Raw genomic sequence first — 288,358 nt, 5'->3', positions numbered from 1 at the left:
AGACTTGTAAACTACCACTAAAATTTAAACAAACCATTTTCGTCATTCCAAAAGGAAGCACTTTGAATTTATGCTTCTGAAAAGATGAAGTAGACATACATTCCCCTATTCTTCCAACTAAGTACAGATAAAAACCACAAACATTATATATAAAATAAATTTATAAATAGTTAAAAGGTGTAACAAATATGGTGGAACAGTTAGTGTCTGTGAGATCCAATGATTAACATCATACCACCAAACTTCTACCTTATTCAGAAATAAAAAAGGAGTTAATTATGGAAGCCAAGTAACAAGTCAAGTAGGGAACTTGGGCTTCTACACCTACCTGAAAGTAATGAGATAGCACCATCTTTTGTAAGAAGAGTGGTGTCAGAGGAGGCATTGGGAAACAGATGATTTAAGTAGCATCCAGACATTTGTGCCATAATAATCCAATGTCCTAATTTCCATAGAAAATCATTGATATAACAAAATACAAGATTTCTACTTGAACAACAAAAAATCATTCAATAAAGGCTAAAAACAAGATGACACAGATGTTAGAATTTAAAGCAAATGTCATAAAAATGCTTCAATGTTCAATTATGATTATACTTGAAAAACATGAAAAAAATAGAAAGTCTTAGCAAAGGAATAGAAAACCTTAGCAAGGAAATGCACTATATAGAAAAGACACAAATGGAAACATTTTTAACTAAAAAATGTGATAACCATAATTTGGCTATGGTGAATTGTGCTGCTATAAACATCATAGTGACTGTCTTGCTATAGCGATTTTAGTTCTTTTGGATAAATACCCAGTTTAAAGTTAGGATTTATATTGTATCATCTTGTGTCTTTTATATAGTGACTCTCTCGCTATAGTGATTTTAGTTCTTTTGGATAAATACCCAGGAGTGGGATAGCTCACTCATATGGTGATTCCATTCCTAGTTTTTAGAAGAATCTCCACACTGCTTCCAGAGTGGGGTTGCACTAATTTGCAGTCCCACCAACAATGTATGTGTGTACCTTTCCTCTCCCATTTATTATTATTCATTAACATTTTATAAATAATATTATTTACTTTATTCATTATTTATTATTATTATTCATATTCTTGATAACTGCCATTCTGACTGGAGTGAGATGAAATATTAGTACAGTTTTGATCTGCATTTTCCTGATTAGTAGAGATGCTGCACATTTTTTTCATACATGTATTAGCCACTTGTGGGGTTTTTTTTTTTGAAAAATTTGTTTAGTTCCCCATTTATTGTTTTATTGGCATTGAGTTATTTGAGTTCTTAAAAATTTATTCTGGATATTAATTGCCTGTCAGAGGAGTAGCTGACAAGGATTTTCTCCCACTCCATAAGCAAAGGGAATTTCTCCTCTATGTGTTTTTAGAAAATACCAATAAAAAAAAATAAATAAAGGAATGAAAGGAAGATAAGTAGAGTAGAACAGGGAGAAATGTGGGGGAGGAGTGAAGAAAAAGGAAGAGTAAATGGGGATTACAATTAAACATTTTGTATAATTTTGTCAAAAGGAACTCAAATAGTATGTATAATTATAATGCTTGAATAAAAACATGTAATAACCAAATGTAAAATCTCAATGAATAAACTGAACAGCAGAATGGAAAAGGCAAAATACAGAAGAACGTGAACGTGAATATAGAGCAACAGAAATTATTTGAGTTGAACAACTGAAAGACAACAAATGAGAAAAAATGAATGATCTCAGAGAATTGTAGGACCATAACAAAAGACCTAACATTTCTCATCTGATTTCCAAAAGGCGAGAGGAAAGAAGAGGAAGGAGGGCCCTAAAACTCTGGTGGTGAGGAGGAAGTGTGTACAATATTTTTGAAGAGCTAAAAGATAAGAATGTTTATTCTCAAATTATATATCCAGAAAAAATGTTCCTTAGGAGTGAAGGAAAAATCAATACATTTCTGGAGGGAGAAAAACTAAAATTTTGTCATCAACAGATCTATGTACCTTAAAATATTTCTAGAGGAAATTCTTGGAGTAGAGAGAAAATAATAAAATAAAGAATCTTGAAATACCTAGAAGGAAAAAATAACAATGGAATAATGTAAAATATGGGTAAATACAATAAATTTTGCTTCTCCTCTTGAATTTTCTAAATGGATGAAGCAAAAATAATAAAAATCTCTGATGTTGTTGTCAATGTATATAGAAGAGATATGTACAATAAATATAAATAGGAGAAGGGTAAAATGACAAAGGGAGATAAGTTTTATATGCTTCATTCAAACTGATAGAATATGAACATTAGACAGATTTAAAATTTATGTGAACTTATAATACCTAGTTGAAACACCAAAATATATAGCACCTATATATATATGCATATATATATATACACCATATATAAAAACACCATAAATAAAAGTAGAATTCTAAAAAATATTCAAGTAACCCATAAGAGGAAAAGAAAAAGAACACAGAAGAATAGCAATCAGGAAAACAGAAAAGAAAAAGTAAAATAGCAGACTATTTGCCTATAATTAAATTAAATGTGAATGATCTCAAAAGATTAGCAAACTAGATTTAAAAACCAGAAGAAAAAGTAGGTCCAAACCTTCAACTTGTTGGCTTAGGATCAGATTTCCTTAACAGGACTCCCATAGCCCAAGAAATAAAAGCAAGAATCAACCACTGGGATAGATTCAAACTAAAAAGCTTTCTCTCAGCAAAGGAAACTATCAGCAATGCGAAGAAAGAGCCTACAGAGTGGGAGAATATCTTTGCCTCTCATACTTCAGATAGAGCACTAATTTCCAGAATCTATAAAGAACTCAAAAAACTCTACTCCAAGAATTCAAATAATCCAATCAACAAATGGGCTAAGGAAATGAACAGACACTTCACAGAAGATGTACAAGCAATCAACAGACATATGAAAAAATGTTGAACATCTCTAGTAATAAGAGAAATGCAAATCAAAACTACCCTAAGATTTCATCTCACCCCAATTAGAATGGCGATTATCAAGAACACAAGCAACAATAGGTGTTGGCGAGGATGTGGGGAAAAAGGTACACTCATACATTGCTGGTGGGGCTGCAAATTAGTGCAGCCACGCTGGAAAGCAGTATGGAGATTCCTCAGACAGCTTGGAATGGAACCACCATTTGACCCAGCTATCCCACTCCTTGGCCTATACCCAAAGGACTTAAAATCAGCATACTACAGAGATACAGCCACATTAATGTTCATAGCTGCTCAATTCACCATAGCCAGATTGTGGAACCAACCTAGATGCCCTTCAGTTGATGAATGGATAAAGAAACTGTAGCATATATATACAATGGAATATTACTCCACCATAAAGAATAATAAAATTATGGCATTTGCAGGCAAATGGATGAAATTGGAGAATATCATGCTAAGTGAGATAAGCCAATCTCGAGAAACTAAAGGACAAATGATCTCGCTGATAAGCAGATGAGGACATATAAGGGGGGGTAGGAGGGGTTAGCGTTAGAGTTAGGGTTAGGTTTAGGGATAAGGAGGGTGGTAAGAATGGAGGAAGGAAGGACTGTATAGAGGGAAAAGAGGGGTGGGAGGGGTGGGGGGAAGGAAAAAATAACAGAATGAATCAAAGAACTTTGCCCTATGTAAATTTATGATTTTTAATTTAAAAAAAGAAAAAAAATAATAATAAAGGAATGATGGGGATGTGGCTCAGTGGTTAAGCACCCCTGGGTTCAATCCCCAGTACCAAATCAAAAACAAAACAAAACAAAACAAAATGTAGGTGTGTCCCAATGGCTGTGAAAACATATACTGCTTCTCCTCAAAGTTAAAGAACTTCGGATTTTATATTTTCTTCTCATGTATGAAAACATATTTTCAAGTTAGAAGTTCCACAAATTTATATAACATTATACACATACATATATATGTATATCTATATATGTATATATACATATACTAGTCATGCTTTCTTATTTATCTTGTCTACATAGACAGCTATATAATTTGAAGAGGGATTGTAATATTATGAGCAATTTCCCTCCTGCTCACATCAAGCATGGTAAATAAATTTTTGTAGAACTCGGCTGAGAACCCATCTGGTCCGAAACTTTTCTTTGTTGGTAGGCTTTTGATGACTTCTTCTATTTCATTACTTGAAATTGGTCTATTTAAATTGTGTATGTCCTCCTGATTCAGTTTAGGTAATTCATATGTCTCTAGAAAGCTGCCGATGTCTTCAAGATTTTCTATTTTGTTGGAGTATAGCTTTCTAAAATAGTTTCTAATTATGTTTTGTATTTCACTCGTGTCTGTTGTGATATTGGGAAAAGAGTCTTAAAAGATAACATACTATATGATTTCATTTATTTGACAATCTCAAAATGACAAAACCGTATAGATGGAAAATAGATTATTGGGGATAAAGAATTTGTGGGTAGAGGAGAATGGTATAATCATAATAGTGTAAACAAGGGAAAATTTTGTAGAAATTAAATAGTTTTCTCTCTTGATTTTTGTTGTCTTTATAGGACTATACACCTGTAGTAAAATGATGCAAAATTACACACATACTTTTTGGCAATGTTACCTTCTTGGTTGATATTGTACTTTGATCATGTAAGGTGTATACATTATGGAAAATTGAATGAAAGGTACAGGGGACCTTTTTGTACTATCTTTGCAACTTCCTTTTACTCTATAATTTCCTTTGTTATACATTTAAAAAATCTTCGTACACATTAGCAGTCATTCCCTATCTGGTAAGTTCCCTTCCTTCCAGACTGTCAACCACAGATGTAATTTCTGCCTCCACAGACTCCTGGGATATTTCATGTGAATGGAATCTTAAATTACGATGTCTTTTGTGATTAGCATCTTGCACATAATATAATGTTTTTAAGATACATACATGTTGAATTAGTTCATTCCTTTTTATTGCGAAATATTATTCCATTTTAGTAAAATATTCCATTTTCCACACTCACCAGTCAATAGGCATTTTGGACTATGTCCAGTTTTTGACTATTATGACTAACGCTGATACAAACTTTTTGTACAAGTTTTGTGTGTTTTTAACTTTTCAGTTATCTTAGGTTAGTAGGTTAGCTGAGTCATATGGTAACTCTGTGTTGACTATTTTGAGGGACAGCCACACCATTTTTCAAGTGGCTGAACTATATTACATTTCCACCAGTAATGTGTAAATTTTCCTGTTTGTCTATGTCCTTGGCAATAGATGTTAATTTTTTGTTCTTTGGATTATAGGCACCTAGTGAATGCAAAGCAATATATAGTTGTGATTCTGATTTGCATTTACTTAATGCCTTATGGTGCTGAGCATCTTTTTATGTGCTTCATTGATCATTTGTATAACTTTTTTAGAAAAATATCTCTTCAAGTTTTCCCCCATTTTTAAAATGGGGTTAGTTTTCTTTTTATTGTTGATTTGTAAAAATTCATCATGTATTCTCAATATAAGTACCTTATCAGAGATATGACTTGCTAATTATTTTTGCCATACTGTGAATTTGTTGATGGTAATTTCTTGATGGTATCATTTGGTATATTTAGACTATTCATAGTTAAATTAATATCTGCCATGCTTTCAAGTTCTTCATATTTGTTGTTCTTGTTCTTTGTTTCTGTTTTTGTTGTTATTGTTGATGATGTGTTTCTTCAGCATTTTTGTTTTTATTTAAAATTGACCACAGGATAACGTTAACCTGTTCTAGCATGCAAGCCACTTTATCTTCTGATTCCATTACTACCTTTTGAAATTTTTTCATTTAAAGCAAAAATAGCATATTTTACCAGTTTTTTACTATAGATTCAATTTTCCTTCACTTTTGTTATCTATATTTCATGCTCTCTATAGCCCACCCTTTTGGTATCACATATGAAATACACCATTTCATTTTATCTCTTTTTTTTAAGCAATAACTAATATTGAAGGAATCACCTGCCATATATTTAACGTGTACTAGCCCTTAATAATAGCAGCCATGTACTGCATTTCCTACATGCCAGACACTGTGACTAATACTTTACATGTGTTATATAATCTCCAAGCATCAATAAAATTAAGATAAACTATGACTGAGAGAAGCAAGCAGATCTGTTCAAAGTGCTTTGAATGGACTTGGAACCCAAGCCCATTTTCTTAAAAATAATACTTTACATTTTTGAGTGTTTACCATGTGCCTTTTTGCAATTTATTCTTCAGAACAACCTAACGAGGTAATTAATATCTTAAATATTAGGCAAGTGAGACAACACCAGCCCCCTTTAGCGTTTCCAGTCTCACCTAAGTCATAAAAAAGTTGGTAAGTAACTGTGAAGGTTATAGCCTAGGAGAAAAGGCCAACTAAAAGACTAACACCTAATCATAGGATTATAGAATGTTTCCCTTCCACCCACACCTAACATAATTTATAGCAGTTAGCATTCACTGAATGCATACTATTTTTTATGTCAAAATCCGTGCTAAAAGCTACAAATGTATGATCTCGATGTAAATCTTTACAAGTACTAAGCAAAGTAGATAGTATTATTACTCCCATTTTACAGAAGAGGAGACTGAGGCTTGTGAAATGACCTAAGGTCATACACAATTATCTGGAGGAATTGGGATTCTAACTCAGGTCTGTCAGATACCAAAAACCTGTGCTCACTCTATTATACATGTCTTAGAAAGAGAGTGACACAATTAGATTATTTCAAAGCTACTGACTCCAGTATTGTTTTATTTTTTGTAAACATTTTTATTAAAATATAATGTGCATATAGAGAAGCACACAGGAAATAAAGTCAATTATCACAAACTGAATACATTCATTATTGATAAACAGAATGCTATCTCTCCCCAATCCTTCCCCAGAAGGTCTCCTGTATCCTTTTCTGGGTATTACTACTAACCATGGATAAACGCTATCCAAATCTGATCAGCACTTATGAATGTAGTCCATTAGTGAACTCTCTACAAATAAAGAATATAATGTGTACTCTTTTATGTCTTATAACTTTTGATCAAGATTTTATTTTGAGACCTATAATTTGCTGTATGCAGTATAGTTCCTTCCTTTACAAAATAAATATAATATAAAATACAATCATGATATGACTATATCACAATATATGCATCCATTCTACTGCTGATAAATATTTAGTAGTTTGGAGCTATTGCAAATACTGCTATGAATATTCTTGTACATGTCTTTTGTTGAACATGATTATAATTTTTCCTTGGGTAATCTTTATTGGATAATTGGAACTTGTGACAGGGCAGAGAGGGATAGAGGTAGGGAAAATAGGCAGAATACTGTGCACAAGATATATATATATATATATATATATATATATATATATCAATTGGTTTTAAGGAATAAAGGGAATAGGGAAGTCAAAGACTATATGATAACTTTAATTAATTGAAAGAGGAAAGAAATTTCAGCAGAAATTTGGAGTAGGAATAAAAAAGCAAGAGGAGAGTGGGGAAAAGGGAAAAAAACACAAAAGAGAGAGGAAAAGTTCTGGGGAATATTGATTAAGATGCAGTTGGCTAAGGTTAGACCTGGGGAATCATCTCCAATGTGAGCAGGTGCCAAAGAAATGGCCGTATGTAACAAAGAGGGCATGATCTGAGAGGTGGAGGGATCACCTGGATAGGATCCTATTATAACAGACTGGAAAGGAGAGAATTTGGGAAAATGTATGAGGCAGGGATGAGTGTGCTATGTTAGATTCAGGACAGACTAAAGGGGAACAGATCTGAGAAAGGGCCCTTTAATTTGGCAGCCTGGAAGCTTTTATAAGAGCAGTTTCCATAGAGTTCTGGTAGCCTTTCACAGTTCTGAAAGGAGCAAGTGGTGAGAAAGTGCCTATGGGGGCTACAAAGACTCATTTAAGAGGGGTGGCAATGAATGAATTGATTAAAGAACAGAGTGTCAATAGACAAATGGAAAGAGGGAATGAATGGTATGTGTGATGTCTGAGCCAGTTAAGGTAACACACAGAGAGGGATCTCTGGTAAAATATAATGAACTGGGGCATCAGGATAGAGAAGGAGCTGATTCATTCAATAAATATTTACTCAATACTTCTTATTAGCCATGCACTACGATAAAACTGGGGACACAGAGATTAATAACACTAGTCTCTACCCTCAAGTTACTTGTCATATAGTGAGAAAACACTTGATTACAGTATAGTGTAATAGGTACAAAGTTGGAGCAGAGGATGCAATAGAACTTTACATAATTTCTACATATATTTGACTAGAAAAGATGCTTGGAGGTGCAGACATCTATGCTGACACTAGAAAGTGCCAGAGAAAAAGGATGAGGATATGGTATTCTAAGAGGAGGTAGGACCTTGAACAAAAACATAGAATTTTGAGAAGTCCCTTCATAATAATGGAAGTTTGATGATATCAGTAGGGATGAAGGGGAATGCTCCAGAGAGTTATACCAATAAGAAGGTAGGCAAGAACTACATTTTGGGAAACTCAGAGTTTAGCCATTTTATGTCTTTGAACTTACACTGTGTAGGCATTTGTGGGTTACTGAGTCAATTTTAACTTTTTGAACTTTATTGAGACTTAACTCATACATCATACAATTCACTCATTTAAAGTGTATAGTTTAGTGGTTTTTAATATATTTGCTGATATGAGCAACTAACACCAGTTAATTTTAGAAGATTTTTATCACTTACCAAAGGAACATTATACACTTTAGTTTTCATCCCCTTGCCCCCAATCCCCCCACACACTTTGAGCCCTAAGCAACAACCAGTATATTTCCCACATCTATAGATTTCCATCTTCAGTACTTTCCTATGAATACAACCATATAATATGTGGTCTTTTGTGACTGACTTTTCTCACATGGCATGATAGTTTCAATATTCATCTGTGTTATTGCATGTATTAGTATTTCATTCCTTTTTAAGGTTGAATAATATTCCAGTGTATAGCTGTAACATTTTTATTTATCCTTTCGTGAGCTGATGGACATTTGGATTGTTTCCAAATTTGGCTCTTAAGAGTAATGCATATTCTGTTGCTGTTAAGTAGTGTCATATACAATTTTGTTAGGGTGATTGGTTTATAATGTTTTTCAAGTCTTCTCTTTTCTTACTGGTTTATAATGTTTCTCAGTTCTTCTCTTTTCTTACCGATCTTCTGTTTAAGTTGCTTATCCATTATGGGGTGTTGAAGTCTCCAAGTATTATTGTTTAGTTATCTATTTCTTCCTTCATTTCTTTCAGGTCTTGCTTAATTTATTTTGGTGCTCTTTCTTTGGGACATCATGAGGAAAGTGATAAGACAACCCATAGAATGGAAGAAAATATTTTTAAACTGAATATTTGATGACAGGCATATAGAAAGAACTCTTATAATTCAGTAAGAAAACAGATAACACAATTTAAAATGGGCAAAGAATCTGAATAGACATTTCTACAAGAAAGATATACAAATAGCCAATAAACACATGAAAAGATGTTCCACATTATTAGTTGTCAGAGAAAAAACAAAACCATAATAAAAAACCACTGCATACCCACTAGGAAGGCTAGACTCAAAAAGTTAAAAATAGCAAGTGGTGACAAGGATGTGGAGAAATTGGAACACTCATGCACTGCTGGCAGGAATGTAACATGGTATTACCATTTTGGAAATCAATCCAGCAGCTCCTCAAACGATTAAACATAGAGTTACCCCATATGCCCACAAAAAAATCTACATGAATATTTTAGCAGTATTGTTTATAAGAACCAAAGGTGTAAATGCCCCAAATGTCCATTAGTTGATGATGGAGACAGTGGTTAAATATTTATCAGCATACCATTGCATGGGAGCCATTAACGTGGAGGTGGTAATTTAAACTATTTGAATGGATCTGATCATCCAGGTAGGGTACAACGTGGGATGATAAGAGGGTCTAGGAATTGGACTAGGTAAAGAAACTTCAAAACTTCAAATAAGAATTTCAAGTGCCCTCAGATCAGTAAAAATATTTAAAAGAGTATATATTCCAAGGACTTAAAATCAGCATACCATAGTGACATGACTACATCAATTTTTATAGCACTTCAATTCACAATAACTAAGATATGGAACCAACCTAGATGCCCTTCAACAGATGAATGGATAAAGAAAATGTGGTACAGATACACAATGAACTATTACTCAGTCATAAAGAAGAATGAAATTATGGCATTTGCCAGGAAATGGATAGAACTGGAGGGTATCATGCTACATGAAATAAGCCAATCCCAAGAAACCAAAGGCCAAATGTTCTCTCTGATATGCGAATGCTAGCACACAATAAGGGGGCTGGAAAGAAAGAATAGAAATTCATTGAATTAGACAAAGGGGAAGGAAGCAAAGGGAGAGAACATGGGAACAGGAAAGAATGAATCAAACATAACTTTCCTATGTTCATATATGAATACATGACCAGTGTAATGCCACATCAGGTACAACAAAAAAATGGGCAGTCATACTCCATGTATGTATAATGTGTTAAAAAAATTCTATTTTCATGTATATATGAAAAAAATAAAAAAATAAAATTTAAAAAAAGTTATAAAAATGAAAAGAAAGTTAGGCTTTTCCCACTCTACATCAGGAAGTGAAAGTGTTAGCAAATTAGGTTCATCTGTCTCCCAAAGAACAGTCAGAGTGAGAAATGAGCAAGTTGCTTGGGCAGAAAATTCCAACCTCCAAATTCAAGCCTTGTTAAGCTAAGCTACAGAAGGACAGGAACGCTTGCATTGCCTAACTGAGTGGTGACTGGGGAGTGGGTTGTGAATGGAAGGAATATTCACATATGTAAAACCACCTACCCGTAAGACTCCTTTATTCACATATTTGTGCATCTCCATGAACATTTAATGAAAACTTCCTAGGTTCCAGACTTAGGCTAGAAACTCTGAACACAGAATGAGTTGGTAATATAGTAACAGTAAGCATTGGAGAGTTGTGGTGGTCAGAGAAATCTTAGGGGAGGTAGGGCTTTGGAAGATTAGCTAAAAATACCTGGGTAGAAAGAAGAGGGAGAGAACCATTTTCTAAATAAAGTATAACAGAATTAGGAATAATAATGCTTTACACTTAAATAATTCTTACTGTAGGCCAAACACCATTCTAATAGCTTTATGTGCACTAATTTAATCCTTAAGATAACCCTATGACATATGTATAATTAATCCAATTTTAGAGATGAGAAAACTGAAGATATATTACATCATAGGTAAGGTAAGTGACAGAAGAGGCATTATGAACCTAGACTGTCTGGTTCCAGAGACTCCCCACCTACATCCTAGAGTGCATAAGGTATTTTCATGAGGGTTGTGGAGATAGAGGCCCAAACTGGAGCACACAGACTATAAAGCCATGAGATAGAAGAGTTGGATAGGAAAGGAGAGAGCCAACTTCAAAGAATCTTCAAGTCTAGAGACACTTGCATTATGTATTCTAAACCAAACCCAGCAAGCCCAGCACTGAATCCTGAATCTTCCATTGATCATTTATGTGACATGATACAAAGTCACTACCGAGGTCTTTTTCCTTGGCTTTCAAGTATTGTCCCTGAGTATAACAGGGAAAATTATGTAAGGTTGCTGTAATGATTTAATGAATAAAAGGATATAAACTGTCCAGCAAAGTGTAGGGCACCTTAAATGTAAACTGTGACTATTTTTACTTTATTACATTAGAGTTCTCAACACATAGTCTTCAGGACAATTATTTTAGTGTGCTTAGGGATTCCTCAAAGGCCCATCTAAGTGGAATTCCTGGTGAAAACACAGTCACTGTTTTGAGTCATTTCCTTTCCTGGTGGCATGTGGCTCAGCCTACTGGACATTTTATGACCTTGAGTTGCTGGGGCTTTTCCAGTTGGCAAGTATGACCAAAGACTAGCTTGGATTATGGAAGCTGCTCCATATAATGTGTCCACCATTCCTATGTGGGTAAGGAACTCTTTGAGGTGCTACCATTGGAGTTGGCTCAGCTAGAAAAGAAGGAAGTTTTATCGCAACTCCTCTTCCTGATGTTAGGCCACATGTCACTGGTACTCTGGAGATGTCTGCATTGTCCAGTTCCTTTCATCCACACCAATCCAGTTCTGGACAGAGGGCAGTGAATAACTGGGAATGCATGGTGTCAGACACTCTGCAGCACTGTGACCTTTCCTCTTTTTCTAGTACATCCTCTTTCCTCTTAGATGAAATGCCACATCTCACCCTTTTTATTTTTTGGATCTGCTGAGGAAACTCTTAACCTGCCTGATACCTTCCTGGAAATGTAATTGTTAGAGGCATATAGTGAGTAGAATTAGCTGGCATTCTCAAGAATCTTGAAAATGTAAATCCTAGTAGACAGGACCCAAAAAGCAGGAGAAGGGGAGAGCAAAACCTTTTACTTTTCATATGTCTGAAAATGTCCTAATGTACACCTGCCACCAAAAATATAACACTGAAGAGTTTTCAGGTTCCAAATATCTGCCTCAGGATTTGGGGTACTTCTTAAAGGCAACCTACAAGGGGAGTACAGTGGATCCCTCAACCTGGGATTTGATATGCAGCTTGTGAAGGGGTCCTCTCCTGACTCTTCAGAAGAGAGCAAAGGAGCCACACTATTTTCTGCTCAATTTATAAGGGCTGCCTCACCCATCAGGTACATGGGCACATATGACCTCAGATTCAGAATATTCTCTTTTCTTCAAGTGTTCCTGAAACATGTAATCCAGACTGGGTTAGGGCACATCAGACCAAGTTGTTTCACCTTCAGTACAGTGGCTTGCTAAGTTTGTTGGATTCAGCTCTTTTCCATGATCCCCTAGAGGACAGTAGGCTCCCTGAAGTGCATAGCCAACCTGATAAACACCCTCAGAGTTGGACTGATATCAGGACAGGAAGAGAGGATAAGAATTAATGGCAGCTGCTTGGTCAAAGAATTTCTTGGGCCCAATGGAGAGTGTGATGGAGGAATCAGAGAAGTTCTTAGCTCTTCTCCTTGTCTCACACCTCACAAATATTCCTCTCTCACAACTGGGTCTACCTTCAAAACATATTCAAAATTCAACCACTTTTTCACCCTTTTCACTGCTACCACTTTGTTATAAGTCATTATGCACTCACTACAGGGTCCTTACTCATCCTCCTATTTTCACCATTGCCTCTGTATAGTCTGTTTTACCCACAGTGACCAGAGGAATACTTTCAATTCTCAAGTTCATATTACATCGCTTATCTGCTTGAAATTCTACAATGACTTTCTATTTCATCCAGAGCAAGACTCAAAGAGTTTACACTGGTCTATACATCCCTACATGGTCTCCCCCCCCTTAGCTCTACAATATCTTGTCTTACTACTTTCCATTCAGGCTCACTCTGTGCCAACCACACTGGTCTCTTGCCTAGTCCTTGGATATACCAGGCATGTCTCTGTTACAGGGCCTTTGCACAACTATTCCCTATGCCTAGAAAGATTCTTCCCCCAAGCACTCAAATGATTCACTTCCTTAACTCTGTAAGCTCTTAATTAAAATTATGCACTTTTTCAATGAGCTATTCCCTGACTAGCCAATTTAAAATTGGAGCTACCCATATATCTTAGACCTCATTTCTGTTCTATTTTTCTTATAGTACTCATCACCTTCTGATATGCTATATTTATTTCATTACATTATATGTAGTCTGTGTCCTCCTCTATGATATAAGCTTCATGAAGGCAATGATTTTGTCTTATTTAAAACAAATAGATCCATGTGGCAGATGGATGGGTCTGGAGACTATCATGCTAAGTGAAATAAACCAATCCCAAAAACCAAAGGTCAAATGTTCTCTCTGATATGTGAATGCTAACTCACAATAAGGGGAGGGCAGGGGAAGAATCAAAGTTCAGTGGAGTAGACAAAGGGGAATGAAGGTAAGGGAGCGGGTAGGAATAGGAAAGAGTGGAATGAATCTGATCTAACATTCCTATGTACATACATGAATACATCATAATGAATCTCACCATCATGTACATCCACAGGATGGGATCCTAATTAGCATATGTTCCATGCTTATGTAAATATATGAAAATAGATTCTACTGTCCTATATAGTTAAAAAGAACAAATAAAAAATAAAGATTTCCCTAAAAAAGCCCAATAGATACTGGCCTAACAGTAAATGTTTAATAAGTATATATGAAATGAATTTCCTTTAAAAATGCTCATGGCTCAGGAAAATGTTCCTTTCCCTTCTGTATCTCAGTTCCTCCATTGATAGCATAATGCGTGTGGCCTGGATGATCTTGTAGGACTCTTATATCTCTTGGATTAAATTTAGAGATTCTGGTTAAAAATATAGTCTCTGGAGCCAGATTTCTTGGGTTCATCTATCTGGTACCTTGAGACAGGCTACTTCACCTCTGTAGGTTTCTTTATTTTCTTGTGTGAAAAATGAAAATGATAAAAATAGACCTTGTCTCAAAGGGTTGCTCTGGAGATTAAATAAGATCATCTTTATATAAGCACTTTAACACAGTGCATGGCATTCAATAAACATTAACTGTTGCTTTTAGGGTGATCATTAGCAAATAGCTGCATTATCATCTTTTCTTAGGCTCTAAACCAACTTCAGCTGCTGATGGTATGAAAAAAATAAAAAGGCAAAACAACTTCCATAACAACAAACTCACCTGAGGTTCATATGCAGCTCATATGCGACTCATATGCATACAGCTGGCCTTTCCCCCTTCCCCCACCCCATTACTAAGACAGAAGAACAGCTTGTTCTCTTGTAACCTGATGTCCCTGGATAAGAGGGAGGGGGAGAGAGGCAACGTGTGATTGCCATGGCCACCCGCTGCATCTCAGATTCCACAGAGAAGCAGGGCAAGGGGGCTTATTCACAGTCACCCACTAACTTGGCCTGAGTGGTTTCAAGAAGAGTGTGTAGAATACATGTTGTCCCAGTGGCAGGGGCATATCACAGATGTTCTGCTAGATGAGCAAATGAGGATGTTCAAAGCCATCATCAGCAGACATGATTCAGACAGCTGGCTAGGTCTTTGGGGCCGGAGATGTGTAAGGCTTGCTGGAGGAAGGCAGTCTGTGGAGAGGTTACCAGAATGGAAACTCGAAAAGGTAACCAATGAATAAGTCTAATAAAATAATCAGCATATTAATAGTAACTTATACTTCCTGTGTATTTGTTGAGCAATGGGTGCTTTATAAATGCTTTCATTTAATTCTCCACAGTTTTCAACTTTAGATATACATTGGAGAACTTGAAAAAAATTATTGGTGCCCAGGCTCCAGTGCACAGATTAAGTCAGAATTGCTGTTAAAAATTGTTCTTTTTAAACCTTCCCAGATAATTGTAATGTAGAGCTAGAGTTGAGGACTACATTATGAAGTGTGTGTGTGTGTGTGTGTGTGTGTGTGTGTGTGTGTGTGTTTGTGTGTGTGTGTGTTCCCACACTTTGCAGATGAGAAAAATGAAGTTCAAAACATTTTCTTCTGATTTTCCAGAATCATCACTAGAGAGACTGGGGTTGTGATTCAGGGGTAGAGCACTTGCCTGGCATGTGTGAGGCACTGGGTTCAATTCTCAGCATCACATGTAAATAAATAAATAAAATTAAGATCCATTGACAAGTAAAAAATATTTTAAAAAAGAATCAGCACTAGACAATACTGTCTCATGTTCAGTACTATACATTGTAGTCACAAAAGGAAGGCTTGAACTTGGGATGTGGGACCAGAACCCAATTTTATAAGAACATTGTGATGGGGCCACTTTTATAATTTGGGTTGGATACCTTGTACCCTGTGAGCTTCCTGAGGTCAAGTCTGGATGCCTTAGTCCAGAGACAGGTAAAGTAGCACCACGGACAACTGCTGTTTTGGGGGGAACTTCCTGCCTCAGTCAAGATAGTTTCAGAATTAACCAAATCACTGACTAGCAATAACTATTGCAAATTCATCAAGCTGCTTGTCACCCTCTGAAGCTTTCTCTGCTCACCAGATCCAGGCTTCATGCAGCAGCAGCAGCAGAAGCAGAAGCAGAGATATAGGTCATTATTTCTTTAACCATGATAGGTGTACTGCTGGAGATGCATGTGATGATTTAGGATGTAAACAGATGGGTATTTTTAACTTCAACTGTTATGTATTTATCTTGATGTGTATTAGAAATCTATCTCTCTAATACACACAGCCCCTGATTTCACAAATATTATTTAAAAAGGCTAAATTGATTTAAAATATTGAAAAGTGACTAGAGTTAAAGAAACATATTAAGTAATTTATCATAATAGAGGTGATTTGCACAAGAATATGGCTTCAAAATTCAGATGGAATAGATGAATGGCTGAAGAGAAGAAACACTCTCCAGAGTCATTCATTTGTTAACTCAATCATTTATTCATTTGACAAGCATTTACCAGATGGCGATTATGTGTCAGGTAGCATGTTAGACACAATAAAGAGATGAATAAAGAACAAGAAATGTTTCCTGCCTTCAAGGATCTCACAAAAAAGAAAATATGCAATGGCCATTCCATATAAATAAGCACAGGGTGTATCCGGAGGCAGGTTATGGAGACAGAGTAAGTGGGGATTTAGAAAGATTTCCAAGAAGTGACTTAGCCATGTACATATGAGAGGGAGGAGGGGTTTGTAGGTATAAAGCATGGAATTGAGAAGCATCAGAGTGTACATGTGTAATGATAAGTTTGGGGTAGGGATGAGAGAGGAAGAATGCAATTTACTAGAACAAAAAATATAAGGCAAAGAGGTAAGAAGAGAAAACTCTGGAAAGATCTGCTAGGACTGGATTATTGTACTCTAAGAAGAAGGATTTGAGTTTTACTCTTTGCACAGTCTGGCTTTGTATTTGGACTAGTGTGTCAAAATTCATATTCTAGTTCTACCTTTTTTTTAACTGTGTATCAGTGGGCAAGTTATCTAACCTTTCTGAGCTTCAGTTTTCTTATCTGTCAAGTGGGAAAATTAATAGTAATTATTTCTAAGTATTAATTATATGGGTTAAATGAGATCTCATTCATAAATTTCTTTTCACAATGCTTGACACACAAAGTAAGTCCTACTTCTTGTCTGCTCTTCTCTGGCAGAGGAAAAGAACATATCCCTTGTGGTTTTCCTCTCTAGAGATGTCAGCAGAATGTGTTTATCATATGAGACAGTCTGTATTACTCTCTCATTTCATCTCCATATTCAACAAACTATTAAAGAACATCTGCCATGTAGCAGACCTTTTACCTATTTTATTTCACTTAATTTGCACAGGAGTCCTGATGACAGGATGGCTGCTACAGTCTCCTGATTTCAACTAGAGCTGTGATACTTTGGTTCCACACACTTAAGGTGCAATGGGCACCACATTTCTCTATTATTTCTTCATAGATGAAAAAATGTCAAGAGCTGTTTTCCCAAATCTGGGGGAGAAAAAGGATCTGAAAACATGTGACCAATATGCTGGGAATTTGTTTCAGTGATCTTTGCTAGCTCATGAGTCTGAGAACATCATTGGTATCTTTCAGAATTTAGCTGCTTTCTCTTCTCATATTCTTTGGTTATGATGATAAAATCCCCATATAATATAAAATTTATCATCTTAACCATTTTTAAGTGTGCAGTTGAAAAGTGTTAATTATATCTACATTAATGTGAAACATATCTCCATCCTCATTTTATTTTTGCTGAGAATTGAACCCAGAGGTGCTTTACCACTGAACTACATCCCCAGCCCTTTTAATTTTTTATTTCAAAACAGAGTCTTGCTAAGTTGCTGAGGATGGCCTCAAAATTGTGATCCTCCTGTCTTAGCCTTCTGAGTCGCTGGGATGACAGGTATGCACCACTGCAATTAGCTCCATTCTTTATTATTTAAATCCAAGGTAATATTATATTACTGTGTTTGTTCTGTGATAATTTGCTGGTGTGTAAATCTAAGATTCACTCACTTTACTGGTATGCTTCAAGAAAAAAGACTTTTAAGTAATAGCATGAATAAAACACGAGTGACCATTCCTGTTAATTCATTGTTGAATAATCTAGTTAGCTGTAGAAATTAGAGACAATATGAAGTTTCTTAGATGTAAAACAAAAACAATATTTTTTATAATGGTCTATGCAATTTAGAAGGCATCTTAACTGGCATAAAAGAATGGTCTTTTGGCCTCATAGATTAGTTTGGTTCTCCCTGCTCCTTCCCACTAGGTTTTACAACTATAAATCCTAGAAATAAACTCATTTGTTCCTGTGGGCCTTGACACTTCTGTCCCTACCTAGAGATATTTGGTGTTTAGCAGGTCACCTGCAAAATCAGTCTCTCCAAAACAAGTTACCTAGTCTGGAAGCTTCTTTGTGTCCATGGGCATGAGAATCACCCCTACCATGAAAAGAGACTAGGGTGACTTGGAAAGGATTGGGGGGATCAAATACAACATGTGGCCAACTACAGGAAGCCTCCTTCTTCCCAGAGATTTCCTTTCCCCACCTAGAGGCAATACACAATTAGCCCCATGGAAGCACCTTCTGTCTCCATAGGAAGAATCAGCAAAGATCAGTGGGAGGCTCAGAGGCAACAGGTAGACCTAGCAGATTAAATCACAGCAGAGGCCCTGGAAATTAAGCTGTTCCTGGAGCCACAGCACGTAAGAGTAGTCCAGGACCAGCATGGTAACCCTAAACAAGTAGGCTGCCTAATGTAGAGGATTTATATAGGACTGGAGTTTCCTAACACAAAAGCATAAGCATGGATTTTTGCAAAATATATTTAAAAATCACCTGTCATGCCAAGAACTAGGAAAATGACTTGAATGGGAAAAGATAACTAAATGACGCCAATATCAAGATGAATCATATGTTGCAATTATCTGACTAAGATTTTAAAGCAGTCATCATAAAAATATCTCAATGGCCCATTATGAACATGGTAGAAACAAATTAAAAAATAGAAAAATCTCGGCAAAGAAATAGAAGTTATTAAAAAAGAACCAAATGCAAATGGAAAAATACATTAATGGAAAAAAAAAAGCCTCCAGGTAATTATTCTGAGTGCAAAAAGCTGATCCCAAAATTTTATGCACTCTATGACCACATTTATTTCGAAGTTTTGAAATGAAAAAAGCATAAACATTGAAACTGAAAACAGTTTGGAATGTTATCAAGACTCAAAGTTTTGGTTCAGGAGAGCGAGGTGAATGTGGTTATAAAAGGGAAAAATGAGAGATCCTTGTGGGATGGAACTGTTTTATATCTTGAATGCAGTGGTGGATACAAAAATCTATACATGCATTGAATTATACAGAACTAAATACAGGTGGGGAGAAATAAATATAAGCAATACTAGAAACATCTCAATGAGATCAGTGCATATTATCAGTGTCAATATCATCATGGTTATGATATTGTACAATTTCCCATTAGAGAAACTGAAGTGTCCACAGAACTCTCTATATTTTCATTCTTTCTTTTGGTGCTGGGAATTGAACCCAGGGCCTTGTCTTTGCCATGCATGCACTCTGCCACTGAACTACACCCCCAGTGTCTTTACTGTATTATTTATTACCACTTTATGTGAATCTATACTTATATCAAATTAAGTTTAATTAAAAATTAAGGGTTTAAGGGTATAGCTCAGTGACACAACCTGTATTTAGCTTGTGTGAAGCCCTGGGTTCTCCCTGATAGAAAAAGAAATAAATAAGGTGACATATATTTTAAGTGTTAACTAAAATAAAATTGACTCTCTGATATGCTAAATAGAGAAAATGGCATATTATTTTGAACTATGATGTTGTTTTGATTTATATAAATGTAGTTTTTTACATAAACTTGGAATTTGTAAGCTTTCTTAGTATAAGCATAATTTTGAAAGCTACCTCTCTAAGTAATTTTGAGGTGCAGAACTTGAAGTTTCATTGCAAAATTTAGTGCAGCTTCAGAATCAGTACATTTGACAGCTAAAATAATGTCAGGTTTTATGTCCAATTGGCTTATCTATTAATAGAAATAATCTACTATGCATACGTGTTTTTTCATGTATGTCCATTTTAAAAAGTGTAATAAAAATCTATGTGGATTAAATTAGAAAAAATAAATTCTATAAGTTCCCACTCAGTAGAGCTGGCCAAAGGGCCAATATCAATTGTTCTGTGGAATCCTCTCACCTCTGTTCAATTATATTGTTATCCTAGGGTTTAGGCAGTCTATGAAAAAGGAGAAGGTCCTTGGGTTATCAGGATATGACAACTAAGATCTCATTACTACTCTTCCAGGCCAGTGTAGTCCACCCAAAAGTGAGCTCTATCATTCCCTACGCTCCCGTTGTGTTGTGTTCTGCAGTGGAGCCCTTCACTGAGGTTCTGTAGGCTACAGCACCTAATGCCCAAATCTTCACAGAGCTATCACCATCCCCAGATTCTTTATGAACAGAGGCAGAACTAGACACTTGTTGGTTCTAGTTCACTCTTTCCCCTGAAGGAAGCTGCACATCTCACAACACTGTCTCAGCAGCTCAGTTCCATCCCCATGAGGAGTTTAGATGAAACTTAAGTGTGTGGCAGAATTTCTTGAGAGCTTTTTTTTGGGTAAGTATGCTACAACCTGGGACCTGCTCCAAACCTCCTGATTCCTTATTTTTGTTTATTAATCCATTTTACTTAAAAGATAAAGAGCGCAGTATTTTTGCACCAAGTCAGTAGCATATCACTCTACCATGCACATAAGAATTTATTTGAAAGAAAATGTGGTATACATATAAAATAGAATATTATTCAGCCATAAAATGAAATTCTGCCACTTGCAGCAACATGAATGGCACTAGAGGTCATTATGTTAAGGAAAATAAGCTAGACACAGAGAAAGAAATACCACTGAATGGTTGATCTCATAGAAGCATGAGGTGAATAATGATCACTAGAGACTGGAAAGAACAGAGGGTGAGAGATGGAAAGAAGTTTAATGAGGGGTACCAAAACACAGGTAGAGAGGAAGAATTAGTTCTGGTTTTCAATGGCATAAGAGGATAACTATCACTTAAACCAAGTCTATGATATATTTCAAAATTAGTAGAAGATTATGAAGTTCCCAAAACATAAAATGATTAATGTTTTAGAGATGGAAAGACTTAACACCCTGATGTGATTATTACACATTGTATACATGTATACAATTATTATAATGTACCACATAGACATGTACAAATATTCTGTCCCCAAACAATTATTTGAAAATTTAAAAGGTGGATAGTGGACCCAAAGCCAGAGTAAGTTTGGAAAACATCATCCATATTCCTTTTGACTAAAGATTATTTTTCCAGTGGACAATTGGTTGTCCAGTGTACAATCTAAGCTGAGCAACCAGGGGCCCCAGGACCCTGAAACAGAGAGATACGCTGAAAATGTTATAGAAGAAAATGTTACATAACTGAAGAGGGGTTAATTCAAAGACAATGATCAAAATATTTAACAACCAGTCTAGCATGGGCACTAACCCATCAGAAAAGCCATTAGTACTAGAGCAGGGGTCTAGAAATTTCTGTTGCAGTGGAATATGAAAAGGTCTATCAGAGTCTTAGGGGAAAGCTCAGAATAGGATGGAAGTAATTGAAGAGTTTGAATAAATAGCTACCTACCGGTTGAAATGAAAGTATTTCAATATTTTAACTACTAACATGGCTGAAATATTGTGTATCAGCTTCATATAAACCCAGGATATAATTATCATTTCCTTATACTCTGCTGGAGCCACTTGGTTAAACACACATATTTATCATTGTGAACAATCCCAAGAGGATTCCTGAAAAGCCATTTTCTATCCTGAATTTGAGGTAGAGTCTGCCTTTCATTTGGGAAAATTCAGTCTGGACAGGCTTGCTAGGTGCTGAGGACACTGAATATCTGTTAGCTAGTAGATAAATTTTTCATGGTAGTAGTAACTAGCAAAAGGAAATCCAGGAAAGGAAAATGCCTTGGATGCCAAAGGAGGAGAGAATTCCAAGTATTTGATTACTAGTATCATATATAATAGAAATGTCCAAAAAGATGGTACCTGAAACTTGGCCATTGGACTTCACAATTAGGAAGAAGGTTATTTTTTAACTTAAAGGGAAGGAGGAGGGAATGAGAGGAAATGTGGAAACCAGATTTCAGTTGGTTGAAGATTGAAATGGAGATGGTGTGTGTTTGTGTGCGTGTGTGTAAATTAATCTTTTAAAGTTTGGCTATGAAAGGAAGAAGGAAGGGGGGACAGGAAGGAAATGAAAGAAAGAGGTAGGTATACTAGATTATTTTAGCATATTTGTAGGATGAATAAGTGGAGCGAGAGCTTACAGATGTTGGAGAAAAGAATTAGTGGTGAAGAATTCCAGGAGACAGGAGAAGAGATGTCTTATCCTTGAGGGTAGAGGGAAAGAATGGGTGGCAATGAAGGTGTGTATACCAGCTAGGGAATGGTGAGCTGAGAGAATCTTCATTTTCAATTTTGGAAGATATTTAAATTTGTGAAATATAAATATACAGAAAGGCTCATAGAGCATTGTGTGTATAGCTCAATGAAGGATTACAAACTGAAAACACATATGTAACCATTTCTCAGGAAAAGAAAGAAAACAACGTCAGCACCCAGGAAGCGCCCCCTACCTGTGTCTTTTCCACCTCTCCCCACTGCTATGATGTGACTTTTGCAGTAACCATATCCTAGCATTTTTTTATGCCTTTACCACCTAAGAATGCATCTCTAAATACTACAGTTAAATTTTATTTGTTTTGAAATTTATATAACTGCAAGAGTATAGTGTATCTTCTTTTATGCCTGACTTCTTTTGTGCAAGATTGTGGGGCTTATCCATGTTTTTTCATGTACTATAATCATTCTTTATTTTCACCATTCTTTCATAGTTTATTGTGGGAATACAGAAAAGTGTATCAGTCCACATTGAAGAATATTTTAATTGTGTCTAGGTACATGTGTACACACATTTTTGTTCTGTTTATTGCCCAGGATATACTTGTTGGGTAATTGTATAAGTTTATCTTCATACTGAATCAATAGTGCCAAATTCTCACAATTTACACTCCAACCAATAGTGTAAAAAGGTTATTGTTGATCTATATTCTCTCCTATATTTGCCATTTGTCATACTTTTAAATTTTAGACATAGAGATGGGTGAGTTTTATGTTTATTGATTATTTGGATATCCTGTTTTATGAAGTAACATTTCACATCTTTTCCTCATTTTTCTATTGGGCTGTCTGTTATTGATATATAGGACTTGTATTCTGGATACAAGTACTTTATGGGTTATATATTTTACAAATATTTTCTCCCCATGCCAAGGTTATGAAAATATCCTCCTATATTACTTTCTAGAACTTTATAGGCTTGCTGCTCACTTTTAGGTTTATAATGTATCTGGTATAGATGTGAAATAGTGTTGCAGTTTAATGTTGCTCCCATTATTCTGGCACCATTTATCAAAACCATATTCCTTCATCCACCAATTTGTACTGTCGCTTTGTCATAAAATAAGTGTGCACATATGTCAGCAACTGCTATGGTATGTTGTGCTGTGTATTATTGATTTACTTTTTTTATCAGTTTCATACTATCTTAATTACAATAGTGCCATATATAATAAGTCTTAGTATCTGGGCAAGTTGGTCTTCACACCTCATTCTTCTGTTTTTAGGGTGACTTGGGTATTCTTGGCCCTTTGAATCTTATTTATTTATTTATTTGAACTCTTTCAATGAAAAAAATTTTACTGACACAATAATTGTCTAAATTTATTTGACAATTTTAGAGTAAATGTAAATATCTACATACACATGTATCAAAAATACCTCTGTAATTCTTTATTGGGATTGGACCTATGAATCAACTTGGGGAGACTTCTTTATAGGATTGCGTAGTCATATTCATTGAATATAATGTCCAACTTATAACTACCTTTGTTATGCCTCTCAATTAATTTTCATAATTTTCCCTAAAAAGCAATTGCATATCTTTTGTTGGATTAGTTTGAGGTCTTTAGTATTTTTTGATGCTTTCATAAGGATATCTTCCAAGAATTTGGTTTTCTAACCATTTACAGACTAGAGAAACAAAACTGATTTTTAGATTTTATTTTTAATTTAATTTTAACTTAGAATAAAATTTGGTCTTTTGATGTAAAGCTCAACAAATTTTGACAAATGCACAGTTTTTTCTAACCACAACTGCAGTAAAGATACAGAATAATTTCACCATCCTTCCCCCAAACTACCCTCTACCCTCTTCGTTGTGTGATCAGACCTTCTTCCCCAAACCTCAATCCCTATCACTGATGGATCTGTTCTTTATTCCTGTAGTTTGGCCTTTTTTTTTTTTCAGAATGTCACAGAAGTAGAATCATACATAGAATCTGTAGTCTTCTGAGTCTAGTTCCTTTCACTTAACCCAATTCATCTGAGATCCGTCCAAGTTGTTGGTAACAATAGTTTCTCCTTTTTTATTGATGAATGGTATTCCAATATATGTATGTACTAACATTTGTTCATCCATTCATTTTTTGAGGGACACTTAGGTTTTCAGCTTTGAGAAATTACAAATCTGCAACAAAAATTATTATACAGATTTTTGTATGAACATAAGTTTTATTTCACCTAGATAATTACTCAGAATTGGGATTTGTGGGGTCATATTTAACTTTAAAAGAAATTGCCAAGCTGTCTTCCAAAACTATGGTACCATTTTTTTTGCACCAGGGATTGAACCTGGGGTGCTTAGCACTTAGTCATATCCCCAACCCTTTTTTATATTTTATTTAGAGACACATCTTGCTAAATTGCTTAGGACCATGCAAAGTTACTGAGGCTGGCTTTGAACTTTCAATCCTCCTCCCTTAGTCTCCCAAGTCAGTGGGATTACAGGCATGTGTCACCCTGCTCAGTCCTACTGTGTCATTTTTCATACCTACTAACCATGTAAAAGAGTTCTAGTTGCTCTGCATCCTTTCCAGGAGGATTAAGAGTGTAGTAGTATACTATAAAAAATTAGAGTATAGTAGAATCTTGTTATGATTTTAATTTGCATTCCCCTAACGTCTAATGATACTGAGAAATTTGCACCTTGTCAACAATCTGTACTTTTTAAATAAGCTTTACTTTTAGAACAGTTTAAGATTTATAGAAAAGCTGCATAGATAGCATAGAAATTTCTCATATTCCCCCACATTTTCCCTATATTTAATATCATACATTAGTAAGGTATATTTGTTACAATTAATGAACGAATATTAACATATTGTTGTATTTAAATGTCCTTAATTTATTGGGATTTCCTTGATTTTTACCTAATGAAAAAAGGATCCAGGATATCACATTGCATTTGGTCATTATTTCTCTATAGGCTACTCTCCACTGTGACTTCTATCAGTCTTTTCTTGTTTTTATAATCTTGATAGTTTTCAGAAGCACAGGTCAGGTATTTTTATAAAATGTCCCTGTTATGGTTTGAATCTAGAATGTACCCTTCATGTGTTGAAAACTTGGTCCTCAATACAGTAATGTCCAGAAGTGGGGCTTTTGGATCATGAGAGCTCTGACCTCCTCAGTGGGTGAATCCATTTGAGGGATTAATAATTTGAAAGGACTACTGGGAGGAGGTGGAAACTGTAAGTAGGTGAGGCATGGGCAGAGGAAGTAGGGGCATGCCTTTGGGGACTATATCTTGTCCCTGTTCCCCCCCACCCCACTTCCCAGCTGCCATGAGCTGAACAGCTTTCTTCCTCCACACCATTCTGCCATGATGTCCTGCCTTACCTCAATCCCAAAGCAATGGAGTCAGCCAACCATGATCTGAAACCTCTGCAACCATGAGCCAAAATAAACCCTTCCTCCTTTAAGTTGTTTATATCAGGTATTTTGGTAACAGTAATGAAAAGATGACTAACACAAACTCTCACCTGAGGGGTTTATCTGATATTTTTCTAATGATCGCACTGGAGTTATTGTTTTTTTTTTTTTTTTTTTTTTTTTTTTTTTTTTTTTTTTTTTTTTTTACCAAAGACCACAGAGGTAACCACACAGAGATTCTCATAGCATCATATGAGGGGAAGATACTGTCAACATGATTTTTCACAGTTGATGTTAACTTTGATTATCTGACTGAAGTACTGTTTGTCAGGTTTCTCCACTATAAATTTAATATTTTTTGATTCCTTTTTATACTATCGTCTTTGGAAGGAAGTCACTATATATACTTAAAGAGTGGTGAACTGTGAACCATCCCCATGGAGACAAATTGTCTACAGAAATTATTTTGAATTCTTCTGTATACAAGACTTGCTTTCCCCCATTTGTTTATTTGATCATTTATTTATGTTAATTTAGATTTATGTGTATTTATTTTATCCATTGGGTTGCAATACGATATTTTGTTCCACAGATTGCTCCAGCTTTGGGTATTGGGAGCTCTTTTGGGTTGGTTCCTGTGTCCTTTAAAATATTCCCATCATTGTGGCTCTTTTGAGCACTTGCTTTCTGGCACTAGAAGATGTTCCAGGCTTATCTTGCATATTTCTTGCCCAAGCCCTAGACTCAACCATTTCTCAGAGGAGTCTTAGCTCCTTTTATTGGTTTCAAAACTGTTAACCTATACCCTTGGGTGTGTGGGGGGAGGCATTTATGGTAAATTGTTTATGTACAGTTCCATTTGTCTTTAGTCTTCCAGTTTCCAGTCCTTTTCAAAGTTACTTAAGTCAGCACCTCTTTTGTCCACAAATTTCAGTGAGGTTTTGTTATACATTTAATGCAGTTAAATTATTTTGTCACAATCTACATTCTATCCTGAGATTCCCCAACTTCCTTATTGACTTTAAAATTTTGCATACATAATGGTTTAATTTTTATGTTGTAAACTTGCATGAATTTTGTCAAATGAGTACAGTCATACATTTTCCAGGGCAATATCATACAGAATAGACTCATAGCCCTGAAATCCTCTGTGGTTACCTAGTTAACTTTTGCTCCTCCCTAAACCCTTGGCAATGACTCATCTGTTTTTAATCTCTATAGTTTTCCCTTTTCTAGAATGTCATATAAATGGTTTGTAACATGTGACTTCTTTGGATTTATTTTCACTTAATAATATGTATTTAAGATTCATTCATGTTATTGCATGGATGAAGAACTCATTCCTCTTCATTGCTGAACAGCATTGCATAGTAAGGATATATTACAGTTTGTGTATTCATTCACGTTGAGGGAATTCTTGATTGCTTCCAGTTTTATGAAATTATGAGTACAGCTACTATAGACATTTGTATGTAGGTTTTTGTGTGGCATCAACTTTCAAATAAGTTAGCTAAACACCTAAAAATACAATTGTTGGATCCTATGTTGAAACGTACAATTGGCTTTCAAAGTGGCTGTACCATTTTGCATTCCCACTAGCAATAGATGAGATTCCTGTTGCTGTACACCCTCACAAGCATTTGGTGCCATCAGTTCTCTGAACAGTAGCCATTCTAAAAGGTGTGCAGTGGTATCTAATTGTTGTGTTAATTTGTAACTCTCTGATGACATATGATGTCGAGCACCTTTTCATATGCTTATTTGACATCTCTGTTCAGGTATTTTGTCCATTTTTAATTTGGGCTGTTCTGGATACAAGTTTTTTTAACAGATATGAGTTTTTTTCCACATTTTTATTGGTGCATTATAGGTGTACATAATGATGGGATTACATATTCATTCATGCCTATATCTGGTTCTCTATTTAGTTCCATTTATCTATGTATCTATTCCTCAGTCAATATAATAATTACCTTGATTTTTGTAGCTAGACATAGCAAGCTTTATCATTGGATAGAGTGATTCCTCCAAATACCACACTGTCTTGATTTATCACGGTTAATAAGTCTTGATTTTACATATTGTGAGTTCTCCAACTTTCTTCTTTTTCAAAATTATTTTGGCTATCTTTGGTCCTATTTCAGTATGATTTTTAAAATCATACTGTTACTATCTAGACAAAATCTTGCTACATTTTAACTGGGTTTTTATTGGATGTATGGATCCAATTCAGGAGAATTGACACCATAAAAATATTAAGTCTTACCAGGAATGTGGTTCATATCTCCATTTATTTAGTTTTTATTTAATAGTCTTCCTAAATGTTTTTCAGCTTTCATATACATATACTGAACATATTTTGATAATTTCACGTATTTTGTTTTTCTAGTGGGATTGTTAATTGCACTGTTTTTAAACATTTGATATCTGATTGTTCATTGCTAGTATTTAGAAATGTCATTCTTATATATCAACCTTTTATGCAGAGGCCTTGCAAAATTTATTCATTGTTTGTTTGTTTTAGATCCCATAAAATTTTCTACATGAGCATTCATATTGTCTGTAAACAGAGAGTTTTATTTCTTACTTTACATGCCTTTTATATATTTTTCTTTTTTGCATTAGTTAAGATTTTTAGCATGATGCTAAATAGGAGTGGTGGGAATTGAAATGCTTGTCTTTTTGTGGTCTTAGGATAAAAAGTATTTAATCATGTATGTTAAGTATGCTATTAGCTGTAGATACACCTTTTTAGGTTAAGGAAGTTCTTTCTGTTCCTAGTTAGCTGTGAGGTACTTTTGAATATAGTTTTATCAAGTTTAATTTACATACTCTAAAATTCATCTTTTAATTACACATTTCCATAATTTTCAGTAAATTTATACAGTCATGAAACTACCACCAAACCCAGATTTGGAACATTTATCCTCACCCACAGATTCACAAATCTCCAATCCCAGGCAACCTGCTTTCTTTCCCAATATATTTCTTTTTTTCTGGACATTTCATATAAGAAGGAATATATTTCCTATACTTGTTGTTCCTGTATTTAGTCACTTGTGGAATCTCTCTGCTCCAGCAGCTGTAAGGCCTACCCAGTGTCTTTAGGTGGGTAAAGAGAGTCTCCAATCCACAGAGTACAAACAATGCTTTCCCACCTTGACTGTTTTGATGACATCAGCCCTTCCTGGGCCACTAGAGTCACTGGGTATCTCTAAGTGAGGGAAAGAACTCTGGTCCACAAGAATGAAAAGTACTTTCTCCAGTCAATTGTTTTTGAGACTCACACTTGATCACCCTTGCCAGCATCACTGGACCCAACCAGAGCTGTTAGCAGTACTTCCAATTGCTCAGGAGAAGGCATGAGTCTACTTTAATCAACTTCATCTAATACGTTAGAGTCAGGAGATGCCAGACCTGGGTTCCTTCTGTTGCTGACAGAAGGCTTATAAGATGCTGAACAGCTGTGTTATTCCTCCAGTGCTGAAGTCCCTACCAGTCCCCCTTTTTTCCCACCATTCAGGGTCCTTTTATGGTTATCTCTTATGTTAGCTACACTGAGCAGGAAGAAGCAGGGAAAGATGGATCTATGCCATGTTGTCTGAATCAAAGTTCCTAGACCATTTGAATTTAACATCTATTGATATGTGAGGCTTAAATCTTCCGGTTTTTTCTGTGTGTGTGTGTGTGTGTGTGTGTGTGTGTGTGTGTGTGTGTGTGTTCTGTTTGGACCCTCTGCTTTTGATTTCTCTGTTTTCTATTTTCCCAGTTTCTTTTGGGTTGCTTCAACATTTTTTAGAATTCCATTTTGATTCATATGTATTGTTCTTGAGTGTATCTCTTCATATAAATTTTTTAGTGGTTACTATAGGTGTTTTATTTTACGTGCATAACTTATCAAAGTCTACACTGGTGCAGACATTTTACCAGTTTGGATAAGGTATAGAAATTTTATCTCCTTTAAATTCCTGTGCTTTCCCCCATTTATAATTTTCTCAAACATTTCCTCTAGATACATAAAGAGCCACATCATACAACATTATAACTTTTATTTCATCCATCAAACATAATTTAGAAAACTCAAGAGAAGGAAAGTTCTATTGAATTTACCCATATTTTACTCTTTCATTGTTCTTTCTTCTCTCCTGGTGTTCCCCAATTCTTTATTTTCTCATTTCTTTTACACTTCAGGGACTTATTTTAGCTACAGAAAAGGTATACCAATGACAGATTTTCTTATTTTTTCTTTGTCTGAGAATGCCTCAATTTCTACTTCATTCCTGTAGGACATTTTCACTGGATACAGATATTGCCCTGTAATACTCCTTTTTTTTCATTTTGTGTTCATTTTCCTTTGAAGTAGGGCTCAAATGCTTCACAGGGCTTCAGTATACTACACACTAGAGGTATAATTCTCACTGTGATCCATGCTGTAAGACTGTCATCCACACATGAGAGGGTGACTACAGAATTTTGCAAAAGTGCTATTTCTCTGCCCACTGCTGAAAGTGGATTGGAGGAGCTTGAAGATTACAGTTGAGATTTGAATAGACACTGTCAGAATGGGAGAGAAAGCTAGGAAGCAAAAAGACTATTCATAGTTGTTGAGAAAAGAAGCCATCTCTTGGTGCTGGCTTCAATCTGCATGGCTGGTTTTAATTTAAATTTTTTAGAAGACTGAAATAGAGGGTAATTGGAGGCAGTAGTAAAATGACAAATTTTAAGAAAGCTTTTCAAATTTTGTTCTTGAATCTCCTCCAGTTGCCTACATACATAACCTACCCCTTTACTACAGATATCAGCAGAAACATCCCAAAGCACAATTACCAGTGTCTAATGGTATATGAGAGTATATCAGAACCACAAAAAAAAAAAAAAAAAAAAAAAAAAAATCCATGCTTGGTTGAGTGGGAGATGGATGAAAACAGATGAAGACTTCCCTGATAATTAGGCATTCACTCCTCCACCCCTTTCACATCCCCAAAGCTGGTCAATACAACCTGGAGACAATAACTCCTCTCTGGGCTGCTTCTTTCAAGGAGTTTCAAAATGAAACCTTGATCATAGCAGTTGCTTGCAGATTGGCAGCAAATGGAAATGATTGACATGTTCTGTGCTATCTGAGGCTTTCTTTTCTCTGCTCCTCAAACAAGTTGAGGCTGACGCTAATTAATAGAGATAAGGTAAATCATGTATGCACTATCATAGAATTTAAGAATATCAAATGTGGAACTTCTCAAATCTTCCAGATTGAAAAATCAAATCATCCACGAGGGAAATATTTAAATTGATAAAAGACTTCTTACTAGAAACATTGATTAGAAGATCATAATTGAGTAATATTTTTAAAGAATTGAACCTATAATATTTAATATGACTTTAAGCCTAAAATTCTATTCATTCATTTTTGTTTAAAACTATCCAAATAATAAAAAAAAAATTGTGGTTCATGCTATGTCTCAGAAGGTTTGCCATACAAAGACCCTCCCTGAAGAAAATTTTGGAAGACGTTATCAAATGAGAAGAGAAAAATACAAGAGATGCTGCGAAATACATGGGAAGTTGGACTGTGTGAGTGAGTGTGTGTGTGTATTTATTTTTGACCTGAAAAATTTAAAAATACGAGCAGATAAAAAGAAAAAGTATACATCCACAGTAATCCAGAAATAAATATTTTAAAATATGGAGTTGTGGATGTGGCTCAGTGGTAGCAATATGTGCTTAGTATGTGCAAGGCCCTGGATTCAATCCCCAGCATCACCACCATTAAAAGAAAAAACAAAAAACTGTTTAACATCTTTAAACATTATCAAAATGATGGGGGAAGATATGGTAGAAGTCAAAGGACTTGAGAACATTTTCAGGTGCTTGCATTAAGAGAATAGTATAAATACTGAAAAATGTCATAAAGTAATATGGTTAAATAAACATGGATATTAAGAAAAAATTATAATAAGAAGGCATAACTTGTAGACCAGAGAAGATAATTCAGTTTATCCTGAAAAAAATTGGGAAAGAGTAAAAAATAAATGAGTCAAAAATTATTTCCAAGGTTTATTTATTCTAAATGTGTTGAAAATACCCACAGTGTTGTCATGGATTACATTGCTGAAGTGAAGTAGAATTCAGATGTTCAATGGAATCAAGAAGCTAAGGTGCCGAGTCACATGTCTGCATGAATCCATTGCCAAAGACTAGAAAAGCTTATCCTCTTTTGACACTTCAGTTCCTGAGTTTTCCAGCCTTCATTGTCAAACCCTCTAATTGTGGAAAATAAGCAAATTAAGTGGTTTCTTCAGAGAAGGTCATATGAGAAGAAGAATCTTCAGGAGGAAGACCAGATCTCAATTAAGGAAGGATGTGGAGGACATATTCAAATAAGAGGGGCTACAAAAACTCCTGTATATTTACATGGTTTGAGCTTGTTTTATTCTGCAACAGTGGTCTAGGAAGAACTGTGAAAAGGTTTAAGAAGAGAGGAATAAGCATTGGAAGAGAATTGGAGGAATTCATGATTAGAGTACGAGGGTATAAGGAGGGTAGGTGATGGTGTGGGAGGTGCTTGCCTTTGGATATTGTCTGGATGGACGTGAATGAAAAGCACAGATGGTATTGGTTGCTCACGCACTCCCCAACATTGCCTCACATTGTTTTTGTATCCAGAATGAACTGAATTGTGAGGTGGTAAGCAACCTGATACCAGTACCTCCAGTACACCCCCACTAGTTAACTTGCTGTGTTCAAAGCAGAGAGAGTCTCTCCAGTCCCCATTTTTTCTCCCATCTCTTTTCTCCCTCGCATCTCCTACTGCTCCCTCGCATCTCCATATCACATCACTACCTCTGGAGAGTTAGGTGGCTAGAACAGATAGACCTACTGTAACCACTAGTCAACTCACAGGACTTTAGACAAAGGTCGCCACCGTGTGGTTGTAGACCAAAATAACCAAGATGGGTCTTGGTTAAAAAAAAAAAAAGCTGTGACCTGAAATTAGGGTCTGAAATTTGTGCAACAGAATAGCAGAAAGGGCTTGTTAAAACAGTGCGCTGGGTCACACTTCCTTGGTTTATGATTTATTAGGTGTGGGCTGAAACTCAAAAATTAACATTTCTAACATGTTCTTAAGTGATGCTTCCATGATGGCTTCAAGGAGCACACTTTGAGAACCACTGCTTTAGACATACCTCTTTGAAGATAGTCAGACTTCCATTTGACCATTTACAAGTGGTAGAATTAGAATTTGAACCTAATAGATCTGTTTGAATTAGGTTTTTGCTACATTTTTATTGGGAAATGCATGTGCTACTGCTTGGGCAACAGTCTTATTTGCTTAATGTGTTCCTGAACTGGATAACCACTTAATAGAGGAAGGAGTGGCATCCATTTTCTCTGCATGGATTAGATGTACCATGGTATATTTAACAATTCCCTTACTATTGGATATTCAGTTTCCAAATTTTCATGATTATTACAAATTTTAGAGTTAACTCCTTTGTTCATAAGCCCCTCTTTTTACATTTACTGATTACCTCTGATAGAATAACTTTAATGCAGTTTTGTGATGTTAAAAGTCTCCTTTCCCATGAGGGATGAGATGGATAGGAACGAAGGGACTATGGGAGCCAAAAGCTCCATTTTAACCTAAAGTACTGCTATGAGCAAAACTAGGCACAGGCTTCTGTTCTCCTAGAGATAGCAGGTTAGCACAGGACTCAATTATTAACCAGTCATACAAATAAGTGTAAAATGCTATGCATGAAAGGTCAACAATATGGTAGTCAGTGAAACAATGCTTAGAAATTTTGTTCCTAGATAGTAATGTTAAACTTTTTAAAAATTGGCTACTGATGTTTGACTAATATATTTGTTTTCATTAATATTTTGATGCAATTTCAAATTTATGCCCATATATCAGAATTCAATGTATAATGAGGATTTGGGAGTTTGGCTTTAGCTTTGGCCAAATATTGATTTTGAAACCTGTCTAAACATTTGGCAAAACTATAAGAGTAGGTGGACCTCAACCACACCAGCTTGTACCATCATGCCTCTCTGTGTAGGGCAACTTTCGAAGTGGCTTTTATGACTTCCATGTCTTGATTTCACACCTCTGTATATCCTTCCCCTTGAGTTTCAGCAGGACCTGTGACTTTGTTCTAACCAAAAGAATATAGTAAAGGTGATAGGATGCCATGATGGTGATTATATTAGTCTCTATCTTACTAGAAAACTTTAGATTCTCTCTTTTTTTCTTCATTGCTATCTCAAAGAAGCAACCTGGTATAAATCCTAAAGCACAAAGGAAGGAACTCTACTGACTGGTAAAGTTAGCTTAGAAGTGATAGTTCCCCAGTAGAACATCCAGATGAGATCCCAGCCTTGGTAAAGACGTTGATAGCAGCCTTACCAAGGACCCATCTCAAGCTGTGTCTGCAGTCTTAACTCACAGAAACTGTGAGATAATAAATGTGTGTTGTTTTGATATTTTATCATTTATTTATTTTTATGGTACTGGGGATTGAATCCAGGGGTGTTCTACCACTGAGCCACATCCACAGCCCTTTATATATTATTTTGAAACAAGGTCTCACTAAGTTGCTGCAGAACTTGCTAAGTTACTGAAGCTGGCCTCCAATTTAGAATCCTCCTGCCTCAGCCTCTTGAGTTGTTGGGATTACTGGCCTGTGCCACCACACCCAGCTTGTGTGTGGCTTTAAATCAAGTGGTAGGATTACCATACTTCAGACAAGTCTATTGTTTAGAATTATAATATACAGAGAGTACTCAACAATGATTTGACTTCTGATTTTTCAACTTTATGATGGTGCCAAAGTGATGTTCATTCAGTAGAAACAAAAATAGCTCTAGGGTTGTTGTGAGGAATTATTGATTTAGTCCATGTAATGTACTTAAGACAGTGCCTGGGATAGATTAAACACTCAATGAGTATTAACCACTGTTATAAAACTAAAGTAAGTATTAAATGAAATCTTTGGTGGAGCTGAACTTTTGGTAGGTCCTCAGTAGCCAGTGATTCCCTTCCTTGCCCACATTGCCCTATTCATCGGGTCAAGATTTCTTCCAAATTGCAGATAAAGTTTCAGAATAAGGAGTTTCCTATAGTAAGTAAAATTTTCTGGCAGATTCAATTCTACCATCTGATGAGCACAATGTAATCTGTTAGCTGCCTGAAAGATGATTGCCTATTCTCCCAAGAACACACCACATTCAGAGCAGTGGGAAAAGAACTATAAATGTCCTTGATTTATTATGGTTTGATTTAGGTTTGCCTGCAATCCCAGCAGCTTGGGAGGCTGAGGCAGAAAGATCTCAAGTTTAAAGCCGGCCTCAGCCACTTAGCAAGGCCCAAAGCAACTCAGTGAGACCCTATCTCTAAATACCATTTTTCAAAAAGGCTGGGGATGTTGCTCAGTGGTTAGGTGCCCCTGGTTTCAATCCCCAGGACCAAAATAAATAAATAAATAAATAAACAAACCATACTCTATATTTTGACACTTTGCCTGGGTTAGCAATATGCTCTATGATCCCCACTCTGTGATCATGAGGGGAAACAACCAACACTCTACAGTGTGCTATGTTGCTAAGCAAGGATGCTCAGTAGATTAGGTGTATTGAGTGTATTTTAGACTTACAACACTTTCAACTTATAATGAATTCATGCAGACATAATCCCATGAAAATATGAGGATCGTCTATACTTGGATTCCTATTACTTAAAATTTTAGAACACTTATTGGCTCAAAATTGATGTAATATGCTTCTTGGCAATATAGTGTATACACGCTCTCACAATTTATATTAACTCCCAACCTGCTTCCCTATTTAACTATTAGGAAATTGTTAAGTTTTGTGGAGATAAAAATGAATAGTTCTTAAAAATTATATTAATTATTATTGTCCTTTACTCTTTTTTTTTTATGTAGAAAAGCAATTTATTCCATTATAAGCACTTACACAGTTAGTCATGGAGAGTAACAGGCCTGCTGGTGAAACAGGTCACCCAAAATGCAGATGGTATCAAACTAGTGGTCAAGGACCAACTCCTAAAAAAAAAAAAGCAACTCTTATCAAGGATTAATTTAATTTTAAAAACATACAAGCTATCAATTCACTCTTCTCAACTTGACAGTATACCCGTGGTACAACTGTCAGGTAAAAACATACATCTTTACAACTTGGTGGTCCCAAGTTTAAAAAACAAAAAAACAAAAACAAAACAAAACCAAAAGAACAAAAACCATTTCACAGAAAGGAAAGGAATAATATGAAAACAGCTCAAGAAATACACTAACAAGCAAAAATATATGGGGAAGGAAGAACATGTAGTTTTGAGTTAACTGTAGAAATCAAGAGGAGACTGGTCTACATAGGAAAATGTGCATCCTGCAAAGTCAGGTGTGAAGATTTTAGAATAGGAATCTACATGACTTGAATCTCCCCTAATTCCTGAATAAAAATGACATCTTGCTGTATTTATACTTCATGGCTCAGACACCTACCTCACTTGGCTCTATTCCTTACTCGTTCTAGCTTTTACTTAAATGAGTCTGAAAACTTGGGGATACAGCTTAAGAAGAAAAATAACCACACGTAATATTCCCCTTTCTGTATCTACTTTAGACCTGGGTTTGTTACTAGAAAATTCCTGACGAAAATTTAAATAAGTCTGGCTTTGCTGAATAAAGTACCCCAGTTAATATTTAGAAAACACCCACTATTTGGGCTAATAGCAATCGGTGGTGGTAGCTATAATAGAGGGATAGCTGAACAAAGTCTGTATCTCAAAACCAGTGTTAAATCGATCTCAGGGTTGAGAGGGGAAAAAGGGGAGTCTAAAAATCACAAGTGCAGACATCTAGGATCCTTGTCGTTCAGGATCCACACTTCCTTCAGGATCTTCATCATTATAGATGTTTTCTGCCATCTGCCACACTTGCATGATATTGTCTTCTGATACAGAACAAATCACCCAAGGTTCATTGGGATTCCAGGAGAAATCAGATATCTTGGCAGTATGACCACCATGAATAAACAATAACTCTGGTGGGCCATCTTCTGCATCTTCTGGTGATTGTTCTTCTCCAATTTTACTTAAATCCCAGACATTCAGTCTGCGATCAGTACCACTAGAAGCCAAAATAGTCTCATTGTGAGGTGACCACTGAACCTGGAATATTTCATCCTTATGTGATTCAAAGGAATGCAACTTAAGTTTCAGATTTCTCAGATCCCACAAGGCAACAGTCTTGTCAGCTGATCCTGTGGCAAGTATAAACTCACTGTAAGGATTGAAAGAGAGGCAGTTCACTTCAGCAGTGTGAGCATCTACTGAGTGGCTTGGTTTGGAAGTATTGTTTGAACGAGTATCCCAAATCATAAGTTTCTGATCATCAGCAACTGATCCAAACAGGGACTCATGGAGCAGATGCCAGGAAACATCTTCTACTACTGCTGTATGCCCTGTAAAGATGGTCTTCCCATCGACCACTTTTCCTTCCTTTGGGACGGCACTGATATCCCATAGGCAGATGGTATGGTCATCTGAAGCACTAAGTAAGTGCCCACTGAGATTTGGGTTCCAAGAAAGCCCATACCCTTCCTTCTGATGTCCACGGAGACGCAAGTCTGGGTTGCACTCCCCAGAAGGGTCTGGTTTAGAAGGATGCTTTGTATAGTCAAAAACAAGAACATCACTGGATGGAGTCTTTGTTGCAATGATGCAAGGATTCTGGGGCATATAACGAGCCCTGTTTACTTCTCCTTCATGGTTGATCTTGATTTCTATTTCAATTTTCCCACTAACTGAGCCAAAACCTCCAAATTCTCCTTTCTCACTGTCGTAGTGTGATGCATCAAACTGAGCATCATCATTAGGGAGCTGTACACTGGCTATCACAAGGTGGTTTTGTTCATCTGATGTGTGTGTCCCCAGGACAAGTCGATGAATGCTGAAATCTTTTCCTTCTGGTCTGGTTACATCTGGAAGCCACTGTGCTGTTAGGCTAGGCCACTCCAGAGCATGGGTCATCACCAAATCATAAAGAAAAGGGGTGTTCTTCTTCCATATTTTGTACTCCTCGTTGATCACACGTTCTTCCACTGCGTCGTCAAAGGCTGCTTCCTTGTCGGCCATGGCGGCAGGCGAGCCGGGGGTATCCCGGGGTCGAGCGTTGCGGGAGGGGCGGGGAGCCTGCGAGCGCTTGCTCCGCGCGCGCGGCCTCTATTGTTTCCTGCGGCCTCTATTGTTTCCTGCGGCCCCTGCGTGAGGGTCGACTCGCGCACCTTCGCGCCCTGTCCTTTACTCTTATAAGAAGAGATATTTATTTTTCAACCGATTGGTAGAATTAAAACATATAGAACATATGAGATTTTTCTCTCCAGGTTGTTTCAGAAATGCTTATCTAAGTTTGAGAGTGAATATTAAAATATTAACAATAATCCAAATGACTTACATTGAAAGTATAACTTTCATTGTTATGATTATGAATATGGTACCAATATAGGTGAGCACATGAGCATTAATCACACACATTTTAAAATGCCAGAAATAGTGTTTTTTGTATACTAAAATGCTATTTTGTTAAAAATTATTATTACCCCACCCTGTAGGCAGAACGTAACTTACTGCCCTTTGTTCTTAGGATTGGCCAGTTAATGACTTGCTCTAATGAATAAAATGTAAGTGGATGTGATATATAAAATCTAGGATGACTTCCAAGATCCTCATCTCCTGGTGTTCACACTTTTGTACAATTCCCTCTGCTTGAGTATAGGTGGTACCTGTGACATTCTTCTGATAGAATATAGTAGAGGTGATGCAACATCATTTCCATGATTATGTCCTATAAGATCTAATCTTAATACCAGATTTTCTTTAGAGAAAATCCAGTTTTGCCAGCTAGAAGAAATAAGTAGCTGTATTGTTATAATACAAGGAACCATGGGGAGGCCTTTAGTGACTATGAGCAGCATCTAGGAATTCTGGGTCACTGCTAGGAGTTGAGGGTGGACTCCTGGATATGAATGGAGTCTTCATCTAACTCTTGGCAAGTAGTCAATACCCTCAGTTCTACAACCACATATAATGATCTCTGCCAACAACCTGAGTGACTTTGGAAGTGGATTTTTTCCCAGTAGATCCTCTGGATGAAACTGCAACCTGGCTGACACTTCGATTGTAGCCTTGTGAAACCTTTAAGTACAGGACCCAGTTAAACCATGCCCAGAATTTTGACCCACCAAACCTGTGAGATAATAAATATGTGTTGTTCCACAAGAATGAGGTCCTGATTACAATCAGTTATATTCCATGTATGCATAATATGTCAAAATACACTTTGCTGTCATGTATATCTAAAAAGAATAAATAAGAAAGAAAGAAAAACAAAATAAATATGTATCGTTGTAAGCCACTAGGTTTATAGTAATTTTTTAATATAGCCATAGAAAACTGATACAGCAAGCATGATGTATCCTATATCAGAGCAGAAGTCTTAAATATCCTTTCATGGTTTGGTTTTGACTCCCAGCAAGAGAAGAGTGTGCCATCTTGTGAGAATAGTAGTTCCTTCAACTTCAGTCACTGAATGAGGACATTCATAGAGCTATCTGAACCCAGACAAGTTCAACAAAAGCTATAGCTAGTCATTAGTGTCCATACAGATGTACAGGAAGTGTTTGTGGTTGTAAACTACTAAAATTTCAGGTTTGTTTGTTGCAGCAAAAGCTAAGGAATTTGATGTTGAAGATTTTGGTCATTTGGCTCTTAAATATCAAAGCCAATGACATAGCTGAACCTGACAAGAAGATCTGGCCAGAAAATGAGGCTGAAGCTGAAGTTGGTGCTTCATTACACCTAAAGGAGCATGCAGAGCCTCATAGACAATGGAAAGGACACTGGAATCTGTTAGAGTGACTTAAGTAGGAGAAGGGGTGACATAATCATATTTGTGTTTTGGCACTATCACCATGGTTATAGCATAAAGAATAGAGTATAAAAGCTAGAAATGATATAGGGATAATGGACAGCAGGTTAATACTGTAGATCAGAATATGATAGTTGTAGAAATAAAAGTAAACTGATTTGAGACATATTTAGGAGACAGAATTGGCAGACCTTTGCGACAGAATCTATATGGGAAGTATGACAGAGGAAGATGTCCAGGATCACTCTGAGACTTCTGGATTATAGTTAATTGAACAAGCATATCATTCATTGGACTATAGAGGACATTAGGAGGGGAAGATAAATGTCCAGTTTTGGACACATGAGGTATACTAGTCAGCTTTCCATCCTGTGACAAAACATCTGGGAAAATCCACTTGTAAGGAGGAAAAGCTTATTTGGCTCATGATTTCAGAGATTACAGTCCATGGTTGCTTTGCTCTGTGTTTTGTGGACCTGTGGCAAGGCAAAACATCATGGTGGGGAGAATGTGATGGAGCAAAGTCACTTACTTCATAGTGGCTGGGAAGCAAAGGAAGAGAGAGAGAAGGGATCAGGATCCCAATATCCCTTAAAAAACATGTCCTCAATGACCTAACGTCCTTCCACCAGATACTATCTCTTAAAGGTTCCACCAAGTTCCAGTAGTGCCACAGACTGGTGACTAAATCTTTAGAATATGGATCTTTGGAGGACATTTCAGATTCAAACTATAACATGAGGTTTGAGGCATCATTCAGCCATCCAAACAGATATAAAACCTTGGAGCTAGGAGAAATCTGAACTGGAGACATAAATTTGGAAGTTAGCATTATATAGAAGATAAACTACTGCTGGAATGGAAGTATGTATGAAAATTGACAGAGAGAAGAAGAAGGAGGAGGAGCAGGAGGAGGAGGAGAAAGAAGGAGGGAGGAGGGGAGGGGAGGAAAGGAGACGAGAAGAGAGGAGAGGAGAGAAAAGAACAGGAGAGAAGAGAAGAGAAGAGGAAACAATGAGAAGAGGGGCTAGGACCAAGCTTTAAGACACTATAACACTTGATAACTGTTTTGAGGAGGAAAAGTCGGTGTAAATTTATCTTCAGAACTTGAAAGCAACAGCAAAATCTTCAAAGAATATTTCTCCCTGTATTTCCAAAGTACCCTATGAGCTAGGGGCACTATTTTAAGTGCTAATGGTATGAATTAGTTTCTTCCTTCAAGAAGTTCCCAGTCTAAAAAGCAAGAGAGAAAGTATAAACAATGGTCATACCTGAATATTATACACTGCTACAGTGTAATAGATATTTCTGAAGGGGGTAAGTTCTGAATTGACACCATAAGATAAGCTGGAATTAGTTCAGTGGGGAAGTCCATGGGAGTGAAGGTGGGATGTTTCTCAGGCAGAGAGATCAGCCGTTGAGAAAGCATACAGGGATGAGACTGCATGACATGTTTGCAGAACCAGCCAGAGCTATGGGTAAGTGTGAGAAAGTTTCAGGAATAGTAGCTGGAGAAGTACTCAGGAGACAAATTACTAAGGGCCTTACAGAAAGAGTAGAGACTTCATTCAGTCAACAGCAAGGCTAATTAGAAGGAACTGCACTGATGTGCCATTTGGGGACCAAGTTGGAGCACAGCATCATGTGTCCCTTACATCCACAGCTTGGAACCAAGCAGGGTGTTATTTCACTTTAATAACCCCCCAAATATCCTCATAACACAACTGATAAAAGAACACCAGGTCACAGAGTGAGAGCAGAGTTGGTTCCATGTCTAAGGGATTTCAAGTGTCCTTCCAGCAAGGTTCAAAAGACACAGGGTCTCCCTCATTCTGAGATTGTTTTCACACTAGGGATGGTTTAGGTTAGATTTTGTCAAATCAGCATTTGTTCATAAAAGCTTTTATTAACTGTCTAACTCTTATGACAGGCTTACTTAATAAAATAAAATAGCTACCAGCATGTGGGAAAGTGATCAAAATTATGTTCTAAATGCAAAGTATTGTTAAATTTATTCACAATCTCATTAGTCTTTTTATTTGCCTCTCCTCCCTCTTACCACTGACCATTTTTCTAAAAGATAAGGGTTCCATATCTGTAAAAGCTTCTTAAATATATAGTCATTTATGACTTTTAAGCTGTAGCTATTTAAGCTTAGCCCACATAAGAGATTTCTCCCAATTAGAAGTTATCATTTCTTGTATCCACTAATGAGTTTAGTCTGCTACTTCATCTTTATCAAACTGAAAAATGAGAAACCAAAGTACAAATTGTTATATATTTTTTAGCACTTTGATTTATTCACATTTAACCTAATACATTTCCAAGTTGGAAAAATTTTTCATTCATGGCCTTTTCCCAAATTATTTCTTCTACAAAAATTACAATCAACTCAGTACCCGGGGAAGCAATTTCCATTAATTATCCCTTTTAGACAGAAAACCAGTAGCTGGGAGGAAAATGGGAATTCAAAGCCATGCTATTTTACTTGGTTAACAGCAGTGCATGACTCCTGAATGAAGGACCATATTTAAGAAACTTAAATGAACAGTTTATAAACAGATTTCAAAATACATGACACAAATCCTGTTATTAGATGTCTTATATTTATGATGTTACATCCTAAGGTTTACCTTGCCCAGTAGGGAAGGAGCTTTCATCAGACCTTTTAGTCATTGGTCATGTTTGAACCATATGCAGGATGGCAAGTTTTCCATGTGTGCAATTCAACCTGTCCTAACAGTCTTCAAGTTGGACTTCCTTAGTGATAGTTTGTTATCCTTTAGCTAGATATTTCTTAAAAATCTCAGGGTAAATTCTATTTAGTGAGAAAATAAGAATATCTGTGGTAAAATTTTATTGTATAGATTTGAGGTATACAACATGATATTTTGATACACATCCACAGTGAAATGATTGCTAGTCATGCAAATTAAATATCCATTTCCTCACAGTTATCTTTTTTATTTTGTTGCAAGTGCATCTGAAATCTGCCTTCTTAGCACATTTCCAGTATACAATACAGCATTATTAACTATAGTTCTCCTGATTTATATTAAATCTCTAGACTTATTCATCCTATAAAAATGAAACATTGTATCCTTTGAATAAGATATCCCTGTTTCACCCACCTCCTGATCATGGTACGTACCATTCTAATTCGTTTTTATAAATTCAACTTTTAAAAATTTCTGATATGAGATCATGCAGGAGTTTTCTTTCCATGTCTGACTTATTTTACTTAATAAATAGCCTCCAGATCATCCATATTGTCACAAATGGCAGGGTATTATCAAAAAGACAAGAAATAGTCAGGTGAAGTGTCCTACACCTGTAATCACAGGAGCTCTGGAGACAAAAGCAGGAAAGGATCCCAAGTTCAAAGCCAGCCTTAGCAACTTAACGAGGCCCTAAGTCACTCAGCAAGACCCTGTTTCTAAATAAAATACAAAAAAGTGCTGGGGATGTGGCTGAGTGGTTAACCATCCCTGGGTTCAAATCTCCAGTATAAAAGAAAAGAAATAACAAATGTTGTCAAGGGTGTAGAGAAAAGAGAAACCTTGCACACTGTATGTAATGTAATTTTTAGTAGAGACGTTTTAGAAAACAATATGGAGGTTCTTCAATAAATTAAAAATAGAACCACCATATGAACCAGAAATCCTGCTTCTACCTAAATAACTCAAGGAAATGAAATCAGTACAAGAGATATCACATTCCCAAGTTCATTGCAGCATTATTCTCTGGTGAATATTAATGTAAAATATTTTAGTTATTATAGTAACAAAGAAATTCATGAAGGAATTGAAGGTGTAGCTCATTGGCAAAGCACTTGCCCAGCACTAAAAATGGAGATTTAGGTAGGACATTCATGAATTAGGAGATTCCTAATAGCTATGAAAATCAAAGAAGACTATTTTAGCTGCTGTACTGGGATAAAAATACAATGAATGTATTTTTATATATGAAGTATTGTATAATTATGTAATTATGCTTCTCTATCACTTTCATTAGGATGGAAATTCTATGAAAGTGAGAACTTTGTCTATTTGTCCACTCCTGAATATCTGAAAGATAAAACAATACTTGGCAATGAGATGAATGAATGAATGGCATTACACATTTATATTCATTTTTAAAATTTATTTTTATTGTAAACAAATGGGATACATGTTGTTTCTGTTTCTACATGGAGTGATAACATACCATTTGTGTAATCATACATTTACATAGGTAATGATGTTTGATTCATTCTGTTATTTTTTTCCCTTCCCCCCACCCCTCCCACCCCTCCCACCCCTCCCACCCCTCTTTTCCCTCTACAAGTCCCTTCTTCCTCCATTCTTGCCCCCCTCCCCACCCCCCATTATGTTTCATCATTCGCTAATCAGCAAGATCATTCGTCCTTTGCATTTTTGAGATTGGCTTATCTCACTTAGTATGATATTCTCCAATTTCATCCATTTTTCTGCAAATGCCATAATTTTATTCTTTTTTATGGCTGAGTAATATTCCATTGTGTATATATATACCACAGTTTCTTTATCCATTCATCAATTGAAGGACATCGAGGTTGGTTCCACAATCTGGCTATGGTAAATTGAGCAGCTATGAACATTGATGTGGCTGTATCTCTGTAGTATGCTGATTTTAAGTCCTTTGGGTATAGGCCGAGGAGTGGGATAGCTGGGTCAAATGGTGGGTCCATTCCAAGTTTTCTAAGAAATCTCCATACTGCTTTCCAGAGTGGCTGCACTAATTAGCATCCCCACCAGAGATGTATGAGTGTACCTTTTTCCCCACATCCTCACCAACACCTATTGTTGCTTGTATTCTTGATAATCGCCATTCTAATTGGGGTGAGATGGAATCTTAGAGTAGTTTTGATTTGCATTTCTCTTATTACTAAAGATGGTGAGCATTTTTTCATGTTTGTTGATTGCTTGTAAATCTTCTTCTGTGAAGCATCTGTTCATATCCTTAGCCCATTGGTTGATTGGGTTATTTGTATTTTTCGTGTAGAGTTTTTTGAGTTCTTTGTATATTCTGGAAATGAGTGCTCTATCTGAAGTATGAGTGGCAAAGGTTTTCTCCCACTCTGTAGGCTCTCTCTTCGCATTGCTGATAGTTTCCTCTGCTGAGAGAAAGCTATCTAGTTTGAATCTATCCCAGTTATTGATTCTTGCTTTTATTTCTTGTGCTATGGGAGTCCTGTTAAGGAAGTCTGATCCTAAGCCAACAAGTTGAAGATTTGGACCTACTTTTTCTTCCATAAGATGCAGGGTCTGTGTTCTGATTCCAAGGTCCTTGATCCATTGTGAGGTTATTTTCATGCAGGGTGAGAGATAGGGGTTTAGTTTCATTCTGTTGCATATGGTTTTCCAGTTTTCCTAGTACCATTTGTTGAAGAGGCTATCTTTTCTCCATTGCATATTTTTTTCACCTTTGTCTAGTATTAGAAAATTGTATTTATTTGGATTTTTGTCCATGTCCTCTATTCTGTACCATTGATCTACCTGTATATTTTGGTGCCAATACCATGCCATTTTTGTTACTATTGTTTTGTAGTATAGTTGAAGTTCTGGTATTGCGATACCCCCTGTTTCATTCTTCCTGCTAAGGATTACTTTAGCTATTCTGGGTTTCTTATTCTTCCAGATGAATTTCACAATTGCTTGCTCTATTTCTGTAACATACATCATTGGGATTTTAATTGGAATTGCATTGAATCTGTATAGCACTTTTGGTAGTATGGCCATTTTGACAATATTAATTCTTCCTATCCAAGAACATGGGAGATCTTTGCATCTTCTAAGGTCTTCCTCAATTTCTTTCTTCAATGTTTTGTAGTTTTCATTGTAGAGATCTTTTACCTCTTTGGTTAGATTGATTCCCAAGTATTTTTATTTTTTTGAGGCTATTATGAATGGAATTGTTTTCCTCATTTCCCTTTCAGATGTTTCATTGCTTATGTATAAAAATGCTTTAGATTTATGCATGTTGATTTTATAGCCTACTATTTTGCTGAATTCATCGATGAGGTCTAGAAGTTTTCTGGAGGAGTTTTTTGGATCCTCTAAAAACAGAATCATGTCATCAGCAAATAGTGACAGCTTAAGTTCCTCTTTTCCTATTCGTATCCCTTTAATTTCTTTAGTCTGCCTAATTGCTCTGGCTAGAGTTTCGAGGACAATGTTGAATAGAAGTGGTGAAAGAGGACATCCCTATCTTGTTCCCATTTTTAAAGGGAATGGTTTCAGTTTTTCTCCATTAAGAATGATGTTGGCCATGGGCTTAGCATAAATAGCCTTTACAATGTTCAGGTATGTTCCTAGTATGCCTATTTTTTCTAGTGTTTTGAGCATGAAGGGGTGTTGTATTTTGTTGAACGCTTTTTCTGTGTCAATTGAAATAACCATATGATTCTTATCCTTAAGTCTACTGACATGATGGATTACGTTTATTGATTTACGGATGTTAAACCATCATTGCATTCCAGGGATAAACCCCACTTGATCATTGTGCACAGTTTTCTTAATATGTTTTTGGATATGGTTTGCCAATATTTTGTTAAGGTCTTAGCATCTATATTCATCAAGGATATTGGTCTAAAATTTTCTTTCCTTGAGGTGTCTTTTCCTGGTTTGGGTATGAGGGTGATATTAGCTTCATAGAATGAGTTTGGTAGGGTACCCTCCTTTTCTATTTCCTGGAATACTTTGAGAAGTATTGGAATGAGTTCTTCTTTGAAGGTCCTGTGGAACTCGGCTGAGAATCCGTCTGGTCCTGGGCTTTTCTTGGATGGTAGATTTTTAATGGCTTCTTCTATTTCATTGCTTGATATTGATCTGTTTAAATTGTGTATGTCCTCCTGGTTCAGTTTGGGAGGAGCATATGTCTCTAGAAATTTGTCAATGTCTTCAGTACTTTCTATTTTATTGGAATACAGATTTTCAAAGTAGCTTCTCATTATGTTCTGTATGTCAGTGGTGTCTGTCGTGATATTTCCTTTTTCATCACGAATTTTAGTAATTTGAGTCTTCTCTCTCCTTCTCTTTGTTAGTGTGGCTAAGGGTTTGTCTATTTTGTTTACTTTCTCAAAGAACCAACTTTTTGTTTTGTCAAGTTTTTGAATTGTTTCTTTTGTTTCGATTTCATTGATTTCAGCTCTGATTTTAATTATTTCCTGTCTTCTACTACTTTTGCTGTTATTCTCTTCTTCTTTTTCTAGGGCTTTGAGCTGTAATGTTAGGTCATTTAGTTGTTGACTTCTCATTCTTTTCTGCAATGCACTCCATGCAATGAATTTTCCTCTTAGTACTGCTTTCATAGTGTCCCAGAGATTTTGATATGTTGTATCGTCATTCTCATTGACCTCTAATAATTTTTTTATCTCTTCCCTGATGTTTTTTGTTATCCATGTTTCATTCAATAGCATATTATTTAGTATCCAGGTGTTGCAGTAATTTCTGTTTTTTATTTTGTCATTGATTTCTGTTCTTAGTCCATTATGATCTGATGGAACACAAGGTAGTATCTCTATTGTTTTGCATTTCCTAAGGGTTGCGTGGCATAACATATGGTCTATTTTCGAGAAGGTTCCATGTGCTGCTGAGAAGAAAGTGAATCCGCTCATTGATGGATGGAATATTCTATATATGTCTATTAAGTCTAGGTTATTGATTGTGTTATAGAGTTCTATGGTTTCTTTGGTTGGATTTTGTTTGGAAGATCTATCTAGTAGTGACAGCAGTGCATTAAAGTCACCCAGAATTATTGTGTTGTGGTCTATTTGATTCCTGAAATTGAGAAGGATTTGTTTGATGTACAAGTATGCACCATTGTTTGGGGCATAAATACGTATTATCATTATGTCTTCCTGACTTATGGTTCCCTTAAGCAGTATGAAATGTCCTTCTTTATCTCTTCTGACTAACTTTGGCTTGAAGTCCACTTTTTCTGATATAAGGATGCAAATCCCAGCTTTTTTACTGAGTCCATGTGCATGGTAGGTTTTTTCCCATCCTTTCACCTTTACTCTGTGTATGTCTTTTTCTATGAGATGAGTCTCTTGCAGGCAGCATATGGTTGGTCTTCTTTTTAATCCATTCTGCCAGTCTATGTCTTTTGATTGATGAGTTTAGGCCATTAACGTTCAGGGTTATTATTGAGATATGATTTGTATTCCCAGTCATTTGGCTTATTTTTGGTTTTTAAGTTGGCTTGGTTTCTCCTTTGAGTGGTTTTTCTCTAAGGTAGTTCCTCCCTTTGCTGACCTCCATCGTTGTTTTTCATTTCCTCCTCATGGAATATTTTGTTGAGAACATTCTGTAGCGCACGCTTTCTATTTGTAAATTCTTTTAACTTTTGTTTATGATGGAAGGATTTTATTTCATCTTCAAATCTGAAGGTTAGTTTTGCTGGGTATAGGATTCTTGGTTGGCAACCATGTTCTTTCAGAGCTTGAAATATGTTGTTCCAAGCCCTTCTAGCTTTTATAGTCTGGGTTGAGAAGTCGGCTGCTATTTGTATTGGTCTCCCCCTATATGTAATCTGATACTTTTCTCTCGCGGCCTTCAAAATCCTATCTTTATTTTCAATGTTAGGCATTTTCATTATAATGGTGTGGATCTGCTGTGATTTTGTGTAAGCCTCTTGTATTTGATTTTCCATTTCATTCTTCAGGTTTGGGAAATTTTCTAATATTATTTCATTGAATAGGTTGTTCATTCCTTTGGTTTGTATCTCTGTGCCTTCCTCAATCCCAATAATTCTTAAATTTGGTCTTTTCATGATGTCCCATAGTTCTTGGAGATTCTGTTCATGACTTCTTACCATCTTCTCTGTTTGGGCAACTTTATTTTCAAGATTAAATATTTTGTCTTCATTGTCTGAAGTTCTGTCTTCCAAGTGGTCTAGTCTTTCGGTGATGCTTTCCATTGAGTTTTTTATTTGGTTTATTGTTTCCCTCATTTCAAGGATTTCCTTTTTTTGTTTTTGTTTTTTTTTTGAGATTCTCTATCTCTTTTTGAAATGATCACTTGCTTCCTGCAGTTGCTCTTTCAACTGCTTATTGGTATTATCATTCATTGCCCACATTTGTTCTCTTATCTCATCCTTTGCTTCATGAATCCTCTTAATCGTGTATAATCTGAAGTCCTTTTCTGACATTTCTTCTAACATACTGTCATTGGATTCTACTAATATAGAATCTAGATTTGTTTGGATCATTTTCTTCCCTTGTTTTTTCATGTTGTTCATGTATCTTCCCCTCTAGCAGTGCAGATCTGGGGTATTTCAGATTTCCCCCTATAGGCTTATAGTGGCCCTATAGGTTTCCAAAACCCTTTCTTTAAGGGGAGATCAATATTAGCAGTGCCCAATTCAGACACTATGCAATCCTAGACCAAATAGCCCCTATGAGGACAATAACAAAATTGTCATAATAAACAGAATGAGTTCAAATATTATCTTCAGTAAAACAATCAAATTTGCAATAATGTCTATAGTTTCAAATGGAGGACAAAGAGGATGCAGAGGGATGTAGAATGTGGCTATTAATGGGATAAGAAAAGAATATACAGAAGTTCTAGATAATAGAAAGGGTGAGAGTGTAATCAAAAGAAATTGGATGTTAGCATGCAAAAAAGGGAGAAAGAGACTCTGAGGGAACAGGTAAACAAAAGGAAAAGAGAGCAAGAAAAGTAAAGAAATAAAAACTTAAATTTTTTCAATAAGAAGAAAAAAGAAAATCTAAGTATAACAGTCATATAGTAATGAACCCTCCCAGAGTTCAATAGCCTGGTGCATGAGAGGTACCTGACAATGAGCTTCAAGCCTCTAGCAGGCGTCTCGGGATGGGTTTTGCCTCACCTAAAGATCAGAGCTACAGTTTCCAGGATTATCCAAAATTGCCGCTCTGGCTTCAAAATGTGTTGGCAAATGGGGAGTGCAGCTCAGGGTGTGGATGTGGTCAGCAGGAGGTCCTGGAGGTCGGGTGTATTTGGTGTGGTTGTGGGATCCTGGAGACCGGTTGCAATCAGTTGGTCTGGGGTCCCGGTGATAGGGCGGGCACAGTCAGTTGGTCTGGGGGTCCTGGTGGCAGGGAGCAGTCAGCCGATGGGAGGGCTCCAGAGGCAGGGAGTGATCAGTTGGGCTGAGGGATCCTGGAGACAGGGCTCAGTCAGTCTGGCCAGGGGTCCTACGGGGCCTGGCTATTGTCTCAAAATGGCAGCAGCCACGTACAATCAAACCTGCAGGTACTGTAACAGTGAACTTCCAGGCAACATCAGGCAGCTGGTGCTCCACTGGTGGTTGGCGATCAGTTTGCTGACTGTTGTCGGATGATCAGGAGGTGAACCTCATGCGTTGGGTGATGGATAGGTGTAAGGCAGGCAATGGACCGGCCAGAAACAGGCAAATGGCGGATGATAGGTGCCTGACAGTGAGCAATCTGCACTCAAAAAAGGTGTCGATATGCTGGCCGACTGCAGGTGATCACAGCAGACAAATGGGGTAAACGGCAGGGGATTGATAAGCAGCAAAAACTGCCTTACCAAGAAACAGATATCCTCTGCTTGAAACCGGAGTTATGGAGTGACAAGGAACACAGCCTCCCTCTAGTCCGCCATCTTGGAATCCCATGTTCATTCTTAATGTACCTCCAAAGGAAGGCAGTGTGTGGCTGAAGTTACCTGGGATCACTCTAGGTTTCACACTTGTGTTTCCTGGCCTGGCAGGGCCTTATATTCATTTTGTTTAACTTAGGAACAGCAAACATGCTGTCATAATTTTAAATTTCTATTTAACAAATCAAAGCAAAGCATTTAAAACCACAGTTGTAAAGATTAAAAGAGAGTTTTTGTTTAAAAACATCTTTTAAAATAGAGAACAATTTCTTTTGTAAATATTAAATGAAGACTTTGGTTAAAAATGTATATTAAGACAGAAAAATAGTAGAAGAAAAGATATGTGAAAACACAAAGTCCAGCGTAGGAAACTCAATAAGATTTAAGTTGACTACAAACCTGAAGATGAGTTTGAGGAGGAACAGAGAGCTTTCTTGAACTATTCAATTTCCACCTGCAAAGTAGGTAGTTTCCCCCTATTGCTCTGAATGGAGTTTTCTTTGGAGTGTAGGCAGTCATCTTGTAGGCAGCTAACAGTTTGCATTGCTCTCAGATGCTCATATTGATGATGGCAGTATTGAACCTGCCAGAAAATTCTTACTATGGGGAACTTCTTAGTTTGAAACACTTTATTTGCAAGTTCAAGGAAATCTTGACTTGGTGGACAGACAAAGGGTGGCTAAGGAAGGGAACTATCATCTGCTGAGGACCTGGCACATGTCCAGCCTTACTAAGGGCCTCATTTTATTCCTGCTTTACTTTTATTACAGCTAACATTCATTGAGTACTCTGTGCTACGTTCTGTCCTTGCACAGGACTTGTCATGGATTAACTCAATAATTCCCAAACAAATACAAGGAATTATTTTGTTGCCACCATCTACAAAAGAGGACACCCAGGTACAGGAAGTGAAATATGTTCCAGGTCATACAACTTGTGAGTGGTGGATCCAGTATGCAAACCTAGGTGATGCAGGTTCCAGTGTTCAGGCTTGGAACTGCTTCCATAAGAGAAAGATTAATATCCTCATTATTACAGAGGATCTAAGGCTCAATAAATGATTTCCCAGGGTCATATTAACAGAACTGTCTGACTTCAAAGGTGAGGATGCCCTACTTTTCCTTATATGGTTTTGCTTCAATCTCACCTCAATAAAAACAATATATCTGGCAGCTAACATTAATCAAATATAGCATGGAAGGCATTAATGCTTTATATGAATAATCTCATTTAATCTTCATAGTAACACTTTGAGGTAATGCTTTTATTGGCCTCCTTTTATGGATGAAGAAATTAAAGTTGAGAGGGACTAAGTAACTTATTAAGGTGACATACTTAGTAAGGTATGTTTGTGGGATCAGGATTTAAAACCTGGTTTATTGGCCTAGTGAGCTGAAGTTCTTAACCACTCAACCACAGTACCTGATTAGAAAGATCGTTAATCCTCCCCAATATTTTTCATACCTCCTATTCCTGCCATAATCATGACAAAGGGCTGAGACTATTCTTTTTTCTTGTGTTGCTGAGCTTGCCAGGTCTGCAAGTGGAGGGAGATAGTGACAAGCTCATCCCCCAAATTCAAATGGTGTGAAAATTGTAGCCTTTGGGCTCAGGAATGAACTATACATTCACTATCAATTTGGATTTTTTTAAATAGGAATAAGATGGTAGAAACAAGAAATGCTTTAAGAAACAATTTAAAAGCCAGGAGCAGTGGCGCATGCCTATAATCCTAGCTACTCAGAAAGCTGAGGCTGGAAGATTGCAAGTTTGAGGCCAGTCTGAATAATATAGTAAGACCCTGTCTCAGAAAAAATTTGAGAAACAATTCACACAACATTTAGCATGTCCATTTAAAGTGTGTAATCCATTGGTTTTTTAGTACATTTACAGAGTTGGGTGACTATGATGACAATCTAATTTTAGAATATTTTCATCACCTTCAAAAGATACCCCATGCCCATTAGCAGTCATACCTCATTGCTCCTACACCCGCGGCCCTTGACTATCACTAATCTCCCTTCTGTCTCTATAAATTTTACTACTTGGGATATTTCATATAAATCAAATCATACAGTATGTGCTATTTTGTTATTGACTTCTTCCCCTTACAATATTTTTCAAGGCTTATCCATGTTATAACATACATCAGTACTTTATCCATATTGATGGTTAATATTCTGTATGGATATATCGAAGTTTGTGCCTCCATTTCTCATTTGATGGACTTTTGGTTTGTTTCCACTTTTTAGCTTTTATGAATAATGCTGATTTGAACATTCATGTACATTTTTTGAACATTGGTTTCCAATTCTTTTGGGTATATATCTAGAAGTGGAATTGCTAAATCATATGGAAAATCTTAACATTTTGAGAAACTGCCAAACTGTTTTCCAATGTAGCTGCAATAATTTATAACCCTATCAGCAATGTATGAGTGCTCCTATTTCTCTCTCTGTCCTCACCGACACTTGTTATTGTCTATCTTTGTAGCCACCCTAGTTGATGGGAAGTGGCATCTCTTTTTCTTTTCCCTATGAATAGTAACATTGAATATCTTTCCATGCATATTGCTTTAGACTGAATGTCTGTGGCCTCCTTAAATTCATATGTTGAAGCCCTAATCTCCAATGCAATATTTAGATAGAGGGCCTTTGGGAGGTGAGGTAATTAGGCTTACAAGTTACAAGGGTGAGGTCCACATAATGGAATTAGTGCCCTTATAAGAAGAAGAAAAGATTAGAGCCCTCCCTTCTCTCTGCTATGTGAAGACATAGCAAGAATGTGGCCATCTGCAAACAGGATTCAGGTCTTTACCAGACACTGAATCCACTGGTGCCTTGATATTGGACTTCCCAGCATCCAGAACTTTGAAAACCAAATGTTTGTTGTTTAAGACACCCAGTCTATGTTATAATGACCCAAGCAGAATGAAACATATATATTCTTTGCAGAAATGTCTATTGCAACCCATTGCCTGTTTTTTATTTGGTTATTTTTCTTTTTTTATTATTGAGTTGTAAGAGCATGTTTTAACTTCTGAAAACAAGTTTATTATTAGTTATTTGATATGCATATAGTTTCACTGTTATCTTTATTTTCTTAATAGTTTCATTTGAACATGAATATTTTTAATGTGTATATATTCCAATTTATTTATATTTCCTTTTGTTACTTATGCAACATTGCCTAACTTAGTGTCAGGGACATTTATTCCTGTTTTCTTTTTAAATTCTTTAATTTTAACTTTTACCTTTTGGTCTATGGATCCATTTTGAGTTTATTTTTGTGTATGGTATATGAAAAGATTCCAACTTCATTTTTTCCAAGTATGTACCCAGTTGTCTCAGCACCATTTGTTCAAAAAGTATTCCTTCCCCATTTTTTATTGTCTTGGCACCCTTGTTGAAAATTAACAGACCATAAATGTGAGGGTTTATTTCTGGGCTCTCTATTCATTTTTGTGTCTTTATATGTATTATTCTTGTGCCTGTACAACATTGTCTTGATTATTGAAGTTTTGTAGTAAGTTTTAAAATTGAGAATTGTAAGTCCTCCAGTTTTGTTTTTTAAAAATATTTTTAGTTGTAGATGCACATGATATATTTATTTTTTGTTTGGTGCTGAGAATTGAACCCAGTGCCTCACACGTGCTAGGCAAGCACTCTACCACTGAACCACAACCCCAGCCTCAATGTTGCTCTTTTTAAAGACTGTTTTGGCTATTCTGGGTCTCTTGTAATTCCATGTGAATTTTAGGATCAGCTTGTCAATTTATGCAAAGAAGTCAGCTGGGACTGGGATTCTGATAAGGATTGCATTGAATTTGTAGATCACTTTGGAGTATATTATCATCTTAACAATATTAAGTCTTCTAATACATGAACATAGAACGTCTTTTCATTTATTTAGAACTAAATTCTTTCAGCAATATTTTGTAATTTCCACTGTAAAAGTTTACATTCTTTTATTTTTATTTCTAAGTATTGTATTCTTTTTGATGCTAGGGTAAATGGAGCTGATTTCTTTGTAATCTTTGTTTTTAATTTTTAATTGGCACATAAGAGTTGTACATATTTATGGGACACACCTTAACATATATAATGTGTACAATGTAATGTATGTAATGACATGTTTTATGGTTTAGGTATGAGGTGTCTCCCCCAAACTCATGTGAGACAATGCAAGAAAGTTTAGAGGTGAAATGATTGGGTTATGAGAGACTTAGCTTAACCTGAGAATTAATCCCCTGATAGGGAGGTGTTAACCATAGACTGGTAGTGTGTGACCAGAGAAGGTAGATCTTTGGGGTGTGCCTTTGGGGTATATATTTTGTCCACGGTGAGGGAGGCTCTCTCTGCTTCCTCATACCATGTTCCTAGCTGCTTTCCTCCATCGCACTTTTCCACCATGATGACCCACCTTACTTTAGGCCCTGAGGAATGTAGCCAGATATCTATGGACTGAGACTTCTGTAAACATGTGCACTGAAATAAACTTTTCCTTCTTAAGTGTTCTTGTCAAGTCTTTTGGTCACAGAAGAAAAAATATATTTGACTAAAACACGTATACAATGTGTAGTGATCCGATCATGGTAATTGGTGTAGCCATCACTTCAAATATTTATCATTTCTTTGTGGTGGAAACATACAGGAACTGTGTTTTGATTTTGCATATTGCTATGGTTTGATTGTGTCCACCAGAAAGTATGCGATGCAATGGTGGTGGAAGTTTGGGACTAATAGGAGGTGTTTAGATCACAAGGGCTCCACCATCATGAATGAATTAATAGGTATTATAAAAGGGCTTGAGGTGCTGAGTTCAATTTCTTGCTTTCTTTAGTTCTTTTTTTGCCTTTCTGTCATGGCATTACACAACAAGAAGCCATTCACCCAATGCTGGCCCCTCAAACTTGAACTTCCCAGTCTCCAGAACCATGAGACAATGCATTTGTGTTCATTATAAATTATCCAGTCTCAGTTGCTCTGGTACAGCAGCACAAAATGGACTGACATATATCAATCTTATATCCTGCAACCTTGCTGAATTTATTTAAGCAGGTAGTTTTGAGCAATATGAGAAAATCAAGAAGTGTGTCTAGATTAAGAATCAGGACTGTGATAATAGCTACTATGTACTGAGTATGTTTGTGATAAGTCAGTGTTTCTCTACCTTCAATATGCTAATGAATCTCTTTGGAATTTAGTTAACATTGAGACTGTTCTCACTAGGTTTAGGGTACGGCCTGAGATTCTTCCTGTGTAACAACTCCTCAGTAGGTAGCTAGTAGTTTTTATTATTTTCAAGTTAAACCCTGTTCTCTAGACATTGTTTCCTTTTTATAGATAAGAAAATGATATTGGAAATTGAGCAAGTAATCCAGGTTCATAGAATATAGGTAGAGCCACTATTTGAACATGGTTCCTTCTGATGACAATGCTCGGTTCTTTCCTCTATCACACAGGACATCTGGAGTATGAGAAGGACAGTTGGGAAATGAACAGGGTATGGATCAAAAAAAAAAAAGCAAGATTTTTAGCATCACAGTTGCTGCCTAGAATATATTTAGGTATAAATGTACTTTGAGGTTGTCTTAGAGAGCTGATGAGTTCCTTTGCTCTCCAGTGAGCACAGAGTGAAGGTGTAAGACTTGACAATCAGCTAGAAGTAAGATGATACTGTAGACAGAACTCAAGATTATAAGGGGTCTAGAAAGTGGCTTACTTCTGATCAGGCTAGACTCTAGAACTGGATGGTGTATACTGCTGAGATCTACACCTGAGATTACTGCTATTGTTGAATCTTATATATTGAATACTAAGTGTTAGGTTATATTAATTGTGATGTTGTCGTTGACTAATGCTATAGCTTAGATATAGTTTCAGTTTACCCCCTAAGGGTTCATGGGTTTGGAGTCTGGTTCTTAGTAGTGGCAATAATTAGAGGTGGGGCCTAGTTGGGAGATTCTTTGGTCATAGGGAGCATGCCCTCATGAAGAATGTAGCTTTTATGGGATACCTGAGTTATTTTTCATAAGAGCAAGTTATAAAAACATGAGCCTGAGCCAGGCATGGTGGCACAGGCCTGTAATCCCAGCGGCTTGGGAGGCTGAGGCAGGAGGATTGAGAGTTCAAAGTCAGCCTCAGCAAAAGTGAGGTGCTAAGCAACTCAGTGAGACCTTGTCTCTAAATAAAATACAAAATGCACTGGGGATGTGGCTCAGTGGTCGAGTGCTCCTGAGTTCAATCCCCAGAACCCAAGAAACAAACAAAAACACGAGCCTGACCCCTGATTCACTCTTTGGCTTCCTGATGTGATCCCTCCTTCTTGCATGTGTTCTCACTACTGTGGTGCCATCCACCATGAGGTCCTCACTAGGGTCAAGCTGATGCAAGTACCATGCCTCTGAACCTTCAGAACTGTGACCTGAATAAACCTCCTTAATTTATAAAGTTACCTAGGCTCATGCATGTTGTTATAGTAATGGAAAGATGAACAAATACAACTACCTATAGAGGAAGAAATATATTAATGTACCATAGAACAGAGCTTGTGGTCCTGGAGATCTTCTAAGTTGAAAAACACCATGCTTCAATCTTCATGTAGCAAGACAAATAAACAATGGCCTAAACTCTGTGTCCCCTAGTCAAGTTGTTCTTAGAATAGATGTCTAAAAGCTGTTCCCTTTAAAGGCTATATCAGATCCTGCTATTTTACTAGGGATAATAAATGTTATAAAATCAATATCATCCCTAAGAGCTCAGAGTAAAGGTTTAGGAATGTGGATAAGGCTCTGCTCATCAAAGCTATCTATGACAGACTATGAATAGGTGATTAGATTTCTTTGAAGTACTTCTCAGCAGAATATTAAGGGATTTCCATAACCCGAGTCAAAACACATGAGACAATTATTTTTGTCCTTAGCACCTTTTATTAAAGTATGACCCTTGATGACAATCTGGCAGGCATATCTATGTCAGCCAAGAAGGGAGTGGTGGAGGACACAAATATAGAAACAATAAGATTCAGAAAAATTAGCTTCACCTGGGATAGATACCCCCCCACAGTTGTACAACGAACACTGTTTCTTTATTTATACAAACTGCCCATGACCCACCCCCCTCTAAAGATCTACTAATCTTCAAATAATACAATATGCTGTTACAGAAATATTATTGGCATAGGCAACTCCTCTAGCAAAGATAGCAGGAGTTGCCAAGCTCCAGATGGGTGGAAGTGGCCAGAAATGTGCCCAGCTTCCTCTGTCTGGGGCTTGCTACTGGCACCTTCTGCAGCACCTTCAGGGAGGCTGGGATTCAGGAAGTGGCTCTGGTGACCCTGGGCCACTTTTTGGCACATGAAGTTAAATGGAAAACAGAATATGAACCCAGCTTTGAAAGAGCCTTTTCATCCTTTCATCCTCTCTCCTTTCCTCTCCTAGTCTCTTTTATTCTAGGGCTTTATTTTCAGTGTCTCTGTCTCATTCTCTACAACTCCACTTTGGCATTTACTCCTATATCCTGGCTGAGTCTCCAGCTGTGAGATAACTGTCAGAGGGAGACTCAATTATCCAGAGCCCTGGGGATGGGGGAAGTAAGAGAGGACAAGTCATAGTAACTCTTATACTTGACTCCTTCCTATCAATCCACCATCAGATTTCCTTTCTCCCCACTGGGGGCAACATAAACATTTGAAGAGTAAAAGCAGAAGTTAAGACCAATGACTGTCTCTGGGGATACCTTCTGGCCTATCTTCCAAACTGCTACCCCTAAAAGGCCTTGGAAGAGGGCTGAGCCCTCTGAGAATAGGGGAGAACTATTGCATCTTAAATAATACCGGCAGCTTTGTAGCACTATGTATCACAAGGGGATTGCCACAGCAGGCGTGTGGCATGCCAGTGTCTGTTTAGTAGTTCACCTTTATCTACTGAACTTGTGCTTGGTAGAGTTATGGGATTACTTTTTAAGTGCTTTGGGACCTATGCTTCTATGTAAAAATGAGCATCCTTGTGTTCTCATTCCAACTCTAGAAACTAATTTGAGGTGGGATGCGGTACAAAAATAACAGTGTTAAGGCTGGGGCTGTAGCTCAGTGGTAGAGTGCTTGCCTAGCATGTGCAAGGCCCTGGGTTCAATTCCCAGCAAACAAAAACAAAACAAACAAACAACAACAAGAAACAGAGTTAATGGTATTTTTGGTATCATAAAATTAAAGTACAACAAATCAAATGATGGCTAAAAAAACCACAAAAAACAAAAAACAACAAAAAACCCCAAAACAAACAAACAAAAAAAGCTATACCATGGTGACCAGTTAAGTTGACCACTTTTTTCCCTGGGCATATACTTCAAAAATCTATTCCAGCTGGGTGCGGTGGCACACACCTATAATCCCAGTGGCTCGGGAGTCTGAGACAGGGGGATCTCAAGTTCAAAGACAGCCTCAGGAAAAGTAAGGCGCTAAGCAACTCAGTGAGACCCTGTCTCTAAATTCAATACAAAATAGGGTTGGGGATGTGGCTCAGTGGTCGAATACCCTTGAGTTCAATCCCTGCTACCCCCCCTCAAAATCTATTATAGCCAAAAAATATTGTAATGGGACATATTGGCATAATCCCTTAATAAAACACATTTCAATTGCTTACTATTTACCTAGGGCTTGTTTCCTTAAAAAAGCTGGCAATCATGGCCTGTATTTAAAGCACTCTCCCAAATTTCTCAAGTTTCACTTGGGTAAACCTAGCCCTTTAAAAGGCCATTAGCCTTCCTGAATGGAGTAGAATCTTCTGCCAGAGGGGAGAATGACAAGGTTGACATTCAAACAGTGGTTCTGGCACTGGCAGCAGTACTAAGAGCATACCCAGGAACCCACAGAAAGGGTTACCACCACCCCCAGGATACCCTCCTGACCAAGATTCTCCTATTGTTTTCAGACACCATGTAGAGGAAACAGAAGTTAGTAACCAGTATTTGTAGCAGCAGCAAAGTTCCTTGGCAAATTCTTTGGTCCAGTGAGGTACCCCTGCTGTGAGAGTTAAGTTGCAAGGGCTCTGAGGAACTCAGCAGGAACACGATGCCAGGGCTTGGCTGGGATGGGCTTAGGTGGGCTGTGTAATACCAAGAATTGAGCCCAGTTAGCAAGCAATGGGGACATTGAGCTGGGTAATGCGGCAGAGTTTGGTTACTATTCCCTTTCTGTCATTGCCCAATGGCTCACTTTTTCAGGCTAGAAGCTGGCTACACGTCTCAGGGCCTTGGCAATAGCAGCAACTTCAGTTCTTTGTATAGTAGTCCCACCCTTATCTGCAGTTTTACTTTCTGTGGTTTTAGTTACCTGTGGTCAAACATGGTCTGAAAATATTAAATGGAAATTTCCAGAAACAGGCAATTCATAAGCTTTCATTTGTGTACCATTCTGAGCAGAATGATATAATCCTGCTACATCCCACCAGGGACATACCTTTGTCCAAGGTGGGACATATCCACTCTGTATGGGCTACCTTCCCTTTAGTCACTTAGGAGCCATTTCAGTTATCAGATTGACTGTTGCAGTTCTGCAGTGCTTCTGTTCAAGTAATCCTTTTTTTTACTTAATACTGGCTCCAAAGTGCAAGAGTAGTGAAGCAAAGGAGAAACCAGGGCATTAAACAAGGAAGACCGATGAATTCTGGTATTATATGGCAATGCTGTAGGATGTATAGGAAAAAAAAAAAAAAACAACATAGTACATACAGATTTTGGCTACTATCCATGACTTCAGGTATCCACTGGGGTTCTTGGAACTTAGCCTGCAAAGATAAGGGACTACCTATTCCTAAGATCCTGGCTGGATCATAATTTGTTCCCAGTTATGATAGTTTGGGTTCCCTGAGCCAGGTCACAGGTTGAAAAAAAGGTGTAAGAGGAGCGCCTCCTGAACACCTCCACCCATCCCATGACTTGGAGATGCTAGAGAAATGGGCTATTTTTGTTAGTTTGGGAGATTTCTTTGGTTTCAAAAATTAGCAAGAAAAAGTTGAACCCTGCTGGGGAATGCTAAGCTCATGGTGTCCTAGATTTCAAAGGAAGCAAAGGGGCAGGCCATGGTCAGGTGGCTATGAATTTAAAGGGAGACCTCCATTCTTAGATATTTGTATGTATGGTGGGAAGAATTCAGTGTCTCAGTACTTGCTTACCTAGCCATGGTAGACTCAGTCTGATCTGCAGAAAATGCTTTTCTTCTGGGCTAACTGTTCCCTCTCTATCTTCCCTCCTGTTACCTTATTAGTTCAAAAATGAAAAAATACCAATCAAAACATAAAAATAAATACAATCAAAAGGTCATTGAAAATAAAACAACGAGAACCCTCTCCCCCAATAATGAAACCTATATCTAGAAGTCAGCTGGAGTAGCTAATAAAAGCCCATAGGGTGAAATCCTAGAATACGCACCTGTAACTCCCAGTGATATAAGGGCAAGATCAAATATGAGGTGATAGGCCTAAGGTCTGAGGACAGAATGAAGGCCACACTAGTCAAGGCTGAAAGTAAGCCTCACCCCCTCAATTAGCTGCTGGGGAAGGTAGAAGTGGAGCCAACTGCTTTAAGCCTGGCTTTTTCCTGAGGGGCACCTAAGGATGCCCTGCCTTTGCTTGCCTTGTGTTACATACAATCCCTCCTTCTATGCCTCCCACTACAAAGCTTGGATGAAGCCCTGAAAATGGTGGTAGATAAATGCCCTCAAGTCAGGCAGTTCCCTGTGGGAGATCCCAGTCTGGGCCCTAAGCCCTGGATCATAATGGAGCTGAATAGGTGGGTGGGGAGTTCATGACGTCTTTGGTGTCCTGGTACAGAGAAGAATGAAGGCACTTTGGTGATTCTGTGGGCAGTGAGCGCTTTCCCGTATATACTGTGGGAAGGAGAGTGTGGCTGTGTAATCACACCTTGCCGTAGCTCCATGAGAAGCTTGGTGCCTCCCTAGGATCCCCTCACTGGTTGGGACCACTGGGGAAGGAGCAGTGAGAGACATCCAGGGTAGAGGGCTGGAATGTATCACTAACTTGTTGCTGTTTAGTTGCTAACAAACCACTACTGAAGATCGAAAGCGCTTCCCACTGGCCAGGCAGGGATGCTGTGGCAGACTGCTGATAGAATTAGAAATTGCTGGGCCCCAGGAGTAGGCTCTCCCTGAGACATTTGAGCTGCTCTTCCCCGAGCTTGATCTTCTCTTCCAACTCTCGCTGTTCAATGATGAGAGCAGATTTCATCTTGACAAAGTGCTGGTAATCTTGGAGCTGGTCCTGAGGCAGGTAGCGGGAGACCATTCCAAACACCAACTTCTCCCGGCGGTCCACGTGCTCCTTCAGCTCCTTGGCGTCTGCTAACTGGCCCGTCAGCTGCTGCTTCTTCTCTATCAGCACCAACTGGGGAAGCAGAGGACCAATTAAGTGCTCTCCTAATTATCAGGCATCTGCCTAGCAGTGCTCACCAGGGAAGCAGCCACCAAGCAGCTACCCATTCTGTTAATTGATCAGTCCTAGATTTCCTAATGTAAAGTCACCTCCATAGAAATGCCTTTCTTGCCTGTAACTGGAGGAACACAGACATGACTGCAACTCTGGAGAGGGGGATGTGCTATAACCTCTTTCCTTCTCTAAGGCTGCCTTTAATCTGTGAACTGTCGCTGGGTTTTGGCAATGGGGGAAGGCTCTAACAAAGCCAGCCTGTATCCCTTCCATTTGGTGAGCCACCACTGTGGTAATGCTTTCTATATGGTATGTGTCTCTGTGTGAGTGGGCATGTGTGAGTGTATGTATCCATGCACATGTATATGCATCTCTTATTGTGAATTCAAAGTCACTTATATAGAGAAAAGTGATGTAATTTGGTTTAGGAATGGGCACGGTGGGAGCCAAACTGCAAAACTGACAGCCTCTTCATCTGAACTGCTTGATGAAAACTCCTCTTCCAACTCTAGAGAGAGTGAGGCAAAATAGCTGCTGCTGCTCCTGCCATTACCACCATCACTACTATTGGCAGCTAGCACCAACCCAGTATTTACCATGTTCCAGGCCCTGTTTTAAGTAATTAACATGGATTACCTAATTTAATCTTCACAACAATGCCATGTGGCAGGTAGTATGTTCACCTCATTGTATAATTGAAGAGATTGAGAGACAGTGAGATTAAGTACATTGCCCAGAGTCACACAACTAGTAACTGGTAAAGTTAGAATTTGGGGACACTTAAAAGTCAGTACTCACACTCTAGACATTCTACTCTCCAACCTCTCATAATAGCCACACATGAAAGAGGGAGTCCCAAGAAGAAACACGTGGCATTTCTCTCCATCCACACCCCCAGGGACCCCAATTCTACCTTCTCTTGGTTGGCCTCTGAATCAATGCTGTTGAGAGCATTCTCCACTCGGGCCAATCGTCCAGAAAGTGACAGCAACAGGTTGACCACTTTGTCCAGGTCCCCAATGAACAAGCGGTATTTCTCAAACTCATTGGACTTGCAGACAGCTTTTAAGTTAGCCTCCACCTCTTCCCCAAGGGCAGAATTGGCATTGATGTCCTCTAGCAGCCCTCGCTGTGCCTCCCGCAGTACAGAAAGTTTGCGACCAATGCTTTCAATAAGCTGTATCTAGGGGAGTTGAATAGGAGGAAACAAATGATGAGCATGGGTACAACAGAAACTGACCAGTGTGGGGCCTTCTCGTATTGGGATCCAAGTAACAGATGGTAGGCTCTACCTCAGTCATTGGAAACAAAGAAAAACCGAGAAAGTTGTGAGCACTTTTCGTGTTGTAGACAAGCTTCTGCTATCCCTTTCTGGCAGGCATCTCCATGTCACCATCAGACTTCTCAGCATTAGACAAGTGCTACCCATTTGCTCAATGCAACTGAATATTTTCTGAGACTGTTTAATAAATAGGAGCCAGGATGTTAGTGAGATTCTAGGTTGGAAAAGCATTTGTCATTATTTTAATCATTCATTTGCCTTCATTTCATGTAGGTATCTCTATGTTCATGGCACTGTGCTAGGTCCTTGCCCCACGGCTAGGCTTTTGGTGGTGTTGGGAATGAAACAAGGGTCTTGTGTATACTAAGCCAGTGCTCATCCACTGAGCTACATCCTCAAGCCTAAGATCCTTCTTAGATTGGTTATTTATTTATTTATTTATTTATTTATTTATTTATTTATTTATTTATTTATTTATTTATGTCAGTGCTAGGGATCAAATCCAGTCCCTTGAGCATGCTAGGCAAGTATTTTACCACTGAGCTACACTCCCGGTCCTTTAGCTTGGCTTTTGAGGCCTTTGAATAGGAGTGTAAATTCTGGAGTCACAGTGACTGACTTTGACTTCTAGTTCTGCCACTCCCTAAATGTGGGACCTTCTGTAGAAGTTGTGAAGGCATTTGCAGTACCCACTGCATTGGGTGGCAATGATTCCGTGAGATAATACATGCAAAGTGTTTAGCACCAAGTAAGTGCTCAATAAAGGCTAGGCTGCAGTTATTAATAATATAATTATTCAACCTTTTCCTACCTATCATTCTAAAGTCACTCCTCAAAATCTTTCAGGATTAGCTCCTCACTGCCCTCTATGTTTCCCAGATTCACCATTGTGTTTCTTTATTGCTTCTTTAGTTCTACCTTCTCTTTCTTCCCTTTGGGTATTCTGATTCTCTTTTCAGGACCAAGCTTTGCTCCTACCTTCCTTATGGAAAGCCCTTCTCTGGAAGCTCTGGAAGGCTTCCCTCAATGATCTCTCTCTCTTTTTCTTTCTTATTTTTTCCAGAGCTCTGAAGTTTTCTAGAAATAGATCCATACAGTATAATTTGAAGTTGATACTGTTGTATTTCCTGTATGTGAGTGTGATCCTGTGCCTACTATCCATCTGTCTCTCAAGGGAAGTACTGCCTGTGTCTTTGATTTATTTGCCTATTTAGGGGTAACCAGTTCTGAGACTGCAGGAAGGCAATGTGGAGTTTTAGAGTTAAAGATACCTGGATTCCAATTCTACATCCTCTAAACTCTCTGACTTTGGGCAAGACACCTAAACCCACTAAGAATTCTATTTCCTCATCTGTAAACTGAATAAGTACTCCCCTCACCTGGTGGTTATGACAGCTATTGAGATCAGAGGTAAAATATTTACTATTGTTCCTGGCACATTAAGTGCTCAATGCGTGTTTAATGATGCTGCCACCGCCACTACCACCACCACTGCCACCACTGCCCTTGCCCACAACTTTTTCAGTCAGTATTGCAAGTGGTCATGAGTATGAACTTGAGTGCCATACTAACTAAATTTGAACCTCAGCTCTGCAATTAAGTAGTGGTTTGATCTTGAACAAGTTACTCAATCTTTCTGTGCCTCAATTTCCCCATCAAAAATTGGATAACCATAGTACCCATCTCATAGAGTGGTTATAAGGATTAAATGATTTAACATGGTACATGCTTAGAATAGTATATTGTATGTAGGAAGTATGCTTCAGTGCTTGTTTTATTATTATTCCAGCTCAGGTATTCTGGGACCATTGGCTTATGGTTTTCTAGAATGTATTCCTCTCTAGTGGTTTATTTAAAGAAGTTCAAGTTGACCAAGACTAAGAGAACTTCCTCTGGGTTCTAGAGCCTGTTGTTATATTTTAGAACTGTTCAAAAGGCAGGAGATCATGATTTTAGTCTGAAGTGTTATATGTGTGCTTTGGGGGAAAGTTCTAAAACCCACCAAGAACTGGGGATCAGTGATATGAATGAGGTAACATAAGTACATATCAAGAGATTCCCATTTATTCTACCATTGTCTGCTTGTCCACACAAAATGGAATGCCAGGGATGCTTACAAAATAACTACTCACCCCTGCTCCCAGGCTCTGATGGGTAGAAGTATGAAGTGGAAGAGCCCTTTGTTTCTCAGCACCAGAACTCTGCAACCTGAACCTCAATCCTACGAAAAGTGTAGTATGTAGAGCTGTGGAGTCATGCAGACCCAGCCACAGATGGTTGTTTTTCTCTATGATATTGCAAATTGGTGACCTTCCTTCCTCATAAACAAAAACTGTCCTAGCCCACCCACAGTTCCTTCAAATCACTTTCTGTTGTTCTGTGCTTTGCCATTGCTGATCATCACTGTCTTCTCCTGGCTAGAACACTTAAGAAGTTTGCTTCTTGACAGGCCAGGCCCTGGGTAAGCGTGGAGCAGCCCTGCCATGCTCAGGGAACATGGAATCCAAGGGAGCACATCTAGAGCAATAGGACTTCCATACCACCATGCTTCCAATTCCTTCCCTGACATTTTGCTTCAGACAGGAAATTGGAAGGAGGGCTTTTTCAAATGGCCCTGTACCCTCCTACAGGTCATGTCCTGAAAGGGAAATATGGGCAGAAGAGCAATTTACATCAAGTTCACATGTCCACAAAACGGTAAATTGGGCTTTTGAAGTTGCCATGGCAACCCTATTTGCTTATGAAATAAAATGGGTAAGTGCAGGGAGGGCAAAGTGATTCCAGGAACTTGGTTTAAAAACTAGGCTAGTGGTATTTAGAGGAAGAAAAGGAGATTTTGGAACAACAACAACATCATCTCCATTTATCTATTTTGTATTTCTAAGAGATAATTGACCATCATTGCAAATAAATACCAAAGTCTGCCAGCCTATAATTTCTCCTTATTTTCCTTAGTCTGTTCTCTCTCCCAGAAAGTTACACAGAGAATAAAAATCAATGACACTGCCATTGGCTAGAGCTCAGTGACAGAAACCTTTACATGCCCTGGGCATTGAGTTACCTACAAGGCTGGCTTAACTCAGAGGGGCAGCATGGTAGAGAAGAAATCCAGAGTCTTGACTTGAAGTCCCGTATCTCTCATTTAGTATATAACCCTTGGGAAAATTAGTCCCCTAGCTGAGTAAAGAAAAATGGATAGCAATTCCTGCCTTGCATGATGGTCCTAAGGATTGGAGAGAGTGATTTCATTACTACTACTGCTACTAATATTTCTTGAATCAAAAAGTGACTGGAGTTGGAGCCATGAGAAACCCAGAGAGACTGTTTTGATTTTCATACTGAAAAGATATTCTAGAGGGCATAGAGAGGCTGGTTACCCTCCAGGCACAGATGTTAAAACTCTCTAAGGCATACTGAAAAACTTTACCTTCTTTTGAGCCAGTTCATGGTCCACTTCCTCCTCTCCCAGGCCAATCTCTGCCATCTCTGGCTGGTCTTTCAACTTGTTCAGCAGCTCTGCTTTGGCCACAGAAATATTGTAATAAGCCGAGTAAGAGGTAGGGATTCCTGGGGCGCCTGGAGGAGGTGAGAAGTGCTGAAACTCTTGTCTGTGGAAACAAAGAGTGACCATTTATGCATCTCTGTTGAAAAAGACTGCTGACCTTTCCGCTTCCTTAGTTTACCCATCTATAAAATGGGACCCTGCTTGAGCAAGGATTTGTAACAAATGGAACACAATGAACTGCTCAGATATAAATGAGACACAAGGGCTATCTGGAATCCAAGTAAAGGCATACTTTAAGAACATTCTTAGAAGGCTATTTACATACCCATCTTTTTAGCAATTAGAGGGACTTCTTTAGACATAATTTGGTTTGCTCATTAACACTCTACTAAAATCCAGAAAAAAACAATGGCAGGTCCCAAAAGTTCTGGGATTCTGATCATGATTCCTATGGGTTTATGGCCCCAGTATGTGAATTCCAAAGGAGGGGATAGATGGTGGAAAAGTATCTCAGAACTTAGCTATAGGTCCTCCAAGCCTGTTGGCCTCTGTTCTACCCATCCATGGATTCCCACCCTCTCTGGAGCTCTATCTAGTCTGCTTTCTTACAAGGGTGCCCTGTGGCTTTCCTGGACACTCTCATCATTTCTTCTTTCCTGATGCCACTCCTGCTTGAAATGGCCCCTCCACTGCAAATCTCACACAGCAAAGAACTCACTTATGACCTTGGCAGTGGTCACTATCTTCAAGGCTGGGGTTAATACCCCTACAAGGGACTTATCATGGCCAACTACATCTTTTATGAGCTCTTCTGAGACTGCCTGCTGTAGATCAGCCCTTTGACCTGAAAAGGAATAGTATCTCTCCACTTCTAGAATATCCCCAATGTCCTCAGCCTCCTGCATGGCTGTAGAATGCAATGGGGGAGAAAATGAAATCAGACACCCAGGAGCTTAAGTGTAGCAGCGGACCCTGTTGTCTTAGGTTCGCCAAAGCCTGCAGGGCTGAGGTGTTGCTTCTCAGAGTCCCAGCCCATGAAAGCAAATTTCTCCTCAGGAAAAAAGTAGTGCTGGTTCCGTGCTGGCTTGGGTTTGGACTCTTCTGCCATTGAGACATCTGGTCTGGTGGGAAGAACAAAAGAGAAATGCTACAGCATCAGGTTTCATTGGTGGAATGGTCAACAATTATGCCCGGGGTTTATGCAAGGGGCAGGCCCACCCCCACTATATATATTCTCTTTGCCTACCAGCCACCCTCACCCACCACCTGTCTATGTCACTACCCCTTTCCTAACCTCTAGCTGCTTGAAAGGGAAAATAGGAGAAACTCATTAGTCATTTTTGCAGCTATTTGCAGCTCTTAGATAAAGGTCAAAAATAATGGCTAAAAGGCTCCACAGCTATTTACTGATTCATGCTATGCTGTCTCCTAATTTATTGCACAAAAGAAACTTTGGCATGCCAATATTCCTCATCCTAGGGAAATTCATTTTACATGTAGGGTTTCAAGCTTATAACAGATATAGGAACAATGCTAGCTAATAGTCACACAATGTTTACCATACCCCAGAAATGGTCCTAAGATAGATACCACACATATGTTTGTGTGTGCCTGGGCACATTCACATACACGTGTTCATATATACATATATATAATTCAATTATATATACATATAATTGAATGCTCATCATAACCATTTCACAGATGAGAAACACAAGGCACCAAGAGGTAAAGTGATTTTTCTCAAAGTCACCAGCTAGTAAATAGCAGATCTCGTTTTGCCAAGGAAACTTGAATCTAGAATCTGTGCTTTTAGTCATTATACTATACAAAGGTGTAACTTGACATCTTATAAAACCATACGTGTAAGGAATTTTCTAACAGGTGTTTATCTTAACAGAGAAAAGAGAACATCCTGGAAGGAATAATGAAACTATGAACTAGCTGTGTAAAAAAAAATAATAGGGCATGTGCGAAAGTTCTGAGTCAGAAATTATAAAGAAATAGAAGATATGCTAATTGGAGACACAGTGCCTGAGCAGATATAGCCCTGCATCATATTATAGTGGATCATGATAGAGCACTGTGCTCTAGGGAAGCTCTCCTCTGCACCTTGATGAACAGGGAAGGAATTACAGGAGAACATTCAGAATTCAAAAGTGAACATCAAAGCAAAAATCCTTCGACAGAGCTTGGAAAGGAAGTGCATAGAGCCCCTAAAGCAAGCTATACCTACACTTGAATCAGAGTCATTAGATATTACCAGCATTTGATAATTCCATTAACTTGCTTCTACATGTGTTCCTGATATTTTTAGCTGAATGGTACATGGGTAATAGATATACTGGGGCTTAGCTTGGCTGAACTGTGGATGTCCTTGTTTGTATTTCAGATGAAAATAGCATACATCTACTTGCCTCTAACACTATGCTTCCTTACAAATTGTAAACCTGCTTCCTTCTGGTTTAGCACCCTCTGCTCTTCTAGAGTCTAGAACAGAATCTTCTTCAGGAGCCCAGAGATCCTGGGATGATGTTGTGGGGCACAGTGAGCCAGACTCCCTGGGTTCTGGTTACCTGGGATCTTGTGATAAAGTTATACCATCTTTATCTTGTGATAAAGTTATACCCTGGTCCTCACTTTTCTCATCTAAAAGATGGAGGAGACTTACTGTAACTATTCCCTAGGATCATTCTGGAGACCGAATCAATCAATGTGGTGGGGTTACATCTTGATAAAGTCATGGTAAATTGAAAGTATCATAAGTTGAAAATGTGTGGAATACACCTCACCTACTGAACATCAGAGCCTACCAGGACAGCACATCATAGTCTTGTTTGCTTCCTCACATGATCATGTGGCTGATTGGGAACCATAGCATTGGAAAAGTATTATACTGCATCTTGCTAGCCCAGGAAAAAAGTCAAAATCCAGAATCCAAAGTATAGTTTCTATGGAATGCTTATTTTTACTTGCACCATCATAAAGCCAAAATATCCTAAATCAAATCATCCTAAGTCAGGGACTAACTGTCAATGCTTAGGACATTGCTGGGCATATAGTAAACAGGAAAAAATATTAGCTATGTTGGGAATGAGGCTCTTCCTCAAATTTCCATCACTCAAAGAATTATGTATAATTTATTTTTTGCAGCCAAAAGACAGGGCTATATGCAAACAAATGTTTTTACTTGCATCCCACAGTCATTAAAAAAATCTTTGGACCAGTTTTTAGGATCGGCAGTAATAGTAATTCCCTTCCCTGGGGCCTAGGTGCCAAAGTGAATGGAGGTACATAAAAGAGGATGATCAAGGGCCCCAACTGCTACCTTGGATACTGCTCTACAGAAGGGAAGAGCATCTCCTGAAGACCCAGATGACTAGAACAATAAGGTCTCTCTATGGAAGGTTGTTGAAGAAGATAAAATACCCACAGGTTTTAGAATCACATAGATCTAACTTTGAATCTTTGCTGTGTAATGCCAGATTAGTTCCTCATTTGCTAAGCTTTTGTTTTCTTATCTGTCAAATTTGGATAATAATGGTCAATAGGGATATAAGGATGATTAAATGAAATAATGGACATAAAATGCCTAGCAATGTCTAGCTCATAGCAAATGCTTAATAAATGTTCAATCATTCATTTGCTCATTTCTTCTGAAATGTTGGTTAAGAGCCTGTTATGTGCTAGGTCACTTTCCCTTCTCCCAGCTCTGATACATAACGATCACAGTACTTTCTGCAAAGTGTTTTCTGGTTGCAATAAGAATGCTTCCCAGCCAGCCAGACAGCTTGAGAAGCAGCCACGTTGGGATCTGATAAGGGATTCTCACAGTGCCTGGGAGTCAGTCCCTGTATCTTCTCTGTGTGTGGCACCTTGGACTGGAAAACTGCTCAAACATTACCAGATAGCCATAGCCAAGTGTTATGGTTTAGATATGAGATGGCCCCCAAAAGCTTATGTGTGAGTCAATGCAAGAAGGCTTAGAGGTGAAATGATTGGATTATGAGAGCCTTAAACCAATCAGTGACTTCATCCCTGATGTGGATTAACTGAGTGGTAACGGAAAGCAGGTAGGGTGTGGCTGGAGGAGGTGGGTCACTAAGGGTGTGTTTTTGGGGTGCATATTTGGTGAGCTGAGCTTAGTTTTCTCTGCTTCTTGGTGGCCACGTCCAAACCTGCTTTCCTCTATCATACTCTTCTGCCATGATGTGCTACCTCACTTTGGTCCCTGAGGAATGGAGTCAGCCATCTGTGGACTAAGACCACTGAAACTGTGAACCCCCAAATAAACTTTTCCTCCTTAAAATTGTTCTTGTCAGGTCCCTTGGTCACAGCAGCAGAAAGGCTGACTAAAACACCAAGTAACAGAATTTGCCTGTCAATCAAAGACACAATAATAAGGTATTTCAAAACAGCAACATGTCCCTGGCCAGTTCCTGCTATAAAGGATTTAAAGAAAGTACTCATAAGACATCTGCATCCTGGGACCCACCTCTAGTAGAGAGTGGGCATTGCTCCCTTCAAGAAGGCAGGCAGACACGAGAGCCAAAGCACTGAGCAATGGTGGTCCTGGAGTTTTACTTTGCTGCAAAAAGGACAACCAGGCACTGCATGGTATGCAGATGAGCAATCACACAGTGGAGTGAGCAGACATTGGAAGTCCTGCTCTCTGAGTGCACTCCTGCTTTGACCTCCCTGCCCAGTCAACCTAATTACCACCTGTTGCCCACCAAAGCAAATACAAAGAGGCAGGGAACCAGAAAGGGGAGAAAGTAGAAGACATAAGGTATTTTCAGGGGACAAGCACCCAGCCCCAGGAATACCTTTGATCCTAAGGTAGGGGGAAGAATTTATAGGCCCAGGGCACTTTTCCTAAAGTAGAGGCAGGTCAGGTTGCCAGCTGGCCTCTTTTTCTGGAGAGCAAGTGGGAAAAAAGGCTGGGGGAAAAAAAAAAAAAACCTGAAGCATATTTTAGAGAAAGGCCCAGTAAAGGTAAGAGACATTTCATGGCTTCAGGATCAGGGCCAGATATTGATGCATATTTCAAAGAAAACCTGGGAAATAATACAGTGTGTTAATAATGATGTTAGGGATAAGAATATCAACAACTCTCATTTACTGAGCATCTATGATGCGTTAAACATGTATCTGTGTCCTTTACATAAATTATCTTAACACACCCAACAACCGTAAGGAGTACGTGTCATCATACCCATTTTCCAGTAAGAAGACCGAGGATAGTAGTAGTTTCATTGACCTGCGCAGTTGGAAAATGGCAGAGATGGAATTCAAACTTATGGTGCCTACTTCCTCAGGTTCCCAATACCTTTCAGAAACACTTACTTGGGGGAATCAGCAGCCTCCTGCTCTGATGTCCTCCAATGTCCACCAACGCCATAATAGCAAGATGGCTGAGCCTGCTCAGGTTGAGAACCCAAGTGGCCCCTTATTGGAGGCAGGAAATTACTGGAATGGAGGGCAAAGGACTCTTGATCTGGGAGGTTTTGTGAACCCTGCCTTGAGGCCTCCAGGTGACCAAGAGGCTGTGGCTGCTCTAGGACCTCCTCAGGATTGAGGGCACAGGAACCAGTGGTTTCTGAACTGAAATACTGGGGTGGCAGCTCCTCCTCCTCTTCTCCCTCCTCCTCCTCTTCTCCCTCCTCCTCTTCCTCCTCCTCCTGCTCTTTCTGCTGCTGCTGCTGTTGTTGCTGCTGCTGCTGCTGCTGCTGCTGTTGTTGCTGCTGCTGCTTCTGCTGCTGGGCTGCACGGAAGAGCCTGTACTTCTCCCAGTTGGGAGGAGGAGGGCGAGGAGGAGGAAATGCCTTCTTCCTGGCTCCAGCAGGATCTGGCTGAGTCTCATCACCTTTGCTAAAGAGCTCCCTCCGATGCTGTCCCCAGGCCCGGGTACTCTGTGGCTCCAGGCTAATGTGGCTCTCTGAGAAGGCACGGCTGCGCAGTGGGCGGGGCATGGAGGCAAGGGAGCTCTCCTCCTCATAAACTGAAGTTTCCTCCGTTTTCTTCAAGGCATGTTTGAAGTCTCCAAGGAGGTCAAGAGAAGAAATTGCTCGGTGACTTGATAAATCCAGTGATGGGTTCTCAAGGCAAGGATGGAAGGGGGTTGCCCATGAAAAGCTAGTCTTGGAATGAGCCATTTCCCTGCAAACAGTAGGTGAAGGTTAAGTAAGAAAAGCACGTTGTGGACAAGTCCACAGTTTGGATGCCATTGTTTATGTAAAATTTTAAATAGCCACAAAACACTGTAATATGTGTAGGAAGTACAATAATAATAGTAATAATAATACAATAATGAAAATAGCTAATATTTATTGTGCATATACTAAGTACCAGGCAATATTTTAAATTAATTTAAAAATTAATAGTTTAATTATCATTTAATAATTATTATTATTTATTAATAATTCAATAATAATTTAATTAATAAAATTAATTAAATTAATTTTCATCTTAATTTAATTAACCCTCATGATAACCCTATTATTATGATTTTAGAGTTGGGGAAATGGAGACATGGACAGCTCAAGCCATTTTCCTGGGGTAATAAAGTTAATAACTGGTATAGCTAGAATCTGAACTTAAACTGTCTAGCTCCAAAGTCGAGATACACACATACTACCTCAATTTGTTTTTACAACTTAGAATGGATAGGCTGTGTTCTGGGATTTACAAATCTGTTTATCCTGTCTTTTCTGTTATTTTTCTTTGTTTTACACTATGAAAATTTCAAATATTTAGAAATGTATTCAGATTGTCATAATAAATAGCTACATTTCCACCTACCACCCAGAATTAGCACATTTAATATTTGTTATCTATGCTTCGTGCATTTTTCTTGACAAACAGAAATAATACCCTTTGTGTCTATTCCCCTGCCTCTCCAGATGCAACCTGTATCATGAATGGGATATGCCTAATTTCCACGTTCTTATACTTGTAACAAAAAAAAAAAAACACCAAGGAGGCCATTCATAAATTTCTGCTATTTGGTTTTATAATGTATCCTAATGCAATTCCAATCAGAATTCTCAAGAGCAATTTTTGAACTATAGAAAACTCTAAATTTCTAACAAATTTCTTTTCACTTCAACTTTTTTTTTAACACTGGGGATTCTGGGCACTTCACCACTGAGCTATATCATCAGCCCTTTTTAATGTTTCAGAGACAGAGTCTCACTAAGTTGCTTAGGGCCTCACTAACTTGTTCAGGCTGAATTTGAACTTGTGACACTCCTGCCTCAGCCTCCCAAGTTGTATAAACTTGCCAAAAAAGAGGAAGGATATTAAAGAATGTTCTGCTGTAGAATAAATGGGAAAGGGGATAAGTAATCTATAAAGCATTTTACAAGACAACTATAATTAAAAGTGTGTTGACAAATAGAACAGTATAGAAAGTTCAGGAACAAATAAGACCATCTATCAAATCATTATATAATCTTCTAAAACATGGAGATAAAGAAAGATTATTTAATAAATCTCTTTGAGAAAATTGCAGAACAGTGCTATTTGGAGCTAGACCACTTATTATACACCAAAATGTATAAGCTCAAGAATAAAGGATATGTGGGTATAAATCAATTAAATGTACTATATAACTGATGTATGCATATATGTATAGATATTTTATGCATATATGTATAATATACTAGTAAGGAAAAACTATCAGAAAATTAAAGACTATCCCTTGTGAGGTAAAATAAAATCCTCATAAGTGATAGAAGAAAATCTCTAAGGAAAAAAGTCCAGATTTATTTGATTATGTGTCAATGCCAAAGTTCTATAAAATAAAGAGTAATCTATGTTAAAAGACATCTTTTTGGCTTCAGAGTATAAAGGGCTAAGCCCTCTAAACCATAAGATCTGGTTTTCTGCTCTAGCCTATGAGAAATTGGCATCATGCTAAGTCCTGGCCACTGACAGGAAATTCCAACATTCAGTTAGATCATCAGACAGAATATCCATTCAATAGTCATAATGAAGACTGGGAATTTTTTTCTTAAATAATAATACAGTCAACTTCAATGGCACACTCCTGTAATCCCAGAAGCTCAGAAGGCTGAGGCAGGAGGATTCTAAATTTTAGGACAGCCTCAGCAACTTAGCAAGGCCCTAAGCAACTTAGTAAGACCCTGTCTCAAAAATAAATAAATAAATAAATAAGGACTGAGGATGTGGCTCAGTGGTTAAGCACCCCTGACCAAATCCTGGTACCATAGTAGTAGTAGTAGTAGTAGTAGTAAATCCTGGTACCATAGTAGTAGTAGTAGTAGTAGTACTAAACACAAAAAATATACACATAATGGTAGTCAAGCTCAGACAAAATAGAAAGTATAATGTTATTTATTTCCCTCATCTCCAGCTCTGATCCTGGCTAGCTGTTCACTCACATGGATCAGAAATTCATATCCAGGCATCCCTATCTTTCTCATTTGGGCCTTATCCCACCTATAGACCTTTAGTGCAAAAACTGATCCACCGGGCTATCACCCGGGAAAAAATAACAGAATGAATCAAATAACATTACCCTGTGTAAATTTATGATTACACAAATGGTATGCCTTTACTCCATGTACAAACAGAGAAACAACATGTATCCCATTTGTTTACAATAAAAAAATAAATAAAAGCCAAACATAGTGAGTGGAAAGTAAAATGATAACAAATGAATACAAAGCAGAGAGGCCTTTTCTGATTAGCTTATCTAAAATAGAGATGACTGATCCTTAATCATCCTTATTCTACTTTGTTCTTTCTTAGAGCATTTATCACAGCCCACTAATACCATATTTCATACCTATTTTTACTTGTTTATTTTGGCATTCCATTCTCTAACTAAAATATAAGCCCCATGAGGTCAGGGATCTTGTCTGTCTCATTCATCTGGTCTCTAGTGCCTGGCACACAGTAGGTGTTCAATAAAAATTTGTTCAATACATTAATTAATCACAAAACTTTAAAATGCAAGTCATGATACTCATAAAAAGTCAAATTAAAGGCAAAAGAGCAATATATAAGAAGAACACTATAATGTTAATGACTACAACAAATGCAACACCTGATGAAGATCTAAGTACCCAGAATCTTCTTTTCATTTTCTTTTTTTTTTTTTTGCAGTACTGGGAGTTAAACAATACAGGGGTGCTCTACCACTGAGCTACATCCCAGCCCCACTTTCTTTAAAATTTTGAGTCAGGATCTCATTAATTTACTAAGGCTGACCTTGAACTTGCAATCCTGCCTCACAAATTGCTGGGATTACAGATGTGCACCACTGTGCATGGCAATATCCTGAATCTTTAAAAAAGATTTTTCTCTTTTTAAAGAGAGAAGGAAGACCAAAAAAGAGCATCGAAATTTGTAAAGCAGGGCTGGCGTTCAGCTCAGTGGTAGAGGACTTGCCTAACATGTGCATAGCCCTGGGTCCATCTGCAGCATTACACATATAAAAAAAATTATAAAGTAAAATCTATAGAAAATGCAAAAGGATTAAAAAGCAGAAACGAAATGTAAAATGGTTCAATTTATAAAAGACCATGACAGTAAAAAATCAAGATAATGGAAAAAATCTAAATTTCTTCATACACTAAAAACAAAGACTGTATCTTTTCTTTCAAAGGCCCATGGAACATATTTTCAATTGATGTATATTGAGTCTGAAAGTGGAAGTAGTACAGGTCACATTCTCTAGTCATAATACAGTAATGCTGGAATTTAATAACACATACGAAAGTCTAAAATCTCCAGCATGTAGAAACTAAACGAGGAAAAAACCTTCCACTTCAAAGAGGAAATGTAATGTGAAATTGCAGAATGCCTATAAAGTAACATTAACAAAAATTCAGAAGCTGAAGAATATGGTGGAATAAAGTAGTAGTCCAAGGAAAATCTGTAGCCTTAAATACTTACATTAATATATATTAAAAATTAAAATAAATGAATTAGACATTCCAAAAGAAGTTAGGAAAATTAAAATAAATGAATTAGGCATTCAAAAAACAAGTTAGGAAAATCTCAAAAATAAATGTAAAAAAAGCAGAAAGTCAATAAAACTAATGGCAGAAATTAGCACACCAGAAAACACATTACCGAACTAATAATGAAAGCCCAAAGCCAGTTCTTCAAAGAAAAATATGAAACAGTAAAACAGAAAAACAATTTGTTAATCTAATTTTAAGAAACCCAAACATACAAAATTTGAAATGGAGAAATTATGACAATTACAGAGTAAATTAAAAGAGTAAGTGAATACTTTATAAAAACTTAGAATGATTTTCTAGAATAACAAAATTTACCAACACTAATAGAAGAAAAGAATTTTTTACCCTTTAGTTACCATAGAAACTATTGATAAATTTGACCAAAAAATAGCACAATCACATAGTCTTGCATGAATTCCATCAACCTTCCAGGAACACACACAAGTTCAAAGTTATTTAAACTTTCTAGACCTGGAATCTCAAGAACAGAGAAGACAGATTCTTCCATAGCATTCTTGGTTTAACATACCCAAATACAACAACTACAAAATATATGAAGGAAAACTAGAGATGAATCTCATCTGAGAATATTGATGTAAAATTCTTAAAATATAGCAGAGAATCCAGGAGGATATTAAGAATATAATGTACCATAGAAAGTAAGGTTCATCCTTGAAATAAAAGACTGGTTCTGTTTTAGAAAACCTATTCATATAAATGACAACATTGATAAATCAAAGGATAAAAGACATAAGATAATCTCCCTAATCTAAAAATATATTTCATAACAATTCAATATCCTTCCAGATTGAAAAGCAACTAATAGAGAAATAAGGCTATTTCCTTAACACCATCATTATCATCATATATTTTTTAAGGACAAAAGTCAAACAAGGCAAAAATGCCCAATTTTCCCACTAGTATTTAATATTATTCTGAAAGTACCACATATGCAATATAACATAATAAATAAGTAAACATTAGAAGAGGGTGTATGTTCTTACTATGTATGAATAATAAGGTGTTTATCTGGACAATTCATGAGAAACAATTATAAAACCAATACCAGTAACAAGAAAATTCAGTAAGATGTCAGTGTATAAAATCAATCTATAGAAATCAACAACTTTCCCATACACGCAGCAATAAGAAAATATACTGGAGGGAAAGATCACATTTACTACAACAATTAAAAAGATAAAATGCCTAGGAATAAACCTAAGCAAGAAATATGTGGGACCTATTTGCAGAAAACTTTAAATCTCTGTTGAGGGTTGTAAAATAAGATATACATAAATGAAATGACATACACTTTCCTAGAAAGGATGATTTGATATTGTAAAGATGTTACCTCTACCTAATAATCTATAAACTTAAGAGAAACCCAATAAAATTGTCAACAGATTACATTTTGGAACATTATTCTAATGTTCATATGGGAAAATAAAGTTGTGAGAATGGCCAGGAAGAGTTGCAAAATAGTAATGAGGAAGAAGTAGCCCTACCAGCTACTAAAATATGTTCTAATGTTACAGTGAATAAGGCAGTCTCACAAATAGAAAGGTAGAGTCATGGAACAAAACAGAAACTCTTAGAACACTGAAATAAACCCAAATATACATGGGAAATTACTTTGTGATAAAGGAAGCACTTCAAATAGTGGGGGGAAAGATGGATTAGTCAATATCATTTTGAAACAAGTAGATAGCCATTGGGACCAAAAATAAGTTGGAATTCTCTTATTACTTTCTACAACAAAATAAAGTTCAGATCATTGAGTCTCAAATGTAAATAAATAAATAAATAAATAAATGTCACAATGAAGTTTCTATAGGAAAGAGAAAACATGGGGAAATTTTAAAAATAATCTTGTCAGGAAAAGTTCTAAATGAGACACCAAATAAAGATGCAATAAGGGAAAGATGATAAATTTGACCTCTTAAAAACTAAAAATTCGTGTCCAGAAAAGTATCATGAACATATTGAAAAGGTGATGATACACTGGGGAAAATATTTGTAACATATACAAGAGGAAGTGCCCTAAATATGTGAAACACACTTAACGATCCTTAAAAGGAACCAATAACTCAGTAAGGAAAAATATATGATTCATGGAAAAATAAGGATGACTTAACAACATATCGAAAGGTGTTCAACCTCACTTAAAGAAATACAAACAATAATGAAACATTTTTAATTAAAAATAAAGAATTAACAAGGAAACAGGTGATCTCCTATATCACTCTTGGGAGTCTAAACTGGTTTAGTCTCACTTTGGTAGGTAAAATGTGCATATCCTTTCAACCAGCAATTCAATTGTTAAGGATTTATCCTACAGATGTAGTTTTAACATGAACACAGAGAGAGATATTCATAAGGATATTCACTGTAGTTTTATGTGTGATCACAAAATACTGGAAACATTCTAAGTGCCTTTCTATAAGGGAAAGTGGGGAGGGGAAATATAGAAGTCCATTGGATTAGACAAAAGGGAATGAAGGGAAGAGAGGGGGAGGACTAGGAAGGATGGTAGAATTAATCAGACATAACCTTCCTAGCCTTGTATTTGAATACACAACCAGGATAATTGCATCATGTACAACCACAAGAATGGGATCCTAATTAGAATAAGTTATAGATCATGTATGTATGAAGTGCCAAAATATATTCTACTGTCATGTGTATCTAAAAAGAACAAATAAAAATCAAAAAGGAACTAGTTAAATAATATAGGGAATATCTGCATATGAAATGCTGCATTCCTGTTAAAATAAGGCAGTGGATCTATATGTGACTTATAGAACAATCTACAGGACTATCACCAAAATAAAAAAGCAATATGTAGCAGAGAAAACAATGTGTGGTGTTACTGTGCAACTAATTTTAGGAGTGCTGTCCCCAGATGTTGCTCCTAGAAAACATAATCTGATCATTATAGGCATACTGGGCATTCCTCTACCCTGAAGAATGATGATCGTCTGAGCTTTCTGATTGTGCATCCCTGGGTTACCAAGGGTTTAATCCTTCCCTTAGCTTTCTTCCAGTGCCCCTTTTATCAGGAAGATAAGGAGTCTTGGGAAGATGGTTGATGTGGGACATGTGATAGAGCCATCCATTCATGGGAAAGGCCACTTAATGTGGAAACCAGTGCCCAAGAGGCCAAAGACTTGGTCTGGATTTACATAAAATGAAGTCATCATTCCACCCTCCTTGGGCTCTAAACACTCCAATCTTATTTTTCAAACTGGACCCCAACCACCATTTTTTCTTTGTTTTGGCCAGGTCCTTGATTTTCTAGTCTAAAGCAGATCTTCGCAGAATTTTAATAATTACTTTTCTCACATTTCTTGCATTTAAAAACATTAGGACATTAGTACCTATAATAAATTTATGAATAAACTACCAGCATATGTTGAGGTTCATGTTCAGAAAATTCTTTCTGGGAGCAGTACATGATTCAAAAGTTGGAAACTACTGGTCTGGATCAGCAGTTCCTAATCCAAGGGGCTCCTAATCAGAATTGCCTGGGGAGGTTGTTTAAAAGGAAAGAAAATGGGCCCCATCTCTTGAAATTGGGATTTTAAACCTCTGTGGTGGGCCCTGGAAATCTGCATTTTAGAGAAATAACACAGAGGATTCTAACATAAGTGGTTCATATTCTGGAAGTACGAGTTCAGAGTGTAAAGGTGCGAGTGTTATGGTTTGGGGATGAGCTCTGTGTTCCAGTGAGGTTGGTTTTCAAACTCTACATCCTGTTTTGCAACCCTCTCCACATGCACTTGGTTGCCCTTTCCAAACTCTGACCAAGCCTCTTTCCCCTTCCCTACCTTAATTTTCAATCTAGATCTTATGAAATGTAGCACTATCTCCAAAGATACCCCACTTTCACCATTTTGCTTTGATATTTTAGAATAAAGAAGGAAGGGGTATGTCTGTTTTGGTCTCCTTCAATTTTGTTATCTTACTGAGTATAATATTCAGTAAGAACTTGCTACCAGAATGGCTTGTACATACACTGGCCTAGATGATCTCATGAGGGTGGTCCTTACCCTTTCTGGAGTCCTGCTTCCTTCTGCCACCCAATGTGCCTGTCTCTGTAATGTTCAGGCTGGCCCTACTCAGACAAGTGAAAGGGAGAGTGGTGCTTTCAACTTTAGTGTTAATATTGATTATAGTAATTTCCAGGTTGCCTTATTAGAGCCCAGGGTCTCCAAAAACACCAGGTTGCCATGAATTGGGGCACCAAATGTCCCTCGAAGGACACATTCTTTTCTTTCAACTGATTCTGGAGTGGGTAAATTTTGTAAGGCTGACTGATACAGTGGTTAGTACCTAAACAAGACACCTTTGAATCTCTCTAGCCCTATGGATCTTCACAACACTCATAAGCTGAAACTTGCTTTTTATTATCTCTCCCTTTTTAGTGGCTAAGAATAGTGAGCAAATGAGTCCATGGTTAAAATACTTGGTAAGTTAGGGTCTCCTGGCTAGGCAGCCATGTGGCAGAGCTGGGACCTGAGGTCTCCCAGTGTCTTGAATGTTGAGCAGGGTTGAACATTAACCAGGGAGCAGTACAGTATGATTTCCTTGATAGAAGCAAGGAGTGGGGTTGAAGCACAGAGCTGTTAAGGTTACAATTTGCATAACTATAGACCATGGACTTCCCTCTAATAATAAAGATTGTACCATCATTTATTAGGCACCTTTCTATATATCCAGCATCATTTCAAGGTCCTTTTTTATGTAGTTAATCCTCAAGGCAGTTCTATATTTTACTGAATCAGAAATAAAAACTTTGCTCAAGGTCATGCAGCTTTTGAGTTATGGAACCAGATTTTAAAATTCTACTGGAATTCAAACCCCAGTCATTCTGACACTGTGTCCTTTCTGCTCTGTCCTAATACCTTTCCTGGGCCCTAATAGGGAAAGAGAAAGAGTAGTAAGTTTGATTAATGTCATGGAGCAGGGCTCTTTTCACTGTGGCTGCAGGACTTTGACCGAACAGGCTTCCATTGAAGTGCAATTAGGCTCAAGCCAAGGGTATCAGCCTATGGATGTTCTATTTTGAAAGGTTCAAGCAAGACTCCTAAATACACAAAAATTGATAACACTTTGGGACCCAGTAAGGATATTCTTCCTGGAGTGGAAGGCAGAGCACTTCATTGAGGAACAGGAACTGTAGTTTCTTCCTTCTGTGTGTTGAAAACTGTGTTAGACACTTTCATGCATGTATTTCAATTAAACTTTACCACAACCCATTGAAGTAGGTTCCACTATTGGGATACCCCAGTAGGTACCATTATTACCAGTTTGCAGATGAGAATTGTTAGGTTCAGAGAGGGTAAATCATTTTCTCAGTAGGTAAGAAGCAGTAGTTTTCAGACTGGAACTTGCCTGGTCTGGCTCAGAGGGAAAATCCCACTGAAGCAAGGACTCCTGGGGTAGAGCAGAAAGGTACTTGCACTCCATTAATCCCCAGGTGTCCATGAAGACTTCAGCTCCTCCCTGAATAAAAGGGAAGAAGCATGAAAGAGAAATAGGAGAAAGGGCTTTGTTGACACCAGCAAAGGGACTACATCTCAAAAACAAAAGCAAATTGCCTGCCAAGGCTTGGGCTGTTCTCTTCCTCTTGGCACAGGCTTCCTTTTCTTCTGATGAATAGATTTTCCCCTTCTGCTAAAATATTTTTTGGCCTAATAGTAATTGAAAATGAAAACCAATATTTGCAGAGACTGAAAAATCTCCTCCTGTCTCTTCCTTACCCCCTTTGAAGTTTTCTTGTTTGGAAATTTTATTTTTAAACTCACCACAATAGCTTGGCATTCCTGGATCTCAGTAGCAAGAGCACACAGGGCTAGTCCCTCTTGCTTTTCCCTTCCCTCAGCAGCCCAAAGATAAGACTGCTCCAAGAGAAACAGCCACTCCCAGGTTATTGCTGGAGGAAATATTTGCAAGATCCAGGAAGTGAGACACAAGAAGGCTACACAAAGAGGGGAGAAGGACCCAGCGAGCTTGTTGCTGTCATCTCTCTTTGCCCCTGGGTTCACAGAACTTCCAATAAGGAATGATGAGTCTGGCAATAATAAATACGAGTGTCAGGATTCTCCCTGAGCATTTTCCAATCCCCAAGAGATTGGTGCAAAGTGTTCTTTAAGAGACCACAGAAGTCCTTGTTGGAACTTTTCCAGGTGAAGATTAGCTTGCCATTCCCCAGTGACCCTCATCTCTATTTGTCATCAAAGTATCCATACAGATAAAGTTACTGGGGTGCACAGTAAACATGCTTCTTTGTGAATAATGGCACCAAAAGGCAAACTAACTGCAAACTACTACTGATGATGGAAACAAAGAGAAATGGAAAAGTTGAAGAAAGTGATGGTTCTGAACCAGATAATAAAATGGTTATTGGTGTGTGAGGGTAGAGGGTACTATATCAGAGTGGTGGTGACAAATTTGGAGTTTCACAAAGGTCTGGTGAGGTATCCTCTCAGAAATATCAAAGTTCTCATGGATTTAGATAAGCAGAAGTGCTGGTTGATGGACAATTCTAGCAAAGTGAACTCTTGCTAGCAGTGAGATCAAGCATGGTCTGGTAAGTAACACTATCATTGATATGGGAATTTTTTTCAAAGCCCTTGATCTCTAACTTCCCAGGCCTAAACTGAGCCAATGAGGACTGCCTCTTCTTCAGATTTTCTTTTTTATTACAAACCTCAGCATCTTGACATGTGCCCAGAGAACATCATGTACATTCCAGTCTAGCTATTTATATTTTACCAGATTCCTTCCTGAAGCTACTATCAGATTCAACATGTGCTTTAGAATTTAGCTTTTTGGGGGTTAATATTATTACAAATAACTATTTCTGTGCAAGACCAATATTTATATACCTGCCACTATTAATTGTCTTTCTATCGTGATGCTCTTAGTGGCATCATGATCGCATATTAGATTGGCATGCCTTCTCTATGATCAAAAGTAGCACTGCTATGAACATCTTTAAATAAATTATTTTTCCCTTTTAGTTGATTTCTTCAGGGGTAAGAGTATGAAAAATGTTATAACCCTTGCCACGTGTTTCCAGATCGCCCTCTAGGAAAGCACATCCAATGTATACTACTTTCCAGAAATATGTACTGTTTTCTCACAGCCTTGCTAAGGAAGGGTTGTATAATTTCTATTTATCCTTTCTGGTAATTGTTGATTGTTTAATGAGAAGATCATGATACCTTGAAATTGCTTTTTATTTACACTACTTTAATTGCTAGAGGGGTTGTACTTTCCCATGGGATGATTTTATTGCCTTTATTTCCTCATATGTCAATTGCCTGCTTATTTTCCTTGCCCACTGATGAATCCAAATCTTTAAGACAACATTCTATATCTATAGCCATTCTTTATACTTTGGGGACAGGCAATTGTTATCAGTGACATTGATCTCAGACATTTTCCTCATTCTGCTGGTTAGATTTTTATTATATTTTGTTGTTCAAAGTTTTTTTTAACTTATAAATTTGAACCCATCCATCTTGCCTCTGATGATATCCTCCATTTAACAGACACAAATTTATCTTCCATTCAGAATTGGAATAAGTAGCTATTCACTGGTATACTTTCTAGATAGTACGTGCTATGGATCTAAGTAGGCATGTACTATGTAAATTAATTGTTCTCCATATTGACATATAAAATTCCCAAAATTTATGGGTGATTGCTTTCTCACACTCAGCATTGCTTTCAGTGTGTTTTAAATTCTTAAAACAGCTCAAATCTGTTACTAGAATCTCTCTTTCAATTTCACCATTTGACTTTTTAACCCATTACAATATGTTTTTGACAACTGTCATTTTATGACGAGATTTAAAATATGAGATGGTAAGTCCACCATCATTGCCTTTGGTATTCTGAGCCACTTCTTCCAGATAAATGGCACTATGAGTTTGATAAATCTATAAAATGTCACATGGTGTTTCTAATGGTAATGCATTACATCTACGTATCAATGTAGGGAGAATTGTATCATTACTATATTTAGTCTTTCCAAATTGAAGCAGAATATAATAAAGCATTTATTTATATCATTATTTCTCACATTAGATTTTTATAATTTTCCTTGAATAAGTTTTGTGTGCCCAATGTTACATTAACACCCAAGTATTTAAATTTACTTTTTCACACTTGTGACATTCTTTGCACTTCTGTAGGTTGTTTGCATTCTTAGGTGGTTCTGGGAAGTGTACTCTTCCTAATGAAATCAGATTCAAATCTGAATTATCCATTTTCTTTTAATCAATCAGTAAATAAGAAGTATGTACTATATATTCCACACTCTGCTCATGATTTGGTATGACAAAAGGAAAGAAGAGAACCCTAGGCTGAGAATTGAAAAAAAAAAAAAAAAACGGGAGAGAGTTCTAGTTTTGTCATGTACTTGCTGTATAAATGCAAAAGTAATGGGCTCTGGAGTTGGATGCCTGATTGACCTTGGAAAAGTGACAGTTATCTCTCTGTGAGTCAGTATTCTCATCTGAAATATGGGGTCAATAAATAGTAACTATCTCATGAGGATAAATAATGAATAACATAATTCACATAAAATGCATATGACAGTGCCTGACACATAACATTCAATAAATATCAGCCATTATATTTGTTCTTGTTGTTAATAGTATAATAATATCTTTCCTGAGATTGAGTTTCCTCATAAGTACAATGGAAAAAATAAGGCTTAACTTCACAATGCTGTAAGGATTAAATGTGTCCTATGAATATAAAAACACCCTACACATTTTAATGTTCTATGTAAAGTGGAAAAAAACAAAATGGAAAGAATCACAAAAGGCAATCATAGGAAGAGAAAAGAGGTAATCCAGAAAATAATGTCTTTTGGTTTTTAAACACATATACTTTTGTAACTTTTCCTCCCAGTAAATCTACTCACCACTTTCCCCCTCCTGCTAATATCAAAATGATTTTGCATTCTCTGCACACAAACCAAATAACAGTGGAGAGAGACAACCAAGAGTGTAACTACCTGAAATTATCAATTCATTGCAGGCTTCTAGGCAGAGAGAGTGGCTCAAGATTATACATTTTATTTTCCCACCTACACCCATCATTCCAGTTGTGACGGAAATGACATAATTGTTAAAATTCATGTGTGTGGTGGTGAGAGAGAGAGAATGAGGGAAAATTCCTTGGAAATTCTTTCTCACAAATGTCATCTCTTGCCTGGACCATTCCAAGTTCATATTGTCTTACCTGAGATCTTGAACTGTGATCTGCATCTTCTAGGTTAGGTATTACTACCTTTTCCCTTTCTTTTGATCTTTCCTTTCTGTTTTTAAACTTAATCCAGTTTTTGAGATTCTGAACAATCCTTCTCTTAAACTAGTGATTCTCAAACTCAATTTGTATTAAAATTGCCTTGAGGACTTGATAAAACACAGATTGCTTCTCACATCCCCACTTTCTGATTCAGTAGGTATGAGTGAGTCCTAAGAATTTTCATTTTTGACAAATTATCGGGTAATATTGAGGTTGGTGGGCCTGGGACCACATTTTGAGAACCACTAAATTAAACTCACTTGTCCCTAGATTTTCCTTTCTTTCTCTACTCAACTTCTTTTGAAGCATTTTTAATGTTTAAATGTATTTTATTTATTATTGTTATTATTATTATTATTATTAATATTATTATTATTATGTGGTGCTGAGGATAGAACCCAGTGCCTCACATGTGCTAGGCAAGTGCTCTATCACTGAGCCCTGTGTCTTTTTAAACATTCCTCACTTTCAACATTGAAAAACTACACAGTATAACATATTATTAAAATCAGAGAAAAGAAACTGGGTCTCTCCTACATTGATGGTGGGAATATAAGTGGTACAGCTGCTTTGGAATACTGGCAGTTCCACAAAAAGTTAAATGCAAAGTTACCATACAGTCCAGAAATTCCACTCCTAAGTATATATCAAAGAGAGTCATGTGTACACAGAATCCTGTACATGAATTCTCATAACAATAATATTCACAATAGCCAAAAAGTAGAAACATCCCAGATGTCTATTAATGGATGAATGGATGAACAAAATATGGTATAACCATGAAACAGAATAGTAATTGGCAATTAAAAAAGAATGAAGTACTGAAACATTCTATAACATGGATGAACTGCTAGAGCATCAAACCAAATGAAAGACATCAGACACCAAAGCTTACATTTTGTATGATTCCATTTATGTGAACTGTACAGAAATGGCAAATCCATAAAGACAGAAAGCAGATTAATGGTTGCATGAGGAAAAGGGTATACATGGTGAGTGGTTTCAAATGGGCATGAGGGATCTGTTTTAGAGTGATAGAAATGATCTAAAACTAGTTTGTGGTGATGACTGCCATCACTATAAATTTATCAGGAGTCTTTTTATTTTTAATTGATATATTTTTAATTGGTGCATTCTAGTTATACATAAAAGTGGAATTCATGGTGAGATATTCACACATGCAGATGGTATAGTTTAGTTAATTTCATGCTGCTATTTCTCCCCTTTCCTATCTCTCCTCCTTTCCCCCCATTCCCCTTTCTCATCCCCACTGTTCTCCCTTGTATTTTCATGAAGTCCCTCCCATTCTATTTAAATTATGTTTTCTTCTCTAGCTCCTGCATATGAGAGAAAATATTTCAACCTTCATTTTCTGAGTCTGGCTTATTTCACTTAGCATGATGTTCTCCAGTTCCGTCCATTCACCAGCAAATGATATAACCGTACACTGAAAACAGGTGCAATTAGGACATGTAGAGCTGTTTGCATTTCTTCTGTATGCCTCCCTGCTTATAGACAATCATGCCATCAGCAATCTCTGCCCACCACTTTAGTAAATTTGCTTTCATGAAAGTCACTTGTGATTCCAGACTGTAAAAATTATTAATGGTCATCTCTATCTTCCATGATGGTGGTACACTCGCAGATTTCTCCTTCTACCACTTCTACTGCTTTACCCTTCAGTTTCCTTGGCTGGCTTTTCTTCCTCATCCTATCTGCTGGATGAGTGTTTGACAAGTGTCCCTACCCAAAAATATCCACTTGTACATCTCACTAGCTTCAACTACAACACATGCCAATTTTTACTTATTTTCCCCACCAAATACCTCCCCCTTCTTGATTGCCCCATCTACATCAGCAACTTTCTCTAAGAGTTATTTTTGATATAGCTCCTCTTTCCTCACAAATTCTAATCACTGAGTTTTCCCTACTTCTTTCCCAAAAGATGTCACATATGTGTGAGCAAATAATCTGAGTAAACAATTCACATGAAAAGCAATACTAATATCAAACACATGAAAAAGGTTCAAACTAGAATAAGCAAAGTAAGTAAATGAAAATAATAACAGGTGCCATTTACAGATATAACATTGCAAAAAGAAAATTTTCAATGATTGCAAAACTTGGGGGAAACTGGTATCCTTGTATCTTGCTAATGGCAGTGTAAAATGCCTCCGGGGAAAGCAATTTGGTGAAATCTAGAAAGAACTATAAGAATGTTCATATTCTTTGAACTAGTAATCCAAACTCCACATAATTGTTTTTAATGAGATAATTCAAAATGAGAAAAGGGCTACAGCTATTCAAAATGTTTCTTCAGCATCACATTATAATAGCAAGAAATGGGAAAGAACCTAATTACCCAACAATTTAGGAATGATTAAGCAAATTAGAACACATTAAGCTGGTGAAATATTATATAGCCATTAATATTGAGAGCGTCTGTACAGCAGCATGAAAAATTGTTTACCACGTACTGCATAATGCAGTTTGGTGGGGGAAATCAGGACACAGGAAAGCACATCTACATAGTTATTATAATTGTGCCAAAAATAATCTCCATACCTATAGATGATGCAGGCAGGGAAATGAAAATAATCAGAGTGCTAAGGTGGTAGGAACAAGTCTACTTATTCTTCTGTTTTTAATTTCCTGTAATATTGTTTTCATCAAAACAAACTTTTCTCCCTAAATATCTCACATATTTATCTATCCCTTCTGCTCCACTTCTATTGTACCTGTACTTCCCCAGTCTAGGCCATGCCACACTCTTCCATGCCTGTATCACTGCCACAACTGGTTTCCCTTCAAGCCATCTAGGCTGCAAACACTGCTAAGTTGCCTAAGGTGCCACATTCATGAAGTCACTTACCTGATGGGTGCTCTTCTAATTAATTTTAATTCATTATTTTTTTGCAGTGCTGGGGATCAAACCCAGGGCCTCTTGTGTGATAGGCAAGTGCTCTACCACTGAGCTGCAGCCTCAGCCCCTCTTAATTTATTTTTAAATCTGATACATGAAAACATAAAAGTTGTAAATATTAATGTGTATCATGTAATGCTCGATATAGGTATGCATTGCATAATGTTGAAATCATGTTAAACATATCCATCTCCTCAAACATTTATGACTTCTTTATAATGAAAACCTTCCAAATCCTTTCTTGTAGCTTTTTGAAATGCCTGATTCATTATGGTTATCTGTAGTCCCCATATGGTGCAATAGCACCCCAGAGTTAACTGCTCCTAACCATACTTAGCACCCATTGCTAATCAGTGATCTTTAATTGCTCCTATCTAGTTCTCAAGGACTACCCATTCTGATCCAAGGCTTTCCTAGTCACCTTTCTTCTCTCATTGCTGCTAGTGCTCCTCTTCCTTCTCCTCAATATCAACTAACATTTGCTGAGGGTTTCTAGTGTCTGGTTTTGTTCTCAAGGGTTTACATATATTAACTCATTTAATACTCAACAGCCATTTGATAGAGGTACTCTTACCCCATTTTGCAAATGAGGGGAGAAAGACATATAGAGATAAGAAGAGGGAGGGAAGGGCAGGCATTTGTCAAGACCACTTGGCTAGTAAATAGAAGAACCTGGATTTGAACTCAGGCAGAACTAACTTAAGGCAAGAACTCAACCAGTGTTGTTTATTCCTCCCACACACTCTGCTTTTGTCTCCTCTATGGGCCTTTTATCCTGTAGTTCCCAACCTTCAGTTTCTCAGCCCTCCAGTTAACTAACACAAGACACAATAATACATACCAGGTATTGACCCCTTACCACGTGCCAGGTGCATCTTGTTTAAGCACTGTATTTGACAGGGCTTCATTTTCTGACAATTGTGTAAGCAAAATCTGGGCTTAAATCTGGTCTTGTCCCTTTACTGCCTATGAGACATGGAGTAGATTGCTTAGCCTCCCTGAACTTCAGCTTCTTCATTTGAGTTAGTATTTCTCAAAGTGTGATCCCACGACCAGCTGCATCAGCATCACCCAGGGTGCTTGTTAGATATGGAGATTTTGAACCTCACTCCGCACCTGTTGAATCAGACTCTCTGGGGGGTGGCATCTAACTAGCTCCCTGTTTTTCTTTTTTTAAAAATATTGTTAGTTGTAGATGGACACATGCCTTTATTTCGTTCATTTATTTATATGTGATGCTGAAGATTGAACCCAATGCCTCACACGTGCTAAGCAAGTGCTCTACCACTGAGCTACAATCCCAGCTCAGTTCCCCATCATTCATCAAGCTCCCCAGGTGTTTTGTGTTTCACACTCTTGAGTCTGGGGCCAATTTTCAAAGTGTAATAATACCTACCTGGAAGAATTATAGGGAACATAAAGCATAACATAACATGTGTAACTTGGTTCGTGGCACGTAGGTTGTTTTGCAAATGGTAATATTATTATTATTGCTGTTTAACTTTCAGTGGGTTGGTCTGACTCGCTCAAGCTGTGGGCAGGTCCTATGGGTCTTGCTGCTCTTTTTACTAGTATTTTCCACCTTGCCTACCCAAACTCAGTACATAAAGCAGGTTTTAAATAAAATCCTCTTATTTCATTTCACTAGGCAGCAAGAGAACCACTTCAGAGAAATAGCATAATGCAGTTTAGTGTCTCTGAAGCTAGACTGACTGGATCTAGTGAACTTACTAGATGTGGGACTCACTTTTTTCTGTTAAAGGGAGAGACTAATAGTACCTACCCCATAAGGTCAGAGTGATAAATACTTTGAAAGGTGCCTAGAACAAAGAACTGAATTTAAGAAATGTTTTAGCATTATTGTCAGATACAGAGAATATGACTATTTCCAAGACATGGTCTCCCCTCTTGAGGGTCTCAGTCTAATGTGGGAAACTTGGCATGCTTGCTAGACTGCAAGGGCATGGTGCAAGTCAGTGTAGAACTGGAAAATCAAGGGTATCCCCCCAAATCTCATACAAATCCCCACCTAACACTTAGACCCCTGAGACATGATGCCAGGGATCTGTTTGAAAGGTTTCCTTAGGGATACTAATTGAAGCAGGCAGAATGTAAAAAGCATGAATTTGGGACCATACAAACATTTGTTCAAAATCTAGTTCTATCACTTGCTAGCTCTGTGACCTCATCTAAGTTATATGACCTTTCTCTTGCTCTCACCTACAAAATGGGCAGAAAAAGGAACTATGGGTTTAAAAAGATTCAGTCCAGTGCTTGATGCTTAGTAGAATATCCATAAATATTGAGTTCCCCAGTTTCCCATTACCGAACAGAAATCAAACAGGTTTCCCAGACTTTGGAGCCAAAGAAAAGGCAAAATAATTTCTGACCATGCCATCAAATCACAGGGAATAATACAGACACCTAGAATGAATTCTAGACTCTTCAGGAATCAGCAGCCTCAGATTCTAGTCCTCTCTCTTGGTATCTTCACTTAGGAAAACAGAGGCACAGCTTGTCCTCTTGTTTATTCTGGAGTTCCAGCTAAGAATCAATACAATTTAAGTGTCCTTGTATCAGTGTGGTTGAGAAAAACTAGCTGAAAAATTATGTTAGAGTTTTACCTAAAAGAGCTTTAGCCAGGAGATGACAACTGTCTGTATCTCATAGTGAACTCGGGCAGTTGCTTAGGGCACCTCATCTCTAAGGAACATGAGTGTCCAGTGCCATGATCTCCATGTTACAGTGGTAGACTCTCCATCCTGGGCATTTTTCCTTAAGGGCTATGTCCAAGCAACTCTTTTCTCTTTACCCCAAGCCACATTTACTATTTGTAAAAATATCCCTGTCTTCCTCCAGGAATTATAACCTACGGTCCCCATGATCTGTCCCCAGAATTTTAATAAGCAGACCTTAAGTTCTCAACAAGTCAACAACTCTGGGGCAAAGGCACCACAACAGCTGGACACCCTTTCTCTGCCTGCTCCCACTGCCCCATGGTCAATGCAAGGCAGGCACAATTTATGCCTTCACATTTGTTTCAGCAAAGTCTTTTTCCAAATGTCCTTGGACATGGACAGGGCTGCCTCAGCCCTCTAAGTTGATGGGCACAATTTTGCATAGTACTACTTGACTCTTCTGTATTCCAAAATGTTTTAGCAATCAATTGCTTCTGTATCCAGCTACTGGGGGTGGGGTGGGGGCAGGCTGGATTACATCTCTGGCACCAAGTCCTTGGTGTGGATAACAGACCAGTTTCCTCAAAGGAAACTAAGCACACTGAAGATCTTAGCAATTTCTATTGAAGCCTCAGAGTCACTAACTCACCCCAACTCCCTGAGCGGTCACTTACCTCCCTGACTGGCTGGTCTTCCTGTTTCCTGTTATTGATTTCCATTTGTCCCCAGGAAATTCCTGCAAAGCAAAATCCTGATAAGTTAAGGAACTCTGAACAGCCAGGTAGCTAGATGGTTTCAAAACTGTGAGGTAGCCACGACTCTGTCCCTAGCTAGGCCCTCTAAGTTGGTACCATCTACTCTCCTAAGAAGGCTACAGAAATGTGCACCTGGAAGGCTGCCTTTGTATCAGGAGGCCTGCTGAGCTGCTGCTGGCCTGCAGAGACCCAGAGAGCACTCAGGGACCTGGACACTGTGGTCTAGAAATACTGCATTTCCCTCTTTCTCCACTCCCTCCCAAACCACCTTAAAAACCAGTTTAGCATGTTTGCTGTTTGCTCTGGCTCTGACTAGCACTGAGGGATGGAGGTCTTTTTTTTTTATTCTCCTGGATGAACCTGCTTGTTCCTCCTGCCTCTTCCAACACAGAAAGCATCATCTTGGAAGCTCTGGCCTTGAGTGGGCTTTGAGGGTGGGAATTCCTGCTGCACCAACCCTTGCCCAGGGTTGGTAGAGGGAGGTAGGTATGACAGCACACAGTTTTCATTAAATATCACTCATCTTCCAAATTCCTTTTACCCAATACTGCCCTGCAGGGAATCTTCCTCCTCTGCCCACCCACTGGCAAGGACTGAGTTTGGTTCATCTCTGAGGGACAAAAATGTCAGATGCTATGGTCCCAACTCTACAGGAGTAGACTTTCTATCCTGGACATTTTTTTTTTTTTCATAAGAGCTGTGACCAAGCAGCTCTTTTCATTTCAGTTCAAGTGATAAAAATGTAAAAATGTCCCTGTGATCCTACCTAAATAATGCAAAATTGCCCACGGCTCATGAGGTTGAGGCAGGAGAATTGCAAGTTCAAAGCCAGCCTCAGAAACGGTAAGGCCCTAAGCAACTCATTGAGACCCTGTCTCAAAATAAAATATGAAAAACAGTACTTGGGTTGTGGTTCCTGGGTTCAATATCCAGTACCAGAAAAAAAAAAAAAAAAGCAAAATTGCCTTTCGGGTCCGTCCTAATTTTTTATCCAAGACCCTCAGCCTAGACTCAGAGCTTGCTCAATGAGAATATAGTTTTCCCCACACATCACTGATACTCCAAATTCCTTTTTCCTAACACTGTCGCTATTATTCCTATTCAAAGTTTTATTATCTTTTCCCAAATAGACTTCCCTTTTGGGGTTCAGACACCTGGTGAAGTGGAATGAACATAGTTCTCTGGTGTCAGTCATCCTGGCTAAGACACATTATTAGCTATGTTATTTGAGGGAAGATCTATCACCTTTCTGAAACTCAGTTTCCTATCTGGCAAATAGGGCTTTTGCTATCTAGTCTTGCTGGGTTGCCAGAAGTGAGAATTAAATGAGAAGTGCAGAGAATAACTAGAAGAGTGGTTTGCTTTTAGAAGGTTTTGGATGTTAGTAGCCACAGAAAAGGTGAGGTTTGTTTCCTGGTTCTGGATTTTTAAAAGACCAAAGCAGTCCCTACTCATATCTGGAATATTAGAGAGGCTCTAACCACTTTTACTCCAGACTGTGCCCCAACAACCTTGTGAGATGCCCCTGCCTGTATAGATACCACAATTTGTTCAGCCACAGTGGGAGCCAGGGTTTCCTGTCCATACCCTGTCTGTGTGATCAGATTATGGAGAAGCAGTGTGGCATACTCAGGAACTTGGCCTCTGCAGCTACATGGCAGGGCTTCAGATCCCACACTTGCCCTTTGCTAGCCAGGCGACCTCAACTTCTCTGTTTATTTCCCCAGCTATACAGTTGCAAAAGAGAAACTATTTCTTAATTGCTTGAGGAATCAATGAGTTGATACATCCAAGGCACCTAGAATGATATATCTGGTGCCTACTGCACACTCAAATGTCAGTCACTGCTATGTCATTCAAATCCCGGTTCTGCCACTTGTGAGATGTGTGAATTCTTTGAGCTTCAGTTTCCTCTACCATAAAATGAAGATTCTATTATAATTTATCTCACACAAGTGTTAAGTGAAATCAACTAGCAATGCTTACAAAACTAACTGGCATGAGATGTGGGATATGAATGTGTGCTGTTTGCAGTTCTCCTAACGACACTGAACAAAAGCCGATTAGCACCCTGACCTTCTCCAGGGGCAGAAGGAGCAGGATGTCAGCTCTAATTTCAGAGAACCACAACTACCTTTGTCATCAGAGCTGGAGTATCCTAATTCATGCTTCAAGTTCTCCCCAGGTCCTGCATGGTAGGGGTGGGAGGTTTAGGTGGCAGGGATAGAAATGGGCACAATGGCTCCTAGATAGTCATCCAGGTGTTCCAAAGGTTACTGTCTAAGCAGACCTGTCTGTCAAGTCTAACAGGATTAGGAACCCAATGTGTCCCTCCCACCAAGGACAAAAGGAAAAGCATGGTGTAGGCACCTACATTGTTGCTACCAATTGCTGCTACCTGCCAATTGCACCTCCTTTCCTTACAGAGTTGCTGGTTCTGAGCTGACATCTCTGCAGCCATCATCTCCTCACTTACCACTTGTCTTTGGCCCCTTTTCTCTATCGTCTACTTGTAAGTCCTTCTTTTAGCTGATATCTCTCAAGCTAAGCCAAACTCTTTACCTTAATAGATGCCTTACAAGATGATGACTATCTGGCAGTCACTGTTCTAAATGCCTTACACATGTTACATCATTTAATCCTCACCACCAACGTATGAATTGATCCCATTTTTAGATGGGAACGTTTAGGCACTATGAGTTCTGGGGAAGGAATTGAAACCCAGGAAGTCCAGTTTTAGGGTCTCTCTATTTCCTCTTCTCCTTTTTTCAACACTGTAGACATTTATGGAAGAAATAATACCAGTTTTATATGAACTCCTTCTGAAAATATAAGAGAAGGTAATACTACCCAACTCATTCTTTAAGGCCAGCCTTACTTCGACACAGAAACCAGACAAAGCTGTTACAAGAAAATTTCAGAGTAAAACTCCTGAAGAACACACAAAAATCTTTAACGAAATACCAACAAATCAAATCTAGTGACGTATAAAAGGGATACTACATCATGACCAAGAATTTATCCTGGCAATGCTATGTTAGTTCTTATTTTTAAAACCAATCTATCAAGATGTATAAATGCATTCTACTGTCATGTATAACAAATTAGAACAAATAAAAAATAACTAAAAATTAAAAACAAAACAACAACAAAAAAAATCAATGTAATTCACCATACCAATACACTAAAAGGGGGAAAAACTATCTGGTCATCTCAATAGATACAGAAAAAGAATTTGAAAAATATCCAACATCTGCTCCTGATGAAGACCCTCTGAAACTAAGAATCAGAGGGAATTTCCTCAACCTGATAAGGGTATCTACAAAAAGAACTCTAACTAACATTAAACTTAACAACAAAAGATTAAGAACAAAGCAACAACGTCTGCTGTAGTCACTTCCTCTAAACACTGCATTGGAGGTACTGACAGTGCAATAAGGCTTCCCTTCTCCTCCATGAAAGGGCACATACGCTGGAAAGGAAGATATAACTTTCTTTTCATTCACTGATAACATGATTATTTATGTACAATATCTTTTATAATCTACCAAAAAGTTACTAGAATTAGTCAGTGACTTTGGCAAGGTTGTAAGACACAAGACCAACAATTGTACTTCTATATGGTAGTGAAAAAGAATTTTCAACTGATATTAATAAAGCAATACTGTTTACAGTAGCATCAAAACCCACGACATCTTAGTGACAGGTATAACAAAATATCTGTAAGATTTCAAAGCTTTAAAATAAGTTGTGCACATCACTATACTTCAAAAATACATCAGCATACATATTAAAGTTTGATAGTCACTTTTAATATTTTTAGTTAAAATTCACTTCCCATGACATGCACAAATATTAAGTGTACATTTGTTGAGTCTTGGAGAATACACCTGTGTAACTCTAAGCCTTATCAAGATATTGAACATGCTTCCACACCCCTTTCCAGCCCACTACTGAGCCACATCCCATTGCCAAGCCCATATATGAAATTTTTCCCAAAGGAACAGCTATCTGAGAACTTCATATAAAAGAAATTATAGAGTCTATACTCTTTTGTATAGGCTTCTTTCTTTCCTGAAGTTCCTTTTTTCAAAGAATACATATTAAGCCATTTCAAATATTAAGTCACTTCAAGTAGCTGCTATGAACAATGATTTGACATAAGAATTAACTTCTGGTTTGAGTATAACAGGAAAAGGTGGTACTAGGGATGTCATGGGGGAAGGATTCTGGCAGTGAGTGGGTAAGGACTTAAGAGGTCCTCCCAGAAGTACCCTGGAGGATGGTAGGTCCTTGTGTTAGGGTCATGACCAGGATACAACAGCAGCCAGTTTAGACTGGGTCTCCAACAGAGACAGTTTAGACTTGGGTCTCCAATTTCTTCAGCACCAAATAATTTCAAAGTAGGAAATGGAAGGCAATAAGTGCTCTTTTGTATTATGCTCTGGGCTTAGCACTCTATACTCTGCTCTCCTTTGCTCCTCAAAACTGATCCATGAGGCAGCCATGATTTTCTTCCACATTGGAAATGAGGTGATGAGACTTTTCTTATTATTAGAAATAAACATTATTTTTCCCTTTAAGAAATCATGAAACTTAGCTGGGCACAATGGTGCATGCCTGTAATCCCAGCAGGTCTGGAGGCTGAGGCAAGAGGATCGTAGATTCAAGACCAGCCTAAGCAACTTGGTGAGACCCTGTCTCAAAATAAAAAATAAAGAGGGCTGGGGTTGTGGCTCAGTGGTTAAGCATCCCTGGGTTCAATCCCTGGTACCAAATAATAATGATGAAGACGATGATGATGATGATGATGATAATAATAATAATAATAATAATAATACAATCATGAAACTTCAAATTGTGGTAGCTGAATGACTGACTTAAGGTCATCCAGATTCCAATTTCACAGGATAGAAATTTCAGTTCTGTTCATTTTCTGAAGCAAAAGTTACTGAATCCAACTCTCAAGATGCACAGGTATGTTACAATTTTGGTGGCTAAGGGTCTTGCCCAAGGGTACTAAGCTACCATCTGGTAGAGACAAGGGATAGCTCATTTTTAGGAATTACAACAATCATATTTTCAAAAGATTCTCGTTTCCTCCTCACAAAGACAATAACAAAACTCACCCACTGTAGAACTAGATCCTCACCTGCACTGGTGGCTTCCTGGGGTTCCAAGCGTTGCCAGGTGCCAAGTTACTGTCCTCAAGAGTACTATGCTGAGGATTATGATAGCAAGCTGAACATCGGATACACTGGTGGTGGTGACACCTGCAGTTGTAGCAGTTGGGCATCATATTTCTCTTTAGCAAGGCAGGGCAGATTTCCCCAGAACAATAAATGCAAGGGTCATGGACTACAGCTCCCTGAACACTGCAGGAGTAAGAGCAGGTCCTGTGGTAATCAAAATCACCACAGTGCAGTGGCTTACAACACATGGAATTTTCTAGACCTTTGCTTGCAAAGCATTCTGAGTAAGTGGGAGTTTCTGACTGAAGGGGTGACATGGAATGAAATGGTTGGTCTGAGGAGTGATACGACTGGTCCATGGGATGGCGCCTTAATTCCCTATAGCTGGAGCTCATTGACTGAAAGTTTGGGTCTATAGGTTTTGGTCTCTGACTAAAAGTCTTATTGTTCTGAGTGGTTAAACCTGGCAAATGAGATGTGGATAAGGATTTGCTGCTCTCTTCAAAGAACTTTCTTCTGTCTGCAAAGGGCAAAAGGATGGCTTCCTCCCCAGGTTGGACAGGAGAAGTCTTCAATTCCTTGTTGTCACCTGGGCTGGAAGGGCCCTCCATGGCTAGTGCCGCATGTGGCTGTGGGTTATGCTCTGGAGACCATCTCCAATGACCTCCACGGACTCCATGATGAACTTTTGCTTTCTCAGAGTCCGAGGATGGGTCAGAGGCTTTCCACCAGGTGTTCAGGCCTAAAGAGGACTGACCAGGCCTACGACCAGGGCTTATTTGTCCCTCTTGGCCTATCCTAGATTCATGGCTCTCTGGGGCTTGGCTGAGGCACTCTGAAGACTGAGCCCTGAGTATCATGCTTTTGTTGAAGAGCTTATCTCTGGGGCTAGGGGGTTTTTTATATGAAGATAGAAGAGCTGAGTTAGAGGCAGGGAGTGGAGGACTTTCTGGAGGCTCCTGGGTCTCTTCCACTGGTTCCTTAGTGTCACACAGTTGTGACAAGGGGCCTTTGCTCTTCTGGAGCTGGGCCTTCCTCCTCTGAATTTCATTGCGCAGATTGGTAGCAAAACGCTCACTTTTCCGCCGGTTTTGGATTGAGCGACCCCGGGGACCTCCACTTCGTCTACCGCCCATCTGGCCACATTCTTTGGGCTCACTGTCCCCTTCTTCAGTTGTATCTGTGCTGCCAGCTAAATTAATGGTTGAAGAACAGTCTCTGGTTTGAACAAGAGAACCAGAGGCAGAGGGCTGCTGGCTGGCCAATTCACTGCCTGCTTTGCTTGCTTTGTTTGGGTCTAGGAAACTTTTTTCTGGAGGGTGTTCATCAGTCTCTCCATGTGGGGAAGTGCTTTGGCTCTGGTGTCCTGAACCCAAGGGCCTATCATCCATTGGCCTGGTCTTTCTTTCTTTGCTTGGCTGGTCCTGGCTTCCTCCTGGGGGAGAACATGGAATATTCTTCCCTTTGTGGCTGTTGTGCAAAGGGGACAGAGTCCACTGGTGCCCATCCTGCCCAGTAGGGAGCTCTGCCCCTTTGCTGCCCCTTGAATCGAGGTGCACATGCTGCAGGTGGGATGCCAGTAGCTGTTCAGGGGCACTATGGCGATGCCCTATGGATCCTGTGACGTGTGGAGAGCTGCCAAAGGAGGAAGTCTTAGGTAGCTCTGCTGAAGCCTCACTGAGTGGGCTGGAAACTCTGGTAGAAACTTTGTCACAGGCTTTGGGGGAACCAAGAACATTGGCTGAAGCCTCTGTCAATAGATGCTCAGAGCCCTGCTGGCTGGATTCAGGAAGTTGACTGAGTTCACAGTTCTGATGGCCCTCATTTGTCATTTGTTCTTGTCCACTGAGGCAGCAGAACCTGCTAGGGTTCCTTGGGGCTAGCATTGTCTCTAAGTTCAGTTTCTCCTTCTGTTGCAAGGAGTCCACAGGCTCAGAAGCCCTGCTCTGCTCTCCATTGAGGAGTTGGGCTCTGGAGGCCTGAAGACTGTCGCGCCTCACTGGAGGTTGCGGTGGGCCCCTGACCACCTTGACAGACCCTGGGTGGTGGCCTTCCTGTGGGCGAGATGATGTCTGGGAACTTAAGGTCAAATGGCCCCCATTGGTGCGCTGGATACCTCCTGAGGTTTCAGCCACATTAGGCCGGACACTGGGGGCCTTAGTTGGCCCTGGGCCTTGTGTGATGCATTCTGTGGAGGCTGGCTCCTCTGGCCTGAGGGAAAGAGCACAGTCAGAGGCATTTGAGCTGGCCGAGAAGGAGCTATAGGCTGAGTCACGCTGGTTGGGGTACGTGTTCTGGTCAATGGGCAAGAGGTGGCCCTCATAGGTGGCTTGGCCTGGTTGTTCCAGGCTCTCCATGCTGCCAATGGAGCTGCTTTTCTCGGTGCTGCAGTGCCGGGAGAGGGGACACCACTGCACACACACGTCACTGTAAGACACAAAACACACTGGTTAGTTAGCTGAGCCACCAGATCCCTTTCCCACCTTGGTCAGCCCTGCCATGAAAGAAAGCAGACACCCTAGAGATACCCATGTGCGGATGAAAGGGTAATGAGGCAGAAAGCGAAATGGGGAAGGAGATGGACAGGGGGGTACCACAGGGACATGGTAAACTGTGGGACAAAATAACATATAGAAGACGAGCAAACACCCTAAAAACTAAAAGTGGGAAAACATGGGGGTTATGCAGTATTTCTCTGCCATCAGTGAGTCTTGAGTTGCTTCTGGGCTGTCCCTGTCCCTGTGGAATCTGTATATGGCTCCCTGCCATGAGTGTTCATGGAATAGCAGCAGTAAAGAAGGTTCCTAAAGGGCTGATTCAATTTCAGTCAGACCATTTCATAAATCAGCAGTTCTCAAACTTGAGTGTATATCAGCATCACATGGGGGGTACTATTACCATACTAGCCACTGGGCTTCATCCTAGAGTTTTAGGTCTAGCTGGATTCTAAGCATTTGTACTTCTAACGATTTTTCAGGTGCTACCATTAAAAGAGCTACACTTTTGAGAATTATTGATGTGTATAAAGCAAGCCCTGCAAAAGAAAGTGATTTTGAGAAGGTGATTTTCCCAGGATCATCTAGTTCTAACTAGTGAAATAGACAGGAGGAAAATAGGCATTCCCCTATTCTATTATTATTATTATTATTATTATTATTATTATTAGGTGCCAGGGATGGAACCCAGGGCCTAGCATATGCTAGACAAGTACTCTATCATCAAGCTACACCTACAGCTCTATTCCATTCTTTTCTGAGAACTTACAATATGCCAGGTACTTTAAAATGTTCCATTTAAGCCCAATGGAGGACATTCTGTTTTGGGGGGAGGCGGGTACCAGAGTTTGAACTCAGGGGCACTCGACCACTGAGCCACATCTCCAGCCCTATTTTGTATTTTATTTAGAGACAGGGTCTCACTGAGTTGTTTCATGTCTTGCTTTTGCTGAGGCTAGCTTTGAACTCTTAATCCTCCTGCCTCAGTCTCCCAAGCCACTGGGATTACAAGCATGTGCCACCATGCCCGGCCTGGAGGCAATTCTTATCCCCTGCTTTATAACTGAGAATAGAGAAACTTAGAGAGGTTCACTAAGGACATAAAGAAGCAGAGCTGCAATTTGAACCCAGGCCTCTGAGTTCAATATGTGAGAGCTTCACTGATAATCTCTTTTAAACAGGAATGATAGTAATATCTATAACAGAGAGTTGCTATGTAGATGAAATCAGATAATAAAGCTCAGGTGCCTAGCAAGGGTCTGCTAAAAGGCAGTGGCTGCTCTCTTGATCGTAGTTATTATTGTAATTATTATCAACATCCTCTTTATTACCAGTATTGATACCATGGTGAACTCGGACCACATATACCTCCCTCATCTCCTGCAGCAGAGACAAACCAGGGAGATCAAGGATCAGACACAATCTTGAATTTTAAGTGCCCTTTCCCAAACACATAGCCTAATGGAGCCAAGTCATGCCAGTAACTCCCTTTGACTAGAAGAACCCAGGGGCTGCAAGCTGATTTCAGAAATGCTGTTGTCCAGAAAGTCACAGCTGAGCTGTAGCCCATAAGAGCCTCTGTCAGTGTCCCTTAATTCTTACTTCCTGCCTTGCCCTTTAGCCACTCTGTTCACTTGTGCTCTGGGCTAGAAATCCATCAAGTTCTTATTGGCAAGAGAACTTGCTGCCCTCCCCACCACCCTTCCTGCTGAGCAAAACTACACCCCACTCCAACAGGAGCCAAGGTCAGAATATGTTTCTGTGTATTCTAGAACAAATCTACCTCTGCCCTGAGCCCCTGACTTCCAATGCTAAATAAAGTCACCAAGTCAGAGCAAACAACTGTTCATTTATCTGAGCCTGTTATTAAGGGAGGTTCCTATTTTGGAGGCTTTGGCCCTGTGGTCAGCTGATGCACTGGGTGAAATCACCAATGAGTTATCATAGATAGAGAAGACCACCAGAACAGAACTTTGGGGTCCTTCTACATTAAGAGAACAGGGGGATGGAAGGAATCAGGGAAAGAGACTGAGAAAGAGCAGCTAGGGAGTAGGATGAGAAGCAAAACAGTGTGGTATCTCCCAAGCCATATGGGATATTTTAAAGAAACACTGTCCAGAAGGAAAGGAATAGTTCAAAGTCACAGAGACTTAGCAGAATACTGGGGAAAGAAGCCAGGTACTCTGGACTCCCATGCCATTTTCCATTATACTGCTCTTGGTTCTAAAACATCCAGGAGGGAACAGAGGAAAGGAACAGGAGTGGTCAGACTGTCCACACTCCAGTTCACCTTGAGGGGAGGGCTCTTGACTCACCTTGTGCTGCAACCAGAATGCCAGGACAAGCTGAAGGCTTCAGAAGGGAAATGCATGGTGGTGGCCGCTTCAGGGCATCCCTCCAGCAGCTTGGCCACATGCCATGAGTGCGGCCTACTGACAGGGGCGTTTCTCCTGCAGTGAGAAAGGGACAGGAAGTTGGCTAAGGGAACCAGGGCTGAAATCACTTCCCAGGCAGCTTCCGCCCCACCCCCTCTTTCCCTTCAATGAGGTAGAACATCTTGCAAGGAACTGGTGTGGGAATCTGAGTGGCCCACCTCAGCTCCCAGTACTGAAATCTCCTTTATCCAGTGGGTGATCCATGGAGAAACAAGACAGCAGCTTCATGGGGCTGTTTTCTTCATAGGAATATCCTAAGTATATTTGATAATGCTGGACACATAGTAGATGCTCAATAAATATTTGTGGAATAAATGAGAACCTCTGAGCAATGAACAGTGAGCCAACCTTCACTTCTTTTTGAGGGAAAGCATCAATCTAGCCAATCTTCTCATTTTTCTCTCAGAAAGGTAGAGTCAGGTGACTGAAATGTTTGAGTGGGTCAATACTGGGCTGTGAATTCTCCAATTTTTAACTCATTCATTCAATAAACCTTTGTTGCATGTTTAGTTATTGTGTGGCATCTATGTGTAGCCTAAGGGTACAGATATGAACCAAACACTGTCTTTGTCTTTGAGAGCTTACCGATATGTGAGAGACGCAGAGCTAATTGAAATAAAGCATGGTAAAGACACTGAGAGACTGAATGATAAGATAGGCATGGAGCTGAGACACTTGAATTTGCAGGGAAAGTGGTGGTGGGGAATCCCAACTCCTGCCAGGGAAAAGAGCAAAGTAGTGAATTGCACAGCCCTAGGCTGACAGAGGAGACTGGCTGCCCAGCAGTCAGGAGTGAATAAAGGGAAACGGGTTTGAGGCAAAGGCCCCAAATACAGCCTGGAGTGCTGGAGGCTACTGCCACAAATCTCGCACTGACTGGCTTATTCAGGACCTGTCCCTGCCTCCTGGCATACTCCACATGAATAGATGCCATTCTTGAAAGTGAGGAAGAAAATATATGGGGCGTGGTTAATACTGAGAGAGAAAGAGACAGCCTGAACACAGGAAGTGAATGATAGCAAGGGTCAAGAAGATACTTCAGGTAAGAAGGAGATGGGAAAACCAAATGACAGGGAGAAAACTCAAAAAAGATTATAAAAAAAATACATAGTAGAGAGAATACTGACAAGATAACCAGGTGTTAAATAAATAGATGTCAGAGAGAGAGAGATGATAGATTATTTGATATGGTATTCATTCCTCATTTACTAATGTATTCACATTTACTGTGCCAGGCTCCATACAAGCCACTGAAGGTACTGAATTAAATAAGATAAAGGTTCCTGTTTTCACCAACTTTGTTATATAGTGGGATAAAACAGCTTTCTACTTCCCAGGGGCAGTGGAGGATTCCATCCTAGCTGGAAATGTCCCTCCCCCCAGCAGAAAAACAGAAGATCCCAGTGGTCTAAGGCTAAGGCCTGGAGAGGTAGTCCTGGGAGCATGGGCTTGTTGGGGGCACATGAATTGAATGCCAACAGGCCAGACACAGATAAGGAGGTACAGGAGAAAGGGCAGAGAAAGTTGGTTGTCAAAGATGAGAGCCACTGGTCAGCAGCAGTGACCCTGACTATCCCTGTAGTCAGGTGGTCAACGACAATTTCTCAAGCATCTCCCAGTAGTGGTCTGTATACTACGAGGTCTGTGTACCATGTGCATCTATGGTCTATGCTTCTAGACACTGACCCATTTAGGGCCCTTTTTCCACATCCTGGATTCCTGAAATTCTTCTGAATCCAGGATGCATGGATAGTCAGCCTTGCTACCACCTTCTACCTAACTGTCCACCCGCACACTGACTTCTACTGTCTTATTTTTTGATGTATCTCTAATATTCTCTCTCTTTCTCTTTATCCTCCCCTTCCTTCTCCCTCTCTCCCTCTCCATTCTCACTGTGACCCTTATACAGAATTGTACCACTCCTTCCAGAATCTACCAGCACCACATCCTATTCTAGTTCAGGCCCTTAAGATTTTGTGTTCAAACCACTGCATCTGCTTGCCAGTCAGTTTCTTCTTGTTCCACCTCCAGTCACTGCTTTTAGATTGTACCATACTAAACACCAACTGAATCAGGGGCACTCTTCTTCTCAAGAATCTTCACTGGTTCCATATTGCTTACACTGTCCTGCCTTAGATTTAAACTGGACTAGTTTTTCAAATGCTTCTATAAGCTATTTTACTCACCCAGTTCAATCTTTCATGTCTGCTCCAATCATACCACGCATCCCGCTTTCTCCCTTTCTGACTCTGTGCCTTTGCTGTTGATTTTCTAGTAGAACCTATTACAGATTCCGGAGTTGGACCACCTTGATTTGAATTCCAACTGATTAGCTTCTTATGCATTACACAAATGACTTCACTTCTCAGTCCTTGTTTACTTGGCAGTAAAATGGAAATATGAGTATCTACCCACTGGAATTATTCAAAGACCAAGAAAGAAAATATGTGTCAGGTGCTTAGAACTGGGTCTGGCCAGCCCTTCAACCAATAATAGTTATCACTATGACTGTTCCCCTGCCCAGAATGTCCCCTCCCTTTTGTTAACCTAAACCCTACCTGTTCTTCAAGGTACTGCTCAAGTGCCATCTCTTCCTGGGAACTTGTCCTGAGTAATCTAGCTAGTAGGCAATGAGACAAAAACAAGTGAGAAGGATCTAGATTCAAATCCTAACTTTAGAATTTGAGATGTGAGATTCTATATGAATCACTTGAATCATCTGAGCTTTAGTTTTCTGATCTAAGAAAGGGCACAATAGTTTTTACCTGGATAGTGATTGTATGAATTAGAGTATTCTCCAGGCATCTGGGAAACAGCCTGGTCCATAGCAAATGTCTAGTAACTACTAGGCATTATAATGATGGTTATTAGCTCAAACTTGTCCTGTTTGGTATCTCAACAGTGTCCTGTTTGGTAGCTCAACTGAACCCCCACTAAGGGCACTTGGATTTAAACATCTACTAAGTTTTTGCTATAACACTCCCTTGCCACACTTTGAAAGGTAGCTTACAAAAGAAATGCCAGGATTTCTTGAGGAGGAGGAGTAGTAAGGGCTCTGGGGATATAAGGAGAAAATGAATGGCTTGGAGGAAGAAAATTCCAACAGGGAGAATTGGAGCCTTCTAACCCTAGTTTGGAAGAGGAAGGAAAAATTTCTATCAGGTCTTATATTAGGCTTATTATTATTCCTTAATTGTCCTAGGCTTGGAATCAGTCCATACTTATATTTAAATCCTAGCTATGTGACATTGGGCAAGGCATTTATTTAAGGTGCAGATTCTTCTTTTTGAAGGAAACTGGGAAACACTTTACCTCTCAGTCATATCCTCAAGCACTTCAGTGATAGATTATTTATCCCTAAAATTGAGAAGGTGACCATCTCATTCTTATGAGTTATGGTCTGGATTAATTGCAGTCCCGGGTGTGAGATCAGTCATCATTGTACCTGATATAAATAGTTTATAAACAAAAAAACTAACAGGGACCATTTACTGAAAATTCACAATGTACCAGGCATGAAGAACTCTGCAGACATTAGCTGGTTTATTCTTCATTCTAGTCTTATATGGTAAGAACTATTATCACCCCACTTTACAGATGAAGAAACAGAGATCATAAAATTTAAGTTATTTGTGAAGAGCACATAGCTTATAATCAGCTGAGTTGGGATCCAGACTCAGATCCTCCAGATTCTTCTAAGATACCACACAAACCCTCCTCCCCAAAGGGTCTGACTCAGAAAGTTTGTAGACCCAACATTATTCCCTCAAGAAGCAGTTGGAAAAGGAAGGTCTCAGTAGTCTGAGACTTGAAACCACCCCTCCTTGGCAGTGGGGAAGTGGTGAAGATGAGAAATAAGCAGAGAGGTAAGATAATTCCAACCACAAACCACATAGCCCAGAACTAAACGTGGGGGCAATGACCCTGGTGCTTACTCTTTCTCCGAAGCCTAGCTTAGGCACTAGCATTGAACACACACTTGATCATTCATTACACCAAAATACCTTTCTTAAGGAGGCAAAAAGAAAAGGGCAATAAAGAAAGAAAGAAGGAGGGAAGAGGGGTGGTGGCCGTGGCAGCCATGGCTACTGGCCGTACCTACCATGAAGTTGCCCAGAATGGAGAGATGGTTTAGGAGAGAATGAGGTATCCAGCTAGCTCAGACTCTCCTCGACAAACCCTGCAGCCGGCGTCCTTCATTAACTGGTACCCATCTGCCCTCCAGTTAAGACCTCCTGGAATGAGTGGCCATCAGCCCAAAGTCCTGAGTGTGGTCCAAGGGGCTCAGACACAGTCAGGTCCTAATTTCAAGAACAGGAAGGAGTAGCACTGAAGGCAAGGTGTGGCCATCAGCCTAGTTGGGCCTGAAAGTGACCACAGCCTTAGGGAAAGAAAGGCAGTGTGAAGAACTAGATAGGAGTGAAGACTCTGCTCCAGGAACTAGCCAGCACCCTGGTGGCAAAGGGAAGGATGAAAGGCAGTTCCAACAGCATAAACAGCCCCCCTGTTCCCAACTCCCACCTCCTCTGAGCGCTGGCCCACCCCCTCCATAGCTCAGAGGCCAATAAGGAAGCTGGGCCCCCAGCCACTGCTAGAACTCAGGAAAGGAGCAAGGAAATGATGTTTGGGAAAGATAAAGCGGGTGTCTAAAAAGAATTTTAAAAATACACGTAAGTGAGGAGAAAAATACCCCAGACACATACACTTAAAAGAATTCCTGAGCTTCCTGGACTGAGTTGACCCCACCCAGCCATCTCTGCAGGTCCTCAGGGCCCCAGAAAACGAAAGCTCAGATCAACCAAGCTGAGCAGCCTCCAGGTCCAGAGAAATGGCACTACAGCTGATTGTCTAAAGCTGGGGGCAAGTGACTTAAAACCTCTCCAACGTGAAGGTCCTGCTGAGATATAAAGTCTTATGATCACTCTGGGTCTTATTTACAGGGCCTGCATTTCTGTATGAGCAGACCTGAAAAAAGCTCAATTTCACACCAGAGACTCCAGGTCCAGAAAAGGTGCCCATTAGCAATGCTGAAATAGTAGCATTTGGGGTCAGCATTCGTGAACCTGACATAAATTTACTCTGACCTCTGGCAACTTACTCCCCTTCTCTGGGCTTCTGTTTCCTCTCTGAAAAATAAAACATTGAACTCAATCATCACAAATGACCCTTTCAGCTACAGCATACTATGATGCAGTAGTCCTGGACCCCAGCCTGGGGCTCCAAATTATGTTCTCATTGACCAATATACTAGCTAGAACTCAAAGCGGCCTTACATGTGTTTATTGTACCCTTTAATCCAGGCTCAGGTATCAGAATTTAATTACTCTTGGGAATTTAGAGTTAGGGTTTTCCCTTCATAATACTCCTGATCCTACTCCCATTTCCCTTGGCCTCTGACCCCAATTCCAGTAATTTCTGGCCCCTGAGCAGGCTTACGCAAACTCCCTCAGGACAAAAAGTATGCTAGGCCCTTTCCTCTCTAGGGAAATTGCGTCTGGAGGCCCCTTTCCCATTTCCCCTAAGGACTTGATAGGTAAGTCTAGGTTGACTTTTACCAATGGTATAGGAGAACTGTTTGGAGGAAATTTTGAGGATTTGTAGGGGCATATGGATCTGGCTTGGAGCCTCATCTCTACTACTCACTAGTTGTTTGGTCCTGGAGAGGACCCAGAACCTCAATTTCCTCATGTGCAAAATACACCTGGCATGTGACAGGCACTCAGTAAGTGGTATCTGTTATTAATACTATCCTCCATCAAAAATAACATTGGGCAAGATATTGTTATTAGTAAGAAAATTGATATCTTCAATCCAGACATGGAAAAGAAAGGACTACTTAGGAGAAGGAACTTGTCAAACATTCATGGGCAAGTGGCTCACTTGGGTGTCTTGTTACAATGCAGATTCTGATTCAACACTGATTTTTTAACCCCAACCCCTCTTTTCTGCTTTTGTAGGGTCTTACTTTCTCTCTTTCTCGCTCTCTATCTCTGTGTTAGGGATTGATCCCAGGGTATTCCACCACTAAGCTACATTCCCAGCCCTTTCTATTTTTTATTTTGAGATAGGGTCTCACTAAGTTGCAGAGACTGGCCTCAAATTTGTAATCCTCCTGCCTCAACTTCCTAAATTACTGGGATTACAGGCATGCACCACCATGCTGGGCTTCAGGCTCTGACTTTCTAATGAGCTCCAGGGTGCTGCTGCTGCTACTGCTGCTGCTGCTCCTACAATAACCACATTTTGAGTGGCAACATAGTAGGTAATAAGCCCTGACCCTAAGAATCACCAGGATGAATGGTCTCTTCTTATGTCAGAAGTCAGGCTTGGGTGCCCAGCCTTCCCTAATCTTCTTATTGCCAAGGGCCTTCCTCCATCCATTCAGTAACCTGGTCCATGCAAGTGTGTGCCTGAAGAGGCTTGCTGAGTCCCACTTCCTAACAAAATAAAGTGCAACAAGTATGGCAGCAGTCTGACCCTGTCAGTGGCAAAGTGAGGCTGAGGAAATAATGCTTGGAAATACAAGCATGTTGATGGAACTAACGGAGAAGTTCCTGAGGTGAAAGGTATAAATGAGGATCAAGCAGATTTATATGGAAGTTTCTGGGATGGCAGAGTGGGAGTATGGGAGGTTGGGGTAATCTTCAGATGAGGTGATAGGCAGGTGGGCATAGACAGAATATACTCAAGAAATCCTTGTGCAAGGGAAGAGATCTTAAGCAGAAGTTTGGCCAGTTTGGGATTTGGAGAAGAGGTTGGAGGATGACATACGGGGAAAAAGAATACGCTGTCACTTAGCAGAACTGAGTTTCCAATAACATGACCAAGTATAACCTCCTATGCTGGGGACAAGGTAAAGATAACTGCCTCTGTTTCCCAAGCACTCAAAGGATAAGAACATGGCATGTGGAGAGAGGAAGATAGACATGTGAAAGCAGAAGTGATACATCAACCATAAGTTGGCTCCCAGAAGTAGTTGTACAACTACTATGAGAGGTTAGGGGAGGAAGGTGAGCAATTCTGGAAAGAATCGATCTCCAGCTGCCCTCGTTGGCTATCACCCTGATATCCTCTGATGGTACCACTTGTCTCTGAACCTGGCTCTCAGTAGAACTCTCAAGAGACACTTGGGAAAGAGAAACTAGGGCTCTGCACAACCCAGGGCAAGAAGAAAATGTGACCCCTGTTACTTGGGGCAGTGCTTAGCAAGAAGTCTGGGCCATGATGGAGTGTGGGCTCTTTTCCTCTTTTGAAAGTGTTTGGATAAGGAGAAGCACAAAAGAGTGTCCTTGATTAGCTCTGTTTACTTTCTGTGGCTCTTCCAGCCTCCCCCCAAAGAGCACATTCCACCTGCCCCACATGAAGGAGCCTAAGCTCATTCTGGCCTGCCTGGCAGGAAGGGAAGCCTGCAGACAGGCGGAGGGGACAGAACAATGCATGGCTTGTTTATCCCACAGAGGAGGGGAAAAGCTGCTTGGTCACCATGGAGGAACACAGAGCTCTGAAGGCTCACCCCCACTTCACTGTTGGCTGAAAGACCTTGTAGCCTGGTGATTCAGAGACCCTTCCTTACTATAGACAAAACCAAGGGGTAAATTGTGTGTGTGTGTGTGTGTGTGTGTGTGTGTGTGTGTGTGTACACGTGTGTGTGAGAGTGGCGGGGAGATAGAGATTTTAAAGAGAACTTTCAGGACAATGGCTAGTATCATTCTGGAAAAGCTATAATCTGGGTCATCAAGAGATGAATACATTCTGAACATTCTGAAGAGGGAGCTTTTGGTACTTAGTTCTACCTTCCCATCCCCCATCCCTTCCCCTCTGAACAGCCAGGTCAAGCTCTTCCATGTAAATCTGCTGGATCCTTACCAAAACCTTCCACCTCAGGATCCATCTCTGGCTCTAAAGAAACCCAGAGGAGAAAAGTAGTGAATCTTGTGGTAGAAATAAAGTCCCTCTGAATACCGTAGTGTGCACATCAGGGGGGTGCTTTTTGACTTTTCCAGAAAGGAGCAATTGCTTCATCTGACTGTGGTCCTTACATTTCACACGGTTTCTATTACTCCATTTATAAATGGGAATCAATCTTCTTTCTTTCCTTCCTTTCCTTATTTTTCTTTCTTTCTTTCATTCTTTCAGTACTGGGAATTGAACCCAAGGGCATTTTAACACTGAGCCACATCCCCAGTCCTTTTTTGTTTTCATTTATTTTGTTTTAATTTGACACTAAGTTGCTGGGGCTGGCCTTGAACTTGCAAGCCCCCTGCCTCAGCCTAAGAAGACTTCTCTTTCCAAAGAAGGTTGGAAAGAAGTAACCATACAGATGGCTTGGGAGAGCTTTGCAAATTATTAGAGCTAGAAAAATGATTAGTATTTTAGAAACACGGTACTTGTGATTTATTTATACTATGGTCTAGGGAGTAATTAGTAGGGTATTTGTTGTTGTCATTTTTTGTACTGGTTATTGAACCCAGCGATGCTTTTCCAGTGAGCTACATCCCCAGTCCTTTTAGTAAAATTTTGATACAGGGTCTCTGTGTTGCCCAGGTTGGCTTCAAACTTGCAATCCTGCTGCCTCAGCCTCCCAAGTTTCTGGGATTATAAGGCATGTTCCACTGTACCTGGCACAATTTTGACATATGGCAGAGGAGGGTGAGCACATGAAAGCAGAAGTAGTGGTTTAACCATAAGATTTTCTATGTATGGACTGAGAAATATACCCACCATTGACTGTTTCTTGTCAATAGCCCTAAAAGCAAAGACATGAATATGGCAAGTTTTTGCAGCTTCTAAAAGGAATGGCATCACATAAAATCTCTGAATAATGATAGGGGATTTTCCTCCCCCTCCCTCTCTGTCCCCCTCCAAAAGCTAACAGTAGGGCTGGGAATATGACTCAGTGGTAGAGTGCTTGCCTAACATGTGTGAAGCACTGGGTTCAATCCTCAGCACCACATAAAAATAAATAAATTAAATAAAGGTATGTGTCCATCTACAATTAAAAAACATCTATACTTAAAAAAAGCTAACAGTAAAACATGAGAAAGCTGAAAGAAACTTCAGAGAAGCATAATGGAATAAAAGCATCAAGTACACAGAGCACCATCTGACTTAACAGATGGCCTTAAAGCTTTTGTCATGATGCCCAATTTCCTAAACCAACACCCAAAGTGATAAATAAGGTGGAGGCTGTTTGTCCTCCAGCTTGGTTACTACCAGTAATGTTTATAGCATCCCTTGGGAAGGAGGCAGCAAGGAATAATACAAACTTTCCTTTCTTCCTCCTTTAAGCCCATTGTTTTCTTCAGCTCACACCCAGTATTAGACATAGAACATTTCAAGCATCTGATGGAATTCACAAAGGTGTCCCCAGAGTCATGGTTCAAAGTCCTTAGCACTACTTCTGGCCACTCCTGAGTCATCTCTGTTACTAAAGACATGATGGAGCTCTAGAGCAATAGTCAACAATGGCTAGGACCCTAATGGAAACAATAGAATCTACTCACTCTGCTTTGAGCAAATACGATAATGAGGACAGGCGAACACTTAGCAGAGCTGGATAACCACAAGCAAGATAGACATTAGGAGAGATGAGATTGGGGAGGTACCTAGACAGATCGTGGAGTTTTCCAAGACCACCCAAGGTAAGCAAATTGAATTGTATTCTCAAGGAACTAGGAAGCCATTAGAGGTTGTTAAATGGGGCTAACCTGATCTATGTATTGTAAAGATTTCATTTGGCTGATGGATTTGGCAGGGATGGGGAGGGACAAGATTAGAAAGAAGGCAACCAGTTTAAAAGGTTCACATAGGTGAGAGAGAATGGTAGTTTGTTCTACAGAGGTAGAAGTCAGCATAGGGAAAAGAGGTTTAGAAATGGTAGGGATAATTTGAAGAGGTAGAACTAGCAGTGTTTATTAGTGGGTTGAATGTGAAGAGTGAGGAAAAAAGAATAAACTATGACACTGGGGTCATCTGGCATCTGTACCTTCTTAGCACAGTATTCATTCCCGAAACTGAGTCATTAGTAGCTCTTAAAAAAAAGGGAAGTTGGCAGTCATTGTCATTCTTTTTCCAATCATTTATGGAGCTTCTATCTACATTTAAGGTGCTTGGAAAGGTATGCAAGAACACATCAACATGAAGAAGTTATCATCTCTGTTCTCAAGGAATTTATAGCATAAGAGAGGAGGAAGAAGAAAACCTAGATAACCACTAAACAGGAAATAATGTCAGAAGTACCAGAAAGGAAATGCTAATCAATGGAGAGTTCAAAGGAGAGTGCATAGATAGCTGAATCAAGGAAGGCTTCACTGAATCTCTGAGCTAATGTTGGAAGACTTAGTACAATTTCAACTGGAGAATACTGGGAGAGAGATCCTACCAGGTTTACATGAACAAAAGTGGGAAAGGCAGGAATATGCCAAAGGAAGAACATATCCTTTCTACAAGGCACATAGGAAGTACAAGTAGAAAGATTTAAGAACATGGGGGCCTTGAGTATCAGGTTGAAGCACTGGCTTAATATAATCCCATAGATAAGAGATAGGCATTGCATGTTTCAGAATATAGAGTAACAGAATGCAAAGCAGTATTTCATGTAGTCTTTTTTTTTTCCTATTAGGGACTAAAGCTAGGGGCACTTAACCACTGTTCTACATCCCCAGCTCCTTTTCTGTTTTCATTTTGAGATAGGGTCTTGCTAAGTTGCTTAGGACCTCACTAAGTTCCTGAGACTGGCCTTGAACTTGCAACCTCCTGCCTCAACCACCCAAGTAAATGGGATTACAGGAGTGCACCACCATGCCCAGCCAGAGATGTGAGTTTTAAAAGGTTCTTTATATGATTCTGATACTCTCGAGTTTGATAACCATTATTCTATCATGTATTTTAGAATAGACAGATGGCGTCTTCAAAATACTAACAGAGTTTTTGACATTGGTGGGGTCTGGCCTATTAAGGTAGGCTGGGAACCTCCCTTCAACTACCAGTACTATGTGTATAATAGAAGACAATTTCTTGAAAGGTACATGGGATCTCTCAGGGGTGGGATTTCCCTTTGGAAAAGAAGTTTTTAGAACCAAGAAGGGAATTCCTGGGTCACAGATGCCTTTATCAGGGAGAAGTATTTGGGCTGGTAAGCAGCTGACATATATGTGCTTCTCCTGTTGAGGTCTACCCTCATAAAGACTCTCAACTGGTTCCAGAGTATTTTGCATGAAATTTCCCAGGCTGAGGCATTTACATTCACAAACCTCTAGTTGATCAAGCTTTTATGTCCTTAGTTTTGTTTGTTTCTTTTCACAGCTTTATTAAAGTTTAGCTAATAAATAAAAATTGCATTTATTTATGGTGTACATTATGGCTTGATATATGTCTACATCAAAAAATGCTAAAATTGGGCTATTTAACATATCCATTACCTCTGTTATAGTTTAGATATGAGATATCCCCCAAAAGCTCATGTGTGAGACAATGCAAGAAAATATAGAGGTGAAATGATTGGGTCATGAGAGCCTTAACTAATCAGTACATGAAGCCACTTGAATAGATTAACCAAGTGGTAATTATAGGCAGGTAGGGAGTAGCTGGAAGAGGTGGTTTCCAGTTGCATAACTTCGGGATTTATATTTTGTCCCTGATGAGTGAGAGCTCTCTTTCTTCTTCCTGGTAGCCATGGTAAGCTGCTTTTCTCCTCCATACCTTTCCACTGAGATACTCTGCCTCAGCTCAGGCCCAGAGCAACAAGAGTCAGCCATCTATGGACTGAAACCACTGAAACTATGAGTGACAAATAAACTTTTCCTCCTCTAAGATTGTTCTTGTCAAGTCTTAAGGTCAAAAAGACAAAAAAAGCTGACTAAAACAATCCCACATAGCTACTATTTTTTGTGTGTGATGAGAATATTTAAGGTTACTCTCGTTAGCAGTGTGCAAGGATACAATACACTAATATTGACTATATGCACCACACTGGATGTCAGATCTCAAGAAATTAGTCATTCAGCATGACTGAAGTTTTATACACTTTGACTACTACTTCCTAATTTCCTGGCCCATCCCCACCTTCTGGTACCACAGTTTTATTCTGTTTCTATGAGTTTAACTTTTTTAGATTCCAGGTATAAGTGAGACTATGTGGTATATACCTTTGTGTGCTTGGCTTATTTCAGTTAGCATAATGTTCTTCAATTCTATCCATGTAGAAACACATGAAAGAATTTTCTTCTTTTTTAAAGGCTTGAAAGTATTTCATTGTGGATATATACCTCATTGTCTTTATTCATTGCTCCATCGATGGACAACTTAGGTCAATTCCATATCTGGTTATTGTACATAAAGCTGAAATAAACATAAAAATGTAGATATCTCTTCTTATACTTTGGATACATTCCCCAAAGTGGAGATTGCTGAGTTTAAATTCTACTTTTTTTTTTTTTTTTTTTTTTTGGTACTGGGAATTGAATCCACAGCCTGGCACATGGTAGGCAAGCACTCTGTCACTGGGCTATACCCCCAGCCCTAAATTATACTGTTTTTGCAGAACCTCCGTACTGCTTTCTATAGTGGCTATACTAATGGACATTGCCACTAAGGTTCCCTTTTCTCCATATTCTCGGGAGCACTGGTGATCATATCTTTTTTTTTTTTTTTTTTTGATCATATCTTTTTGATAGTAGCCATTCTAACAAGTGTTAGGGGATACCTCATTGTGGTTTTGATTTGCTATTCCATAAAGATTAGTGACACTGAGCATTTTTTTCACCATATATCTGCTGGTCTTTTGAATGTCTTCTTTTAAGAAATGTCTGTTCAGTCCTTAAATTCAATTTTAAAAATCAGGTTATTTGTATGCTTGCCATTCAGTTGAGGTTTTTCTTAATATATTTTGAATATTAACTTGTTGTATAGCTTACAAATATTTTCTCCCATTTCATATGTTGTCTCTGTTGATGTTTCCTTTGTGGTATTTTTAGTTAGAGATGACCTCATGTGTCTATTTTGTATACTTTGCTTTTATTGCCTGTACTTTTGGGGTCATATAAATAAATCTTTGCCAAGACCAATGTCAAGTTTTTCCTTAGGTTTTCTTCTAGTTGTTTTAGTTTCTGATCTTAGGTATTACTCTTTAATTCAAGCTAAATTGATTTTTGCATAAGATGTGAAATATGAGTACAATTTCATTCTTCTGCCTGTGGCTATCCAATATTCCTAGCACCATTTATTGAAAAGAGTTTCCTTTCCCTACTGTGTGGTCTTCATACCTTTGTTGAAAACCAGTTGATTGTAAATATGTGGATTTGTTTCTGGAGTTTCTATTATGATTCATTGATCTACAGGCTTGCCTTTATGGCAGTAGCATAATTTTTTTCCTGATACTGAGGACTGAACCCAGGGGTACTTTACCACTGAGCTACATCCCCAGATATCTTTTATTTTTTAAATTTTTACATAGAATCTCACTAGGTTGCACAGACTGGACTTGAACTTGTGATCCTCCTACCTCAGCACTCCTTCTAGTTACTGGGATAATAGGAATTAGGAAATGAATGAAGGCATCTAAGTGATCCATGATTCAAGGATAAAGGGACAGATTTGAAAATTGTCTAGTCTAAGATGTAGAAACAATAAATCTTAGTACCTGCTATGGTCTGAATATTTATATCATCTAAAACTTACATTGAAACTTAATCCCCAAAGTCTTATGTTAATGACATATTAGGAGGTGGGGCCATTGGGAGGTAATCAGCATTAGATGAAGGGATGAAGGTAGGGCCCTTTGATTGCATTAGTGATTTTATAAGAAGAAAGACCTAAGCTAGCAAGTTTACTCTGTCTTGCCACATGATACCCTGTACCAACTCGGGATTCTGCAGAACTTTTCACCAGCAGAAGGGCCCTCACCAATGCAGTCCCTTGACATTGGACTTTCCAGCCTCAGAAACTGTAAGAAGCAAATTGCTTTTCTGTATGAATTACCCAGTATATGATATTAAGTCATATCAATGAAAAATAGATTAAGACAGTGCCTGATCTGACCGATGTGAAGGGGAAAAGGAGAGTCTAGAGAGTCTATCAGATTTATTCCCTTGGTAAATGACTCAACCCATCAACTACACCATCAGAAGAAAAGTGGGGAGGAGAATTAGTTCTATTTTGGAGCAACTGATTTTTAAGTGTTTATTATTTTTTTAAGTCATATCAAACAGTAAAAAGACATATATAATGAAAAAGGAGTACCCTATATTCCAAAGAAACATTTTTTTGTTTAATTCTAAGCATAAGTACAGCATAGTATTAAGAACATAACCATACACTCTAAACTTGAATTCACCATTTCTAGCTATGTGGCCTTGAGCCAGTTATTCAACATCTCTGCCTCACTTACATTAGATTTAAAATAGGAATCATAATAATGGCACACAGAAAAGAATATCATAATATTGTCTGGAACCTTGCTGTTTGTGCTTAACAATATGTTTTAGAGATAACTTCATATCTGCAGATACTTTTTCAAAAATTCTGATAACTACTTAATATTTCAGAATGTGACTTTTTTAGAAGTTTATTTAATGTTTACTGTCCAAGTAATGAATACTGAGGTTGTCTCCTAATGTTTTGATAATACAAACAATGCTTCAGTGAACAACTCTACATTCTTCACAAACATATTTGATGGTATCTTTTAGATAAAGTTCTACAAATGGAACTCTGTGTTGAAAAGTGTATGAATGTATGATAAAATCTAATGAACCCAAAGAGGTTATTCTAATATGAATTTCCACCAACAATGCATTAGAGCAGTGCTTTTTAAACTGTCATGGGCATGCAAATCAAATGCATCTCATCAAGATGCAGATTCTGGTTTAGTAGGTCTGGGGAGGAGCTGCATTTCTAAGGAGGTCTCATTTGACAAAGATGCTGCTGGGTCCAAGTACCAATCTTTGAATGGGGAGATATAAAAATGCATGATTCCCCATATTCTTGCCAAAAAGAATGCATATTAAATATTCAGATCTTTACCAGTTTCATAGGTGAAAGTTGTATTTTGTTCCTTAAATTAATCTCTATGTTTTTAATTGAGTGTTGTGGAGCATCCTTTCATTTTTTTTTTTTTCATTTGTTCTTAGTAGTTATACATAACAGTAGAATGTATTTTGACATATTATACACACATGGATCATAACTTCCCATTCTTCTGGTTGTGCATGATGTGGGGTTACATTAGTCATGTATTCATATATGCATATAGGAAAGTAATGTCTTTAATTTATTTTTATAAGCAAATTTTATTTTGGTCTAAACCATTCATGTTCTTTCTCCTCTTTTAGAACGGTTTGTGGGCATTTTACTCAGTGATTCTGAAGAGCTTTTCATGTATTAAGAAATCTAGTCCCTTGCCATATCAGAAGAAAAAGTTTTCTGCCAGTTTCTTGTCTTTGGATTTTATTTATGTATTTACTAAAAATCACATACAATTGTCCCTTAGTATCTGTGAGGGCTAGGTTCCAGGACCCTTCATGGACAACAAAATCCACAGATGTTGAAGTTCCTTATATAAAATGCCATAGAATTTGCATACAACCTATACATATCCTCCTGGATACTGAAAGTCATCTCTAGATGACTTATAAAATGTAAATGTCATGGGAATAGTTATACTATATTGTTTAGAGATTCATGACAAGAAGCAAAGACGACTAGTCATGTTCAGTACAGACACATTTTTTTCCCTGAATATGTTTGATCTGCCAGTGTTTGAATCCACAGATGTGGAACCTGAGGACACAGGGGGCTGGCTGTACTATTATGTGTTTGGACCAATTTTAGCCTTGATTATGGTCTATTAATCAGTCTATTCATGTGGTACCAAGTATTTTATTTACTGTAGATTTCTAATATGTTTCAACAGGACTAGTTCCTTTCCTCTTTATTGTTCTCTTTTTTTCCTGACTTATCTTACATGTATACTTTACAATCAGCTATGGCATGTTGAACTGTGATGTGTCTAGGAGAAAACTTGGTGAGTCAGTCTAACACACAGTTGAAGATGATCATCTGGAATCCAGGCATGTGGTCTCTGGGATATAGAAATCTGGGAGTCATCAATGGTATCTGAAGTTCTACAAGAAAAGCTCATAGAGTGAGAAAGAGAATTTGAGATGGAACTCTACATTATTGAACTAAACTCAGAGTTCAATTCTCAGACCAGCAGCATCTGTATAACCTGAGAATTATTTGGGCCCTTACAGGATCAAAAACTCTGGGGAGTGGGGTAGTAATATGTTACTTAACAAATTTTTCAGGGGAGTTCATTAACACTCAAGTTTGAGGGCCATTGCAGATACTTAACAAAATTTTCAGGGGAGTTCATTAACACTCAAGTTTAAGAGCCATTGCTCTAGGGTTTACCAGTAGTTTACAGACAAATTAAGAAAAATGAGCTAAAGATAAATGGTATTAGGTAAACCAGGAGAAAGAAGCCTTATTAATAATCTAAGGGAAGAAATTTCCTCAAAGAAATGCCACAATGAAGAAAGAAACTAATATTTACTAAGCAACTACTATTTCTATTGCCTCATTTACTCATATAACTTGATAAATTGGATATTGTTATTCCCATTTTAAAGATAAGGAAACTGGGACTGGGGATGTAGCTCAATGATAGAGACCTTGCTGAGCATGCAGGAGACCCTAGGTTCAATCTCCAGCTAAATAAACAAATAAATACTATGATATATACTCAGTATATACCCAATACAAGTATCAGTAACTTGCTGAAAGTCATTGTGCAGATAGGTGATTTGATAGCAGTTCTATTATATACCAGTGGCTGCATATAGTAGAATGACAGTACAGTTCCTTCTATTCTACTATACTACTGAAATTTTGCTCAATGGAAAAGAAGAAGTAATGATGCTCCTTGACTGTTTTCAATCTGGAGGACACTCATTCATCTTGGGACCATAAAGAGCATTTGTGGAAGTGGTAGGGGAAGAAGCCAGACTACAGTGAAAAAAACAGGAAGTAAGAAAATAGATATGAGCTGGTAAGAGATTTGACTGTGAAGAAAATGGTTGGTTGTTGGAATAAAGATGAAGGTTAAATACAGATGATATTTGGGAGATGAAGTGGTCTCCCAAAGATGTTTAAGTGGAATTTCAAATAGTTTCAATTATGAATAGCATTCTGATAGACCTGATCTCTCACCAAAACCCCACATTGTTCCTATCTGTTCCCTGCCAGTTGCGACAGACTGCCTGCAGACGGTCAGTAGGTCACCAGTCGCCTGCTGTTGTGTAGAAGTCAATTGTCACAGTACCCGCAGGATCCCTCAGCCCAACCAATCCCTGGGCAGACCAACCACACCCCACATGGACTCAGCACCCATGCCCCATGCCTCAGCTCCCCATTTGCCAACAGGTTTGGAAGCCAGTGCAGCCAGCTTGGATTAACCTAGAAGCAGAAGCTGCCATCTTTAGGTGGGGCCAATCCCATCCTGAGATGCCTGTTGGAGAGTGGAAGCTCATTGCCAGGTACCTCTCATGCATCAGGCTACTGAAGACTGGGAGATTTGAATAGTATATGACTGTTATAGTGTAGATTTTTTTCTCCTTTTTGAAAAATTTTAAGTTTTTATTTCTTTATTTTTCTCCCTCTATTTTCCTTTTGTTTACCTGTTTCATCAGAGTCTCTTTCTCCCTTTTCTCATACTAACAACCAACTTCTTTTGATTTCACTTTCACTCTTCCTATGATCTAGTACTTCTATATACTCTTCTTATCCCATTAACAGTTACATCCTATACCCCTCCCCATCCTTTGTCCACGAGAAACTGTATACCTCATTGCAAATCTATTTGTCATACTATAGATAATAATTGATGTCTTTTTCTTATAATGACAATGTTTATAATGACAATATTGTTAACACCTTCATAGGAACTATTTTATTTACAGCTGCTTATTGTTTGTACTGGGAGCTGCTAATATTGATCTCACCCTTAAAGAAGAGGCTTTGTAACCCTGCAGGGTCACTATAAAACTATAAGGGGGAAACTGCAATACCCCAAATCTGCACTGCTAGAGCAGAAGATACATGAACAACAGGAAAAAAACAAGGGAAGAAAGCGTTCCAAACAAACCAAGATTCTACATTAACAGAAACCAATGACAGCATGGTAGAAGAAATGTAAGAAAAGGAGTTCAGAATATATATTATTAAAATGATTCGTGAAACAAAGGATGAGATAAGAGAGCAAATGCAGGCAATGAATGATCACTCCAAAAAACAGTTGAAAGAGCAACTGCAGGAAGGAAAAGATCATTTCAAAAAAGAGATAGATATTCTTAAAATGAAGGAAACAGAAATCCTTAAAATGAAGGAAACAATAAACAAATTAAAAAACTCAATGGAAATCATCACCAACAGACTAGATCACTTGGAAGACAGAACCTCTGACAATGAAGACAAAATATTTAATCTTGAAAACGAAGTTGACCAAACAGAGAAGATGGTAAGAAATCATGAACAGAATCTCCAAGAACTATGGGATATCATGAAAAGACCAAATTTAAGAATTATCAGGATTGAGGAAGGCACAGAGATAAAAACCAAAGGAATGAACACCCTATTCAATGAAATTATATCAGAAAACTTCCCAAACCTGAAGAATGAAGTGGAAAATCAACTGCAAGAGGCTTACAGAACACCAAATGTACAAAATTACAACAGATCCACGCCAAGGCACATTGTAATAAAAATTTTTCACATCCAAAATATAGAATTTTAAAGGTTGTGGGAGAAAAGCATCAGATTACATATAGGGGGAAACCAATACAGACACCAGAAGATATCTTAGCCCAGACCCTAAAAGCTAGAAGGGCCCGGAACAACATATTTCAAGGTCTGACAGAACATGGCTGCAACCAAAAATCTTATATGCAGCAAAACAAACCTTCAGATTTGAAGACAAAATAAAATTCTTCATGATAACCTACAGAATATTCTCAGCAAAATGTTCCATGAGGAGGAAATGAAAAACAACAATGTAGATCAGCAAAGGGAGGAACTACCCTAAAGGAATAGCCAATTAAAGAAGAAACCAAGTCAAGTTAAAAACCAAAATAATTTAAGCCATAATAAAAAAGATGTTAGTACTTAAAAAAAATACCAAAAATGAGCCAAAATGACCAGGAATACAAGTCATATCTCAATAATAACCCTAAATGTTAATGGCCTAAACTCATCAATCAAAAGACATAGACCTGCACATTGGATTAAAAAGAAAGACCCAACAATACGTTGCCTTCAAGAGACTCATCTCATAGAAAGAGATACCCACAGACTAAAGGAGAAAGGATGAGAAAAAACATACCACGCACATGGATTCAGCAAAAAAGCAGGCATTTCCATTCTTATATCACATAAAGCGGACTTCAAGCCAAAGTCAATCAGAAGGGATAAGAAATGGCTTTTCATACTGCTTAAGGGAACCATAAATCAGGTAGACATAATGATCATAAATATTTATGCCCCAAACAATGGCACATCCATTGTATGCCAAACAGATCATTCTCAATTTCAGGAATCAAGTAGAGCACAACACAATAATTCAGGGTGACTTTAGCATACCACTGTCACCACTGGATAGATCTTCCAAACAAAAACTAAAAAAAGAAACCACTGAACTCAATAACACAATCAATAACTTAGGCTTAATGGACATATATAGAATATTCCATCCATCAACCTGTGAATACACTTTCTTCTCAGCAGCACGTGGATCTTCTCTATAATAGACCATATGTTATGCCACAAAGCAGCCCTTAGTAAATGCAAAAAAGTAGAGATACTACCTTGTGTTCTATCAGATCATAATGGAATGAAATTAGAAATCAATGACAAGAAAAAAACAGAAATTACTCCAATACCTGCAGACTAAATAATATGCTATTGAGTGAAGCATGGATAACAGAAAACATCTGGGAGGAGATACAAAAAATTCTTAGAGGTAAATGAGAATAACAATACAACATATCAAAATCTCTGGGACACTATGAAAGCAATACTAAGAGGAAAATTCATTGCATGGAGTGCATTCAAGAAAAGAATAAAAGGTTGACAACTAAATGACCTTACATTAAATCTCAAAACCCTAGAAAAAGAAGAAAAGAACAACACCAAAAGTAGTAGAATACAGGACATAATTAAAATCAGAGTTGAAATCAATGAAATTGAAACAAAAGAAACAATTCAAAAAATTTGCAAAACAAAATGTTGGTTCTTTGAAAAACAAAGAGAAGGAGAGGGAAAACTCAAATTACTAGAATTTGTGATGAAAAAGGAAATATCATGGCAGTCACCGTTGAAATACAAAACATAATTAGAAGGTACTTTGAAAATCAATACACCAACAAAATAGAAAATCTTGAATACATCAACAAATTTTTAGGGATATATAATCCTCCCAAACTGAACCAGGAGGATATACACAATTTAAATAGATCAGTTTCAAGCAATGAAATAGAAGAAGCCATCAAAAGTCTATCAACCGCCAGGCACAGTGGCACACACCTGTAATCCCAGTGGCTCTGGAGGCTGAGACAGGAGGAATGGGAGTTCAAAGCCAGCCTCAGCAATGGCGAGGCACTAAGCAGCTCAGTGAGACCCTGTCTCTAAATAAAATACAAAATAGGGCTGGGGATGTAGCTCAGTGGTAAAGTGCCCCTGAGTTCAATCCCTGGTTCCCCAGTAGCAAAAAAAAAAAAAAAAAAGAAAGAAAGAAAGAAAAAGAAAAAGAAAGCCTACCAACCAAGAAAAGCCTAAGACCAGGTGAATTCTCAGCTGAGTTCTACAAAACCTTCAAATAAGAACTTACACCAATCAATATTCCTCAAAGTATACCATGAAATAGAAAAGGGGGGAAGGAACCCTTCCAAATTCATTCTATGAGGTAGCATCACTCTGATACCAAAACCAGACAAAGACACATCAAGAAAAGAAAACTTTAGATCAACATCTCTGATGAACTTAGATGCAAAAATCCTTAACAAATTTCTGGCAAATTGCATACAAAAACATATTAAGAAGAGTACAAGTGGGGTTTATCCTGGGGATAAACCAGAAATTAATAAATGTAATTCATCACATCAACAGACTTGAGTTTAAGAAACATGTGATTATTTCAATAGATGCAGAGAAAGCATTTAACAAAATACAACAGGCCTTCCTGCTCAAAACACTAGAAAAAATAGGGATAGTAGGAACATACTTCAACATTGTAATGGCAGTTTATGCCAAGCCCACAGCCAATATCATTCTTAATGGAGAAAAACTGAAAGCATTCCCTCTAAAAACTGGAACAAGACAGGGATGTCCTCTTTCTCCAATTCTATTCAACATCATGCTTGAAACACTAACCAGAGCAAATAAACAGCCCAAATAAATTAAAGGGACATGAATAGGCAAAGAAGAACTCAAGCTGTCACTATTTGCCAATGACATGATTCTATATTTAGAGGATCCAAAAAACTCCACCAGAAAACTTCAAGACCTAAGAAATGAATTCAGCAAAATAGCAGGATATAAAATCAAGACACATAAATCTAATTCATTTCTATTCATAAGTAATAAATCCACTGAAAGTGAATTTAGGAAAACTACCCCATTCATGATAGCCTCAAAAATAATATTTGGGAATCAATTTAACAAAAGAGGTGAAAGACCTCTACAATGAAAACTAAAGAACATCAAAGAAAGAAATTAAAGAAAACCTTAGAAGATGGAAAGATCTCCCATGTTCTTGGATAGGCAGAATCAATATTATCAAAATGGCCAAATTACCAAAGGCACTATGCAGAGTTAACACAATTCCAATTAAAATCCCAATGACATTCCTCACAGAAATAGAGAAAGCAATCATGAAATTCATATGAAATAACAAAAGACCCAGAATAGCCAAAGCAATCTTGGGCAGGAAGAATGATACAGGAGGTCCCACAATACCACACCCTAAACTCTACTATAGAGCAATAGTAACAAAAACGCATGGTATTGGCACCAAAATACACAGGTAGACCAATGGTACAGAAATGAAGACACAGAGACATAGCCACATAAGTACAATTATCTCTTATTAGACAAAGGTGCCATAAACATACAATAGAGAAAATATAGCCTCTTCAACAAGCTCTGCTGGGAAAACTGGAAATCCATATGCAGTTAAATGAAATTAAACCCCTATCTCTCACCCTGTACAAAACTCAACTCAAAATGAATCAATGATCTAGGAATTAGACCTGAGACCCTTCACCAAGTAGAAGAAAAAGTAGGCCTGAATCTGCATCACGTTGGCTTAGGACCAGACTTCCTTAACAAAACCTCCATAGCACAATAAAAGCAAGACTCAATAAATGGGATGGATTCAAACTAAAAAGCTTTTTCTCAGCAAAGGAAACAATCAATAATGTGAGAAGAACACCTACAGAGTGGGAGAAAATCTTTTCCACCCTCACTTCAGACAGAGCACAAATCTCCAAAATTTATAAAGAACTTAAAAAAATTTTACCAAAAATACAAAGAACCAAATCAATAAATGGGCTAAGGAACTAGGCAGACACTTCACAGAAAAAGATATACAGGTGATCAACAAACACATGAAAAGTGCTCATCATCTCTAGTAATTATAGAAATGCAAATCAAAATCACCCTAAGATTTCATCTCACTCAATTAGAATGACTCTTATCAAGAACACAAGCAATAATAAGTGTTGGTGTGGATGTGGGGGAAAAGGCATACTCATACTTTGCTGGTGGAGTTGCAAATTGGTGCAGCTACTCTGGAAAGCACTATGGAGATCCCTCAGAAAACTTGGAATGGATGCACCATTTGACCCAGCTATCCCAATTGTTGGTTTATACCCAAAGGACTTAAGATCACCATACTACAGTGATGCAGCCACATCAATGTTTGTAGCTGCTCAATTCACAATAGCTAGATTGTGGAACCAACGTAGATGCTCTTCAATTGATGAATGGATAAAGAAATTGTGGTATATATACAAAATGGAATATTACTCAGCCATAAAGAAGAATAAAATAATGGCATTTGCTGGTAAATGGATGAAGTTGAAAAATATCATGCTAAGTGAAATAAACCAAGACCACTTTCTTTGATAAGTGGATAATGATACAAAAACAAGAGTCGGGATGGGGAGCCAAGAGAAGAATGGAAGAACTTTGGATGATGCAGAGGAAAATGGGACAGGAAAGGTGGGGGAAGGAAAGATAGTAGACTGAGACATACAGTATTACCCTATGTATATGTATGATTACATGAATGGTGTGAATCTACATTGTGTACAGCCATAGAAACAAAAAGTTGTACCACGTTTGTGTACAATGAATTGAAATGCAGTCTGTAAAAATAAAAAAAGAAAGAAAATTAAGCCCAGGAAAAAAAAGAAAACAATTGTCAATTTCATCTCTATCCCACCAAGCATCTCAAACTAACAAAACAGAACACTATAACCAAACAATAATGAAGACTTAGCCTATTTCTTCCTAAATTATCATTGTTTTCTTGTTTTATTTGTCTATTTGTTCTAAATAAATCCTTAAAGATCTGACTGACTCAAACCTTGTAATTATTGTTTATTCCTCTTCCTCTTTAGCCTTTATATTGAATTAGTCACAAAGTGGTGGCATTGAAATAGCTCCCCCTAATAACTAACTCATTGGAACAGTTTCACTGTTACTACTCCCTACTCTATATAACCAATTGTATCACATTGCTTCCCTACATCCACTCCAGGCCACTCTAATTTTTCACAGGTGCAAATTTCGTTTTTATTCACCTACGCACAATCCTCCAATGGTTTCACATTACCTTCTATGTGAAGTTTCCTTTTATGGGCCTTCTATAGATTGAAAAATTTATTTCTCATTGATCCCTCTACATAAATCTTAAGTTGAATGGGCATCCTTACTATTTCTCAACACTAGATTTCTCACCATCCTCTCTATTAGCCTCCCCACAACCATTTAAGAATCAGGCCAAGCATGTTGTCTTTTTCTCAAACATATTATTGTGTTCTCTTCCTTCAATCTTCAAAATCACTTGCTGCTGTTACCCCTCATTTTGATAATCCTCTACTTCTTTGCCTATTTTACCTATATATGTCTTATCTGTCTTAGCTAGAGTACAGGATTAAAACATAATCCTGATATGATCTCCAGTAACAAACCCACAAAGCACTCAAAATTAAATTATTAAATCAGTGAAATATTTTTATGTATTTAAAAAGATGTTTGGTGAATTAATTTTTGGAAAATACCTATTTTCTTTTTAACTTTCAAATGCCATATTAAGAATAATGAGGGCTGGGATTGTAGCTCAGTGGTAGAGCCCTTGCCTAGCACATATGAGGCACTGGGTTTCATCCTCAGTACCACATAAAAATAAATTTAAAAAATAAAGTTATTGTGTCCATCTGCAACTAAAAATATATTTTAAAAAGAATAATGATATACATTTACTTGACATATACCCAGTATCAGGTACTGTTCTAGGTATTTTCTTATGGAGTACCTATTTATTACCTCCCAGATCACTGTCATTGGGAATTACTTTTCTGAATTGCCATAGAGAGGCTATGAGATATTTAATGGCTTGTTCAATATGTCTACTACTTCCACTGACTGCCCACAGCCTACATTTAAAACCACCAAGTCCCTTGTTCTATCCTCCATAACAGATTCCCTTCATTCATTTCCAGTTTTTAAACAGGATCCCATTGTTCTTAGTTGCATTATAAAGATTATTTTCTATAGTTTTGATGTAAAAATTCTGATTAACAAAATAAGTAATAATTAACATATTCATATCTCAAGTATTGTGTCTAATTATAGTTTTTATGAATAATTAGAGAAAGTATCTTTGTGTCCCTGAAGTAAACTTGTGCCACAATGCAAAGGAAGATGAGATGCAGCAGGGTGCTGTATTAACATTCATAATTATGCATCTTATGTTCCAAAATGAATTGTTGTTTGCTATCAAGGGAAAATGACAATAGTAAGAATTATGACAAAAGCACATAAGGTTAATCAACATATAATTGACTCTCAATTATGCACATATTAAATGTTTTCTTTCATTGATGTTTATGAGTATTTAGAAATACTGTAAACTAATCTACTAAAACATATTTTCCTACTAAAGTTTCCTGAAATAAATACATTAATTAATTAACTTTTTAGGACAAATAATACCTATATCACTTCAGGAAAATTTTGTTCCACAAACACAATAACCTACACATAACAACATGCTAACCTCTCCAATGATATTCGCTCTGAAACACACACACACACACACACACACACACACACACACACTTTGGGGACAACTGAAACTCATTGGGAGAAAAAGACTAGATTAAAAATTATTATTTAGCTAGGCATGGAGGTGCACACCTGTAATCCAAGCTACTCAGGAGCCTGAGGCAGGAGGATCACAATTTTGAGGCCAACTGGGGCAATTTCCAGGATTCTGTCTCAAAATAATTTAAAAAGAGCTGGGGAGGTAACTCAGTGGTAAAACACCCCTGAGTTCAATGCACAGTATTATAGACACACACACACACAAACCCTGTTCTTTCGGTATCTCCTAATGCATACATTATTAAACATAGTACACTCCAAAGAAACAGGAGGAATTCAGAATACAAATAACAGTATTTCCCCACTTTCTGAGACTGACCCAGCTTCAGGTCAGAAAAAAAGATGCCTTCATCCAACAGTGGCTACTAAATGTCTTCATGTAAGCATCCAGTGACCATCAGTTCAGTTGTTAAGCAGACCCACACCTTAACCCTCACCTCATCCAAAAGCCAATTAACTTGGTTCATTCTTCTGTGGAGACTGGCAAACATCCCAGGTCAAGGCAAAGCTACAGATAATTGAGAAAGACTCAATTATCCTCACAGACCAATTTACAATTTCTTTTGCTCTAGGCTGTACTGGTGGCCAAGGTTTCTGCTGGGGATAACACTCACAGGGTGAGGTAAGGGAGAAAATATGCACAGCCTACGGATTTTTTTTTTTTAACTCATAAAAGGATTTCTAAAGAACTCAGCTAAATATTCAATTAAAAACCTCTGAAAATATTACTGAGACAGAAGTAGGTAAGTAAGTAGGAACCAACTGAGGCATTGTAAAGAGCACACTAGATATGAAATCAGACAGACTTGCTGTGAGATAGCAGACAACATCACTTTCTATATTTCTTTGCACCTGTACCTCCTCGTCTATAAAATGGGGATATATTCATCCCCATCTTTCACAAGAGAGCTGTGATGATTAAATGGCATGATGCATTTGAGAACTAGTAGCACTGAATTGGGCCCATTGTAAAAGCTGTAATTGAGGGATGGAACTAATATTCATCAAGTGTCTACTAAATCTGAAAGTATTCAGGGTTCTGCCTGAGCCCGTTCAACATTATGTGGGAAGGCACCTTGAAAGACTCCTTCATTCTGAGTTCGGATCACTAAGGAGAACTTAGTCCATCCCCTACTGGTCTTAACATTTTCAAACCAATAGTTGGATAAAGGCATGATACAGCACGATTTCACTAAACTGTAGAACTGATAGTCCTAATGAGTACCATTCCCCAAACTCAGCAATGTTGATAAAGGGAAAATGAGAACAGTACACAGAGTTCAGACATGAGTCCTAGCTCTGACAGTTATTAGTTACAGGGCCCTAAACAACTGACATGTCTATTTGGAGATTGGATTTGCTATCATTATTGTATTCCATGATCACATGAGGTCTCAGGCCAAGTAAACCACTCAGATCTTCGGATATAATACACAGGCAATAAAGGGCTACTTTGTCCAGCTGAAACCAAACAAAGGCCACTGACAGGGTTTATCCTGATGAGCCAATGGGGAGGGAATAAAGAATTATTTTCATAGTGCAGATTTACTATGGCATATAAGGGCCTTCTAGCAGTTCTTCTGTTCTGGAGGATTCATCTTAATAGTGATTCTGAATTACAGATTATAGATCTGCTGCACTCCCCATCACTTCATGAGCACCCTTTTCCCACTCACCTTTAACTTCCCTTTATTAAATATCTGGCATTTCCCAGAAAGTACCAGGTAGCAAAGAATCACACAGACACACACACACATAAGCACACACACACACACACACACACACACACACACACACAATGAAAGGGTGTAAGGGAAGAAAGAGAGAAGAGGAAGAATGCCACAAAATAAAAACTTATTTTTTAATTTTTTTTTAGTTATAGATGGACACAGTACTTTATTTATTTTTATGTGGTACTGAGGATAAAACCCAGAACCTCACACGTGCTAAGCAAGTGCTTTACCACTGAGCCACAACCCCAGCCCAAGAGAAATATTTCTTAATCTAATCAATATGCATGAACCAAAATTTAGATTTTAATTTTTGTTCAAAATGTTCCATTCTCTTGGAAGGGTCACTGATACTATAAGAAAGCTCTAAAGTGCCAGGAGAGACAACCTAAAGTTAAGTAATCTTCACTGTGTGTAAATTTAAATCAAACCATTTTTATGACTGAGAGAAAGAGAAGGGCAGGTGATTTTCTGCTCTTTTCTCTAGAAAAAAAAAAAACTACCCTATAGAACTTCTGAAAGACCATTCAAAGGCATACATTAACTTTATACTTAACAAAATTGAAGGATATTCTGCACCCTCATCACAGAAAAAAAGGGAATAATATATCTTTGCATTAGGAGCCAGAGACATAATCATTTTTAGCTGAACAAGGATGCCAGAATGGCAAACCAATGCTTTCCCTTTGATTAGCTGGAAAGCAATCAGTGCACTCCTGCTAGATTGGAGCTTTCACTCAAAATAGAAACTGGCCTGAAGTCCAGAAAGCTGGCAGTCCAGAGACAAATCCCCAGAAGGGATCTTGACACTTGCACTGAGATCCAGAGTTGGCATGCTCGTCATAACCTAAGTTTAAGGCTGAAGCTTATAAAGAGGTTGCTGAATAATAAAAATTCTCAAAATCCTTAGGATTCACATATTTCTTTCATTAGCTAAAAGAAACAACTTATGCATTTAAGATTTACTTTATTTAGCTATTTTAATATAGACACTGGATTTTTGATAAAGGCATTTATTTAATTATGAATCATAATAGATATGGGAAGGTGCTATGCATAATTATTAGGATGGGGTATTAAAACATTAATGAGACTTCTGCTTTTGGGGAAATGAAGGTGAACTTTTCCTTATTCCTTCCACTAACACAACAAAAACCTTGGACTTTATAAACATAAAAAGATTCTCATCTGGTTTTCTTGGGTACAATTCTTTAGGAGAAAATTGTTGCAAAACATATATCAGAGAAAGGACTAATATTTAGAATATGCTAAGAAATTTCAGAATTCAAAGGTGAAAATAAGCAATCTAATTAGAAGGGTCTTAACATACATTAAGACTTCTATTACTCTAAGAAGACAGACCAGCTAAGGACCTTAGGTTCCAGGGCATAGCAAAGTGGTAAGTTCTGTAGTTTTCCTTTTGCCCTATATAGTTCAGATTTGGAGCTGAAAAGCAGATTTCAAGCTAGAAAACTCAATAGGTACAGAGAATAAAGGCCTTAACAAAAGCCTGCTCTCCAAAATGATGGGAAGAAGAGGGGGTGCAAATAGGATAGCATAAAGGTATACAGAAGATCAGTGGAGTAGGAGGAGAAGGAACAAAAAAGGGGAGGAAATGTGCAATCAATTTAACAAAACAAAATCACATTTTATATATATATATATATATATATATATATATATATATATATATATTTATCAATGTACCAAAGGGAATTTCACCTTTATGTATATGTAGAAAGTACCAATCAAAAATAAATAAATAAATGAGTGAAAGGAAGATCAGTAGAGGAAGGAGAGTAGAGGGAGGGAGGAGAGGAGGGAAAGGCCCAAGGGGACTGCGGACTGAAATGAAATAAATCAAATTCTATGCATGGATTATTTTTCAAAATGAACCCAACTTCTATGTATAAGTATAATGATCAAATTAAAAAATTTTATATACATATATGTATATATATATATATATATATATATATATAAGTATACACATGTATATATGTATTTTTTTAAAGCCTGCTCTCACTCTCCAGAGAACCAGGAGAAGGGTAGCTTCACAAAACATAACACTGTTAGACAATAGCTCTACTCTAGTCAAATACCAGAGAAAAACTGTGGCTCAATGCCACTCATGACAGCAAAATCTGAAATGGGAATGTATATTTTCACCCCAGTCTGGCTGTAATGATATGCCCCAAAACCTACCACCACCCCTAGGAATTCACAGGAAAGTATGACTATAGAGACAGGACATTCATCTATGCCAGGTGATAACAAGCCTGATATATATGAGATTAGTGAATATTAATCATATCATACAGTGAGTTTCATTGTAGCCTATTTGTTCATACATAAAAACATAATTTGTTGAATTTTACTCCCCAGTACTTTCCCCACCCTCCCCCCCCGATCCTCCTCTACACTACTGGTCTCCATCTCTAATTTCATGGAGTATCTTTGGTTTTCTTTTCTCCATCTAGTTTCCAAACATGAGACAAGCCATATAATACTTTTCTCTCTGAGTCTGACTTATTTTGCTTAACATAATGATCTCCAGTTCCATTCATTTTTCCTGAAAATGATATAATTTCATTTTTACTTATGACCAAATAAAACTCCATTTTTTGTGTAAAACAATATAATTCTCTTGAGTTTTCAAAAAAATTTTGCTTGATGATGACCGCAAGAATTTATAGCGCCACTGATGTGACTTTTAATATATATGAAGGAAATAGTTAATATTATTTTACTTTAAGTGGGGAAGCATAAAGGGGTGTAAATGTAGTTGAAATTTCTACACTTTACTCAAACTGGTAAAATGGCATTAATAGACTGATAAATATGTTATAATATCTATAATAGGCACTAAAAATCTGTATGAAGCGATATACTTAAAAAACACTAGATATAAAAATCACTAGATATAAATCAATAGAATTATAACTATTGTTTAAAAATCCCACAGTAAGACAGGAAAAGAAAAATAAAGAAAAAGTAGGACAAAGAGAAAACAAAATAAAATGTTAGAATTAAGCTCTAATATATCAATACATTAAATACAAATGGTCTAAATACACCAATTAAGAGAAAGATTGGAAAAATACATTAAAACACAACTGTATACTGTCCCAATAATATAATGTCAAAATTTACTTCAAATAAAATAATATGTGAAGGTTTAAAATAATACAATGTAAAATATACCATGCAAATTCTAATCAAATTTAAAAAAAAAGAATGGCTACAGTAATGGCAGATAAAGAAAGTGCCAGGTAAGTAAAATTACTAGAGAAAGAAAGGTATGTTGTACAATGATAAAAAGGATCAATCCACCAAGAAAGCACAAAAATTCTAAATGCCTATCCATTAAACATCTGGAAAATATGTGAGGAAATATAAGTAAAACTGAAAGAAGAAACAGCTAAATCCACAATTATACAGTACTTGGACCTACTTTTTCTTCTATTAGGCACAGGGTCTCTGGTCTAATGCCTAGGTACTGGATCCATTTTGAGTTGATTTTTGTGCAGGGTGAGAGATAGGCGTCTAATTCCATTTTGCTACATATGAATTTCTGGTTTTCCTAGCACTATTTATTGAAGAGGTTATCTTTTCTCTAAAGTTATGTTTTTGGCACCTTTGTCTAGTATGGGATAAATGTATTTATGTGAGTTTGTCTCTGTATCTTCTATTCTGAACCATTGGTCTACATGTCAATTTTGGTGCCAATACCATGCCATTTTTGTTACTATAGTTCTGTATTATAGTTTAAGGTCTGTTATTGTGATGCTTCCTGCTTCACTTTTCTTGCAGAGGATTGCTTTGGCTATTCTGGGTCTCTTATTTTTCCAAATGAATTTCATGACTGATTTTCTATTTCTATGAAGAACTTCATCAGAACCTTAATAGGAATTGCATTAAATGTGTATAGCACTTTTGGTAGTATGGCTATTTTGAGGATATTAATTCTCCCTATCCAAGAAAATGGGAGATCTTTCCATCTTTTAAGTTCTTCAATTTCTTTCTTTAGTGTTCTGTAGTTTTCACTGTAGAGGTCTTTCACCTCTTTCGCCAGATTGATTCCCAAATATTTTTTGAGGCTATTGTGAATGGGGTAGTTTTCCTAATTTCTCTTTCAGTTGCTTCATCACTTATATATAGGAACACCAGTGCTTGGAAACATCAATTTTCCTCTCTCAATAATGAATAGAATTACTAGACAGAAAATACATAAGGAGATAGAAGAATTCAATACTACCATTGATCAAGACTTAATTAGCATTTATAAAACATTCCACATAACAGTAGAATGCACATCATTTTCAAATGCTCATGAAAAATATGCCAAAAAAAACTACATGCTGGTCCATAAAACAAATCTTAACAGTTTTAAAAGAATTTTAAAATACACAGTTCTTTTTCCTACTACGATGAAATTGAACTAGCAATGAACATTTGTAAATTAAACAACATTTCTTTTTTTGGTACTGAGAATTGAACCCAGAGGCACTCTACCACTGAGCCACATCCCCAGCCCTTTTTTATTTTTTATTTTGAGACAGGGTCTCACTATGTTGCTTAGGGTATTGCTAAATTTGCTGAGGCTGGCTTCAAAATTGCAATCCTCTTGCCTCAGCCTTCAGAGTCACTGGGATTACAGGTGTGTGCCATCATGCCTGGCATTAAGCAACATTTCTAAGTAATCTGTGGGTTAAAGAGGAATTCTCTAGAGGAATCATAAATTTATTAACTAAATGAATATGAAAATACAACATATTATAATTTGCAAGACATAGCCAAAGTAGTGCAAAAAGGAAAATTTATAGCACTAAATTATTGTGTTAGAAAAGAGCAAGAGATTAAAATAAGTAATCTAGGCTCCTATCTCAAGAAATTAGAAAAACAAGAGCAAAAGAAACCTAAAGCAAGCACGAGGAGGGAAACAATAAATATAACAGGAAAATCAATGAATAAAACTAAAATAAATAAAATGAATAAATGAATAAAACTAAAACCAAAAATTACAGAAAATCAATGAAAAAAACCCTGATTCTTTGAAAAGATCAATAAAATTGACAAACCGATAGCAAGACTGGCAAAAGTAAAAGGAGATAAGATATGAATTATCAATATTAGCAATGGAATAAGTTTACCACAATAGACTATAAAGATATCAAAAAGACAATAAGGGAATACAATGCAACATTTTATAGACACAAATATGACAATTGAGGTGAAACATAACATTCCCTTGAATAACTAAAAACTACTATATCTTTCTTAATATGAAATATATCATTTGAATAGGCCTATAACTATTAAGAAAATTAACTCAGAAATATAGTAGAATGAATCAGACAAAACTTTCTATGGTCATATACAAATACATGATCACTGAAACTCCACATCATGTACAATCACAAGAATCAGATTTGGATTAGAATAAGAAATATTCCTGTATGTATAATATGCCAAAATATATTCTACTGTCATGTATATCTCAAAAGAACAAATAAATTTTTAAAATAATTTTAAAAAAGAAAAGAAAATTAACTCAGAAATTAAAAACTCATACAAGGAATCCTCAGGCCCAGATTGTATCCCTGGAAAATTCTATGAAAATCTCACATTGTATCCCCCACAAATATCTACAATTATGTACCAATTAAAAACAAAACAAAAAACCTTACTGTCTCTAGTAATTTGCCTTACTCTGAAAAAAGAGAATTGCTTAAGGAAGAATTAGCACCAATTCTACATATCTTCCAGAAAAATCGAAGGAGAGAACTCTTCCCAATACTTTTCATGATGTATTACCCTGATATAAAAACCAGACAAAACTGTGGCCCCCAAAATCTACACATGTCATAAATAATGACACATAAAATCCTTAAGAAGATATTAGGGTGCTGGGGATGTGGCTCACTGGTAGAGCACTTGTCTAGCATGTGTGAAGTACTGGGTTCAATTCTCAGCACCACATAAAAAAAGTAAATAAAATAAAGGTATTGTGTCCATGTACAACTAAAAATATTTTTTAAAAAGAAAACATTAGGGAACAGAATTCTTCAATACATAAAATGCATTAAATAATTTGGCAAACTGGAGCTTATTTCTGTGATGCAAAACTGGTTCAACACTTGAAAAACAGTCAATTGTGATATACCTAATCAGCAGACTAAAGAAAACTCACAGGATTTATCATATTCATACATAAAAAGCATTTGACAAAACCCAGCATGCATTCATAACAACTCTCAAGTATCATAAAGTGAAGAGTCTCTTCATCACTTGGTAAAGAACATCTATAAAAATCCTACTGCTAACATCACACTTAATGAAACACTGACTGCCACCTGATAGCAACTTTTTCCATTCTTATTCAACATAATACTCAAATTTATAGCCAGCACAGTAAGATAAGTAAAATCAATGAAAGGCATTCAAATAGGAAATGAAGAAGTAAAGCTGTCCCTATTTGCAGATGACTTGTGTCAAAAATCCCAAAGGAATCCAAAATGAACAAAAACAAATAAACAAAAGAAACTCCTAGAACAAATAAGTTCAGCAAGTTTGAAGTATACAAGATCAATACACAAAAGGCATTCACATTTCTATATACTAACAATGGGCATGCAGTAACAAATTTAAAATAATACCATTTATAATTGCTGCAAATAAAATAAAATACTTAGGTATAAATCTAACAACATGTATAAGATGTAGATTCTGAAAACTACACAATACTGATGAAAGAAATCAAAGAAGAGCTAAATAAACAGACACACTGTGTTCATGGATTAGAAGACTCAATGTAGTAAAGGTATCAATTCTCTTCTAATTTCCATATATATTTAATGCAATAAAAATAAAAATATCATCAATATTTTTGCAGATATAAACGCAGTTGTTCTAGAAAGGAATCAGTTTACTCAATTTTAAGAATTATATACCTACAGTAATCAAGACTGGGTTATATTGGTAGAGGGTTATATACATAGGTCAATGGAACAGAATAGAAAATCCAGAAACAGACCCACTTAGATATACCCAATTTATTTCTGAAAAATTAGCAAATGCAATTCAATGGAGGGAAGATAGCATTTTCATCAAATGATACTGTAACAATTAGACAACCATAGGCCAAAAAATGAACCTTAACCCAAGCCTCATACACACACACACACACACACACACACACAGACACCAAAATAGATCATGTACTTATTGTAAATATAAAACTATAAATGTTTTGGAAAGTATAGGTGAAAATATTTGGTATCTCGGACTCTGTAAATAGCCTTTAGCCTTGACCCCAAAAGCATGATCCATCAAAAGAAAAATTGATAAATTGAATTTTACATTACATCTTTCATTCTTTAGTACTTGTTACTATAGACTATTTTGTGCTAGGTGCTGGGACTTTAAACATAATTGAAATGTATTTCAAAGAATATATAGCCTTCAAGGAACTCTTAGTTTAGCAGTGAAGGAGATACCTAAACTCAGAATGAGATATGTTAACTTCATAGAGAACTGTATCTCTTCTGTGGGTGAAGAACAGTTTATATTATATGTAGAGGATCTGTAACAATGAGTAGGGGCTTACAAGGTAAAGAAGGGATGGGAGGCTATTCCAAGCAGAAAGAACAATATCTTCAAAGGCAGAGTCATGAAAGGACACTGTGTTCAGGGAACAGTTAAGATGTTCATAGAGGCTAAAAGCATGAGATTTGAAAGAAGACATATTTTAGGTAGAATCAATAGAATTCAGTCAATGATTTGATAAAGGTGAAGTGGATAGCTGAGAGAAGACTGGGAATCAAGATGCTTGTCAAACTTGTACTTTAGGGGACTAGGACCATTAAATGTGATGAAGAACAGAAAAGGAAGGGGGGTTGTTTTCTGAGTAAGGGTAGTATTAAAACATGTTGAATTCTAGGTACCTGTTTTTACAAATAAAAATATCCTACAGACAAGTGATAAAATGTTACTGTTATTCCTAAAAATAGTTCTGGGCTAGAGATGTAAGTGCAAGAGACATCAGTATTCAGTTAGTTGAAGCTATGGGAGTAAATTATATTACATACTCAAAAGACAGACAGAAGCTGAGTGTGTGTATGTGTGAGAGACAAAAAGAAATTGATAGAGCAAAGTCCAGCATTTTTTTCTTGCCTGCTTGCCATCCACTCTCTGCAGAGGTAGTTCAGATTCCCCTCTATGCATTAACATTTAGAGAACTCTGGCTTGAATAAGACAAAGAGATGAAAAGGCTATAGTTCATCCATTTCTCAGCCCCTGCTGCCAAATTCTTTCTCCTCTGTCTCAGTAAGGCATCTCTGGGGAAGTAACAATCTGCTGAAGTCAGTAAAGAAAATTCCATAGCTTTCATTGGTGAATTATCACTGACTACAGAAAGTGACTTGGAAGTCCTTTAGAAGACCAAGCTAAAATCCCTTCTGCTCCAAATGATGCTGTGCCTTCTTGTCTTTAATGAAGCTAAAAAAATACACCCTTTTGCATGTATCACAGAACTGTGTGTTTCTGGTATGGACAATAGAGGAAAGTAGATTTTTCAAGAAAAATAAAGCAGCTGATTGGAGGTCTTAGGGTTGACAGGGAAAAATGGGTGGTTAGAGGAAACCATGAGACTCAATTCCTGGCATCCTAGAAAAACAGGATTTTTTTTTTCTAAAAGATACTTTTCAGTGTTTAAAAGCAGTTACTAAATCATTTCTTGCCAGGCATGGTGGCACATGCCTATGATCCCAGAGACTTGAGAGGCTGAGGCAGGAGGATTACAAGTTTAAGGACAGCCTGGGCAAATTAGCCAGATCTCATCTCTAAATACATACATACACATACAGGGCAGGGGATACAGGTCAGTGAACAGGGCACTTGCCTAGCATGCACAAGCCCCTGTGGCCTATCCCCAGTGCCACATACATGAAACAAATTTACAAAATTTGTCTCACCAAACAAATTTAGAAAGATGCATAAAGAACCCATAATACAGTTTATTTATTCTTCAATAATTATTCTTCAATAAATAAGCCAATCAACTTAATATCCCCCATTATGAAATGAGTTGTTGGCATTTTTGTTTTGCTTTGTTTTTATTTTTGTTGGTTAAACTGTCTAGGGCAAGTGGCTATTTCTAAGGGTCTGAAAATTTTATCTCCTCAGGTCAAATAACCTTGATTCTTTTACAAAGGCTTCATCAGAATACTTTCACTATCCACTAATAATTTTATAGTACTTCCTTGATAGCTCACCAAATTCTTCACACTCATCTTTAGGTGTTATGATAGGATAACCTTAGCTCTGTGATGAAAAACTGTGTTTAAGTATTTTTCAAAACATTCTGTTCCGTGAAAGGGATGTAAGCCCTTGAAAAAACATGTCAGATTAAAAAAAAAAGTGTCAGGGACTGTTTGTTGTTAAAGGAAGTGAGCTGCTCTGGGATATTAATTAAGTCCAGTTATTGTATCCAACTTAAATTGGTGTCTTCTAACTGCAACTAAAAAAGCAGCAAAGTGGAAGGAAGAGAAGAAATGCAAAAGAGAAAGCTGAAAATACCTCCTTCTTAAGTAAAGAGAGAAAATGGATTTTCATACACTTAGTGGTATCACTTCCTTAATGAAGCTATTCTTCTCTCTATAAATTCTGTCTGGTGGGGAAGGACAAAAATAACAGCGGAAGGAAGGAAATCTGAGAGCATCAAGAGGCTGAACAGGTAAATGTGGGGTTTCCCACTGGTTAGCTCCAATAGCCAAGGCTAAGGGAACAGTTTATTCGTGGCCAGCATTGACAGAGACAGACTCAGGTAATTTGGATACTGAGTAAGTTCCAAGGATAAAAACATGCTTTCAGGAGAGCATTTTGATTTTATTTGGATTGAGACCTGGGGTGAGTTGATAAAAGCAAAGTGAAGGAGTATCATACCAGGTAGTGCCTTAGTTGTTTATTATTTTGAAAACTTCCTCTAAAATTGCCTGCAGCTGTTGGTTAATGTCAAGTCAAGCTGTTTTAACATCAATATCTATGTTTTTTAAAAAGGAAAGGCATAATTTTCTCTCTTTGTGATGTGATAAGACACAGAGTTTGACTTGTGTGAAGAGATCCAGTCTGGAAAAGCAGAGGGGAAAGAGAGCTAATACTTCTTAAGATGCTAAAGTCCCAGTATCTTATCTACATGCTTTCATTTCATCCTCAGAAGAAATCACTGGAAAGGAAATGAGAAAAATGACTCAGATATACTAAGGAACATGTCTAACTTATCAGTCCACTGCTCATTTTATATTGGTGTTCCTAGGTGCTCTCCTCAATGTGTCATTAATTCATCAGCTATTTATTTATTCATCAAATACTAAATTCCAGGCACTGGAGTCTTTTCCTAGAGATTAAGGTCTGAACTTTCTGCAACTTTACCTGTCCCTGTTGAATTCATCAACATTTGGGGAATCCTCTCCAATCCAATGGCTTCCTGTTCTACATTTTATTATGTGCCTAATCAATGGTCATCCTCTTTGATACATGCCTGTGGTCAAACCAAGAATGAGTCATTGAACAGGGGGAAAACAAACAAAATGATCAACCAGTCTTTTCCCTGACACAATCAACCAAATTAGTGTAGGAAAAAGCTATTAGGTCACATCCAGTCCATCCCTCTAGGGACAGAGCAAAACCACTCCTTGTATTATGCTACATTATTTCTCAAAGACATTGTCCTGTCTAATTGTAAATAATTATAAATGACTCAGCGGCAGGGTTTCCACTATTTCCTCTCAAAGATTAGCCCACAATCCAGTAATTTTCAGTGTCAAGATGGTTTCTCTGATAGTCAGCTTAAACAGGGCTTGTCTTGATTTCATCTAATTATGATCTACCCTGATCCCCATTCTTCACAATTCTTCTTTTGTTGCCATATTTATACTCTTGTGATATAGCTACATGCCTAATATACCAGTTTCCTCCCCTCTCCTCCATGGCTCACTGTTAAGCTACCTTCAAAAAGAAAGCCTCAACCCCACACAACTTCTAGCCACCTAAGTATTTCTCACCTATGCAGAAAAACACCAACTAATTTCTTGTAGTTCTGGTGTTAGACCTACCAGATACCTAACTATATAATGTTAGGCAGAGGAGTGCATGTCTAGAGATCACAGATTGTGTTTGAACTACCTCTTGCCACACCCATATTTCTGCTCCTCTAGGGTACAGGAACACTTTTTCAGTGATTTTTTTCTGACCATATGTTTTGAGAATAGCAGAAGATACCCAATTTTCTCAAAAGAACATCTTAGAAGATTCTATATAGGAACACAATTCATTCATTCACTAATATTCAGCTTTTGCTAAAACAAGCAGTCTCATACCCTGTACAACTCACTATAGGAATACCACATGCATCTGGCATGTCTCTCTTCCTCAAGGAATTTACAGTGTAATAAAGATGAATATGTTTCTCTCTTTAACTTATCCCCTGCTACTTTTCTTTCTAAAAAAGTGTTGGGGGGCTGGGGTTGTGGCTCAGTGGTAGAGCCTAGCATGTGTGAGACACTGGGTTCGATTCTCAGCACCACATATAAATACACAAATAAAATAAGGGTCTATCAACATCTAAAAAATATTTTTAAAAAATATTGGGTCAGGTGCAGGGGTACATGCCTATAACCCCAATGATTAGGGAGGCTGAGGCAGGAAGACTGCAAGTTCAAGGCCAGGCTTAGCAACTTAATGACAACTGTCTAAAAACAAAATTTTTAAAAAGGACTGGAGATGTAGCTCAGTGATACAGCACCCCTGTATTCCCAATACCTCAAAAAACATGTTGCTGTGGTAGCTCACTGGTAGAGCAATTGCCTAGTATCTGCAAAGTCCTGGGTTCATTCCCCAGCACCTCACACAAAAAATAAAGTTTATATTTACAATTACTTACCTCTATTCATTCTTCATTAAAAATAAACCTCTGTCCCTAATGTTTTAAGGAAGGCTTATCTGCCAAAGTCAACTGATAACCTCTGAATTAGCAAACTCAATAGTCTCTTTTCAATATTCATCTGACATGACTGTAATAATATTTAACACCATTGATTGATGGACTACTCTTTCTGAAAATACTCTCCCTGTCCTTGCTTTTCATGATACTTCTCTCCCATATGTCTCTTTCCTCACCTGTGATTGCCCTTTCTTTTTCCTTTTACACCTCCTTTCTTCCCTCCCTCTCAGCTGATGGCTCCCCCTTACATTTGATTGTAAAAGATAAGCATAGAGAGGAGAATTTCCTCTTCTTTCCATCACTGTATCACCAACTTACTTTGCCTTCCATCTTCATAATATAAATTAATTGTCCTTATTCTTATCAAAGTTCAATTCTCCAGTTCCATTCTAATCTGCCCAACGACCTTGCTGCTACAATTATTCCTTCCTTTCTATTTCATCAATATCTCCCTCACTATTGAGTTATTTCCAACAGCAATTGGATATTTGATACTTGTGATTTAAAAATAAATATCCCTTTTAAAAAAATGAAACAAATTTAATCCTTGACAAATAATGGTGTGAATATTTACTCCAATTGACCCTCCAGCTAACACTCCATTTTTCTGTACCTTCTCACAATGAAACTCAAAGGAAGACTTACTATTTTCACTTCTTCACGCCCCCCCCCATTCTTTCAAGAAACTATCTGCAAAAAAAAAAAAAAGAAACTATCTGCTCAGGCTTTTGTCTCCAACATTCCAATGTCAAGGTTGCCAATGACATCTGTGTTGCCAAAATCAATAGTCAGTTCTTAGAATCAATGTCTCACTAACTTTTGACACTAATGAATACTCCCTCTTTCTTGAGTCAGCTTCTTCAGTTGAATTGTGGGACACAGCACTGTCTTGTTTTTCCTACCACTGCACTGCTCACTTCTCAGCTTGTTCTTCTGGTTACTCTTCATCTGCCCTCTCTAAATATTAGTATACCCCACAGTTGAGTCCAAGGAACTCTACTCTTTACGCCAACTCATTAGTGATCTAACCTAGTTTCAAAGCTTTGAGGATCAGAAGGTCATTCCACAAGTGTATACATTTAACCTTGACCTATTTCATGAACTTCAGATTCCTTTAATTTACTACTTAATATTAGCATAGACAGACATCTCAAATTTAACATGTACAGAATCAATTTGTTTCCTACTTGTTCCCAACATCCATCAAACTTGTTCTTCCTCTAGTCTTTCTCACCTTAGTAACTGACACCATTTAAAACTAAGGAATCAATCCAAAACTGCGGAAACTTTTAATTCCTTGCCTACCCCTGCTCTGTCATAACCCTGGCCAACTCACACCTTACCCATGAATAAATCCTCCAAAACAAATTCTAAATCCAACTTCTATTCTCCATCACCATTACTAAAATCTAAGTCCACCCCACCAACATTTCTTGCCTGAATTATTGCAATTAACCTCCTAAAAAGTTTCAGTGTTTCCTTTCCTCCCTATAGTGTTTCCATGCAGCAGCCAGGGTGATCATCTCTAAGCCCAAAACCAGTCATTACTACTGGCCTACTTAGAACTCTCTACCAGCTTCCCTGTGTAATTAGAATACATTTAAACTCCTTCCCAGCACCTAAAAGGCCCTATGAGTTTGTGTCCTCGATTACCTCTGAAATTTCATATCCCTTCATGCTTCCTTTGCTTAGTAAACTGCAGTTTCAATAATTTTCTTCCCAATCTTTGAATATATTATTTTTTCTCATTTAAGGGCCTTTATGCTTGATATCCTTCTGCTTGGAAAACTCTTATTCCCAGATCTTTACATGGATGCCTCTTTTTTAAAAAAATTATTATAATTGCTTTGTACAGTTTTAATTTAGATGTACCCACATATTTATTATTTTTATTTTTGTCCTAATTAGTTATACATGAGAGTAGATTGCATTTTGACACATCATACATAGATGGAGTTTAAGTTCTTATTCTTCTGATTGTACCTGATGTAAAGTTACACTGGTTGTGTAGTCATATTAATGCCCAATTCATTCAACTATCCTTCCTACCCCCAAACCGCCTCCCCTTCCTTCATTCCCCTCTGTCTAATGCAAAGCCACCTAAATTCTTCCCTAGCCTCCCCCTTATTGTGAATTAGTATCCACATATAAGAGAAATATTTGGCCTTTGTTTTTTTGAGATTGTATGTGGATGCCTCTTTATTATCATTTAATTGTGTTCAAATATTTTCTGAGAGGCCTTTCTTGAACTAGCTAAAGTCTCCCCTTCCCCTGCTGCCTCCACTGTACATACAAATTTCATCATTTTATCCACCATTACACTGCCATAGTTTCCTTTATAGCAATTATCTCTAACTGATGTTTTATGATACATTTGCTTGTATGTGATTATTTTCCACTTCTCCCATCCCCATTAGACTATCAGCTCCATGAGGGACAGGAAACTTTTGTTCACTACCATATTCCCAGTTTCCTCAATAGTACCTGACATAGACAGAGTGTGAGTCTTGTAAATACTTGTCAGATTAATGAATGAAAGATTCATCTCACTGTCCTTAGCTTATAAATAAATGCCCCTACTCCTCTCCTGTTCCTCTCTATACTAGTGTTTCTGGAAGATATGAAGTGTTCCCCAAAAGCTCCTGTGTTAATGAAAGAACATTAAGATGTAAAATAGAGTATGTGAGCTTTAATGTAATCAGTCCATCCTGGTTTAAATGCTAACTAGGTGGTAACTGTAGGCAGCTAGAGTGTGGCTTGAGGCGGTGGGTCACTAGGGGCATGCCCTGGAAGATTTCATCTTCCCTGTGGAAAGAAATCTTCCCCACTCTATTTCTTGTTTGCCAGGTCATGAACTGATTTCCTTCACCACTGCCCTTCTGCCACGATGTTATGCCTCACCTTGGGTCCAAAGCAATGGAGTCAGCCCGCCAGACTGAACCTCTGAAACCATGAGTTAAAATAAACTTTTCCTCTTTAAGTTGTCCTTGTCTGGTATTTTGGTTACAGCAATGGTAAGCTGACTAACACATGAGCACAGCACAAAACTTACAGGGAAAAATGGACAAGTGAACAGACTGTTATAATTCTGGATAGAGAAAATCAGAGTGTTGTTTGTGGAAGGAAACCTAACACAGTTCTGGGATACAAGAGTTCAGAAAAGCTTAGATGTGGTAACTCTTAGGTCAGGTCTGGAGTGCTGGGTAATAGTTAAACAGAGAAAGAGGAAACAGTCATCATTCTGGGAAGAAGGATCAGAATGTGAAAAAACACAGAGATGTAAGGGATGATGTTACAGATGGGGAAATACAAGCAGTTGAATATAGCTATAACTTAGAGTGCAAATTTTTGCAAAGATGGGATTTGTTCAAACAATTTCAAGAGTTTAGATTTTATCCTGAACACAACAGGGAACCTTTAGGGGTACTAGGTGAGTATAGGTTTCAAGACTAGAGTTATATTTAAAAAGAATATTCTAATCACATTGTGGAGAATAAATTCAGGAGATAGGGAACAAGGCAGGACTAGAGACAGATAAAGTAATGAGAGACTGTTGCAGTGAAAATGACCAAGACTTAATCAGTTAGATACAGAAGTGAGGGGTTGAGAAAACTGCTCCACTGTGTACAATCCGTTTTTATAGAGGTGCATAGGAGGAGAAGCAGATTTTATCAGGGGTTGGAGGTGGAAGTTAATGAGTTTAATAGGTGCACGTGGAGTATGGGAGATTCTTATGGGGCACAGAAATGGAGGTATCAGAAAAGAAGTGGATTACATATGAGAGTGTTTTGGGATGAAGTGAGAGATTTGGAAGTCTTAGTTACTGAGTTAATTCATGGAATGAATTAAATCACCCATCAGGTATAGTAGAGAAACTTGTACAGAACTTTGGAGAATATTAATACTTAAGGGCAAAGTAAAGGGGGAGCAACTATAGAAGGGGAGTAGGCAAGAGAAATCAAAGAAAACCAGGGGAAGAACAGTGTTACTAAAGCTGAGAGAAGAGGAAATTATAAGAAAAAATAGTGTTCAACAGCATTAAGTGGTAATAAGAGGTTGTTCCATGTTGGAGAGTGAGTACCCAAACCTCAGAATGCAATGCAATGTAGAGATATGGTGTTCAGAGATGTAATGAGTTAAAATGAGGTCAGACTGTATCAAGGTAGACCCTAAATGCAATGACTGGTGACATTATAAGAAGGCCACTTAGATACAGATACACTAAGACACAAGGAAAATGTCTTTTGAAGACTGAGACACAGGTTGCAGTGCTTGTATCTTTAAGCCAAGGAATGGCAAAGGCTGCTAATAACCACCAGAGAAACTGGAAGATGCAAGGAAGGATTCTTTCCTGGAGGCTTCAGAGGGAACATGGACCCAGTGACACCTTGATTTCAGACTTCTAGCTTCCTGGATTGTGAAAGAATTTCTATGGATTTTAAGTACCCAGTTTGTGGAAGTTTGTAATGGAGCCCTAGGTAACTAATACAGAGGTGACATAAAATAAGAACTGAGCAGGGCACTATGGCACACACCTGAAATCCAAGTGGCTTGGGAAGCTGAGACAAGAGGATTGCAAGTTCAAAGCCAGCCTCAGCAAAAGTGAGGCAGTAAGCAACTCAGTGAGACCCTGTCTCTAAATAAAATACAAAATAGGGCTGGGGATGTGACTCAGTGGTTCAGTGCCCCTGGGTTCAACCCCCGGTACCAAAATAAGAAAATAAAAAAGAGTAGAACTAGTGAATGAAGACAACTTCTCAAAGTAGTTTAGCTGTGAAAGAAAAGAAGAAAGTGCACTATCTAAAAATGAACATAGGTCCAGAGAAGATTTTCAAAATGGGAGGCACCTGAGCAGGTAGGTAGACTTAAGGGAAAAAACCTAGGACAAATGGGGTAACAAGCTGAAAATATCTGAATAAAGAAGTGTACTTATTAAAGGAGAATACTTTCTTTTCTAATCTATATTTTCTTGGTACATTATAATTATACATAATAGTGGGATTCATTATGCCATTTTTGTACATGCATATAACATAATTCGATCAATCTCATTTCCCAGTACCTTCCCTTTCCATCCCCTTCTCCCATACCCCATGATTCACTCCTGTATTCTACTGATATTAAAGGAGAAATATTTCTTAAGGAAGTGAAGGGGAATGAGGTCCAGGACATAAAAAATAGTATATATCCAAATGAGAAGATAACTCTTTTAAGATATAGCCCTTTGGGTTCCAGGAATGTAAGGATAGAAAAAAAAGTCACTTAGACCAATCTATACAGGGTAATAAATGCTTGGATGAAGTATTTGGGCTTATTTCTGGAGGCAATTGGGGCTTTTCTGAAAAAAGGAATGACATGACCCAAGCTAAGCACAATAGAGATCTCACAACTCATGAGGTTTACCCGAAGCACAATTATTGCTGATTGAAATAAATACTGAGATGTACTTTAGGAAGATTAATTTGGCAGAAGTGCAAAGAATGGGTTGGAGGGCATCCAGACAAAAGGTAATGAGTCCCTGGCAGTAGCAGGAAGAAGGCAAAGGAGACTGATGGAATGGATATTAGAAACACTGCAGAGGAAGCTCAGAAAGGACTCAGGGACTGTAGGAGATAAAAAAGTGAACTGAAGAGAATTCTAAAATTGTAAGCGTGACAGGAACAGGAAAAATGCCACAAATTAAAAAATACAAATATTAGGACATTGTGGGTAAGAGGAAAATCACACTTGGAAAGTCCAGAGCTTATGAAAAAGGGAAATAGGGGAGAGATCTGGCAGTCTCCTATATCCAGGGGAGAGGTGAAATATTTGGAAGCAAATCAATTCATAAAAGAAGTGTTGGCCAAGGTAAAAATTAAGGCAAAAGATAGAATTGCAAGCCGTCTTTAGGTAAAGGAAAGAAACATTTTCCTCAAATGCAAGAAAGCTTCCTAGAGGAGGTGACACATTTGACACATCCCAGAAGTGATGGAAAGCAAGCTGGACCTGTGCAAATAAGATACTGCTGGTTCTAGTACTTCCTCTGTCACTTCCAAGCTGTGTGGACTTAGGAAAATCCTTCCTCATTCTAGGCCTCAGTTTTACCACCTATAAAATGGAGTCATTAAGTACAGTGATTACAGAGACCTCTTTTAGCTCTAACAATATATTTGCCTTTGAGTGGAGCTTTGACTTTAGTATATAGCTAGTCTTTGGCTTGGCAGAGTGGTAGAAAACATTCTAGGTCAAGGAAAAACACAGAAAAGGCAAAGAGAAGATCTGCATGTGTCACTCAGTGAAGGGGATAGATAGATCACTTGCTTAGCATACATGAGGTACCGGGTTCCATCCCCAGCACACACACACGCATAAACACACACACACACACACACACACACACACACACACACACACACAAAGAAGAAAGGAAAAGAAAAACTAAGAAAAGGCAAAAAAGTACATTTGATTTCTTTCAAATAGCATGATAGTCTCCAGATCCATCCATTTACTGGCAAATTTCATAAAGTCATTCTTCTTTATGGCTGAGAAATATACATCATATAGATATGTAGCTATAACATTTTCTTTCCTAAAAAAACAAAGTTTGAATGTCCTCTTTGATATGTGAATGTTAACACACAACAAGGGGGGAAGGAAGAACAGAAGTTCAGTGGAGTAGACAAAGGGGAATGAAGGGAAGGGCGGGGGATGTGAATAGGAAAGACAGTTGAATGAATCTAACATAACTTTCCTGTGTTCATATATGATTACACCACAGTGAATCTCACCATCATATATATCCACAGGACTGGGGTCCTAATTAGAATAAGATTTACTCCATATTTGTATAAATATGTCAAAATAGACTCTACTGTCATGTATAACTATAAAGAACAATTTAAAAAATTCTGAAAAAATTTTATAAAAGAGAAGCAAATTATTTTAGAACTTTTTTTTCACAAATTGTGCTATCTAACCTAATTATTATTCTTATCAACAATTGTTAAGGTAGTATGGGATTGACAAAAACAATGGTCTATGTTGTCAAAAGTGCTGACCATTAAAAAGAAATTTGTACTGTGAAGTATCATGCTCCCCCTAAAATCAGTCCTGAAGGATAAGCACTGCCTTCTTTTTATCTACTCAGGAAAAAGAAAACAAAAGGTATGAAATGTCTACTCTGTTTCAGGTTATTTCCTATATTTACCTAAAAGTAATTTCCATGAGGGCAAGATTTGCCTTTAAATCTGATGTATTAATTGCTGTATCACTAAAACCTGAAATAGTGGTTAAGCACATATTTGGCACTCAATGAAAGTTGTTTGACTTACTTGAAAAAATATATGCATATAATCTCATTTAATCTTTAAAATAAACTTGCAAAAGAGGCATTAGGCATTAGTATTGTCATCATACAAATGGGAAAAATCGACTACAAGAGGTTATGTAATTTGGTTGAAGTCACACAACTAGTAAGAGTCATGCCAGCATCAAATGCAACAGATAGCAATCTACATGTGACAAGAAAATGTCTGTCTTATACTCCATGGTATCTCAGCAGCTAACTCAGTATCTAGATTCCAGTAAGGTTCAATAAATATCTTGTGAATAGAAGCAAACAAGAAAGCAAGCAAGCAAATGCATGCTTATGTAAACCCAAATAATATTCATTTTTCCCCTATACCAAATATATCCTGGTCCAAATTTAAAAGAGTAATTGAAACATAAGAACTCATCAATTTGCTTACCATGCTTGTTGGTTGAAATACTCTGTGATTTTTAAATTTTTTCTCGCTTGTAGACCAAGTTGGCTTTCTTTCAGGCTTTTAAACTTTTAGATAGAGTTACAAGGTCTTTTTGGAGGATGTTGTACAACAAGGGGCTAGAAAACTTAAAGGGCAAGGTAATAAATATTTTAGGCTTCATAGACCATATGGTGTCTGTTGCAACTACTCAACTCTGCCACTGTAGGGTAAAAACAGCCACAGACAACTCATAGATGGATGAGTATGTCCATGTTCTAATAAAATTTTATATGCAAAAACAGATGGCAGGCCAGAGTTAGCCACAGCCCATAGTTTACCTATCCTTGCTTTTTAATATTACTTTGATTTTTTTATCCCTTGTCTTTCCAGCCCTTGTCTAACATTGTGCATAAGCTCCTCCTATACCATGACAGCACAACTTCACTTGTAATAAGTTTTAATCATTTTAGGCTTTTAATTGTGGATGGCAGAACTATTATGACAACAACTGAGAGAAGATAGCACAGGAGGTTGGCAGATGGCGTGGACAGGGCTCTAAGATATGACTACTCCTTTTCATAATCTTCATGCTGGTCAAAGACCTGCTCATCAGGTACACATGATAAAAACTGCATATTTGCTTTTTGTTCAGTGTATTCAGAATTGATCGGTTACTTAAAAACAATCTCATGAATAACAATACTCATAAGAGAATGAATTCAATGCCAAAGCCAATTTAGATGACTGAAAAATCAAGCAAACCAGTTACTCATAGTTCCTACATCCCTACATCAGGATGTGGGAGGGGAGTACTGAATCTTTCCTTCTTCCCTATCAGGATGTGTAAAAATATAATTCCTGAGTCCTTCCTGTGGGCCATACAATGCACTACATCCTGGGGACACAACAGTGAATAAGGAGTAGCCCTTCCCCTCATGGTTCTTCTAGTCCCAGGATCAGAAATATTCTTCTGTAAAAAGCCAAACAATAAATAATTTTAGGCTTTTTAAGCCATACAATCTCTGTCACAACTACTCAACTTCACCATTTTAATGAAAAAACAATATAAACAGTAAATACATGAATAGGTATGGCTCTTTTTCAATAAAACCTTTTTTATGGGCACTGAAATTTTAATTTTATATAATCTCACATATTATAAAATACCATTATTTTATTTCTCCCAATCATTTAAAAATATATTTTAAAATAAACAACACTCTTATAGCAAGCCATATAAAATCAGACTGTGGGCTGGATTAGCCCATGGCTATAGTTCACTAAAATCTAGTGTAGTCTAGTAGGCAAAATAAATTTAGAAACAAACTATTTGGCACAATGTGATAAAGGCTAGAGTTCTATAGGAGCTAGAGAAAGGCCACCTACATCAACCTAATGTGTCAAAGAAGATATCTTAGAAATGATCACCCAAGACTTGAGTCTTTAAGCATGTGAATGTTAAGCTGGGCGCCGTGGCACACACCTGTAATTCCAGCAGCTGAATGCAGGATTGTGAGTTCATAGCCAGCCTCAGCAACTTAGCGAGGCCCTAAGCAACTTAGTGGAACCCTGTCTCTAAATAAAATATAAAAAAGGACCGAGGATGTGGTTCAGTGGTTAAGCACACCTGGGTTCAATCCCCAGTACCAAAAACAAAAACAAACAAACAAAAATAAACAGATCATGTGAATGTTAATATGAAGGAATTAACAGGGAAAAGAAAAGAAAATGAATGCTACAGGTAGAAAGGGGAGAATGAAAAGTCACAGAGTTGATAAACAGCATGATATTCTTAGAGAATGATATTACTCCAGCATAAAAAACAAGATGTGCCAGATGAAGTTGCAGGCGTGGGTAGGAATGAGGACATAAAATGACATATATTGTGTCTCTGGGCAGTGAAGGCCACTGACAAGTTTTCAGCAGGGGACTGATATAATTGAATCTGTGTTTTGGATTCTGTGGCAAAACCTTGGCAGACAGATCTAAGGCAGCTGAGAGGTGACTGAAATAGTTCAGGGGAGAGATGATGAGGGCCTGAACTAGGGCAGTAACAGTGGAAATGGAGAGAAGAGGATGGATTCTAGAAGTGTCTGAAAGATAAAATCAGCATGGTTCAGTGAGGGAGAGCAAAGAGTCAGAATGACTCATCGGTTTCACACTTGGATGGCTGGGTGGATGATGGTAGCAACAACTACTACTGGCAGGGGAGAGAGCTTAACAGGATACATAACAAATTCAGATTTACATATACTGCATTTCTATTTTCTGTTGGGCTTTCCTATCTGGCTGCTGAATATATGAATCTTGAATTTGGGTAGGAAGAGATTAGAATGAGAGACATGGTCATTACTACAGAAGTGGAGTTAAAACTATAAGTGCATGGGATAGCTTAGATTAAATGAATAGAGTTAGGAGATCCTGAGCCAGTGTGATTAAAAGGAGCCTAGTAGAACAAGAGGAAAAAAAATTGAGACCTTGATGATAAAGAGGAGCAAGTATAAAGAGAATGAGGTATGAGAAAGCTAGGTGGGGAAAAGGTTGTTATTAGAGTTGAATTTAATTGTTCTCAATTGATTCCTGAAAATTAAGACCTAATACTTCAAGACAGTGCTTCTCAAATGGTCAGTGTTTTGCGAGAAAGCTTATTAAAAACACCGTATGAAAGCTGGCCCTGTGGTGCATGCCTATCCCAGCTCTTTGGGAGGCTGAGACAGGAGGATTGCAAGTTTGAGGTCAGCCTCAGCAACTTAGTGAGGCCCTGTCTCATGATAGAAAATGAACATTGCAAGGGATGTATCTCAGTGGTAGAGCAACCCTGGGTTCAATCCCCACTACCACAAAAAACCTAAAACCTGCAATACTGGAAATTAACTCCAGAGTTTTAATTCAGTGTGTCTATGGGTCTGTGGTGTTGCCCAATCATTTGCATTTCTAGCAAGTTCCTAGGTGATACTCGCCAGTGTGTTTCACTGAAGAACTTGCTAGAGATACTTAATAGGGTACTAAAATGCAAATTGTATGAAATATATTAACTTCTCTCTTATGCAACTAAAATGCTCCTAGTTATGTATCATCCTTGGGAAAAGTGAAATGATAATCAAATTATTTTCTGTGCTTGGATACAGATGAAGAACCATGACTGAGAAAAACTGAGGGGTGAGGGGTCCATGAGAGCAGGGTCCATAACTACATTGTTCATGATTGAATTCCAGACTCCAACATAGGTCTGCCATTCAGTAAATATTTGTTGACTCAAATCTTGGCAGGGACGATGATACAGTCACGGGGGTGAGCTGCTGACATAGGTTTGCTCACTGAAGTTAAGATCAGGGCTCCATAAGATTATAAAGTTTGTAACTCTTACAGGACAATGAAATCTTTCAGTATGACAGCTAAAATTGAGTTAGATAAGATGACACTGAAGCAGGTGGCAAAGTATAAAATGGGAAAATGACCCAGAGGCTGATAGGTAACATGACAAAGATAAAGCCTGCTCCTTTGAACTGCAAAGTGAAAGGAGAGCTGGGTGTGTTTTAGTGATTGAATGAATGAATGAATTAATTAATGAATGAAAAAAGTCAATGGATCTTGCATAAAGGTAGAGGAATAATCATTTGAAAGTTGTCTATGAAGAGCAAGCCTAAACCAGGGAATGTGAATATATTCATGAACTATGTCTTGCTCCTTTTAAAAATCACATAACACTGTGCCCTAAGACTGTCTACACATCAAAAATTACTTGTATACATGTTTTTCTGTGTGGTTTTATAATTTCCTCCATTTACATCCTCTTTGTGTTATGCGTATTTCTTCTTTTTTCTTTTGTACCAGGGATTGAACCCCAGACCATATATATATATATAAAGAAATATATATATATATATATTTCTTTTTTTTAAGTGCTGGGGATTGAATCCAGGACCTTGTGCATGCAAGGCAAGCACTTTACCAATTGAGCTATATCCCCAGCCCTCCCCAGACCTTTTTGTATTTTATTTAGAGACACAGTCTCACTGAATTTCTTGCTAAGTTGTGGAGGTTGGCATTGAACTCAGGATCCTCCTGCCTCAGCCTCCTGAGCCTCTGAGATTGCAGGTGTGCACCACTATGCCCAGCACATATTTCTTCTTAAGGGCACTTCCAATATTTTGAGTGTTTAGTTGCTATTGTGAATGGGGGATATTTCTCATATAGCTTCCAAACTGATTATCGTGCTCTATTATTGACCTTAAATTAAATTTGTGCTTCTTTGACTTTTCCTTTGAACTTGTTATACCTAACTTTGCAGTTTCCTCATTAGAGTTTAATAAAACTTTAACATATGTTCATTTTATATCTGCATGAGTCAAAATTTTACCCATTTTAAGAAATATTTTAACACTTGCCCTGGATTATTATTGTCTTCTATTATTGAATTAGATTTGATAGGATATCATTTATAGACTTTGCATGTAAATTCAACAAATTAGACATAATATTCTCTTTTGGAGCAGTCTGTCAGGTTTTGGTGTCAAAGTAATGCTGCTTCTAAAACATAAGTTTCCTGGACTAGTAATAGGGGATTGAAGAGGAGGGAGGAAGGATGGAGTAAGGAAGAACAGAGGAATGAATCTGACCTAAGTTTTCTATGTACATATATGAATATTTCACAGTGAATCTCACCATCACGTATATCCACAAGGCAGTAACTGAAAAAGAGCAACAACAATGAAAACTAAAAATAAAAAGCACAAAGATAAATAGAGTAGATGGAAGGGAATGGGTTGCAGGGGGAGCAGGGGAAGGTAAAGTACTGGTGACTGAATTAGAACAAATTATATTCCATGTCTCTATAATTTTGTCAAAATGAATCCCAATGTTATATATAATTAATAAAAACAATAAAAAGGAAGAAAAGATGACTACTAAAAATATATAACTCTGCAGCATTTTCAAATCTGTAACATTTTTTACAGAACTGAATTGAGCTATTCATAGAAAATTTTAGGGAAGGCCCTGATAAAAATATCTAGACATAAAGTATTGTTCAAAAGTTCTCTTCAGGTATTATTTTCAACATTTCTCCTTTTACAAATCCATTTAGTTTTCAACGTCAACAGTTTTTATTAGATATTTTAAAATTTTCTGAGATTTTCAAATTTACTAAGGTACAGTTATAGTCTTTTGAAATTCAAAAACTTTGTTGTTATATTGCATTTATCATTTAAATTTTATTTATAATTCATCTTTGTTTTCTTGATTAAATTTGCTAGAAGCTTATCTATTTAATTCATTCTCTCCAAAGAGAACTAGCCCTCGGCTTCATACCATATTGAATTCTTATTCATGTAATTTCATTCTTCATTTTTAATAAAATATTTAAGGTTATGAATTTACTTCTGAATCCTGATCTCAAAGTTTTGCTATGTCATGATCCCACTTTTATTATTTGTGTTAGTCTGCTAGTGTTTCTTTGAGCTAATAGTAGCATTTAAATGTGTTCTGAAATATTCAAGGAACTGAAGATTTTGTTTAAAACATTGTATATCTATCAAGACCAATGTGATTTCTACTTTTAAGAGTTTGCAAAAGACTTTGGGCATATGTGGTCATTTTTTAAGAAAATGTTTTCTTAACATTTTAAAATATATGCGCTGTCTGTTAAATACATTTTTTGAAATTTATTAGATTGAATTATGCTTTTCAAATCTTTTACATATTTGTTTTCAGTATACATTGTCATAGTTAAATTATGTTAAAGTCTCCCAGACATTTCCATAATTTTTCTACAGCAAAGTTTTTTCTTTACATATTCAGATGGCATTTTCTGTGGAAAAAAATGGTTTATAAATACATTATCTTCAAACTGGTTTGTATCTTCTATTAATATAAAATGAATCTCCTGAGAATAACATGATCATATGATTATTATCCCTGATTTTTTTTTTCACATAAGAGAAGTGACATGCTCAGATGCCTATTTGGAGAATGGATTGATTGGAAGGAGGTGAGACCAAATGCTGAGAAGCCAGTGGGAAGGCTCTGAAAATAGTTCAGGTGAGAAATCGTGAGTGATTGAATTAATACAAAGGCAGCAGAGAGGATTTTCAACAGATTAAAGACATCAAGACTTGAAGTTACTTGGACTGCAGGGGGTGAGGAAAGAGAAGAGTTGAGGATACACCTAGGCTCCTGATTTGACCATTATCAAAAAAGGCAATATAGGAGGAAGAGCTGGGTTGGCTTTACAGAATAGGCAATTTTCTGAAGTTCCTTCTCTTTATGTTCATTCTCAAAGGATTCAAGCCCAGACCTAAAGCTCAGTATTGGGTCTTTGTCAGTTGATTGCTTACTCAAAGCAAAGCCCTTCTACCTTTGTACAAAACACTAGGATGAATATTCATAAATCACAGGGAAAGCATACTTCTTTTATGTACTAACAGTTCTTCCATAAACTTGAGGGGAAAACAACTTGGACTAAACAAGAAGGAATTAATTTCCTATGCCATGCTTAGGGTAGTCCATGTGAAGGTTAAGTTTTCCACAAGAGGGCAGCATCAGTTCATAAATTATGCATTGAACGCTTCCACCAATAGGGGCTGAGGTGGGGGGCGGAAAGGGTAGACAGTGTAGGTTCAGGAAGCCATAGGGCCTGCCACACTATGAAAATCAAAGGCCCTGCTATCACTAAGGCCATAATTATCACCACTCCTAGGTGACTGATAGTGGCAGATGTTGCAGTGGGCAGGGAAAAAGAAGATATGGAGCTTGCCAACGGAGGATGGGTGGGTGAAACATGGAAATCCTCACACTCCTGTGAGTGGCTCAGAAGCTACTCTGGATGGTGCCCTTCCAAGTGCTAGTATCTCTACAACCAGCATCTCACAAAAGTCTGTATTTCTTGTTCAGGTCTTTACCACCCCTAATGGTTTCCCAGCAAATTATACTGCAATAAGTTAGGTTGCAAAGCATACCACAGTTCTGATGTGTGCTCTCCATTTAACAATGTTTGGTTACTCCAGTTATGCTTCCTTTATACCCTAGGGAAAGGAGTGGAACTGAAATTCCCAGAGAACCATTATGTGAAAGGCACTTTGTACAAAGTGTCTCATTTAATCATCATAATAATGTCATTATATCAGGAATTACTATTTCCCATGTGACTGTAACAGGAAGTTACATACATAAGTCTATCAGACTCCAAAACAAAAACTCTTATTAAACTTCCACTCCAAGTTCCTCAAAAGACTTGAAACAGAAACACCATATGACCCATCTATACCACTCCTTCATATTTACCCAAAAAATTTAGAATACTATAGGAATATATGCATATTCATATTTACAGCAGCACAATTAATAATAGCTAAGTTATGGAATCAGCCTAGGTATTGTTCAGAGACTAATGGAAAATCCTATATATATATATATATACATATATATATAAAATGTTATATATATATAAAAGAAAATGTTATATATATATGCAGTAGTTATATTCAGCCATAAAATATTATGCCATTTGCAAGCAAATGGATAAAACTGGAGAACATCATGTGAAGTGAAATAAGTCAGACTCAGAAAGTCAAGGGTCATATATTTTCTTTCTTATGTGGAAGGTAGAGAGGAAAAAGACAAAAAAAGAATCTCATGAAAACAGAAGAGAGAACAATAGACTAGAGAATGTGCATGGGGAAGGGAGGAGGAAAGGGTAAGGGTCTGAAGTTTATCAAATTATGAGTATGTATGAGTGTCACAATTAATTCTATTATTATACATAATTATTATGCACCAATACATTTTTTCACAAGCTACCTCTACAATAAATCTCATTTTAAACTTAAACCATGAGCAATCCAACACTAAATCAGTGATAATGTGTATTGTACAGTATATTACTTAGCATGCCACCTCTTATCCAGGTACACACATGGGTAGCCATGGCTTAATTTTACATACTAAGAGGCAATTCAATAAATCAATGGGATGCTATATAACCTCCCCTTCTTAACCCCAAATCCTTTTCCCCTAAGTATTGTCTCTTCAGGATAAATAATTTTGATATAGGAACATGAGAACAATGGAATAATTGAAGAAAGTTATTTGTCTAGCTTGGTTGACCCAGGGATTTATGGTCCTGGTCACTGAGATAAAGAACTTGGGTGGATAAGAATACGATGTGTTAGTTTTGAGCATGTTCTTTTTGAAATGCTTTGGAGACACCTAAGTATAAATGTCCAGTTGGAAGTAGATTATCTTATGGGACACAAGAGAGATAGTCATCCACAAGTAGATACAAAGTAAAGCTAGAGAATGGGGTGAGACTATTCACAGTATATTGATGAAGTTAGAAAGGAACTAGGGGAAATACCAGCATTTGAGGGACACTCAGAGGAATGCCAGGTAGTAAAGAGCCTGGTTAAGAAATGGACGAAGAAGTAGGAAAAGAATGAAGCACCAGGGTATCTGGAAAGTAAGAATTTCATAAAGGAGGGTAAAATTGAGGAAGTGATAATATCAAATGTCATGTAGAAATCATATTCGATGAAGATTGAAATAATCCATTGGCTTTGACAATTTGGAGATAATTTGTGTATTTTGACATAGTTGTTTCAGCGATGTTCTAAGGATGGAAAGCTAGATGGCAGGTGGAGAGGTGGAGACAGTGAATATAGACTCTGAGTTTGAGACTAAGTTTGAACAAAAGGAGAAAGATGGGACAGTAGCAGCCCGAAAGAGAAGTAGGATTATAGGAAGGTGTTTTTAATTTTTTTCTAGTAAAAATAATTAAAATTCAGGAACTTAAGCATTTATGTAGAATAAAGGAAACCATCCAAGACAAAGGGAGAAGGCCAGGCTGGGGTTGTGGCTTAGTGGTAGAGCACTGGCCTAGCATGTGTGAGGCACTGGGTTCAAGTCCCAGCACCACATATAAATAAATGAATAAAATAGAGGCATTGTGTTCATCTACAACTAAAAAAAATTAAAAACAAAATAAAACAAAACAAAGGGAGAAGTCTGAGCTCCAGTAATACAACGTAGAGATACAACAGCAAAATGAAAGACCATGGGACTGGGGATGTGTCTTGGTGGTCAAGTGCTTGACTAGCATGTGCAAGGCCTCAGGTTCAATGCCCAGTATTGAAAAAGAAAATAATAGTCAGATGGAAAGCTCACTAAAAGGCAGATGCTTTGGCATCGACATAAGGACTGTGTCCAAAAATGTGCTTCCCTTCCTTTTGCTTCCTTCACTGTACTTACCTGGAGTGTCTCATTCTGATGGCTTGTTATTCAAATTCCACCTACCCTTTAGCTCAAAGTCCATGTCCTTTATAGAATCATACCCTGTCAATCTGGTCTGAAGTGATCTCTTTTTCTTCTCAATGGCAATTTCTATCTGAACAATTCATTGACATTCACATTCCACCCTGGGAAACCTCCTTTATTACTTTCTTTAAAAAGATATTGCTAGGGGATGGGGATATAGCTCAGTTGGTAGGGTGCTTGCCTTACAAGCACAAGGCCCTGGGTTCAATCCTCAGCACCATTTAAAAAAAAAAGATATTGCTAATCACTTGGTCATATATGTGTCTCTTCTTTGCTTTTCCACTATACAATCCTCAAGGGCAAGGTTTCTATCTTAGAGTTTGCTACAGCCTTCAGAATGCCTACCATGAGTGGCAGTAGAGCCTTATTAATATTGTCTATGTCAAAATGACAAAATGACATAATATTGTTTATGTCAAAATGACAATTATGCACAAGTATAATGCACTTTAAAAAAACCCTCTGAGCATAGAAACGAAATGATGTACCCCATTTGTGTACAATGAATCAAAATGCAGTCTGTAAAAACTAAAAAATAATTTAAAAAAACCTCTGTTATATGTAGTTCAATAGTGGCAACCTATTATGAAAGAGATGGAAAAAAAGCTGGCTTAGGTAGACTCTTAGTGTGTACTGAGCAATTTAGTCCTCTGATTTAAATAGGGAAACTGAGTCTGGCAGAGGCAAAATAAATGTATCTGAAGTGATATAGGTAGTATGTGGCAGTCGCACCAAAGGTCCTTTCTCCTATGCCAATCTGCTTTAGTTGTCCACAAAAGTCTGTCCATGTGATACACCTCTCTCCTTGATGATAATGACAAAGATGTGACTCTACCGAGGCTTTGACACCAACCAAGTATTTCAGTGGCCTCTGCACCTGTACCTTACCTCCTGACAATCAGCTTGAGGATCCGGAAGGAGCCTTTGATGAGGATGAGAGCTTCTTGGCGGGAGCCATACAATGGAGTGCCATTGATATTCACCAGCTCATCACCAGTCCTCATCTTCTGGGACAAGGCTGCCTTGCCTCCATCTTCAATCTGTGTTTCAGAGAACAAAATAGAAAGCAGGTGGTGAGGGGACTTCCTCCCCATGATTCTACTTCCTGGTTCCTCCCAATCTTGGAGCCACAGGAAGGATAGGGGAATGGCTCCAGGCAGCTTCTGGGAGCAGCTGAGTTGATCACAGGCCATTATTTACTGAAGGCAAAACTTGGGTAAACCTTTGAGGAAGGGTTCAACACAGAAATAATGCAATCCCTGCCTGGAGGAATGAACAGTCCATCTGGGAAGACTAAAACTTCTAAGCCAGGCGTGGGGCGCAAGCCTGTAATCCCAGCGACTCCAGAGGCTGAGGCAGGAAGATCATGAGTTTAAAGCCAGCCTCAGCAACTTAGCATGACTCTAAGCAACTCAACAAGACCCTATCTGTAAATAAAATATAAAAAAGAGCTGGGGATTTGGATCCATGGTTAAGCACCCCTAGGTTCAATCCCCGGTACAAAAAAACAAAAACAAAACAAAATCTCACTTCTAAAACAGAAAATGACATTTGGAAGGAACCCCACAGTATGGCTACAGTAGAAACATGGCACTGCAAAATGCACACAAAATTAGAACTAAGTCCTTTCCTGTCTTTGAGAAGGCTTTGAAGTTTGATAAACTTGACTTTAAATTCTGGCCCTACTACTTTGTAGCTGTGTGATCCTAAGCAAGTTACCTAACACCCGTGTCTCAATTGCCTCATGTGTAAAGTGTAGATAATAAGAATACCTATGTCACAGGGTGGTTAGTATTGGAAGTGTTTGGGAAGTCCTTAAGAAATATGATCGCAGATTATTATAATAGGGGGTTGACTAAAGCCCTTGAAGGTGACTCCCCACTCAACTTTCTGCAAATGTACTAGAAAATTCAACAGATATGAAGTAGGTATGAACAAAGTAGCTGCTCATTTATCTATGCCTCTTCAAGTGCCTAGCACAGTGCTTCCAGTCCTGACACATGTGGGCATTCAGCAAAAACTGGGAATATAGGTATTTTCTGTTCCACCAAGGCCTACAGATCTCCATCAATCAATCTGGATGAAAAGGTTGTCAAGTCAGTGCCATTAAAAGCAAAACCAGAAGTAATAGTTATTGGGGTAGGAAAAAACAAAGCAGAATGTCCCCAAGATTCCTCGCTATTGCTTATTTTATATGTAACATTCCTTTTAGCACAAAGGTGATTCTGCTTATTAGAATATCAATTCCATTCATGGGGAAAGGAGACATATATCTATTAACTCACCCCTCAAGTATTTAATGAATTTTTTATGCATAGAACAACATACAAAGTGCTAGAGATACAGAAATGAACCATACTCATATCTCTTAGCCTCAGAGTTGCTGTCTAAAGTTTATGGAGATGGTCAGGTAAAAAAATTTCAAAAAGGAGCTCAATATGATTAAGTTATACAGCCCTTAGGAGAACATATACTTTAAAAGGGCTCATCTTCACTGAAGGTGGGTTTACACTTCCACTCTTGTTCTACTCTTCCTGTCAGTATCCCCAATCTATGCTCACACCCTGGAAGTTAGAATATTGCTGAGTTTTAGGTCAGTCAGCATATGTGTAATTTGGCAGATAAGATCTTCTAAGTGTAGAGAAAAATGTTAATTCAGGATTTTTAAACCCCCATCAAATAAATTGAACTTCTGGGTTAAATCACAGACTTATTCAACGTTTTGGTGCTAATCCAACATTTTAAAAAAATTAACCCTTGTCTGAAAAATCATAGGTTGACTGAGTGACATTGAAGACATATTTGAAGACATATATGTATGGCCCAGTTTCCAGTACAAAGATATATGCATACATACACATGTATATGTATATATATGTACATACATATAGATAGACGGATATAAATACACACACCTGAGCCAGATATATATGTAAACACACACATGTATATGTGTATATACATATATAGCTTTGTGTGTATATATACATAAATATATCTATACACACAAATACATATATATATCATACACACCTTGGAGGTATATATATATATGCTATATATATATATATAAATATACACATATACATATGTGTGTATATATGTGTATATGTGTTTTTCTGGCACCTGGGCCACCCCTTGAAACAAAGCATGCTGATATTGGTAAATGTGAAACAACTCTCAGCAAATTAAATAGATATTCTTATTTCCATTGCCATTATCACTATTACTTCACAGAAACTGCTGCTTGCTGGGGGAAAAAAAGTAAAGGGAAGAGGAAAGCAAAGTGCAGTACTTGAATTTCATAAATTCTACTTGAATGACTCATTACTTTGGCATCCACAGAAGGCCCTCAGCATCAGGCAGAACTTTCAACATGGATCAGCCATTTGAAAGGGCTTCCTGAGGCTAACAAAGAACTGTAAACAGGAGTCTAACTAATGAATGCTAATAGATTTTCCCTGTTGATGTACATTAGCCTTAATTCACTCTACCCATTTTTTTATTCATACAACTCAATTATCCATATGACTGTTACTCATAACAAGTCTTTCCTTCAATATGTATTGATATTAAGTACTGCCTTTGGTTAATTAAGCACTAGGTTACATCAGCAAGATTTCTGTTTATTCTTGGCCAGAAAATGAAAAAGGGAAACCTTTTAAACTAAAAGGCTTAATTATTGCTGCAGCAAAAGCTCAGACAGTTTGCATTCCCTACTGCCACTTTAGCTGCCACTACCTGAGACCTTGCAGAGATTCATTCTTGAATTATCGCCAGAGTTTGACTGTGCTCTTTTTTCTGCTCCGTGGCCCTTCTCAGTCACCAGCAGCATCTTCCTCAGGATGGACATACTGAGTAGAAATCAGCAAATCTGGGGTACCCAGCACAATCCCAGGGTACAGAGGATCCAGACCAGGAGTGAGACTCCATTTGACTGGAGATCCTCAGGTACTATACCCCAAACTAGCCCTCTTCCAGATATAGGGTATTTACTGAACTGTACAACTGACTCCTTAGTCCTCCAGGCTTTTGAGTCCTTTTTTTCTTGCTCACTAGTCTATCCCCTCCCTGCTCCAGTTATTGTTTGGCCTTCTGACAACTAGTTCTCCAGGTCAATGGCTCAATCACACACTTGTTTATGGAAGACAAAGCAGATGTTCATGTCTCTAACAAGGAAAAATAAAGAAAGGGAAGAGAGAACAAATGGCAGGGGAAGAGGGAGGAAGAAAAGATATATAAATATAGATAAATATATGGATATAGATACTGATATAGATATTTCTATAAAAGGTTTTATTTTCCCCTGCCCACCACTCTTTAACTCTGGCTGGGGCCCAGGAAAGGTGTGAATCATCACACTTATTGAAATTAACATACCCTGCTTGTAGGACTGTGTAACATCATATGATGCTGTCAGTTCAGTAAGGCTGGTCAATTTTCCAGCCCCTCCTGAATCAAACCTTCAGGGTGGCTATCCTGTTTCATTTGAAGTGCTGTGAATTCTCAAATTAGACCCAGATGCACTGGATTGTCAGTATAAACACATATCACAAAACTCAATGTAAACAATGGTTAACGTTTGCATCATTTTGTATTATCCAAGTGATCACTGGGCTAGCAGTGAGTGGCCCAAGTAAATGAAAATTGATTGCATTGAGGGCACAGAACCAAAAGCCAGATGGTGTCTGGAAAGCTGGGAAGAGCTCATTGACCTTGGACAAGTCCCTTTCTACTCTTGCAGCCTCTCCTACCCTGGTAAAACACAGGGGCCTGGCTAGATGATCTCTTGGGGTTCTGACAGCTCTATGCCTTTGCAGTTCTGACATTCAGTGACCTGTGAACGGTTAGCAAAGTCATGCATTATCCTTCTGCTGACACAGATAATCCGGGATTTTCTCCCCATTGTACTTTGCTTTTACCCGTGTTTCGCTCCTAGAAAACTGACTAATTAACATCCATCTCTCAACTCCCCTAGGTCTTTATCCATTGTTTCAGAGTGGTCCACCAAGTTTGGAACATTTAATAAGGCATGGTTGGGACAATGACAGAAAAAGATTCCTGAAGCTCCATTTTGTCCTAATGAGCTGGTGATTTGGAAATTTTTGATGGGTCTTCAATGAAGCATGAAGTACTGTGATGGCTGTCAACAAAGTGACAAGTTGGCCCCTTGAGAGTAAGGGCAAAGAAAAATGGGCTTAACAGCATTTACTGGCTTGTTAGTAGCTTTTATTTTATCAGATACAAGCAAATACTTTCCTGAGTCTTTAGAATAGCCTCAGAATATATGCATAAGGAAAGGAAAGAAATATCAGATCAGGTTTAAATTTTTAAAAATGCTTTTAGTACAAGGACACCAGTTGCAACAATAAAAAAACAGGTATTTAATAGTTACTACACTAGTATAAGAGCAGCATTAAAAATCAGTGACATGGGGCTGGGATTGTAGTTCAGTGGTAGAGCACTTGCTCCTCATGTGTGAAGCCCTGAGTTTGATCCTCAGCACCACATAAAAATAAATAAAGTAAAGGTATTGTGTGCATCTACAGCTAAAAAAATACTTACAAAATCAATGACATGATTTTGATACCTCTGCTTCCTACTAGAAATTTATTAGAAAAAGTAGGAATCAACTGAAACTTTTTGGGTCACTTTTCAGAGGCTCTGACCAAATTACCAGCCCTAATACCAACCTCTACAAGCTTGTCTGTAGTGTAAAAATGCAAATAACGTAATTGTTAATTGATGTATTTTTTTTGGCATATAGAAAATGTTCATGGAGAGTATTGCAGATCTATTGCTTAAAAAGTGTGTGCATGTGTGTTTTGTGTGTGTCCTCTGAATGCCTTTTAGTGTCTTTGAAAGATTTTCAAGTTTTTAATGATGCTATAAATATGTGTTCAGCAATTTGACCTTTTCTGGGAAATCAATGAGGAGAAAATGTAGAGATGGGGATAAACTGGTTTGGGGAAGTTTAACTGTTAGGAAATAGAATCATGAAAGAATGGATAAAGACCTTGCTCTTCCAGAAATTTCGTGGGAAATCTTGAGTGAACCATAGACTGGGGCGGGGGTCATCTGTTTCTGATCTATCCTGTCCATCTGTTGGTATATCTTAGAATCTCTTCATGCTAAGAGGGATTAATCAGGGTGCCCTGAGCAGGGGAGATACGGGCTTTTAAACCTCTGCAATCTCCTTGCCATGGTTTTCAACACTCTGATTCCAGGTTGTAGACACCAGCTGCCCTAACTTGTCTCTCTCAGCAACTTCCTCCCTTAAAAATTCCTCTCAAATTTCCAAAGCAGTCTGGGTTTAAAAAAAACCCCAAGAAGCTCTGTTGCTCCTAATCTTCCCTTCTTTACTCTAGCTCCCCAAAAGGTAAAACAGAAAAAAAAAATACCTCTTAAATAAATGAGAATTCAAAAATAATAGCCAATTAAAAAGATATAAGTAGGCCTAGATCAAAGCAGTAATCCTGTATGTGGATAGAGTGAGGAGGTAGACACTGAAGGAGAAGCCAGCTAAGGAGAAGATAACCAAATCCTACAAGGAGATGCCCTAGAGTAGAAAGCTCTAGGGATCAGGCCAAAGGACTTCCCTGCCCTTGAGCCATTAGAACCTTACATTGCCCCATAGCATGACCTATCTGCACAGACAACACCTTCCTCTCCAGCTGCTTAATCACCATCTAGTTTACTAATCCTCACAACAAAGGCCCTCAAAGCTCTGAATCATTAAATTTCCCTGGGGATTAGCCCAAGTCAAATTCTAAGCATCTTTGCCAAAAATTCAATCAACCCAGAGTCAAGCTCAGCTCTAGGAATTTGGTGATGAGGGGAAGGGAGTCAAAAGCACTGTCCCTAAGTCAGCAACCAAAGGCAAGTCTGTCTTTGCTCCTACCAAATCACGTAGTCCTGCTATCTCCATAAGCCAGGTAAGGGGACACAAGAGTAAATGCAAAGCTTCTTTCATGGTTCGCAGTCGTGCTTACTGGGGTCCTGTTTATATTTTGTCAACTCTAGCCATTTGTTTACCCTGAAGTCTTCTGCTGATATTATCAGTGCTTGTTATAAATGTTAGTATTTGGTGGTTTAGGACAATAGTTTCCACAGCAGGGTGCATATATTCCAGGCTGTGCACATGATCCACTGGCACTTGTTTATAAAAAAAAATTAACTACACTTAGTAAAGTTTAGTAACTATTAGCAAATATTTGTTACCATTAGAATTAAATTGTATCATCCATAAATAAAATTATATATATTATATATAATACAATATCCCTAATATAATATATATATATATCTTATATATATATATTAGGAATACATGTTCATATTAAAAACATTTTCACTGATATAAACTTTTACTAAAAAATTGGCCAGGTCATAGACCAAAATGAGAGGGATAAAACCATAATGCTTTTAATTATTTAATTTTTGCCCCTGGGGATTGAACTCAGGGGTGCTTTACCACTGAGCTACAACCCCATCCCATTTTATTTGTTTATTATATTTTTGAGACAGTGTCTCACTAAGTTACTGAGGGCTCACTAAGTTGCTGAGGCTGGCCTGGAACTTGCAAACCTCCTGCCTCAGCCTCCTGGGTTGCTGGGATTACAGGTTCGAGTCAACACACCTGACCCCAATAATACTTTCAGAGGAAAACATAGCAGCATATCTTAGTGACCTTGAGGTTGGACAGAGATTTCTTGGGCCAGATGCAAAAGATAGTAACCTTAAAAAATTTGTTGGTTCATCCAAACAAAAAATCTTCATTAAAGTTGTCAATAAAAACAGTGATAACTGGGCACAGTGGTGCATGCCTGTAATCCCAGCTACTTGGGAGGCTGAGGCAGGATGACTAGCAGGTTCAGGGACAGACTAGGCATCTTAGTGAGACCCTGTCATGATTTTGATTCTTTTGTATCAGAGATTGAACCCAGGGGTGCTTAACCGCTGAGCCATATCCCCAGTCCTTTTCATTGTTTTTTGTTTTGTTTTGTTTTTAATTTTGAGATGGAGTCTTGCTAAATTACTGAGGCTGGCTTTGAACTTGAGATCTTTCTGCCTCAGGCTCCCAAGTTACTGGGATTATAGCCATGTGCCAACACGCCCAGCATTCATGAATGTTTTTAAAAAATTAAAAAGGGCTGGGGATATAGCTCAGTGGTAGAGAACTTGTCTAGGATGTATGAGTCCCTGTATTCCATGTCCAGCACCACAGATACACCAAAAAATGAAAAGTCAAGCCACAGAACAGGAAAATATTCATAATAAGTATATCTGACAAAAGACTTAGAATATGAAAAGAACTACAAATCAATAAGAGAAAGACCAATAGCCAATTAACAGTTGGCAGAAGACTTGAACAAGCACTCCATAAAGAAGGTAGCCAAATGCTCAATAAGCATATGAAAAGATGCTCAATACAATTTTTCATCAAGGAAAGACAATTTTAAATCATAGTAAAATATCACTACCTATCCACCAGAATGCCTAAAACTATAAAGAGTGAAAATACAAAGTACTGGCAAGAATATAAAGCAATTTGAACTCTCTGTGTTGTTGGCAGGAATGTATAATTATACAACAACTCTGGACTGTATACCTTCTCCCAGATTCAGCAATTCCACACCTTGGGATACCCAAGAGAAAGAAGTGCACATGTCTAAAAAAGATTTGCTTGTACATAGCAGCTTTATTTATAATAGACAAAAAGTAGGAATAACCCAAATGTTCATCAAAATATACGTGTACACAAAGTGGTATACATACTATACAGCAATATAAAGAACAAGATATTGATACATGCAACAAAATGCACCACACTCTAAAATATGTTGCCAGGTATAGTAGTGTGTGCCTGTAATCCCAGCAACTTGGGAGGCTGAGGCAAGAGGATAAGTAGTTCAAGGCCAGCCTCAGCATGTTAGCAAGGCACTAAGCAATTTAGCAAGACCCTGTCTGAAAATACAAAATAAAAAGAGTTAGGTATGTGGCTCAGTGGTTAAGCACCCCTGAGTTCAATTCCTTGTACCAAAAAAGAAATAATTTAAAAATAAATGAAGAAAATATTATGTTGACCAGAAAAGACAAGACTATAGTATGATTCCATATTGTAAGAAGATCAAGAACAGAAACAATCTGATGGTGAAAAAGGTGAAAAGTGGTTAACTAGGAAGAGGGTATACTGATTGGAAAGGCACATGAGGAATTTTTCTGGGGGTGCTGGAAATGTTAGACATGTTTGCTGATTATATGGGAATATACATATAATCAGCAAAAACTTCATTGAGATCTGTGCATTTTATTGTTTATAAATTATTTCTAAATTGAAGAAAGAATTTTAAAAACAAAGATCTCTATACTGTTTGGATTATATTTCTGCAAGGCAAAATATTTCTCTTCAAGATAAGCCTCCACAATAGGACTCTCACAGTTCCTCTCTGCTTTGATACAGTGTTCATCCGCCCCTCCCCACAAGGTGGATGCTTTCAGTAGGAAGTGAAAATGAAGATCAACACTTCATGTTCTTCACCTGCCAACCAGTAATGGTCAAAAGTTTTGTTTTGTTTTGAATCTCTGACCACTCTCTATCTTGACATATACTAAACACAGAATCAGTCCTCGCCCCATGTTGGAGCCATGTATGCAGCTCTTCTTGTCCATTGCACGTACAGCTCTTTCTTATGGTCTCCAGAGTTCCTGACACCAAATCCTAAAAGCTGAACTTCATCAGGTCATTACCATTCGAGCAACTAGCTCTTCCCCAGGCATCATTACTGTCCCCTTATTGCCTGTGCTTCTTGACTGTCAAGTAAGATAAGCCCTTTAGTGTTACAAGTGACCAAAGAACCTTACAAAGCTGATGTGATAGTGGGGGTTCAGGGTGGACTGGGATGGAAGAAAGCAGAGGAAAGGAGATGGAAGAATGCTAGGATCTTTGCTCCTGACTTCCAGAGGCAGTTGTTAGCAACATAGTTGACTAGAAGCAACCATGATATGCTCCTCTGCATAGCATTAAACGAGTCTAGAGCAAACCAGAAAGCCCATGATGCCCTCTTAGCATGAGGACAGCACTGTATGCTAACGTAGTGGGTGAGCCTAGGGGGCTGAAAGAGCAACAATCTCTTACAAACCATCCAATATAACAACACTGTGGGCTAGGAATGTAGCTCATTCTTGAGTGGCCCGTGCAGAGCCCTGGATTTCATCCCCTGCACGCGCACATGTGCACGCACACACACACACACACACACACAGCCCAGAAAAAAAAAAAATCCCGTAAAGAGGACATATCAATTCACTGGCATTTTTGAACTGTGCATAATGCCCAAATTAAAACAAGAATGCGTGTTAAATCCCACCGGATTACTAGAGAGAGATGGAAGTAATACTGCTTGGATTAATGTAATCTTTATTTCTCCAGTATCAACCCATTGTTGATTTGAAAACTATTCTTCAAGTTGATCAAAACTGTCTTTTTAATTTGCCAGTTGGCTGTGAATGAGTTAGATACAGCCTTCCAGCCCAAGAGGATGTGATTAACTATCTGGAATCTGAACTATCCCAAAGCCAGGTTCACTGAATAACTCATTGCTGGTTCCCTGAAGCCACTTATTTATAACCCATTATGCAAAAGTGCACATATCCAACATTAGTCACTTCTAACTGGAAAAGGACCAATGCACTGCACACCCTTCAGAGGAAGGAAAAAAGGCTGCCTCTGGAAACCACTAGCCTGCTCTGTTGCCTAGAGACTGCTTGTCCACCTTACTAGGTACCCATGTCCCTCTACCAGATGTGGATGAAGGGAGATGAGGCTTGATTTCTATTTTCCAGAGCTGGGCAACCACATGCTAGTCCAGGAACATTGTTTGCTCCTGACCAGGCCCATTTACCACAATAAGGATTTGAATCTCTGGTCTTCACTTAGCTCCTGACCAGTGGAAAATGAAAAAGAAAAGAGCCATTTGACTTCCTCCCACCCTTCGGAATGACTAATACCAAAGCAAACAGCTCCCACAGAAATAACCTAACAAGGCACATATGTATGTTGCAAAGACAATAACAATTAATGTCTTTACTGATCCCAGGGCAGATCCACCTTGAAATTAAATGGCCACAGTTGCTGCTGCTTTCACATTGTGTTGCAAATCTGGGAACAAGTGAGCCATCCTACTGTCTGCTCCAAGAATCCTGTTCACATGGTGACAGAGAAATGGAGCACCATCTCTTTCCTGCTCAGCAAGATGTGTCAACAACATAAAACAAAACTGAGCTTCCACAAATGAATAGAGCGGGGGGAGGGAGAGAATGCACTCCATTGTTTATATGTGGTAATGGGGGGATAGGGACTTTTAAAACAGAGATCATTTTCCCCTTCCAATGCCAGGATTAGCTTGAGAAACAAATGAAGGAGGGCTGATGGGCATTTGAGTTCAAGACCTGGGTGAGCAGTGCAGAAGCCATTCAGAAATGTATCAGAATTTGTTTTTTAGGTTAAGGCTGGGTGAAAAGAGAGAACCAGATTTTTAACTCCTGTCTTGCTCACTCTCACTTCCCTAATCTCAAACACAAGAGTGGAGCCCTGCTCCTCCTCGTAGGATGGTTGATTCCCTCTGACAGCAGACTTCACAAAAGTTGGCAGTGAGGGTGTTCTTGACAGCAACATCACTCTGGTGCTTTTCCTCATCCACCAAATTTTCTCCAGCTCTCTCTAAACACCACTCCTCTGTATGTGTTTTCTACCTCTGCCTCTCTTTTGAGCTTGCCCTTTTTTTCTATGCTGGGATGGAACCCAGGGCCTCGTACAGGCTAGGTAAGCATTCTACCACTTAGCCACATCCCCAGCCCTAAACTTGCCTTCTCTACCTCATCCTACTCCCCGGAGACACCTTTGTCCCCTCCCCTGCCTCTAGTCCCTCTCCCTAGGTTTCCTATGGGCAGGCTTCAACATCCCCTCTCATTACGATCTAGCACTCATGTTCACTAATTAAATCAGACGGGCCAAAGAATGATTCTTGCAATGTAAATAGCAGATCAGAAGCTCTACAGGATTTGGCCATGCATACCTCATTGACCTCCTTTCACATAATCCTTCACCTCTACACCCCCACCCTCCACACACTGTAGTCATATTGAAATTTCTGTTCTTCAGAGGTCAAGTCCATCTCCATTTCAGGACCTTTGCACTTGCTATTCTCAGAGGTGAGAACATTCTTCTTCTAGATTCTTATAGTTCAGTTTATCATTCATGTTTCACCTCAAATCTTGCCTTACCTGACTTTCTCTCTTTCCCCCATCCTTGTCCCCTTCACTCTCCATCATATTACCTCCATCATAAAATGTATCACCAGTTTGTATGATCTTGTTTATTTCTACATGTTTACTTTCTCTCAGGATACTTCAATTGTAATGGGGGAGATAGTCATCATCTTTTCATAGCTCTATCACTGGTATCCAGGGAAAAATATCTGTACTGAGCACACAGTAGTTGCTCAGTAAACATCTGTTGAAATTAGAAGGGATCACAGAATATTAACCTATTTGTTTGCTTGATTCTGGACAAATAACATGATTTTCACTTTGTTGATAAAATCAATGAGGTTCAGAAATGTTACCCAACTTGCTCAGGATAGAGCAATTATTAGGTCTGTGCAGCTGTGACAAAGCTGTTTAGTTTCCCATATATTGCTCTTCCTGATCCTTAAGTAGCAATGCAAAGAAATTCTTGCAGAAGAGTCACCTTAATGTTTTTTAAAAGTACTGTTATTATTGGCTCAGAATATTCTACAGTAATTATCCTTAAGCTAAATATTCTCTTCTTGTCAGAGGATGCCCAGAGGTAAATATTAGACTCTTAATTTGGTAGAAGGAATGAAGCCTTTAAGGAAACTTAGGTGCATGGCAATAATACCTTGTGCCCAGATATGAGTCTCCTTAGTTTTTAACATTCCCAGTCTTAGGAAGTTAATTTAAAACACACACAAGCCCTTACAAACAGACCATGAATACTGGGAGATTTAACTACTCCCAGCAGCTGGGAATTCACAAAGTAACATCTACTCCACCTTCCTGTGTACAGACATTACAACAGGCCCTTTCAGTCTACCATCCCTGAAAACTTTAAGAGCAAATCCAGACTATGGGCATAAACCAGATTCTAAATTGATTGAGTGTTTAGCCATTTCCCTCAGACCCCTAAAAAAGTGTGGGGGTGTGTGTCAGGGGGGACCTTCACCAGTGTTTGAACAAGAGTTTGCCCTGACCTTACTTCTTGAGACTACAATTCCTTTCTTAAAGGCCATTGATTGACTGGATTTAGAGTTTATACCTTCATGATTTAGTGTTTATACCTTTGTGAGGCATTCCATATAAACAAATTCACAAGTCAGAAAAAAAATATCCTTTGTCATGCCAGGTTTCCTGATTTGGGGTTTGGAAAATATGGTCACCACAGCACAGTTGAAACAAAAATAGTCTAAATATCTGTAGTGTGCATTCAGCACTAATGGACAATAAGTGATAGTGAAGTTTTGTCAGATCTGATTCAGATTACCTGTGGCTGCTGTGAATTATATGGAATTACACCGAGTTTAATGGTTCTCTGGCAATTTGCCTTGGCCCAGAGCCAAGGCAGCTAATGCTTCAATCAAAATGCTCTCTCTACCCCCACCCCAAGACAATTTCTGTTCCTAAGTCTGAGTGTATCTGTGATGAAGCCTTCAATGACACTCTCATACAAATACCAAAGTCCCCCCACCCCAACCACCGAAGTCTCTTTCTCTTCCTTTATGGCCAGGTGTATTAACTGCTCCTGTAGCTTTGCTGAGACAAACTGCCTGGCTAGCCATCATGAAGAGAAGAGCTTTTAAGTTTTGATTAAAACAGAAGAGCCAAAAGTGAAAAGATGAAAACAGGACAAATATCAGTGGGCCCTATTTCTTTCATCAGCAGTGTCATCAGCTAATCCAATTCATCTTGATCTGCAGGGACTCTGGACCCACCCTGCAGCTCCACAGAGGTAAGACAGCAGCCCTCCTGAGAAGGAATGCATTCCCCTCCATGGGCAGGTAAACTGACTAAGACAATCCCATTGCACACAGAGTTATACCCTCCTCCCATTTTAGGAACCCAAGTAGCCCTGAGGCTGGGATTCTGCCACAGCTTGCTGGCATTGCTTACACAGGGTTAGGACAGTGGAAAAAGGCCAAGTGCACAAACAAAGGCCAGAAAAGTCCTCAGCAAACTTGCAAAAGAGGCATGTGCAACTGTGAGATGGGATCAGTTCTGGCCAGCTCTCTCTCTCTCTCATCAATCCCTGTTCACCCCTGTCCCCCTCAATCCCTCCTAAAAACTTCCAGAGGCACCTTAGCAATAGCACCTCCTGCTCTTTGACTAAGGTGATTCCTAAGACCCTTTGTCCCACTGATTCCAAAGTCCCATTTACTGGCTCCACTGGGGAGAAAACTCATTTTAAGAGACTAGCTGCCATCGAACCAGCAGGAGGGAAGGGCAGAAACCACAGGATTCCTACTCTGCACTGATTGCCACTAACTCATTTCAGCTGCTAAGGGGAGGCCCTGTTGGGGGAGCCGGGAGAGGAAATGGGTTCCATGTACAGTCCACTTTAAATTGCTCACAATTGCATGCTCGAAAATAGTCTCCACTAAACATTTAGCATGCCCATTAGCGCAAGCCATAAAGCTTTAGGCTTTGCTGCACTGTTCGCCCAGATTGCCTGAGCTGCTTCCCTATGGCAAAGATGATTAAACGGTTGGCAAGTCAGATACACACAGGAAGGATAAAGGAGCCGCAAGGATGGTTAAACCTGGACCCAGGAAAGATGGTTTAATATGACTTTTAAGCACATAAAGGACTTAGAGGGTAAGAACCAGCTGTTCTCAATTTTGATTGAAAGCAGAGCAAAGGCAAAGAAATTGGAATTGCAATGAGAGGGACTGATGTTAGCAAGAAGGAAGAACTTCCTGCCAAGGATAGTAGGTAAATATTAGACCGAGTGGTGGGTCAATGAAGGTTACGGTATTTCTTTCTTTGGAGTGGCTCTTCTGCCTGGGCTATGTCTGTGTGGTCCTTCCAGAGGGTGGGGGAAGGAGGAAAGAGTGGCAGTTAGAGGTCCAATTCAGGCCCTCTCAGCGCCCAGAATCTCTTTGGAACATTCAAGCATCTGTAAAAAGTATCAGTGAGACACAAAGAAAGAAGAAACAAGCAGCTTGCTGCTGATTTCAAACGTTAAAATTCACCCCAGCTCTCTACCCTTCTCTATGAGACAAGGTTTTGCCATGGTCCCCACAATCTCAAAAAAGAAAGTGAAGACTTGCTTTTGGCTCCCCGGGGTCCCTAAGCCATGCATATGGGAACAATATTTTCTGAACCCAAAAGCAGGGCATGGTCTGACAATTATATTTATGGGGACAAGAGGATAGAATATGTGAAATCAGAGCTGTCCTGGGAAATCTGGGACGTATGGTATTCATAGCCACATATTATCTTTTTCTGAGGGTCCCAACACAGGAGGGAGTTAATTAAAACTGTGCCATGTGGTTTGGGGCCTGGGTTCTTTCCTTATCTACAGCAAGATCAGTCAGGACTATGAAAAGCTAGGGCCATAAGCCCAATACAAACGGAAATTCCTTTTGTACAAGTTGGAAAAAGAGGTAGTTTGTGTGTCCTTCCTAGCATTCCCCCAACTCTTAAATGTAGCAGTAGCTAAGGGGCATTGTTCTTTCTTACCACAAATGTCGCCATAGGGGTTATAGAGGGGAAGAAATGTGATCGGATTCAAAGGATTCTATTCATTCACTTTTTTCTTAAGGCAGTGGTTCTTAAACTATAGTACCTAGACCAACAGTATTAACATTTCCTGGAAGTTTTTTTAGAAATGTAAATTATCAGGACCCACTTTAGTCCTACTGAATCACAAACTCTTGGGGTGGGGCCAGCCATCTGTGTTTTAATCCTTCCAGGTGATTCTACTGAGTGCCAAGTGTTAAAATCCTTGGATTAGATGTCTACCTGGTAATGTTCACTTTGCCAACCAGCAATGCCACTAAATGAAAGATCAAAATCACAGGTATATTTGGTAAGGGCAGGCCTTCCCCCCTCATTATCTCTGCCAACTCAGCCTACAATGTCTCAAATATCCCTGGATCATGGGATCATCTGACTTGTACTACATACCAAATTATAGTTTGCCCTCCATAGCCACAGGTCCCATATCGGTGGATAATTTGGAGAGAGCTGGGGATGTGGTTCAGCAGGAGAGCACTTGCCTAGCATGCATGAAGTCCTGGGTTCAATACCCAGTACTGCAAATAATAATTTGTGGGCAGGGGGAGGTACAGACTTTCCCTTGTCATTACTACCTAAACAGTATAGTATAACAACTACATAGCATTTACAATATACTAGGTATTATAAGTAATCTAGAGATGATTTAAAGTACATGGGAGGATGTGCAAATACTACTCCATTTTGTATAAAGAGACATGAGTATCTGTGGATTTTGGTACCTGTGTGGCATTGGTGGGGGCAGTTCTGGACCCAGCTTCATGAGTACCAATATACAACTGTATGTGCAATCTGGGCTTTATTGTGTGTGTGTGTGGGGGGGTAACAGCTTGTCTGCTCCAATAGGCCTCCTTCCTCAAATAGGCCAAAGACCTTTCAGGTTTCTCATCTAAATGCTATTAAGGCACACACATTCCTTTGAGTGTTCTGTGAATATTTCAGCCCATGTCTCAACAAAAATGACTAAAGCTCACTCTGAGGACAAATCCAGGAACATTTAATATTTAGCAGTGTTTTTTTGGTTGGTTGGTTGGTTTTTCTTTTGGGCAGTATTAGGGATTGAACCCAGGGCCTTGTGCAAGCTAGGAGAGCACTCTACCAACTGAGCTATATCCCCAGCTCACCAGCAGCATTATTTTTACCTTTAAACACACAGAGATGAAAGGTGTGTGCTTTCCCAGCTGTAAAGAACAGCCACCTAATGCTAGCGCTTATGCCTTACTAACATTAAATTAAAATGAAATAAAACAATTATCCATTTTTTCACTTCTGTTTAAAGCGTTAAAGTTAATTGCTGTAATCAACAGGTAACCTTTCACAAATGTCTGCTTAAAAGGAAAGAGGAAACACTTCCAGGTGAGATTTATCAAAGTGAATGGCACTGAGGAACGAATCTCGTTATATGCCACCAGGTTCTCCCTGAGAGCACTAATAGAGGAAGAAAAAGAGACCTCAGTATAGCCCCTGTGTTAGAACTGCTGACTCCTGAATGCCAACAGAGCTGCTGGTTTCAGTTAGGGAAGTCAAACAGCATCAAATAAAAGCAACACAGGGGGGAAATGTGTGGGGTGATGATAACATTCTATATATTGATAGAGAATTAGGACACACTGATGCATGGTGTGTCAAAACTCACCCAATGGGCTGGGTGTGGTGGCACACATTTGTAATCCCCGGCAACTCAGGAGGCTGAGGCGGGAGGATTGCAAGTATAAGGCCAACCTCAGCAATTTAGCAAGACACTAAGCAACTTAGCAAGACTCTGTCTCAAAATAAAAAATAAAATAAAATAAAAAGGCTGGGGATGTGGCTCATGGGTTAAGCATTTCTGGGTTCTGCAATACCTGATATGAAAAATAGAAAAACCTCATTCAATGGTTCACTTAATACTTGTGTATTTCATTATCTGTAATTTTTGCTTTAACAGGAAAAAAAATACCGAATTTTTTTTTTTTTTTCATACTGGGGATTTAATCCAGGACTGCTTTACCACAGAGTCATATCCCCAGTCATTTTTAACTTTTATTTTGAGACAGGGCCTTGCTAAGTTGCTGAGGATGGGCTTGAACTTTCAATACTCCTGCCTCGGCCCCCAGAGTCACTGGGATTACTGGTGTGCATCACCGTGCCCAATAACATTGAACTTTAGTAAGTGATAAACATGCTAAAATTTTTATGAGGACCTGAACCACTGTCTTCAATTTACTTTGATGTGTCAGAAAACAATAGGCACTGATGAATGGAGAAAGGAAATCAATAGATAAAGAGATCAATGATAAAGCAAATAGTAAAATGTTAATAAAATGTAGGTGATGGGTATGGGAGTATTTAATGTAAATTTCTTTCAGTATTTTTGTATATCTGAAAATTTTTTTTATTATTATAAAATGTCAGAAGCACAAACAAGAAAAACACCATTTGGTTTAATAAGACAGACCTTTCATTAATTTATTCATTCCTCAAACAATATACATGAACAGACTAGTTCAAATACTGACTATACCATTGAATAGCACCATGATCTTGGACAAGTCACTTCACCATATGGTACCTGTTTCTCTATCTGCTAAGTGGGAAGAATAACGCCTACCTCATGGGGTGGTTATTGTTGGAATTACATTTAAATTGCTAAGCATTTAATGAAAGCTATCTTGAATAGGGAACTCTCAATAAAGTGCTCCTTATTCATGTCCTATTGGAATGCACAAGGTTTAAGCCATGGAAATCCTTTTGTGTGAACTTCAGCTTAATTGCTGAGTCCTTTTTTTCTTGGAAATTGTTTCCAGCTTGGCCAAGACCTTGGCCTATGGTGTATGTACAGTTCTCAAATGTTTCAAATAACCCCCTGACATTCAATGAAAACATTCAATTTTTGGTCTGCAAAATCCCCTTCACAAACAAACATAAAACCAGAAAGAAAATTTTCGAAAGAAATATAAAGCAAAATTTAAGAAAAAGAGTGAAGCTGGAGCGTGGTCTAAGGTAGCTCTGCCCACATCCACTTGAATCCACAGTCAAAATACTTGATCGTTAGTTTCCCTCTCTCACACACACACACACACACACACACACACACACACACACACCACACCACACACCACACACCACATACTTTCTCCCATATTTCTGGCACCTTTTGCAGTTCTGGAATAATTCCCAACAAAAAAAAAAGGGGACCCTACAATTTGGAAAATATGTTCATTCCCTTGTTGGTTTCCCTTTCAGTTAATTTCCTGAAATCTGTATTCCTACCATTAATGCAGATCTCATCATTCATTAACTGGTGTGAGAAAGGTGAAACATTCCCCTTTTTAAAATCAGGTCCATGCTCCTCTGTAAGTGGTCACATTTACCTTTGATAAGTCCCCTAACTGGTTCAGGGTAACAGAGAAACTGGCTGTGTCCTCTAGAAAAGTACTATCAAATGTTAGGCCCAAGAAAGCAACTTGAGAGCAGGCAGGTGGGTACCTGCCTCAGGTATGTGGGTAAAGCCCAGAAACTGCCAAAGAGCAGAAACTTCCCATATTGACCCAGGACAGCTAAGATCTCGTAGCACAGGAAGCCATGCCCCAAAAGAACAGCCAACTTTTTCATGGTCACATCAAATCAGGCTGTAATTAAAGCCCTTTAGTAGGCAGAGAACCTTGGGAAACAAAGATGTCTACAGGAGAGTAGTGATAAGCCAAGTTGTGTCACTTGGCCTCAACACTTGCTGCTGAGGTTGGAGTCAAAGATTAGATGCTCCAGACTATCTACCCTGTCCTCACTGTTCAGGCCTTGTGTAGGTTTGGGAAGTCATAGGGTTGGTGAAATAGCACTTGAAAACACCAAAACATTGCTTTTTATTTAAAGAATATTGGTCATTTTTAAAGATGCACTTTAACCCTTTAAAAATTTAACTTTAATTTTCAATGTTAAGATAGCAACATAAGACAAGGGATCACAACTTTCCATATGATAGGACAGACTCTATTTCTAAATAATATTTTCTGAAAAAGTTGATACATGTGTCCCCAACCAGTTTTTAGGGCCCCGGTTTTATGCAATTTCCAGATGATATGCTACAAAAGATCATGAAGCAATTTCATACGATCCTGTTCTGCCAGAGAGGGTCAGTGTTCAGTGACATTTTGAATCCCTGTTCAATGGAGAGGTTTAGTTTTCCAGTTGCTGATTAGAAACTGTAGGGAGCCTGTGTGGGTTCACCACAACAGATGGTGGGGACGAAGAAAAGAATAGCAATATGCTATATACTTGACAATCACAGAGAGTGGATTTTAAAGGTTCTACCACAAAAATAAGTATGCGAGGCAATGTGTATATTAATTAGTTCAACTTAGCCCTTCCACAATGTATATAGATTTGAAAACATCCTGTTATACACTGTAAGTACACACGATTTTTGTCAATTACAAATAATTGATTTACACCTGTAATCCCAGCAACAAGGGAGGCTGATGCAGTAGGACTGAATGTTTGAGGACAGCCTCAGAAAATTAGCAAGGCCGTGTCTCAAAATAAAATTTTTAAAAGAGTGCTGGGGATGTAGCTCAGTGCTAAAGTGCCCCTAGGTTCAAACCCCAGTACCAATAATTTATTTTAATTAATTAAAAAATCCTCAGAAGTATAAGCTCTTATGTGGCTTCTCACATTATTTCACAGCATCCCTACCACCAGCCTGCTAGGAAGCAAGTCAGATATAACAATTGCCATTTGATACATAAGGGAACTGGTTCAGAGCAGTTGGCTTTCCCAAGTCCACACAGCTAACCTGAGCTCATTAGATGTTCTGAATCTACTCAATTGTTCTCCAGTGCCCACCATGTTTCTCTTCTATCTATAAAGACAGAAATCAGAAAAATTTTGGTGCCTACCTAGTTGTGTGGAATTATTAGGTAGGTTCCTCTCTCCAGCTAGAAAAAAACAAGGCAATGACTTACCCTAACACTCAGTAACATCCATTATGAACAGTTGACTCAATCAATCTTAAAGCCTGCCCTTATGGGCAAGTGCACATATCGGGAGGCCCTGAATGCTGGGCAAAACCATAATACATATTGAGGTCTGCCCTTTCCTTGGATTTCCTGTTATGTGAAATAATAAATTTCCAAATTGTTTAAGCAAGTTAGAGTTTGGGTTTCCATTCTTGCAGCCTAAGGCATACCTAATGTCTTAGGCCTGCTTCCCAAGGCAGACAATTTTTTGAAAGTGGGACTCAGCCCTCCTCCCAGGGAGGAGTACTTCCATCTTGGCTTGCTACTGTGGACTATACTCATGGGGGTGGGGAAGATGGATCTCAGAGAAAGGATATCACAGTGGTTCCTGAAACAAAAGTTAAGTTGTTGTTGAAGTGACCACCAATTATGAAGTCATGTTAATTGGTTGCAGCAGAAGCTGGCAATCAGTTCAGAAAACACAATCTACTCTCCATCTCAGTTCCACAAGGTGACATGTCTCCTGGAAGTGCTGGTGTGCAAAGGGGCAAGAACATTGAAATCACTACCAACAGATGGTCCAAGGGCCTCCTTCGAAAGATTGCAAGCTGACACCTCTTCAGAAGGCAGCAGTCTTCAATTACTCACATTAGGGCAGCAGTTTTCACCCCCAAATCCCAAAGGCCTTTTCAGCTCTGTGGGTAAGGAAAAGTTCCAGAGAGATGACTTTATGTCTCAGTTCTATTAAACATTCATTGTGTGGCTGAGACACTCTTGGACTATTTCCATTTCCTCAGTAATAGAATGGAATAGCACTTATTCTTTCCCTCTCTTCCAAGGACACTGGTCATGTGAAAAACATTCATGAGATCTATATGAAGACCAAGAAAGTACTTTGTACCACCTTCAGGTCTGAACCATCATGTGTTCACAGGATCACAGAAAGGATGATTTCAACTTGCAAGCATCCTCCACAGTAAGCAACAAATATATATTGAGTGTCTGTTATACGTTGGGTCCTAAGCTGGGCTTTGGGTCTACATTGATGTCCTTACTCTCAAGGAGTTCTTGGTTTAGTTGGAGACCCAGGTATATAAATCCAGACATAGAATATGAAAATTTCAATGTTGTCAACAACATGAGAAGAATTAATAAGAGATGGATCCTGAAAGACGGCCTGGGATGACATGAATCAGGAATGCAGAGGTAAACCTCAAAATATCTAAAAACCAGTACAGCAGGAGTACCAACCAAGTATAACGGGTTCACTTCAAATATGGAGCAGTGTCCTCCAGTCCCCCTTTCTGTGATAGGCAATAACCCTTTAGTGTCTGGGTCCAGAGGTGGGACCTCTAGGTAGACCAGCTGAAGTAATAGGAAAGGTATTGAGGAGGCTCAGGGGATAAGCTGCTGCCAAAGCATTCCACAGTTTTAATAAGAATTGTTTTATCAGTGCATATTAGTCGAACATAGTACTACTTTAATGCCCTGTGAATGAGCATGACTATTATCTTGTAGGAATTCAGAAGCCCAAAATGTCATGTGGGTTAGAAAGAGCACTGTAGGAGCAGTCTGCAGGATGGACTGGATTACAACAGCATAAAGTCAAGGGAAAAAAGTAATCAGACTTTGCAGTATACCCAGGAAGATGGATGATGGCCTGAATTACTGCAGTGAAAACAGGGAATGCATTTCTTTAAGCAGATCCAAAGATGCTTGCACAAGTCTCTGTCTCTACATCAATAAGAGTCTATTTTGCTTTAATGCCTCCAATTTCCTAGCCCTTTATAAACTCACACATATATATGTGCACACAAACACACACACACACTCACACACACACCTGGGTGTGTGCTTGTGTGACAGATCCTGCTTCAGTTTGCATATTCACCTAGTAGCTGGCAGGCTGTAATTATGGCAGGCAACAGGCCTGCCAAGAAAAATTCATTCAAATACTGAGGTCATCCTATTCTCAGTTGCAGGAGAATGGCTACAATATAAACACCTGCCTTCGTAACCCCAGCCTATATTTTGGATAGCCCACTTTATGTTTTAAAGTATGGCCACACAATTTATCTCATTTGTTCTCTTAACAATGGTCCTAGGAGGTTGAAAAGGCTGGTACTATATTACTCCAATGTATAGATGGGAAAACTGAGGTTCAGAGAAGAAACTTGCCTAAGGTCACTCATAATGAGTCAATACTGACATGAGGACTAAATGTGTTCTGCCTTTTGGTCCCATGTTCCCTTCAACCTTTTAAAGGCCTTCTTTCAGATACGACTTCAGATCATTCTTATTCCCATATCCTGCGAATTAATACTCATTCTATCCAAATTGTTTTATTTTTAATTTTTATTGGTGCATTATAATTACACATAATAGGGGGATTCATTGTGACATATGCATACATGCACACAATAGAACAATATAATTTGGTCAACTTCTAATAGTTATTTCTAAGAGAATACTTAGATATATTCACCCCAGAGACCCTACACAACTCTCATCATCTCTAGGAAGTTTTCCCCAGTAACTCTAATTTAGTAACCTCAACCTTTTCTCCTTTAAACATTTACTCCCTATATTATCACATTAGTGCATTATTCTCTCCTTTCTATTTTGAATCCTGTATCTGTAACTTCTAGTCCCTTGGCTTCTCCTTCTCTTCTCTCTGCCTAGCATAAGGCTGGGCACACAGGGGAACATTCACTAAAGTGTTAATGGATGGTTTGATCCATCAAAGGCTGCAATTCCCAGAATGCCTGCAATTCCCAGTTCACAACAAAGCACTCTGAATATGTTTGTGTGGGGGGTGGTGCATGCATGTGCATGTGTATACATCCAGTGACCCTCAGGGTAACTAACTCAATATTGTCAAAATGCAGCATCAGCACATAGTTATTTTACACTCCAGTAGGAATTGAAGCAAGGAAACTTTTTGCCCTAATTTTTCAAAATAAATAGTGCTCTGTTTCCAAGTGGTATATTTTTGACATGTTGTGTACATTTCTGAAATAGAGTCCAGATGAGAAACCAGTTTGTGTGTGTGTGTCCATCCCAATCTAAGAATGGTAGATTCCTACTCATGGACAATTTCATTTCTGAAATCCTAATTGCAAAAAAATAAAAATAAAAAAAAATAACAGAGAGAGAGAAAGATTAGAAAGAAAGAAAAAGATTAGAAAGAAAAGAAAGAAAGAAAGAAAGAAAGAAAGAAAGAAAGAAAGAAAGAAAGAAAGAAAGGGAAGAGAAGAGCAGAGCAGGTTATGGGAAGAAGTAAGGCCAACACAGGAGTGATTGGTAGATAATTTCTTTGAGGCATGGGGGCATGACTAGAGAATGGGGAAGAAAAGAAGGTACTAAAATTTCATCTGTCTTCTCTCATGCCAGTCCACACATATTTCTTTTCCTTCCTTCCTTCCTTCCTTCCTTCCTTCCTTCCTTCCTTCCTTCCTTCCTTCCTTCCTTCCTTCCTTCCTTTTCTTTCTTTTCTGGGTGTGGTACTGGGGATTGAACCCAAGGGCACTCTATCACTGACCTACACCTCCAGTCCATTTCATTTTTAAATTTTGAGACAGGATCTAGCTAAGTTGCTGAGATTGTCCTGAAACTTGCAACCCTCCCTCAACTTCTCAAGTCATTGGGATAACAGGTGTGTGCCACCATGCTTGGTCCCACACAGATTTTGAAGGGACATGAAGAGGAAGGCAGCTGATGGCTGCTCTCAAGAAGACAGGACACTTGCACAACACCCTGGACATGAGAGTGGCCAAAGGCAGGTAAACCACAGAAGACTATTAGGTATAGAGGTCCCAGAGAATACCACCCACTTGGTGGCTTGGTGAGAAACTCCTCCTTAACTGTCCCAGCTGAGGGTGAAGGAATTGTTTATCTATTTCTTTAATAACATGCAACATTGCTCAATTGCCTACCATGTATCAGGTACTACACTTGACACTTACCATTGCTAACTATTTTGCCCTGTTGGGATTCATATTCCCATTTTACAGATGAAGGAACTAAGAGATCAAGTCAGTTCCTTCATCTGTAAATATGATATTGGGTACCCATTGTCACACAGTCTGACTTCATAATATAGGTTCTTCCCATTGCATCACTCTGCCTTCCTGATGTATGTTCAGCAAACTCTGACCAGAAGAAAGTGGAAAACCCTTCCCTAGCAAGCCACAGGATTCACAGAGGCACTTGGTCTTAAATAATGAGTGTTATATACCCTCATGGAGTAAAAGAGGGAAAGGACATTAATTCCTGACTGAAGGAGTAGCAGATGCAAAGGCACTAATATGAGACAGAAAAATGTTTAGGAAAATGACAAATAGTTTTGTAGGGTTACCTGAGGGTAAGAAAGGTGATAAAACATGAGGCTAGAGCAGGTGAGGGTAGATTAGAAAGGGTCTCATGTATCATTTTAAGGAATGTAGATTTTCTCCTGGAGATAAGATAGACAGGAAGAGAGGAAATAATCAGATCAGATCTCTGGTTTGAAAAGCACAGTAGCACCCATGTGGGCACACAGTTTGGAAGAGGCACTGATTGACTGCAGGGAGACCAGGCCAGGAAAAAATGGTATTCATCAAGGTCAAGGTCAGGGTAGCCAAGCAGATGGTAGTTGGGCTCAGAAAATGCTGCCTTCAGAAGAGTCACTGTAAATGAGCCTCAGTCTTTAGTCTCAGATTGGGGATTGCAGGGTTTGCAGCATCTAAACTCTGTGTGTGATGCCTTGGCCTGAAAACTAGTAACAAGTTATGTTTTGTCCTTTGGAGCCTCCTCATTTGTCTCCATTTTCTAAGCTGGCAGATTTGTGGCTCCCCTGGGCTCAGAGAAGTCAGGTGGACTCCAAGTAGAAAGGGCCGTGATTAGCATGTTTCACATTCCCCATATTGCATGATAATTCACAGCCAAACCCTACAGAATTGTTTTCTGAAGGATTTGAGAGGCATTCAAGGCTTCTTCTCTTTCTTCTTTCTTTTAAGTGTGTTTCTGGACTGCAAACTGCAACTATTTTCTCTGTCCTTGAGTTAAGTAATAGCAGAGAGGAAGAGAAAATGAAAGTTTATAGGATGCAGAAAAGATGTTTCTAGAGGGGTCCAGAGGAAACAGGGAATCCATTGTGGGGGCCCACAGCAATGTTCAGGGACAGCCAGGAAAGGTGGCTGCTAGAGGTGGAGATGGGTTTCAGAAGTCAGGCAAAAGCTTATGTAAGTAAAGTAGGGGTCCCTGATGCTCAGGCCAGTTCTATCCCTTGACTTGTTTGCCATCAGCACTCAGAGGGAATTTTTCACTGGTCATAAGCACCTGCTCTGGTCCCAATATAACCCTAAGGTGTGGACTCTCCCCATTAATCAAGGAAATTAAAGTATTAAGTTGAACCAAATGCATTTCATGGGTTAAGGCAGCCAACAATACAGCCACGGGACGTTAACCCTCCCAAAGAACAGGAGGGTCTTACAAAAACCTCCCAGGCATCCATCTATTTCATTTTCAGATGAGAAACTTGTTCATGTGTATGTCCATCCCAGTCTGAGGATAGCAGATTCCTACTGAAGAGCAATTTCATTTCTGAAATTCCAATTGCAGACTGAGGACTAGGAGAGAAGGTTCTATTTTATTCTTTTTTCCTCTCTCCCTTTATGCCATTTCTCTTAAGATAATGTGTGTGTTGCACATATATATATATGCATATATATATATATATTTGTGTGTATATATGCATTTGATATATATATTGATATAAATATGCAATTGATATCTATCTCTCTCTCTCTCTCTATATATATATATCAGTTGAAGTCTTCTGTCAATATGTAGTATGTAGAGAAACTTGGACAATCTTTTAATGAAATAGCTTTATTGAGATATAATTTACATACCATGAAATTACACCACAAAATTCGTCCATTTAAAATAAAATTCAATATCTTATCCATTTAGAGTTGTACAACTATCACCACAATCTAATTTTAGAATATTACCATGACTCCCCCACAAAAAACTTAGAGATTATATACAGTCAGTCCATGTTCCCACGCCCAGCTCTGAACAACCATGAATCACTTTCTGTCTCTACAGATTTGCTTTTTCCTATAAATGGAATCATAAAGTATGTGGTATTTTCTGTCTGATTTCTTTTACTTAGCGTGTTTTTTAGGTTACCATGTTGTAGCATGTGTCAGTAATTCAATTCTCTTTATTGGCAAATAGTGTGCCATTATAGGGATATACTACATTTCGTTGACCCATTCATCACATGATGGACATTTAGGATACCTCCACATTTTGGTTAATATGAAGAATGCTGCTACAAATATTCATGTAAAAGTTTCTGTATGGACAAGTGTTTTCATTTCTTTTGGGTAGATACTCAGAAGTGCTATATCATAGAGCAATTTATGGTAAAATGCTGAGTAACTGCCAAAACTGTTTTCCAAATTATCTGCATCATTTTATATTCCTACCAACAATCATGAAGGCACCAATTTTTTCAAATCCTTACTTGTTACCATCTGTCTTTCTTATTATAACTATTCTAATGGATGAGAAATGGTATGTCATTTTGAATTTTGACTCCATTTCCCTAATAAATAATTGTGCTGATCACCTATTCCTCTGCTTACTGATCATTTGAACATTTTCTGGGGAGACATGTTGAATTATTCAAGTTTTTGTTCATTTTTAATGGTTTTTTATTATTGAGTTGTAAAACTTATTTATAGTCTGGATGCAAGTTCTTTATTAGATGTTTTGCAAACATTTTCTCTTGGTATATCAGACATTGTGACAGGCAAGGTAACAGCCTCCATAGATGCCCATGTCCCAATCCTTGGAATATGTGAATGTGTTACTTTACATGGCAAAAGGAACTTTGTAAATGTGATTTTGTTAAGCGTCTTGAAAAGAGGAGATCTAATCACATAAACCCTTACAAATGTTGGACTATCTTGGTTGTGATCAGAGGGAGATGGTTTTACAAAAGAAGAGCCAAAAAGATGCAATTTTACTAACTTTGAAGAAGAGAGCCACAGCACCCTGTACAGCCAGAGGAATGAGAAGTTGTACTCCATTTGTGTACAATGTGTTAAAATGCATTCTACTGCCATGTATAACCAATTAGAACAATTTTCAAAATTTTAAAAAAGAGAGTCAGGAGCCAAGGAATGTGGGTGATCTCTAAAAGTTGGAAAAGGCAAGGAAATGAATGCCTCCTAGAGTTTCCAGAAAAGAGGGTAGCACTTTTTGAAACCTTGTGTTTAGCCTGAGACTTGCTATGATTTGAATGTTCCCACCAAAACCCATGTTGAAATGTAATCCTCATGGTGATGAATTGAGAGGTGGCACTAATAGGACATTTAGGGGGTGATTAGGTCATGTGGGCTTTGTCTAATGAGTGGATTAATCCATTCATGGTTTAATAGATTAATAGGTTAATGGTTTATCTCAAGAATGGATCTCTATAGAGAGTCCCTGCCAGCAAGAAGGATATCACCAGATGCACCACCATGACCTTGGACCTCCCACACTCCAGAACCATGAGGTGAATAAACTTTTATTCTTTACATATTACCCAGTCTGTTATATTCAGTTACAACAACAGACAATGGACTAAGAAAATATGCACATCATATTTCTAATCCATAAAATTATAAGATGAAAATACTATTGTTTTAAGCTAAGTTTATAGTAATTTATTATAGCAGCAATAGAAAACTAAGTTGTCCTTTCAGTTTTTAATTAAAAACACAGAAGTTTCAGATTTTTATTAAGTCCAATGTTTATCTTTTATCTTCTTCACTTATGCCTTTTGTGGTATCTCTAAGAAAAACATTGCTGGTAGAACTTCCAAAATGGAGACATAAGGATCTTGATGAATCCTTTCTCCAGAGAAATAAGCATTTAGCTAGTGAAAAATATGAAAAACCAATCACTTAAAGTCTCTGGAAATTGTCCTAATGTCATATGGAAAGTGAAGAAATGAGCATTCAAATAAATCTACTGAATTTTGATAGAACAGTAGGAGTCAGTGGCATTTGAGACACGACTTGTTCCTATCCCGCCTCTCTGTCAGTGTTCTGAAAGCTCTACTCCAGAAAAGTGTGGCTATGTGAAGGAGGGAATTCCCTTTATCCTGAGCTCTTCATCAAGGCTTAAACCCAGACTAAGGTTAATGGAGGGATTCACACCAGGAAGGGAAGGCTGCCAGAATCTATTATCCTCATCAGCCCTTTATTATGGAAATGCTGTTCTAGGCAGGTGCAGCTGAAAGGGCTGGGTCTCTTTATTCCCCTCCTATCTCCAACTCATATTATGAGCACTTTGCTCTAGGCAAGGAAGGACCAGATCATTGGGGGGTCTAGTCACCGCACCATGACTTGACATAGAGCCACATATTCTATGCTGGGAAGTGCAAGCAGAGGATATCAGGAGCTACTGTCCCCCCCACAGGGCTTGCTCAGGTAGCAGTGATGCCACTCCAAAAGAAGCAGGTCACTATTGCTGCCCTCAGCTCCAGTGCAGGGATGGAGAAGTTTTGCTCAGGGAGAAAGGCAGGTCATAAAGACAGAAGGTATCAGCAACTCTGCCTCAGGGGACTGACTTTTTGGAACAGAATGTGGAGAAGTTTGTTTAAGGGTGTTATCAAAAACAATAGAAGCTGAGTGTGATGATGCACCCTGTAATCCCAGCAGCTTGCGGGGCTGAGGCAGGAGGATCATGAGTTCAAAGCCAGCCTCAGCAACTCAGTGAGGTCTTAAGCAACTTAGTGAGACCCAGTCTCTAAATAAAATACAAAAAAGGGCTGGGGATGTGGCTCAATGGTTAAGTGCCCCTGGGTTCAAATTCCCAGGACCAAAAAGTGATGATCTTGATAAGCAAGTAAGAGTGAGCTGGCAGCTCCATGACACTAATGAAATGACAAACTGGCCAGAAGTTTAACAGAGATAATCAGAGAATGAGACAGCTAGCTCTGCAGAGCCCTCTTGGGTCACCAACATCACTGAAAGCCTGAAAGTATGTGTACATATACTAGGCTATATTCACTCAGGGACAATCTGATTGGGAAGGGAGGCAGACCTGAAAGTACTCTCCAAGCCACACACAAATCTACCAGATCAAGGGACTTAAACACAGCCTCTGATAAAATGCTGGCTGAACAATAAGCTATTCTGATCAAGAGGCTGCTCCTAGGAATCCGGGCCTTTTAAAAAATCACATTCATCCCTAGTGGTCTGGAACACTGTGTGCATGCCTGACAGTGCACCCTCACAGAAGAGACCAGAGAGAGAACATCTGGCTAAATGTAGGGAAAATCATAAACACCCTGAACTGTGAAAACAAACTCCAAGCTACATGCACATTCAAAAGTAAGAAGTCAAAGTCTAACTGGCTAAGGGGAGTAAGTGAATAAACAGTTCATGTGGACCCAAGGGTGACCCCCTAGGAAGCTAAGCTCAAAGACAAAAACAAAGGGAAAAAACCTGAGGATGGATATCACACTGTAGAGGAAACACTTTGCAGAATCAATCCAAACAAGTCATCAAAAAATAAACAGATGACCAAACAAATAACAACAAGTTATAGGAGGGTACATGGTCAATATTTAAAACATGTGTTTAGCATGCACAAGGCCATGGATTTCATCCCCAGCACCCCAACAAAAATGGTAGGTAAAACCCTACTATGCATATTAGAGATGTGGAAGACAGTTCACATATTATTTAAAATGTCCAGGTTTCATAAAATAACACATGAAAGAAACAAGAAAGAATTATCCATATATAGGAAAAGAAGCAGACAACAGAAACTGCTTTTGAAGGAGATCAAATTTTGGATTTACCAAAGATTACAAACAGTGTGTTTGTGTGTGTGTGTGTGTGTGTGTGTGTGTGTGTGTGTGCGCACGCGCGCATGTATTTGTGTGTCTTGGATTTTGTGTGTGTGGTGCTAGGATTCAAAACAGGGCCCTGAGCATGCTAAGCAAGTACTCTACCATTGAGCCACACCCCATCCCAGCAGGTATTGTAAATATATTAAAATACTTAGAAGAAAACATACCTAAAGAATGAAAGGAAGATATAATTACAAAACTCATAGAGTAGAGAATACCCATAAGGAGGAGACAGAAATTATAAAGAAAATCATATAGAATTCTAGACTGAAGTACAACTACACAAATGAAATATTCAGGAGAGAGACTTGAGGGTAGATTGGAACCAGCAGAAGAAAGAATTGGTGAACTTGGAGACAGATGAATAGAGATTATATAAAATGGAAAATGGAAGAATCAATGGGAAAAAATGAACACAGCCTTAGAGAAATACGGGACACTATTATGCACACCACCATATATGCATACTGGGGTATGAAAAGAGAAAGAGACTCAAAATATTAGAAAAATAATGACTAAAACCTCGAACTTATTGAACAAAGCTAACTTTAAAATTCAACAAGCTCAATAAACTCAGGGCTGGGGATGTAGATCAGAGGCAGGGTATCCCTGGGTTCACTCCTTGGTACTGCAAAAAAAGTTTATATATATATATATATATATATATATATATATATATATATGTTAATATATATACACATATGTTAAAAGTTTATGTGTGTGTGTGTGTGTGTGTGTGTGTGTGATTTTGTACTATAAAAGACACCACCGAGAAAGTGAAAAGATACCCATGTACTGGAAGAAATTTTTTTGTGTGCAATGCTGGGGAATGAACTGAACCCAGAGCCTAGTGAATGATAAACATGCACTCTACCACTGAGTCACACCCCAATTTCAATGTGGTTTTAAATTCTGTAATGATTAGTGATGCTGAGCCTGTTTTCATGTATGTTTCAGCCATTTGTATGTCTTCTTTAGAGAAATATCTATCCAAGTTGTTTGAGTTCATTATATATTTTAGACATTAAACCCTTATCAGATGTCCAGCTTGCAAATATTTTTTCCCACTATATTGGTTGTTTCTTTATTTTGTTGATTGTTTGCTTTGCTGTGCAGAAACATTTTAGTTTAATGTCATCCCATTCATCCACTTTTGCTTTCGTCAGCTGTGTTTTCAAGGTCATATCCCAAAAAATATTGCCCAGTTCAATGTCCTAGAGCTTTTCCCTCATGTTTTCTCCTAGGAGTTTTACAGTCACAGGTCTTTCATGGATCAAAGGAATCTGTATGTTAAGATAGCAACCAGGGCTGGTGTTGTAGCTCAGTGGTAGAGTACTTTTCTCGCACATGGGAGGCACTGGATTCGATCCTCGGCACCACATAAAAATAAAGGTATTGTGTCCATATACAACTAAAAAAAATTCTTAAAAGATAGTAACCCTCTTCAATCTGATTTACAAGTTCAAACAATATCAAAATCCCAGCTTTTCAAAATATATTTGAAGGGCTGATCCCAAAATTAATATCAAAATAAAAGCATACAATATAGTGAAGATAATCTTGATAAAGAAATGAAAGTTGGAGGATTTAAACTTGCTGATATATACTACAAAACTACAATAAAGGAGACGTTGGCTACTGGCATGTATTGAGATCAGTAGGATGGATCTCAGATTCCTAAAATAAACCCTTATATTTATGGTGATCTTTTTTTTTTTTTTTTTTTACCATATAGTACATGAGAGAATAAATGAAGGAAGAAAACCACACAACTTAGATGATGCAGAAGAAAGATGACTGGAGAAAATCTAATAAACTTTCAAGATAAGACACTTAACAAACTAAGGATAAATGGGTACTTTTTGTTGGTCCCAGGAATTGAACCCCAGGGGAACTCTACCACTGAGCTATATCCCCAGCTCTTTTTATTTTTGGAGACAGGGTCTCCCTAAGTTGCTGAGGCTGACCTTAAATGTGAGATTTTCCTGCCTCAGCCTCCTGAGTCACTGGAATTACAGGCCTGCTCCACTTTGCTTCATGTGAACTTCTTGTTCTTTTTTTTTCTGGTGGGAAATTCTTTGATGTGATAATAGACATCTACAAAAAAAAAATCCACAAGTAACATCATATATATTTAGCATGCACCTGTTATTCAGGAATAAAATAAGGATTCCCAGTCTTGCAACTTCTATTCAACATTGTTCTAAAAGTTCTAGACAAGGTACTTAGACAAGAAAAATAAGGCATCTATCCACAGATGACATGATCATATATTTTTTTAAATCCCAAGGAATAACTAAAACTATTAGAGATAGCCAAGGGAATCAGCAAATTTGCAGGGTACAAAATCACCATTTAAAAAATATTCATGACCTTGGATTTATCAATTGATTGTTCAATGTGACACTAAAACCACACAAAACAAAGGGAAAATAGATAAATTGGACTTATGTTTCCGTTTATTTAGGTCTTTTTAATTTTATTCCAGAATTTTATACTTTTTAACATATGCTATATGCTTTTGTTAAATTTAATTCCTAAGGTGTTTTGTTTGGTGTGTGTGTGTGTGTGTGTGTGCTGGGTATTGAACCCAGGGACTTGTACATGCTAAGAAGGCACTCTACCACTGAATTATACTCCCATTCCAATTCAAAAGATTTAAAATATTCTTGTTGATGCTACTGTAAGTAGAATTGTTTTAATTTTATTTTCAGACTATCCATTGCTAATGCTGTCATCAACAACACGTTTCTGCATGAGGTGCTTCATGCTCATTCTAGAGTCAGCCACCATAGACTCTAATACTATTTTAGAGGCTGCTGAAGAGAGAGTAAATAGGGCACCCCACTTCTGCTGGAGTGACAGCTCTGCCATATGAGCCTCTGTAGTATCTGACAAAAATCCGGGCTCTGGACCTGAGAAGGGGGAAATGGGACTATTTAGTCTTCTATAACTGCCACTTACAGTTAACTCTAACAGTTTATAGTACAGTCCCCATGTTAGGAGTGGAAGCAGGGCAGAACAAAGGAGTTCCCAGTCTACTAGGTCATATATACCTAGAATCAATCAACACTGTTCACAGAACTGGGAGGAGTGGAATGAGAGTCACTAGCACTTTGTTCCTCCTGACACCAGGAGCTGGTGAGAAATACAACCCCTGTCTTCTTGGCTTCTAAATCTTCTTCAATATAAAGCTGGGGGAAAGAAAAGGAGGAGGTCATGGCTCAAATGCCACAGATCCCAATTGTTATTACCTATATTTCATAGGTTTTTCTAAATGATCCTCAATTTGTTGCATGACCTTCAGTCAATTTATAGACACTTTAAATGATCATTTTTGAGCAAATTTTATTACCAGTTTAATGTTATGCCTGTTGAGTTCCTTACATCAGAATTTAGTTTGTCACAATTATTTATGTTAATTCAACACATATTTAGCATGCACCTATTATATACCAGGTGTTATATGCACACTGGGTTTGTTTTAAGTAACATATTAAGACATAGTATATATACATTCAACTGCACTCATTGAAAGTGTACAATTTGATGAGCTAAGACATCTGTACACTCCACCACCATAATCAAGATAGCAAATGTATCAATTAACCCTAAAAGATATGCTGTTTGTATTGACACCCAAAGTTTCTTCTACCCCTTCCCAGGAAACAATTTATCAGCTGTTACTATATATTGGTTTTTGTGCAGTTTTTAATTTCTAAAGCTAGTTGGTGATAAACTTTATCTTTAATCAATGGTCCCACCCCAATCATATTTCTCTCTTTTTTCTGAGAAAATTTTAGGAATTTTCTTTTTGCCTATGGGTCAAGATTCCTCAAGGGAAAACAAAGATTCCAACCAACTCCTTCCCCACAAAGTGAGCCTTAGTGACCAGCTCATCAGATTTCTGAATATGTTTCACAACATCCAAAAATGGTAGCAGCATTTCTCTCCTCTTTGGGTTGGTAAACCCAAGTCTTTTCATTTAAGGATTTATGAGTCAGACTATAAGAAGAACCATGAGGGTTCTTCCCTTATAAATGAGAAGTCCCCAGGATTATTTTTACTGTCTTTTCTAAGTACCACCAAGGGATTTAAGCAACCCAGTGTTTTCCCATTGTCCTTTACATGAAGGATCAGCAGAGTCCAAGGGACTCAGGGTAGATCAGTTTCTACAGAGACTTAGGTATTGAATCCCCAAACCATGCACATGACGTTTTTCCTTTCACTTTTTATTTGGGAAATTATAAATGTAGCTCCAAGAGCTTAGCTGCTTTAAACTGGAACTGATCCTAAGGACAATGATTTATTGACTGCTTACTAGGTATCAAGTAATCGGTGAGGTGGTACAGAATTGTTAACCTTGTCTAAAATACAGAGTCCATTAAAATGGCATAATTGTTTCTCAATTTATGGAAGGGAAAGCTAAAGTAAAGTGAGGTCAAAGGACTTATTCTAGATCATACAACCAGTGAATGGCAGAGGAGGAATTAAAACTCAGATCAGACTCTGAAATTACAGTACATCCACTCTACCATAATATCAGGTTGCCTCCACATCCCAAATCCCTCTTATAGAAAAGAATTCCCATAGCAACAACTTTCATCAGTGTGACACTGAGTACCACTTGGGTCCTTGTATTTTTATTGCTTTCATGCAAACCTATCTCACCTTGTCAGAGGAATTAAAAGCTCCTCCTCAGAAAGAACACAGGAACCCTCCAGAAAACATGTGAAAAAATTTACATTCAATCTGTGATTTTGACTGTTTACATGACAGTGAATCACAAAAGGTGTATTATATTCAAAGCACCCATGATTAACACCTTGGAATCTCATGATATTAAAATAAATATTCTCACATATAGTTATCTATGCAATACAAGACTCTAATTCGGTTATGTGGTGTCGGAAACTAGTGAAAATGCCAACTGAAACATTTTTAGAAGTTTACAAAATTGAGACCATTTGGTATCTTCCAGTTTGTGCTACAACTCATGCAGGATTGCCATTATCTAAAGGGCTGAAAAGGGATTAATAAAAGGAACCGGGCAACTTGGCACAAGCCAGAAAGAATTCAAGTTCAAAATAGTTACTGACTCTCCTCAATAGAGGGCAGCAGTGGGCAGGGCAAGACTGACAGGAAGCGAGGACATTAACTTCTTTGGTGCAACCCACTAAGTGCTTACATAAAACGCTTAAGGCTTTATAGAATGTATTTTATGGATCCTGACAATAACTCTTGAGGGAAGTCTTATTAACAGAATTTTATCCCCAAAGAAGTTAAATGAACTGAATACAGATCTGGTGTCCTCCAATTCAACTATACCATGCTACTTCCTGAGAAGTACTGTGTAAATCCAAAGTTCTATAACTGGAAGCTTATACTAATGAACTAAAAGAAAGCATACCTAGAACAAAGTAGGTCCCATATGTGATGGAATTGTCAAAGATCTGGGCTGACTGGAACAATGGGAAGGATTTAACAGAGGTAACATGTGACAGTTATAAACTTTGGAGTCAGCAACAAAATGGAAATTATCTAGAAAAATTGGTTCAGAGGTTTGGAAACCTGATGTGGGAAAATAGTTGAAGGACCTGGGAAAGATTAGATCAGAGTGCCTGGCACTGGGAAGGTGCTCATAAATGTTGAAAAAACTAAATATAAAAATATCATTAGGAGTCTAACATTGTTTTTAAGTATTTAAAGGGCAATTATTAAGAAGGTATAGGCTGTTTTGTGTGGTTCCAAAGGCTAGGACTGAGGTCAGTTGGAGGTAGATTTTTAATTCCTTAAAATGAGTAACCTTCTAAAAGACAGAGAAAACTCTAAAAGTGAGAGCAACTCAAAAACTGACATGGTTGCTTTGTGAGATTTAATTGTAAAGGCAACCTCTAGGAAACCTTCCCAACTCTAGGAAACTTGGATTTTGAATTGATCAGGACTCTTCACTCTTGTCAAGTGAAGGTATTAAAGCTTTGCAAAGAACAACTGGCTGGTTCTCAACACTTAAGAGCCAATACATTCAGACCATTAGAACAACTCTCCTGAGAGGAACTTGTCCACAAGTCTCAGAAGAAATTATAGGAGAAATTCTGAGACTGTCTCACCAGAGGGAGCCAGTGCTGTTCCATTTTAATCAGCGTATTAGACCAATTTGTTTGAAGCCTACAAATATACCTTTTACCCAAAGAAACAAATATTGTCAAAAATTTAATCATTTTTATTAATGAAGAGGTCCCTGGGCTGTGGATGCAGCTCAGTGGTAGAGCACATGCTTAGTATGTGTGGTGTTCTGGGTCTGATAAGAGGAAAACAAGGATGAGGAGGAGAAAGAAGAGGAAGAAGAATCACCATGAAATACACACTTACTGGGCATAATACCCAATTAAGCCTAATGATGATGGAATTCAAGAATACAGAATGGTAGCCATATCTGAATAAATAATTCAGCCATTCAATCATCATTTACCTGGCTCAATGTTCTGCATGCCAACCTCTGTTCTGGCTGCTGGAGATAGAGAACACAATTCCCACCTATAAAAGGTCACAGTTTAGTAGAGAAATATCCTGGTAGATCATTTAAGCCCTAACATGAGCAAATGCTAGAAGAGAGATCTATATAATAGGCTGTGGGACCACAGAAAGTAGAGCTGGAATGAGAGAAAAATTATATGGAGAATATATTCTTTGAGCGGGACCTCTGAAGAATGAGAGTTTACCACGTAGAAAGGGGAAGGGTACATATCTACCCAAGAGTACAACATAAACAAAAACAAAGAGGTGGGAAGATCTTGGCATACTGGAGAAAACTAGTATACTTGGTTAGGGCATAGGATGTATGAGTATGTGGGGAGTCAACTGCTTGGTGTTCTTGCTATGGGGAATATTCTCTCTAAAACTAAACTTCGAGCAAGCTGATCAATTGCTGAGACTCTCAACTAGCTTCCACTGTTAACCCCAGATGAGACTGCCTTTGCCACTAGAAATCTGATTGTTTGAAGGCCTTTGACATCTCTATCTCTTGAGGTTTATCATAGTCACAGTGAACTGAAACTGAATAACAGGAAAGCTTGTTGAAGACTTCAAATTGACCGTAACCCACCAACACAAGAGGACAGACATCTCATTATCTTGGCCTCCTACAGGCAGTAATTCCAGAAGTGGAATAATTGGTATGGAAGTCTTTGCTAGAATCTATGCCTAGTTCCACCTGCCATGAGATCTTAACATGGAGAAACCAGAAAGGAGTGTCACATATTCCAGCCCACTTGGTCACCATCAGCAACAAAGGACCTATGGCTTTATTTCTAGTAGAAAGTATCCAAAAGGCTTCAGTCACGTGTCCTGACCGCTGGTATTACAGACCTTCCTCAAGGGATATACTTCTGAATTTGAAGGTAGTGTCCTTAAAATGGTTCAAAGCCATACTGACAATTGAAATCATGTTATTTGCATGAAAATAAATGGAACTTGAGAAAATTAGGTTAAGTGAAAAAAGCAAACTCAGAAGGTCAAGGGTTCTATGTTTTCTCTCATGTGGAAGCTAAAAAGGAAAAAGGAAAAAAATGTGGTAGGGGATCACATGAAAATCAAAGGAAGATCAATAGAGGAAAGGGACAAAGGGAAGGGAATATTATTGGTCAAATTACAGTGTGATATCATGTGCCTGTAGGAATATGTAACAACAAATCCCACCATTATTTACAACTATAATTCACTAATGAAAATAAGGAAATATATATAAAAGAATGGTTCCAAGAGCTCATATCTCTACTGCTCATATCTCTTCTGAAGCAGACAAGACTGAATTATTTCTAAGAGTGAATCTGCATTGACTTCAGCTGATTGTAAGAACTCTAAGGGAAGAAATCTTATCTATAGTACTCACTATTCCTTCATCATCCTCAAGCAAATGATCAGCTTGGAAAAGAGTAGACAGTAGTGAAGTGATGGGCATTTAATAAAAACTTTCTAAACATAGCAAGGTTATGGTTGTCCTGGAATGGACTTCTAGATGATGTGACCATTAAGACTTGTCAAGTCATTAATATGTTACTCCATATTGAACACTAGGAGTTGGAATTGCTCAGTGAAAATGGGAGAAAAATTCAACATTTGCCTTCACTATCTTCACTGGGCATTTCATAAATACATACATACTGAAGAATGCATTTTCAGTGTTAAGCTATACCTATCCTTATTCATTTTTAAGAAGACATTTGGCTTTTTCAAGACCTTTAGAGGCAATGATCAAATTTTGCCACTCATTGAAATTATGAAGTCTATACTAAACACAGACCTGAACATGGATGGACCCAAGTGGTACCACCACTTTGGTCAATTGTGAAATTGACCAAATAGAACAATGAAACCTTTATCTTCTAGAACTATCAGACATTGAATCCTGAGCTGTTATCTCCTGGGGGAACAATAGAAAGCTAGTATTTCTCTACCCACCAGTAGAACTCAGAACTAGTTTGCAAAAGGGTGTCTATCACTGTGACAAAAGAATGTTAGCCAAGAAGGTAATGATATCTGTACATCAGGAAGAACCAGGGTTTATTGTCAGATTTGGGCCGAGATTTGTTTCTGCAGTGATTTGGGGAAAGGATGACCATAATCCTTTTCTTTAGCAACAGTGAGCTGTATTGTTGATAGCTCCTTGTCTACATTCCCGGCTACCAACATGCCATTAGTCAACACCATCAGGGAAATATCAAGGCTGTCCTGACCATGCCAAATACATGCTGATTTAAATGATTTGACAGTCATATTTGACAGAGCAGAATACAGCAGTCAGAAAAATGGGCTTTGGAATAGCATATCCAAGTTTTAATCTCCTACCCCTCACTAAGTCAAATAAGTCCTATGAGTCTTAGTTCCCCCCATATATAAATTGAGGAAGATGCTATGCTCCACATCATGGTCCTAAGAATATGTAACGGACTTGGCACATTTTTGTAAATGAAGGTCACCTTCCCCTTTCCTCTCTTTTATCCCTATATCTGGTAAAAACACAGGATATTCTAATCAGGTGTTCACTGAATCTTAACTAAAAATAGAGGAAAAACATCTTGTTCCATGCTTTTGATGCCCAATATTAGAAGGATTCCCAGTGTTGATCTCCTTCCAGCTTTAAAGCCAGTTTTAGTTACTCCTGACTACACAGGGTTCTTCAAGATAGATTAAGGCCTTTGGGAAATGTGGTCCATAAGCACTTCCTATTTTGATAGAGCAGACAGGGTAAATCTCACCCATATCTTAATCCTAAGGAATGTGCCTTTTTTCTTCTTTTTTTGACATACTGGCTTAGAGCCACATCTTCTCCCTGGGGAAAGCAGACAACAGACAACTTGGCATTGTGTCTGTTTCAAAGCAGCAAGATGGCCACCTGCCTTACATTTCTGATGATTAACCTATTAGCCAGATTGCCATTATAATCAAGCTAAGGGGATGCTGGGAAGTATCCCTCCTAAAAAGAACCTACTATTCCATCCCTCCTTTCCTTTGTACTCTGAAAGTTTGAGAAAAGCAAATGTACCTTCTCCAAGGGCCCTCTTTAAAAGCAGATTTCTAAGCTTCCAATCAAGGAAGACTACCTAAAGCCAATGACAACTTTGAAAACCCTTTATGTGAGCAAATGAATTTAAAAATATTGTCTTCCAAAGGAGAAAATAATACAATGCCAGTTTTGAATTCTCCCTTTTGCCACATGGTCCTTGCAACTACAGAGGGTCTCCATGGAAATTGTCAGGTCAGCTCAGAGCCTAAATTCTGGCTCCATTAATTTATGTCTTTCTTCTGAGAGGACAAGAACTAGGAAGAATCTTATTACTTGATTATTTCAAGATACACTTCCAGGCTATAAACTTACCCTCCACCCCTTATATAGCTGACCCACAATAACACATACATAGTCCCCCACACAGTTCCATACCCTCATAAACATAGTTACACATATCATAGACAATAGAGGAGAGATAGGGAACCCTGGAGAGATGGAATGTTCTAGAAGAAGAGACAGCATGATGGAGGAGAGCAGAAGATTGGGAAAAGAGAAATAATTTCCAGGCTAGTAGTTCATTGGTCTTTGCTCCAAATTACAAAAGGACTTGGGTGGTAGGTACCTCTTCTTTCAAACTACTGAAATCCCTACCTTAAATCACTTCTTGCCTCAGTTCACACCCACTCTGCAGAGGTCTGATCTCACTGCCTCAGAGAATGTTGGCAGAATCAAAATGATGCCCTGCTTTAAGTGAGTTGCCATCCTCAAAGCAGTGGAAGAGACTTTGAAGGAGCTTAAAGGACTATTAATGTTACACTAGGTTTAAACTTTGTAATAGCAACCTATATAAATACTAGTTGAAAGAACAGCTTTCTGCAAAACAAATTATTATTGGGTTCATTCCAGTTGATGGGCCTTCCTCATAACTTCACTGAAAAGTATCAAATACAATTCAGTAACCCTGGGAACAAGGCCTAGAACTGAGCTATATAGTAGAGTATCCAACCACTATTCACTTGTGACCATAGAGCATTTAAATATAACTAGTTCAAATTGAGACCTGATAGTAAATTCAATTAACATACCAGATTTCAAAAAAAATGAGAAAAGAATGAAAAACATCTCATTTACAATTTTATATTGTTTTGAAACATTATCAATATATTGAGTTAAATAAATAATTAATATTTATTTCTCAGTTACTTTTTATTTTTTTAATGTGTCTACTAGCAAATTTAAAATGGCGGTTTTGTAGTACATATATTATATTCCTATTGGTTGGTGCTGGCCTAGCCCCTTTCCTATCACAGAGCTGATGCTCTGTAAGTACTCATTGAAAGAATAACAGAACAAAAGATGCAGGACCCTTAAAAGAGATACCAAAAATGGTTGGTTCAACCCTTGGTTAAATTCAATCCCCTTCCACCTCCTCAGTTTCCAAGCCCAAAAGGGGGAACATGTATTGCCCACATTTTAATAAGACCCTTCCAAGTCCCTTTTAATAATAAATAGATTTTACTTTACTCTTTTTTTTTTTCTTGCAATGCTGCAGATCAAACTCAGATCATTACACATGGGAGGCAAGTACTCCACCTCTGAACCAAACCCCCAGACAAGAGTTTACATTTTTGTCATTTATTTATTTATTTATTTATTTATTTACTTATTTATTTACTTATTTATTTATTTATTTGAGATGGGGTCTTGCTATGTTGCTTAGGCTGGTCCTGAACTCCTGGGCTCAAGTAATCCTTCTGCTTCAGCCTCCCAAGTACCTAGGATTACATGTGCACACCACCACACCTTGCAGATGTTGCATTTTTAAAAGAACACACACACGCACACACACACACACAAACGCGGATACCAGGGATTGAACCTTGGAGCCCCTATCCACTGAGTCACATCCCCAACCCTTTTTATTTTTGTTTTAATTTTGAGACAGGGTCTCACTAAATTGCTTAGGGCCTCACTAAATTGTTGAGGCTGGCTTTGAACTTGAGATTCTCCTGCCTCAGCCTCCCAAGCTGTTGGGATTACAGGCGTGTGCCACCACACCTGGCTTTAAAAGAGTACTTTTAAAGGGAAAGGCTATATCCACATGGTCCTGACTCATCTCAGAAAGTAAGCCTTTCCCAAGATCATCTCAAATATTGAAAACAAACAAACAAAAAGCTTTGGAAGTTGAAGATGATGGCATTCATTAAGACCATTGCTTAGAATATCATTGATCTTCTGGGATTAAATAAAATATTCCCACTCTAGTAGGGTCAGTGAAACATTTGGGAAAGGGAGCAGGTGAAGTATTATCAGGCATGATGGTTATTGGGAATGGGGAAAAATTATATAAGAAAATGTTAAGTGTTGTTCACTTGACATTTACAGAGAGCAAGATTCCCCTTTCCCTCAAGAAGGTCTAAATGTCTGACATATAATAGAGCTTGGGACTTTACACACTCCCTGAATCAATTAATGAATAATAACACAAAAAAGGATGCAGTGTAGTATAGTGGAACAAGCACAGGATTTAAGTTGGGGAAAACTAGGTTTAATTACTTGCTTTTCTTCATACTAGCTGTGTAGCTCAGGGCAACTTACTTATCTTCTCTAGCCGAAAGGGCCTATTTCCAGCAGTTCATTATGAAAATTTAATGGGTTAATGCATATAAATCACTTATAGGTATACCTGGCTCACAGTAAACACACAATAATTAGTAGCTACTCTATCCAAAGACACTGAAGAGGGTTTCCCAAAGGAGTGTTACACATCTCATCATCCAAGTGACACCATTTGTCTTTACATAATTGCTAATGAGACCCTTATTTGGGAAAAACATAAGAAGTCTCAGTATTGTTCCCTCACGGATCTCTGAGAGGAGGTTTGCTTTTAAGCAAAGAAGTCAAAGAATCCATCCATCTATTCATCTGTCCATTCATCCAATAGTTATTTATTGAGCATCAAAGATTGTTCTAGATAATGGTGATATAAAAATAAACTTAACAAGGATTTCTGCCATTATGGAGATTTTTTCCTAGTAAAAATAAATCATAGCTTGTTTGCAGATGATTGTTATAATCATTTGTATTCCCTGATTTGATTTGAAAACAATTATCTTCAGAGATAGCATTGACCTCTCAAAATAGACAATTCTAGGCCTAATCTGCAGCCTATAAGCTATGTGCTGCTCTAGCAATCTCTGCTACCCTTCTAGAACAGTCAAGAACTTCTGGTCAATTGAAGTAGTTCCTATTCAAATGTGTTAATGGTTTGGGAATTCCTCCTTACACCATGCATCCATCTTAACTGTCTTCCTGCCTGCTGTTCACAGAGATTATCCAAGTATCTTCCAGCATGCCAAACACGCTACAAGTTATGTACCCAGAACACTACCACAAGAACAGTGTGTTCTCTCACTATCTCCACTGCTAGTTTTGCCCCAGGAGGTACCATGGTACAATAAAAATAGCATGGACTTTGGCATCAAAATGACAAGGCTTAAAATTCTTGCTGTGCTCTATCCTTTAACTTTAGGAAGACCATTTTAATTCTTTGAACCTCCATCTCCTCACCTGTAAACAGGCATTTCCCTCACAGGGTTTTGGGAAGGAGTAACCAAAGGGCATGGTGCCTGACACAGAGTTGGTATCCCAGAAACATTATTTCTTTTTTTCCAAATTCCTTCCAACCAACTTGGGTGATATTTCAAAAACAGTGTGGACACTATTATTGATGGAATTGGGGAAAAGCAATTGGCTGAGTAGAGGAAGGCTCACAGTGGCTAGTTTAGCAACTCTGTATTTAGTACTATCATGTTAGTAACTTGAAACTGGCGATGGTCAGAGTATATTCACTATACAACCACAAATTAGGTTTTGTTTATTATTTTATTGGAGAGCTGATTTACCATCACACCACTGCCTTAAACCCCAAGACACATGAAAAACTCAGAGACAAAGAGAAAGCAATTATGCATTTGTCATTTTGAAATAAAGACCTTTCTCTGAGCTGAGCAAACTCGCTATGAAATATAACAATCCAGTATTTTTTCACAGAATATTTTTGTGGCATGTTAAAATTCTTATTGCTCTCACTGGGCATGGTGGTGCATTCCTGTAATCCCAACAACTTGGGAGGCTGAGGCAGCAGAATCACAAGTTCAAGACCAGCCTTGGCAATGTAGCAAGACCCTTTCTCAAAACAAAATAAATAATAATAGAAAGGGTTGGGGATGCAGCTCAGTGGAAGAATGCCCTGGGTTCAGTCCCCAGTGCTGAAAAAATTCTTATTGCTCTGTAAATATAAAGATCAGAAGCATAAGACCTCCAAAGTACACAGGAGGTGCTCAGTAAACATCTGTTAGTTGTACAAATGAGCCCAGGAGAAATTATTTGCCACTTTACATCAAAGAAACAGAAGCAGAAGTTTGAGGAAAACACTCAGGGTTTGGAAACGAAATGAGCTTCAGGAGAAAGGGCTTTTGGAGAGAAATGAGGGCCTAAGTCAGAATTCTGGGGAAAAAAGAAGTTCTGGAAGGGGCAACAGGCTCAAGGCAAGGAAAAGGAGGAGCACAGAATTAAAAAGAAAGGGTCCAGGGGAGGGCATAGAGCGATACATGGAAGAAACTGACAGATAGAACAAGGTCCTTAAATGGTAACAGGAATAGGAATTTTGGAGTTATAATTTAGCTGGGAAAGAACATTATCATTTAATTTGTTTTGGTGGCATTATTCTTCATAAAAATCATAATTATTATTTTCTTAAACCACCAAATTTTAATCATATTTATAATTTACATATAATAAAATTCACCCATTTAAAGTATACAACTTAATAAATTTTAGTCTATTTCCAGAGTTGGACAACTACCAACAAAATCTAATTTTAGAACATATTCATTATCCTAGAAAGAAACCTTGTGCCATTTAGAGTCAGTCCCCATTCCCAACACCTAGCCCCAGGCAACCACTAATCATTTTCTGCCTCTATAGATTTGTCCTATTTGAATATTTCACATAAATGGAATCATATATATGTGGTCTTATGTGTCTGGTTTCTTTCACTGAGTATGTTTTGGAGGTTCATCAATACAGTAACATACAACAGTGATTCATTTCTTTTCATTGCTGGACAATATTCTATTATATAGACATACCATATTTTATTTATTCATCTATTGGTTGATGGTTGGGTTGTAGCACTTATTGGTTACTGGGAATTCTGATGCCATAAACATTAATATACAGGTTTTTGAGTAGACATACATTTTCCATCTCAGGTAACTATGAAAAACATTTTGAGGAAATGCCAAAATGTTTTCCAAAGAAATGTACCATTTTGCATTCCCATCAGTGAAGTATGAGAGAATTCAGTATTCAACATCCTCAACAACATTCATATTGTCTTTTTTATTACAACCATTCTAGTGAGAAATAAGTGTTATGTCATGATGGTTTTGATTTTCATTCCCCTAATGACTAATGAGTTATTTATCCATATGTTTATTGGTCATTTGTATGTATTCATTCAAGAAACGTCTGTTCAAATTCTCACCCTGCTTTCAAAAGTGTAGTTTGTCTTTTTATTATTGACTTGTCAGGCATTTACGTTTTCTGAATCCAAATATTTTATGAGATATATGATTTCTAGTTATTGTCTCTTAATCTTTGGAGTACTGGGGATTGATCCCAGGAGAGCTATATTATTGAACTGTATCCCCAGCCCTTTTTCATTTTTTATTTTAACACAAGGTCTTGCTAAGTTGCTGAGGCTGCCCTTGAATTTGCGATCCTCCTGCCTGAGATTCTGAGTTGCTGGGATTACAGGCATGCACCACCAAATTTTAAATCCAGGTTATCATTCCCTTCTTTTCATCATTTGTGCTTTTGTTGTGTCTAAGAAATCTTGGTATAACTGAAGATCACAAAGATTACTACTCTATTTTCTTCTAAGAGTTTTATAGATTAAGTTCTTACACTTAAACCTGTCATACATTTTGAATAATTTTTTATGTTTGGTGTCAACTTGAGGACCAAACTCATTGTTTTGCATGGATATCCTATTGGCCAAACATCATTTGTTGAAAAGAGTATTTCTTTCCCTTTGAAATTTCTGACAATTTTGTCAAAACTCATATATGTAAGGGCTTATTTCTGAGATCTCAAATGATTTACTTTATCTAAGCCTTTCCTTATACCACTGGAACACTGACTTGACTGCTACAGATTTGTTAAAAGTTTTGAAATTATTAAGTATAGGTTCTACAACATTGATCTTTTCAACACTATTTTGGCTCTTCTGAATCCCTTGAATTTCTATGTAAATTTTAGGATCAGCCTATATTTTTCTGCAAAAACAAAAGTCCTCTGAGGTTTTGACAGTGGTTGTGTTGAAGCTGTAGACCAATTTAGGGATTACTAGCATTTTAATAATATTAACTATTCTTATTAATAAACATGGATATATTTTTATTTATTTAGGTATTCTTTCAATTCTTTTACTGATGTTTTATACTTTTCAGTGTACAAGTTTTGCATTATTTTGTCATATGTATTTTAAATTATTGCATTTTGATGCTACTGTGAAATATTTTAATTTCATTTTCAGATCATTCATTGTTAAAGAAATACAATTGATTTCTAAATGCTTTTATGAGTGGATTACAGTTATACATAATAGTGAGGTTTTTCTGGCATAATCATACATGTATGGAATTATTTACTTCATTTAGGTTCCCAGTATTTCCTCTTTCCCTTTCCTCCTCCCTCCCCCTACTCCCTTTCTTTGCGTCTACTGATCTTTATTTATTTTTTTAAATTGGCACTTAATATATATATACATATATATTTATATATATGTATATATATATAAAGGTAGATACAATTGATTTTTGTGTTGATGTTGTATCCTACAAACATGATGAACTTATTAGTCCCTGAACTTTTTTAGTGGATTTCTTGGTTTTTCTATATACAAGTTAATGTCACCTGTGAATAAAGACAAATTAAATTTTTTTCATATCTAATTGTCCTGGCTAAAACCTCCAATACAATGTCAAATAAAATAAACTGGTAAGAGAAGACATCCTTGCCTTGATCCCATCTTAATGGGAAATAATTTAATCTTTCTCTATTAAGTATGACTACCTGTAGGGTTTTCATATCAGCCCTTTATCAACTCAAGGATGTTCCCTTCTATTTCCAACTAATTGAGAGACTTTAGCATGAATGGATGTCAGGTTTTTCTGCATCTATGGAGTTGCTTTTTCTGCATCTGTGGAGTTAATCATGTTGTTTTAGTACTTTATACTATTAATGCAATATTTACATTGTTCATTTTTGGATGCTAAACAAGTCTTGCATTCCTAAAGAAACTCTCACTGGGTCATAAAATATAATCCTTTTCATTTGTTGTTGGATTCAGTTCATAAGTATTTTGTTCTGACATTTTGTATTTACATTCATGAGAGATATTTGTTTATAATTATCTCGTGATATCCTTGGCTTTGGCATCAAGACAATACATGTATAATGAGTTGAAACTTGTTTCCTTCTCTATTTTCTGGATTGCTATTAAGTCTTCTTTGAATGTTTGGTAGAATTCATTAGTGGAAATGTCTGGGCCTGAACTTTCCTTTGTGAGAAGATTTTAAACTACTAATTCAATCTCTATTTCTTAAAAGGATTGATAAAAATAGAAAAGGAAGAAGTAAAACTATCACTGTTTGCAGATGATATAATACTATACTTAGAAGATCCAAAAAGCTCCACCAAAAGACTTCTAGAGCTAATAAACAAACTCAACAAAGCTTTAAGTTATAAAATCAACATATAAAAATCATTTATCTTTCCTATATACCAATAATGAATCTGCTGACAAATCAGGAAAACAATCCTATTATTTTTTTAAATATTTTTTTAGTTGTTAATAGACCTTTATTTTATTCATTTATTTATATGTAGTGCTGAAAATAGAACCCAGTGCCTCACACATGTGAGGCAAATGCTCTACCACTGAGCTACAACCTCAACCCCAACAATCCTATTCTTAATAGATTCAAAAAATTAACATACCTAATAATAAATCTAACCAAGGATATGAAAGACCTCTACAATGAAAACTACAGAATATTGGAGAAAGTAATTGAAGAAGACAAGAAGACGGAAAGACCTCCCCTATTCATGCACAGACAGAATTAATATTGTTAAAGTGGCCATACTGCCAAAAGCAATATACATCTCTAATGCAATCCCCATCAAATTACCAATAACATTGTTCATGGAACCAGAAAAAAATAGTCCTAAAATTCATTTGGAAGAATAAAAGACCCAGAATAGCCAAAGTAATTCTAAGCTAAAAAAGCCATGCTGGAGATATCACAATACCTGATTTCAAATTATGCTACAGAGCTATAAGTAACAAAAACACCATGATACTGGCATAAAGACAGAAACATGGACCAAAGGTACAGAAGACACAGTGACGAACCCACACATCTATAGTCATCTGATCCATGACAAAGAAGTCAAAAATATACAAAAAAGACAGCCTTTTTAACAAATACTGCTGGGAAAACTGGTTATCCTTATGTCAAAGAATGAAACTAGACTCTTCATCTGTCACCTTGCACAAAATCAACTCAAATGGATCAAAGACCTAGGTATCAGACCAAAATCTGTACAAGTTCTAAAAGAAAACATAGGGTCAACACTCCAACATATGGGAACAGGCAACAATTTTCTCAGTAGGACCCCTAAAGCTGAGGAATTAAGGCCAAGAGTTAATAAACAGGATGCATTGAATTAAAAATTTTCTCCACAGCAAAGGAAACAGGAACATGAAGACAGAATGTAAATAATGGGAGAAAAATCTTTGCTAGCCACTCTTGGAATAGGATTAATATCTAGAAGATTTAAAGAACCCAAAAAATTAACACCAAAAACCAAATAACCCAATTAATAAACAGGTAAATGAACCAAACAGATACTTCTCAAAAGAAGAAATGCAAATGGCTAAAACATATATGAAAAAAATGTTCAACATCATTAGCAGTTAGTGAAATGCAAATTGAAACTATACTGAGATTTCTCCTCACTCCAGAAATGTTGATGATTGTAAATTAGTACAACCACTATGGAAATCAGTATGGAGGTTTTAAAAAGACTAGTCGAACCACCACATGACCCAGTTATACCACTCCTTGATATTTATCCTAAAGAATTAAAGTCATCACACTATACAGATGCATGCATACCCATGTTTACAGCACCACAATTCACAATTGCCAAACTGTGGATCAGCCTAGGTGTTGATCAATGAATAGAAAGATAAAGAAAATATGGTATGCATACCATATTTACAATGAAATTTTATTCATCCATAAAAAATGAAGTTTTGCTATTTTCAGGAAAATGGATGGAACTTGAGAACATTATGTTAAGTGAAATAAGCCAACTCAGAAGAACAAGGGTAGTATGTCTTCTTTCATATGTGGAAGCTAGACAGGAAAATAAAGGGAGGAGGATCTCATGAAAACTGAAGGGAGATCAGTAGAGTAGAGAATAGGGACAAGGAGGAGGGGGGAGAGGAGGGAAAGGGGAATTAATAAGGAGTGATATTGGTCAAATTATATTGTTATTCTGTTTGAACATACATGTATGTAACAACAAATCACACCATTATGTATAAATATAATGCATCAATTAAAATATGGGGAAAATTTTTATGTTTCTTCTTGTACAGTTTTGGTAATTTGTATTTATCCAGGATTTTTTCCAATTCATCTATGGTATCTAATTTTTGGGCACATAGTTTTTCATAGTATTCCTTTATAATTCTTTATTTATTTTACTGCAAGTTCAGAAATGGTATTCCCTCTTGGTTCTCTTTATCAGTAATTTGAGTTTTCTTTATCTTTATCAGTATATTTAAAGTTTTGTCTATTGTCATGGGCTGAATGGTGTCCATACAAAAGTTCTATGATGAAACCCTACTTCAGAATGTGAACATGTCTGGAAAAAATGCCTTTAAAGAGATAATTTAAGTGAAAATGAGAATTCTAGGGTAAGTTGTAATTCAGTCTGACTGGTATCCTTATAAAAAGAGGAAATTTGGACACATAGATACCATACACTTGCAAAGGCACTGAGGAAAGACCAGGTGAGGACACAAGAGACAAGGCAGTCAGTTGCAAGCAAAAGAGTGACTTCATTAGACACCCAACCCGCTGACACTTTGATCTATTACTTCCAGCCTCCAGAAATGTGAGGAAACAAATTCTGGTGTTTAAATAACTCAGTGTCTGATTGTTTGTTATGGTAGACTATCTTAGTCAATTTTGTGTGGCTATAACAAAATATCTGAGACTGGACAGTTCATAAATAAAAGAGGTTTATTTTTGGCTCACAGATTTGGAAACTGAAAAGTCCAATCTCAGGCAGCCATAACTGGCAAAGGGCCTTATGCTCTAACATAACGGGCAGATGGCATTACATAGTAAGAGTATGTGCGATCGTAGCAAGTGGCATTTGCAGAACAAAGACTGAGGGGAGATGCCAGGCTCACTTATGACAACCCACTCTCTTGAATACCAATCTATTTCCATGTGAGCTGAAATTCCCACAAAACAGCATTAATCCATTCTGAAGCTGGTGACCCCACTGACCTAATCACTTCCCACCAGGACGCACCTCTCAAAGGTTCTACCACCTCTCAACATTACCACACTGGGGACCAACTTTTCAGTTCATAAAACTTTGGAAGACAAATCATATCCAAACCATAGCACAGCCATTGCAAACTTTTTCCATCAATTTTGTTGAGTTTTTCAATGAACCAACTTCAGAACTGGGCATGGTGGCGCACATCTGTAATCCCAGCAGCTCGGGTGACTAAGGCAGGAGGATTGCCAGTTGAAAGTCAGCTTCAGCAATAGTGAGACACTAAGCAACTCAGTGAAACCCTGTCTCTAAATAAACTACAAAATAAGGCTGGGGAGGTGGCTCAGTGAGTGTCCCCAGGTTCAATACCCAGTAGCAAAACAAAAGGTTAGGGGTGTGGTTCAGAAGTTAAGTATGCCTGGGTTCAATCCCCAGTACGAGAATGGGGGAAAATAACTTACCTTGTTCATTTTCTATGTTGTTTTTCAGCTTCCAATTTCATTTATTTCAACTCAACTTTTTGTTGCTTTCTTTTCCCCTTCTGCATTCTTTGTTTTTACTTTGACCTGAATTTCCTAGTATTTTAATGCAGAAGATTAGTTATTGATTTTACATTTTTCTTCCTTTTAACAGGCATTTATAGGTACTAAATTCTCCATAGGCTTTGATTTTCCTGTATCTTGTAAGTTTGATATGTTGTATTTTTATTTTCATTCATCTTTAAGTATTTTCTAACTTCTGTGATTTATTCTTTGACCTATTGGATATTTAGAAGTGTGTTATTTAATTTCCACTATTTGTGAATTTCCCAAATTTCCATCTGTTGTTGATGTCTAATTTTAATTTCATTGTGATCTAAAATTTATTTCATATGATTTCTATTCTTTTAAGTTGTTGAGACTTGTTTTATGGTCTAGCATATGGTCTATCCTGGAGAATGTTCCATACACACTTAAGAAGAATGAGTATTTTGCTGTGGTTGGCTGGAGTGGTCTGCAGATGTCTATTAGGTCTCCTTGCTTTATTGTGTTGTTCGTATCCTCTAATTTTCTTGTTTGGTTTCTAATTATTTTATCCATTACTGAAAGTGAAAATTGAAGTCCCCAAATATTATTGTTTTTACAGCTTTATTTTGTTTTTATTGACACATAATAATTGTGCCCATTCATTGGGTACAATGTGATGTTTTGATATATGTATATAATGTGTAACTATCAATTCAGGACAATTATCATATCCATCACCTTAAACATTTACCATTTCTTCATGGTGAGAACATTCAAATCCTCTCTTCTGGCTATTCTGAAATATTCACTATTATTAACTTTAGCTACCTACTGTGTAATAGAGCATCAAAAGTTATTCCTTGGGGCTGGGGTTGTGGCTCAGTGGTAGAGCACTTGCCTAGCATGTGTGAGGCACTGGGTTCAGTTCTCAGCACAACATATAAATAGAAGAATAAAATAAAGGTCTATCAACATCTAAAAAATATATTAAAGAAAAAAGGTTATTCCTTTGATCTAACTGAAACATTATACCTGCATTATTGTTGAATTGTCTTTTTCTCTTTTTCATTGTGTCAGTTTTTGCATCATGTATTTTTGGGCCTTGTTATGTACATATGTATGTAATATAATTTCTTAAATATTCCTGATTAACTGACCCTTTATTATAAAATGTCCATTTTATTTCTAGTAACATTTTAATTTTAATATCTACTTTTTCTGACATTACTATAGCTACTCCAGCTAAATTATAACTGTAGTTTCTATGGTATGTTTTCCATCATTTTAATTTTAACCTATTTGTATCTTTTTTCAAGTCTAGGGATTGAATCCAGATCCTTTTATAAGCTAGGCAAGTGCTCTGCCACTGACCTATACCCCCAGACACTCTATTCATACATTCAAACTGAAGGTGTGTCTCTTTTAGACAGCATATAGATCTGTTTTTATCCAATCTGATAATCCCTGTCTTTTCATTCAAATATTTAGTTCATTCACATTTATCATCATTAATATGTTTGGATTCACATTTGCCATTTGCTATTTGTTTTCCATATGTCACATTTGTCCCTCCTTTACTGTCTTATTTTATATGAAATGGGACACTTTCCAATGTTCCATTTTAATTCCTTTATTGAATCTTAAACTGTACTTCTAAGGCGATTTTTTATTTGTTCCTTAGGGTTTACAATATATAGTTTGATTTATCATAGTCAGTTTTATACTAATTCAAATGTAGTAAGATATAAAAATTTGCTCTAATATAGCTCTATTCCCTCCTTCTTTTGTATTATTTTCAAATATATTTTGACTAGTGTATAAACTCAACAATGCAGTATTGCTTTAAATATTCTTAAACCATTTGATTGAATAAATAAAAGAAAGGAGAAAATTATATTTATAAAGATCTTATACCTAACAACTTTCTCACACTATTCATTTCTTCTGGTAGATTTGAAATATTACACGATATCACCTTTTTGCTCCACCATAGCTTTCCCACATTGTGCTGTCAAGGGATACAGGTCTCAAAACCCAATGACAAACGTACTGTTTCACGTTATTGTTTTCATTCAATTAAGTGAAGATAAGAAGATATACGTAATTATGCTATTTTTATAGTTCCTACATAAATAATTACCTTTACTAGAACTTTGCAGTTTTTTTCTTTACTGTTTTGTTTTTTAAAATGTAGATATGAATTATTCTATAGTGTTTTTTCTTTTCAGTCTGACAAACTTCTTTTGATATTTTGTAAAAAACAAAAATCTGAAATCAATAAATTCCCTGTATCTTTGTTTATATTGGAAGATCTTTATTTTGCCTACAGTTTTGAAATGTTTTTTCTAGATTGAGGATCTTTGGTTGATTTCTTTTTCCTTTAAGCACTTTGAATATGCCATCCATTTTCCTTCTGATTTCCATTTATTTTCCTGATGAAGAAGCAGCTATTGATCTTTTGGGGGTTCATTTGTATGTGATAAGTCTTTTGTTTTTCTTGCTGCTCCCATGATTTTCTTTTTTGTCATTGTCTTTGGCCTCCAACATTTTATGTATAATATGCCTAAGTATATATCTTTATGCCTTTGTCCTTCTTGGAATCCCTTGATGTTTCAGAGTTTTGTTTGTGCTCTTCTTTTTTCTTAGCACTGGAATTGAACTCAGAGCTTTATTTATGCCAGTCAATTTTTGAGGGTTTTGCATGTATACATTATAATGTTTTGTCATTTTTGGAAATTTTCAGCCATTATGTCTTTGATATTTTTCTTTCCGTGCCCATTTAGCTTCTCCTCTCCTATAATACTCCCATCATGTGTATGTGTATGGTACAGGTTTCTGGGGCTCTATTCATCTTCTTTTTTGTTTTTCAGGTTGTATAATGTCTAATTCACTAACTATTTTTTTCAAATTCACAAATCTTTTTTTTTTCCCAAACTAATATGCATGCAGAGGGCCTCTAGTGAATTCTTTTTTTCATTTTGGTGGTACTTTCCAACTTCAGAATTTTCAATTTTTTTCCTAATTTCTATCTTTGTTGATATTTTCTCTTTAATGTTATATTTTCTCACTATCATATCTCTTTATTTCATAATTTAAGAAATCTTCCTCCTGTTTTTGGTGTTGCTCCTTTGATTCTTCGAAAAATATTTATATTGGCTCCTTGGAAGTGTTTCTGTTTGCCTGATAGGTGTATTATCTGTGCCCTCCCCTTCCCACGTCATTTCTATTGCCTGTTTTTATTTACTGTACAATGGTCACATTGTTCTGATACTTTGCATGTGTTACACTTTCTTGTTTAGATGATATATTATAGAAACTCTAGGTTCTGATTGCCCCCCACCACCACTATGGTGCTTGCCTGGATTAAATTTATAAACTCTGATTCCTCTGCATTGTGCAATCTTTATTATTACTGTTTAGTTTTTACACCTTGGTTTATTTTTTATTTTGATGTTTTTGTTGCATTTTTTTTTTGTTTATTTATCCTACCTCAGAGTAGCTCCTCGGTCAGCATAATGTTCAACTTTTGATTAGTTAGAGGTTATTTTTATGCCTCCTAAGCTCTAAGGCTTTAGAACTTTGATGGTGGGTCTCTGTGGCTAAGGGAGTGCTTTTAAATTATTTACATGTTCAAGTAGTGACTAGTAGCTCTCAAGACCCACTGTGGTTGCTTCTGAGTCAGTGCAATGTGGCACATGTGTACAGCTTCCTAACCCCAGGGTAAGTATGATCTTAACAGGTTCTATCCATGTTTCCTCTTGCTAAACCTCTGGCTGGTCTGCCCCTTCATTTTTTTGTTCCTAGTTTCATGGAACTATTATTTTACTAGTTACTCAACATGAAGTTCTCTGTTATTTTAAACAATGCCTGTAAGAATGAGTTCTATGCTGTTCCAAATAATGTCAGCTAGAAGGTGAAGATGGTAGCTCCATCTTCTTGATATGCCCCTCCTGCTATGGAACTTCCACCCTTCAAATGAGGTCTGCAGTGTGTAGGGAACCTTAAGTCTTTTTGAAAAAGCCAGCCTCAAACAGAGCTCCCAAAACATGAAGCTGAATATGGGAAAAGAAAGATCTTGGATGCCCATCTCTCCCAGAGTGAAACTATGGTCCTATGACTGGGAGCTGGGGGTAAAGCAAGTCCCATCTTCTTGGCTATACCCACCCAGAGAAAAGCTTCCACAATACAGAGCTGGGGTGAGGAAGAGGTGATGACAGTTACCTAGATTCGCATCATCTTCATTAGAATTTTGTAGATTTTCTTGAATACATTCTTCTCAATATATTGAATTCCTTTAGATAAATTTCAGAGACTTTAAATCATTGCTTTCAATAATTTTTCACCACTTAAGTTGTTGTTTCACAGGGAAGAGGATACGTAAAGCTTTCTATACAGCAATTCTGGAAATTTGGCTACCCAAACCACTAACCACTAATTTTTAAGCTCCTTCATTTTTAAATTTTTATTTATTTATTTATATATTTATACCAGGGATTGAACTTAGGCGCACTTAAATACTGAGTCACATCCTCAGCCCTTATTTATTTATTTATTTATTTTTATTTTGAGACAGGGTCTTGCTAAGTTGCCTACAGCCTCACTAATTTGCGGAGGCTGGCTTTGAACTCATGATCCTCCTGCCTCACCCTCCTGAGCTGCTGGGATTATAGGCATGCATCACTGAACCCGAGTTTAAGTTTCTTATTAAGCTTTTCTGGGCATCTGTAAATCAATCTATCTTAAACTTTGCAGATAGCCTGGATCTACTTACCAATGATTTAATTTCTACACCATATGCTTCCTGTGTATAGACTAACACACATAATGCCCACAATAAGAAAGAAAACTTCACCAATGCATTAGGTGAATGTTTATGGGAATAGCCACAATCAAGTTAACTGTAGGTCTTATGCATACTGCTCCTTCACTTTGCCAGCAGAAAGTAAGGCTTAGTTGTTTTTCTGTAGCTGTATCCTCTAGCTACATGAACTTTATTCTTTAGACCCTTCATTTTTGTTATTTTGATGGCCTCACACTAAAATGTCTCCTAAGTAACTAACACAAAAGGCAGATCTAACTACTTGAAAGGGAGACTAGTGGGTTGCTAAAAAGGAACCAGCTACAATATAAAAAAAAAAATTACAAACTATCAATTATAGAGAGGGACTAGACATTTTAATAGACACTTTATAAAGGGTAGAAATGTTACTTCCATGGATTCCAAATATCAAAATGGTACACATATCTACCTCACTCACACTTCAGAGAATAGTCTGGAGAACAGATAATAGCCTTCCCAGTAAAATAGACTGCCCACTCTGATCAAGGATCTATCATATAAACCTTCTCTATGACAAAGCAAAGGAAAAATCAATGCTTCCTCTTGACATCTAAAACCCACTTGAAACTGGCCCAACCTTCCTTTCCAGTCTTAGTCTTAACTGTTTGCAAGCTTGTAACTTTCTCCAACCACATCCACTTCCCTTTCTACCATCTTTCCCTGGTGTGTTCTCTTATTAGTGTGAGAGTTCTTTAAGGACAAGAACTGTGTTTTGTTCAACTCTATCCCCAGCACCCAAAACAAGGCCTCGAAGAATAGGTATTCACTACATGTTTTTTGAATGAATGAAATCCTGACATCTGAAGACCTTTCTTGTCTCAGTTGGGAAGAACCTCACAATCCTATACCATTTTTTTTTTTTTTTTTTTTTTTGGTAATGCTGGGAATCGAACTCAGAGCCTCAATGCATATTGGGATATTGGGCAAGTGCTCTACCACCTAGCTACACACCAAGCTCCTGCAACTGACTTTCTAATGATACCTATCATAGCCTTCCTGTGCTTTGTTATGATTCCTTAAATATCTACCTTATAGCTGCCACTACCACCCTTCCCCTATTCAGAGAAAGGGGGAGAGGGAGAAACAGAATGACACACACATGCACACATGTACACAGAGAATCACAGACTTGGGGAGCATGAATTTCATCTCATTTTAAAAGAGAAAACTTTCTTGTAGTACTTAGCACAATGTTTAGCACATAGGAGGAGTTGAAGGAATATTTGCCAAATTGAATTGCTAAAACATTTGGATATCGGTATGGAGATTTTACTTTAGATCCATACCTCATACCATACACTTCAATAAATTCCAGATGGGACCAAGAATTAAACACAAAAAAGAAAAAACACCCTGGGGGAGTGGGGAAGACGAGAATCACATATTTGTCCCAGCTGTGGAGGAGTGGTAAATTTCTGAATATTGAAAAATGAAAGAAACATCAGAGACAGGATGGATGGATTTGAATATATAAATGTAAAAAAGAACACTTTTGCATAGTGAAATATGATAAAGGGCACATAAAATGAAAGCAATAAAATTGGAAAAATATGTGACAAATATAAATGATAAAGCTGACTATCCAAAATAGAAGGAATGGCTAAAAATATATAAGATCAATGCCTACATTTTATTTGAGAAGTGGTGAAAGAAAATGAACAAGGAAACAGACAGCAAATTATGGCATTAAAAAATGGAAAGCTTCATTATATAAATAATGAAACAAAGGCAGAATATACTTACATACCTATTAAACTAGCAAAAATGTAAAAAATGATAACATTAAGCATTGCAGGGCTCTGTGGAAATAGACACACTTACGCAGTTTAATCTTCTGGGAATACAATCTGGCAACACATGATAGGATCTATAAAACAGCTCGTACCTCTTGGCCTGGTTATTATACTTTTGGTAAGATACCAGAAAGCAATAACTCTAAACAGAAGAAATGCAATTTGTACAGAAACCATTCACAGCATCACATTTTATAAGAGTGAAAATTTTAGAATAACTTAAATCCCCAATAATAATAAAACAGCTAAGCAAAATCTGGCATATCAATACCACAACCTTAAATTTTAATGCAGAATGCTCTTACCTATTCCTTATTGCCAGGTCTTTGCTTTTGTGGTTTCTCCATACTGGTTGTCTAGTACTCATCTGTCACCCTGCCAATTTCAGGGATAAACTTCCTTCTCAAATGCACCCTATCAGCCTCCCCCAATTCTAATTTGTTAGTCTTATTTTGATATAACTGATGAAATAACTGGCTCCCATTAAATTAAGGATCAGTGCCAGATAAAGCGGCATACACATATAGTACCAGCTACTGGGGAAGCTGAAGCAGGAAGATGGTCTGAGTTCAGGAGTTCAAGGCCAGTCTGGGCCACATAGCAGGACATTGTCAGGAAAGAGAAGGAGAGAGAAAAAGAGGGTTGGGGTAGGGGGAGTGAGGAGGGAAGGGAAGGAAAGAGAAATAAAGGATCATTGGGTCTCTCTAAATGCAAGAGATAAAAGCTCCTTCTCTTGTATCATGGGCTTTTTGGCAGCTGTTTCGAAATTGCAGAGTCTTTTATTTTTCTTTATTAACTTAATCACTGGGTCCACGCTGTGTTCTGAGTTTCAGGACACACAGGCATTACTGAAAATGATTTTGTCTTAATCATAAGCTCTTTGTAAAACTGTTTGCATTTCCTGAACAATGGATTTGAACAAAACTAGTTCAAACTAGAAATATGTTCATATGAAAACACCTCTGATCAGGAAAGATAGCATTGAACTTTAGAAATTATAAGTTTTGAGAATAGATGTGGCCATGTTATGATTAAAGAGAAACCCAGAAACAAGTAGTAATGAAAATTCATTTATTAGAGGCATGTTCATTATGCCTGTTATCAACAAAAATATATTTATTTAAACTGAGATCGCCTTTGTTTATTAGAGCTCATTACTGCTTCAAAATAATAATGGGTTTGAATTTCAAAAATATGTGAAAATTACATTGTCTTAAAATTCTCATCAAGGACCCAATCTCAAACTTATTTTTTTAACAAACTGTCATGAATCAGAAACCATACATGATTAGCCTTCAGAACTGATATCAAAGCAGGCCCCAGATGCCGACCCTCCCATAAACATGTTAAAGCCTTTTGTAAAACAACTGGACACCAGCCCTACCAAAGAAATCAGTGCACACATTAAAGGCAACTGAAAACAAACAGAAAGGAGAACATTCTTTCTTGGTGGGAAAAGTGATCACTGGCAATGTAAAAGAGAATATGTTCACTTTGAGCTGTATAACCAACAAAACAAAACACTCAGAGGAAATTTAAGCTGTGAAAACTTGGCTGTGGTGACAAGAAGATTTAAAAATAGTGAAGAATTTCCCACCTTGGGTCTTCTCCCTAGATGGGGCTGGGGGTGTTATGTCTGCTAGTGTGATGTTGAAAACAATCATCCTAAGAATTCTGAAAAAAATATAATGCTGAATGACTGCCAATCTTTGAATTTGGTCATCCTGCAAATGGCTTTATTTCATATATATGAAAACAGCATCCATGAATCCAGAGATTTTTTTTTTTGTACCTTAATGGTTTGGTCAGCAACAAATAATAGTGTATACACTATTAATTCAACTTTCATGGGTCCAATGATTCCCATATGCTGAGTATCTGAAATAAACATGCAGTACAGGTTGATGAGCAGCAAAAGGAAAGAACTCATGGAACCTCAGAGGCAAAACCCATTTTCAGAATCCAGATCTGCTGAGGTCTGGCACCAACAGTCTGGTAAACATTTATATGAATTAGGTTGGCAGATTGATAGATTTCTCATTACAAAGTTGGGTTTCTTGAACTCTCCGGAAACTGGAAGAGAATATTTGGACAACCATCATACCAACAGCAGTCCAGGAGGGTGAGACCTGAAGGAGATGTTGGCTGAGCCATTTCCTGAGCAGATCAGAAGAGAATGATTTCAATTATTGTCACACGACAGGCCAGATGCTCCCTCTTGCCCTAACCTAACTATTCTCCAAAAAAAAAAGAAGAAAGGAGGGAGAAGAGGGAGGGAGAAAAAGAGAAAACAGAAGAGAGGAGGAAAGGAGAGCTGAGAGAAAGAAGAAGGAAGAGCGGAAGGAAGAAGGACAGGAAAAGAGGGAAGGCAGGAAGGAGGAAGGAAAGAAGGGAGGGGAAAAAGCGTTACAATTAAGTCAAAGCAAGGATTAATAACTGTAATAAATATAAAGGTTACTTTTGCATAAAATGAAAATAGAAAAGGTCAATTCAGGAAATGTTAACACACAAGCTCAGTTACTCTCAGCTCATAGGCCTGAGTCATTAGGCTTAGCAGGGCCATGGAATAGTCCCATAGATTTGTGGCTTGTGCTTTTATGAGGCATATCTGTCCTGGTGGCAGCTAGCAGACTGGCAGGGCTACAAACTGGCATGCCCTCAGGTCATAAACTAATTATGGCACAATCATTCACTTGTTCTAGCCATTCTGCCAATTACTTCATGAGTGGAGAGGGCGGGACCCTTGTCTAAGGCCAGCTCTGGAAATAAGACCTCCCGGACTTAAGCCTTCCTTCCTGTGGAGTTATAGGCGAGTCTGCAGAGCCATCATCAGTCTCAGTAAGACTAACAATCTATCCTCCTACCTTAATAATCCATGCACCAATCACTATGGGTCTATGATAGGCAAGGCCCAGTGAGGAAATGTGACAATAAGGAAACCCTCAAGAGGCTTAGAGTTCAGTGGAGTTGGGGAAAATAGGAATCATTCAAAACTTTTGCTTTTCTTAAGCCTACCTACACGTCTCAAATCTCAAATTTTCCTCAATAGTAGGGCCTTCCTGAATCTAGAAACTTCTTTAGTCCTCTAAGTACATCCCACATATTCTAGGGCAGAGGAATGATGATGTTTCCTTCCAGGATCAGTGTCATCTTCCATCTTTTCCTCTATGGCGCAGGATGAGCTTCCCTGTTCTCTAGAGTCATAATTCAATTAAGGGCTTACCAAAGCCTGCCTGTCACTATCCTCCGGTATATCCTTCCCTACCCCCAGGTCTGCCCCATTGCACTAACATTCAAGGTTCCTGACAAAGGACACACAGATGGGACATGGCCCTTGACACTCCCATACCCATAGAGTTGCAGACATACAAATAGCCTTGGGAGCTAAGCATGTATATGCAGATATTCATGTAAACACAAGAAAAGGTATGCACAAGGGTTTGCTTACAAATAGAGCCAGAAGAGAAAGCAAACAGACTGAGGAGGGTGGTGAAATTTCACAGCTCAGTGAGCTGGAGACCTGGCTAGAGAGGAGGATAAATGAGTAAGTCTGAAATCTCCACAGGGCACTGTTTTTCAAAGCAGGAAGCATACACACAGTGAGCAGTGTGAAGTGATCTGCTGGGATCAGAGAGGATGGATTTGTAGAGAGAACTTGGGAAACAGTTTGAGGATCAATAGGCCCCATCAGTGTAGTATGCCAGTGATTTAAAAGTATTATAGTCAAGGTCCCAGAGTAAATCATTTCCATGCTCATTACTGCTTATGGCAAACATCACCCAATTCAGACTTCAGAGGTTCAAACAGTCCCAGCTCCCTGACACACATCAGTGAAAACATTCCTGCCAGGAGCACCCTTTGTAAGATGGAGCCTGGCCAAACACACAGGCATCTGTTCCCCTCCATGGTCACATATTCTCCCTCTGCCTTTTCCCTTTCTACAGGCCCCTACACTCTGTTTGCATTCCCACACCTGGCCCCACCTTCTAGCAGAGGCCAAGAGCATCATTCCTGGACCAGTGCCCAGTCTTTGAAGTCAGAAAGAATGTAGCCTGTTAGATGAGGAGATCCAGATTCAAGACTTCTCAACATACACTTCCCCTCCTCAACAATGCTAACAATAAAGTTACACTCAAGAGGCACTCTGGCTGCTAGAAAAACAGGAAGCCAGAGGAGTGGGTGGATGAGTCTGTCTCTCTAGGCTAGCCTGAGCTGGGTGGAATGTCAGGCTCCCTGGAAGATTGAGGCCCTTCACTGAAGGTGTGACCAAACTATCCTTAAACTGGGTACTGAACCAACAGCCTTTCCTTCAAGTAATCTTTCTCCTGAATCATTTCCCCTCCCCCATCCACCACAGCCACACACAAAGAAAGTAGCCAGGCCCTCAGGCTTGGTTCTCTAGAGTGCAAACAGAACAACTCACTCAGAAGCAGCTTGTGAGGCCTTGTGCTACTTGATTCAAGTGCTTTCCTAGAATTTGAAGTTGGCAAAGAACATGTCTGAACATTGCTTGGAAGCAGTTATCCTTTCTTTTTTAAAAAAATTTTATTTACTTATTTATTTTTTGTGGTGCTGGGGTTGAATCTAAGGCCTCGACCTTGGTAGGGAAGCACTCTAACACTGAGCTACACATATCACCAGCCCTGGAAGCAGTCATCTTTAAAAGCAATTGTTTCACTTCGAGGTTTAGAAGAGTCTCTTTTTCATCTAGGCACTTGCAGGGAAGGAGTGGAGATGTAGATCCTTAAGAATAAACAGTAACCACTCATTCATGCCTGCATATTTAGGTATATTTCATGGGACTCAGAAAAATCAAGCCTTCTGCCCTCTTCTAGCCCTTAAGGTCACCAATGTGCCACGCCTCTAGCAATAACTATTGCAATGCAATAACTCCTACTTAACAGCACTTGACAGTTTAAAAAGCATCCTCCCATTCATTATCCTATTTAATAAAGATTAACACAGTATGTGCTGCAATTAATGAAGGGGGGTTAAAGCATATTCTCTTTGATTTAGTAATTCTGCTTCTTCTATTAATAAGTCTTAGTAAAATAATCTGATAAGTGTGTGAAGATGAATGCACACAGATGGTCACTGTTGTGCTCTTTGTAATAGCAAAACATTGGAAGACAAATAAATTTCAGGGGCTGGGGCTGTAGCCCATTGGTACAGCACTTGCCTAGCATGTGTGAGGCACTGAGTTCGATCTTCAGCACACATAAAAATAAATAAATAAAATGAAGGTACTGTGTCCATCTACAACTAAAAAACACTTTTAAGAAGTGTCAAGTTTTAATATGGTATTGGTTAATATATGTGTACTATTTATAAAGTGTGTTACTGTAAAGCCATTAAATGATTATATAGATTGTTCTACAACACATTGTTAGGTGTAAAATCATGGGCTATGAAGTAATACGTTTTTAAATAACACATTTAATATGACATTTTTTAATTGTGTGTATGTGCGTGTGTGTAAACATGGAAGAGTAAGGTGTGAGATGTGCATACAGTTAAGCTATCAATGCTTGTTAGCTCTAGGTGTAAGAATGTGGCCAGTTTTCTTCATCAAATTCTCATGTATTTTCTAATTTAACATTAAAACAACAAACATTATTGCTTTTAATGACATGGAAAACAATAAAACTACATTTTTGGAAAAAAGAGGAGATAGAGTATGTGATGACAAAAATAATTGTAGCCAACATTTATTTATTATACCATGGTTTTCAGTATACTTACATTTTAATCTCATAACAACACTATAAGGTATACAATACTGTCCCAATTTTATAGATCAGGAGAAGAAACCAAAGCTTAGAGAGTTTAAGGGGCTTCCCAAGGACACATAGATAAAGTGACACAATTAGGATTTGAACTACGATTTCTGTTCATTCTAAATCTCATGCTTTTATGTGCTGCGTTAGCACCTCCCTCCTCTGAAATTGCTCAGAGCAATGTAGCAAAATCAGCTCTTACACTTGTGAGTTCTTAGGCCAGAGACACCTGATTCATAATACAACTGTTTCTAGCTTGAAATAAGATTTCAAGCAACATGCAGAACCATCAAGTCCTGATGTCAAAAGTCCAAATCATGAAATCTCTGCAACAGGCACATTGAACATTGACCCTTCAAATCTTACCAAGAGTCTGTGTTCAATTAAACTTTTTCTTCCTCTATCCATCCATTCTTTCATTGAGTACCTATCAAATGCCAGGAACTGTGGGGTTACAAAGGTGAATATGAGCAACTTTCTGCCTTCAGACAGAGTGCACTCTGGTCTCCATTGGGATAACATTGCAGGTCTCCTCACTGGAAAGGTTTACTTGAAAAACAAACTCCAGATTGAAATGCAATCAATGAACAAAAGACCACAGCAAGAAACTTGGCAAGACAGGAAAGAGGCAAATTCTTCCCTTTTTTTGGTACTATCAATTGAACCCAGGGACACTCAACCACTGAGCCACATCCCCAGCCCTTTTTATTTTGAGACAGGGCCTCACTATGTTGCTGAGACTGGCCTCGAATTGGTGATCCTCCTGTCTCAGCCTCCTGAATTGCTAGGATTACAGGAGTGAGATACCATGCCTAGCTTAAATCCTTCTTGACTACACTTTAGAAGAACAGTTTGTATATGGCTCTAAGCAATCGAACCCAGCAAATATCACTGAGCAATGACTACTCTTGGTATTACTGCTGCTATAAAAAATAGCAGGTAACATTTTATTAAACCCTTACTGGTTGTGACAGAAACCAAGCTAAGTGCTTTATATACAATATAAGTTTTCACGGTCACAAATCTATTAGCATGGATTCAGGCTGAGGCTTAATATGAAAATGAAGTGGAATAAATGCAACACACAAAGCCTCTAGAATTCTCCACAGTTCCCATATTCACCATGAAAAATTTGGCAGTCATCTTAGGGATAGAGTGGTTTGAATATCTAGACACCTACATAAACATTTTCCATTTGATCTCTTCTTTATTCCAGCTCACAACTTAATGAACTTAATGAATATAGGGTTCTATATACTTGTGCAATACTCTCTTGTAATACAATGGTTTCTCTAGGGAAATTTCATTAACTCATGCTTTTTGTCTTGTGTGTTAATTTTAGTACCTGACTTAAAGGGTGAAGCAGCAATCATGATGCTATAAATAGCATATGCCCAATAAATGATAGATGTTGCCTTAATATACTAAGCTTCACAATTACTCTATCATGGAGGTACCCATTTTGTAGATGAGGAAACAGGGCTCAGCGCGATTTGTGTCAGTGCAATAAGGCCAACGTTTAAACCCAGGTCTGACAGGTAACAAAATCTATGCTCCTTTTAACAGCTTCATGAGAGGTGCAAATGGATTATATCTTAACTAAAAGAAATAATCAGGGCACAATGAGCAAGAAGGATCATAGGAGATGAGTGTGAAGGCAGTGCCAAAGAAGAGCAGTGAATAGGAAAGTGATATTATCAAAGTTGAGCTTTCATAAAATTAACCTGATGGTGTTTGTTTGGGTTTACATCTGGAATATCCCCCAAAGTCTCGTGTAAAGGTTTGATCCCCAGTACTGAAATGTTTAGAGGTGGGTCTTTCAGGAAGTGATTGGATCATTAAACTCTAACTTCATCAATGAATTAATCCATTTGATGGATTAATGATTCGAATGGACTTCTTGGAGGTGGTGGAAATGGTAGGTGGGTGGGCATGATTGAAAGAAGGTCATTGGGAGCATGCCCTTGAGTACTATATCTTGTCCCTGGCCCTTTCCCTGCTGTCCTCTCTTTGCTTCCTGGCTGCTATGAGCTGAGCAGCTTTCATCTGCAATGCCCTTCAACCATAATATTTTTGCCTTGTACTTGGCCAACTATGGTCTAAAACTGCAAGCCATAATAAATCTTTCCTTCTCTAAATTATTCTTGTCACATATTTTAGACACAGTAATGAAAAGCTGAGTAACAAAAGTGGTGACACCTTTACAGACACAGTATCATCTCTCCTTTGAAGCTGAATATAGGAAAGGAAGCCTAGCCTACAGAAGAACAATCCTCTTTTGCTGGTGGACATCTCCAAGGTGCAAGATATCCAACTGAAGATCACTTACCTCTTTGAATTCTCAATCTGAGGTTTTACAATTACATTCTTTGAGGTTATACAGGGAACTAGAACCCAGGTTCTATATCACTGGATAACCAAATGTGTGTGTGAAGTTTATACTGAAGGGGATGCCCCAGACTTCCCAGTGTCTCAGAAGGGCATGAGGTAGTAATTGCACTCACGTTGACATGTTCAAAATGCGCTATTTTCCACCAGAAACACCTGCATCTAATTTCATAAAAAGATAAGCTTGAGACATAAAAACAGGGTTCCCAAAAAGCAACATGCCAGGGATCATATACAGTTCCCTCTTTTCCACCTAAGTCTGTGGAGGTAATTCTCCACACAAGTTCTGGTACCCGGTATAGGAAGACTGAGGAATTTCATAAAATTTTGTCTACTTCCCAGGATGGTCAAAACTCAAGCATGACAACCTTCACCTACTCAGTAGCCCCTTATAACCAAAAGGATTTGAAATATCTTGAAAAATTTTCAATGAGCCAGATACAGTGGCACATGCCTGTAATTCCAGCAGCTTGGAGGGCTAAAGCAGGAAAATCATGAGTTCAAAGCCAGCTTCAGCAACTTAGTGAGGCCCTAAGCAACTCAGGAAGACCCTGTCTCTAAATAAAATATAAAAAAGGGAAGGAGATGTTTCTCAGTGGTTAGCACCCCTGGGTTCAATTCCTGGTACAAAATTTTTTTAATTAAAGTTCCAAGCTGGGAGCATGGTTCATTCATTGGTCAAGCACATGCCTGGCATACACAAAGTCCTGGATTGGATCCCCAGAATCCAAAAATCAAAGTTCTGATGTTAACAGAATCAGAAAATTAAAAGAACTGTTTAGCAAGACCAGGAAGAGATGGTTTTACTTAAAAATCAAAAACTTAAAAATATTTTATTAATACATGCTTTGGTGGAATATTCAAACTTGCCTTGAGCTTTCTAGAGCCAAGGCATAAAGGCAAGCACTATAGGTATGAAAATTTTGATATGATAAAAACAAACATCCTAACTTGCCAGGAGGCAAACTTCTGGGGGCATTGGATTGTACATCTAAATTATACAGGTCACTTTTTTTTAAAGCACAAAGGCTGATCTTTTAAATATCATCTTGGGAAATATACTTTTGTCATATAATCGTTCCTTCAATTTCCTATGATGTCTTTATTCATCTTGCACATATGTACAATCCTTCTCTTTTTCCTCAGTTGCTCCCCATTGCTCTTGTTGACGTGCCCACAAGCAAGCAATGCCAAAACACCACTCACTGATGCTGCAGTTTAGGATCTGTTCCAAGTTCTTGGATTCTTGATTGGTACCTCATAAATGCTGTATGGAGGGATGCATGTATAGCTCAGTGGTAGATCATTTGTCTAGAATGTGCATCACCCTTGGTTTGAGCCCCAGAATAGCAAAAAACAAGAATAATGTTCTTCAAAACTAGATAGCATAAAAGATGTCAGCTTGAGCCTATGATATTTTAGAACTATGGGAGTATCAACTGCTTTAACTCCTTGTTCTTTAGAAATGGCTGATTATGGGCTCTGGTTAAGAAAGCCAATGGTATCTAAGGGGCTCTTTCATGTGTCTGATGGATCAGAGGTACAAAGATAATCAACAGCAAGCAAGGCAGGCCCAGTTTGGAATGAAGATCATGCTCAGGCTGGAGATAAAGCAAAATGGTAGAGTGTTTGCCCAGCATGCATGGGATCATAGATTCCATACCTAGTTCATAAGAAAAGAAGATACTCAAGAGAGAAGAATTCTAGGTGTGAGTATAAAGAGCTAGGATCAGAAGAGGGTTAGCCAATATAGTCCAGATTTCAGAAACAGTGTTGGAACAAGAACTCTAAAGCACAAAGGAAATTTGGATTTTGATATGGAAAGCCCCCAACCCTCTCCCCAGTTGACCAAGAAGTGAGGCAACTCTGAGGCAACTGAAGAGAAAGAAAAAAAAAAACCTTGTGAAAGGGAGTTTGGGGGAACAGAGGTCTGGGAAGCAACATTCTAAATAGCCTGGTGAAAAGGGCATTTTTACTTATTCCTGTTAAGAGTCCAACATCTGACTCAGGTGAGAAGTAAAAGGGAGATATTGTCAGAAACCAAAGTCTCACCAAAGTGTGAAATGATAGTGTACTTGGTCCCTTGCCCAGCAGAAATCCCAATCAGAAAAGAAAAGAGAAATATATTAACTGTGGACAAAGTAGTCATATTGATATGATTATTTTACCTAATCCTGTGACCTAAATATAATGGTCATTTGACAAGTGAAGAACCTGAGATAAAGGGCGTTACTTCACAGAAATTGCTCTGGGATACCTGGCTAGGAAAGAACTTCCTGCCTTTGAACTCACATGTTTGTGGCTCCAAAGCTTATAATCTGTCAATTCAATGGCTACTGAATAGAACTAGTCCTTTACAGCATAGTTCCAACACTGATGGGAGGGTGCATGTGGGTGCTGAAGTACCTTCGCTTGGCAGCCTAGTGCCAGAGAAGAGCTTCCTCCCTAAGGTAGTGTTTATCAGCATTTAATTTACAGGCTTCCCTAAATTCCTACCTATTTTATTCTCAATATAGCTCTCTTTCCATATGTATGTGATTACATATACATATATCTCCATTAAGTATATTTTACCCTTTTTTTTTGTCTTTTCATTTTTGGAACTGGGGATTGAACCTGGGGCTTCATGCACATGAGGCAAGCACTTTGCCACTAATCTACATTCCAGGCCTCCTCTTTCTCCCTCCTTTTTTTTTTTTTTTTTTTTTTTTTTTGTACTGGGGATTGCACGGAGGGGCATTCAACCACTGAGTCGCATCCACAGTCCACCACTGAGTCGCATCCACAGTCCTTTTTATTTTATTTTTTTAAAGTTAAGTTTGCTAAGTTGCTTACACACTTGTTAAGTTTTGACATGGGCTTTGAATTGGCAATCCTTCTGCCTTATCCTCCCAAGGGGCCAGGAATACTTTAACCTTTTATTTAAATAATATCTAATAATATGCATAATAATACTAGGTAGTATTAATTAAGCATGACTTTGTGCTATGCACAGCATTAAGCATGTAATGGATCACAGAAAATCTCCATATAAATTATACTATCCACAATTCACAGATGAAGATTTAGACTCAAAGAGGTTGAATAACTTTATCCAGGTATGTTAATAGATAATTATACTTAAGGATAATTATAGTGCCTACCCATTCAATATATATTTGTAGAATAAATAAATGTTTAGTTGGAAACCATCTGAAAAAAGAAGTTGAATAATTTGCCTAAGGTCACATGGGAAATAAATGACAGAATTCCAGTTCAAGTCTCCTGCCTACAGAATCGTATTATGCCTTCTATCTCTTTGATATAAAAAAAACACAGAAATATGAACTAGCAAAGAGACAAAAAAGCAAAATCATCATTATTAATATATCTGCCTTCCTCCATAGATTTTCAAGCTACTAAGCTGGTGTTTTTATCTGACCTGTTTCTTAATTATCCCATATGTCTCTGGCTTCTTTCACCAAAGAACCAATAAGCTCCTTGAAGGCAAGACCTAGGCCTTCCACATTGTTTTTCCTCCCTGTTTTACCTGAACCTTAGTTTAGAGCTCAATGGGTGAACATCTGTTGCTGATGAACCACAGTGAAGAGACCTAAGACCAATGGTGACACAGAATGCAGCAGAATTTTCCAAGACATGACTTCCTGAACCTGGAGGCCCATCGAGATTTCACTGTAAAATCCGGGACAGTGAAGATGCTTTGGTAACACCCATAATCCCTTAACTGACCTCATCCTTTATTGAAGTATTAAATCAACCAGTTGTAAACCAGTAGGACTTTTTAAAGAGTTGATCAGGTTTGAAGTAAGTTATTAGATGCTTGGACACGTATGTGTATACAAAGATGATCACCACAGTATTATTTAAGAGAGCAATTTTTTTTAAAAAAGAGAGAAAACCTAAATGGTCAATTGCATAGAACTGGTAAATGACAATGCACCCATAAAATGGGCTATTATTATGCAGTAATTTAAAACTAACTTTTCAAAAAATTCCTAATGACAAGGGGGGAAGCCATAATAAATTAAGCAGGAGAATTGGAAGGAAGCATACAAATATGATGATGTAGTATGATCTCAAATATAAATTACTTTTATAATCAAAATATATTATTCTAATAATGAAAAATCAACTTTGTAGAAATCACAGTGAACAGTTGAAATCCTTTTACTATGTCTTTTGTCTTGTAAATAGGTTTGCCTTTTTTCAGACATATTTTAATTTGTGGTCACAGTGTCTCACTTTCATTTGTAAAATGGGGGTGAAAATAACTTGTAATCTCCCATAGTTACTGGATTGATGAAATGAAATAATAGATGTGGAAGTAATTTTTTTCAAACATTAGAGAGTGCTTCAATTTTGAGCTATGTTGAAGAGATCTCAAGTGTGTTATATCTCTCTTAGAGACAGGCCTTCCTGCCCATTTCCACTGTCACGGTCACACTCTAGGGCTTTATCTCTCATGTGAATTTACACAACATCTTTATCTGTATCTCCTCATCCTGACTCCTCTACCTACTCCCCACCACTTTTCTGACCATATTAATCCTTTTCTCAGACTCCCACAGAGATTCATGTGTACCCTTCACAAATTTTAGCTAATTTTTCTATGACATTCTCCAACAATCATTCCAGTCCACATACAACCTACTCAAAACCTTCAGTACAACTTTGCTTAACTAGAAATGGCCACATTACATAGTAGACCCTCGGTTCATGGTATCTATTGGTAAATGGCAGTGTGATATCTTGCTACTCATAATATAGTCTCATCAGCCTCACCTGGGAGTTTGTTAGACTCTGGCTCCAGATCATCATGTCAATGTCTGCATTAAAGAGTACTCCCTAGGTAATTTGTATGCACAAAGTCTGAGAAGCACTGACCTAGAAGGTCCTAAAGTTGGCAGGTGAAGCAAAGTGTTGGCAGATATAAATAAATTTGCAGATTTATTTATTACTTTCAAACTGTCCTTACGTTTTTCTTATGTGTGCTCATCTCCTGAGATGAACATTAAAAAATCCAATATTGATGGTGAACACCTGTAATCCCAGTGACTCAGGAGACTGAGGCAGGAGGATCTCAAGTTGGAGGCTAGCTTCAGTAAATTAGGAAGACCCTGTCTCAAAATAAAAAAAAAAAAATTAAAAAGGGATGGGGAGGTGATTCAGTGGTAGAATACCCCTGGGTTCAAGTCCAAGTATCCCCTCCACACACAAGACTAGTGTTCTGATTTGCATATGAGGTGTGTCCAAAAAGCTCCTGTGTTAATGCAGGAATGGTCTCAGGTGAAATGATAGCATTGTCAGTGCTGTGGCCTAGTCGGTCTGTCCTAGTTTGAATGGACTGGCTGGGCGGTAACTGTAGACAGGTGGGGTGTAGCTGGAGGAGGTGGGTCACTAGAGTGTACCCTTGAAGGGTACATCTTCTCTTTGGCCCTCCACCATGGACTAAGTATCTGAGTCAAAATAAACTTTCCCTCCTCTAAGTTGTTCTTGTCAGACATTTTGGTCACAGTGAGGAAAAGTTGACTAATATACATAGTAATATATTTTTCTCTTCCTTTGTCCCATCTTTACCTACAACCATTCAGGAGGCCCTCAGTCAGTGCTAATCAATGAAAAGTAGTTTGAAAGATCATATTTAAATGTAACCATAATAGAACTGACTTAAGATAGCATAGTCAATAAAAATATGGATTCTGGAGTCTATCATCCTGAGATTAAAAATCACTTTGCAACACTTTCTAGTTTTCTAACTTTTTGCATGTAAGTTAAATATGTGCCTCAATTTCCTCATCAGTGAAATGGATTTATTAATAATACCTGCTTTAAAAGGCTGTTGTAAGAGTTAAATGAGTGAAGAGATGAGAAGCTCTTACAATAGCATCTAGCACAGTTATCACTATTTAAATTTCTGCTGTTATAAACATTTCCTTAGAAGATAATTATAGGAAATTTTTCAAAATTTAGGCCCTTAATAATCATGACTATGGAATTGCTTCCATGAAAGATTATGCGATGAAAACATATGTAGTAGTCTTACTGAATTCTCATAGCTCCTCGGACAGACTGATAGTTGTATTGTTTACTTATGTCATGGTGATAGGAATGGAACCCAAGTATTACACACGCCAGGCAAGTGTTCTATCACTAAGCAATTCCCCTAGCCTAGTTTGATTTTTACAGAAGGTGAAGTAAACAGCTAGACTTGAATTCAGGTCTAAAGGGTTCCAGTGTCCATGTACTCTAATGGGTATAAGCAAGAGGTATTACAGGCCATAGAGAAAAGAAAGAGTTGATTATTTTAAGACATGATACAGAATCAGGTAAAAGTTGATGATTTGACTATTTTGAGTGTCTAGAGTTTAGAAATGCAGGACATATCTTTGTAAGAGCTCACAAGCTCACTGATACAATAATTAAAGTAGCATTATGAATATTTCATTCCGTGACCTAAATATGAAATGAATAGTTAATGGAGAGCAAGACAAGGGTAATCATCTGGACTTCTGGAACTTTCTCCTTCAGTGGTCCAGGTTAAGAAACAGTTAATGGAAACTTCAACCCCAGCTATCTGGACAGCTTCTGGACAGGAAATAGGCACAGATATTGCTATGCTGGAATCAGGAATGCTGGAACACACAGGAAGAAGGAGGAGAGAGGTCCACAATGTGTCTCCAAATTTCCTGTACATGCATTGCTATCTCTGGTTCTTCCTACCCAGGGATTCACCCAATCACCATCATCACCGCCACCAGTTAAGGCAAATCACACCCTTCTCTTAAGAGAAATCAGAGGGAAATACTGCTTGGATTTAGGGCCAGAGCTAGGAAAACAGTTTAATGTCCTCTCTGTCATTTAAAAGACTGGGATAAGGATGGGGAATGTGAAGGCCTTTGGGAGTCTTCCAAACTCTTCACAATCAGTAGCAGAATCTACTGTAGAGAAAATGCTCTGGGGCCAGAGGCAGAGCTGGATTTCCTAGCACATTGTTTGGCACATGGTTGGGTACCTCTTTGTATGGGTGTTAATTAATAAATCAGTTGAGTAAGCAAGTAGTAAAAGAGTCTTAGCCCCATGTATGAAATCAAGGGCAGGGAAACAGGCTCAATTCTCTGCAGATACAAGTAAGATTTTTTTTTTGTACTGGGGATTGAACTTAGAGGCACTCAACCACTGAGCCACATCCCCAGCCCTATTTTGTATTTTATTCAGAGACAGAGTCTCACTGAGTTGCTTAGTGCCTTGCCATTGCTGAGGCTGGCTTTGAAATCACCATCCTGCTGCCTCAGCCTTCGAAGCTGCTGGGATTACAGGCATGCACCACCTGCCTGGCTACAAGTGAGAGATTTTAACCCCCTAAATGAAGATGATAATTTTTAAATGTCAACCAAAAATAAGTACAGATCATAAGACCTAGAATCAATAATATGAGAATCAAGGAAAGGGCAAGAAAGTAAGAAAGGAGAAACAAAGACTGCATTGCAACATCAAAGGATGTGGCTGAAAATGAACTGGTGATGGCAGTGACAAGATTTCACATGAAAATTCAAATTTAAAAAGTTAGAGAAAAATATCGAGGTCTATCATTTAGACAGACATCATGAAAAATTCTATAAGGGAAATAACGTAGCATCTAAACACTGAATATTGTCCCCAGGTTGATTAAATAAGAACCTGAGCTCCACCTGCCAAGCCTCATGTTTCAACATAGTGTTACATCCATCTGACGAAAGTGGAGTCTTGTAATTGGCATAAAAACACCATATGAAGTAGTGGCTGCTGATAGTCTGTATCCTCACAGGGTCTCATATTAAAAAAAAAAAAAAAGAAAAAAGAAAAAAAAAAAACAAGCCAGGTGCAGCGGCACATGCCTCTAATCCCAGTGACACGGGAGGCTGAGGCAGAAGGAACTAGAATTCAAAGCCACTCAGCAAAAGTGAGGAGCTAAGCAACTCAGTGAGACCCTGTCTCTAAATAAAATACAAAATGGGCTGGGGATGTGGCCCAGTGGTTGAATGCCTCTGAACTCAATCCCCAGTGCCAAAAAAAGAAAAAACAACAACCAAGATAATGGAAATAAAAATTAAACTGTTTACCTCAAATAGATCCCAATATTTCATCTCTAACTCACTGGATCATTTTTCAGGAACATGCAGTCAAATATTATAAGAGTTTTATGTCATTACCTAAAAATCCAAAACTCCTAGCAGAGTTAAGATCTTTGGGCATCCAACACTCTCCAGAGAAACAGTTCTAATAAGAGAGAGAGAGAGAGATAACAAGGGACTGGCTCATGTGATCATACAGGTTAAGAAGCCCCATGTTCTGCCATCTGCAAGCTGTAAGGCCAGGAAAGCCAGTGGTATGCTTCCAGACCAAGCCTGAGGCCAGAGAACCAGAGGAACTAATGGTGCAAGACCCAGTCTGAGTCTAAAGATCCAAGAATTACAAGCATCTATGTCAAAAGGCAGAAGATGAATGCCCCAGATTAAGAAAAAAGAGATAGAACTCATTCTCTCTGTTCTGTTTGGGTGGGCTGCATATGGATTGGATGATGATTCTTGCCCACATTGGGTGAGGGTGGATCTTGTTTTCTCAGTATGTGGATTCCAATGCTAATCTACTGTAGAAATGCTTATATAGACATGCTCAGAAATAATGCTTTACCAGCTATCTGGGCATCCCTTAGCCTGGTCAAGTTACATAAAATTAAACATTACCAGCACCATCCGACATATTTGTTAGGCCCCATATGACATTCAGAAAAGGAAGGCAAATATCAGGGTCAGACTTCCTAAGAGTAAAAGGATCTTTAGTGTCCTCAATTCAAAACTCTTCACTCTGTAGATAGAGGAAATGAGACTTAGAGAATTATAGTAACTTCACCAAAGATAACAGACCATGGAAGTAAAAATTTCAACCACAGACTACAGGGTATTTTATTTTATGTGAATTAAAAACTGATGGGGGAGGCGTAGAGTGGGGTAAAGTTCCCTGAAGTCAGAGATTATGTGTCTTTTCCAATTCTGTTGGAAAGAACTTAATCATCACCTCACAAAGTCACTTTGCCAAGGCAAAAGAAACAAACAAACCAAAAAAACAGGCAGAGAGGGAAATAACCTGTTTAAGAAATGGGATCTTTATGTATAACAGATGCCCAACAATACATACTCAATACATATATAGTTTGGGGAAAATTGGGAGATGGACAGGGATCTATTCTCTGTGTACAGAAATACTGGGGGAAAATTTATTTTATTTTATTTTTAGTACTAGGAATTGAACCCACTAAGCCACATCCCCAGTCCTTTTTATTATTTTCTTCGAGACAGGGTCTCACTAAGTTGCTTAGGACCTTGCTAGGTTGCTGAGGCTGGCCTCAAACATACAATCTTCCTGACTTAGCCTCCAGAGTCACTGGTAGTGTAGGTATGCACAGCTGCCCCTGGGCTCGGGGCATTTTAATAGTCAAGGTATTGGGATTCACCTTGTCCTCCCACACATAAGTCTCAATTAGACTTCTCTAGTACCTGGGCACAAGCCTCCTTCCCTTATCTTTATCCCATTAACCTTTCAGCTGCCAAAGTTAATTTGAGATCACCTGGGAACATCATTTTTTTCTGGCAGAAACACTGTCTAATCCTTCACTTTATACCAAGTTAAGCTGCAAAAATGTTCTCCATTTGATATCTCTAACATCTAATACTAGGATGATAAGAAGGCCAGCCTGGCATGCACATAATTTTTCTATTTTTCTCAAACAACATTATTCTTTTGCTCCAAACTTGCTATGTTTTGAATGTTTTCACCCCAATTTTCATGTGTTGGAAATTTAATACCCTAATTTGCATGTTACTAGCACTTGGAGGTAGTGCCATTGGGAGGTAATTAGAGTTAGATAAGGACATGAGGGTGGGGTGCCCATGATACGATTTGTGGCTTTATAAGAAGAGAGACCTGAGCTTCCACTGATGCAATCCATCATGTTATGACACAAGAAGACCCTTACCAAATATGGCCCCTTGATCTTGGACTTTCCAGTCTCCAAAAGAAATATATCTCTTTTCTTTATAAACAACTCAGTCTCAGATAAACTGTTGTATCAACACAGACTAAGATAACATTGGTCACGTAGATACAGCTGAAGCCCACTGCAGGTTAGGGATGGGCAGGGAGGATTGGCAGACAGTTGTATAAATATGTCTGCATTTCCAGTGAGTGCTCTGGTTGAGAGGAGCAGAGATGGGAGTACAAGGAGTAGGGGTGGTTGGACTCTTGAGGAAGGCTCTTGTCTGACTGCTGTTACTTAATTATTGTATGCTGAGAGGCCAACAGGCCTCCCAGATTCTCTAGATACATTCTCAGAGAATTAGCAGGCATGAACATAAGATAATTAATGTATTTCTCTTAGAAATGGGGTGGGGAAAGATTCTGCCTCTGGAAATAGAGGCTCCAAGTTATCTGTTCTAAACAGGAAAGGGATTTGGAAGTCACTATAGACTGTTTCCTGAAGACAATTTGCTATTTCAGCAAAAGCAAGTATTGCTCTTGTGAGTTCAGGAACAGAAATAGAGAAGATGCTCTCTTCCCTCATTCCCTCACCATACCCTGCCCTCAATTCCTTCTGAATGGTTCGCCCTCACCTGAAATATCATATATATGTCTAGTTATTACATCTTGGGGATGATAGAATCAAGTTGGAGAAGCTCAAAGGAAAGGCTTCAAATAGTAAGTTTACAATAAATAAACAAAATTTATACAATTAGTAAACCTAAAGAACACAGCACATTAAAGTGTGAGAACAGCCTGATTATACAAAACTTTTTTTAAGGTTTGAATGAATTTATTAATAACAGAAATCAAATAGGAAATTAATGTCAGGGGTCATCCCTTACTAAGGATATTGTCTTTTTTGAAATAGGAGGAGGGCCCAAAGGATGAATAGTTAGGGGATATATATTTTGCCTAGTCCATTACTGAGAACATTATCTACCTTACCTCATTTAATCCTCACAATAACTGTATGAGTATATACTATTATGATCCCCATGTAACTTATAAGGAAGCAAAGATATAAGGGAAGATACACAGTGCAAACAACTTAAGTGTCCATTGTTAGATAAATGGATAAAAATATAGTTATTTATGTACCTACAATGAATGGAATAGTATCCAGCCTTTAAAAAGAAGGAAATCTGGACTGGGGTTGTGGCTCAGTGGTAGAGCACGTGCCTAGCACACATGAAGCACAGGGTTCCATCCTCAGCACCACATAAAAAAATAAACTTATGTCCATCTACAACTTAAAAATATTAAAAAAAGAAGGAAATCATGCAATGACAACATGGAAAGGCCTTAAGGACTTTATATTTAATGAAATGTTAATCACAGCAGGACAAATACTGTATGACTCTGCTTACTTGAAGTACTTAAAATAGTCAAACACATACAAGAAAAGAATAGAATGCTGGCTGTCAGGTCTTGGAAGGAGGGAGAAATAGGGACCTTCTAATTAGCAGGTATAACATTTCAGTTTTGCAAGAAAAATACATTCTAGAGATCCCCTGTACAACAATGTGCCCATAGATAACAATACTGTATTGTATAATTAAAAATCTGTTTAAGTGCGTCAGTCTCATGTTAAGTGTTCTTACCACAATACAAATTAATTAAAATAAAATGAGAAGTTTCAAAACATAAAATTAGGCACAGCTGGTGCAAAACAGGATTGGGTATAGATCAGAAAGGAAGTGAAATCATCTTTATTCATAGATGATATGATCAGTTAGGTAGAAAAATAAGCAATCTACAAATGACTAGAATTAATAAGTGAATTTAGTAAGGTTGCAGGACATAAAATCAGTATCCTTAAATTGATCATATTTTTATATAGTAGCAATAAATAATCAAAGTAAAAGCTTAAAATATAGACCACTTATAGTAGCATCATAAGTATGAAAATATTTAGGAATTAATCTTGCAAATGATGCCCAAGACTAGTAGGGTGAAACTATAAAGCATGACTGAGATAAATTAAGAAGATTTAAGAACTAGAGAGATAGACCTTGTTCTCTGATTGGAAGAATCAGTTATGTTAAAGTGGTTAATTCTCTCCAAAATTATCTATTAATATAGCTCAACCCAATCATAATACTACAGGTTTTTAAAATGGTAACAGACAAGTTGATTCTGCTCGTAGATTTAAGAAAAATGAAAGAATATGTTCACACAAAGACTTCTCTGTGAATATTCATAGCCGCTTTATTCACAATAGACAAAAACTATTTATAATAGCCAGAAACAATGCAAACATTCAGCAAGTGAAAGGATAAACACACTGTGATAGATCCACACAATGGAATTTTACTCGGCAATAAAAGGGAACAAACTGTTGACACACACACATATAATATAAACAGATATAATTATGCTGAGTGAAAGAAGGCTGACAAAAATATATACTATCTTATTCTATAGATGAAAAAATTCTTGAAAATGCAAAGTAGTATAGTGACAGAAAGCAGATTAGTAGTTGCCCGTGGTTGTGGGGGTTGATTATTAAGGGACACAAGGAAATTTTAGGGTATGATAGGTATGTTTATTGTCTTAATTATAATGCTTTCACAAGCATTGTCAAAATTCATCAAATCGTATATGTACATGTCTATGTACTGTACATCTTTATTTTTATTGTACATCAATTATAACTCATTGCTGATGAAAAACTAACTCAACTCTGCCTCAATACCATAGTGAATATATTGTCAAATAGGACAGACTTCCCAAAGAAATAAAAATCAGTATCCTGAGTGCTGTCAGCAAGATGGCAGAATAGGAACTCTTCTACCCCAGTTAACACCAATTAATTAGCAAAACATGAACCAATTTCTCTTGTAAAAAACGTTGTGATAAAATATGCATAAAATATATCTTACCATTTTAATAATTTTTATTGTATAATTCAGTGATACTAAGTATATTAACACATTATACAACTATCATTATTGCCCATTTTCAGAGTTTATTTCATCTTGAAAAACTGAGATTCTAAGTACTTGCCTTGCAAGCACAAGGCCCTGGGTTCAATCCCCAGCACTGAAAAAAAAAAAGAAACTGAGACTCTATACCTTTATATAATAACTCCTAATTTTCTCTCCCTCCTAGTCCCTAGCAGCCACCACTCCATTTTATGTCTCTATGAACATTACTATTCTAAGTATTTATGTGAAATGAAATCATGAAATATTTGTCTTCTTATAACTGGTTTCTTTCACATTATATAATGTACTCAAAGTTCATCCATGTTAAAACATTAGAATTTCCTTCTTTATTAAGGCTGATTAATATTCCAACACACACACACACACACACACACACACATATATATATATAGTTTTATTATCAATTAATCTGATGATAGAAATTTGGGTTGCTTCCACCTTTTGGGTATTGTGAATGATAATATTAACATATGTTTCTAAATATCTCTTCAAGATTAGGTTTTCATGTTTTTGGTACATACACAGATGTAGAATTACAGGAACATCTTATTAATTCTATTTTTCATTTTTAAGCAACTGCTGTAATATTTTCCCTAGTAGCTGCAGTGTTTTACATTCCCACCCACACTGTGCAAGGGTTCCAATTTCTCCACATCATTGCCACTACTTATTTTTTACAGGAACCACCCCAGTGGGTATTGGGTGCTATCTTATTGTATATAGTGCTTATTGAACATTTGTGTGTGTCTGTCAAGTCCTTCAACAATTTTTAAATTGAGGATTTTTGTGAATGAGTGTAGACATACTTTATGTATTTTTTATCGTGATTTTCAGATACATACTTCCACTCAATAGTTTGTTGTCACTTTTTTGATAGTTTTATTTGATGTACAAAAGTTTAAATTTTGATGAAGCCAAACTGATCCATTTTTTGTTACCCATGATTTAGGTATTTAGTCAACAAATCATTGCAAAGGTGACCTCCAAAAGAAAAGAAATCAGAAACTACAGGAAAGACTACAGGTTAGTTTGAGTCCAATCACATCAAAACTGATAGAGAAATTTAAAGCACCCTCTCATCATAATCCATACTCACTGCACAGTTGCTTAAAATTGGTAGTAAACTCCCCAGATTGCAGCTTCTCCCAGGGAAGCGAAAGAGTTTGCCCACATTTCATCACTCTGATTTTTTCAGGGGCTGTCCAGAAGACTGGGTCTGTCTTGTTTGTCTTGGAGTGCTGATGGGACTGAGCATACTCCATTCACCTCAGGAACATGAGATCAAAGACAGTAGTTTAGACTGGCAGTCACTATAGACTCTCCCCTTGGCTTAGCTCAGAGCCAGAAGATGAAAAAGTCTAGCTCCTAGCTTCTCCCTGGGGAGTAAGGGTTAGACCATATGTTCAATGCCCCAACTTTTTGGGGGGATAAACAAAGGACTGATTTCTGTCTTGTCTGTCTTGAAGAGCTGACAGGACCTGGCAAACTAACTGCCTCAAGACTAGTGTGATCACAGATGGCAATTTATGCTGGCAGTTGCCCTAGCCACACCAACAGGCTCAGTGCAGAGTATACAGGCAGAAGCCTCAGATTCTGGCTTCTCTTTGGGGAGGGAGAGAGTTGGACAATGCCTAAGGACCCACCTTTTCCACAGGCTGCCCAAGGGATTGGCATCAATCTCATTAACTCGGAGAGCTAATCAGATTTGGCATGCACTTGATACCTAGAGGCCACTATGAGCAACGAATGCAGGTTGGACTAGCATAAATGTTTGAAAGGCCACCAAAATCTCTAGCTGAGCTGATTGATGGGAGAGGCACCTGTTTGTCTAATGAGCAGATACTAACAGAAAGTTAAGAAAAGTAAAGAACAACAAAATAAATCCCAAACAAAGAGATAAAATAAATCTCCTGAAACCATCCATAATGAAATGGAGACATATGATTTACCTGACAGAATCTAAATAACCATCATAAATATTCTCAACAAGGTCAGGAGAACAATGCATGTGCAAAGTGGAAATTCCAACAGAGACAAATATAAAAAAAATTACAGAAATCTTAGGTCTGAAGAATATAATAACTGAACTGGAAAATTCACTGGAGGAGTTCAACAGCAGACTGGATCAAGCATAAGAAAGGATCATCAAACTCAAAGAGAGATGAATGGAAAATAACCAGTAAGACGAGCAAAAAGCAAAAGAGAAGGAAAAAGAATAAAGATGAAGAGATTTACGGAACACTATCAAAGGAACCAATATACGCATTATGAGAATTCAAGAAAAAGGAGAGAGAAAGTGTTCCAGAAAACTTATTCAAAGAAATAATACCCCCCAAATTCCCAAATCTGGGAAAAGTAATACAGAGCTAAAACTAGGAGCCTCAATGAATGCCAAAAAAGATAAACTAACAAAAAAAAAAATCCACTCAGAGACGCATTATAATTAAACTTTCCAAAATCAGACAGAGAATTTTTTAAATAGCAAAAGAAAAACAACATGTTGTATACAAGGCAACTTCAATAAGATTATTAGTGTATTTTTCAGCTATAATCTTGCAGGCCAGAAGGTATTGGGACATATATTTCAAAGAGCTGAAAGAAAAGAAAACCTGCCAACCAAGAATACTATACTTATTAAAACTGTCCTTCAAAATTAAAGAACAGCCAGGTACAGTGGCACACACATGCAATCCCAATTGATGTGGGAGGATCACAAGTTCAAAGCCCGCCAGGGCAACTTACTGAGACCTTTCTTCAAAATAAAAAATAAAAAGTGCTGGGGATTTAGTTCAGTTGTAAAGACCTCTGAGTTCAATCCCTAGTAGGTAGGTAGATAGACAGACAGATATAAAGACACTGCCATACCACACAGGAAAAAAAAAAAAAGGTAAGAGTTCATCACCACCAGATTTGCCTTAAAGAAAAGAGTAAACAGAAATACAAAAGCATCTGGAAGTATAAGTGAATCAAAGAATATCAGTACAAAAAAAAAATCAACAAAACACAAAGGAAGGCATAAAAAGAAACAACAGGACAAAGAAATATAAGATAGACGATAATGAACAAAAATGGCAATACTAATATTTTTTCTATCAACAATTACTTTAAATGTAGATGTTTTAACTCTTGAAAAGATATTGAGAGGTTAGATATGGATTTAAAAAAACAAGATTCAAATACAGTCATCCCTTGATTTCCACAGGGGATTGGTTCCTAAACCCCAATGCATACCAACATCTGCAGATGCTCAAGTATGTTATATAAAATAGCACACTATTTGTACATAACCTATGCACATCATACCACTTTAGATTAGCATGAGATTACTTATAATACCTACTAGGATGTGAATATCATGAAGTTAATCATTATATTACAATAATTAAGGAACAATGACAAGAGATAAAGTCTGTTCATGTTCAGCACATATTTTTATTTCTGAGTGTGCAATACATGCTTGGGTGAATTTGTGAATGCAGAACACATGTTTCTGTAGGGCTAGCTGTATATGCTATCTACAAGAAACTTGCTTTAAGTTTAAGAATATACATAGTCTGAAAGTGAAAGGAATGAAAAAAGATATTCTATGCAAATGATAAGGAGAAAACAGCAGGGGTGGTTATACTTTTATCAGACAAAATAAACTTTATATCAAAAACTGTCACAAGACCAGTATTAATTTCTTGAGATCTACTGCTTGTCAGTTGAATCTTATACCTGTCATACATCTCTGGTATAAGCAATATTTGATTTTTGAAGTGTGTAGATCAGCTCTTCACATTTTCAAGATGTAATTTTTACATTTCTGCATTTTAAAAGTTTGGTCATAATTCTAGATGCATGCTTCTAATTCATTTACCTGCACATGTAACCTTTGTGAACAGAATTTGCATGTATAATCTGTGTTTACTTGTAACTCTCTGGTTATTTACTGCTTATATCTGTGGATTCAAATTACTAAAGTGAATACCAATAAAAAAAAAAAAACCTAAGCCATGTTCATTGGTTATACATGTTTGGAATGTTAACCAATATATTTGTCAGTTGTGATTTTTATTCACTGTTACACTTTTGTGCATGCTTTAACAAATTATTATTTTTTAATCTAGAGTGAGTGTTCTAAAGACTGCTACTAAAGATCTGAATTTTAAACTTTAAAAAAAACTGTCACAAGAGATAAAGGCATTATATAGTGAAAAAAGGGTCAAGTCAACAAGATGATGCAACCATAATATATATGCACATAATAAGAGGCCATATAGGGCTGCGGTTGTAGCTCAGTGGTAGAGCACTTACCTTGTATGTGTGAAGCACTGGGTTTGAACCTCAGTACCACATAAAAATAGATAAATAAAATAAAGGTATTTGGTCCATATACAGCTAAAAAAATTTTAAAGGGTTCACTTAACTATATAAGCATTGCCAGAAGTAAAGGGTAAATTAGATAGCAATACTATAACAACAAGAGGTTTCAGTACCCCACTTTCATTCTTACATGGAATATTCAGACAGATGATCAAGAAGGAAAGAATGAGCTTTCAAAAGCTTTATAGATTGAATGGATATAATAGATATATATAATATTCCACCTACCATGGGAGAATACACATGCTTCTCAAGTGCACATTCTCCAGGATAGATCATGTGTTTGGTTATAAAATGAGTATTAACAAATTGAAAAAGATGTAAATCAAGTCAAGTATCTTTTTAACCCAAATGCAATGAAATTAGAAATCAGTAGCAGAAATAAAAATGGAAAATTCACACATATGTAGAAATTAAATATATTCCTGAACAGCTAATGGGGCAAAGAAGAAATAAAAATAAATTAGAAAATACTGTAAGATAAAAGAAAAATAAAACAGAACATAACAAAACTACAGGATACAGCAAAAGCAATAGTATGAAGTTTATAGTGATAAATGCATATATTGAAAAATAAGATTTCAAATAAATTACCCAATTTTATAGTCAAGGACTAGAAATATAAGAAAAAAGCTAAACCCAAAGTTACTAGTGGGAAGGAAATAAGATTATAGCACAATTGAATAGAGAATATTAGAATAGAGAATAGAGAAACAAGAGAAAAGATTAACAAAAATAACGTTTGTATTTTGAAGAGATAAAATTGATAATCCTTTAGCTAGGCTAAGAAAAAAAGGACAAAGACTCAAATAAAGCCTGAAATTAAAGAGGAGACATTACAACTGATACCACAGAAATAAAAAAGGATCATGACAACACTATTAACAATTAAATGCCAACAAATTGGATAGCCTAGAAAAAATGGATAAATTCCAAGAAATGTATAGTATACCAATACTAAATCATGTGAAATAGAAAAATATTCAAAACCTATACCTAGTAATAGATTAGAACAGGAATCACAATCCTCATAAGAGCCACTCACAGTGGCACATGCCTATAATCCCACTGATTTGGGAGGCTGAGGCAGGAGGATCACAAGTTCAAAGCCAGCCTCAGCAACTTAGTGAGGCCCTGTCTCAAAATAAAAGATAAAAAGGGCTGGGGATGAGACTCAGTGGTTAAGTGCTCCTGGGCACAATACCCAGTACCAAAAAAAAAAAAAAAAAAAAAGAACAACAACAAAATGGGGAGCAAGGAAGGCCATAGAATCAACTCTCCCTCTCCCCCACCCCTCTAAAAAATACCTCACAACAAAATCCAAGATAAGATAATTTTACTAGTGAATTCTACCAAAGAAGAATTAATGCCAATCTTTCTTAATCTCTTTCAGAAAAAACTAAAGATGAGGAAACATTTCCAAACTCACTTGATAAGGCCAGAATTATCCTGATACCAGTCAGATAGTGACAATACAAACAAACAACAGCAAGAAAAAGGTACAGGCCAATTTCCCCAATTAAAAGAGATGTAAAAATCCTCAACAAAACATTAGCAAATCGAAATCAAGAGCACATTGAAATAATGCTACACCATGACCAAGTGTGATGTATCAATGGGATGCAAGGATGGTTCAATATATGTCAATAAATTTAATACATCACTTTAACAGAATGAAGGATAAAAACATGATCATCTCAACAGATGTAAAATATTTGATAAATTCAACAGTTTTTCATGAGAAATGCTCTCACCAACAAGTTAGGAATAGAAGGAAATGAAGAAAATGATTCTATATATGATATCATTGAAACAAAAACAAAACACTTAGGGGTAAACATAACTAAGGAGGGGGAAAACTCACACTGAAAACCAGAATCCATTGAAAAAAGAAGATATAAGTAAATGACAAAGACATCCCATGTTTTCAGATGGAGGACTTAATATTCTTAAAATGCTCATATTACCCAAAGCAATCTTGTAATCTCTGTCAAACTGCTAAAAATCCAAAATGACATTTTTTTCATGAAATTAGGAAAAAAATCTGTAGAATTCATAGGGACTCAAAATCACCCTGAAGAGTCAAAAGTCTTGAAGAAGAAAAACAAAGGTGAAAGCATCACAAACCCTGATTTTAAATCATACTACAAAGCTACAGTAATCAAAAAAGCATGTTACTGGCATAAAGTCACACCTACAAATCAATGGGCCAGAATAGAAAGCCCAGAAATAAAACCACCCATATAGAGGCCACCAGTGACTTCTGGCAGAGGTACTAAGACTATATGATAGGAAAAGAATAGTCTCTTCAACAAATGGTACTTGGAAAACTGGATATTGATGTGCAAAAGAATTAAATTGGATTCCTTTATTATACCCATACATAAAAATCGACTCAATATGGATTAAAAATTTAAACATGAGACCCTGCAAAACTTCTAGTGGTAAATAGAGGAAAGCTCCTTCACATTGATCTGGGCAATGATTTTCTGAATCATTTTTTGAATGTGACATGGAAATCACAGACAACAAAAATTAATAAATAAAAACAAGACTACATCAAACTTAAAAGCTGCATAACTAAAAAAACAATCGTGAATAGCTGCCTGTGGAGTAAAATATTTGCAAACCATTTATGCCTAGGAGTTAATACCTGAAGTATAAAAGGAACTTATACAACACAATAGCAAAAAAAGCAAATACTATGATGAAAAATGGGCAAAGGACATGAGTAGATGTTTCTCCAAAGAAGACATAGAGCTCTATGAAGAAATTCTCAAGGTCTATATTCATTAGACAAATGCAAATCAAAACCAGAACATGATATCATATCACCTCACATCTATTAGGACAGCCATTATTAAAAAGTAAGTTAAGTGTTGGTGAGGATATAGAAAAATTAGAGAAATGAGTTCCCACTGTTGATAGGAATGGTATAGCAAGTATGGAAAAGAGTATAGAAGTTCCTTACATTGTTAGACTAAAAGTACATATGATCCAGAAATCCTACTTCCAGATATCTATCTAAAAGAACTGAAATCAGGATTTTAAAGATTTTTTTCCAGTTGTAGATGGACACAGTACCTTATTTTTATTTTTGTGGGGTGCTGAGGATCAAACCCATCACTTCACATATGCTAGGCAAGCACTCTACTACTAAGTCACAACCTCTGCCTCTGAAAGCAAGATCTTGAAGAGACATTTCCCCTCCCATGTTTACTGAAGCATTATTCACAATAACCAAGATGTGGAAACAACATGAATGCCCCTCAATGGATGGATGGATGAAGACAATTTGATATAATACACAATGTTATTCAGGAAGAAATCTTGCAGTATGCAAGCAACATTGATAAATCTGGAGGACTTTACACAAAGTGAAATAAGCCAGTCACTGAAGGAGAAATAGTGCAAGATTCCACTTACAGGAGATATCTAACACAGACAAATTCACAGAAGCAGAGAGTGGAATGGTGGTTGTCAAAGGGTGGAGGGAAGAGAAAACAGGGCGTTTTTATTCAATAGGCATGTCAATTTGGTTGTACAAGATGAGTAAGTTCTAGAGATCTGCTATACAGCATCATTCCTGTAGTTAATGATACTTTTTTATATTTTACACTTAAAAATTCATTGAAAGTATACATATCAGGGCTGGGGTTGTGGCTCAGTGGTAGCGTACCTGACTAGCATGCATGAGGCACTGGGTTCGATCCTCAGCACCACATATAAATCAATCAATAAATAAAATAAAGGTTCATCAAAAAACTAAAAAAAACTAAAAAAAACTAAAAAAACTTATACATTACATATATATATTAGCTTTAAAAAAAACTAAAAAAAAAGTATACATATCATGTTAAATAGTCTCACTAGAATAAAGAAGTAAGATGAATGTAAAATTTCCACAAGTCATATGATTACTGCTATAGTTTGAATCTTGAAAGTTCCCACATATGCCCATGTGGTAAAGGCTTGTTCTCCAGTTTGGCACTACTGGGAGGTGGTGAAAACTTTAAGAGGTGTGGCTTAGAGGGAGATCCCTAGATCACTGGAGGCATGTCCTCACAGGGGACTTTAGGATGCTGGCTAGTTCATTTATTTCTTCGTTTCTTCTTTCTTTTCTTCCTTCCTTTCTCTGTCTACCTCTCTGTCTCCATCTTTCATGGTCATGAGGGGAGTGGCTTTGCTCCACCATGTACTCCTGCCATGCTGTGCTACCTCAGGCCCAAAGACTGAAATTTCTAAAATGATGAGCCAAAATAAATTTTTTCATAAGGTGATTATCTCAGGTATTTCTTATATTAACAGAAATCTGCCAACCACAAATATACATTCTGAGTCTTATTTATGTACTTATTTTTATAGTACTAGAAATTGAACCCAGGGGCACTGTACCACCAAGTTACATCCCTAGGCTTTTTATTTTTATTTTAAGACAAGGTCTTGTTAAGTTGCAAAGGCTGGCCTTGAACTTGTGATCCTCCTGTCTCAAACTCTTGAGCTGCTGGGATTACAAGTGTGTGCCACTGCACCTGGTTACTTTCCAAAATTGAAAATAAAAAATAAAGATTGGGAAAAAATAAATATCCTTATTTTGTAGTCAAACTTTATATAGCAGGCACAATCCATTCATCCATTCTGGAACAGAGGAGTATATATATATATACACACTATATATGTGTATACATATATACACACACATATATAAACACACACATACATATATTTATTTATATATATACACATTATATACATATGTATAATACTCAGTGAAATGTTCACGAATACTCCATTATATATATATGTGTATATATATATATATACACACACACATATACACACACACACATACATGTATCTGTATATCCATGTGAATATATATATGTAAATTTATATATGTGTGTGTGTGTATATATATATATATATATATATATATATAAATCCCAAACCCTTCTAATAGAGAGTATTGTTAGTAAAAACAATAAGAGATCATGAAGACTGCATACACTGCAGTAGCTAGTATCACCCTTCTGAAGAAAAGATTTTAGGATTTAGCTAAAAGAAAAGAAAGAAAAGGGTTTACTAACTTTGGCTTTCTTGAATGATGAAATTAAGCAGGGCTACCTGGTCCTAAGTCTTTCAATAGTTAAAAACAAATCCTGGGTTTCTTCTTTTTTCTTTTCATTTAAGAAGTCATGAGCATTATTCAAGAGAGTAGAAGGAAAAATAAGACGTGTGGTTCCCATATGGTTCAGGAATAATCACAACCAGTCCAAGACTCCCTTAAAGAGTCTGATGAAATATGTGAGGGGAGAATAAAAGGGGGCCCTGAGAAAGTTGTATGGGGTGGGGTGGGGGCTGACAAAGATATTATGGGGCCAGGGAGAGAAATCAAGAGCATATTTTTGCTTTGTGAAACCAAGTTAGAGACCCTTAGGTAGGTGGCTTATATTCATGTAAAATACCAGCCAATCCATCAACAGAAATTTTTTAAGTACCCACTAGTGATTTATAGTTAATGCTTAGTGAACTGGAACACTGCAACTGGAACTACTTAAATTTTTCTGACTTCTGAAATGTAATTAAATTGGTACATGCAGGGAATTAACAGCAATATCATGATCCTTTAGAGAACGATGTGTTACCCACTGAATTAGCCTGTCTGTCTGGGTAGTAAATCATGTTCTTGTCTAACATGCTAGATAAGCATGTCTCACTCAACCTGAGAACTTGGCCAACCTCAGCTAGAAATCATTTACAACATACAAATGGGAAACCACAATCAGTATGAAATTATGGGAGGAAATACAGGGATAGAAGAGAAGACAGAGAAAGAGGTAGAAGAGGAAGAAATTCTGTAGAATACTATATTTTAAAGGGGCACAAGACAAGGATGTTTTCTGCTTCAAAAGAACTACCCCCATGCCACAACTCTCCCTCTTTCCTGCCCCTTCTTTTTCTCCTCTCTCTGTCTCTCTCTTTTTCTCTCTCATACACACACACACACACACACACACACACACACACACAAATGATAAAATTCAGTCTTATAGATTAAGTGATGAAGTACCTAGCTATCTTATGTTAAAAAGCAAAATTTATATTAGTTTGTCTAGAGCCTAGTAATAAATGTTAAGGGAAAGGGAGAGGGTATATCAGACTGCAGATAAAGAATGTAATAAAGTTTCTCCTTTTTTATGTTGTTCCTCAACCACTGAGAGAGAGAGAGAGAGAGAGAGAGAGAGAGAGGAGAGAGAGAGAGAGAGAGAGAGAGAGAAAGAGAGAGAGAGAGAGAGAGTGTCTGTGTGTGTGTGAGCGAGAAAGAGAGACCATGGATGGCAACACTTGAACTGTTTTCTGGCCCTGTCACTTATGGAACCTGGGAACCAATATACAAACCACAGGACAAGAACAGAAATGAATTTAGAACCTATGAAAGAAACCTAAGATTCAGAAAGAACTTAAGAAATGAAAAGTAATCTCAAGTTTCAACAGAACTTCCTAAGCCTAACTGTACTTAACTAGTCTTTGGAGCACATTTGGGGTAAAAAACCTGATCCAATGGTTTATATCATATATAAGCTCTGCCCTCAAGGAGCTGGCATATCTCATGTAGAATATGAAACAAGTGTACAAAAGTCACTGGGAAGAACATGGTGTGGGTCTGGGGTGTGGCTCAGTGGTAGAGCACGTGTTTGGAATGCACAAGGATCTGGGTTTGATATCTAGACCAGCTTAAATAAGTAAGAAAAGAGGTCAAAAATGGAACATGGTGAGCATCAGAAGAGAGGTAGAAAAAGCTGTAAGGATGTTATGGAGGGAAGAATTGAAGGAAGAATAGAGGGATAGAAAATGGGGTAAAACATAACTAAAAGGGAGTGTTATTTGTTATAGGCCTCAAAAATACATAGACTTTAGTCAGGTAGAAAGGACTAGAAATTTGTTTTGAAAGATCACAGTGAAAAGAGCACTGGGCATGTTTGGGAGATAGCTGTTGATCGTGCCTGACCATGGTGATGAGCATGGGCTCTGGAGATGGACTTTCTATGTTAAAATCTTAGCTCTGCCATTTACTAACTGTAAGAGTCTAGGTGAATCATTTGAATTTCTACATGCTTCATTTTTCTTCCTCGGTCAAATGGGGAAGAATAATAAAAACTTACATGGTTGCTGTGTTGATTAAATAATACATGTATAATCACATAGAACAGTGTCTGGCATTTGATAAATATTTAATTCATGTTAGCTATTTTATTGGAACAAAGTGCAAAGGAAGAATCCAAATGACTGGGAAAAAGATAGGAGCCATACTATGAAGAACATGGGATACCAGACTTAAGGGATTTGAACTTAAATCAAGATAAAGGAGTTTAAAATAGTAGGTATCATGAAGGCAGATCAATTGGTGTCACTTTGTTGGAGAAGATATATAACAACTCACTGCCTGACAATACAAAGGGTTGGTTGTGAAAGAGTTTCCCATCAATGCAAAGGTTCAAACACACCCTGGTCAACCAAGTTCTCAGTATTACAAAGGTTCTCAGGAGATGAGTCAGTGTAGGTCAGTGTGGATACCCTTCTTCCTTTTCCTTTTCAGTTAAGATAAAGATTCTAGGAATGATATGGAGAAAAGATTTGTGCAAGGCCCTAGCAGGAGCATGGGGTCAAAGAAACCATTCAAGTGAGAGAGGGCAGTACAGAGAGCGGCAATAGCGAGATTAAGGGATATACTCTTTGGAAAGATTTCTAATCTAGAATGCCAGAGGTGGAAGAACTTCAGAGATCAACCAGTCAGTTCAGATTTCTCATTGTACAGACAGGGAAACTCAAATTTTCAAATAAAGGAAGTGACTTATAGGATAAATTAAAAAGGGGTGAGTCTAGAAGCAGGGAAGCCAGCCAGGAATCCAGAAATCCAGACATAAAGTAATAAGGGCTTGGGAGAGAGTGGGAGTAGCAGAAATTGGAAGGAAGGGGGTGGATACTAGAGCTATTCTGAAGGAAGAAAGACTGACAGGACGTGGTGATTGACCGGATATAGGGATGAGTAAGCAGTGACTCCAAGATTTTGATCTAGCTGAGTGGGAGGTGGGGAAGCCAAGGATAGAGCCTATTTTGCAAGGGGAAGATAACAAGTTCCGTTTTAGACATATTGGAGTTTGAGGTTAAAAAAAAAGTTATTCAAGAAGACATTGTCCATCACAGATGGTTAAGAAGAGTGTGTATATGTAATAGTGTAAGCATTTGATTAATGATAACTTTGATATATGTGTGTGTACATATGAGTTGATTACACACACACACAAAGAGAAACAGGGAAGACAGCAAGCAGAGAGCTGAACTCTGAGCCTTGAGAAATATTCACAGGATGGGGAGAGGAGAGGCAGTTGATTCACAAAGGGAAATGGATAAACAGTGAGAGAGGGTGGAGAAACAAGACAGTTCAGTGTCACAGAAGCCTTACTGGCAGCAGATACTGAAGAACATCAAGTCAGAATGGTACATTGGCAGCAATGCCAATGATGAGCAATAGCAAGGAATGGTTAAATAATTAAATTTAATACAGCTGTTTAAAAAAATAGAATTAGGGCCAGGCTTGGTACCACATACCTGTAATCCCAGTGGTGTGGGAGGCTGAGGTAGGAGGATTGAGAGTTCAAAGTCAGCCTCAGCAACTTAGTGAGGCCCTAAATAACTTAATGAGACCCTGTCTCTAAATAAAATATAAAAAGAGTTGGGGATGTGGTTCAGTGGTTAAGCACCCCTGGATTAAATCCCCAGTACCAAAAAAAATTATAAATAAAAGGAAGTATCCCCTCTGTATCCTGAAAGGGAAAGATACATAAATGGAAAAAAAGTGAGGTGTGAAAGTTCAAAACTAGCCTTAGCAGCTTAGCAAGGCTCTAAGCAACTCAGCAAGACCCTGTCTCTAAATAAAATCTAAAAATGGGTTGGATATGTGGCTCAGTGGTTAAGCACCCCTGTGTTCAATCCCTGGTACCAAAAAAAAAAAAAAAAATGAAAAGTCCATTCATGATAACTTGTATATATTTAGAAACTCTGGAATGGTACTTTAAAAAAAATCCAAACAGCAGGAGTGCAACTAAGCAGATGGGAGACAATGATGTGCAAATACCTGCTGTCTGTCTGTTCATACTATGTGTTGTTTGAGCCATGTGAATACCTGTTCAGCAAATAATAACACAATTGTGCAGAGAAAACAAGGAGAAAGACAGGGAAAAGGCCAGGAAATCTGGCCTTCAGGAAGACCTCAGCAGAAGCCACCAGCCATGAGTAAACAGTCTAAGCACATATGTATGTGCATGAGTATAAATGCCATGCCTATGTGCAATGCATAGGTCAGCATCTTTGTTTGTTGTTGTTTTGGTTTTGTTTTGGCAGGGTACTGTACTGTACGAGGGATTGAACTCAGAGGCACTTGACCACTGAGCTACATCCCCAACCCTTTTTATTTTGAGGCAAGGTCTTCCTAAGTTACCCAGGCTGGCCTTGAACTTGTCATTCTCCTGCCTCAGCCTCCTCAGTGGCTGGGATTACAGGTGTGCACCATCACACCTGGCCTTTGAAAAGTCCAAGGAATTGGTAACAGTTGCTGCCTCTGGGAAGGGAACATAGGTGGTTTAGGGCCAGGAACAAAGAAAGATGCATCTATATATTTTTAATTTTGTTCCATGAATATTTGTCACCTAACCCCCAAATAATAATTTAAACAAATAAATTGTGCCAGGAAGAAGAGAGGAGAGGGGAAAAGTGGTATGGGAGGGAAGACAGGGAACCACCCTTGACTTAAAATTTCTTGACCAAGAAAGAGAAGGTAAGGAGGACAGGTCTGTAGGGGCCAAGAGGGTCAAGCCCAGCATTTTTTTTATTGCTTACTCCCTTTGCAGTTTGAGAAGAAACAGGGGCATTGGGAAGGCCAAACTCTCTAAAAATCAGAGAACCTGAATTTTAAATACCAGTTCTGCCAGTTTTGTTGTCAAATGAATTTTTGTCAAGATACTTAACTTTATTAGGCTCCATGTCTGTATCGTAGAATAGGGACACTACTAAGTGCCATTCATGCAATATATTATTGTACAATAATATAATATTATTTTTCCTGAGAGTCTAATCTTTGTCTTTAACAAGTTTCCAGGAAAACTCTGAAATGATTGGTCTGTGAGATCAACCTTTGTCTAATGCCATGACACAAAATACGTGGTCCCAGCAATAGTTAGTAGTGGGATTAGAAAAATATATTAGGCATAAAAAGGTATCTTTGAAACATAATTCCAAGGTATAATGAGGAAAGTATAGGATTTAGGGTTGGGTAGAGCTGGGTTCAGATCATAGCTCTACCATTTACTGGCTGTGTTACTTTGAGTACATCACTTTGCCTTTACTTTTTGCATCTGTAAAAATAGGAATATGTAATTTCATTTACAGTAATGATGAGAAGATTAGATTGTGCACATAAAGTTCCCAGAAAATAATAAGCATTTAATTAATGGTAACTTTGATCATCCTCAGCCTGGAGTTAAGGCTTCTAAACACACAAAAACAGCAATGCCAATTTCCTATCATGCATTTCCATTCCCTTGCCCCTTAGAACCAAGCCTTCAAAACATGAAAGCACATCAGCTATTCCTTTGATTTTTCAAGCACCTATGAGGTCACCCAAAGAATTCCCTCCTGCCCTTTGAACCTTTAATTCCTTCTCAAATGATTTACTGGCTGCCTGGCCTCCAAATGACCATGCTAGCAGCCATGTCCTTCCTATCTGAGTCTCTGTCCCTTTGATAACAAGAGTGCCCCTGATGGGGTTTACCATTCACACACTCTTGGGAGCATGCTTCTAAGACAAAGTTTTCAGCTTTGGAAGGACTTTCGTGGAAGCAAGTTAACATTCTCTGAATCTCCCTTCAATGCCTGCAATCTAGACAGAACCAACTCTTCTTTAAGATTGTCTCACATGTTTTGTATTCCTTTTAGACTAATGTGATCCTAAAACAAACAGGCACTTTCTAGGATCCTTTTCCAAGCCTGTTCCAAAATTTCATTCCAGCAGTAGACTGAGCAGGAGGAAACTAAGACAAACCCCCACAGTATGTCTTCTAATATGTCACAGTACTCACAATGTGTATCTCAACACTGTAAATCTCAACCTGTTGCTTTTAGTATCCTAACATAATCTAATTGACTAGCACAGAGACAGCCACCAATGAGATTAAGACCCCATTAAGAACAAGAACAGAATTAGTCCCTTTTGGCCCTTCTTGGCCCTCTCATCCTTGAGTAAAACAGTGAGTAAAGGAATGTCATGGTCAAATAATGAGGACACTTAAGGCATTAGGTATAAATACCAGACAGTGAGTCACACCCAAGGCCAGTCAGACAGAACACGTTAGGGCTTGCTTAAGCAAAAAAAAAAAAAAAAAAAGTGAAAACACACACACACACACACACACACACACACACTCACACACACATACATACACACACAATGTTCACTTAAAGCTACCAGCTTTCAGCTGAAGCAGTGAAACACTTGAATCAGGCACAAGACATACACTACACCCACCCTGAACACATAGCAACAAGTGGGGTGGCTGTTGTTTTAAGAGTCTCACAGCAACGCTTTCCAACAGCATGGGGAATGCTGTAATCATTTGCCAGAAGGCCTCTCCCACATGCAAGCCTGGAGAACACAGCTCAGGCCCATAAGCTGTAGCAGCCAGGCAGTCTGGGTACTAGCAGGTAACCACCCCCATCCTCCACTACTGCCATCACCTTTCTCATCCAGGGTTGCAGCTGGGGTCCCTTTCAACTTCTACCCCAATCATTATTTTTTCTGTTTCCTTTATCTTTAGCTCACATGTGGATGCCACTCATGGCTCACCCCATTTACTAGAAGACACACAGAGACTAGGAAACTTAACTAGTAAGTTCAGATCTTCAAGACACATCCTCTTTCTAATTTGGGGTTGGGATTAGAAAATGGCAAAGATTACCCATTACTAGGTACAAATTTTTTAAACATGTTTTTAGACCTGTATTTATTTGTTTTTATGTTGTGCTGAGGATTGAACCCTCACCCATGCTAGGCAAGTTCTCTATCACTGCGCCACAACTCCAGCCCTAGGTACAAATTTTTTGCTTTACTCTTTCTACATATTCTCTTACCCAGTGACCCATTCTGGAGAGCCTCCTCCATGCCGGCATACAGATGCCAAGGATGGTGAAGACGTAAAGGATGCAGCCATTGTCAAGCGAGTCAAACACAAGGCAGCCAATGGATCCACAGATGGCCATTGGAAAATAAGAATTCTGGCATTCCAAAGAGGGAGCCATCACTTCCACCAGGAGGAGTCAGCTGGAGGCTTACAGCTAGGGCTTGGAGGCGAGGCTAAAGGGGGAGCACCAAGAAGAAAGGTGAAGGCCTTCCAAGAACATAGCGTGCAGCCCAGCCACTCACTCAAGGGATAGGAAAATCAGAGAGTAGACTTTCCCAGGTGATTTGGGGGAGCAGAGAGAAAACCTGGGGCCTGGAAGGGGAGCTAGAAAGACTAGAGCCAGATGGAGAATGGTCTTTAACACCAGGCTAAAGTACTTTGGGCTCTATCCTCCAGGCAGCAGGGAACCATTAAATAATTTTAGAGGGGGAGGGGATGATCAAAGGAAGGGAAACCATTGAGGAGGCGACTACAGTAGTGTAGTTGTTCCAGAAGGAGGCTTCTTCCTGCCTATCCCAGCTCTTGCAAGATCCTTCTTCAAAGCTGCCCTTTCCCATCTGAGCTCACCATCTCAGAGCTCATTACTATGCATATCTTTTGAGTTGGAAGAGATATAAATGACATTTTTTATTCTGAATAAGACTCCCAACTTTGTGCTGCTGTTGGGTCTGGGAATAAAAAAAAAAAAGAGACGCTTCATGTGCATCTCCCAGTTTAGCTGGAAGGAAGTATGATGGGTCATCTCCATCACTGCAATAGCATCAGTTGGCTTGGTCCCTGGGGTCAATGGTCTCTAAGAACCCAAGAGAGCAGGAGGGAGAAAAGAGAGAGAGAACAACTGCCAGCATAGGGCAAAACCTGATTGTCGAGGGCTTTTCTGGGGCCTGTTCCAGATCACTGTCACTTTACAGGCTTAGACTAGAGCTCAGCCTTAAATTAGGGTTCCAACCTTGGGATTGGGAGATGGAAGGGCCCCACCTGGGTCTTAGCAGTGGGAATTAACTCTCCCTGATCCTTAATTCTTTTGGCTTTTATTAGTGGCTGGAAGGGGAGAGAGATGTAACCCGAACCCTAATGCAGCTGAGAAGGGCCTTAAGCCAAAACCTTCCTTAAGCAGATACAGTATGTGCAGGGCCTGGGCAGGTTTCAGAACATTGCACATTTTTGCAGCCAAAGGCACCAGGAAAACTCAAAATTATACACTGAACCCTTTACATTCAGAGTGAGACAGTTATCACCTTCCCACCCAGGCTCACCCAGCAGAGAGAAGTTAGCAAGCTGATTCTTACAAAAACCAGAGACCTCAGGTGATCTTCTTCACAAAAATCCTCCAGCAGCTAGATATTCAAATCAATTTGAAATATAAATTACAAGCTACTTCACCAGGTCAGAGAGATCAGTAGGTAAAGGAACCTGTGTGTCCATTAGCCTTATAGTAAGAAGTGTTGTTTGGTCTACAAGGTCATAGGCAGTAAACTTAGACCAAGCTCTCTAGCACAAACACCTTTACAACATTCTGAATTTCAGTCCCTGCTGCCCCCCTGCCCCATGACCATGGAAAAACAGGTGGTGCTACACAGCAGTAGTAACAGATCTAGAAAGGAGGGATGAACTGCTCCTGTAATTGACAGGCCCATTTGCACACAAAGCAAACCCTTTCCAGGCAATTTCTTTTAAGTATAAAGCATAGTAGTGATAGGGTTTGGGTCAGATAATCATTCCAAATTTGCAAAATTCTCAATTCTAAAGCGATATTTTCCAGTCAGATTTGCAGCAAATGAATTCATAAAGTAAATCCCCATTTCCTCCCTATTTTAGTGTGGTGAGGATACCACCTAAGGCTATGAAATCACACTTGCAAGCTTAACAATGCTTTTGAAAAGGTCAAATTTAAGAACCAATACTATTTTAGCAACATTAACAATGATATTCACAGATTAATACTACTACACTGTGTGGAGATTATAAAACTTCTAACAATGAAAATGCAACCCAGACTTAAAACTCTAGTGGTTTGAGGTTTGCCTCACCAAGCCACCACATTTTGTTTTTCACATAGAGAAAACAATCCTTAAACATCTTGGCAAGTTAACTGATGTTTTTTCAACAGCCTCAAACCATTTTAACATTTCAGTCTGAAGTTTGGCATTTTGACAATTTCTTCAAACTTTTTTTGTTTGATTTTTCCACTTTCCCATTACTTGCTAGTTCTAAGTTATATGAAAAGAACTCCAGCTAGCAACACCTCAGCTAACTAGGCATTCAGCAGATTGGAGGAGATGAGGAGACAAAGCTGTGGTCAGGAAGGCACATTAAATAACAAAGCAGGCCTGTTTCCCATGTCTTTGGGGCATGAGATTGTCTGGCAATTAACTAATTTCCAGAACAATCAATAGATTAGTAAATTGTGTGTGCTGACCATTATGTTCCTAAAAATAATGACTTGTTGTTTTAACAGATCAGTGTCCTTAAGTAAACAAATACAAACAAACCCTCTACTCCAGGCCTCCAATCGCCTATGGGACTATTTAGCTTGATTGTTCTACAGACACCTCAGTCTCAGAAGATCCAAAATTGAACTAAAACTGGTTCCCCTCCCAATCCCTGTCATCACTCAGAGCTTTCTAGATTGAAAATATTGGCTTCATCTCTAATTCCTACTTCTTCATTTCAATGGTACATGTTATCACTAAGCTCTGGAAACTCACTAAGGTACAGCAAGTCAGCACATTCTCAGGATGACTGATTCCTTCACACAGTCCCTTCCTATCCATTATTCAATTCAGATCTTTCCTCACTCAAGCAATTATGTGAATGGTACCCTGACAGGTATTTTATTTTTAATATGTTAATTATCCAAACAACGAAAAATGGCTATGTATTTCTAACCTGCACCCATTCTACAAGCGAGTTTTCTGGGTTCTCCATTCACCTTCAAATTCACTCAACTCCGCATCCAATCATTCTACGATGATCTCCATTGACTCACTTTTCTATCCAGCTGCACAAGCAAGATGACATTGGGTAAGTTACCTACTGTCACTATACCTCAATCTCCTCATCTATAAAAGAAGGTTAATAAATGAGTTAATATATACTAATTTAGAAAACTAGTGTCTGGCCCAGCATATGCACTATAAAATTATTTGTTAGAAATAACAAATAAAAGCAACCTCTATGGAGCTCTGTTCTGGTTTCATAGGCCATAGAAAGAATAGTTCCTCTCCTACAACAGGCATTCAATAAAATTATTGAATACATTAATATGTGAATAAATGAACAAACACCACAAACTATGTCCTTATGCTATCAATTCAACATGGGGTGAACAAACTTGCTTCAGACTCCTGTCTGTGTCTTTAGGATATGTAGTGCTTATTATTACTGCAACGAACACCCTTTCTTCCCCAGCCTGCCTAAATCCCATGTAACCCTCTAGGCCCAGTTCCAGTTCTTCTTCATTTTCCCACAAAGCTCCTAACCACATCAACCCACAATGAAATCTCTTCCCACTGAATAAAGGTTGCTCTTAGATCCTATCCCATGGCTTCAGCACTTAAAGCTTTTGTTCCCTGGGCTTGCAATAAATACCACTCTTCAACAAACCTGTCATCTCTTTGAGAAGACAGGGACCGTGTCTTCTATGGTGGTCATCTCTTGAATTCTCTAGTTTAGGGTTAGGCACTTTACAAAGTGCTCAACAAATCTGTGTTGACTGGTTGGTTGACTGATTGGCTGATTGATTGATTGATTGATTGGAGGCTTAATTGAGAGCTCTTAGGATAGCCAAACAAGGTTTAGCATAGTCTTTAAAAGTGCTGGCTGTTTGGAAATTAGCCAGAAATCACGTCTGGTCTTCCTCCTTCTGGCAGCTGCAGACATCACACTAAATGTGTCCTGCTATTTTACACAACTCACAAAGATTCAATAACTTCAAACACTCATTTTTCTTAGTTCAAAATTCTCTTAGGAGAATTTATGTTCAATAAGGTACACCTGTGGAACACTTTTTAAAGTCACATCTCCAGCATGTATATGCAATAAGGATCAAATGGATCTCTCTCCTTGTTGGACAATGGTATGAGTTTAATATTTTTTTATTTTGCAAATAGGGAAACAGACACAAACAGGGAAATGACTTGCCCAAGGTCATGAAAATCTTGAGTGGCAGAATTAAAAGGAAACTTTAGGTCTTCTGAGAACTGGGTATGTGGTCCGGTGGTAGAGCTCTTACTCATATGCGAGGAAGACCTGGGTTCCATCCCCAGCACTGCAGGGAAAAAACACACATTTTGGGTCCTCTGAATCCTAGCCCAGTTCTCTTACTCTGATTTGAGAAATAAAACCAAAAATATGGAGGGGTGATTATTGGTAATATTAGCAGTTTCTTCATTAAATTTCATTTGCCTGCTCCTCTCTCCCAGTTTTCTCTTTCTTTAATCTGTGTAAACATGGTATCATAAAAAGAACCTGTGATTTGGAATCAGACAGAAGTAGATTTGAATGCTCAGTGTTAGAGCATTTGCCTGATATGTGCAAGCTCCTGGCCTGGGTTCTATATCAACACTATGAAAAAAAAAAGTAAATAAATTTGAATGCCAGTTCTCCCACTTACTGAGTGACTTAGAGTCTGTCATTCCTGAACCTCCATCCCTTCATCTGCACAACTGGAACATCAGTAGATACCTAAAAATTTTACTGTAAAAATTGAATGACAGTCTATGTAAAACATCTAGAAGCAGCCAAATGTGCCACAGGGCAAGTCCACTAGCACTCTGATCCCACCATATCTAGGCCCTGACCATTCTTTGGGTTCAAGAGGTCACTGAGATCCAACCCAAACTAGACAGCCTACACTCAGTGAGGATTTAGAAGTTTCTAGATCCTCCCATGATCCACTTTTCAGTCTACTGTCATTCTTCTTGATTGCCAACTGAAATCAACAGAGCACCAAAGTCTCAGTCAATTCCTCCAAAGAACATGAGAGAGTCAGACCCAATACTTCCTCAACCCCTGAGGCTCCAAGATGTCATCATTCACTCTCTCCCTCAGAGATAAGATGCCATTAAAAGCTGCCTACCTGTACATTTCAGGGGGGCTTTTACCTAAACCAAACACAAACAAAAAGTAATGGAAAACAGAAAGACAACTCAACAAAGGCAAGGCTTTAGCTTGTCATCCTCTCATAAGCAAAGATGGGGCTGCAGCTATGAGCATTTAACCCCTTTCCAGAATAACTAGTCAAACCAGCTTTACTTCTAGCTCTACCTCATCTCACCTCCAACCCCCTCCCTCAAAAGAAAAATCAGTTTCTGATATACCATGAAAGGCAGTATAGGAGAACCATTCAAAACATCCCTGCCAGAGGCTCAGGAAGAGAGAAGACCATACAGCTAAGAATCTGATGAGTGACATTTGGGTGGGGGACAGGAGATCTCACAAAGGGTCTGTTCGTCACTGGGCTTAACCCTTGATCCTGTCAAATGAGTCCCACCTCCCGCATTCCTCATAGATGTAACATTAAAAGACTGGAGTGAAAGTTAACAGACCATGCCGTGCCTGAGAACATACCAGGAAACAGCCACTTGTGGAAAGATAGGAAGCAGTAGTGTGGAGAAAAGAAATGCACTGTGAGAATTGCCGACTTACTGTCAGTCACCTCTGCACTTCCACAGCCCAGCAAGGGCCTTGGAGCCCCTAGCAAGCCTTCAATAAAGCAGAAATTTGCCCCATGGTGGGTCTGCAAAGAAACAGGAGGGTACATAGAGACACAGGGACATGCTGAGATCATCGTTCAAATTGATGAGACCACAAGGAATGTGAGATGACAAAGGTCCTCTCCTGCACTGAAACAGGATAGAAAGAGATGCGGTGTGAGAAAACTTCCCTCTGATTCTGCTATAATTTTCTAAGTGTTTTCAAACCCATCATCTTCAACTTTTTGAGCTTTCTCCTGCCCCTACTTATCAGAAACATGGCCATGCCAAGAGAGACATAGCTGGTACAGCAGACTAGAAGGGCACACTGTGACAAAATAAGAAAAAAAAAAGTTGGGTTTTGGACAGAGGGCACAGCAGTCAATGAATGAACAAAGAGTCAATGGCACTTGAATGAGACAGTCCAAAATAGGCCTCAAGCAACTGGTGCGAGTGGGTGGGGGCTGGGAACCAAAGACAGGACATGAAAGAACAGCCTAGATGCATGGAAAATGTGTCTCTTTTGCCACAAGGCAGTGCTCCTTCTGTGACATGGCTGTCACTGAAAGAGGAGGGCATGGAGGTGAAGTCAAAGGGGTGGGGTTAACTCATTTTGAGAGATCCAGTCATCTTGATCCTTGTAACTTCAGTGCCCAGCCAAGATGGCCTTGTGCCCAAATAAACATGCCAGTGTGATGCGAGGAAGAACGGATCACCCATTGCAACATTAATGCACATGACAATCTTTCCACTTGGCCTGTTTACACTGGATGGGGCTAAGGACTGTAAGGAGACAAACTTCTCCTCCCTGTTAGTCCTTGGAATTGGAATATAACATTTAGCCAGGAAAAAAAATAGTACCTCAACTTATTCATCAATGACTTAATTGAAATCTGTCTAAAGGGAGTAGGTCAGGGAGCACCAAGAAAGAAAATATTTGACTCTACAGAAGCCAAGTGCAAGTGATCTCAGTACCAACATAACCCATATAAAAAGGTTACTTACTGATTGCAATATAGTACTCAGGTAAATCTGGAATTCGGTTTCTTGGGAAATGTAACAATGCATACACATCTGGTTCCAGCATCAAAGATATGAGTACCATGGGCACAGATGGTAGCAGAAATCCCATGCTCACCCAGATCTGTGTAATATAACTATCTAGAGAATGTGTGGTCCCTAACTTATGGATTGATTTTTTTCACAGAATACCTTTTGGTAAAAATCTCGGAGTTTGAATATCATTTCTTGTAGACAGAATATTACAAATGATGGCTAGGTTGTGCAATTTCATCAGTTGTAACCTATGGATTAAATAGTACTCTCCAGAATTGTTCTGAAACTAACAGTTGTACACTGTCATGTGTCAGTGGGGACTTGTTTCCTAGACTTCAACTCTCTCTCCCCTAGATTCTTCATCCTTCAAAAATAGTGAGGATTAAGTCCTACTCCAATCCACTCCCTGATCAGGGCTTTAGTAGTAAAGAAAGGTATTTTCCCATCTCAGGTGACAATTGGCAAATGTGGGGACATGAACAGACAAGGATGTAGATGCAAGACCTTCAGCAGCAGTGGCTCTTGTGGGCATTCCAGATCCAGATGGAAGACCCCAGAACCTCAGGATTGCAGAAGCCTTTGTAATTAGTGCTAACAGTAATGTGCACAGAAAGAGATACCTGACAGGGCATGGGGACAGAGACAGCTGTCTCCAAAATTCTGCATAGGGTCTCTGTACTTTGGAGACTGCTTATATGTCACATATGGTTAGCATTTTCAATCTTGGAGACAACTATTTTTTCCCAGAAGGGGAAAATTAAGTTCAGAGAGGTAAAAAAAAAAAAAAATTTAAAGTAAAAAAATCTGGAATTCTGACTTTGACACTATTCATTAAATGCCACTTCCTTCTTCTATTATATAAATTCCTCCTCTGTAACTTAATAATCTCTTTGTATAAACATATATGCTCACTGAAGTCAAGGCTTATGTCTTCTCTCCCATCCACCCTAGAATGCCTTTCACAAGGTTGGTCTGGGCTAAAGGCAGGAAAAAACCTAACATGTAACCATCACAAAACTATTAGGTGGTGGTCCTTGAAACCTATATAGGGGTCTCAGATAAGTATGCTTTGGCAGTAGCACAGATACTTTCATCAAAAGATTTTGTCTGATATAGGAACCCCAGAAACAGCCAAAATGACCTTCAGTTGTATTTTTTCATAAGAATAGTTCAGGAGTGGTGGTGTAGTTCAATGGTGGAGTGCATGCTAGGCCCTGTGTTTGATTCCCAATAAAAAATAAAGTAACTTTAGTCACTCTCCTTAGTTATTCCATTCTATTCTGCTGCAGAGTCCATAACTTAAGAGGAGTATGGGCAAACTTGAGTGAATCCAGAGAAGAAGGAACTAGGAGGGGAGGCTGAATCTCAGATCCCCTAAGAAAAAGTTGAATAACTGGAGCTCTTTAGTCTAGAAAACTGAGGTGACAGGACATCTTTGTTTTTAGTTCTCCCAAAGACTGTCCTAAAACAGAGAAAGTATCTTTGTTCTGTGTGGTTCCAAAAGGTAAAGCTTGGACCCATGGATGATAGGCAGGGAGAAAATGACTTCAGTTCAATCTAACGATATGTTACCCAAAGCCAAGACTTTTCAACAATGAAATGGACTTGCTTAGAATGGAAAAAGTTCCCCTATGTCCACAGGAGAACAGACTCATGGCCACTACACCAGAGGTTCCTAAAATGATCTTAAACTAGGTAACTTCCAAAAAACTCTGCCCACTCTGATATTCCCCACCAAGAATAGCATTAGTGTGAGTTATTTCTGCTCTTTGGCATGTGGAGGCGAAGGGCAGACAGTGAGAACAGCCCTTTCAAGTAATTTCTGTGGTTCTTTATTAACTTTTCAGATATGGGTCAGCATCTTTCCCCTTGTGGTTCTGAAGAAGCTCAACTCTAAAAACCATGATGTTCCCTCCAATCACTCCATAACTAACAATCTCAAGTTTGAGTATCCCTCTTTGCTTTAAAATTTCCTGGGGAGGAGATGGGAAAGAGCAAGAAGAGAAATCATTTTAATTTTTTAAGGGACAATGTTTAAGTATCTTCCAGCTGGAGTTGAATTATTTTCTTTGTCAAAGGTTTTGAAGAGGGAAAACCAAGCTCACCCTTTTTCACTTCAGGGAGAAACATGTGGATCTCTACAGGGTGCCAGGTGTTATTATGCATAACAGGTCAATGGGGCCTAAGGTGGTATGTACCAAAGTGTTAGCCAGACATACCACCCACTGTTCTGCTATACCTCCCTCCCTCATTCTGTGTATCTCTCTGAATGAATTTATATCCCCTGCCTCTAGATGCTCTCTACTTTCTAAAAGGTAGCAGTTGAGCAACTGAAGCAGTAGACATCTTTTCTGATTCTAGAGGCAAAAACGATAAGGGGATTCATCTAAATAACCAGGCTGGATTAAACTCCTGAGAAGTATACCCCATGGAGTTCCCTTTGTGGGGGTCAGTCCCTGGTCTAGGGCTGTACCTGGCCTGTAACACAGCTAAGAAGGTATCAAAGACACTATCATTGCTCATATAATACTATCTCCACATTTAACAAGAACTCAAAATTGCAGCCAAATGTACTACTGGCCACAAAACAATCTCAATCTGATAGTTCAGGTCTTCTTGTGGAAGCCTCTTTGTGAACTTCTAGAAATAAGGTCAGTGTGGGGAAGGGAACGGGGCTTAAAAGCAGCTTAAAGATCATGCCCTGCCAATTGTCCTGGGCTAAGGGCAGCAAATAGTATTAGCATTTGCCCAATAAAGTTTCACATCATCTGTGATAATAAAGAGGGGGTAGGTATACCTACCATCACTCTGCAAACAGAGACTTGGATGTAGAGTGTGTAAAATGATACAGCAACTACAGTGACATCAGTGCACATTAGGTGGAGGAAGGTAAACTTTTTTTTTTCCTCCTGGCTACTCCCTTACCCAACCCAATTTTGTTCCAGGGCAGTAATTAGCTCCCATTTGCTTCATTGTGCCAGATGGAGACGTCCACCAAATATGGGCCAGGAAAATGGCAAATGTGGAGGGTGAGTCAGTCTTTGGTCCTGTCCTGTTCTCTTCCCCAATTTTCCTCCTTATCCTTTCCCTGCATCCCTACACTGGCCTCCACACTTTCTTTTCACTACCCTCAGTCAACCTCAAAACACATTTCTAAGAACTTGAAATGAATATAGGGACCCTATACTATAATTCAGCTAGTCTGTCTGTCTCTCTCTTTCTCTTCCCCACCAACACACATCACAGGAGGATAACACCTGAGTCTCTGAGGTCTCTAAGAGGCCCTATAGGATGCAGACTCATTGGTTTCAGAACCTTGCAAAGTTCACCCATCACCCAAAGGGTATTTTTTTTCCAACACAGGGAGTCAACTTCATGGATGACTGTCTACCCTGTAGAGGAGGACCCCTAGGCAACAAAACATGTGATTAGAAGAGAATCCCCATTTCATCCAAACAAGCCCCCTGGGTTAATGAAATAGTATACAATACTAACCAAAGGAATTAATAATGCCAATGTCACGAGTCCAATTCTCTTGTGGGTCATGTTTCTCTTACTGGTTAGCACGGTCTCACTAGAAATACAATATATGGAAAAATCATAAACCATCCCTTAATACCTAGGATAATCAATAGTATAGTTGTAACATTTCTTTCTTTGCCTCTTGATTTTCAAAGACGACAACTCTCCATAAATCAAGCAGATTACCCCACATGCAGGGAAATCATAGGAGCTGGTAGGATCTGATGATTACACCAACCTGATCATTTCCTGGTCCAAAGGTTCTCCCATGACAAATATGAGTAGACACACCCCATGCCTTCTCCAACTAATCACCTTTCCTCAAATTCCCCTACTCCCCAGATGTCTCTATCTCAAGTATGACACATTATGCCAGACCCAAATAACGTTTGGTTTTTCCAATACACCAAACAAGATTTTCTGTCATTTTCTATTGTGGTTCTTAGATCTTCTGTCTCTGCCTCACCCAAGTGATCTTGATTCCACCGAGAGTCCTCACCTCTCCCCTGAACCCAGACTCCATTAGGGTATACACACAACTCAGTCCTTACCTATTGTTGAACCACAAGAAGACATGGAAAACATCACTGGACTGGGAGGCTGAACAAATTGGATATATCCCTGAAGTTCCCTCACACACTACAGTACTACCAGAAGAATCACGAGACTCTCTGAGGGGTAGAGAACAAATGGACTTGGAGCCTACCATTGATTTGCTGTATGATAGACCTAGGCAACCTCAATCCCTGACTGCCTACACTGTGTCTCTAAGAGACTAAGGAAATAAGGGATGTAGAATCACATTGAAAATAGTAACACTGTATGCAAATGGAACAAAAGTCATCCTCCCCACTCCCGGAAGTACTTCCAGGGAAAAGAGGACCAAAGATAGCATAATAAAAGATTGGCTATTTGACTATCAAATTATTATTTAAGGCCACTCATTTGAACTTCACTTTAGACCTGGGGATGCTTAGACTCAGGGAAGATAGATGATATACTCAGGATTTCAAAACTACAGAATGACAGAGGAAGGATTAGAACTCAAGTTTTCAATCTGCCAATCCATTTCTATTTCTACTCCCTCCCAGTCCATTCCCACCAGTATGTGCAGACTAAGAAAGCAGTTTTTAGGGAGAAAGCTATATTGTTCTGGAGCAAAAATGGAAACAAAATTAAGGTAGAAAAATGGAAAGGGGATTTATGAAATATGCCACAGAGTGTCTTGCCAAGAAAAAAAAAAGTACAGGCAAACACTGCACTGAAAAAATACTTCACCCTTTTATATAATGCTAGGGCCAGTTATAGCCAGCTTTTCCTTACACTAAAAGCTTTTACTTGAAAGGGTCAGGTTATTTGGGAAGAATGGAAGAACTGACTTTACCTGCTGAATATCCAAATTTGTGTAATAATGAGTCTTCATATAATAGCGGTCAACTGTACATTCAGCAGAAAAGGAATCATTAAAAAGCACCCTGCCTCTAAACATATGAGGCACTTCCTCAACAGCTTGGCTGAGGAAACCCTCATCTATCCTCAAATAATCCCCTAGTCAGACCACAAATTGCTCGCTGCTCCATACTTCATAACACCCCCTGCCATGCTCCTGAATGCTCACAATATAATCCTGGACCACAGCAGCAAGTATGCTCTTAGGCTGCTCCTCAGGTTGGGTTAGCCCTGGGCAAAACAGAAAAATTACCTCTCCAAGGCAGGTTGTCTGTGGAAATTCTGTGGGTAGAGGGAGGAGGAAAAGCAAGGGAGGAACTGCTAGATTAGGGAGGGCTGCATATTCCATTGTGACCTTGATAGAAAGGGAGGGGAAACAAGTTTGATTAGAAGGAATTCCTGAAGGCTAGGAATCCCCTCTCCAAAGTGGACTGTTTGAGACTGTTTTGTTTATACATATGTATATATACATATATATATATATATATATATATAATTTTTAAAAACTGTATTCCTCCAAAAAAGGATGGAGAGAGAATGAAAGAGAGCCATGGCTGGTGACAAAGGCATTTCAAGCTGGTTAGAAATACATGACAAGCATGAAGGAATGGGGATGAAGATCTGGGCTAGTTTGGGGAAGCTAAAGATCCCAGGGGTCCTTGCCAGTCTCCAAAATGTTGTCTCAGCACACCTCAGACTACTCAAGCTGACTGGTACTCCCTAGAGCAAACTCCATGGTTGCCCCAAAGCCAGAAGGACCCCCACATCACAAGTTAACCAGCAACTCGAATGGAAGGCTACAACAATGGATATGGTCTGTGAGTGTGTCTGTGTGTAGGGGGGTCATATTCACCAAATCCTCGCTGAAAGCAATATGAAAAAATAAACTATAGCGACACTGAACCCCCGCTGAGAAGCCACCCACCTACATCTACAATCTCATTTGCAATGTGAGTGGTTTGGAAGACAGAGAGAGCTATTTGACTATTTAAGAGATTTGAGTATTTAAGAGAAACCAAAACAACAACAAAAATGGGATCAAGTTCACGAAGTTCCTTCACTTGACAATCTCGTGCCTCAAGGTGAGTCGTCCTACAAGTTACTCTTCCCAGTAACAACTCCAGCTGCCCCCACCCCCTATCCTCACTCCTACTTGGGGCGGCTTGCTTTGGGGTTCCTCAAGCACTCAAGAGAGCTACTCTCCCCTGTCCTCTGCTGCAACTTGGCTTCCAGCAGATCACAGCCTCCTAAAACAAACAAACCCTGGCGGCGGCGGCGGCGGCGGCGGCGGCGACAGCTCCAGCACAGCTGCGCTCCATGGCGCAAAAGTTTCCTCCACACTTCTCAACGTGCAGGAAATCTCGCCGGCGGTGGGACAGGAGTCAGGAGGGAGGGAAAGGCCGAGCCGAACCGGCAGCACCAACGCCCTGAGAGCTGAATGGATATGCGCGCGTCTGACTGTGGGAAGTGAAGCTGACGAAAGCCACCCATGCCTCATCTCCATTGCCACACCAGACGCCTAGCCCTGCAACCTGCCCTTGTGGGACAGCCAGCAAGAGAACCAAGAGGGCTGCCAAGCTGCGCTGCTTGTGCTTGCAGCCCCTAGCTGTCCCGCGGGGGCGTTGGGGCCTCCAAGGAGAAACCCCCAACAGCCTCCACTTCCTCCAGTCCAAACAGGGGGAGTAGCCTCCCCGACGTGGGGGAGCAAAGGCTGCTCCAGCGCCCTCCGGAGTGTGTCTGTGCGCAAGCCTCTAGCCTCGGGCCAACAGTGCTCTTGTCCCATGCTCCAGCCACCCTTAGGGGATGCCTGCGCCCGGGCTGCTGGCAGGACTCCGTGCTTCTCATGCCCCTCCGATGGGCTTTCAGCCTCAATCTGGGCCAAGTTTCACAGCAGATCTGAGGGCCTCATCCCGCAGCAGTCTGCGCATCCACTTGCCCATTCAAAGTTGGGCGCCGCTAGGGCAGAGCCACCAGTTCTTACCTTAGACACTGTGAGCGGCTCGCAGTGTTCCAGACCCCCCTTAAGGGTGAAGCCCCAGGGCGCCCCCCCTTGCAGCTGCACAGGGACGTACTGGAAGGACCCAGGCCGGTTCTCCATCCTCGGCTCGGCTCAGGCGCCGCCGGGCTCCTTTTCCGCGGGGGCTACGTTGCCTCCGCCCCCAGCAGCTCCGCCACCATCGCCCTCCAGCGCTACGCCACCCCGCACCGCCCTGCTCCGCCTACTCTCCGGGCTGGAGACGCTCGCTCGCTGCCCGAGCGCAAGGAGGAAATGACACGGAGCTGGAGAAAGGGGGAGAGAGGGGGGAAAAGGAGAAGGGGGAAAAAAAGAAAGAAAAGAAAAGAAAGAAGGAGAGGCGGAGGGATAACGCGTAATGGACAAGAAAACGGAGCAATGGGGAGGGGCAGTCACTTGGACCTCGCCTATAGGATCGCTGGGGAGTGGGAGCGAGGCGAGGCCTCACATCAATTGTTACATTGTTTCATTCAAGCAGGCCCCCTCTTTGGTCCTCCTCTTTACTGCCCGGCTCCCCGCCCCTCCAGCCAGCCGAGGCGAGGGGAGGTGAAAGTCGTTAGTGTGGATGGCCCGCGTGGCCGAGTGGGCTGAAACGCTGGTTTCCTGATTTGCGCGTTCATGTTTCTCTGACTGCCTTTTTCTTCTGAACGTCCCGAGAACCGGGTCCTGGGAGGGTTACAAGGCTGCTAATTTGAGGACCTTGCCTAGAGGGGTGGAAAGTAAAGTAAGCAGGCCAGCGAACACACGGGGCTGTGTGTGTAGGCTGCTCTGTGTGTACGCGCTAGGTGTGTGGGGGCATTATGAAACATTGCCTGGGAGCATAGTTTAAATAAAGGAGCACTTTGAGGATGCCCCCTGCCCGGGCTCAGCCGCACCCCAGCTCAGCGCTGGCGTCTATGGGTAGCACTGTGCTTGTGTGTGTTCCAGTCATCTGGAGGTCCTGGCACAGCCTTGCACTCGCCCCACTGAATGACCAAGCCAGGAATCAGGAAACTTTATGACTAGCAGTATTGTCTCTAAACAAACCTACGGCAAAGAGCATCCATTGATATGCTGGCCAATTAATAATGTTGTGCCTTTGGGAAGAATCAGCCTTTAGATAGGGTCCGAAACCTATCTGATCATTTGTTCGTGCTTGAGCCTGTTATTTCTCAGCTGGGCTTTTAGATCCAACCAAACAAAACAGCCACAATAACAGCCTGGAGAAGAGAATTTGTTACTGAATCTGATGCTAATTTCTCAACCTTGACCTGGGCAGGTTAATCTCCCCGTGTTTTCTCTACAGTCACATGTGGGCAGAGAGTTTTTAAAGGACCTCACACAAGCAGGAAAAGTGTTGACAAGTCAGTTGTGACTCAACAGGACGTTCTCACTCTCTTGCTTGTTTAGTGTCATTCTCGGTTCTTGTGCAGCTTCTTCCTTGTGGCCAATAAACACACAGTGGCCCCTTCCTTCCACAGCCAGCTTTCTGTGGTCAATATTTCCACTGCCTGCTTCCATTTCTTCACCTGTCATTGCCTCTTCAACTCCCTGCCGCCTGCACTGTGTCCCAGCAGGCCAGGGAAACTTCTCTCACAGACTCCCCATCAATCCTTTCTTCTCAGTCCCCTGGACTGTCTGCATTATATGAAGCTGACTTGACTTTTCTTTAATAAAATGGCAGTTTGGGTTTTTATAGCCCACTTTTTTATAGTCCTTAGAGATGATTCACATGGGAAACCATCCTCTATGTTTGAGACTTTGAGACCTGAGAAGACGGTCTTGATAATGTTTACTGTTTTGCACTTTCCCCATTAGAATGCAGGATTTCTGAGAAAATGGCATCTTATTAAATCTTTTTTTTTTTTTTTTTTTTTTTTTTTTTTTTTGCAGTTCTGAGGGTGGAGGGTCTCACACATACTAGATAAGTGTGTTCTACCACTGAGCAACACCTCCAGGTCTCCCTTTTAAATTTTTATTTTTATTTTTTGGAGGCTGGGGATTTTAACAGCTCTTTGATTCTTAATTGTATACTAATTGTATACTAACCTGTAACAGAGCATTTTCTTTGACCTACCTTGAAACCAAATATTATTTTTTCTGTCTGGGATAAGATCTCTTTGATTGCCTCTCAGTAGAACTCAGCATATTTCAGTCCTAACATATTGAAATCTGTAAAGTTCAGGTAACAGGATATGTAGTCATCACTCAAGGACTACTAGAATTATGTGTCTAGACTAGAGGAAAGAGATTTGGAAGCAGGAGACACACATGTGAGTCCTGGCCTTGTCACTAACTAGATGGGTGACCTTGGGCAAATCACTGAGCTAACTTTTCAGTCTCATTTTCTGCATCTGTAAATTTTAGCTAATAAGCTCTGACTTGCCTACTCCCAGGTCTGTTGATAGACTAAGATGAAATAATACATATGAAAACACTTGGGTAAAGAATAAAATAAATATCCTCACAACCTTATTATGAAAGAAGATATTGCCTTTCATGCTGCCCTATTTTGCAGTGCTAGTGGTTGAACCCAGGGCCTCAAGCATTGAGACAAGCCTTCTGACACTGAACTATAACCCCAGCACCCTAAGTTATCCTTTAACCACCCATTTTTGATCCAAGGCTTACTTTACAGTGCTGTCTTATGTTCATCAGCTTCTCCTTTTCATCATTACAGCAGAAGAACATAAATTGCCTAGCTCCTTATGCAAACAGCACAAAGTAGTAGACATTTTGTACATAGAATTAGTGAGATCATCTTGCTTCTTTCCTTACAAATTCACTGCTGTTAGCAGGTATCTCATTATTACTTGGAAGTACAGTTAGAGGAAACATGATGGAGCAGAAGAAAGAATACTGAGTAAAACTTGTGATACCTGGATTCTAAGCTGGTTCTGTCATTAATTAGTGTTTGGTACCAAGCAGGTCATACCTCCCCTCTGTAAATTGAAGGGTTTAAGCTACTTGATTGCTTTTTTCTTTTCCCTCTTTTTTTTTTTTGTTTTTGTTTTTGTACTGGGTTTTGAACCCAGGGGCAATTCACACTGAGACAAAATCCCCAGCTCTTTTTTTATTTTTATCTTTTAATTTTGAGATGGTCTAAGTTGCTGAGGCTGACCTCAAACTTGCAGTCCTCCTACTTCAGCCTCCCAAGTCTCTGAGAATACAGGTGTGTTCCCCTGTGCTCAGTGAGAAACTTGATTTCTTAAGTTCCTCTCTAGTTTTCAAATTCTGTGACTACTTCCTGGCAAGTGCCTAAACATAACATATGTGCCAAAGATTTAATGACAGAGATGAACTAAGTGAGAATAAAGCAATAGAGGATCATCAGTTGGCTGGTGGGTTTCTTCCATGTATGCCCATACATGAGAGTTATTGGACAGAGGATGAATTCACCCTGAAGTATATTAAATTCCCTGTGGATACTCCAGTAAGCAGGTAGAAATAGGAAACTGCATATCAGAAGAGGGGTAGTGATCGATAATGCACAATTAGATTATAATCAAAGCAATTTGGAGTAGATAATCTCACCCAGGAGCCAGGCACGGTGGCGCATGCCTGTAATCCCAGCCACTCAGGAAGCTGAAGCATGAGAATTGCAAGATGAAGGCCAGCCCGAGCAATTCAGTGAGACCCTAGGCAATTTAGCAAGACCATGTCTCAAAATAAAAAGGGCCTGTGATGTAGCTCAATGGTAAAGTGCCCTTGTGTTCAAATGCCCAGTACCAAAATAAATAAATAAGGTAATATCACCTAGGGAAATTAGAATGAGAATAAAGGTGGAATTAGGTGGACCCTGGATTGTGCTAACATTTAAAAATCAGGAAGGGTAAAAAAGGATCCATAAAGGAATAGCCAGAGGAAGTACGTAAAAGGCCCATTAGTGGAAACAGGGAGAAAGACATTAAACTGGGCTGGGTACCTCATTTAAAAAGTTCTCTCAGGAGTCTTCTCTTCATGAAAAATGTATCATCCAGTTTGCCTTTTTGAAACAGCAGTCCTGTGAACTTTTTAAAAACTTCCTGTTTTAAATTCAAATTTGAATATAATTTTCCTCCCAGTGGTGCCCTAGCTCCTTTCTGAACCAAGAACCATTTTGGTATTCTAAAGAAAGGTACCCACTCTCTTGCCCAAAAGCTGCAAATAAATACATACAGCCCTGGGGCTATATAGCTCAGTGGTAGAACATTCACTTGCCTAGCAGGCTTAAGGCCCTGGGCTCTATCCCTAGCACCATAAGAAGCACCCCCCACAAAAAAGTACCACCAGCAACAAAAACACTGCACAATGTTCTGTACAGTTATACAGTTTATGGTTTGGGCTGGGACTGAGAACCTAGCTGCAAATCCTTACTTTAGTAAAAGGCAAGGTATATTCGTGTGTGTGTGTGTGTGTGTGTGTGTGTGTGTGTGGTGCAAAACAGCATGATATCTACCCTCATAACACTTGTTGAGTATATAGTACAAAATATAAACTATGTGCCCACTGTAATGCAGAGTAGGGCTCTAGAATTTTCCATCTTGCCCCATGGAACTCTTTACTCATTTAACAGCAACTCTCTTTTTCCATCTCCTTCAGCTACTGGAACTAGCACTCTACATTCTGCCTCTATTATTTTCATTATTTTAGATACCTTGTGAAAATGAGATCATGTGGTATTTTTCTTTCTGCACCTGTCTTATTTCACTTAACATCCTCCAGTTGCATCCATGTTGCTACATATGACAAGAGTTTCTTTTCTGAGACTGAATAATACTCCTCTGTGCGTGTTCGACCTTTTCTTTATCTAATTGTCTTTTAATAGACTTTTAGGTTTTTTCCATCTTTATGGTTGTGTAATCAACAAATAAAAATGTAGACATTTACAATATAAAATATGATGATATATATGTGCACATTGTGAAATGATTACCACAATCAAGCTAATGAAAATCCATCACTTCACATGGTTAAATGTGTGTGCTTTCTTAGTAAAATTCAAGTACATAATATGGCATAATTGACCATAGTCACCATGCTCTACATTATATCTTCAGAATTTACTTATCTTACAACTGAAAGTTTGTACACTTTCAGCCAAGCATGGTGGCACTTGGGGGTAATCCCTGTGACTTGGGAGGCTGAGGCAGGTGGATCACAACTTAATGAGACTGGACTGAGTCTCAAAAAAATAAGGTGGTAGAATGTCCTTGGGTTCAATCCCCAAACTGAAAAAAAGGTTGTATCCCTTCACCCATTGCTCCCCATTCCTCTGGGGAACCCCCAGCTCCTAGCAACCATTATATTCTTCCCTATGGGAACTGGACTATTTTACATTGCACATGTAAGTAAGATTGTATAGTATTTGACTGTCTGTACCTGGTGTATTCCACTTAGAATAAAATTCACTGGCTTCATCCCTGTTGTCCCATAGTTCTATACGTCTTTCTTTGTGCCAAACCATACTATTTTGATTACAATAGATTTGTAATATGTTTTGAAGTCAGGAAGTGTAAGACCTCTAGTTATGTAAATTTTAGAAATTTTTTCCTCTGCCTAAAAATTCCACTGGGATTTTAATAGGGATTATATTAAAACTGTAGATTGCTCTGGGTATATAATGAAATAACACTTGTTTTTTTTTTTTCTTTTAGAGTTGATTTTTGTACAGGGTAATAATGCATAGTTATTAAAAATAATGTTACTCCATGTATACTGACTTGGAAAGATGTCCATAGTCCATGTAAAGTGAATATATATTTGCAATACAAAAAAAATTTTCTTTGCACTACATCAATGACAAATCCATCCGCCTAACTCCTTGTTCAAAAAGCTTTCAGCACTTTAAGTCGTGGTTCTATATTATGAATTAACTAAGTAACAGATCTGAAATTGGCTGATACCAATTTTTTTATTGTAAACAAATGGGGTACAACTTGTGTCTCTGGTTGTACATGAAGTAGAGGCATACCATTTGTGTAATCATACATTTACATAGGGTAATGGTGTTTGATTCATTGTTATTTTTTCCTTCCCCCACCCTTCCCACCCCTCTTTTCCCTCTATACAGTTCCTTCTTCCTCCATTCTTGCCTCCCTACCACCCCCCATTATGTATCATCATCTGCTTATCAGTGAGATCATTTGCCCTTTGGTTTTTTGAGATTGGCTTATCTCACTTAGCATGATATTCTCCAATTTCATCCATTTGCCGGCAAATGCCATAATTTTATTATTCTTTATGGCTGAGTAATATTCCATTGTATATATATATACCACAGTTTCTTTATCCATTTATCAATTGAAGGGCATCTAGGTTGGTTCCACAATCTGGCTATGCTATGAACATTGATGTGGCTGCATCACTGTATTATGCTGATTTTAAGTCCTTTGGGTATAGGCCTAGGAGTGGAATAGCTGGGTCAAATGCTGGTTCCATTCCAAGTTTTCTGAGGAATCTCCACACTGCTTTCCAGAGTGCCTGCACTAATTTTCAACCCCACCAGCAATGTACGAGTGTACCTTTTTCCCCACATCCTCACCAACACCTATTGTTGCTTGCGTTCTTAATAATCGCCATTCTAATTGGGATGAGATGAAATCTTAGGGTAGTTTTGATTTGCATTTCTCATATTACTAGAGATGTTGAACATTTTTTCATATATCTGTTGATTGCTTGTAGATCTTCTGTGAAGTGTCTGTTCATTTCCTTAGTGCATTTGTTGATTGGGTTATTTGTATTCTTAGTGTAAAGTTTTTTGAATTCTTTATATATTCTGGAAATTAGTGCTCTATGTGAAGTATGAGTGGTAAAGATTTTCTCCCACTCTGTAGGCTCTCTCTTCACATTACTGATAGTTTCCTTTGCTGAGAGAAAGCTTTTTAATTTGAATCTATCCCAGTTATTGATTCTTGCTTTTATTTCTTGTGCTATGGGAGTCCTGTTAAGGAAGTCTGATCCTAAGCTGACATGTTGAAGACTTGGACCTACTCTTTCTTCTATAAGATGCAGGGTTTGTGTTCTGATTCCAAGGTCCTTGATCCATTTTGAGTTGAGTTTTGTGCGGGGTGAGAGATAGGGGTTTAGTTTCATTCTGCTGTATATGGTTTTCCAGTTTTCCCAGCACCATTTGTTGAAGAGGCTGTCTTTTTTCCATTGCATGTTTTTGGCACCTTTGTCTAGTATGAGAAAATTGTATTTATTTGGGTTTGTGTCCTTGTCCTCTATTCTGTACCATTGATCTACCTGGACTTGGGAATCAATCTAACAAAAGAGGTGAAAGACATCTACAATGAGAGCTACAGAATACTAAAGAAAGAAATTAAAGAAAACCTTAGAAGATGGAAAGATCTCCCATGTTCTTAGATAGGCAGAATTAATATTGTCAAAATGGCCATACTACCAAAAGTGCTATACAGATTCAATGCAATTCCAATTAAAATCCCAATGATGTACCTCACAGAAATAGAGCAAGCAATCATGAAATTCATCTGGAAGAATAAAAAACCCAGAATAGCTAAAGCAATCCTTAGCAGGAAGAGTGAGGCAGGGGGTATCGCAATACCAGAACTTCAACTATACTACAAAACAATAGTAACAAAAACATTCTTTTAAAGAGCTTACATATTTACTGAAGCACTGTTTCATTAGAAACCGTAACAGTAGCTAGGCATAGTGGTACTAGCCTGTAGTCCCAGCTATTTTAGAATCTGAGGCAGAACAACTGAGTTCAAGACCAACCTCAGCAACATAGATAACATGGTAGACCCTATCTTTTACCCAGGGATACTTAACCACTGAGCAACAGCCCCAGCCCTTTTTAATAGTTAGAGACATGGTCTTGCTGAGTTGCTTAGGGCCTTGATAAATTGCTGAGGCTGACTTTGAACTTGCAATCCTCCTGCCTCAGCTTTCTGAGCTGCTGGGATTACAGGTGTGTGCCACTGTGCCTGTCATAAGACCCTGTCTCAAAGAGAGAGAGGGAGAAGAAAAATAGGAAGGAAGGAAAGGAAGGAGGGAAGGAAGGAGAAAAAAGAATAACAGTATTCAATCAGTGAGTTAAATATTCTTTACATCTCTACAGCTCAGTGCTATAGCACTTACCTAGCATACAGAAGACCCTGAGTTCAATCCCACCACTGAAAAGACTTGCCCTAGATTGTGAGATCAATTGCTCAGAGCTATGCCTCACATTTTCATCTGTGAAGACTACCGCTAGAATAACTCTCCGTCTCCCATCCTCCTCCATTCATGCGGCAAATGAGTTGGCAAATTGGTACAGCTAAATGGGAGAATACTAAGAAATATATTATGGCTACCTTTTTTTTTCTTTTCTTCTCTTTTTTTTTGTTGTTGTTGTTGGTACTGGGGATTGAACTCCAGGAGCACTTACCACTGATCCACATCCCCATTTTGAGACAGGGTATCACTAAGTTGCTTAGGGCCTTGTTAAATTGCTGAGGCTGGGTTTGAACTTGTGATTCTCCTGCCTCAGCCTCCTGAGCCACTCAGGTTACAGGCATGCAGCACCATGCCCTGCTATACTTATCTTTCTATTCCTTATCTTCCAATACAGTAATACACTGAACATGTGTGTGTGTGTGTGTGTGTGTGTGTGTGTGTGTGTGCATGTGCATGAGCATGCATGTGCACTGGGATTGAATCCAGGGTCTCATGCATGCTAGGAAAGTGCTCTACCACTTTGCCTATATCCCCAGCTCTTCACTCATATTTTTATTCTCGATTTCTCTCCTTCTTGTGTCTATCAATTGATTCTGAATTTGGGAGTGGAGGAGAGGGACATTATTACTCATCACTACCCCTACATATATCCACCCAATCCAATTTTCCTCAGACTGTGTGTCTTTCTGTCACTTAATCTGTTCCAAATTGTCTCCTGAGTGTCTATGTGGAACTCTTCCTGAATGCACCTCTGATTGACTAGATGCCTCCTTTGTGGGTACATACCCATATAACAGGAAGCGTGTGGGAGTGTTAGGCCCAAGGCTCCATGTGGTCCTAAGGGGAATTGATCTGAGCGTGGGTGTGAAAAAGAGGGAGAGAGAATGAAGGTATGTTCATTGAAATTGGATTTAAGAATCACCTTTCCATAATTATAATTATTTTTTCCCCTCTCCACTAGAAACAGCCTCTATCTGGAAAACTGCTCAGAGCTGTTTGTTTTCCTTTTCTTCCATTCTGGAGCCGAAGACTTCTGTCCTCCCATCTCTGTACCAGCAGGGTCAGAAGCAGGAGAGTAGTTGCTATTTCAGAACCTCTTTTTGGTTCAATGATTATCTGCACATTGTTCACCAACGAGGAAGTTCTCATTTTTCATAGGCAAATTACCATATTAGAGAAATTTAACCTGTGTTTTTCAATTATTATTTAGTGTCCTATGGTACATACTTCTACAATACTTGATCATTTTTACTGAGTCATCTTAATATAATTACATCCTTGGGTAAAAATAGGGTGAGAGTCAGGATTACAGTCCCTACTTAGAGATGAATCAAAGGTAGAATACGTTCATTGCTTTGCTAATCATCCCTCCAATGCTTCCTTGGAAATGTGAGTGTTGGTGGGTCCAGACTATTCCTAGGCCAGTTGACTCTTCAGGCAAATGAGAACTCAGATCATTTTTTTTTTTTTTTGCGGGGGGAGCTTAATATAATTGTATTTAAGAACACAATAAAGTTACTAATTTATAATTAATGATTATTAATATCAACATTACCCTGAACAGTAGGCTGGAAGTAGTATTAAATTTATATATAAATATAAGCCAGGCATGGTGACACATGCTTATAATCCCTGAGGAGCCTGAGGTAGGAAGATTACAAGTTCAAAGCCAGCCTTAGAAAATTAATGAGACTCTGTCTCAGAATAAAAAAAAAGGGCTGGGGATGTAAGTCAGTATGAAAGCACACCTGGGTTCATCTCCCAGTTCCACAATAAATAAACAAATTTCATAAGAAATATTGTTAGCCCAAGAAAATATCAAACTTCCAAAATTCAAAGTGAATAAATTGGCGACTCTCTATATTCTACTTGGGTAAGGCAGAAAATAAGTGATGAGCATTGTAAAAAGGGAAATTATATACTGTATTAAAATAAAAGCAATTGGTGTTATGGCAAAAAATAGAGCAGGACACAGAATACATAAATGGTTTTTGGTATTGATTTATAATTTTAAGCAGTTTGTCAGAACAGGCTTAATTGAGAAGGTGGCAACTGAGTAATTATTTGAGGAAGGTACAAAGGCCCCCAGGCTAAGAATCAACAAGGAAGACAGTAGGGCAGGAGCAGGTAAGAAAGGTGAAGAGTGTTTGGGTGACCAGGTCAGAGAAGTAATAAGATTGGCTGGGTTTTGTAGATTATGGATCTCTCAAAGTCTTTGTATAAGAACTTTTAGTCCTGAATTAGATGGACCCATGTAGCCTTGTAAGCAGAGGAGTAACATGTTTTGGAAGTTTCATTCTTACAGATAAATTGGGCTTAGATTACAGGAGCCACAGGTCGAAAGCAGGGAGACAACGGTAGAACATTTGAATAATTTATCCAGACCACTTTGTTAGTGAAACATATCTTGTTAGAAATAATATCAAAATGTGTTCTTATTTTTTTTATTAATATGGTTCTGGGAATGGGCCCCAGGGCTTCAGATATACTAAGAAGTGCCCAACCACTGAGCTATACCCCAGTCCCCCAAAGTGTTAGTTTTTAGTCTCCTCAAGTGGATCTATCAGTCTACTCTACTTGGATTTCTAGGGCTCCTGTTTCTCCCCTTCCCCAGTTACTTCACCTTGCCCAACAATTATCTTGACTCTTTTGGATATTTCTCACAGGGAAGAGATCTAGGGCAAAGATAGTTGTCAGTGGAGAAGGAAATAAGAGTCTAACCTTGAGGTAATATTCATATAGAGATTACATGAGAATAACAGCAAGCTCCTCCTGTATCTCAGAGTGTGTTACAGGTGGTGGAGGTGCAATAAAATAGGATGGTCTACTTAGAACTGTCCTTATCTAATTCCGTGGGAATTTTGCCTAGGGTTAAGGGAAGATTTATGGTGAAGGACATTTTCATTTTTATTGAATCTTTTTAGTTATATATGACAGTAGAGTTCATTTTGATATATTTATACAAGCATGAAATATATCTTATTCTAATTAGTACCCCATTCTTGTGGGTCTACACAAGGTGGGATTCACTACCGTGTATTCATATATGTACATAGGAAAGTGATTTTAGATTCATTCCACCATGTTTCCTTTTCCCTTCCTTTTATTCCCCTTTGTCTAATCTACTGAACTTCTGTTGTTACCCTTCCACCTCCCACCCCCATTTATTGTGGGTTAGCTTCCACATATCAGGAATGGAGCCATCATTTGACCCAGCTATTGTACTCCTCTGTATATATCCAAAGGATTTAAAATCAGCATACTACCATGACGCAGCCACATCAATGTTTATAGCAGCTCAATTCACATTAGCTAAGCTATGGACCCAACCTAGGTGCCCTTCAAGAGATGAATGGATAAAGAAAATGAGGACAGTTTCTTTTGAGTTAAAGCTAATGTAACATTAATGTGTAAAATACTATAGCCTGAATGCTATTTTGGTGAAATAAATTCTTGTAAGTATATACTGCTGAAGAAATATGGACTGCATGTTTCTCCTTGGGTAACTTTATAAAGATGATTTCTATTGCAGAAATATATAATTTAGATCATCCTATGTTTTTATCAATTCAGAAAATACCCATTGTCTCATGGACTCTAAGGATCCATGTCTTCCTACTGGGTTTGAGTATGTAAGTTCAGAGCCTCTACATGCTCGTCATCCTTCTTGAGTTGAGAAATACAGACTCTGTGTGTGTGTGTGTGTGTGTGTGTGTGTGTGTGTGTGGCGTTTAAGAGGCTGCCATGTGTGGTGGTTGGTACTCTCAAAGAAGGCTTGTTGGAACAAGTGTTAGTTTGTGTTCTAAGCTCACACTAGTGTCAGCTCAATTGGAAACCCTTGATTTGCCCCTGGGGATATCAATCACTTGCGACAAGTTCAACTGAGTTGTAATGAAAATTTGCCACCACTCTCAAGAAGTTTCAGTCAGTGACTGACTCCTTCTTTATATCATGGATGTGAAAATTAGATAAACTTCTCAGATCCAATATTGGGCTGAAAGATAGCCTCTTGGTGTCCTTGCTGGTGAACTGCGTGTTCACCAATCTGTTCTACTTCTCAGATGCTGTTTCCAGTGAGTAATTACTTCTTGGTGATTCACACAACATTTTTTTGGTGCATATTAAGCTTTTACGTTTGACTCCTCCAGAGGTGGAAAGAAAAGAAGTCCCCCCCAACACACACACACAATAGCCCCTTTCCTTTCAAAATGTTTCTATCACTTTGCCCTCTTATAGTGGCAAAGAAGGCACACAAATTTATTGGGCATTTGAACAAAATTCAATCACCATAGCAGTTTTGGTTGAAGCTCTGGAGAAGTAAACAGCTGATGGTCAAAGAATTATTTGTTGTGTCAGACACACACACACACACACACACACACACACACACACACACACCATGCACATATCCAACAAGATGTAATAGGTAAAAGTGGGCATGGTGACACACAACTGTAGTCCCAGCTACTCCAAAGCCTGAGGAAGTAGGGTCTCTTGAGTCCAGGAGTTTGAGGCCAGACTTGGAAATATAGTGTGACCCCGTTTCAAAATGCATGAATAAATAAATAAATAAAAGAAGTGGGAGTTGAGACATGAGTGATGCATGATAAATGGATAGGCAGATAAATGGAAAAAGAACAGGAGCTTGAATGTTTGTTTTACATCCCTTGCCCTTAATTTGCCAGATATATGATAGATAGATATAAAAATATTATTAGGTTACTTTTTGATAGTTTATTTTTATGCTAGACTAAGTAGAAATGAACCTACTTATGAAATATTGGCTAAAGAGGAAGCCATTTTGATCTGGCTTAAATCCAGAATGACCTAGCCCAATGAGAAAAAAATAACAACCTGACTTTGTTCAGGAGTGTGTGATGGGATTCAGAAAAAGATGATTTTCTTCAAATGTTTTCTTTGGGGGAGGTGATCACATGCCTAGATGTGCACATATAAACTCCTCTGATCATACAGATAATTGGACAAACATGCACATAAGATTTATGTTCAAACATGAGGATGTCTGGCTTCTTTTCTGAGATCTGGCAGCTCACATTGCTAAAGAGGTTTCTAAATCCTAGAACAATTGTCAGGAATATCCTTCGGATATTTCCTTGATGTTCTAATATGTAGGGCAACTCTGGTGTTTTATTTTTCCCCATTGGTTTACAGTAACCTTCAGAAACCTGTATATCATATTTAATTCCCCCCTTTTCTCTCCTTGTATCAAAACATTGGCATAATAATCAAGTTCTGTCATTTCTAGTTCTAAATTGTTTCTCAAATCTATTCACTTCTTTGCATGCCTACTGCCACCCATCATCCTCTCAAACCTAGACCATTCGAACATATTCCTAGCTGGGTTTCCTGATGCACACAGTTCTGCCCAGATGCTTCTGATCCATTCTCCACTTTGCAGCAACAATGCTCTTTTTAAAGCACAAACAAGCACACATTATATGTTACTCTCTTGTGCAAAATTTTGCAATAGTTCCCCATTGCTTACTGAAGACAATCAAAGACTCTTTCTCTAAAACCAGCACTTATCCCCATGCCATCACAAACCCTGTCCAAACTTCCTCTCTTGACAAACACTTGCCTCTCTAGACGTGACCAATTATGAACAATTCCCCAAGACCAACCTATTTTCTTGTACCTCATGCTAGGCAAGCATTCTACTACTGAACTACACCCCCCTCCCTGTACCCCTATGCCTTTAATTTTTTTCTTTCTGCCTGGAATGTCCTTTACTTTAACCTTATCCATCTGGTAAATCCCTACTCCTTTTTCAAGTCACACAAAGTTTACAGTTACAGAAGAAACCTCCTTTGATGCCCTTAGATAGCCTTAGGCCATTCTTTTTTGATGTTCCCACTGCCCCCTTTATATGTCTCCATTGTGGCCCTGTTCATATTTTATTATAATTGTCTCCCCATGCACATGTGTGCATACACACACACACACACACACACACACACACACACAAAATGGGCTGCATGTTCCTTGAAGATGGAAGCCATGTCTGATTCTTCAATATGTTCCCCAGTGTCTAGCACAAGGAGACTGTTATGGTTTGGATGTGAGGTGTCCCCCGAAAGTTCATTTGTAAGACAATGCAAGAAGGTTCAGAGGAGATATGATTGGGTTATAAGAGTCTTAACCCAATCAGTGAATTAATCCCCTGAGAGGGATTAATTGAGAATTGAGTGGTAATTGAAGTGGTAGGGTATGGCTGGAGGAGGTGGGAATTGGGCCATGGCTTCGGGGTATATATTTGTTTCTAGCAAGTGAAGACCTCTGTCTGTCTGTCTGTCTGTCTCTCTCTCTCTCTCTCTCTCTCTCTCTCTCTCTCTCTCTCTCTCTCTCTCTCTCTCCCCCACCCCTTTCTCTCTCCTTCCTGATCATCTTGTGAGCTGTTTCCCTCTGCCACACTCTTGCTCCATATGTTCAGCCTCACCTTGAGCCCTGAGAAATGGAATCTACTGTCTATAGCTTGAGATATCTGAAACTGTGAGCCCCTAAATAAACTTTTCCTCTTCTACAAGTATTCTGGTTGGGTCTTTTTCATCACAGCAGCAAAAGAACTAACTAAAACAGAGAACTTGACATAGTTGTTCATCATTGAACACATGACCAGGGGCTTAGAAGATCCAAAGCATTTTTAGTTAATTGAGAAGAAACTTCCTGGATGGTGTGTTGATTTATCTCTTGATCATGAAATAGGAGATGAGAATTTCCCCACCTATAATGAGCAACAAATGGAACACCTCGAAGGGGCTCCTATAGTGCCTCAGAACCCAAAAAAGGATCCTAAGACTGACCAAACTCCAAGCATAGAAGACTTTCATGCTGTTTACTGATACATGCCACTTGAGAAGTAATAACAAAATGAAAACGTAAAAAATTGGCTGGGTTGTAGATAAGGACTACTCATTGTAATCTCTCTCTCTCTCTCTCTCTCTCTCTCTCTCTCTCTGTGTGTGTGTGTGTGTGTGTGTGTGTGTTACTGAGGATTGAATTTGGGACACTTTACCACTAAGTTACATCCACAGACCTTTTTATTTTTTATTTGGAGACAGAGTCTTTCTAAGTTGCTGAAACCGGCCTCAAAATTGTGATCCTTTTGTCTTAGCCTCCTGAATTGCTGGGATTACAGACATGTCCCACCATGACCAGCAATCTTTTCTAAAAACTGGTTTTGCAGTTTAATGCTTTTGAGTTTAACTTTTTTGTGTGCATTCATGGTGCTGGCGATCAAACCCAGGGCCTCCAACATACTATGTGTGCCCTCAGTCACTGAGCTATCCCCAGCCCACTGTCATCTTTTTAACAGCATTTCAGGTACTCCAGAAATTGGCCACTGCCTGACTTTTTAGCTTTGTCTCTCCCTGCTCTGACTCTCATTTAACTCTTTGGCAACACAAAATAGCTTAAAGTACCCCTTATATTGCACTGTGTTTTGTATTTCTGCTCATGCTCTCTCTTGGCCTTTGTTTGGTAACTGTTACCAATAGTTTAAGACTTAGCTCAGACCTCATTTCTTCCAGGAAAACTTCTCTAACTAAACAACATCCATACACATGTGCACACATACACGGAATCTAGATAGACATCTCTATGAATCAGGACCCTTGGTTGCAAGTGACAGAAATACAACACAAATAAGCTTAAGCCAAAAGAAAGGGGTTGATGCAAATAAAAAAGTACAGGGCTAACTTTCAGCACAGCTGGATCCAGATGCTCAAATTGTGTCATCAGCAATCTTTCTATCTCTTGGCTCTGGTTTCTTCTGTGTTAACTCAGTTCTCAGGCAAGCTCTCCCACATGATGGCCAAGATAGCCACCAAGAGCTATGTATTTGCATCTTACCACTTAGAAGCCTCATTGGGAACACTGACATACTTTCTCAATAATCTGGGCAAAAGTTTCAAAATTGAGTCCATCCATGAACCAATTACCAGAGAAATAGATTCCTCTGATTGGTCATAGCTAGGTGATATAACCATCTTGGTACAATGCAATCTGTTATCAGAAGAAAACATAGTGGGCAGCAAAAGCACTATACACTTGTATTCAGTCCCATGTTCCTTTCTCTGATGAGACTGAATCATCAGTATTTGTGTGGTGGGGGTATATCCTCCAGTAGACTGTGAGTTCTTATGCCTATTTATTCCTGTATTGCTAGAGACAGTATAGGGGTTTGGCTTTTAGTAAATGTTCTAAATCAAAGAAGGACGAATGAATGGCTCTGCTGTGCATTTTTAGCAGATGATTAAATTACAGGGAGCCATACTGAAGGCCAAGTCCAGGCAAATTTGATATTTAGACAAATTAATAACATGACTCTATTTGGTGAAATGCACAATTGTTACTGGGTTCCATGGTAAAGAGGCATAAATAGTGAATGGTTCATTCAGCATTCCAAAATTATGTAATAAATGCTTTCTATGTGTCAGGGGCTATGCTAGACACTAAGATTAGCCTCTGTCTATTAATTAGCCCCTTCCCATTAATGAGAGTCCATATAGTATAGTTACTGTGTGTGTAGGCTCTAGGGCCCTGAATTAAAATCCTAGCATCTGCATTTACTAGTTCAGTGACCTTCAGTCAGTTACTTAACCACTGTGCTTAGTTTCCTCCTCTTCCAAACGGCAATAGTACCTACCATAGAGTATTGTTGTGAGGATTAAATGTAGTAGTGGATGAGAAGTATTGAGAATAGTTCCTGAAGTAGCAAGTGCTTAACAAGTGTTAATTATTATGATTAACTATCAATAGGGGCTCCTTTCCACCTAAATATCACTTTACCTATTATACTTTACCTGAGGCAAGGCCCTGGGTCAGGGACTTCAAATTGAGTTTAAATATGACTTCTGGGTTTCAGAAAAAAGAAACTAGAATAGAATAGAAGCTTTTCTCAGTCCTGAAAGGTCATATTTTGACATAGAACCTAGGATCTTGGCTATCTTAGTATAAAATTATCATGTCCCAGGAATGGAGGTGTAATAATTCCATGGCATAGGGTTTTCCTGGTATGCAGGAAGCCCTGAGTTCCATCCCCAGAACTGATCTATATATCATATATATATATATGTATATATGTGTATGTGTGTGTATTGTATGTATGTGTACATATATATGATCATGATATCTGTATGTTATATATCTATATGGTCACACACACACACACACACACACACACACATATATATATATTTATCTATAGATATTATGTCCCAGTGGTCCCATAATCCAAAACTTAAAGGATACAGAGATAGAAGAATGGGTCTTTTCTCATAAAGAAGTGTTGGCATTCCACAAGGGCTAGAGGATGACTTCCTTAAATCCCAACATTGCCACTGCTTGTTGCTCACTATGAGAATCAGAGTATAAGCATATTATATGACAGAACAAGGTATGGCAACAATATATAATCATTCTAAATCAACCATTTGAGGTAATGGAGACAGGGTGATGTTTGCAGGCCAGCAGGCCTTGGATGGAATCCAAACTTTCCTCTTTGCTGAATGTTGCATCTTGGGTAATCATAATGGTCACAGCTCAGATTCTGTGAGGGTTTACTGTGTGCCAGTCACTGTTTAAAGCACTTTGCATACATTACTTCCATTAGTTCTTGCAAACAATCTTACATGATAAGTTTTTCTGTTATCTTCTTTGACCAGTGGAAGAAATGGAAGGGCAGAGAAGTTAAGTGCCGTGCTTGAGGTCACATAACCAGTGACTGGGGAGGCCAGATACCCGACCCAGGCACTCTAGCTCTAGAACTCATGCTATTAATTACCACTTGTGTTGCCTGCAAGTTCTGACCCTTAGGTTCCTCATCTGTAAAATTGTCTTAATTGTCTTAATTGTGATAGGACTGACGTGCATTTTCGAGATAAGCTTGGGGAAGCATTTAGCACAATAAGGGAAACATGAAAGGTGTTTTCTGAATAAGAGTTGTTTTTCAGTCTCTCCATTGTCCCTAGGAGCATCAGGCTTGGAATATCCTTCCGTTTTGACAGTGCTACTTCCTGATTCTAATTAGTTTGAGTACAGTTTTTGTGTGAGGGAGGGAGGTACCCCAGAGTTAATTACAATAGATGAAACATTGATGCTGAGCATATTTCTTAGTCCATCCTCAAACTGATTCTTCTTTCACTTTTCTAGCTACACAGGCCACTCACCATACTCCTTAATGCTCACTGATGTCCTTCCTTATTCTCCCCTTGACCTTTCCACTGGGGCTCCAGCCAGGCTGGCCATATTTCCACCTGTCATCTCATTATGGAAAAGTGGATCTGAAAAGGACTGAATGACCAGCCTGCTGAGAGAAACTGCAGACACAAATATACCTGAAGGGAATTTTAAATTGTGGCCATTTATTTCATTGCTACTGGTAATTTCTCTTTGCCTGACACCTTCCCACTATCTTGAGTATATACCTAATCACAGAAACAGTAATGATTAAAACTATACTAAAAGCATGAAGAGACAGCAACTGATAAACTTATTCACCAATGATGAGCTTGCACTCTCACAACTGCAATGCAAATACATCCAATCCTATGGGAAAGCAGTTTGGTAATTTGCATCAAGAGCCATAATTACATTCCTGCCCTTTGAAACTGCAATATCTCTCTAGGGATTCTATCCAAAGGACAGACTTTTACAGAAGGAAAACAAAAGTCTATAGACACAAAGATTATCAATGCAGTATTACTTTTACAAATGAGAAACTGGAAATAATCCAGATGTTAAGCAACTTGATATTTATAAGGGCCAATTGGTAAATGAAATAGGAAAGAATAAAAGGTTTACTTTATAATATTGAATGCCTAAAGTAAAATGCAAAATATTTACAACCATGTAAAAGTGTATTAAGTGGCTACAATTTAGGACTATAGAAAATGAAAATTCTTGTGTTAGGTCCGTGAGGCAATGTCTTTAATTATTGACATCAGAACTAGAAATTTTAATATGTGTTTGGGTAAATTGTGGGGAGTGGAAAGAATTTGGAGGATAAATTTCAAATTTCAGCCCCTTAACTCTATTTCTTGATCATCATCTTACAATTAAAGCCATCTAATAAACCTTAGTCTTTAATCCAAAAGATACACGGTAGTCATACCTACTCAGTCAGGCTTCCACTCCCCAGACCTTCCTTGTCTTCTTACGTCATGGTAATGGAACAAGGTAGAGGAGCAAATATATTTCCAAATTCATTCTGCCACTGTCAGCTGTGTGACCTTAAGTAGGTTACTCATCTGAACCAAGGCTTAGGTTGTTTATTTCAATAATGGGGTTAAAAATGGCACTTATATTTTCATCGTTCTGAGAATTAAATAAGTTAAGACATGCAAAGTCCTTGGCACCATATACTGTAGACTGAATGTTTTCCACTATCCCATTTCAAATGTTGAAACCTAATCCCCAATGTTAGGGTATTTGGAGGCGGGGCCTTTGGGAGGTGAGTAGGTCATGAGGGCGGAGCCCTCATGAATGAGAGTAGTGCTCTTATAAGATGACATAGGAAAGAACCTGCTTCCCCTTACTTTGTTCTCTGCCATGTGAGGACACAATAAGAAGATTATCATCGATGAACCAGGAAGTGGGCCCTCACCACACACTTAATCTGTCAGCACGTTAATCTTGGACTGTCCAGTCTCCAGAACTGGGAGAAATAAATTTCTGTTGTTCATAAGCCATCCAGTCTATAGTGTTTTATAGCACCCCAAACGAAGACACAGTACATTGTATCATGTACTGTTTTGGCTACAAAATCAGAACAATACTAGCATTTATCTCATAGGGTTTACAGTGATGAAGGGGGAGAATAAATGTCAAGCACCTGGCCAAATAGATGCTAAATATATAGTAACTTGTCATCATCAAAATTGCTGCAATGGCAAATCTTTTCCAGTAACAAAACTTGGATTAGCTGGTTTTAGTGGCACATGCATATGGTCCTAAGCTACTCAAGTGACTGAGGCAGGAGGTTTACAAGTTTGAGGCCAGTCTGGGCAACATAATGAGAAAACCATCTTGAAAATATTTTTAAAAAGATGATAGAAGGGGCATTTAATGTTC

General features: G+C 38.2%; 2 protein-coding genes across 4 annotated transcripts; both read right to left on the bottom strand.

Moving 5' to 3' along the window:
• Window positions 1-35,850: 35,850 nt before the first annotated feature.
• LOC306651708 (histone-binding protein RBBP4-like) lies at window positions 35,851-38,113 on the bottom strand. Its single transcript, XM_079124436.1, has one exon. It carries the CDS (start codon window positions 38,009-38,011, stop codon window positions 36,734-36,736), a length of 1,278 nt encoding a protein of 425 aa, XP_078980562.1. The 5' UTR covers window positions 38,012-38,113; the 3' UTR covers window positions 35,851-36,733.
• A 19,209-nt stretch (window positions 38,114-57,322) lies between these two features.
• On the bottom strand, window positions 57,323-268,341 carry SHROOM4 (shroom family member 4). Of its 3 annotated transcripts, XM_079124526.1 has the most exons (10): window positions 268,094-268,341; window positions 159,554-159,705; window positions 102,342-102,476; window positions 97,492-99,958; window positions 92,259-92,320; window positions 72,008-72,820; window positions 67,633-67,782; window positions 66,584-66,764; window positions 62,788-63,057; window positions 57,323-61,832 (listed from the first exon to the last, which is right to left on the bottom strand). In XM_079124526.1, the coding sequence occupies exons 1-10, from the start codon at window positions 268,208-268,210 to the stop codon at window positions 61,563-61,565; spliced, it is 4,617 nt and encodes a 1,538-aa protein (XP_078980652.1). In that variant the 5' UTR covers window positions 268,211-268,341; the 3' UTR covers window positions 57,323-61,562. The 3 variants fall into 3 exon arrangements, with proteins under 3 accessions (XP_078980652.1, XP_078980654.1, XP_078980653.1); XM_079124528.1 differs by lacking the exon at window positions 159,554-159,705 and having other exon boundaries at window positions 268,094-268,227; XM_079124527.1 differs by lacking the exons at window positions 159,554-159,705; window positions 268,094-268,341 and adding an exon at window positions 106,564-106,948.
• Window positions 268,342-288,358: the final 20,017 nt, after the last annotated feature.

This window comes from Sciurus vulgaris (genome assembly GCF_902686455.1).
Source record: "Sciurus vulgaris genome assembly, chromosome: X".
Lineage (NCBI taxonomy): Eukaryota > Metazoa > Chordata > Mammalia > Rodentia > Sciuridae > Sciurus > Sciurus vulgaris.
The sequence above is the reverse complement of the archived record's forward strand: the minus strand, read 5'-3'. Positions and strand labels throughout refer to the sequence as shown.

Excerpts from the sequence above, each read along its gene's own strand:
- SHROOM4 (XM_079124526.1), bottom strand. The coding sequence starts at position 268,210 with ATGGAGAACCGGCCTGGGTCCTTCCAGTACGTCCCTGTGCAGCTGCAA. Across the intron at positions 99,959-102,341 it reads CATTCTGGTTGCAGCACAAG|TGACGTGTGTGTGCAGTGGT; the intron begins GTGAGTCAAGAG and ends TGTGTCTTACAG. Across the intron at positions 92,321-97,491 it reads CCAGGAAGCCACCAGTGCAG|GAATTTCCTGGGGACAAATG; the intron begins GTGAGGATCTAG and ends TTTGCTTTGCAG.
- LOC306651708 (XM_079124436.1), bottom strand. The coding sequence starts at position 38,011 with ATGGCCGACAAGGAAGCAGCCTTTGACGACGCAGTGGAAGAACGTGTG.